This window comes from Ranitomeya imitator, chromosome 2, assembly GCF_032444005.1.
Source record: "Ranitomeya imitator isolate aRanImi1 chromosome 2, aRanImi1.pri, whole genome shotgun sequence".
NCBI lineage: Eukaryota > Metazoa > Chordata > Amphibia > Anura > Dendrobatidae > Ranitomeya > Ranitomeya imitator.
In genome coordinates, this window is record NC_091283.1 from 330,234,102 (window position 1) to 330,522,459 (window position 288,358).

Here is a 288,358-nt window from a genome sequence, read left to right on the forward strand (position 1 = left end):
CTGACTGATCAGGCAGAGGGCGGCGCGCATACTATACATCATCGCGCCCTCTGACCTGCAGTCAGAGCGGAGAAACGCCGGGAAGATGGAGCGACGCCGGGAAGATGGAGCGGCTCCTGGCGTGTGGATCGTGGACAGGTAAATATGAGATACTTACCTAGTCCCGGCGCTCCTGACTTTGCCCCTGCCTGTCACACTGTCTTCGGTGCCGCAGCCTCTTCCTCTATCAGCGGTCACCGTTACCGCTGATTAGAGAAATGAATATGCGGCTCCACCCCTATGGGAGTGGAGTCCATATTCATTTTTCTAATGAGCGGTCCCACGTGACCACTGAACAGGGGAAGAGCTGCGGCACCCGAAGACCGTGGGACTGCAGGGACAGCGCCAGGATCGCCGGGACTAGGTGAGTATGCCCTCTCCCCCTCATCCGCCGACCGTGACTCGAGTATAAGCCGAGAGGGGCACTTTCAGCCCAAAAATTTGGGCTGAAAATCTCGGCTTATACTCGAGTATATACGGCTATATGGATTTCTTGAGAGAGTTCCTTTAACATAAGCTTCCCCTTTCCAAGCATGATAGAACTAATATCCAGGATAAATATCACTCTATTATCAGGGGAAAATTGTCTATCCAATGTAAAGCCAACAACTTTCTGACTAGAATATTCTCCAGCTGTTGCTATATGGGAGTCTGGGTCTAAGCCCTCTACCAGAAGTCCTCCACTCACTAACATTTTTTAGTTTCTGTAGCTCTGATAAGTTATAGTTGGTCCATAAAGGAGTATAGTTTGTGAACTTTCCAATCCCGGAATATTTTTACCCCTATCCCACACATTATATATTGACCTCAGTGTTGGACATTTTAGGTAATTTTCTCGAGGAGGCCCCATATCTAGTACAGAGAAGCGTCCACTTTGTTCCTTCCATAACTAGGTGCCCTGAAATTTCACAATATTTGCATGTACTTCATCCATGAAACGACCTTAGCTTCTTTCTAACATTAAGCAGGTATGCGTATATCTGGAGGGAAGCAGGTCATTTATGTTGTTTGTCAAGGAGATCAATCTACTCAAGCAAATGCGAGACTTTAGCTGCTATCTTTTTTTCAGCCTGGATCCATGTTTTATTAGTATTCCTCTGAGGACGCATTTGAGGGCTTCCATTGAAGGGTTAAGGCAGTGTCATCATTCTCATATATCTGAAGGAGTCTATAGTCTTACGAAGGTCTGAGAGACAGAGTGAGTCTTTCAGCAGATTATCATTTATGTTCCGACATCTGAAGCCTTGGTGGAGTCCAGTACAGTCAAATTACAGTATACAGGAACATGAACTTAAGAAAAGGGCTATACGGCTATGTGTACTATGTGTAGGAGAATAATACGTATAATACATCGACCAGTTGGAGAGATCAGAGTATGTTTAGCAATGCTTTTGTTTGTTATTTAAATTGGTGACTCTGGCTCAGGGACACATCTAAAGAAGGATCCAAAACAAAATAAAGTCACCTCCAATGATGATAAGGCCCCCTGCAAAATGTTTGTTTAAGTGTTGACGGCATGTCTTAATTTGGTCACAATTAGGAAGATAGGTGTTTGCCACAGTCGAAATTTTGGAGTAGATGGAGATCTTATCAAACACACACCTCCCCTCCTTGTCAGACAGTGTTTCTAAAATAGTATGTGGCAGTTATTAGTGTCGGCCTATACTCAGCACTTTAGACCTTGAAACAGCATTTGTACTGTGTCGCCAAGATGAATAATATTTGTTAGTAACTGAGGTATATAATCGCCCCTAAAGTGGGTCTCCTGAAGAGAGAGAGAAGATGTATGTGTTGCTTATGCATCTGATAAAACACTTCAGCTCTTTTCTCTGGAACATTAGGTCCTCTGACATTCAATGAGCAAGTTTTCAGTGGTGCCATATTATATGGAAAAAACGGGAGGGGGAAAAGGAAAAAAAAAAAAGGATAGCAAGATTAAGAGCAAGGAGGAAGTATAGATGTTAGATAGTAATTAGTGATGAGCGAGAGTACTCGTTGCTCGGGTTTTCCGGAGCACGATCGGGTGATCTCCGAGTATTTGTTAGTGTTCGGAGATTAAGTTCTAATCGCCGCAGCTGAATGATTTACACCTACTAGACAGCTTGATTACATGTGAGAATTCCCTAGCAACCAGGCAACCCCCACATGTACTCAGGCTGGGTAGTAGCTGTAAATCATTCAGCTGAGGCGTTGAAAACTTAATCTCCGAACACTATCAAATACTCAGAGATCACCTCAGCATGCTCGGGAAAACCCAAGCAACGAGTTTACTCGCTCATCACTAATAGTAATGTCTACCCCTCAGCAACTAAGAGGTATAGATTATGAATCAATTGAACAAAAGGAAACTGTGGAACAATCAGATCCCAATGTAAATGCCTGTTGGTTGTCGTTACAGGCGAAAGTCAAACTTTCAGTCCTATGGATGCTATTATGGGGATCCATGTAATATATAGCGAGTAAAGTAAAACAACCGGGGATTACAGTAATATAATGTGAACTCAACTTATATGTTGTTCTAAGATCTTATATGAACTGAGACATTCTACATAGTGGGAGAGTGACACCTAAAACTATTTAGCTATATCTTATTATATAATTAAAGAAATAAGAAATCATCTGCAAACTGTCTCATCAGGGAAGACCAGATTCATTTCAGAGTGTATATGGTTGGCAGGTTCCTTTCCCATCTGGGTGCATCGTCATCAAGTTCCCGATCCATTGAATGACTTCTGTGACATGCTGGAACTCTCTGTGGCAATGGTGGAAGCAGGTAGCCAGTCAGATATATGGATTCTGGGAATGTCCAGAGCACCATAGAATGGTCTCATGTAATTTGGATCTTTCAAAGTAAATGTCCCAGGAGTACATCAGGCCATTTGCCTGGAGGGAATCAAGAAGTGGTTTCTATACTCTTCTTTTAGCAACTGTCATTGAGGATAGATTTGTGAGCAATTGTATGTGTTTTCCATTGAAATCAACATGGGCCATGATTGCCTAGTGTACAGTGCACTCTGTCGATCTCTAGCTCCTTATCAATAGGGCCACCAAGGATATTATTGAATAATCCCCACTTTTGGTATAATCGCTTGTGTTAATGCATTCAGGTATACCCCTTATCTGATACTATTGTGATTTTCATGGTCATCAATCATATTAAAGGGACACCGTCACCTGAATTTGGAGGGAACAATCTTCAGCCATGGAGGCGGGGTTTTGATTCACCCTTTCCTTACCCGCTAGCTGCATGCTGGCTGCAATATTGGATTGAAGTTCATTCTCTGTCCTCCATAGTACACACCTGCGCAAGGCAAGATTACCTTGTGCAGGCATGTACTACGGAGGACAGAGAATGAACTTCAATCCAATATTGCAGCCAGCATGCAGCCAGCGGGTAAGGAAAGGGTGAATCAAAAACCCCGCCTCCATGGCTGAAGATTGTTCCCTCCAAATTCAGGTGACAGTGTCCCTTTAAACAGACTGTTTGCTAGCTGTGAAGATCCAGTGTTTGTTTATGAGCATTTTGACGGCCCTCAACTTGTGTGACATTATCCTCTAATCTCTGTACCTTGTCAGTAAGCTGTGACAGGCTAGAAGTGAGGAAATGTATTTCAGTTTTGTATGTAATCTCCAGCCTATGTATATATTCCTTGATGCCTGGTTTAATAGGGACAGACGCAATATGTTGCAAATCAATTAAGGCACTCACCATAGCAGAATCCCCTGTGGCTGGGAAGGGGGATTAAATTCCTCTGTGAAGTAATCACTGCTCAGTATTTAAGCTTCAGTGAGAGTAGAGGAAGATTTGTGGAACTTTTTGTGTGAGGCCGACATTACAAGAGGAAAAGTTGGTGCAGGAATGTCAGACTTGAATTTGCTGGCATGAAGATGGTTAAAACTGCTTCTTTTTCCATGCTAAGATAAGGCAGCGATGGCACCAGAGCGGGAAGAGGAGCCCTTCTGTAAGAAACGCTGCATACCAGACAACCTGACAGGGGTGGAGGACCTCAGAGTAACCATTGATCTCTTGTCTTTCTTTCCCATGTTGCACAGCATGTTAGAGGCTTAAGTTGCTTAAAATTCCCACAGGAACACGAACTGAAGAGAGAGTTCTAAGTGTGTGCATCCTCTCGGTGCCATCTCCAGGCCGCACCACTCCTGCTGATGTTCAATATGTCCGAAGGGGGAACAATGAAGCTGACGCTGATTGAGCGCAGGGCTTGTGTAATGTAACAACCATATGTGAGTCCCAGGAATGTGAGTCCCTACACCTCTGGAATAGCGCCTGTATGGAAGGTGATTATGAATGTTTTTATTTTAACGAGACCAAACATGAAGAATGACAAGCGATTACCTGGTAGTTGACAACTCCTTTAAGAAGATACATTATTCAGTTAAAACATTGACATCCTGTACATTTAAAAGGCTTCTACCCTATGTGACTGCTCAGGTGACTAAGAAAAGATGATTTCTTCACAAAACATTTCTGACATTCTGAACATGAAAAAGGCTTCTCCCCTGTGTGAGTTCTCTGGTGTCTAATAAGATGTACTTTCCGATTAAAACATTTCTCACATTCTGAACATGAAAACGGCTTCTCCCCTGTGTGAGTCCTCTGATGATTATTAAGAGTTGATTTCTGAACAAAACATTTCTCACATTTTGTACATGAAAAAGGCTTTTCCCCAGTGTGAGTTCTCCGGTGGTCATCAAGGTGCGTTTTCCGGTTAAAGCCTTTCCCACATTCTGAACATGAAAAAGATTTTTCCACTGTGTGGGTTTTCTGATGCTCATTAAGATTTGATTTCTGAAGAAAACATTTCCCACATTCAAAACAGGAAAAAGGCTTCTCCCCTGTGTGGGTTCTCCAGTGGCTATCAAGAATTGCTTTTCTGTTAAAACATTTCCCACATTCAGAACACGAAAAAGGCTTCTCCCCTGTGTGAGTTCTCCAGTGGCTGTCAAGATTCGCTTTCCTTTTAAAACATTTTCCACATTCTGAACAGGAAAAAGGCTTCTCTCCTGTGTTAATTCTCTGGTGCCTAACAAGATCCGATTTCTCACTAAAACATTTGCCAAACTTGGAACAAGAACATCTATTCTCAGCTGTGTGAATTTTTTGTTTAAGAAAAGACTTTTTGAGAGGAAAACTATTTCCATATTCTGAACGTGATAATGGCTTCTTTGCTTTAGGAGCAGTTTGTTTTTTAATGCTTATTTTGTGAATTTGATTTTCCCCAGTAGTAGGTAATGAATCAGAAGACAGGATCTGTCTCAAAGGATCAGATGATAGATCTTTTCTGTGAAGGGATGATGGTATTTCTGGAGTAATGGAATTCACTTCAATTCTATCCTGTGGGATCTCAAGATCATCAGATATAAAAACTGAAGGTGTCAGCTGTCCCTCTGATCTCTTGGTACAGTTATCTGCCAAAAATAAAGCCAATTATGATTTTTTTATAAAATACCCTTGAACTTTTTATTATGTAAAAACAATTAATTATTCCCCAAGACACTGACAGTTTACAGTCTAATGGAAAACCTCATAGGATGAACCAGTGGAGAGTGGTGGTCAACTGTTTGCTCATTCTGCCTCAAACATTAGAATAAAAGCCACCAAACAAAATTATGTGGGCAAAAATAACACCAATAAATACTTCTACTCATCTCACAAAAAAAACTCACTCAGGTGCATTTTAATCTACCAGTATAAAAACAAAGTTTTACACATTATGACTGGCTAAAAAGCACTTGAGAATCAAAATGGCTTCCATAAACGCTCTCTCCCAAAGTCAAATCTCCCCCTCGCTTCTAAGCCTTGCAGTGTGAGCCCCCCCGATGTAATCTGAAAGATAAGAAAAACAAGTTAGATTATACTCACCCGTGCCTCTCTGACCTTTCCCGCTGCTTGAACACTGCAGTACTTTGCTCTGCCCTCAACAGGGCAGAGAATTACGCCTGCGCAGGAGCCGCGACAGAAACAAGGAAGAGGATATCATCGCATGAAGATGGGAGGTGCCAGACCCGGACTTGCGATGCCCATTGGACCCGGACCGCACCGGAACACCCATGGGTGAGTATAATCTAACTTGTTTTTCTTATCTTTCAGGTTACATCGGGGGCTTATCTACAGCATTACAGAATACTATAGATAAGCCCCTTATGGTGGTGGCCGCAGTTTATAGCGGCAAAATGAGGTGACAGATTCCCTTTAATTTATGGTGTGTGTCTCCTGGAGCACAGTTTGGGCACTATGTTTTGGACAATAAAATTTGTAATTTTCACTCTCCAACATCCACTTCGTGCCATTTTCCGTAAAGTGGCTGGAAGTCAAAATAGTCACTACTCATAGCAAATTAATCCTAATGATTATAATTTATAAAATGGTTTCACTTATGGGAATTTCTACTGCTCTTGATTTCTGACATTTTGTCATGTTATGGCTTTTGCAAATGGTGTGTCACCTCTTCTCTGGAATCAGCTCCTGCGACGTCTGCTTCGGTCACCAGGACCCACCTTATTTTTGGTTTTCTGCCATTTTGTTATATTAGGGCATATAGGGATGACTCCCCCTGACGAAGGCACGCCGCTGAAACGCGCGTAGGGGAAGTGGCACCACCATCTGGGTTTAGGTAAGGCAACTTTTCACTATCATTTAATCCTGAAACCTTCACCCTCATGTCATATGACTAATTTCAGGATGCATTTATTTGTCTATGTCACAGACACTTAGTATAACATCGCCATTCCTTGCCATTTAGTTGTACTTGTACCTGCCTTGCTTGTTTTCCCAAATTGGTGCCACTGAGATCTATTTTGGCTCCTTTCAGGCACTCATGGCTACTTTTTAAATAATTTTTGTTTTGCTTTGTTGCGATTAATAAATTTTCTACTTTGTTCAATATACGTTTTTTGTCTATATGTTTCTATTTAAACTAACGTAGAACTACATAAGTTTTGTCCAGTAGTTTAGATGCAGTTATTCGGGCATTCTCTTTCTTTCTTTGGAAAAGACCTCTTACTATCTCTCTTTGCATCTAGTAAGGATACTTTTTTGATACTATATTAGGTCTTTTGCAAATGGTGTGTCACCTCTTCTCTGGAATCAGCTCCTGCGACGTCTGCTTCTGTCACCAGGAACCACCTCATTTTTGGTTTGCTGCCATTTTGTTATTTTAGGGCATATAAGGGCTATTGCCAATACTGTGTCCCATCTCCTCTGGGATCTGCTCCTGCTTCTGTCACCAGGTGCCGCCTTATTAATTCTGCAGGCGTGCTGGTGATGGTGGAGATTTCAGAACCAGAAGCTCTGGGTGGCACAGGCTCTTTCCAGCAATTAAGATTAGGGTTCCTGGGACCATTCGTACTGTCCAGTCTGGCAGTATGGGTGTGTGTGTGCTGTTCAGCTAAAGTAATCTGTGTCCTGCTTCAGTCAATTGGAGAGCACCACACCCTACTAAAGCTTGAAGCATATTGCTTGAATCTGCCACATACAGCCTTGTTCATTCCTCTGTGCTCAGCTCCCGGCTTGTGTATTTGTTTCCTGTTGTGACCCAGCTCCATTTACTGACTACTCTTGTGTCTTCTGATTTTGTATTTTCTCTGTCCTTCTGGTCCTGACCCGTCTACCTGACTATTCTTCTTGCCACCTCACTCAACAGGACAGCAGATAACACAGTGACCCAAGTCTAGGGGCCTCTGTGTAAATCCAGGTTCATGTAGAGGGGTTAAAAGATGATGAGCAAGGTAATATCTAGGATCTGGAAAGAGGAGTAGATAGTGCCAAGCCTGTTCATGGTAGCCATCTTTTGAGTTGCCAGGTGACCACAAACAGTGCCCCCAAGATATTGTGCCTGTATAAGAAGAAAGCCTGGATCGGAGGTACTATTTTCACGCCGGGACCGAAACGGTCGGGACAGTCACCTTTGTTGTCTGGGGGAAAGCTTAGTGACCCGGACCAACCTTTGCACTTGACAGCAGGGGGCGGAGTGAGGATAAAATGGGCAGAGAGCGTGAAACGGCAGGCAGACTTGGCAGGAAGACACAGAGTGCAGCAGAAGAATTTAGGTGCTCCGTCCTCTGAGCACGGTGACAGCGCAGGGCTGCGCTACATTGTCCCGGCTGCTCTCTACAAAGACTGTGACTGGAGAACTGTGTTCCGCCCGTTGGCCCCTTCTGCTCAAGTAATTAAACCTCTCGGGCCACCGTATAATGCACGCATGCCGCCTAAAAGAAACCGGGTGACTTACCCAGAACTTTACCCTTACTCACCCGTTTACTACTGCCGGCCTATGCCCAGCCCCGGCAGTACACAGGACTTCTTTTTCCCTGTTACTGAGGACCCCGGGACCGACATTGAGGACTCTCTGTAATCGCCAGGAACCAAAGCACTGATGCCTACAATCCTGCATCGTTTCCAGCACGAGCTGACCGTGTCGGCACCACTGTGCGCATCTGAGACTCCTCACTCTGAAGTCGCCGGACCGATAAGCTTACTACTGCTGAACACTGTTTATACCCTTTGCCCTCGCTACCTCCGTCGGTGTAACAAAAGTGTTAATACCGCCTGTCTATACCGTATCTCCTCCCTGCGTGGAGTATACCCCTGTTATAGTAAAGTTAATTTTAACCCTTGCTCTGTCTCCTATCCGTTACTGCATCCCGCTACCTGTTCACACCTGAAAATTATTAGAGCATGATCTGCATTTAAATAGCAAAATGGCAGATCTTCCCTTCTTACCCTGGTAAGCGCCAAAACAGTAGTGTACAACGGTACAGTGGAAAAAAAAGTATTTAGTCAGCCATCAATTGTGCAAGTACTCCCACTTAAAAAGATGAGAGAGGCCTGTAATTGGCATCATAGGTAGACCACAACTAAGAGTCAAAATTGAGAAAACAAATCGAGAAAATCACCTTGTCTGATCTGGAAAGATTTTTTTTTGCAAATTATGATGTAATATAAGTATTTGGTCATTAACAAAAGTTCAACTTAATATTTTCTTATTGTTATTTTGTCCTATATTGGCAATGACAGAGGTCAAACATTTTCTGTATGTCTTCACAAGGTTGGTACACACTGTTGGTGGTATGTTGGCTCCTCTAGAGCAGTGATGTTTTGGGCCTGTCGCTGGGCAACACAGACTTCCACCTCCCTCCAAACGTTTTCTTTGGGGTTGAGATCTGGAGACTGGCTAAGCAACTCCAGGATCATCGTATGCTTCTTACGATGCCATACTTTCATTGCCCTGGTGGTGTGCTTGGGATCATTATCATGCTGAAAGACCATCCACGTTTCATCTTCAATGCCCTTGCTGATGAAAAGAGGTTTGCACTCAAATTCTCATGATACATTGCCCCATTCATTCATGTACACGGATCAGTCGTACTGGTCCCTTAGCAGAGAAACAGCACCAAAGCATGATATTGCAACTCAGCATTCTGTCTCCTCCAAACACGACGCGTTTTGTTTCTACCAAACAGTTCAACTTTGGTTTCATCAGACCGTATGACATTCTCCCTACACTTTTGCATAATCCAAATGCTCTCTAGCAAACTTCAAATGGGCCTGGACATGTACTGGCTTAAGCAGGAGAACACATCTGGCACTGCAGGATCTGAGTTCCTGGTGGGGTAGTGTGTTACTGATGGCTCTATTCAGGTCATTCATTAGGTCCTCCCGTGTGGTTCTGGGATTTTTCTCTGGTGATCATTTTGACCCCCTGGGGTGAGATCTTGCGTGGAGCTCCAGATCAAGTGAGATTATCAGTGGTCTTTTATGTCTTCCATGGGTGGATAGGCTATCGCTCTGTCTGTGCGTTTGGTGTGTTTAGCACCGTATCAGCTACCAGTGGGACGTCAGTGATCTTGCCAGCATGTGGTCAGGGCTGGCCCCATGCCATTAGAATTCAGGCACCTCCAGAGAGAAGATTGGCTGTGTGAGTTCAGGGCTGGCATCAAGCCATTAAGGTACCTTCACACAACGATATCGTTAACGATATCGTTGCTTTTTGTGACGTAGCAACGATATCGTTAAGGAAATCGTTCTGTCTGACAGCAACCAACGATCAGGCCCCTGCTGGGAGATCGTTGGTCACTGAGGAAAGTCCAGAACTTTATTTCGTCGCTGGACTCCCTGCAGACATCGCTGGATCGGCGTGTGTGACACCGATCCAGCGATGTCTTCACTGGTAACCAGGGTAAACATCAGGTTACTAAGCGCTGGGCCGCGCTTAGTAACCCGATGTTTACCCTGGTTACCAGCGTAAAAGTAAAAAAACAAACACTACATACTTACCTACCGCTGTCTGTCCCCGGCGCTCAGCTTCTCTGCACTCCTCCTGCACTGGCTGTGAGCGTCGGTCAGCCGGAAAGCAGAGCGGTGACGTCACCGCTCTGCTTTCCGGCCGCTGTGCTCACAGTCAGTGCAGGAGGAGTGCAGAGAAGCTGAGCGCCGGGGACAGACAGCGGTAGGTAAGTATGTAGTGTTTGTTTTTTTTTACTTTTACGCTGGTAACCAGGGTAAACATCGGGTTACTAAGCGCGGCCCTGCGCTTAGTAACCCGATGTTTACCTGGTTACCCGGGGACCTCGGGATCGTTGGTCACTGGAGAGCTGTCTGTGTGACAGCTCTCCAGCGACCAAACAGCGACGCTGCAGCGATCGACATCGTTGTCGGTATCGCTGCAGCTTCGCTGAGTGTGAAGGTACCTTTAGAATTCCAGCTCCTCCTGAGAGGAGATTTGCTGCGTGTTCTTGCTGACAGAGTTATCTGCTTCTGTCCCATGTGTAAGCTATACTTCCCTTTGGGGTTAACAGGGTATTGCACGCACCACAGAGAAAGTTTTGCCCATGTTTTCTTTAGCAGTGGTTCTAACAGGGTATTGCACACTTCCTATTGTCAATCTACCCCTCGGTGGTTAGCTGAGCTGGTACTTACTGTCACTGTACCTCTCAGTGGTTAGCTGAGTAGGTACTCCTCTCCATGTGCACCTCTGAGTTGCATTAGGGTTTGGTTTTCTGCATTCCATTCACACTGTGTGGAGGTGTTCAGTGATCATATTGACACCACTAGTGCCTCCCAAAATAAATTACATTTTTACAACAAAAATGTTGCTTTAGCCCCAAGTTTTTAATTTTTCTAAGGGCTAATAGCAATTTCTTTTTAACAACAAACTGAGGTCCATTTTTTCCTGAGTGCGCCAATACCCTACATGCAAATCGTGAAATATTTTTCAGGCACAGTGCAAAGCTCAAAAGGTAGGAGCGCCAGATTTTACTGTTATAGTTTGCAGGTACCATGACCCACTGGGAGAGCCCATGAGCTGCCAGAATAGCAGAATCTCTCATAAGTGACCACATTTTACAAACTACACCTCTCATTGGTTTCATCTAGGGGTGCAGTGATCATATGGATGCGTCACAGAATTTTAGACCATTGGGCGGTGAAGAAAAAATAACTACATTTTTACCAACAAAATTTTGTTTAGGCTCCAGATTTTACATTTTCACTTTAAAAATGGCACCAAAATTTGTCCCACAATTTCTACTGAACGTGGCAACACCCCATATTTGGCTGTACAGTACTGCTTAGCCATACGGAGAGTCTTGGGAGGAAAGGAGCACAGATGTTCCTGAAACAGTTTGTAGACTCCATATAAGTGCTAGAAGAGCAGAATCCCCCCTCAAGTAACCCCATATTGGAAACTATACCCCTTTGGGACTTTATCTATAGGTGTAGTGATGATTTTGACTCCACGAGTGTTTTCCAGAAACAAGCAGCAATGAATGTTGCCGAGTGAAAATTGCACAATGCCTTTGCAGTCACCAATGTATTATGCCCAGGCCATTCTTCTGAAGACATGCACACGTAAATTAGGCGGGCTTTCATCGCTTCAGAAATGCCAAGCGTGGACGCTATATATGTAGATTAGGTACACTGTTGGGTTCAGAAGGGAGGGGGGCATTTTGATTTGGGAGTGAAGAATTTGCTGAATTTCTTTTGGCGGGTGAGGAACCATTTAGCTTTTCCAGAGACTTTGTACTACAAGTAACGTGGAAGCCCCCTATTTTTCTAACAGATGACAGACCTGAGTGGGGACTTGCTTTTTTGTGGATTGACTTGAAGCTTTTATTGGGAACATTTTACATAACGTTGGGGATTACATTTACCCAGCGCTCTACGATGACCACTTACTTTGGGGTTTCCATATAAATCTCTAAGTGATGTGATTCAAATGAAACCCCTGAGGGATCCATTCACTGTAATGAGGCAGCAGAGTTACTCTGGCCTCTGTTCAGCAGTGTCCTTTTCAGAAGTGTACAAAACTGTGGCAGACGGCACTTTTATGAAATCCTAAAAAGATGGATACCAAAGGATCACAGGTCCTATGGCATGCCATCTGCTTCATTATAGGGAATCTTCAGCCAGAGGTTCTGTCTGAATCACGTATTTCAGAAATTTACACAGAAACCCCGATGCAAGTGCTCGGTGCAGAGCGCAGATAAATGTGCGCCGAGCCTTAAAGCGATCTTTGGGAGGCAGAATGAAAAAATCAACAGCATATGAAGAATTGATTTTACGTTTCCCGTATGGTATAAGTGATTAGGCGACTTTATTTTTCCGGTCGGTGCGATAACCATTACCAGATTCATATCAGGTTTTTATGTTTGGCTGCTGTCACATACTAACAGACGCTTTTCGTTTTTGCATCACCATTATTTTGAGAGCTTTCATTTTTTAAATTTTTCCAGATTTTGGCCTACAGAGTGGCTTGACGGCATGTTTTTTTATGGCACGAGTTGATGTTTTTATTTGTACCATTTTCGGGCACGTGACATTTTTTGATCGCTTTCTATTCCGATTTTTGGGAGTAAGAATGAATAAAAACAAGCAATTCAGGAATTTTTTTGGGGGGGTAGGATTGACACGGCAGTTTTATTCTTCGGGTCAGTATGATTACAGTGATGCCTCAATATATCTTTTTTTAATGTTTTGGCGCATTTACAAAAAAGCTTTTATAGAAAAAATATTTATTTTCGCAGCGCTTTATTCTGAGAGCTATAACTTTTTAATTTTTCCGTTGATGGAGCTGTATCACAGCTTGTTTTTTGCGAGACAAGATGACGCTTTCAGCGGTACCATGTTTATTTATATCAGTCTTTTTTATTGCATTTTATTCCACTTTTTGTTTGGTGGTATGACGATAAAGAATTGTTTTTTGCCTTGTTTTTTTTTATTGTTTTCTGGTGTTCACTAATGAGGTTAACTAGTGAGACAGTTTTAGGCTATGTGCACACGTATAATGGTCCACTGCGGATTTTTCCGCAGCGGATTTGAAAAATCTGCAAGGCAAAATCACTGCGTTTTTGCTGCAGATTTATCGCGGATTTCACTGCGGTTTTACAACTGCGGTTTTCTATAGGAGCAGCTGTAAAACCGCTGCGGAATCCGCAGAAAGAAGTGACATGCTGCGGAATGTAAACCGCTGCGTTTCCGCTCGGTTTTTTCCGCAGCATGTGCACAGCGTTTTTTTTGTCTCCTATAGGTTTACATTGTAATGTAAACTCATGGGAAACTGATGCGGACCCACAGCTACGGAAAAACTGCGGATCCGCAGCTTTTTCCGCATCGTGTGCACATACCCTTATAGGTCAGGTCGTTGCGGACATGACAATACCAAATATGTGTACTTTTATTGTTCATATTTTTTTCCATACAAATATTTAATCATAGATACAATATCTTTTGATTTTGTTTATTATTACTTTTTTGCAATATTAAAAAATATATATATTTTTTTTGTTTATTTTACTTTGTCCCACTATGAGACTATTATTTTTTGCAGGCTGATCAATTGTATAGTATGGGGCTGCAGCAGCATCCCTATGTTGTACAACCTGTCAGCTCTGCACTGACAGAGAAAGTTGCTGATCATGCACTGACAGAGACTTGCTTATCATGAACTGCTCATGATCAAGCAACTTCCCCAAGTCTGGTGACCCGGATGTCATCATGATGACATCGGGTCTCCGTGGCAACAATCGGGACCGTGCGTCACGCCTTGGGGTCTCCAATCCAAAAGGCAGGGGGGCTGTCATCCCTCGGTTGGCACCCGGAATGCTGCAATCACGTTCAATCACAGCATTTAAGGGGTTAAACTGTCAGAAGCAGTGCAGGACCGCTTCTGGCACTTAAGTGTGTCGGATATCACCTGTCAGAATCAGCGGACTCCTGGTGGCAATCGCCCATGCACTACTCGTGTGCGCGGACGATCGCGATGATGTAATAATCCGTTATTGGTCAAATAGGCCCAGGGACTAATTATTACAGAAAATCTCAGAAATGGGTTAAAAAAAAAAAAGACAATAAAAACACACTTTAGAATTTCAACACTAAACCAGAGTTGCACTCATTTATGGTGGACCATTGGAGCTATTGAGTCCTGACCAAAAGCATAGAGAATGTATTAGCGCCCCCATTTCAGGAGAGATTGTGCAGTAATCTGAATTCCTTAGGATGGAAAACATAATGGAATTTATGATATGGAGTGAATCCATGAAACCAGGGATCGGGCCATGCCAACACATCTCCTGCAGGCGTGAATAAATGTATATTACAGCCATCAGCCATGCACAGCTTAGAGATATATCATGGCACAGGAGTAATGGTTTATGTGTAATTTATCACAATTTTCTTGGAATTTAGTCAGTTTTATAAGAACTTGAAAAGTCAGGATAAAGGGAAACTGTGTTGCTATTGTACGGAAATATACACTTGGCCTCACTGCACATTTAATGCTGTCGATCGTAAAAGCAAAGTTTGGTCAGAAAGACTGGATCTGGTCCTGCACAGACCATATGATCACATTCAGCAGCACAGAAGAGAGAGAAGTTAGATTCATTCAATAAGATATCAGGGTTCTAGGAAGCCAACAGCATCATTACCCTTTGCTTTCTCTTACATACAATTCATAATATATTTCTTATATCTTCAAGTGATTTTCTAATTTGTCAGCACATTCTACATACATGGTCATTTGGCTTTGTAGCTTACAGATCTGGGCAGGTAAGAGTCAGCATCTTCTAATCCCAGAAGGTAGGTGAATCTTCTTGGTTGTAAGTTCTATAGAAAAGGGCTTTCAATGCCCAAAGCCATTTGAACAGTTTTGGGAGGAGGAGAATATTGTTGTCATAAGGCACAATGGTGATCACACGATTGTTATACGGCCGGACTACACCACCGATAAAGCAGCCACAGACTGTGTCTGAGAAGAATCTGTACATATACAGAGAACCAGTTACATACTAGCGTAAGAGAGAGTAATAGGTGGTAGATTGTGGTAGGTCCATTATAGCGTTATCTGAATGTTGAAAATTAGATAGCCATAGGATCGGATACAGGAAGATCCGTCCTTATTAGTAGGATGAAGACAACGTGGACAGACGTGGTATCTCCCGCTTGTCTGTGTGAGTAGTGGCATGCAGACAAGTGGGGGACACCACGTCTGTCCACGATGTCTTCATTCTACTAATAAACACGGATCTTCCTGTATCCGATCCTATGGCTATCTAATTTTCAACATTCAGATGACGCTATAACGGACCTACCACAATCTACCACCTATTACACTCTCTTACGCTAGTACGTAACTGATTAAGTCTTTATGACCGAAACGTTTGTTGATACTACAAATAAATTTGAGTGCATCACAGACTTAAGTTGAGTCCCGGGTTCTCTTTATCTGTATATGTATGATGTGGGAACTAACCTGTGTACTCTTTTCAGTAGTGCTCACGTTTTGTCTCTTTACCTGAAAATAATCTGTGACTTCTCTGCATTTAGTGCTCACTACTCACCTGGGTAGTCATCTGTAGTAATCTCCTCTTTATGCCATTCATCACCCCTCACATATGTCTCTGTAGTATTAATATGGGTCAGATCTCCACCCTGAAACAAATATGGTAAAATTCACAGACAGATGGAGAAGTCACATCTATGATCATCTCTAATCCTACCATCACCACCATTGTCATTACACAAGTTCTGGGATGTATTAAGAAATTAAGTCTAGATCACGTGAAGTTATTATACGCCTCTAGTCCTCCTTGGTCAGATCTCATCTGGAATTCTGTGTCCAGTTCTGGGCACCACATTTAAAAAATAAAAACATTGAAAAACTGGAGCAGGTTCAGAGAAGAGCCACCAGGCTCATGAGCGGACTGGAAACTATTTCATGAGTAACAGTGAAAGAGTTAAAGTAACTGGGAATGTTTAGCTTGCAAAAAAGAAGACTAAGAGGAGATTTAATAGCTGTCTACAAATATCTGAAGGGCTGTCACATTGTACTGTAGAGGGATCATCCTTATTCTCAGATATTAGAAAAAACTTTTTGACAGTGAGGGTGATCAATGAGAGAAACAGGCTGCCACGAGAGGTGGCGAGTTCTCCTTCAATGGGGGTGTCAGGAACATGAGGTATTTGATTGTCTATGATCACGCACACTGAGCTCTGCTGCGTCCCTTAAAGCTGAGCACAGACACGCTGTGGGCTCTTCCGACCTCCCCTTCTTTTCTCTGCTTGCAGCATGGTGGGATTCAAGCCACTCATTTCCCCCTCCCCCAGGAATGCCTTTGCCTGCCTCTGTGAAGCTAAACGTAAAGAGTACAGAAAACCTGAGATTCTTTGTTCTATTAAAGTGATATATATGGGCACTGATCTGGGCTAGAGATATAAGAATTATATATTCTGGATGTCCCTCGATAACTCACTGAAACCGCTAGCAGCTAACGAGTTCAAAGTGTGGGTTTCTTCGTAAGCGGGTCCTGTAATTACTCCGTGTTTACACTTAAAAGAATCCCCATAACGTGTGGCACATCCTGATCATTGTGGCTTCCTTATACGAGGTTCAAACAGCGAGATATTTGTAAAAATGGCATTTCATACCTCCAAGTAAAGGGGAGGTTTCAGCCTCTAAGTGAGGTCACCCCAGGGGGAGGGCTTTGGCTTTAAGCTAGGAAATAAGTAGTGAAGCAAGCAGTCTTCACACATCTTTTGTCCAGGGTATAGCTGCTGTACAGATGTGTCATATGCATCTAGATGTAGCCCTTCCTCTTCAGCACACGGCTAGCCATAATGATGCAATGACATAAAGAAATGTAAGTGTTCTCTTCAATTTTCATCCCATTTTATTTGTAATTGTATTGTACATATGATTTGTCTCCTTTATAATATCTTTTTATACCTCTGTAAACACTGCCTACCTTTTTTGGAGTAAAATATAAAAGTACTAGCTTATCTCTTCTTGTTCTATAACGAACTGTCGCGTCCTCTGAAGTGAATTAGGCTACCAATTTGGGTTGGCTTCAGACCCGTTAATAATTATGAAATCGGAGCTCGTGGCAGCGGAATTGTCCTGTGCAATTGGGAGGCTTTGTAGCGGCGGTGGCGTTGAAAATTATTGTTCCCGCCTGAGTGAGAGTAGTTATATCGCCCTAGCTGCAGCGTGCCCAGTAGCCAGTACATAGCAGGCAGCCTTTCTGGCGACCAATTACCCTAGGTGCAGTACCCTGACTGAACTGAGGGTAAAGGGGGCGCCAGAGAGCTGCAAGTTCAAACCGGAACTGGGATATAGATAAATTCCATTCAGAAAGAACCAGGGCAACCAAACAACACCGGTTCACGACAAATTGGTGTGAGTGGTGGGGATGATAAAGGTATCCTCCCCGTGAACCATGACATATTGGTGGGATCCCTGACATATCCAGTGGGATTCGTGACAGGGGGCAGGAAAGACATTTGTCTGAGATAATTTAGTGTATCCTGCATTGAATAGGAGGTTGGGCATAATGCTCTAACATTCTATGATTCTACAATATAATACTGTATACTGTAATAAGCATAAAACATAATATTGGTGGATAAAATAATACTGAACACAAGATCTGAGGAGATCTCATGACACTTTCATTCCATCTACCTGATGATACTGAGGAACATTGGGATCTTCTTGTTTACAGTCCTGTGAAAGAAGAGGACAGGGACATCTCTCTGGAGTTGTCCTCTTACTGGATACATCTGGAGGAAACACATACAGGGACTGAATTCATTCTTTACATACAGATAATTATAGGCCGTGTGTATTTAGTCCTGTCTATTACCTGGTGATGTGAGGGGATGGGGAACCTCCATCATGACGTCCTTGTACAGATCTTTGTGTCCTTCTAAATACTCCCACTCCTCCATGGAGAAATAAACGGTGAAATCCTGACACCTTATGGGAACCTGACACATACAATGATACCGTCATTCATCCCGATCCCTTCATAGCGTTACTGTATAATGTCCCAGCATTCCCAGCAGTGTCACCTCTCCAGTCAGCAGCTCAATCATCTTGTAGGCAAGTTCTAGGATCTTCTGGAGATGTGGAGGCCCTGTGATTGGACTCAGGGGTCTTCCCCATCCCTCAGACACAGGGTCCTGACAGCGCTCACTAGAGGTCTTCTTCACCACTGTGTAATCCTGGTTATGGAGAGACACATTATAAATCTCACTACAGACATTTCCAGAGTCCTCACCTCTCCAGTTCTGTCCATTTGTTATTCCCATAGATAAGGCTGGTTTCACATTTGCGGTTGTGTCTGCAGTGTTTATGCTGCATTTTTCTGCATGAGTCGTGTATTCCTACCTTTAACATTAGGGACACATGTGCCTGTGATTGGATGCGTTTTGCAGCGTTTGACGATGGATGCTTCGTTTCGTTGTCTGCGGCTTGGCGCGGTAAACGCTACATATTGTAATTTCAGAGGCGTGAATTTGCCGCCTAGAAATGTATGTGGTTGATAGCGGAAGAAATGCGGCGAAAAAAAAACGCATTTCAGTCTATGAGAACGCATGCGTTCGCAAGCACATGCGTTTGTGAATGCATGCATTTTTCCACAGGAAAGCCTGTCTAGACACTGATTAGCCACCCCCCACATACAAACCGATAAAAGGAGGGAGTGGGCATTTGCAGGTAACTACTCAGCAGAATGGGAAAAAGAGAACAAGCTCTGAAGCTGTGAGGAATCTATACTTTGAACAATGTGAGTATCAAAGCCAATGTCTGTATTTTCTTTTTTCTCTCTATATATGTCCTAATAATTTCTGTCTCTTTTTTCTTGCTGTATGCATCAGAATGCCATCGTCTTATTCTGAGGAGCGTCTTAGGCCTGAACAAGGTGGAAATGAAAATGAAGTGAGTACTCACCTCTTCTGACTGGTAAGCATTCTCTGAGTTTCTCTCATCAGACACAGTTGTGTGATCCCGGCCAAAAGTGCATTGGCTAACCATTTGTTTGTTGTTTTTTTAAACAGTGCTCAAAGTCAGAACACGTTGGCATTCGATGAAGGATCACTTCAACAAGGACCTTCATCAAGAGAGCCGGGTTCCCAGTGGTTCTGGAGCAAGGATCAGAAAATATAAGCATCACCGCATGCTGGCATTTTTGAGACCGGTCCTTGCCCAGAGAACATAAGTATTTTTGTGGTGCATTGGATTGTGTTGTATTGCCTAATCTGTATTTTTCAATTCCACAGGAGTTGGCACTTTTACTATTAGAAATGTTTTGTACTAATGTTTTTTTGTTTCTTTTTGTTCACAGCACCTGGAGCAGCACTCTTGACCCTGGTTCTGGAGCGGTCCTTCATCAAACAGCCACGGACCCGTTCCAGCCATCCAGCAGCGCTGCAGCAAGTGGGCCTGCAACACAGACTGGAGACCAGGAAGCTGGTCCATCAGGTGTTCCCCTGCCCCAGTCCTCTGCCTCTTTTTTTTTTGGGCTCTACCCGGCAGCGGCAGATGACCTCGGACAGGTCACTCATGCCCGAGTTTTTGCACTTGAGCCGAATCTTTCATGATGGACTCAAGGCAATGGGAGACAGACTGGATAGTGGCTTCAACCTTATGAATACACTTATCCAGGATGTCACCAGAAGCCTTGACCAAGTGAAAGCTGACCTCCAGAGGCCAGCACATCATTTTTATAATCAAATAGAAAAGGGCATGTCGGAACACCTCACTCCTGATCTCCAGCTTACTGTCATGCAGGCCTGCAATGCTGCCTACATGCAGGCTATGCAGCAGACTCGGTATTTTCAGCAGCCACTGGTGGCATTTCCACCTGTGCCAACACTGTCACGCTTGACCTCAATGCCGAGCTCAGCTGCATACCACTGCACAGCCACCACCATTCCAAGCACTGGCGGACATCACTATAGGGCCACCACCATGCCGAGTGCTGTTGGACAGCCCACCAGCACCACCACCATGCCAACTGCTGCTCCTGCTTGGACATCCTCCACTGCCACCAGCATGCAGCAGCACCCGGACCAGGACAGGTCGGCCACCATCACCAGGTCCCAGCTGCAACAGCAGCAGCGTCTGGACCCTGGCATGGCTTTCATCACCAGGATGCAGCAGCAGCACCCGAACCCTGGCATGGCCTTCACCACTACCACCATGCAGCAGCACCCAGACCCTGGCATGGCTTTCACCTTCACCAGGATGCAGCAGCAGCACCCGGACCCTGGCATGGCCTTCACAACCACCACCATGCAGCAGCAGCACACCAACCATGACAGGTCGGCCACCATGACCGGGCCGCAAGAAATGAGCCCACTGAGGCTCCCGGGACTGCAGCACCGATCCCAAAAAGGGAAAAAGAAAAAATAGTGGACTATCGCTATCCCTCCCCCCCTCACCTCCCAATGTGTCTGTGATGTCAGGTTTGTCTCCCCGTTCCAGTGTGTCTCTGCCTTCCCATGCCTCTAGTACCATCCCTGAACTCCCTGACCCCACTAGTTTAATTGCCCCTTCTCCTGCAACTCCTGCGTCGTCTTCAGCCAGCCAGGCCTCACAGCTACACACACCCCAGTTCAATCATCTACCCCAAGCAGGAATTTTTTTTTTTTTAAATAAATGGCAATATTTTTTGCCCCCAATACTGTTTAGTTATTTGTGTATTTCGCTGCCAGCAAGACACACCATGCGCCGAATAAACACACTGTGCCATACACTTTGTGTTTTTGCCACCTCATAGCTCTAGGAGTTATTAAGTAGAACACTGCAGCTTTGTGTGTTTGGTATGGAGCTGAGTTGTAAAAAACTAATGTTACTTGTATTTTCTCCATAATCTCTTCAGTCTGCTTAATCTATGTGATGCAGACTGAAGAGACAATGGCGGTAATACAAAGCAGATTTATACTCAACAGGTCATGTGTCATAAATAGTGAGTTCATGATGCACAAAATTCTGCGTCTTGAACTCATTATTTATGACACCTGACCTGGTGAGTAGAGAACTGACTTGTATAACCTCCATTTTCTCTTCAGTCTACGTAATCTATTTCACACAAACTGAAGAGACAATGGAGGTCATACAAGGCATATCTATACTCACCTGGACAAGTGTCTGAAATAGTGAATTCATGAGGCTGGGTATTGTGCATCATGAAGTCAATATTTCTCACACATGAACTGGTGAGTATAGATCTGCTTTGTATTATACCTCCATCGTTTCTTCGGTCTGCGTCCAATAGATATTGCAGAAGAGATTCATGATGTAATGACGTCTACTACCTAACCACTAACAACATAAGTGGTTTTTAGAGGAAAGTCATAGGAGACTCGGTACAGGTATCAAAACACGTTGTTTATTAAAAAAAATATTAGCAACATTTAAAACATAACTGGTACAGACCCAAACCCAACAGCACATTTTACACAATATTATCTTGCCACGCCACACGTCCGATGTCAGAAACAAAATAGGCTGGGGGAAAAAGTGGGGCACTTGCTCTCGGTAGTGGCGTCCGCGCAAAGAGAATCTTCACGTCTACTCTAAGACGGAGGAGGGAACGGTGGTCACTCAGGTGGTGCAGATCTTGGAAGTGTACAGGAAATTCTATGACAAATTATACGCGTCCAGTGTGGAGAGGGGACCCGAAGATATGGCAAAATATTTGGAAGAAATTGATTTGCCCCGGCTGAGTAGAGAGGAGTGTGAATTGTTGGAAGAACCGATTGGGGAGGAAGAATTGGGGGCTGCATTGGCGGGCGTAGCGGGGGGTAAGGCTCCGGGAGCGGACGGCATTCCAGCTGAGATTTATAAGACCCTGAAAGAAACTCTGTTGGCCAAATTGGTAGGGGTGTATAATAGCTCGTTGGAAAGAGGGGAGTTGCCTTTGTCGATGAGAGAGGCTATTGTGGTGGTTATCCCTAAGGCCGACAAAGATCCACTGATGCCAGAATCCTATAGACCAATTTCACTCCTGACTGCCGATATTAAGATTTTGGCAAAAACCTTGGCAAATAGGTTAAGTAGGGTGATAGACAAATTGGTACACCCTGATCAGTCAGGCTTCATGCCAAACAAATCAACGGCACTCAATCTGAGAAGGCTGTTTTTAAATTTACAAATCCCTTCGGACAATGTTGGCAAAAGGGTTGTGGTATCATTGGACGCCCACAAGGCCTTTGACTGTGTGGAGTGGGGCTATTTGTGGTCGGTGTTGGAACGTTTGGGATTTGGACCTAAATTCATCTCATGGGTGCGGCTGTTGTACTCTTCCCCAGTGGCCAAAATTAGAGTGAATAATGTCCTTTCTGAGACTTTCTCTCTGTCTAGGGGAACTAGACAGGGATGTCCTTTGTCCCCACTGCTATTTGCCCTGGCGGTGGAGCCCCTTGCTGCGAAAATTAGAGGCTCCCGGGAGGTGAAAGGATTTATGTATGGGGTTTCGGAAGAAAAGATTGCGTTATACGCAGATGATATTTTGCTATTCTTGGAGGATTCGGGGGAGACCCTGGCAGGGGCGGAGGCCATTATTGAGGAATTTGGGAGTTACTCTGGTTTGAGAATCAACTGGGAAAAGTCCAATATGATGTTAGTAGATGGGGACTATGAGAATAGTGAAATACGGGACTCTCCTACAAAGCTGAGGTTAGTAGATAAATTTAAATACCTGGGGATCCAGATCGCGTTGCCTCTGACTAGCTTTGAGGAACTAAATTTGGCGCCACTTTTGCGGAAGATACGCACTAAGGTTCAGGCGTGGAAAAAGCTACATTTATCGGTTATTGGTAGAATAAATCTAATAAAGATGATTGTGATGCCGCAACTTCTCTACGTGCTACACAACTCCCCTATGTGGATATCGCAGAATAGATTTAGGAGGATTAAATCTCTATTTGGCGAGCTGATTTGGGATGGGAAAAGTTCTAGATCTAAACAAGAAATTCTACAAAGACCAAAGACGGAAGGAGGAGTGGCATTGCCCAACCCATGGTTATACTTTTTGGCTGCACAATGTCAACATTTTAGGGGATGGGGTGAGGAATCGGGTTGGGAGCGGACACCCTGCAGTCTGAGGAATTTGATTGGGTCAAGGGTACTGAGTGAGGGCCTGGAGGGTGGGCATTTTCGAGAGAAGGGTACTAAATTCTGCACTATTAGGCTTATCCAAAAGGTTTGGGACAAAGTTAAGGGAATTAGGGGAGTGAGGGCACTTACTAGGTTCTCGCCCTTGTGGAATAATTGTCTCCTACAGAAGTTTAGACAGATGGAGGGATTTCAGGTTTGGAAGGGAGCGGGAATCTCTCGGATGAGCCAGGTTTTGCACCAAGGTAGAATTAAGGATTTCAAGACATTACAGGAGGAATTTCTGCTGCCAAGCTCTGAACTGTATCAGTATAATCGCATCTCTCATGCATATCGGGCACAATGTAGGAGGGGGCCTATAGAGATTCAGGTGGACCTGATGCTAGACTTTATCCTTATGGGGGAAAGCACAAGGGGGGTGATCTCGGGAATATATGAGTTCCTGCTATTTTCCTTTTTAGAGAAACATCCTATCAGAGCCAGGGCGAAGTGGGAGGCCGATTTGGGGGCGATTGGTGGGACTCAATATTGGAATACGTGCCCAAGATCTCGATGAGTGAGCCTGGGAGGTTGTCACAATTGTTTGTTATTCATAGGGCCTATAGAACTCCGGATATGCTGTTCAGGGCAGGTTTAAGACCTAATTCTGAGTGCCCTAGGTGCTCGCAATCCGAGGCGGGTATCTTCCATGAGGTGGCAGTGCCCTAGGCTGGCCTCGTTTTGGATTGTAGTGATAAACAAAGTGGGACTAACATACAATTGTTCGGTACCACGGGACCCTCTGGTATGCATATTAGGTTACGTGGAGGAAATTGTAACTGATAACTTGTATAAAACAGTTATTGCTAGATTGCTGTTTATTGCATGAAAGTTGATCGCTAAGTTCTGGATTAGGGTTGAGCCACCAACGAGAAGAGATTTCATGATGCAAGTAGACCATATTGTTGCATTGGAGAGGAGCATCTATTCTAAAAGAAACAAGATGGACCTTTTCAACAGGTTATGGAATCCCTGGATCGAGTCGACGTGATCTGGAGACCTTGCTCGTGCTTTTGGAACATATATCCCCGTGGGAGCAGTATTGATACGACGCCTTCTTGTTCCTGGTTAATAATGGACATTCGGGTAGATCGGAGTGGTTCTTGTTAGGTCTCCAGGGGTGGGGGTGGGGGGAGGGAGGTTGGTTTGGGGCTGAAAGTTTATTGAAAATGCAAAACATAGATGTGTACTGTTTGCAGTAATGTAATCTGCATACATTTTTCTCACTGTTTAATAAAAACATTTGATTAAAAAAAAAGAAACAAAATAGGCTGCAGATTGGTCCCACATGTGAGCAACTTCAACAGTTAACCGCAGAGGGTGATGCTGGTAATCTGGCAATGGGTTTGCAACTGGTTCATCCAGTTCAATGTTGAGTCGCTTCTTAGCCATTATGTAATTGTGGAGAACCACACAGGCTTTGACCTCATCAACTGTCTCCGTTTTTAGATTAATGGCTGTCCCAAGAATGCGCCATTTTGAGACAAGAATCCCAAAAGGTACACTCAACTGTTCTTCGGGCCCTGGTCAGTCTGTAGTTATAAATCCTTTTAGTGTGGTTCAAGTTCCGACTGAAATATGGCTTAAGTAGGTTTTCACACATCTGAAAGGCCTCATCCCCAACCATAACAAATGGCATCGGTGGGTCTTGAGTGTTGGGGAGGGGTTGTGGCAGGGGAAAATGAAAAGTTTTGCCATACACACGTAGGCCCATATCCGAGTTCTTGAAAGTCTGGGAGTTATTGCCACGGCCAAAAGCTCCAATGTCCATGGCGATAAAGCGACAGTCTGCATCTGCTATTGCCATGAGCACTACAGAAAAATATTTCTTGTAGTTAAAGTGCTCGGATCCAGATCTGGCGGGTTTGGTAATCCGTATGTGCTTTCCATCCACCGCTCCCAAACAGTTGGGGAATTTACACACACTCCAGAATTTGTCGGCAATTTCCATCCACATGTAAGCGGTGGGTAGGAGGATAAACTCATCCCGGAGAACTATTCCAGACAAGGTGGAAATTCCAAGCCGGTACTGAAAGTGGAGCGATGATAAGATCTCTCTGGTAGCCAGGAATCTGAAAGAAAAAAAAAAGAAAAAATTACGAACAATTCTATTTATGGTGAGGTTTTGCTAAACACAAAGGAAAATACAAATAATACATGGCAGAACAATAATAATTATGACAGGCATTTGTTTAGAATTATTACGTACCTTGCTGTGACCAGGAGACGTTCCTCTGCAGGAATCGCTCTATGGAGCTGTGTGCCCTGTCTCCGGATGGCTCCTTGGACACGACCAAGTAAATCCTGAAAAGTCTCGAGACATCCTGGTATATTCCGGGAATTTGTCCGGGTTGGCAATAAGCTCGCCATATAGCGTGTGGTAGGCTCCACGGCTCTCCCGGAGTTCAATAATGGGGTGTCTCCAAAAACGCCGATGCTGTGTCCTTCTCTGTCTTTCTCGATTTCTTTGTTGCTCCCAAGCAAACGCATAGGAAAGAAACAGCTTGATACTTAAATCCAGGTTGAAATAAAAGCTCTCCATGCGAAGATCCATCATGACACAGGATACAGTAGCAAAATCTGAAGATTTCAGCTGTCCAAGGGTCTATATATAGATATCCCATAATACACGCCCGCTGTTGTCCCATTGGCGGTGTCTGTTTATCGAGATTTTTCTCCTGTTAAATTTTCCACCATGCGCACAGAAAAAGCAAACGCATGCAAAACGCATGAAAAAGCAAAAAGTTAACGTCGCGGCTTTTTTTTACCGCATGTGTTACCATGAGTCTAAAAAACGCTGCGTTTGCACGCGGTTTATCGTGCGTTTCAGTTGCGGCATAAACGCTGCGGATTCTACCGCAAATGTGAAACTAGCCTTAGAATGATGTAATGTGACGTCATCAGAATCTCTCACCTCTCCAGTAAGCTGAAAGAAGATCTCTAGGGTGAGGTGTAATATCCTCTCCACCATTTTGTCTCTGTCCTTATTCATCTTTGATGGGTAAATCAGGAAAATTCTTTTATATAGAAGATCTTCACTGAGAGGATCCGATATTGTAGAGACCTGAATGAGAAGAACACGAGCTGATGAAACATCAAAAAATCCTGGGTAAAAATACAATTTCTGGAGATAATAAGGGAAACATATGAGGAGATTTATTATTTTACAGTATTTAGTTTTTTCTTTACATCTACTAATAAAACCTATATATTTTAGGCCACAGACAACAAGCAGTTTCTTCCTCGGAGTCGGCAGCTGAATACGTTCCTCATAGACTCATCTTCCATAACGCTAATTCTCATCTCAGTTACCGACACTGGAATCGGCATTAGCAATACTGCAGGAGATATTCATTACACGTGACAGGAGAAATAACTACTTCATGATGAGGACGAAATCTTCATCTTCTACTACAGATCTAGAAACACATTTGTCCAGAGTCCATCACTGACTACATCACCACCGGCCGTCTATATGAAGGTTTCCCGTCTTCCCCGCATTGTAATTTGCTTTCACGTGTAGGCTAAGGAAGCGGTTTCATTAACCACAAGGGTAGTTTGCATGTTAATGACCGGGCCAATTTTTACAATTCTGACCACTGTCCCTTTATGGAGGTAATAACTCTAAAATGCTTCAACGGATCCCGATGATTCTGACACTGTTTTCTTGTGACATATTGTACATCACGATAGTGGAAAAATTTCTATGATATGACTTGCGTTTAATTGTGAAAAAAAAAACAGAAATTTGATGAAAATTTTGAACATTTCGCAATTTCCCAACTTTTAAGTTTCATGCCCTTAAATCACAGAGATATGTCACACAAAATACTTAATAAGTAACATTTTCCACATGTCTACTTTACATCAGCACAATTTTGGAAACAGCTTTTTTTTTTGTTAGGCAGTTATAAGGGTTAAAAGTTGACCAGCAATTTCTCATTTTTTACATCATTTTTTTTTAGGCACCACATCACATTTGAAGTCACTTTGAGGGGTCTATATGATAGAAAATAACCAAAAGTGACACCATTCTAAAAACTGTACCCCTCAAGGTGCTCAAAACCACAATCTAGATGTTTATTAACCCTTCAGGTGCTGAAGGTGCTTGGAATATATATATATATATATATATATATATATATATATATATATATATATATATATATATATATATATATATATATATATTCTTTTTAAGTGAACATTTAACTTTTTTTCACAAAAAATTTACTTCAGATCCTATTTGCTTTATTTTACCAAGGGTAACAGGAGAAATTGGACTGCAAAATTTGTTGTGCAATTTGTCTTGAGTACTCTGATACCTCATATGTGAGAGTAAACCACTGTTTGGGCGCATGGCAGAGCTCGGAAGGGAAGGAGCACCATTTGACTTTTCAATGCAAAATTGACAAGAATTGAGATGGGACGCCAAGTTGGTTTGGAGAGCCCCTCATGTGCCTAAACATTGAAACCCCGATTCTAACTCCAACCCTAACCCTGGCACACCCCTAACCGTAATCCCAACCGTAAAAGTAATCCCAACCCTAATCCAAATCTTAACTTCAGACCCAACCCTAACTTTAGCCCTAATGGGAAAATGGAAATAAATACATTTTTTCTACTTTATTATTTTTCCCTAACTAAGTGGGTGATAAAGGGGGGGTTGATTTACTATTTATAGTGGGTTTTTATAGCTGGTTTTTATGCTTGTCAGCTGTCACACACTAAAAGATGCTTTTCATTGCAAAAAAATAGTTTTTGCATCACCACATTTTGAGAGCTATAATTTTTCCATATTTTGGTCCACAGAGTCATGTGAGGTCTTGTTTTTTGCAGGACAAGATGACGTTTTTATTGGTAACATTTTTGGGCACATGACATTTTTTGATCGCTTTCTATTATGATTTTTGTGAGGCAGAATGAACAAAAACCAGCAATGCAAGAATTTCTTTTGGGTGGGGCTTTATACCGCTCTCGGTGTGGTAAAATTGATAAAACGGTTTTATTCTTCGGGTCAGTACGATTACAGCGATACCTCATTTATATTTTTTATGTTTTGGAGCTTTTATACAATAAAAACTATTTTATATAAAAAAAATTACTTTTGAATCGCTTTATTCTGAGAGGTAGAGCTTATTTTTTTGCTGAAAATGCTGTGTGGCAGCTCATTTTTTGCGGGACAAGATGACGTTTTTCAGCAGTACCATGTTTATTTATATACGTCTTTTTAATTGCGTGTTATTCCACTTTTTGTTCGGCGGTATGATAAAGCATTGATTTTTGCCTCGTTTTTCATTTATTTTTTATGGTGTTCACTGAAGGGGTTAAAGGGAATCTGTCACCCCCAAAATCGAGGGTGAGGTAAGCCCACCGGCATCAGGGGCTTATCTACAGCATTCTGTAATGCTGTAGATAAGCCCCCGATGTATCCTGAAAGATGAGAAAAAGACATTAGATTATACTCACCCAGGGACGTTCTCGCTGCTAGTCCGGGTCCGGCGCCTCCCATCTTCATCAGATGACGTCCTCTTCTGGTCTTCACGCTGTGGCTCCTGCGCAGGTGTACTTTGTCTGTCCTGATGAGGGCAGAGGAAAGTACTGCAGTGCACAGGCGCCGGGAAAGGTCAGAGAGGCCCAGCGCCTGTGCACTGCAGTACTTTGCTCTGTTGCCATGTTGTCGACTTTAGCTCCTGCAGTCACCCAGGATATAGGATATCTCTGCATCAGTCAGACTGCCCCTTGGGATTTGTGCCCCCATTCTCCACCAATTGTAGGGGTTTCAAACACCCAGCTGCACTTGAGGCCTAACAGGAAGCAGGTTCATTAAAATGTCCAGGCGGGTTTATTAGAACTTCATATACTGCTCAGCATAAGGAAACAATAAAACAGCCTTTTCTGGCAGAGTGAAAAACAGAAAGTAAATAGTCCATAAAATATGGGATAGATAAGGCTACAGTTAGATTGAGTCATAACTGGCCTAGTGATCATACTCCAAGAGTGGTAATAAATGGTTGCACATCGAATTAAAAGAGTGTTTCAAGTGGGGTACCACAAGGCTCTGTCCTGGCCCGGGGGAGAAATGGAAGATTCTACATCTGGGCAAGAAAAACAAAAAAATACATCTATAGAATGGGAGGAATAGAACTAAATAACAGCACTATTCAAATTACATAGAAAGTAGACAAACAGTAAAAACAGCAATTAATTTAAAGACAATGTTGAGAAGTGACAATCACAGGTGTATCACACTAGGTCCACCTTATATGTACTGACCAACTTTTGCTTGCCTGAGTGCTTTTGACTATCACTATTTTCTTCTGGCTGTGGTAAAGCACCCGAGGCAGCAGGTTGTGGCATGCCGGGAAGCAGAACCCAGGTGGCACCAGATGAGTCCCACAGTCCAGGTTATGCCAGCCAAGGCATAGGAACCAGACCTGCGCCAGTCAAGACCCAGAGACTAGATTACACAAGGGAAGAGCCAAGTCCTAGCCCTCACTACTTGAGGTACGAGAGACGTCCGCCGTTGGTCAAGCACCAAAGATCTGAGAAGAGATTCTGCCCTGGAGTATACACCTACAGTGAAGAGCGGGAGGAGCGAGTGATCTGGACCGCTGCTTCCAGCACTAACGTGCGGCACAGGGGTTGGTCTGGAATAGTACAACGGTCAAGACAGGTGCCGGATGAAGTTATGGCAGGTCAGCGAGCCTTGATAGACTGTCAGGAGGACATGTGGCCTAGCGGGAAGAACCAGAGACCTCCACTATGGCCGATGTTCACAGAAGAGAAAGAGTTGTTGCCTATATGTGTCAGGACAATCACCCTTGTCAGTACCTAAAGTAACATGTGGTTAGAGGCGGCTATTACAGTGAGAGTGAGCCGGAGAATTCATTGTATATCTGATATTGGATATTTCACCTCGCAATCACCCTGTTTTGTATTATTCGCTGTTGCCATAGTGATCACAATTCCCATTATCAGGGAAATAAATAATTATATTGGTTACTTCTACCTGGTGTTTGTGTGATGTATCCAGTCATTTATTATATGGGCATAATGGGGGCATTATACTGTGTGGGAGGGATGCTGGTTCTGTGGGGACATTATACTGTGTGTGCGGGGGGAGGGGGGGAGGGATGGTGGTACACTGTGGTAACAATCCGTTTCCTCACTTCCTGTCTCCCATAGTCGGGTCGTATGTATCTATTACAGGAAACAGAACAAAAACAATTATTCTTATAAAGTGGCAACAAAGACCCCAAAAGAGTCTCAGTGCTGAAGGGGTTAATGCCCCCCCCCCCAGAAATGGGGAATCTCCAGCACCTACCTCCACCAGCAGAGCCGCACTCCACATATATGGCTGCTCTGTGCGCACAGGACCTGTGATGAGGTCACTGGAGGGGAGGAGTCAGTGGTCTCAGCGTATCAGGTCAGGACTCTGCTGCTCTGCTGGTTGTCATGGTCCTAGATGAGGGGAAGTTTATGTACAGAGCAGAGCCATGTGTGTACGAGCTGTACGGAGTGGAGTTTTTGTGTACGAGCCGAGGTGCATGAAGCGGAGCCGTGTGTGTACGAGGTGTACGGAGCAGAGCCGTGTGTGTACGAGGTGTACGGAGCAAAGCCGTGAGTATACAAGGTGTGCGGAGCAGAGCCGTGTGTGTACGAGGTGTACGGAGCAAAGCCGTGAGTATACAAGGTGTGCGGAGCAGAGCCGTGTGTGTACGAGGTGTACGGAGCAGAGCCGTGTGTGTATAGTGTGTACGGAGCAGAGCCGTGTGTGTAGGAGGTGTACGGAGCAGAGCCGTGTGTGTGCAAGGTGCACGGAGCAAAGCCGTGTGTATACAAGGTGTGCGGAGCAGAGCCGTGTGTGTACGAGGTGTACGGAGCAGAGCCGTGTGTGTACGAGGTGTATGGAGCACAGCCGTGTGTGTACGAGGTGTACGGAGCAGAGCCGTGTGTGTACGAGGTGTACGGAGCAAAGCCGTGTGTGTACGAGGTGTACGGAGCAGAGCCGTGTGTGTACGAGGTGTACGGAGCAGAGCCGTGTGTGTACGAGGTGTACGGAGCAGAGCCGTGTGTGTACGAGGTGTACGGAGCGGAGCCGTGTGTGTGCAAGGTGCACGGAGCAAAGCCGTGTGTATACAAGGTGTGCGGAGCAGAGCCGTGTGTGTACGAGGTGTACGGAGCACAGCCGTGTGTGTACGAGGTGTACGGAGCAGAGCCGTGTGTGTGCAAGGTGCACGGAGCAAAGCCGTGTGTATACAAGGTGTGCGGAGCAGAGCCGTGTGTGTACGAGGTGTACGGAGCACAGCCGTGTGTGTACGAGGTGTACGGAGCAGAGCCGTGTGTGTACGAGGTGTACGGAGCACAGCCGTGTGTGTACGAGGTGTACGGAGCAGAGCCGTGTGTGTACGAGATGTACAAAGCAGAGCTGTGTGTGGACGAGGTGCACTGAGCAGAGCCATGTGTACGAGGTGTACGGAGCAGAGCCGTGTGTGTACGAGGAGTACGGAGCGGAGCCGTGTGTGTACGAGGAGTACGGAGCGGAGCCATGTCTGTACGAGGTGTATGGAGCGGAGCCGTATGTACAAGGTATATGGAGCTGCGTTTGTATGAGGTGTACGGAGCGGAGTCGTGTGTGCACGAGGAGTACGGAGCGGAGCCATGTCTGTACGAGGTGTATGGAGCGGAGCTGTATGTACAAGGGATACGGAGCCGCGTTTGTACGAGGTGTATGGAGCGGAGCCGTGTGTACAAGGTGTACGCAGCAGAGTCGTGTGTGTACAGAGCGGAGCCGAGTGTGTATGAAGTGTACAGAGCAGAGTCGTGTGTGTACGAGGTGTATGGAGCGGAGCCATGTCTGTACGAGGTGTATGGAGCGGAGCCATGTGTGTACGAGGTGTATGGAGCAGAGCCGTGTGCACGGAGTGGAGCTGAGCGTGTATAGAGCCAAGCGTGTACAGAGCAGAGCCGTGTCTGTACGAGGTGTATGGAGCGGAGCCGCATTTGTACGAGGTGTACGGAGCAGAGCCGTGTGTGTACGAGCTGTACGGAGTGGAGTTTTTGTGTACGAGCCGAGGTGCATGAAGCGGAGCCGTGTGTGTAGGAGGTGTACGGAGCGGGGCAGTGTGTACGAGTACAGAGCAGAGCCGTGTGTGTAGGAGGTGTACGGAGCAGAGCCATGTGTGTACGAGGTGTATCGAGCAGAGCCGTGTGTGTACGAGGTGTACGGAGCAGAGCCATGTGTGTACGAGGTGTATGGAGCAGAGCCGTGTGTGTACGAGGTGTACGGAGCAGAGCCGTGTGTGTAGGAGGTGTACGGAGCAGAGCCATGTGTATACAAGGTGTGCGGAGCAGAGCCGTGTGTGTAGGAGGTGTACGGAGCAGAGCCGTGTGTGTAGGAGGTGTACGGAGCAGAGCCGTGTGTGTAGGAGGTGTACGGAGCAGAGCCGTGTGTGTACGAGGTGTATGGAGCAGAGCCGTGTGTGTACGAGGTGTACGGAGCAGAGCCGTGTGTGTACGAGGTGTACGGAGCAGAGCCATGTGTGTAGGAGGTGTACGGAGCAGAGCCATGTGTGTAGGAGGTGTACGGAGCAAAGCCGTGTGTGTACAAGGTGTATGGAGCAGAGCCGTGTGCACGGAGTGGAGCTGAGCGTGTATGGAGCCAAGCGTGTACAGAGCAGAGCCGTGTCTGTACGAGGTGTATGGAGCGGAGCCGCATTTGTACGAGGTGTACGGAGCAGAGCCGTGTGTGTACGAGCTGTACGGAGTGGAGTTTTTGTGTACGAGCCGAGGTGCATGAAGCGGAGCCGTGTGTGTAGGAGGTGTACGGAGCGGGGCAGTGTGTACGAGTACAGAGCAGAGCCGTGTGTGTAGGAGGTGTATGGAGCAGAGCCATGTGTGTACGAGGTGTACGGAGCAGAGCCGTGTGTGTACGAGGTGTACGGAGCAAAGCCGTGAGTATACAAGGTGTGCGGAGCAGAGCCGTGTGTGTACGAGGTGTACGGAGCAGAGCCGTGTGTGTATAGTGTGTACGGAGCAGAGCCGTGTGTGTAGGAGGTGTACGGAGCAGAGCCGTGTGTGTAGGAGGTGTACGGAGCAGAGCCGTGTGTGTAGGAGGTGTACGGAGCAGAGCCGTGTGTGTAGGAGGTGTACGGAGCAGAGCCGTGTGTGTACGAGGTGTACTGAGCAGAGCCGTGTGTGTACGAGGTGTACGGAGCAAAGCCGTGTGTGTACGAGGTGTACGGAGCAGAGCCGTGTGTGTACGAGGTGTACGGAGCACAGCCGTGTGTGTACGAGGTGTACGGAGCAGAGCCGTGTGTGTACGAGGTGTACGGAGCACAGCCGTGTGTGTACGAGGTGTACGGAGCAGAGCCGTGTGTGTGCAAGGTGCACAGAGCAAAGCCGTGTGTATACAAGGTGTGCGGAGCAGAGCCGTGTGTGTACGAGGTGTACGGAGCACAGCCGTGTGTGTACGAGGTGTACGGAGCAGAGCCGTGTGTGTACGAGATGTACAAAGCAGAGCTGTGTGTGGACGAGGTGCACTGAGCAGAGCCATGTGTACGAGGTGTACGGAGCAGAGCCGTGTGTGTACGAGGAGTAGGGAGCGGAGCCGTGTGTGTACGAGGAGTACGGAGCGGAGCCATGTCTGTACGAGGTGTATGGAGCGGAGCCGTATGTACAAGGTATATGGAGCTGCGTTTGTATGAGGTGTACGGAGCGGAGTCGTGTGTGCACGAGGAGTACGGAGCGGAGCCATGTCTGTACGAGGTGTATGGAGCGGAGCTGTATGTACAAGGGATACGGAGCCGCGTTTGTACGAGGTGTATGGAGCGGAGCCGTGTGTACAAGGTGTACGCAGCAGAGTCGTGTGTGTACAGAGCGGAGCCGAGTGTGTATGAAGTGTACAGAGCAGAGTCGTGTGTGTACGAGGTGTATGGAGCGGAGCCATGTCTGTACGAGGTGTATGGAGCGGAGCCATGTGTGTACGAGGTGTATGGAGCAGAGCCGTGTGCACGGAGTGGAGCTGAGCGTGTATAGAGCCAAGCGTGTACAGAGCAGAGCCGTGTCTGTACGAGGTGTATGGAGCGGAGCCGCATTTGTACGAGGTGTACGGAGCAGAGCCGTGTGTGTACGAGCTGTACGGAGTGGAGTTTTTGTGTACGAGCCGAGGTGCATGAAGCGGAGCCGTGTGTGTAGGAGGTGTACGGAGCGGGGCAGTGTGTACGAGTACAGAGCAGAGCCGTGTGTGTAGGAGGTGTACGGAGCAGAGCCATGTGTGTACGAGGTGTATGGAGCAGAGCCGTGTGTGTACGAGGTGTACGGAGCAGAGCCATGTGTGTACGAGGTGTACGGAGCAGAGCCGTGTGTGTACGAGGTGTACGGAGCAGAGCCGCGTGTGTAGGAGGTGTACGGAGCAGAGCCATGTGTATACAAGGTGTGCGGAGCAGAGCCGTGTGTGTACGAGGTGTACGGAGCACAGCCGTGTGTGTACGAGGTGTACGGAGCAGAGCCGTGTGTGTAGGAGGTGTACGGAGCAGAGCCGTGTGTGTAGGAGGTGTACGGAGCAGAGCCATGTGTGTAGGAGGTGTACGGAGCAGAGCCATGTGTGTAGGAGGTGTACGGAGCAAAGCCGTGTGTGTACAAGGTGTATGGAGCAGAGCCGTGTGCACGGAGTGGAGCTGAGCGTGTATGAAGCCAAGCGTGTACAGAGCAGAGCCGTGTCTGTACGAGGTGTATGGAGCGGAGCCGCATTTGTACGAGGTGTACGGAGCAGAGCCGTGTGTGTACGAGCTGTACGGAGTGGAGTTTTTGTGTACGAGCCGAGGTGCATGAAGCGGAGCCGTGTGTGTAGGAGGTGTATGGAGCGGAGCCATGTCTGTACGAGGTGTATGGAGCGGAGCCATGTGTGTACGAGGTGTATGGAGCAGAGCCGTGTGCACGGAGTGGAGCTGAGCGTGTATAGAGCCAAGCGTGTACAGAGCAGAGCCGTGTCTGTACGAGGTGTATGGAGCGGAGCCGCATTTGTACGAGGTGTACGGAGCAGAGCCGTGTGTGTACGAGCTGTACGGAGTGGAGTTTTTGTGTACGAGCCGAGGTGCATGAAGCGGAGTCGTGTGTGTACGAGGTGTATGGAGCGGAGCCATGTCTGTACGAGGTGTATGGAGCGGAGCCATGTGTGTACGAGGTGTATGGAGCAGAGCCGTGTGCACGGAGTGGAGCTGAGCGTGTATAGAGCCAAGCGTGTACAGAGCAGAGCCGTGTCTGTACGAGGTGTATGGAGCGGAGCCGCATTTGTACGAGGTGTACGGAGCAGAGCCGTGTGTGTACGAGCTGTACGGAGTGGAGTTTTTGTGTACGAGCCGAGGTGCATGAAGCGGAGCCGTGTGTGTAGGAGGTGTACGGAGCGGGGCAGTGTGTACGAGTACAGAGCAGAGCCGTGTGTGTAGGAGGTGTACGGAGCAGAGCCATGTGTGTACGAGGTGTATGGAGCAGAGCCGTGTGTGTACGAGGTGTACGGAGCAGAGCCATGTGTGTACGAGGTGTATGGAGCAGAGCCGTGTGTGTACGAGGTGTACGGAGCAGAGCCGCGTGTGTAGGAGGTGTACGGAGCAGAGCCATGTGTATACAAGGTGTGCGGAGCAGAGCCGTGTGTGTAGGAGGTGTACGGAGCAGAGCCGTGTGTGTAGGAGGTGTACGGAGCAGAGCCGTGTGTGTACGAGGTGTATGGAGCAGAGCCGTGTGTGTACGAGGTGTATGGAGCAGAGCCGTGTGTGTAGGAGGTGTACGGAGCAGAGCCGTGTGTGTAGGAGGTGTACGGAGCAGAGCCATGTGTGTAGGAGGTGTACGGAGCAGAGCCATGTGTGTAGGAGGTGTACGGAGCAGAGCCATGTGTGTAGGAGGTGTACGGAGCAAAGCCGTGTGTGTACAAGGTGTATGGAGCAGAGCCGTGTGCACGGAGTGGAGCTGAGCGTGTATGGAGCCAAGCGTGTACAGAGCAGAGCCGTGTCTGTACGAGGTGTATGGAGCGGAGCCGCATTTGTACGAGGTGTACGGAGCAGAGCCGTGTGTGTACGAGCTGTACGGAGTGGAGTTTTTGTGTACGAGCCGAGGTGCATGAAGCGGAGCCGTGTGTGTAGGAGGTGTACGGAGCGGGGCAGTGTGTACGATTACAGAGCAGAGCCGTGTGTGTAGGAGGTGTACGGAGCAGAGCCATGTGTGTACGAGGTGTACGGAGCAGAGCCGTGTGTGTACGAGGTGTACAGAGCAAAGCCGTGTGTGTACGAGGTGTACGGAGCAAAGCCGTGAGTATACAAGGTGTGCGGAGCAGAGCCGTGTGTGTACGAGGTGTACGGAGCAAAGCCGTGAGTATACAAGGTGTGCGGAGCAGAGCCGTGTGTGTACGAGGTGTACGGAGCAGAGCCGTGTGTGTAGGAGGTGTACGGAGCAGAGCCATGTGTGTACGAGGTGTATGGAGCAGAGCCGTGTGTGTAGGAGGTGTACGGAGCAGAGCCATGTGTGTAGGAGGTGTACGGAGCAGAGCGTTGTGTGTACGAGGTGTACGGAGCAGAGCCGTGTGTGTAGGAGGTGTACGGAGCAGAGCCATGTGTGTAGGAGGTGTACGGAGCAGAGCCATGTGTGTAGGAGGTGTACGGAGCAAAGCCGTGTGTATACAAGGTGTGCGGAGCAGAGCCGTGTGTGTTCGAGGTGTACGGAGCAGAGCCGTGTGTGTACGAGGTGTACGGAGCAGAGCCGTGTGTGTGCAAGGTGCACGGAGCAAAGCCGTGTGTATACAAGGTGTGCGGAGCAGAGCCGTGTGTGTACGAGGTGTACGGAGCACAGCCGTGTGTGTACGAGGTGTACGGAGCAGAGCCGTGTGTGTACGAGATGTACAAAGCAGAGCTGTGTGTGGACGAGGTGCACTGAGCAGAGCCATGTGTACGAGGTGTACGGAGCAGAGCCGTGTGTGTACGAGGAGTACGGAGCGGAGCCGTGTGTGTACGAGGAGTACGGAGCGGAGCCATGTCTGTACGAGGTGTATGGAGCGGAGCCGTATGTACAAGGTCTATGGAGCTGCGTTTGTATGAGGTGTACGGAGCGGAGTCGTGTGTGCACGAGGAGTACGGAGCGGAGCCATGTCTGTACGAGGTGTATGGAGCGGAGCTGTATGTACAAGGGATACGGAGCCGCGTTTGTACGAGGTGTATGGAGCGGAGCCGTGTGTACAAGGTATACGCAGCAGAGTCGTGTGTGTACAGAGCGGAGCCGAGTGTGTATGAAGTGTACAGAGCAGAGTCGTGTGTGTACGAGGTGTATGGAGCGGAGCCATGTCTGTACGAGGTGTATGGAGCGGAGCCATGTGTGTACGAGGTGTATGGAGCAGAGCCGTGTGCACGGAGTGGAGCTGAGCGTGTATAGAGCCAAGCATGTACAGAGCAGAGCCGTGTCTGTACGAGGTGTATGGAGCGGAGCCGCATTTGTACGAGGTGTACAGAGCAGAGCCGTGTGTGTACGAGCTGTACGGAGTGGAGTTTTTGTGTACGAGCCGAGGTGCATGAAGCGGAGCCGTGTGTGTAGGAGGTGTACGGAGCGGGGCAGTGTGTACGAGTACAGAGCAGAGCAGTGTGTGTAGGAGGTGTACGGAGCAGAGCCATGTGTGTACGAGGTGTATGGAGCAGAGCCGTGTGTGTACGAGGTGTACGGAGCAGAGCCGTGTGTGTAGGAGGTGTACGGAGCAGAGCCATGTGTATACGAGGTGTACGGAGCAGAGCCGTGTGTGTAGGAGGTGTACGGAGCAGAGCCGTGTGTGTAGGAGGTGTACGGAGCAGAACCGTGTGTGTAGGAGGTGTACGGAGCAGAGCCATGTGTGTACGAGGTGTATGGAGCAGAGCCGTGTGTGTACGAGGTGTACGGAGCAGAGCCGTGTGTGTACGAGCTGTACGGAGTGGAGTTTTTGTGTACGAGCCGAGGTGCATGAAGCGGAGCCGTGTGTGTAGGAGGTGTACGGAGCGGGGCACTGTGTACGAGTACAGAGCAGAGCCGTGTGTGTAGGAGGTGTACGGAGCAGAGCCATGTGTGTACGAGGTGTATGGAGCGGAGCCGCATTTGTACGAGGTGTACGGAGCAGAGCCGTGTGTGTACGAGCTGTACGGAGTGGAGTTTTTGTGTAGGAGGTGTACGGAGCAGAGCCATGTGTATACGAGGTGTACGGAGCAGAGCCGTGTGTGTAGGAGGTGTACGGAGCAGAGCCGTGTGTGTAGGAAGTGTACGGAGCAGAGCCGTGTGTGTAGGAGGTGTACGGAGCAGAGCCATGTGTGTACGAGGTGTATGGAGCAGAGCCGTGTGTGTACGAGGTGTACGGAGCAGAGCCGTGTGTGTACGAGCTGTACGGAGTGGAGTTTTTGTGTACGAGCCGAGGTGCATGAAGCGGAGCCGTGTGTGTAGGAGGTGTACGGAGCGGGGCAGTGTGTACGAGTACAGAGCAGAGCCGTGTGTGTAGGAGGTGTACGGAGCAGAGCCATGTGTGTACGAGGTGTATGGAGCGGAGCCGCATTTGTACGAGGTGTACGGAGCAGAGCCGTGTGTGTACGAGCTGTACGGAGTGGAGTTTTTGTGTACGAGCCGAGGTGCATGAAGCGGAGCCGTGTGTGTAGGAGGTGTACGGAGCGGGGCAGTGTGTACGAGTACAGAGCAGAGCCGTGTGTGTAGGAGGTGTACGGAGCAGAGCCATGTGTGTACGAGGTGTATGGAGCAGAGCCGTGTGTGTACGAGGTGTACGGAGCAGAGCCGTGTGTGTAGGAGGTGTACGGAGCAGAGCCATGTGTGTAGGAGGTGTACGGAGCAGAGCCGTGTGTGTACAAGGTGTACGGAGCGGGGCAGTGTGTACGAGTACAGAGCAGAGCCGTGTGTGTAGGAGGTGTACGGAGCAGAGCCATGTGTGTACGAGGTGTATGGAGCAGAGCCGTGTGTGTACGAGGTGTACGGAGCAGAGCCGTGTGTGTAGGAGGTGTACGGAGCAGAGCCATGTGTGTACGAGGTGTACGGAGCAGAGCCGTGTGTGTACGAGGTGTACGGAGCAGAGCCGTGTGTGTAGGAGGTGTACGGAGCAGAGCCATGTGTGTAGGAGGTGTACGGAGCAGAGCCGTGTGTGTACAAGGTGTACGGAGCGGGGCAGTGTGTACGAGTACAGAGCAGAGCCGTGTGTGTAGGAGGTGTACGGAGCAGAGCCATGTGTGTACGAGGTGTATGGAGCAGAGCCGTGTGTGTACGAGGTGTACGGAGCAGAGCCATGTGTGTACGAGGTGTACGGAGCAAAGCCGTGTGTGTGCAAGGTGCACGGAGCAAAGCCGTGTGTATACAAGGTGTGCGGAGCAGAGCCGTGTGTGTACGAGGTGTACGGAGCACAGCCGTGTGTGTACGAGGTGTACGGAGCAGAGCCGTGTGTGTACGAGGTGTACGGAGCAGAGCCGTGTGTGTACGAGGTGTACGGAGCAGAGCCGTGTGTGTACGAGGTGTACAAAGCAGAGCTGTGTGTGGACGAGGTTCACTGAGCAGAGCCATGTGTACGAGGTGTACGGAGCAGAGCCGTGTGTGTACGAGGAGTACGGAGCGGAGCCGTGTGTGTACGAGGAGTACGGAGCGGAGCCATGTCTGTACGAGGTGTATGGAGCGGAGCCGTATGTACAAGGTATATGGAGCTGCGTTTGTATGAGGTGTACGGAGCGGAGTCGTGTGTGCACGAGGAGTACGGAGCGGAGCCATGTCTGTACGAGGTGTATGGAGCGGAGCTGTATGTACAAGGGATACGGAGCCGCGTTTGTACGAGGTGTATGGAGCGGAGCCGTGTGTACAAGGTGTACGCAGCAGAGTCGTGTGTGTACAGAGCGGAGCCGAGTGTGTATGAAGTGTACGGAGCAGAGTCGTGTGTGTACGAGGTGTATGGAGCGGAGCCATGTCTGTACTAGGTGTATGGAGCGGAGCCGTGTGTGTACGAGGTGTATGGAGCAGAGCCGTGGGCGCGGAGTGGAGCTGAGCGTGTATGGAACCAAGCGTGTACAGAGCAGAGCCGTGTCTGTACGAGGTGTATGGAGCGGAGCCGCATTTGTACGAGGTGTACGGAGCAGAGCCGTGTGTGTACGAGGTGCACGGAGCAGAGCAGTGTGTACGAGGTGAGCGGAGCCGTGTCTGTAGGAGGTGTATGGAGCGGAGCCGCATTTGTACGAGGTGTACGGAGCAGAGCCGTGTGTGTACGAGGTGCACGGAGCGGAGCCGTTTGTACGAGGTGTACGGAGCGGAGCCGTGTCTGTAGGAGGTGTATGGAGCGGAGCCGTGTGTACGAGGTGCATGGAGTGGAGCCGCATTTGTACGAGGTGTATGGAGCGGAACTGTGTGTACGAGGTGCATGGAGTGGAGCCGCATTTTTACGAGGTGTATGGAGCGGAGCCGTGTGTGTACGAGGTGCATGGAGTGGAGCCGCATTTGTACGAGGTGTATGGAGCAGAGCCGTGTGTGTACAAGGTGTATGGAGTGGAGCTGTGTGTGTACAAGGTGTATGGAGTAGAGCCATGTGTGTACGAGGTGTACGGAGCGGAGCCATGTCTGTACGAGGTGTATGAAGCAGAGCTGTATGTACAAGGTATATGGAGCCGCGTTTGTACGAGGTGTATGGAGCGCAGCCGTGTGTACGAGGTGTACGCAGCAGAGTCGTGTGTGTACGGAGCGGAGCCGAGTGTGTATGAAGTGTACAGAGCAGAGTCGTGTGTGTACGAGGTTTATGGAGCGGAGCCATGTGTGTACGGAGTGGAGCTACGTGTGTACAAGGTGTATGGAGCGGAGCCGCATGTGTACGAGGTGTATGGAGCGGAGCCGTGTGCTCCGAGTGGAGCTGAGCGTGTATGGAGCCGAGCGTGTACGGAGCAGAGCCATGTCTGTATGAGGTGTATGGAGCGGAACCGCATTTGTACGAGGTGTATGGAGCAGAGCCGTGTGTACGAGTTACACGGAGCAGAGCAGTGTGTACGAGGTGTATGGAGCAGAGCCGTGTGTGTACGAGGTGTATGAAGCGGAGCCGTGTGTGTACGAGTTGCATGGAGTGGAGCCGCATTTGTACGAGGTGTATGGAGCGGAGCCGTGTGTGTACGAGGTGTACGGAGTAGAGCCATGTGTGTACGAGGTGTACGGAGCAGAACAGTCTGTGTACGAGGTGTACAAAGTGCACTGAGCAGAGCCGTGTGTATACGAGGTGCACTGAGCAGAGCCGTGTGAGTACCAGGTGTATTGAGCGGAGTTATGCATGTACGAGGACTACGGAGCGGAACCATGTGTGTACGAGGTGTATGGAGCGGAGCCGTATGTACAAGGTGTACGGAGCCGCGTTTGTACGGTGTATGAAGCGGAGCCGCATGTGTACGAGCTGTATGGAGCGGAGCCATGTGTGTACGAAGTGTTCGGAGCAGTCTTGTGTACTGAGCAGAGTCGTGTGTGTACGAGGTGTACGGAGCGGAGCAGCGTGTGTACGAGGTGTACGGAGTGGAGCTGCGTGTGTACGAGGTGTATGGAGCAGAGCCGCATGTGTACAAGGTGTATGGAGCGGAGCCGTGTGTACAAGGTGTATGGAGCGGAGCTGTGTGTGTACGAGGTGTACGGAGTGGAGCTGAGCGTGTATGGAGCTGAGCCGTGTGTACGAGGTGTACGGAGCGGAGCCGTGTCTGTATGAGGTGTATGGAGCGGAGCCGCATTTGTACGAGGTGTATGGAGCGGAGCCGTGTATACGAGGTGTACGGAGCAGAGCCACATATCTATGAGGTGTACGGAGCGGAGCCGTGTGTACAAGGTGTACGGAGCGGAGCCGTGTGTACAAGGTGTACGGAGCGGAGCCGTGTGTACAAGGTGTACGGAGCTGAGTCGTGTATGTACGAGATGTACGAAGCAGAGCCGTGTATCAGGAAAATCTCCCTTCTATAGAATTAAATGGCAGGAGACGACTGAGGTTGACAACACCCAGGTTTATTTCTCACTAGCTGAAGAGCCCGGCGTTGCCTGGGCATAGTAAATATCTGTGGTTAGTTATAGCACCTCACTTCTCTTATTTTCCCATCACGCCTCTCATTTTCCCCCTCACATCTCTCATTTTCTTCCTTACACCTCTCATTTTCCCCCTCACTCCTCTCATTCCCCCCTAACACTTGTCATTTCGACCTCACATCTGTCATTTTCTGATCACTCCACTATTTTTCCTCACTCCTATCATTTTGCACTCACACCTCTCATTTTCACCTCAGTATATACATGTTTGTCATCTCCCTTATATATAGTATACACCTGTATGTCATCTCCCCTGTAAATAGTATATACCTGCTGTATGTCATCTCCTCCTGTATATAGTATATACATGTAAGTCCTCTCCTCCTATATATAGTATATACCTGTATGTCATCTCCTCCTGTATATAGTATATACGTGTCATCTCCTCCTGTATATAGTATATATCTGTGTGTCATCTCCTCCTGTATATAGTATGTACCTGTATGTCATCTCCTCCTGTATATAGTATATACCTGTGCATCATCTCCTCCTGTATATAGTATATACCTGTGTGTCATCTCCCCTGTATATAGTATATATGTGTGTGTCATCTCCTGTATATAGTATATTCCTGTTTGTCATCTCCTCCTGTATATAGTATATACCTGTGTCATCTCTCCTGTATATAGTATATATCTGTGTGTCATCTCCCCTGTATATAGTATATATCTGTGTGTCATCTCCCCTGTATATAGTATATATCTGTGTCATCTCCCCTGTATATAGTATATATCTGTATGTCATCTCCTCCTGTATTAGACCGCGTTCACACGTTATTTGGTCAGTATTTTTACCTCAGTATTTGTTAGCTAAATTGGCAGCCTGATAAATCTCCAGCCAACAGGAAGCTCTCCCCCCTGGCAGTATATATTAGCTCACACATACACATAATAGACAGGTCACGTGACTGACAGCTGCCGTATATGGTACATTTGTTGCTCTTGTAGTTTGTCTGCTTATTAATCAGATTTTTATTTTTGAAGTATAATACCAGACGTGTGTGTTTTAGGGCGAGTCTCATGTGTCAAGTTGTGTGTGTTGAGTTGCGTGTGGCTAATGCATGTAGCGACTTTTGTGAGATGAGTTTTGTGTGTCGAGTTGCATGTGACAGGTTATTGTAGCAAGTTGTGTGCAGCAAGTTTTGCGCATGGCGAGTTTTGCACGTGGCGAGTTTTATGTGTGGTGCGTTTTGAGTATGTGCAAGTTTTGTGTGAGGTAACTTTTGCATGTGTTGCAACTTTTGTGCATGTGGCAATTTTTCCGCGTGTGCAAGTTTTGCATGTGGCGAGTTTTCCATGAGGTGAGTTTTGTACGTGTGGCGAGTTTTGCGTGAGCCTAGTTTTGCACGTGGCGAGTTTTGAGCGGCGACTTTTGTGTTTCGACTTTTATGTGGCGAGGTTGGTGTATGTGTGGTGAAATGTGTGCTGAGGGTGGTATACAGTGGGGCAAAAAAGTATTTAGTCAGTCAGCAATAGTGCAAGTTCCACCACTTAAAAAGATGAGAGGCGTCTGTAATTTACATCATAGGTAGACCTCAACTATGGGAGACAAACTGAGAAAAAAAAATCCAGAAAATCACATTGTCTGTTTTTTTAACACTTTATTTGCATATTATGGTGGAAAATAAGTATTCGGTCAGAAACAAAATTTCATCTCAATACTTTGTAATATATCCTTTGTTGGCAATGACAGAGGTCAAACGTTTTCTGTAAGTCTTCACAAGGTTGCCACACACTGTTGTTGGTATGTTGGCCCATTCCTCCATGCAGATCTCCTCTAGAGCAGTGATGTTTTTGGCTTTTCGCTTGGCAACACGGACTTTCAACTCCCTCCAAAAGTTTTCTATAGGGTTGAGATCTGGAGACTGGCTAGGCCACTCCAGGACCTTGAAATGCTTCTTACGAAGCCACTCCTTCGTTGCCCTGGCGGTGTGCTTTGGATCATTGTCATGTTGAAAGACCCAGCCACGTTTCATCTTCAATGCCCTTGCTGATGGAAGGAGGTTTGCACTCAAAATCTCACGATACATGGCCCCATTCATTCTTTCATGTACCCGGATCAGTCGTCCTGGCCCCTTTGCAGAGAAACAGCCCCAAAGCATGATGTTTCCACCACCATGCTTTACAGTAGGTATGGTGTTTGATGGATGCAACTCGGTATTCTTTTTCCTCCAAACACGACAAGTTGTGTTTCTACCAAACAGTTCCAGTTTGGTTTCATCAGACCATAGGACATTCTCCCAAAACTCCTCTGGATCATCCAAATGCTCTCTAGCAAACTTCAGACGGGCCCGGACATGTACTGGCTTAAGCAGTGGGACACGTCTGGCACTGCAGGATCTGAGTCCATGGTGGCGTAGTGTGTTACTTATGGTAGGCCTTGTTACATTGGTCCCAGCTCTCTGCAGTTCATTCACTAGGTCCCCCCGCGTGGTTCTGGGATTTTTGCTCACCGTTCTTGTGATCATTCTGACCCCACGGGGTGGGATTTTGCGTGGAGCCCCAGATCAAGGGAGATTATCAGTGGTCTTGTATGTCTTCCATTTTCTAATTATTGCTCCCACTGTTGATTTCTTCACTCCAAGCTGGTTGGCTATTGCAGATTCAGTCTTCCCAGCCTGGTGCAGGGCTACAATTTTGTTTCTGGTGTCCTTTGACAGCTCTTTGGTCTTCACCATAGTGGAGTTTGGAGTCAGACTGTTTGAGGGTGTGCACAGGTGTCTTTTTATACTGATGATAAGTTTAAACAGGTGCCATTACTACAGGTAATGAGCGGAGGAAAGAGGAGACTCTTAAAGAAGAAGTTACAGGTCTGTGAAAGCCAGAAATCTTGATTGTTTGTTTCTGACCAAATACTTATTTTCCACCATAATATGCAAATAAAATGTTAAAAAAACAGACAATGTGATTTTCTGGATTTTTTTTTTCTCAGTTTGTCTCCCATAGTTGAGGTCTACCTATGATGTAAATTACAGACGCCTCTCATCTTTTTAAGTGGTGGAACTTGCACTATTGCTGACTGACTAAATACTTTTTTCTATTCGCCACGACCGCACCCACTAGAGAGAGGGGATCCGCCCCTAGGAACAGGAAACCTACAGAGAGATAAAAGGGGCGGCCCCCCCTCGCTCCTCAGTTGGTTTCCTGTTCCTAGAAGGGAACCCACAGAGAAAACTCTATGGCTAAGAAGAGGAAGGCCTGCCTGGGCTACCACCTGTACCGACTCTGCTGAGCGACAGGGGTCCCAGAGCAGGTGGACATTGTCGGGGGAATGTTCCTGCAGGCTCCCCCCTCATCTGGTGCGGCTGACAGGGAAGCCTGAAGGTGCCAACGGTCTCCCTGCTGGGACACCGTTGGGTAAGTGCTAATGAATGCACGGCGCAGTGTGGATACCTGCGGTAATGCCCTCCTAAGTGGAGCTGAGCAGCGGTGCGGCGTCCCTGGGCGGAATCTTCCCTCCGTTCCCTCCAGAGGTAAGAGGCGACATGGTGTGGGGAGCAGCGCTTAGGGCGCTTCCGGTATGCAGCAGACGCGGGCGCATGCGCAGTAGCGTCGGCGTCCCATGGAAGGAAGCTTGAACTTCCGGGGTCGCGGTGTCAGAGGACCATTTCCGGGGGAACCGCCATATTGGATTCCCCCATGCGATCCCAGTGTCCGGACGCCGGACTTGTGAGTAAAAAAAAAAAAAAAAAAATTTAGGAGGGGATGTATGCAGGAGTGGCTACACTATAAAGGTCAGGATTAGAAGTGCAGTCAGTGTGCATTATGTCGTCCCAAGAGGAGGTCCGTGTGCACTCCATGGAGGAGCCACTAGTACCTAGTAGCGAAACCAGGAAAAAGAGCAGTGGACACTCTAAGATAAGTGACTCCACTGATAAATCGGGAAGGAAATCGTCCCGTTCCACATCCCAAACTAAGGCAACCCCGCAGCCGGTAAAATTAATACGCTGGGTGAGTGTACAAATAGCTTCACTGAAGCATATATTGATTCCTTTGCTTGTATTATTCTAGGCAAAGAGGACGGGAAAGAGTAAGCACAAACAATGTGCTATATGTACCGAACCCCTGCCTGACTCCTATACTAAGAGTCTATGTCAGGCATGTATAGATAACACCTTACGGCAGGAGGAATCGGTGAAAATGAATGAGATACGGCTCATAATTCGGGAAGAACTTCAGTCGTTAGGGGGCGGTTCTTCCTCGATTAATATCGAGAAAAAGAAAAGAAGAGTATCCTCACCTAGAGCTGACACGTCAGCAGAGAGTGGGGAGGTCGACTCTGATGTCTCTCAACTGTCTGATTCTTCAGGGGAAGAAGACTTTGTTTGCTTTCCAACTGAAGGCATAAACAACTTGGTTAAATCGGTGAGAAATACGATGGGGGTATCTGAGTCAAAAGAACCCCAAACACTACAGGAAATCATGTTTGCTGGTCTTTCCCAACGGAAAGGCCACGTGTTTCCAATAAACCAGGCCATAAAGGACCTCGTTAAGAAGGAATGGGGTAAAGGTCAAAAAGGGTTGGTACCAATACCCTGTAAAAGGCGCTACCCCTTTGATGACGAAGATTTGAGTACATGGACCAAAATACCAAAGGTCGATGCTGCAGTTGCATCTACATCTCGCCGGTTCTCCTTGCCCGTGGAAGATGCAGGTTCCTTATCAGATCCCATGGACCGAAAATCAGATGCGCTCCTTAAAAAATCGTGGGAGGCCTGTGTCACGGCATTCAAACCGGCAATTGCAGCCACATGTACTGGCAGGTCAATGTTAGTCTGGCTGGATCAGCTGGAGCAAAATATTAAAAATGGTGTATCCAGGGAGAAGTTACGAGCATCTATCCCTTTGATCAAAGGTGCGGCTGCCTTTATATCGGATGCCTCTATTGACTCCCTACGACTGGCGGCCAGAACAGCTAATATCTCCAATACGGCTAGGCGGGCTTTATGGCTAAAAAACTGGAAAGGAGATGCCCAATCTAGATCCAAATTATGTGCCATACCCTGTCAGGGTGAGTACCTGTTTGGAACAGTCCTTGACGATATACTCACGAAGGCAGGTGAAAGGAAAAAAGGATTCCCTAATCCCTTTGTTCCATCTTACAGAAGGGCCTTCAGGAAACCACCATTCGGAAAGAAGGGAGGCTTCAGAGACAGATGGAACAATAAGGATTTTAAACAAAAAGGAAACCTGTTTAATAAACGTCCATTCAAGCCAGCCGACAAATTCCAGTAATTATATTCCTCCAGTGGGTGGAAGATTAAAACAGTTTAGGCAACAGTGGGAAGAGATAACAATAAATACTTGGGCCATTAAATTAATATCTTCAGGCCTCACATTAGACTTTATTAGAACTCCACCGGACTCCTTCCTCCTTACCACCTTAAGATCCAGGCCTCAGCAAGAGGCGCTTGAAACAGAGGTTAAAACCCTCCTACGCAAACAAGTCCTAGTGGAAGTCCCATCTTCCCAGATGGGGAGGGGATTTTATTCTCCCTTGTTTCTGATTAGTAAGCCGGATGGCTCTTTCAGAACCATAATTAATTTAAGAAAGCTGAACTCCTTTATAAGGCCTAAAACATTCAAAATGGAATCCATTCGTTCAGCCATAAAGAATCTATTTCCAAACTGTTACATGGTAGTATTGGATCTTAAGGATGCTTACTATCATATTCCTATACATCATTTATTCCAGCAGTTCCTTCGGGTAGCAGTCTGTATAGAGGGACAAATTCGTCATCTACAATATAAGGCGATGCCCTTCGGATTATCCATGGCCCCAAGGGTTTTCACAAAATTGCTATTGGAAGTTATGTCTTTCCTAAGAGTAAAAGATACTTTAGTCATTCCATATCTAGATGACCTATTGATTGTGGGTAAAGACCCCCTACAGTGTGAGCAGAGGTTACGGGAAGTAGTGATTTCCTTACAATCCCTGGGGTGGCTGGTTAATTGGGAAAAATCTAGACTCCAGCCTGTTAAGTGTCAGAAATTCCTGGGGCTCCTTCTAGATTCAGCTGACCAGATTTGTAAGCTGCCTGAGGATAAGAAATTCTCCATAGTTGATAAGGTATCCTTAGCAATAGAAAATCGTAGTATGTCACTCAGACAGAGCATGTCATTACTAGGTTCTCTGACATCGTGTATTCCTGCGGTCCAGTGGGCTCAGGCTCATACTAGGCTTCTACAAAAATTTATATTAGAGGAAGACATCAAGAATAGAGGCTGTCTGGATAGAACAGTTTATCTAACAACGGAAGTATTACACTCCCTTAAGTGGTGGTTAAATCAGAAAAACCTTTCAAGGGGGGTTCTCTGGGTAATTTCCCCCTCTAGTATAGTGACCACAGATGCTGGTCCTAAAGGCTGGGGGGCACATTTTAAGGATCAGTGGGTTCAGGATCTTTGGTCTAGTTCGGAACTGGATAGTTCTTCGAATGTCAAAGAGTTGAGGGCGATATATTATTCCCTACTTCACTTTCTTCCTCAGCTCAGCGGCTCTCACACAAGAGTGTTCTCCGACAACACCACGGCAGTAGCTTACTTAAACCATCAAGGAGGTACGCGGTCGGACAGACTCAGGGAGCTGGCATCAGACATCATGGAATTAGCCGAAGGTCATCTGCTATCACTATCAGCAGTTCACATCAGGGGCACAGACAACTTTCGTGCCGATTTTCTGAGCCGTCACACCCTCCATCAAGGGGAATGGATGCTAAACAGAAAAATTTTCAAAATGATAACAGCGCAATGGGGTGTTCCTCAAATAGACTTGTTTGCCACAAGAGCCAACCGACAGGTCAGGGCGTTTGCCTCTCTAAACAGGGAGGACAAGCCGGACATACTCGATGCCCTCCAAGTACCCTGGACTTTCGACCTGGCATATGCTTTTCCTCCATGGAATCTACTACCTTTGGTAATAAGAAAAATAAGGGAAGAAGGAGCAAGAATTCTATTAATAGCCCCATTCTGGCCCAAAAGGCCATGGTTCTCATGGCTGAGGGCGATGTCAGTGTCGGACCCGTGGATTCTGCCTCAATCCAAGGACCTGCTCTCTCAGGGTCCGTTCCTTCATCCTCAGGCAAAGGGCATGAATTTAACTGCATGGAGTTTGAAAGGCAGTTACTAAATCTCAGGGGGTTTTCTAGTGGGTTAATAGATACTCTTATGAAGAGCAGAAAACCTTCAACTACCAGGATTTATGTTAGAATTTGGAGGAAATTCCTTCAATTCCATACTACACAACTTTCCGCTGATATTCCTATATTTCCAATATTGGAATTTCTACAAAAAGGTCTGGAATTAGGTCTTTCAGTAAGCACTCTGAAAGTACAGGTGTCAGCCTTAGGAGCTCTTTTTAATTTTGATGTAGCAGGTAATAAATGGATATCTCGGTTTATATCTGCCTGTGAGATATCGAGACCAATTAGCATACCTCAGGTCCCTCAGTGGGATCTATCGATAGTCCTAAATGCATTGACTCAATCACCTTTTGAGCCTCTCCATGCAGCCTCACTAAAAAATATTTCTTTAAAAACGGTATTATTAGTGGCATTAGTTTCTGCCAGAAGAGTAAGTGATCTTCATGCTTTATCTATAGATCCTCCCTTTTTTGTGGTAACATCAGATAGGATACTTTTAAAAACAGATCCTTGTTATCTCCCTAAGGTGGCTTCTACCTTTCATAGATCCCAGGAGATCCTGTTACCTACCTTTTATGAGAACCACTCAACTCCAGAAGAAGAAAGACTTCACACCCTAGACGTAAAAAGGACTGTCTTAGCCTATTTAGAGAGAACTAGGGACTGGAGGAAGAGTAGGGCTCTCTTTGTGTCTTTTCAGGGTAAAACCAAGGGTGCCGGAGTCACAAAGAACACTTTATCTCGCTGGATCAGAGAGGCAATAATCTTGGCGTATAAAGCTGGAGGGAAAGATCCTCCAATGCATGTGGGAGCGCACTCTACAAGAGCCTTGTCGACTTCCTGGGCAGAAAGGGCAAATGTGCCAATAGACCTTATATGTAAGGCTGCAACTTGGTCTTCACCGAATACCTTCTATAAGCATTAAAGATTAGATCTATCCTCTGCTTCTGATCTAACTTTTGGTGTATCGGTCCTTGACTCAGTAAACCCACCCAGTCTATAGTCTCTGCAATTCTCTCTAGTGGGTGCTGTCGTGGCGAATAGAAAATACCGGATTACGTACCGGTAATGCTCTTTTATAGAGCCCACGACAGCACCCGTTCACATCCCTCCCTTTTCTGTATATAGTTGCACATGGTGCTTTTTTGGTGAGGTGTAAATATTAGAAGATATAGTATGAGGTTGTAAATATGTGTATATATATGTATATACCCGAACCTGTTAACTAAAACCTGGCGGCGGTTCCTCCTATTCTCTGTAAAACAACTGAGGAGCGAGGGGGGGCCGCCCCTTTTATCTCTCTGTAGGTTTCCTGTTCCTAGGGGCGGATCCCCTCTCTCTAGTGGGTGCTGTCGTGGGCTCTATAAAAGAGCATTACCGGTACGTAATCCGGTATTTTGTCCCACTGTATGTGTTCAAGCACGTGGTAGTGTGTGGCGCATTTTGTGTGTGTGATCATATCCCCGTGTATGGTGAGTATCCCATGTCGGGGCCCCACCTTAGCAACTGTACGGTATATACTCTTTGGCGCTATCGCTCTCACTTTTTAAGTCCCCCTTGTTCACATCTGGCAGCTGTCAATTTGCCTCCAACACTTTTCCTTTCACTTTTTCCCCATTATGTAGATAGGGGCAAAATTGTTTGGTGAATTGGAACGCGCAAGGTTAAAATTTCGCCTCACAACATAGCCTATGACGATCTCGGGGTCCAGACGTTTGACTGTGCAAAATTTTGTGGCTGTAGCTGTGACGGTGCAGATGCCAATTCCGGACATACACACATTCACCTTTATATATTAGATATATGACGAAACTGTCATGATCCCAATGGCAGGGGATCACAAAAGGACAAGCACAAAAAAAACAGAACAAGCTCTAGGGTGATGGAAACTGAGCTGACCGCGATCCTGAACCTAATTCACAACACTAGCAGTAGCCGGGGAACGTGCCTACGATGATTCTAGACGTCTCGCGCCAGCCGAAGGACTAGCTTCCCCTATTAGAAGAAACAAAGACCTCTCTTGCCTCCAGAGATACACCCCACAGAAATAGCAGCCCCCCACATGTAATGACGGTGAAATGAGAGGAAAGCACATCCGTAGTAATGAAAACAGATTCAGCAAAATGAGGCCCGCTAAAACTAGATAGCAGAGGATACAAAAGTGAACTGCGCGGTCAGCGAAAAACCCTACAAAAAACCATCCTGAAATTACTTGAACTCATGTGCCAACTCATGGAACATGAGGAGTAATATCAGCCCACTAGAGCAACCAGCAACAAGGAATCACATAACTGGAAGCTGGACTAAAACAAACATAAAACAAAACGTGGAACAGGAAAATCAAAAACTTAGCTTGTCCTGATGATTACAGAAGCGGAAAGCAGAGGTAACAAGACACACTGATTACATTGATCGCAGGTGAGGAAATGACAAGAAAGCCAGGTTAAATAGGAAACTCCCATATCCTGATAGAACAGGTGGACACCAGAGACCGCAGAGAACACAAGTCACCCAGTACCATCTGTAACCATCAGAGGGAGCCCAAAAACAGAATCCACAACAGTACCCCCCCCTTGAGGAGGGGTCACCGAACCCTCACGAGAACCACCAGGGCGACCAGGATGAGCCCTATGAAATGCACGGACCAAATCAGCAGCATGAACATCAGAGGCAACCACCCAAGAATTATCCTCCTGACCATAACCCTTCCACTTGACCAAATACTGAAGTTTCCGTCTGGAAACACGAGAATCCAAGATCTTCTCCACAACATACTCCAATTCTCCCTCCACCAGCACCGGAGCAGGAGGCTCAAGCGAAGGAACAACAGGTACCTCATACCTCCGCAACAACGACCGATGGAACACATTATGAATAGCAAACGATGCCGGGAGATCCAAACGAAACGACACAGGGTTAAGAATTTCCAAGATCCTATAGGGACCGATGAACCGAGGCTTGAACTTAGGAGAAGAGACCTTCATAGGAACAAAACGAGAAGACAACCACACCAAGTCCCCAACACGAAGTCGAGGACCCACGTGGCGACGGCGATTAGCAAACTGCTGAGCCCTCTCCTGGGACAACTTCAAATTGTCCACCACATGACTCCAAATCTGATGCAACCTATCCACCACCATGTCCACTCCAGGACAATCAGAAGGCTCCACCTGACCAGAGGAAAAACAAGGATGAAACCCCGAATTACAAAAGAAAGGAGAAACCAAGGTAGCAGAACTAGCCCGATTATTGAGGGCAAATTCGGCAAGCGGCAAAAAGGTAACCCAGTCATCTTGATCAGCAGAAACAAAACACCTTAAATAACTTTCCAAGGTCTGATTAGTTCGTTCCGTCTCGCCATTCGTCTGAGGATGGAATGCAGACGAAAAGGACAAATCAATGCCCATCTTAACACAGAACGTCCGCCAAAATCTAGACACAAACTGGGATCCCCTGTCAGAAACAATGTTCTCCGGAATCCCATGCAAACGAACCACGTTCTGAAAAAACAGAGGGACCAACTCAGAGGAGGAAGGTAACTTAGGCAAGGGTACCAGATGAACCATCTTAGAAAAGCGGTCACACACAACCCAGATGACGGACATTTTTTGAGAGACAGGGAGATCCGAAATAAAGTCCATGGAAATGTGCGTCCAAGGCCTCTTCGGGATAGGCAAAGGTGACAACAATCCACTGGCCCGAGAACAGCAAGGCTTAGCCCGAGCGCAAACTTCACAAGACTGCACAAAAGAACGCACATCCCTCGACAAGGAAGGCCACCAAAAAGACCTGGCCACCAAGTCTCTAGTACCAAATATTCCAGGATGACCTGCCAACGCAGAAGAATGGACCTCGGAGATGACTCTACTGGTCCAATTATCCGGAACAAACAGTCTTTCAGGCAGACAACGATCAGGTTTATCCGCCTGAAACTCCTGCAAAGCACGTCGCAAGTCTGGGAAGACAGCCGACAAAATCACCCCATCCCTAAGGATACCAGTGGGCTCAGAATTTCCAGGGGAATCAGGCACAAAACTCCTAGAAAGAGCATCCGCCTTCACATTCTTTGAACCTGGCAGGTATGAAACCACAAAATCGAAACGGGAGAAAAACAGTGACCAACGAGCCTGTCTAGGATTCAGACGCTTGGCAGACTCAAGGTAAATCAGATTTTTGTGATCAGTCAAGACCACCACACGATGTCTAGCACCCTCAAGCCAATGACGCCACTCCTCAAATGCCCACTTCATGGCCAAAAGCTCCCAATTACCAACATCATAATTCCGCTCAGTGGGCGAAAACTTTCTAGAAAAGAACGCACATGGCTTCATCACCGAGCAATCGGAGCTTCTCTGTGACAAAACCGCCCCCGCTCCAATCTCAGAAGCATCAACCTCAACCTGAAAAGGAAGCGAAACATCTGGCTGACGCAACACAGGAGCAGAAGAAAACCGGCGCTTAAGTTCCTGAAAGGCCTCCACAGCCGCAGGAGACCAATCAGCAACATCATCACCCTTCTTAGTCAGATCCGTCAAAGGCTTAACAACACTAGAAAAATTAGTTATGAAACGACGATAAAAATTAGCAAAGCCCAAGAACTTCTGTAGACTCTTAAGAGATGTAGGCTGCATCCAGTCACAAATAGCTTGAACCTTGACGGGATCCATCTCAATAGTAGAAGGGGAAAACATATACCCCAAAAAAGAAATCTTCTGGACTCCAAAGGGACACTTTGAACCTTTTACAAACAAAGAATTGGCCCGCAGGACCTGAAACACCTTCCTGACCTGCTGAACATGGGACTCCCAGTCATCAGAAAAAACCAAAACATCATCCAAATACACAATCATAAATTTATCCAGATATTCACGGAAAATATCGTGCATAAAGGACTGGAAGACAGAAGGAGCATTAGAAAGTCCAAAAGGCATCACCAGATACTCAAAATGGCCCTCAGGCGTATTAAATGCGGTTTTCCACTCATCACCCTGCTTAATCTGCACAAGATTATACGCACCCCGAAGATCAATCTTAGTGAACCATTTAGCCCCCTTAATGCGAGCGAACAAATCAGTCAACAATGGCAAAGGATACTGATATTTGACCGTAATCTTATTCAAAAGACGGTAATCTATACAAGGCCTCAAGGAACCATCTTTTTTGGCCACGAAAAAAAAACCTGCTCCCAAAGGAGACGAAGATGGACGGATATGTCCCTTTTCCAAGGACTCCTTAACATAATCCCGCATAGCAGTATGCTCTGGCACTGACAGATTGAACAAACGACCTTTAGGAAATTTACTGCCAGGAATCAAATCTATAGCACAATCGCAATCCCTGTGAGGAGGAAGCGAATTGAGCTTAGGCTCCTCAAAAACATCCCGATAATCAGACAAAAATACAGGAACCTCAGAAGGAGTAGATGAAGCGATAGAAATCGGAGGTGCATCATCATGAACCCCCTGACATCCCCAGCTTAACACAGACATCGCTTTCCAGTCCAAGACTGGGTTATGAGTTTGTAACCATGGCAGACCAAGCACTAAGACATCATGTAAATTATACAATACCAGGAAGCGAATCACCTCCTGATGAACGGGAGTCATACGCATGGTCACGTGTGTCCAGTACTGAGGTTTATTCATAGCCAAAGGTGTAGAGTCAATTCCTTTCAAAGGAATAGGGACTTCCAGAGGCTCCAGACTAAACCCACAGCGGTTGGCAAATGACCAATCCATAAGACTCAGGGCAGCGCCTGAATCCACATAGGCATCGACGGAAATGGCTGATAATGAACAAATCAGAGTCACAGACAGAATGAACTTAGACTGTAAAGTACTAATGGCAACAGACTTATCAACCTTTTTTGTGCGTTTAGAGCATGCTGATATAACATGAGCTGAATCACCACAATAAAAACACAACCCATTTTTCCGCCTATAGTTATGCCGTTCACTTCTGGACTGAATTCTATCACATTGCATTGTCTCAGGTGCCTGTTCAAAAGACACCGCCAAATGGTGCACAGGTTTGCGCTCCCGTAAACGCCGATCAATCTGAATAGCCATAGTCATAGACTCATTCAGACCTGTAGGTGCAGGGAACCCCACCATAACATCTTTAATGGCCTCAGAAAGGCCATCTCTGAATTTTGCAGCCAGAGCGCACTCATTCCACTGAGTAAGCACCGACCATTTCCGAAATTTCTGACAATATATTTCTGCTTCATCTTGCCCCTGAGAGAGAGCCTATAAAGCTTTTTCAGCCTGAATCTCTAGGTTAGGTTCCTCATAGAGCAAACCCAATGCCAGAAAAAACGCATCCACATTGAGCAACGCAGGATCCCCTGGTGCCAATGCAAATGCCCAATTCTGAGGGTCACCTCGCAGGAAAGATATTACAATCTTGACTTGCTGAGCAGGGTCTCCAGAGGAGCGAGATTTCAAAGAAAGAAACAACTTGCAATTGTTCCTAAAATTCAGAAAACTAGATCTATCTCCAGAAAAAAACTCTGGGATAGGAATTCTAGGTTCAGACATAGGAGCATGTACAACAAAATCTTGTATATTTTGAACCTTAGCAGCAAGATTATTCAGGCTGGAAGCCAAACTCTGGACGTCCATGATAAACAGCTGAGGTCAGAGCCATTCAAGGATTAAGAGGAGGTAAGACGCAGCCCGGCTGCAATTAAGGCTGGGCAGCAAACTCTGAGGGAAGGAAAAAAAAAAAAAAAAAAACTTAGACTACTTTTCCTCCTACTTCAGCCAATACGATTACCACTTTTCGGGCCGGCGATACTGTCATGATCCCAATGGCAGGGGATCACAAAAGGACAAGCACAAAAAAAACAGAACAAGCTCTAGGGTGATGGAAACTGAGCTGACCGCGATCCTGAACCTAATTCACAACACTAGCAGTAGCCGGGGAACGTGCCTACGATGATTCTAGACGTCTCGCGCCAGCCGAAGGACTAGCTTCCCCTATTAGAAGAAACAAAGACCTCTCTTGCCTTCAGAGAAACACCCCACAGAAATAGTAGCCCCCCACATGTAATGACGGTGAAATGAGAGGAAAGCACATACGTAGTAATGAAAACAGATTCAGCAAAATGAGGCCCGCTAAAACTAGATAGCAGAGGATACAAAAGTGAACTGCGCGGTCAGCGAAAAACCCTACAAAAAACCATCCTGAAATTACTTGAACTCATGTGCCAACTCATGGAACATGAGGAGTAATATCAGCCCACTAGAGCAACCAGCAACAAGGAATCACATAACTGGAAGCTGGACTAAAACAAAAATAAAGCAAAACGTGGAACAGGAAAATCAAAAACTTAGCTTGTCCTGATGATTACAGAAGCGGAAAGCAGAGGTAACAAGACACACTGATTACATTGATCGCCGGCGAGGAAATGACAAGAAAGCCAGGTTAAATAGGAAACTCCCATATCCTGATAGAACAGGTGGACACCAGAGACCGCAGAGAACACAATTCACCCAGTACCATCTGTTACCACCAGAGGGAGCCCAAAAACAGAATCCACAACAGGAAACAGCTCAAAAATCACCTCAGAGAAGGATGAGGCAGAGTGTCTCCCTCTTCTGGGGTTACATCTATTTTTATAAAAAAAAAACATTGAAGAATATGGTTATACAAGTTTCAGACATTTAAAAAATATCCTCACAAGTTATTTATATTTTAAATGAGTTCATTGGTTTAATAAACCATCCACATGTCTTAGGCCGGCGTCACACTAGCGAGTTTTACGGACGTATGAGAGGTGCAGAAAATACGGATTGCACACGGTACAATGATTCTCTATGGCCCAGCTCCTATCTGCCGTATTTTACTGATCCGTATTATATGGTCTTCTACGGCTGTAGAAAATCGCAGCATGCTGCGTTTGTCAGTGTATTGCGCAAAAAAAAAAATCGCCAATGAAAGTCTATGGGGGCGAGAAAAATACGGATTACACACAGACCAACAGCGTGACTTGCGAGAAATACGCAGCGGTGCTCTATAGAAAAGCCGGCAATTCAGTGTGATGTACAGTAAAATCACACTGACAGGTTAGAATAGAACAGCTCAAATAAATGTCTACACATAGTAGTGATACACAAATATACAATATATATATATATATATATATATATATATATATATATATATATATATTAAATCTGTCCGAGAAAATTGCGCGGGAGCCCACGGCAATTTTTTCCGTGATTTAACGCTTCAATTTAATAGCTAGAGCCACCAAAATTTAACCCAAGACACTTCTTACATTACTAAAGAGGAATATGTAATAAAATAAGGGATATGAGATGGTTCACCGACCCAAAAAGAGGACTTAAAAATCCTCCAAAAAATTCAAAAAAGTCAGAGAAAGCAGCTGACCCGATAAATGATGACAAACACACAGGTGCAAAAAATACCGATAAAACAACCACTTTCAATCCAGTGTTGGCTGTTTGGCATTAGTGCACAAAAAGATAAGAGATACTTGTCTGTATATGGCATAATTCACACAAACAATGCAGAGCATCTGGTTTACAGCCTATTAGTAACGCACATACAGGCGGGCTGCCCAGTGCTACAAAATGCATGCTGTTCGAACAGGGGCCAATAGTTTATCTCTTATCTTTTTGTGCACTAATGCCCAACAGCCAACACTGGATTGAAAGTGGTTGTTTTATCGGTATTTTTTGCACCTGTGTGTTTGCCATTATTTATCGGGTCCGCTGCGCCCTGCTGGTGCATTTGGTTGGAGGCTTCAGCAGGTAAAACATCTCTGCTTTTTTCTCTGTGACTGATATGAGATGGTTTACTGTATGTAAACCACATCTCATATCACGTCGGGTTTTGGAAGGAGATAGCAAAAGCCGGCAATTGAATTACTGGTGTGAAGGAACAAATTATGAAAGATTCTCCATTTTGTGCTAGATTCTCCATTTTGTTGTTGGTTAAAGATAAATTCTGTTATTTACTTAGGTAGAAGGTTACAGCTGCCGTGAAGTAACTCTGTCCTGTTTCTCACGAAGATAACATTTTGTTATTCAACTAGGCTATGGTTCATAATTGGTATAAAGACCTTGAGTGTTCTAACTCGAGCCGAGCCAGATAAGAGACTCGTGGGTGTATCGCTATACAAGACTGAGGCATCTGTTAATGTTTTTTATGCCAAAAAGACACGACCATATCTGTAGTTTCCATTTTTCCTGTATCCTCATGGGTTAAGTTTTTCCTGTATTCTTATAGGTTAAGAACTGCGAGCGTGTTCTTATGCTGATTGGTTGAAGTAGAATTTGCTAATATGATAAAACTGCAACACCATAAACGGGGGCCCAGAGATCTGCTCAATCCCCCATACAGAGACATGAGTCTCCGTCTGGTCATTTTCAGTTGCCGGCAACGCCCTGTAGATTAATTTGGAAATCACTTAGTCAACCGTGAAGGATCAATTTAGGTCCTCCCTCAACACTGGCTTTTCTGCTATCTAGCGCTGTATGAAATATTAATAAAATGTACACATGCAGCCAGGGTCATGTTTCTGTCCAGCCGCTTCACTGATGCCTCCATCTTGTGCCAGTCATTACACTGGCTACCCATTCGCTACAGGGTCCAGTATAAACTCATCTCTCTCACCCACAAAGCTCTCCACAGTTCTGCACCGCCTTATATCTCCTCTCTCATCTCCGTCTATTGCCCTACACGTGCCCTCCGTTCTACAAATGACCTAAGACTAACATCCCCCGTAATCCGAACCTCGCACCTCCGTCTTCAAGACTTCTCTCGTGCTGCGCCAGCTCTCTGGAATGCACTTCCCCAGACGATCAGACTGATACCTAGCCCCGACCTATTCAAGCGCGCTTTAAAAACCCATCTCTTCAAACAAGCCTACCAAATCAACTACTCAGTAAACTAACTTTGTCCTGTTCCCTCCTACCAAATATTATCTGCATGTGAATCTGCACCCTACTATTCATCTGTCTCCACACCCTCCATGCACACGATAACTGCACTTGATACTTGACTATTGCACTTAAAGGGAACCTGTCACCCCGTTTTTTGAGATTGAGATATAAATACTGTTAAATAGGGCCTGCGCTGTGCGTTACTATAGTGTATGTAGTGTACCCTGATTCCCCACCTATGCTGAGAAATACATTACCAAAGTCGCCGTTTTCGCCTGTCAATCAGGCTGGTCTGGTCGGCGTGGTGACATTGCTCTTTTCTTCCCCAGCTTTCCGTTGGTGGCGTAGTGGTGTGCGCATGTCCAAGTTCCGAATTCCCTGCGCGAACGTGAAGAAACAGCGCGCGATCTGCGCTGTTATCTCTTTCATCGGTGGGGGCGGCCATCTTCCTGGGGCCGCGCGTGCGCAGATGGAGTGCTCTGCTGCACGGGGCTTCAGGAAAATGGCCGCGGGATGCCGCGCGTGCGCATTAGAGATCGCGACGGCCATTTTCCCAAAGCCGAGTTTGCATCTCGGCTTTGGGAAAATGGCCGCCGTGATCTCTTCTGCGCACGCGCGGCATCCCGCGGCCATTTCTCAGCATAGGTGGGGAATCAGGGTACACTACATACACTATAGTAATGCACAGCGCAGGCCCTATTTTACAGTATTTATATCTCAATCTCAAAAAACGGGGTGACAGGTTCCCTTTAAACACACGGGCTGATGACCGGATCATGCAGCTTTATATGAAAATCCCAATTTATTTTAATTGGCAGACCTGAAATAACAAGCACTTTTCACCTATTGTGTCCCCCCATTTCCTTGTAGATTGTAAGCTTGCGAGCAGGGACCTCACCCCTAATGTCACTGTTTAAATTGTCTTAACTTGTACTGAATTTATTGTTTGTGCATGTCCCCGCTTAATTGTAAAGTGCTGCGGAATTTCTTGGCGCTATATAAATAAAAATTATTATTATATTATATATATATATATATATATATATATATATATATATATATCTCGACACACACACAGTATATATGTTTTAACGAATATTTGAGCCCATGGATCCATTGTATGTCCGTTTTGCAAGCCTGCGAGAAAATCTCGCAGTACGGGTGCCATACGGATTACATACGGAGGATGACATGCGCAAAATACGCTGACACACCTGCTATTTTGGGGATATTTCTGCGTATTACGGCCATAAAAAACGGACCGTATTTTCATACACCGAGTGTGACGCCGGCCTTAGAGTAAGAACATCCCACACAGATAATCTGGAAAAATACATCATTGCTATTGATGAGCGAGTATACACGTAGCTCGGGTTTCTTGAGCACGCTCGGGTGGGCTCTGAGTATTTGTGACTGCTTGGTGATTTCGTTTTCCTTGCCTCTTTTTCATGATTTGCGGCTACTAGACAGTTTGAATACATGTGGGGGATTCCCTAGCAACCAGGCAACCCCCACATGTACTCAGGCTGGGTAGTAGTTGTAAATCATTCAGCTGCGTCAACAAAAACTAAATCTCTGAGCACTAACAAATACTCGGAGACCACTAAAAGCGGGCTATGGAAAACCAGTGTATACTCGCTTATCACTAATCACCACACAAGAAAATCTTACATGTCAGAAAAATAATGAATATAGACTTTATAGAAGATTCTTATATCATGTTAAGCTATCAAGGATTAATATAAGATTAGGATTTCTAGAACATTCCCTCCTGTTATTCATTATCCAGTCTCTTTTCTTTGGGTATCTTGCTTCCTTTTGGTTTTACAAGCGCAGTCATTGTCAGAGAGGTGGATTTTTCTTACCTCATGGTAGGGAGCTCATCTACTTCTTGGCATTAGGCTGAATGCCCATCTTCTTTAACACCAAGGTGAGTGTCCTTTAGGTCGATGTCATCATTAAGGTCTCCGGTTCTGGTTATCGCTATGTCAGTTAGTCTCTGCGCTAATCCTCTGATACAAGGTATAAAACACCAACCACATGTAATTAAAATAACGATCATTACACCTATAGACATGTGGTAATTAAACCAGTCCATTTTCCAAACCAGTTTTCTAAATACCGTATTTTTCGGACTATAAGACGCACCGGACCATAAGATGCACCCCAAATTTGGGGTGAAAATTGCAGAAAAATATTTTTTTTATAAGATGGGGGTCCGTCTTAGGCCGGTGTCACACTAGCGAGTTTTACGGACGTATGAGCGCAGAAAATACGTCCAGAAAATGCGCATTGCACACGGCCCAATTATTCTCTATGGGGCAGCTCCTATCTGCCGTATATTACGCATCTGTAATATACGGTATGTTACGGGCATAGAAAATTGCAGCATGCTGCGTTTGTCAGTGTATTGCGTAAAAAATGCATCAATGAAAGTCTATGGGGGCGAGAAAATTACGGATTACACACGGACCATGCGTGTGACTTGCGAGAAATATGCAGCGGTGTTCTGTAGAAAAGCCGGTAATTCAGCGCGGTGTACAGTAAAATCACACTGACAACAGAATAGGTAGAATAAATGTGTACACATAGGTATATAAATAGGTATATAAATATATATGTCAGTGAGATTATATATTTAATTCAGCGCTAAATAGCAGAAAAGCCGGTAATTAAATTTGTGTCAAATTTGGGGTCTCTAGCTATTAAATTAAAGGGTCAAATCCCGTAAAAAATTGGCATGGGCTCCCGCGCAATTTTCTCTGCCAGAGTGGGAAAGCCAGTGACCGAGGGCAGATATTAATAACCTAGAGAGGGACCATGGTTATTGCCCCCCTCCTGGCTATAAACATCTGCCCCCAGCCACCCCAGAAAAGGCACATCCGTAAGATGCGCCTATTCTGGCACTTAGCCTCTCTTCCCACTCCCCTGTAGCGGTGGGATATGGGGTAATGAAGGGTTAATGTCACCTTGCTATTGTAAGATGACATTAAGCCAGGTTAATAATGGAGAGGCGTCAATTATGACACCTATCCATTATTAATCCAATAGTACAAAATGGTTAATAAAACACACATTATTAAAAAGTATTTTAATGAAATAAAGACACATGGTGTTTTAATATTTTATTATACTCTTAATCCACCTGAAGACCCTCGTCACCTGAAACAAAGTAAAAAAAAACAAACAACAATATTCCATATCTTCCATCTTTCAGTCTTGTCCCACACTGTAAATCCATCTGAAGGGGTTAAATCATTTTACACCCAGGAGCTCTGCTAATGCAGCTGTGCTCCTGACTGTAAAACTTGGTGAATGAATGGAATGCAGGGGAATGTACTGTAGTTACCTCGAGTCGCGGTGATGCACTCTCTGCTGGATGAACTCATATGAACTCTAGCGTGGGAAAATATTCTGAAAAGTTCCCAGGCTCGAGTTCATATATCCAGCAGTGTGAATGCAGAGAGGTGAATGGTGCTGTGTGTGTATATGTGTATGCAGACAGGTGAATGGTGCTGTGTGTGTGTATGCAGAGAGGTGAATGGTGCTGTGTGTGTGTATGCATAGAGGTGAATGGTGCCTTGTGTGTATACAGAGAGGTGAATGGTGCCATGTGTGTGTATACAGAGAGGTGAATGGTGCCGTGTGTGTGTGTATACAAAGAGGTGAATGGTGCTCTGTGTGTGTGTGTGTATGCAGAGGTGAATGATGCTGTGTGTATATGTGTGTGCAGAGAGGTGAATGGTGCCGTGTGTGTATACAGATATCAGGTGCAGTAATAGGGACACATACGGCAGCAGCGGCTCAGTATTGGAGTATCAGGTGCAGTAATAGGGACACATACCGCAGCAGCAGCAGCTCAGTTTTGGGGCATCAGGTGCAGTAATCGGGACACATATGGCAGCAGAGGCTCAGTATTGGGGTATCAGGTGCAGTAATAGGGACATATGGCAGCAGCGACTCAGTATTGGGGTATCAGGTGCAGTAATAGGGACATATGGCAGCAGCGACTCAGTTTTGGGGTATCAGGTGCAGTAATAGTGACACATACGGCAGCAGCAGCTCAGTATTGGAGTATCAGGTGCAGTAATAGGGACACATACGGCAGCAGCGGCTCAGTATTGGGGTATCAGGGGCAGTAATAGGGACACATACGGCAGCAGCAGCTCAGTATTGGAGTATCAGGTGCAGTAATAGTGACACATATGGCAGCAGCGGCTCAGTATTGGGTTATCAGCAGGATGAGGAGTTTGTGCAGGTTGGGAACAGATGGTGATGGCTGGAATGTGAGAAGTGAAATGTGTCTTTGTTGTATTCTCTGCAGACGAGTCCTGGCTGGAAGAAGTTGTCATGTCGGTCTGGGCCAGATGGAAAAGACGGGAAAAGTGAACGATCCCATCAGAAAGAACGTCAGCGGTAAGTCACCATCTGTAACTGTGCTGTGATCTCTTATATGTTCTGTAGGGCTGGTATCTACCACTGACCATAAGGCGGTAATATTAATATTGGTATATAGAGATTATTTTCAGCAACAGCGCGGTCAACTGCTGAGGCTCTCCTCTATTAGGGTGCATCACCCAGTTGTAATCAAGGTTACCTGGTTAGGGGCCCACTCAGAAGTTTCGCCCCCCCGAACCAAAACCCTAGCTATGCCTCTGCGTCATTATTGTCGCTGTAAGCGAAAGGTGTAGTACCAAGCTGTGGTCATGCTCTTGCACATGCAATACAATTAGCTTTTTCCATAGTTAATGCTGTATATTTCATCCATTCCAACCATTCATTCTTTTCAGTGTACCCAGTTTCTAGGGCCAGTTTTTCTTCATATGTCATGCCATAAAAATGAACTACTGGTCCTAGTTGTTCCTCTACTTCTGTATGGTTTAACCCCTTAGTGACGGAGCCAAATTTTTTAAATCTGACCAGTGTCACTTTATGTGGTAATAACTCTGGAACGCTTCAACAAATCCCATTGATTTTGAGATTGTTTTTTCGTTACACATTATACTTTCTGATAATGGTAAATTTAGGTCAATATGTTTTGTGTTTATAAAATATATCAAAAATTTGAGAAAAATGTTAAAAAATTAGCAATTTTCAAACTTTGAACGATTATCCCTTTAATCCAGATGGTCATACCACAGCAAACCATTAATAAATAACATTTCCCACATGTCTGCTTTACATCAGCACCATTTGTAAAATGTTATTTTATTTTGTTAGCATTTTAGGAGGATTAAAAATGTAGGAGCAATTTTTCATTTTTCAAGGAAATTTACTAAATTTATTTTTTTAGGGACTTATCCATGTTTGAAGTGACTTTAGGGGTCTCATATCGGGAAACCCCCAAACGTGATACCATTTTAAAAACAGCACCCCCAGACATATTGAAAACTGCAGTCAGGTAGTTTATTAACTCTTCAGGTGCTTTACAGGAATTAATGCAAAGTGGCATGATAGGAATGAAAATGTGCATTTTTACCACCTAAATGTTTCTAACTTCTGAACAGATTACTAGAGCCATCAGACTCTAAGGCCGCTATTTGGTCATGAATTGCCATGGCAAACATCAGGACCACACAATCATGATCTGAGGGTACCAATTTGGTTAAATAGGAAGCCCCCACACTCTGTTAACCATTTATAATGATGTAGTTACTATTGACAGCAGCATCTAAAGGGGTTAAACAGAGTTGGACGGTGCAAACACTGATCGTGGCTAATGCAGCAAGTTGTCAGCTATAGTGTACAGCCGACAGCTACTGGATTGTCACCTGTATGGGGAAGCTATTCTCTTATATCTCAGGTCAGTTAAAAGATGTATTGGCTGTCATTAAGGGGTTAATCCTATTTTGTTTTCATGTTCTTTTATCTCTGTATAGAAGTGGCCTATGGGGTCTGTTCCTGAAACATAAGCTCCTATTGCATATAATTGCTGATCTCTGAGGTCAGGTTTTTCTAATGGGATTAGGAGTTTATTGCAATTAACAATGGTGGTGAATTCTGAACTAGCCTTTTTTATAATCTTGAATCTTTGCTGTAGTTTTGTGTCAGGATATGTCCCGCCCATGGGCGGACATACCGCCGGTTCAACCGGTGCAAGGCCCCGGGGGCCCCTGCAGGGTGGCTATTAATGAGGGCAATCTGGACAGTTTATCCAGCCCCAGATTGCCCTCATGTGCGGCGGGCAAGGAGCAATCCTGCCTGCAAGAGAAAATGGCAGCGGAGGGGAGCTACAGGGAATGGATCCATCCTGCTTCCTGTCCACGCTTCCTGTCTCACACAGCAGCGGCTGAATGACATCATTCAGCGCCGTGGCTGATCGAGACAGGAAGCTGCCGGCAATGGTGCGGCTTCAGCATACCGTGCGCAGAGGTGAGGCGAGGTATGTGTGTATGCAGAGAGGTGAATGGTGCTGTGTGTGTCTGTATGCATAGAGGTGAATGGTGCCGTGTGTGTGTATACAGAGAGGTGAATGTTGCTCTGTGTGTGTATGCAGAGAGGTGAATGGTGCTGTGTGTGTGTATGTAGAGAGGTGAATGGTGCTGTGTGTGTACAGAGGTGAATGGTGCTGTGTGTGTGTATATACAGAGAGGTGAATGGTGCTGTGTGTGTATGCAGAGAGGTGAATGGTGCTGTGTGTGTATGCAGAGAGGTGAATGGTGCTGTGTGTGTGTATGCAGAGAGGTGAATGGTGCTGTGTGTGTGTATGCAGAGGTGAATGGTGCTGTGTGTATGCAGAGGTGAATAGTGCTGTGTGTGTATGCAGAGAGGTGAATGTTGGTGTGTGTGTGTGTTAATGCAGAGGTGAATGGTGCTGTGTGTGTGTGTGCAGATAGGTGAATGGTGCTGTATGTGTTTATATGTGTGCGCAGAGAGGTGAATGGTGCTGTGTGTGTGTGTGTAGTTGGAGAAGAAGGCAATGATGGGGGTGATGGGACAGAAGGCAATGATTGGGTTGACAGAGAGGGCATTAATGGGGTGATGGGGCAGAAGGCAATGATTGGGTTTACGGAGAGGGCAATGATGGGGCAGAAGGCAATGATTGGGTTGACTGAGAGAGCAATGATAGGGCTGGTGGGGGAGAAATCAATGACGGGGTGGTTGAAAGGGCAATAATGGGGGTGGTGGGGGAAGAGGTAATGAGGGAGGTAGTGAATGGGCATTAATGGGGTGGTGGGGAGGAGGAAATGATGAGGTGGTGTAATGGGCAAGGATGGGGGTGGTGGGGGAAAAGAATGGTGGTGGTAGAAAGGACAATGATGGGGTGGTGGCGAGGAGGCAATGATGGAGGTGGTGGAATGGGTAATGATTGGGGTGGAGGGGAGGAGGAAATGATGGAGGTCGTGGAATTAGTAATGATGGGGGTGGTGGGGAGAAGACAATGATGATGGCGGTGGAAAAGACAATGATGGGGTGGTGGGGGAGGAGGAAATGATGGAGGTGGTGGAATGGGCAATGATGGGGTGGTGGAGCAGAAGGCAATGATGGTGGCAGTGGAAAGGACAATGATAGGGCAATAATGGGATGAGGGGGGAGGAGGAAAATGAGGGGGGTGTGGGGGATTGGGATGGGAGGAAGGGGGATTTATAATGGATTTAGGAACGGGGAGGTGGAGGAAGACGTTATTATCGATTATGTCTAACACAGTCCCTTTGTCACGAAGTGACTGTCCTAGCGTGACTCGACCCGACGAGTGGACGGTCACCAAATGGCAAAACACACAAGGGTACACAATAACAATGGTGGTCCCTGACAATAGGGAACGGGGAAATGGACACCTCCTGCACTCACCTGCGGCTTTACCCTAATCACCCTGACGTCCCTATACGGGTTCTTTCACCCCGTCACCGAGCAGGATACCTAGACCCTCACTTGCCCTGCTTCTATCCCTAAGTAGGGAATTGGCAAGTGAAGACACTGGTCCCACCGCGCACTAAAGCAACACAAGGTAAGGTAAGACAAACACCTTGGGGAAAAGGAAACAAAATAGCGCTTAGCTTTTCTCTGCTGAAATGCACTGCACAACAGAGTAAGGCACCAAATTACCGCATTCAATGTTAAATGTTTTACCAGTTTACAATGTTACAGGTGTATCCATGAGCCTCTTTCTGCCATAATTACTGCTGTAGGGGTGGCTAATAACACCTGGTATGGTCCTTCCCACTTTGGCATGTGCCAGTGTTTTTTCTTTATTCCTTTCACTAGTATCCGATCAGTGGGTTTCACTGTTTCTGGTACAGACAGTGCGTCTCCTGGAATAGAATTAGGAGTAGAAATTTCTTTATGGTTTAACATTTTTGCCATATATTCTGCCAGTGTATAGTCTGTTTCTTCATCTACCCTCTTAAATAGTCCTAATTGCGGGAGCAGGAAAGGCCTTCTATAGATTATTTCAAAAGGAGTCGGGGTTACATGCATATTCACAACCACTAATGGAAGGCAATAAAGCCAGCTTTTAGCTGTTTCCTGCATGGACTTTCTCAGTTTACTCTTGAGAATTCCGTTGTGCCTCTCTATCAACCCAGCTGATTGGGTATGATGGGCACAATGATTCTTTAGTTTGATAGTGAATTGGCCAATAATGATGTCACTTGATTGACAAAGTGTGGGCCATTGTTACTGTATGTCTTCTCTGGGATACCAAATCTAGGCCTTCTGTCATTGCATCAGGGTGTGCAGATGGAAATGTTTCAACCCATTTACTGAATGCATCTATTATTACCAGACAGTATTTCTTCCCTTCACATTTATTAAGTTTGATAAAATCCATACAAAGGTGTGGAAAGGGATACTGTGGGTGTGGGAACTGACCTCTTGCAGATCTTGTATTGCCTTGAGGATTGTTTTTAGCACAGACTAAACATGTAGAACAACATTTTTTTGAGTAGTTATTGAAGCCATAGGCTGTAAATCCCTAATTACCTGTACCAGCCCTCCTGTTGAGACATAGCTAATACCATGACTCAATATTGCAGCATACCTAAAAAGATTAGCTGCTAGAATGTATTTATTTTCAGAGGACACATATAACCCATTTTCCACATATTCAGAGGACACATATAACCCATTTAGCTTGTTCTGATTTTGGGGACGCTTGCTGCATATCCTTAAGGATTTGTAAATCAATAGAATTTGGATTGATTTCTTCTACTGCTAGTATATTTGTTATTGCTGCTTGTTTTGCAGCAGCGTCTGCTCTTTCATTACCTCTGGAGATGGGATCACATTTACATATAGCTATATATTTTTTCCTCGGAATCATCTTTCAGCATGTCTGGCATACTCCAGGAGTCTTGCTGTCCTGTGTGTCACCATGCATTTCGTTATGTACCCACTGATCTGAGCGGCAAACCCTTGAGACACGCATTTTTTAATTGTTGTTCACAAGGGATGTCATTCCTCATGTCGGGGGGGTTGTGCAATCCCACTGTGAATGTCAAATCCCTCCTTTAGCCTATGGTAGTATCTATCTCCATCCTCATCGTCTTGGTGGATTGTTCTGCTTATTTCTGTCCAGTTTGCCGTTCTTGTATATCTGTTCCTCACTCTGTCCATGAGTCCATTTAAAGCTACTGTCTGGGCAGCATTCTCAAAGAGTAAAGGGCCTGGGGGGTTCCCCTGAAGACCTGATTGTATTCGCATATAGTATACCAGTCAGGGCCCATAATATTCCTGATAGACTCTCTGTATATTATGCCAAATTGCTGCAGATTGTCAAACTGCAAAACCCCACTATTCTCCAAATATACTTCGGGAATCTTAGGGCATCTTAACCCCTTCCCGACCCATGACGCCACGTAGGCGTCATGAAAGTCGGTGCCAATCCGACCCATGACGCCTATGTGGCGTCATGGAAAGATCGCGTCCCTGCAGGCCGGGTGAAAGGGTTAACTCCCATTTCACCCGATCTGCAGGGACAGGGGGAGTGGTAGTTTAGCCCAGGGGGGGTGGCTTCACCCCCCCGTGGCTACGATCGCTCTGATTGGCTGTTGAAAGTGAAACTGCCAATCAGAGCGATTTGTAATATTTCACCTATTATAACTGGTGAAATATTACAATCCAGCCATGGCCGATGCTGCAATATCATCGGCCATGGCTGGAAATACTAATGTGCCCCCACCCCACCCCACCGATCGCCCCCCCAGCCCCCCGATCTGGCCGGTACACTGCTCCGGCTCCCCTCCGTCCAGTGCTCCGCTCCCCCCGTGCTCTTGTCCGCTCCCCCCGTGCTCCAATCACCCCCCGTGCTCCAATCACCCCCCCTGCACTCCGATCCACCCCCCCGGTGCTCCGTTCCACCCCCCCGTGCTCCGTTCCAGCCCCCCCGTGCTCCGTTCCACGCCCCCCGTGCTCCGTTCCACCCCTCCCGCGCTCCGATTCCCCCCCCCCCCGTGCTCCGATCCCCCCCCCGTGGTCCCCCCCACCCCATCATACTTACCGATCCAGCCGGGGTCCCGTCCGTCTTCTCCCTGGGCGCCGCCATCTTCCAAAATGGCGGGCGCATGCGCAGTGCGCCCGCCGAATCTGCCGGCCGGCAGATTCGTTCCAAAGTGCATTTTGATCACTGAGATAGATTATATCTCAGTGATCAAAATAAAAAAAATAAATGACCCCCCCCCCCCCCTTTGTCACCCCCATAGGTAGGGACAATAAAAAAATAAAGAAATTTTTTTTTTCCACTAATGTTAGAATAGGGTTAGGGGTAGGGTTAGGGGTAGGGGTAGGGTTAGGGCTAGGGTTAGGGTTTCGGTATGTGCACACGTATTCTGGTCCTCTGCGGATTTTTCCGCTGCGGATTTGATAAATCCGCAGTGCTAAACCGCTGCGGATTTATGGCGGATTTACTGCGTTTTTTTCTGCGCATTTCACTGCGGTTTTACAACTGCGATTTTCTATTGGAGCAGTTGTAAAACCGCTGCGGAATCCGCACAAAGAAGTGACATGCTGCGGAATGTAAACCGCTGCGTTTCCGTACAGCGATTTTTGTTTCCCGTAGGTTTACATTGAACTGTAAACTCGGATCCGCAGCGTTTTCCGCAGCGTGTGCACATACCTTTAGAATTAGGCTATGTGCACACTGGGCGGATTTGGCTGCGGATTGGCCGCTGCGGATTCGCAGCAGTGTTCCATCAGGTTTACAGTACCATGTAAACATATGAAAAACCAAATCCGCTGTGCCCATGGTGTGGAAAATACCGCACGGGAACGCTGCGTTGTATTTTCCGCAGCATGTCAATTCTTTGTGCGGATTCCGCAGCGTTATACACCTGTTCCTCAATAGGAATCCGCAGGTGAAATCCGCACAAAAAACACTGGAAATCCGCGGAAAATCCGCAGGTAAAACGCAGTGCCTTTTACCCGCGGATTTTTCAAAAATGGTGCGGAAATATCTCACACGAATCCGCAACGTGGGCACATAGCCTTAGGGTTAGGGTTGGAATTAGGGTTGTGGTTAGGGGTGTGTTGTGGTTAGGGTTAGGGGTGTGTTGCGGTTAGGGTTGTGATTAGGGTTATGGCTACAGTTGGGATTAGGGTTAGGGGTGTGGGGGGGTTAGTGTTGGAGTTAGAATTGAGGGGTTACCACTGTTTAGGCACATCAAGGGTCTCCAAACGCAACATGGCGCCACCATTGATTCCAGCCAATCTCGTATTCAAAAAGTCAAATGGTGCTCCCTCACTTCCGAGCCCTGACGTGTGCCCAAACAGTGGTTTACCCCCACATATGGGGTACCAGCATACTCAGGACAAACTACGCAACAATTACTGGGGTCCAATTTCTCCTGTTACCCTTGTGAATCTAAAAAAATGCTTGCCAAAACATAATTTTTGAGGAAAGAAAAATTATTTTTTATTTTCACGGCTCTGCGTTGTAAACGTCTGTGAAGCACTTGGGGGTTCAAAGTGCTCACCACATATCTAGATAAGTTCCTTGGGGGGTCTAGTTTCTAAAATGGGGTCACTTGTGGGGGGTTTCTACTGTTTAGGCACACCAGGGGCTCTGCAAATGCAACGTGACACCCGCAGACCATTCCATCAAAGTCTGCATTTCAAAAGTCACTACTTCAATTCCAAGCCCCGGCATGTGCCCAAACAGTAGTTTACCCCCACATATGGGGTATCACCGTACTCAGGAGAAACTGGACAACAAATATTGGGGTCAAATTTCTCCTGTTACCCTTGGGAAAATTAAAAAATTCTGGGCTAAATAATTATTTTTGAGGAAAGAAAACGTATTTATTATTTTCACGGCTCTGCATTATAAACTTCTATGAAGCGCTTGGGGGTTCAAAGTGCTCACCACACATCTAGATAAGTTCCTTTGGGGGTCTAGTTTCCAAAATGGGGTCACTTGTGGGGGGTTTCTACTGTTAAGCCACATCAGGGGCTCTGCAAACGCAACGTGACGCCCACAGAGCATTCCATCAAAGTCTGCATTTCATAACGTCACTACTTCACTTCCGAGCCTTGGCATGTGCCCAAACAGTGGTTTACCCCCACATATGGGGTATCAGCGTACTCAGGAGAAACTGGACAACAACTTTTGGGGTCCAATTTCTTCTGTAACCCTTGGGAAAATAAAAAATTATGGGCTAAATAATTATTTTTGAGGAAAGAAAACGTATTTATTATTTTCACGGCTCTGCATTATAAACTTCTATGAAGCACTTGGGGGTTCAAAGTGCTCACCACACATCTAGATAAGTTCCTTTGGGGGTCTAGTTTCCAAAATGGTGTCACTTGTGGGGGGTTTCTACTGTTAAGCCACATCAGGGGCTCTGCAAACGCAACGTGACGCCCACAGAGCATTCCATCAAAGTCTGCATTTCAAAACGTCACTACTTCACTTCCGAGCCTCGGCATGTGCCTAAACAGTGGTTTACCCCCACATATGGGGTATCAGCGTACTCAGGAGAAACTGGACAACAACTTTTGGGGTCAAATTTCTCCTGTTACCCTTGGGAAAATAAAAAATTGCAGGCTAAAAGATCATTTTTGAGAAAATAATTTTTTTTTTTTTTTCATGGCTCTGTGTTATAAACTTCTGTGAAGCACTTGGGGGTTCAAAGTCCTCACCACACATCTAGATTAGTTCCTTTGGGGGTCTAGTTTCCAAAATGGTGTCATTTCTGGGGGATCTCCAATGTTTAGGCACACAGGGGCTCTCCAAACGTGACATAGTGTCCGCTAATGATTGGAGCTAATTTTCCATTTAAAAAGCCAAATGGCGTGCCATCCCTTCCGAGCCCTGCCGTGCGCCCAAACAGTGGTTTACCCCCACATATGGGGTATCAGCGTACTCAGGACAAACTGGACAACAATATTTGGGGTCCAATTTCTCCTATTATCCTTGGCAAAATAGGAAATTCCAGGCTAAAAAATCATTTTTGAGGAAAGAAAAATTATTTTTTATTTTCATGGCTCTGCGTTATAAACTTCTGTGAAGCACCTGGGGGTTTAAAGTGCTCAATATGCATCTAGATAAGTTCCTTGGGGGGTCTAGTTTCCAAAATGAGGTCACTTGTGGGGGAGCGCCAATGTTTAGGCACACATGAGCTATCCAAACGCGACATGGTGTCCGCTAACGATGGAAATAATTTTTAATTCAAAAAGTCAAATGGCGCTCCTTCCCTTCCGAGCCTTACCATGTGCCCAAACAGTGGTTTACCCCCACATGTGAGGTATTGGTGTACTCAGGAGAAATTGCCCAACACATTTTAGGATCCATTTTATCCTGTTGCCCATGTGAAAATGAAAAAATTGAGGCTAAAATAATTTTTTTGTGAAAAAAAAGTACTTTTTCATTTTTACGGATCAATTTGTGAAGCACCTGGGGGTTCAAAGTGCTCACTATGCATCTAGATAAGTTCCTTGGGGCGTCTAGTTTCCAAAATGGGGTCACTTGTGGGGGAGCTCCAATTTTTAGGCACACGGGGCTCTCCAAATGTGACATGGTGTCCGCTAAAGAGTGGAGCCAATTTTTGATTCAAAAAGTCAAATGGCGCTCCTTCCCTTCCAAGCCCTGCCGTGCGCCCAGTGGTTTACCCCCACATATGAGGTATCAGCGTACTCAGAACAAATTGGACAACAACTTTCGTGGTTCAGTTTCTCCTTTTACCATTGGGAAAATAAAAAAATTGTTGCTAAAAGATAATTTTTGTGACTAAAAAGTTAAATGTTCATTTTTTCCTTCCATGTTGCTTCTGCTGCTGTGAAGCACCTGAAGGGTTAATAAACTTCTTGAATGTGGTTTTGAGTACCTTGAGGGGTGCAGTTTTTAGAATGGTGTCACTTTTGGGTATTTTCAGCCATATAGACCCCTCAAACTGACTTCAAATGTGAGGTGGTCCCTAAAAAAAATGGTTTTGTAAATTTCGTTGTAAAAATGAGAAATCGCTTGTCAAATTTTAACCCTTATAACTTCCTAACAAAAAAAAATTTTGTTTCCAAAATTGTGCTGATGTAAAGTAAACATGTGGGAAATGTTATTTATTAACTATTTTGTGTCACATATCTCTCTGGTTTAACAGAATAAAAATTCAAAATGTGAAAATTGCGAAATTTTCAAAATTTTCGCCAAATTTCCGTTTTTATCACAAATAAACGCAGAATTTATTGACCTAAATTTACCACTAACATGAAGCCCAATATGTCACGAAAAAACAATCTCAGAACCGCTAAGATCCGTTGAAGCGTTCCTGAGTTATTACCTCATAAAGGGACACTGGTCAGAATTGCAAAAAACGGCAAGGTCTTTAAGGTCAAAATAGGCTGGGCCATGAAGGGGTTAACTAAGCTGCACTGCGATTTCCAGCCCCCAATTCAAAAGAGACCTTAAATCAAAATGGCCAAAAAATACCTTGCACAACTCCCCACTGCTGAAACAGAGCAAATACAATCCGATACTGTCCATTATGAAGACCAGGAAGCAGAGCCCGCTCTCACAACAGACCAAGACGCACGATCAGTACGCTCCATCAAGCCAACGCTAAAGGTCCTCGAGAACTACAGTTCCACAAGGGATGAGTTCAATGACAACCTGGACAACGTATGGGAACAAGTCGCCTCTCTTATGTCAAGCGTCCAACGCGACAACGATGATGCAGTGAGTTTACAGGATACTATAAGACGGCTAGACACAGCCCACGGAAGATACAAGAGACTGTCCGCAAGGTACGCTGCCTTCCTAAAAGACTCTAATATTGACAAAGCCTCATCCGAGTTAAGAAAAACAGATTCCACAGACAGAGAAAGGGACACCGCCGTGCAAGACACCAGATATAAAGCACAGGTCACTCTCATCCAAAACACTCTGTTCGGTCATACAAATCATCCTGCTCAAGAACTTCAGCCCTCAGCGACAGAATTCTAGAGGTCCGTTTAAAAGCAGAGCGATCCAAATTAAGATGTTCCTTCACAAAAAAGAAAGCCAAAGCAGAGGCTGAAACCATTATACAATCTTTGCATGCCTTCCTCAAATTCTCTTACTTTTATTTTTTTGGTGAGGGATCCCCTGTGTAGCCTTGATGACATCCTTATCTGTACATGGTCTGTACACATGCACCATTCCTCATTGGCCACTCAGCACCTTAATCATACAGTGCCTTGCGAAAGTATTCAGCTCCCTGGAACTTTACTAGTTATTTTAAATTTTCGTGGAAATTCAAAAACTGAAAAGTGGGGTGTGCAATATTATTCAGCCTCTTTACTTTCAGTGCAGCAAACTCACTCCAGAAGTTCATTGTGGATCTCTGAATGATCCAATGTTGTCCTAAATGCCTAATGATGATAAATATAATCCACCTGTGTGTAATCAAGTCTCAGGATAAATGCACCTGATCTGTGATAGTCCCAGGGTTCTGTTTGAAGCACAGAGAGCACCATGAAGACAAAGGAACACAACAGGCAGGTCTGTGATACTGTTGTGGAGAAGTTTAATGCTGGATTTGGATTCAAAATGATTTCCAAAGCTTTAAACATCCCAAGGAGTACTGTGCAAGCAATCTACCGAGACCCGGCTGTCCCGCTAAACTTTCATCTCAAACAAGACGACTGATCAGAGATGCAGCCAAGGGGCGCATGATCAATCTGGATGAACTGCAGAGATCTACAGCTGAGGTGGGACAGTCTGTACATAGGACAACAATCAGTCGTACACTGCACAAATCTGGACTTTATGGAAGAGTGGCAAGAAGAAAGCCATTTCTCAAAGATATCTATAAAATGTGTCGCTTAACCCTTCATGACCTTGGGATTTTTCGTTTTTCCTTGTTCGTTTTTCACTCCCCTCCTTCCCAGAGCCATAACTTTTTTATTTTGCCGTCAATTTTTACCATGTGAGGGCTTATTTTTTGCGGGACGAGTTGTACTTTTGAACGACATCATTGGTTATAGCATGTCGTGTACTAGAAAATGGGAAAAAAATTCCAAGTGCGGTGAAATTGCAAAAAAAGTGCAATCCCACACTTGTTTTTTGTTTGGCTTTTTTGCTAGGTTCACTAAATGCTAAAACTGACCTGCCATTATGATTCTCCAGGTCAGTACGAGTTCATAGACACCTAACATGACTAGGTTATTTTTTATCTAAGTGGTGAAAAAAAATTCCAAACTTTGCTAAAAAAAATAAATAAAAAAAAATAAAAAATTGCGCCATTTTCCGATACCCGTAGCGCCTCCATTTTTCGTGATCTGGGGTCGGGTGAGGGCTTATGTTTTGCGGGCCGAGATGACGTTTTTAATGATAGCATTTCGATGCAGATACGTTCTTTTGATCGCCCGTTATTGCATTTTAATGCAATGTCGCGGCGACCAAAAAAACGTAATTCTGGCGTTTTGAATTTTTTTCCCGCTACGCTATTTAGCGATCAGGTTAATGCTTTTTTTTAATTGATAGATCGGGCGATTCTGAGCGTGGCGATACCAAATATGCGTAGATTTTATATTTTTTTTATTGATTTATTTTGATTGGGGCGAAAGGGGGGGTGATTTAAACTTTTATATTTTTTTTATTTTTTTAACATTTTTTTCAACTTTTTTTTTTTTACTTTTGCCATGCTTCAATAGCCTCCATGGGAGGCTAGAAGCAGGCACAACGCGATCGCCTCTGCTACATAGCAGCGATCTGCTGATCGCTGCTATGTAGCAGAAATAGAGGTGTGCTGTGAGCACCGTCCACAGGGTGGCGCTCACAGCCACCGGCGATCAGTAACCATAGAGGTCTCAAGGACCTCTATGGTTACAATGGAGACGCATCTCCGACCCCCGATCATGTGACAGGGGTCGGCGATGACATCATTTCCGGCCGCCGGGCCGGATGCGGTAGTTAAATTCCACTGTCTGCGTTTGACAGCGGCATTTAACTAGTTAATAGGTGCGGGCAGATCGCGATTCTGCCCGCGCCTATTACGGGCACATGTCAGCTGTTCAAAACAGCTGACATGTCCCGGCTTTGATGCGGGCTCACCGCGGAGCCCTGCATCAAAGCAGGGCTTCTGACCTCGGACGTACTATCCCGTCTGAGGTCAGAAAGGGGTTAAAGTTTGCAACAAGCCACCTGGGAGACACACCAAACATGTGGAAGAAGGTGCTGTGGTCAGATGAAACCAAAACCGAACTTTTTGGCAACAATGCCAAATGATATGTTTGGCGTAAAGGCAACACAGCTCATCACCCTGAACACATCACCACTGTCAAAGATGGTGGCAGCATCATGGTTTGGGCCTGTTTTTCTTCAGCAGGGACAGGGAAGATGGTTAACATTAATGGGAAGATGGAAGGAGCCAAATACAGGACCATTCTTGAAGAAAATCTGTTGGAGTCTGCAAAAGACCTGAGACTGGGACGGAGATTTGTCTTCCAACAAGACAATGATCCCAAACATAAAGCAAAATCTACAATGGAATGGTTCACATATAAACGTATCCAGGTGTTAGAATGGCCAAGTCAAAGTCCAGACCTCAATCCAACCGAGAATCTGTGGAAAGAGCTGAAAATTGCTGTTCACAAAATCTCCATCAAACCTCACTGAGCTCGAGCTGCTTGCCAAGGAAGAATGGGCAAGAATTCAGCCTCTCGATGTACAAAACTGATAGAGACATACCCCAAGCGTCTTGCAGCTGTAATCGCAGCAAAAGGTGGTGCAACAAAGTATTAAGTTAAACAGGTTGAATAATATTGCACGTCCCACTTTTCAGTTTTTGAATTTCCACAAAAATTTAAAATAACCAATAAATTTTGTTCAACTTCACAATTGTGTTCCACTTGTTGTTGATTCTTCACCAAAAATTTACAATTTGTATCTTTATGTTTGAAACATGATATGTTGGAAAAGGTTGAAAAGTTCCAGGGAGCCGAATACTTTCGCAAGGCACTGTAGGTATGATGTCTTCGGTTGCATTAATTGGCTGCATTGAGCCTCCCCAAGGAGTCAAGCTCCATAACAAATAGGGGGTGACATGTCGGGTGCTACTCCTCTGGAGCTTTATTCGACTTATTGTAGGAGACCCTGGGTAATAAGAATGTCTTTGAGCGTCTAAATGTTCTCCTGACACAGAGTTTAACAATTATCCAACCCTCAGAGGATATAGCTAACATCAATCCAAATTCACACTTGGCACGACATCTACAAGATTTTCGCCGGAGGTCGCACTTTCACTATATTCCAGGTAATCCGAACTGCTACACACAATGCAAATATCACAATTCCCAGAAAAACAATAGCAGTGCCTTTGGCACAATGTAGATTAACGTATTTCGATGATTGTTGACAATGATCAGTACTGCTTTCCATATAGTTATATAAATATACACATACACTACCATTCCAAAATTTAGGGTCACTTAGAAATATCCTTATTTTTGAAAGAAAAGCACAGTTTTTTTTTCCAATGAAGCTAACATTAAATGATTCAGAAATACACTCTATACATTGTTAATGTGGTAAATGACTATTCTAGCTGCAAATGTCTGGTTTGTAATGCAATATCTTCATAAGTGCATAGAGGCCCTTTTCCAACAACCATCACTCCAGTGTTCTTATGGTACTTTGTGTTTGCTAACCGTGTAAGAAGGCTAATGGATGGTTAGCATACCCTTGAAAACCCTTGTGCAAGTATGTTAGTACAGCTGAAAACAGTTTGGCTGATTAGAGAACCTGTAAACCTGACCTTCTTTTGAGCTAGTTGAGAATCTGGAGCATTACATTTGTTGGTTCCATTAAACTCTCATGTGAGAAATTGCCAAGAAACTGAAGATTTCCTACAAAGCTGTGTACTAATCCCTTCAGAGGAGAGTACAAACAGGCTCTAACCAGAGTAGAAAGAGAAGTGGGAGGCCCCGCTGCACAACTGATCAACTAGAAAAAGTACATTAGGGTCTGTAGTTTTGAGAAATCGACGCCTCACAGGTCCTCAATTGGCAGCTTCATTAAATAGTACAAGCAAAACGCCGGTGTCAACATCTATCGTAAAGAGACGACTCCGGGATGCTGGCCTTCAGGGCAGAGTCGCAAAAAAAAGCCATATCTGAGACTGGTACAGTAAATGACACCAATAAAACTTAACATTTACTAATTCAAATATTAAAACAATACACCATACACGACCTATAAAAACGTATAGCTGCTAATAAAGATACAGAGTGCACAAAATCCCTATAGGGCCAACTGTCTGTACCCTACCTTGCAGCGGAGGTTGGCACCCTATAAAACCTGCGCAATGGCGCCCCCGCTCAACGTAGACTAGCCCAATCTGACCCTAATAAGCCCTATCGTGTGAAAAATAGGGTACCACTCAGCAGACCATACAGACAGACAAGACAAACAAAAAACACTAGGACTAAGAGAAGATAATATTGCACATATATATGATACATTTATTGTGCAATACAAAGGCTGTGCAACCAGTGTATAATAAAACACTCGTTAATTATATTGCACATATAACGCCTTACCCAGGAAAAACTAAACTGTACCTATAAATACGCCCTACCTGCCTGCGGAGGTTGGCACCCTAATAACCTGCGCATATGGCGCCCCCGCTCCCGTCGACTATCCCTATTAAACCCTAAAATAGAAAAAAAAGGAAAATAGAAAAAAGAGAGCAGACCAAAAATTAGTCCAAGAAAAAACTATAGTTCTCTAAGGCAGGTGAGCCAACAAGGCACAGAAAAAGTGCAATAATAGTGCAAGAAAAGTGCAAAAAATATTGACTTAGCCCCAATGACCAAATGTATTATCTTATAGCATTAGATCTGCTTTGCTCATGTAAGCTTTTCCTATAGCATGGAGTATGCTTTGCTCGACGCGTTTCCCCTATGTAGGTTCATCAGGAGACATACCCATATCCAAACTAAAGAATGTAACTTATCTGCTGATATAGACCGGCAGTTGCTGGATGGACATTGCTCCCCACTGCGGTTATAGCGCTTCTCTGAACACAGTCAGATAAGTTACATTCTTTAGTTTGGATATGGGTATGTCTCCTGATGAACCTACATAGGGGAAACGCGTCGAGCAAAGCATACTCCATGCTATAGGAAAAGCTTACATGAGCAAAGCAGATCTAATGCTATAAGATAATACATTTGGTCATTGGGGCTAAGTCAATATTTTTTGCACTTTTCTTGCACTATTATTGCACTTTTTCTGTGCCTTGTTGGCTCACCTGCCTTAGGCTGGGTTCACATTGCGCTAGGTGTGTCCGTCTAACGGACTCGTAACGCACATACTAACGCGCCCATAGACTTGCATTGTCTGACGCATCATGACGCATCCCTAAATTGGTATGCGTTTGTCACATAACGTTTTTTTTCTGACGGACCTTCAACGCGGCTTGCAGCGTTTTCAGGTCCGGCCAAGCTAACGCACTACTAACGGAAGCGTTCATTCTGCCATAGAAGGCTATGGCAAACGCAGTCAGACGCAAATCATGAAAAATTTCCAAATAGAACCACACGTTTTAATAGCGTTTGAGGGTGGTCACATGTGGTCATGTGACAGGAAATGTGACTTCGGCCATTAAAATATCCCACTCACACAAAGTCTCCTGCACGTGACAGAGTGTTTTGCCGTAGCTCTTATAAATTGTAAGTACATTTCTATATATTATATATCTCTGTATACATCATGGGAGTCTGTAATGTCCGTCGGATGTGTGTGTACTAAAAATGTATTGTTTTGTTGCACACAGATGTCGGATACAGATGTCAGCAGCAGCAGCGTGTCTGCAATTTTTTCTTCTGAGTCGGTAGGCTTGCACTTTAAAAAACCATGTTGTGTGAAACTCCATTGTATTGAGCTAGGCATAACAATCCTGTTTATTGTTTTATTGTGAATAGGAGTCTTCTGAGCCCGAGGCTGTTAGACCTCCCCCCAAAAAACACGCAAAAACAACAAAGGTACATAGCACACATGTTGAATTTTTCAGGCATAAATTTATTGATCCAATGAATGTTAACATTATTTAATGTTAAAATATTTTTTTTTTACATTTTACATACACAATAGGTTGTGGCACAAGGAGGACAAAAAAGAAAAAAGGTCCCTAGACGTCTGTCGTCGCCACAACTGCCAGTGGTAAATATAAAACTAGAAATATTCTATCCAATATTTACCAACAATCTATCTATTCACTTTCTATCTACTATATCTATAAACTATCTATCAACTATCTATCGCTCCATCTATTTGTCTATCTATGTATCTATCTATCAATATCTATGTATCTATCTATCTATCTATATCTATCTATCTATATCTATGTATCTATATATCAATATCTATGTATCTATCTATCTATATCTATCTATATCTATGTATCTATCTATATATCTATCTATCTATCAATATCTATGTATCTATCTATCTATCTATATCTATCTATATCTATGTATCTATCTATCTATATATCTATCAATATCTATCTATCAATCTATATCTATCTATCTATGTATCTATCTATATATCTATCTATCAATATCTATGTATCTATCTATCTATATATCTATCTATCAATATCTATGTATCTATCTATCTATCTATCAATGTATATCTATCTATCTACATCTATCTATCTATCTATATATCTATATATTGCTATATCTATGCATCTATCTATCTCTGTATATATGAATATGGCCATCCAGTGAAATTGACACTATCAACATAACGTTTTGTGTTTACATAGTCCAAGTCAGCGACAAAAAAAAAAAAAGGATTGTCGTTGACGAAGAGCCATTGACTATCCACAATGAGACACTTATTAACCTTGTGGAAGCCAACCCCTCCATATGGGACCAGAGCGACAGCTCCCACCATGACATCGTGAAGAACCAGAAGTTGTGGGATCAAATAATCTGTCACTTTGATCCCCGATACATGGAGAAGTCGACAACCTCAAAGAAAAAAATTGGTAAATATTGGTGACGTAACATCGGAAAATGTTTAAAAAAAAAAAAATTTTCTATCCTATCAACCTATCCACTTGTTGTCTGCTATCTATCTCTCAATTATCAACTATCTGTACACTATATATCTATCTATCTATACACTATTTCTACACTATTTCTTATCTAACAACTATCTATCTACTATTTGTATATCAACTATCGTAGCAAACTATGAACAATTTTTCCTATATCTTAACACAATCTACTATTTTTATATTTTTTTTTATTTTTTTTTAAATTTAAAGCCGATGCTGTCCATACCCGTTGGAAGTCCATCCGCGATCGCTTTGTCCGTGACTACCGGAACAGTCAGAATGCACCAAGCGGATCAAGTGGCAAACGGGTGACACCGTATGTGCATTATGACCAACTGCTCTTTCTTCAGAAAACAGTGTCTCAGCGCTCGTAAGTACAAGAAGGTCTGTGTGCGAGACTAAATTGTTTAAAGGAAAATAAGTAATTTTTGTTTTTGGGTTACAGCACGATATGCAGTACCGCTGCTCCTAGACCAGCAGAGGAACTTGAGCCTTCTTCAGTGGAACCAACACAACCTGAAGATGTGTCTGGCATCAGCGAGCCACGATCTGCGGATAGAAGCACTGTTGCTGCAGGTGTGAGTGCCCGGTTGCAATCACAGCGTGGACGCAAGCGAGCATCTCAAAAAGATGAAGCAGATGCAATTATCGTGGATGGACTCCAACGGGTAGAGGACATGTGTCGCAGTGAGCTCAAAGACCTGAGACGAGAAATTACCGAGCTGCAAGCACGCGAGTCTGTCTACTCTGCTAATGAGTGGAAGCTACTTTTATTATCCTATGTGCCTGTAGTACAAAATATCCCGGCACATAGAAACCTTATGTTTCGACAAAGACTTAACGAGCTTGTAGAGGAATTTGTGGGCACCGAGGAACCCGCTCCATCGGGAAGAAGACTGGACATGCCGCCCTACAACCCTCAATATAGAGGCCGGGGTGAAACGAGCGTGGAACCTCAAAGACAATGTAGCAGTCCATCATATAGTTGGGCAGACAATACTCCCGTGCAGTACCAAAGTCTTTAGTACAGTTCACTGTCCACAGCCAGGTGCAATTACCGCGTTGGAATTTTTTTGGGGGGGGTTTTGTTGTTAATTTCTATTTTCCTTTTTTTTTTTCATCCCTATGGGATATCATATGTTACACCTGTGTACCAACAGTTTGTTGGGAAAATACAAAAACATTTAGTAAACGGTTTCAAATTTCAGATTCTTGTATGACTTTAACTTTAACTTTTTACACAACATCAGGTTAAACAACATAACTTTTTACACTACGTAACTTTTTACACGACATCAGGTTAAACAACATAACTTTTTACACTACGTAACTTTTTACACGACATCAGGAAGACTTTAAATTATTTTCACACGTGTCTGTCTTGCCATGGAACCTGGCCTTCATGTGTGAAGTAGTGTGCAAATTGATCACGAATCCTCATTATTTGTGATGCAGAACGAACTGTAGTCGATTCAATGCTACTGAGGTTCGACTCACAATCATTGGGGTCTACCAACTGGGGTTCATGTCTCGCCACAAAATTGTGCAGACAGATGCATGCCTTCACAACACGGTCCACATTGTCTGGTTGCAGTTGCATGCAGGTTAGTAAAATCCGCCATTTTAATGTCAAAATCCCAAAGGCACACTCCACATAATGTCTAGCCCGGCTCAAGCGATAATTAAAAATGCGCCTGCTGGAGTCTAGACTACGGCTTGAGTAGGGCTTGAGGAGATTTTGTCCTAGTTGGAAGGCCTCATCACCAACTAAAACATAGGGCAAACTTGGGCCTTCGGTCCCCGGAAGAGGTCGTGATGACGGTATGTTTAAACTTTGGTTGTACAAACATTGGCCCATGTTGGAGTCTCTGAATACTCTGGAATCGTTAGTCCGGCCATAAGCTCCAATATCCACAGCAACAAAACGGTACCTGGCATCCGCAATCGCCATCAATACTATAGAAAAGTATTTCTTATAGTTATAGTAGAGGGAACCACTATGTGCAGGTTTCTGAATCCGAATGTGCTTTCCGTCCACGGCACCAATACAATTGGGGAAATTAGCCACATCCTCGAACTGTTGGGAAATTGCTAGCCACATTTCTGATGTTGGTGTTGGTAGCACAAGTGGTTGCAAGTTGTTCCAAATGGCATCACAAGTTTCCCGAACCAGTTGACAAATTGTTGACTTCCCAAGTCGAAACTGGTAATGCAGTGACGCAAAAGTTTCTCCGGTAGCCAGATATCTGTTGACATTCAAAAACAAAAAAAAAAAATTAGGATTTTAATGATCATCTAAAGGCTAGTTTACAATATAATATACAATTGCAAAATGAACATTAGGCCACACGATACCGAGATCTAGTCTTTGTCAATAGAATGATAAAAAAAATGTATAATTACCTCACAGTCACTACTAAACGTTGCTCCGCACTGATGCTTTCACGAAAAGTGCTGCGATGATGATGTATCTCATCCTTCACATGTGAGAGCAGAACATCAAAGGTCTCAATGGACATCCGTAGATAGCGTTGGATTTTGAAGGGATGATCCCGAAGCTGCACATACAGGGTGTGAAAGGCACCATATGTACTCCGCAAGAAATTCACTTCGTGGATCCAATATCTCCTTTGCGAACTACGCTTTCTCTGCCGAAGTCGCAACCGCATCAAGCGAAATCTGACGAGCTCAGACACAAACATCTTGCTAGCAGAAGTTCACTCAATGCTTTCAAAATGGAGAATGAGTCTGTGCCCACACCCGACAATGACAAAAGGGAAAAAAAAAAAAGAACAACTTTATTGACAGTGACAAACGCAGACAAACGGATACTTCGTAAACGGACATCAAAATGAAAAAACGCGATCACATGCGTTAACGCTAGCGTTACCGTGACGACGAATTTCACATATTTTTGCTCCGTTTCTGTACATGCGTTTAACGCATCCGTTTAACGCCATGTACTTGACGCAATGTGAACCTAGCCTTAGAGAACTATAGTTTTTTCTTGGACTAATTTTTGGTCTGCTCTCTTTTTTCTATTTTCCTTTTTTTTCTATTTTAGGGTTTAATAGGGATAGTCGACGGGAGCGGGGGCGCCATATGCGCAGGTTATTAGGGTGCCAACCTCCGCAGGCAGGTAGGGCGTATTTATAGGTACAGTTTAGTTTTTCCTGGGTAAGGCGTTATATGTGCAATATAATTAACGAGTGTTTTATTATACACTGGTTGCACAGCCTTTGTATTGCACAATAAATGTAGCTTATATATATGTGCAATATTATCTTCTCTTAGTCCTAGTGTTTTTTGTTTGTCTTGTCTGTCTGTATGGTCTGCTGAGTGGTACCCTATTTTTCACACGATAGGGCTTATTAGGGTCAGATTGGGCTAGTCTACGTTGAGCGGGGGCGCCATTGCGCAGGTTTTATAGGGTGCCAACCTCCGCTGCAAGGTAGGGTACAGACAGTTGGCCCTATAGGGATTTTGTGCACTCTGTATCTTTATTAGCAGCTATACGTTTTTATAGGTCGTGTATGGTGTATTGTTTTAATATTTGAATTAGTAAATGTTAAGTTTTATTGGTGTCATTTACTGTACCTTTATGGTGTCATATGTCGGTGAATTGTTTAAAATAAGGGACACTTTATTTGATTCTCTGTGAGACATATCTGAGACTGGCTAACAAAAGGAAAAGATTAATATGGGCAAAAGAACACAGACATTGAACAGAGGAAGACTGGAAAAAAGTGTTATAGACAGACGAATCCAAGTTTGAGGTGTTTTGATCACACAGGAGAACCTTTGTGAGATGCAGAACAACTGAAAAGATGCTGGAAGAGTGCCTGACGCCATCTGTCAAGCATGGTGGAGGTAATGTGATAGTCTGGGGTTGCTTTGGTGCTGGTAAAGTGGGAGATTGCTACAAGGTAAAAGGGATTTTGAATAAGAAAGTCTATCACTCCATTTTGCAATGCCATACCCTGTGTACAGCGCTTGATTGGAGCTAATTTCATCCTACAACAGGACAATGACTCAAACCACACCTCCAAATTATGAAAGAACTATTTAGGGAAGAAGCAGGCAGCTGGTATTCTATCTGTAATAGAGTGGCCAGCGCAGTCACCAGATCTCAACCCCATTGAGCTGTTGTGGGAGCAGCTTGACCATATACGCAAAAAAAGTACGCATCAAGCCAAACCAACTTGTGGAAGGGGCTTCTGAAAGCATGGGGTGAAATTTCTCCAGATTACCTCAGCAAATTAACTGCTAGAATGCCAAAGGTCTGAAATGCTGTAATTGCTGCAAAGGGAGCATTCTTTGACTACAGTCATGGCCAAAAGTTTTGAGAATGAGACAAATATAAATTTTTCCAAAGTCTACTGCTTCATTTTTTCTAATGGCAATTTGCATATACTCCTGAATGTCAGAGTGATCAGCTTAACAGCAATTACTGTACTTGCAAAGTCAATATTTGCCCAGAAAATGAACTTTAACCCCCAAAAGGAGCAGCTAACATCGTTTTAGTGACTGATCCATTAACACAGGTGTGGGTGTTGATGAGGACAGGGCTGGCGATCAATCAGTCATGATTAAGTAAGAATGACATCATTGGACACTTTAAAAAGAGGCTGGTGCTTGGTTATCATTGTTTCTCTTCAGTTAACCATGGTTATCGCTAAAGAAACACGTGCAGCCATCATTGCACTGCACAAAAATGGCCTAACAGGGAAGAGTATCGCAGCTACAAAGATTGCACCTCAGTCAACAATCTATCGCATCATCAAGAACTTCAAGGAGAGAGCTTCCATTGTTGTCAAAAAGGCTCCAGGGCGCCCAAGAAAGACCAGCAAGCGCCAGGACCGTATCTTAAAACTGTTTCAGCTGTGGGATCGGACTACCAGCAGTGCCGAGCTTGCTCAGGAATGGCAGCAGGCTGGTGTGAGTGCTTCTGCACGCACTGTGAAGCGGAGACTCTTTGAGCAAGGCCTGGTTTCAAGGAGGGAAGCAAAGAAGCCACTTCTCTCCAGAAAAAACATCAGGGACCGACTGATATTCTGCAAAAGGTACAGGGAGTGGACTGCAGAGGACTGGGGCAAAGTCATTTTCTCTGATGAATCCCCTTTTCGATTGTTTGGGACATCTGGAAAACAGCTTATTCGGAGAAGAAGAGGTGAGCGCTACCACCAGTCTTGTCTCATGCCAACTGTAAAGCATCCTGAAACCATTCATGTGTGGGGTTGCTTCTCAGCCAAGGGAATCGGCTCACTCACAGTCTTGCCTAAAAACACAGCCATGAATAAAGAATGGTACCAGAATGTCCTCCAAGATCAACTTCTCCCAACCGTCCAAGAGCAGTTTGGCGCCCAACAATGCCTTTTCCAGCATGATGGAGCACCTTGCCATAAAGCAAAGGTGATAACTAAATGGCTCATGGAACAAAACATAGAGATTTTGGGTCCATGGCCTGGAAACTCCCCAGATCTTAATCCCATTGAGAACTTGTGGTCAATCATCAAGAGAAGGGAGGACAAGCAAAAACCAACAAATTCTGGCAAAATGCAAGCATTGATTATGCAAGAATGGACTGCTATCAGTCAGGATTTGGTCCAGAAGTTGATTGAGAGCATGCCAGGGAGAATTGCAGAGGTCTTGAAGAAGAAGGGTCAACACTGCAAATATTGACTTGCTGCATTAACTCATTCTAACTGTCAATATAACCTATTGGTACTCATAATATGATTGCAATTATATTTCTGTATGTGATACAAACATCAGACAAACACTAATAAAAACCAGAGGGCAGCAGATCATGTGAAAATATAATTTTGGTGTCATTCTCAAAACTTCTGGCCATGACTGTAAAGCAAAGTTTGAAGGAGGAAATTATTATTTCAAATAAAAATCTTTTGTCAAACCTTGTCAATGTCTAGACTAGATTTTCAATTCATCTGGCAACTCATTTGATTAGAAAAAGTATGAGTTATCATGGAAACACAATTGTCTGGGTGACCCTAAACTTTGGAACCATAGTGTATATATACAGTTAGGGCCAGAAATATTTGGACAGTGACACAATTTTCGCGAGTTGGGCTCTGCATGCCACCACATTGGATTTGAAATGAAACCTCTACAACAGAATTCAAGTGCAGATTGTAACGTTTAATTTGAAGGGTTGAACAAAAATATCTGATAGAAAATGTAGGAATTGTACACATTTCTTTACAAACACTCCACATTTTAGGAGGTCAAAAGTAATTGGACAAATAAACATAACCCAAACAAAATATTTTTATTTTCAATATTTTGTTGCAAATCCTTTGGAGGCAATCACTGCCTTAAATCTGGAACCCATGGACATCACCAAACACTGGGTTTCCTCCTTCTTAATGCTTCGCCAGGCCTTTACAGCTGCAGCCTTCAGGTCTTGCTTGTTTGTGGGTCTTTCCGTCTTAAGTCTGGATTTGAGCAAGTGAAATGCATGCTCAATTGGGTTTAGATCTAGAGATTGACTTGGCCATTGCAGAATGTTCCACTTTTTGGCACTCATGAACTCCTGGGTAGCTTTGGCTGTATGCTTGGGGTCATTGTCCATCTGTACTATGAAGCGCCGTCCAATCAACTTTGCAGCATTTGGCTGAATCTGGGCTGAAAGTATATCCCGGTACACTTCAGAATTCATCCGGCTACTCTTGTCTGCTCTTATGTCATCAATAAACACAAGTAACCCAGTGCCATTGAAAGCCATGCATGCCCATGCCATCACGTTGCCTCCACCATGTTTTACAGAGGATGTGGTGTGCCTTGGATCATGTGCCGTTCCCTTTCTTCTCCAAACTTTTTTCTTCCCATCATTCTGGTACAGGTTGATCTTTGTCTCATCTGTCCATAGAATACTTTTCCAGAACTGAGCTGGCTTCTTGAGGTGTTTTTCTGCAAATTTAACTCTGGCCTGTCTATTTTTGGTATTGATGAATGGTTTGCATCTAGATGTGAACCCTTTGTATTTACTGTCATGGAGTCTTCTCTTTACTGTTGACTTAGAGACAGATACACCTACTTCACTGAGAGTGTTCTGGACTTCAGTTGATGTTGTGAACGGGTTCTTCTTCACCAAATTAAGTATGCGGCGATCATCCACCACTGTTGTCATCCGTGGACGCCCAGGCCTTTTTGAGTTCCCAAGCTCACCAGTCAATTCCTTTTTTCTCAGAATGTACCCAACTGTTGATTTTGCTACTCCAAGCATGTCTGCTATCTCTCTGATGGATTTTTTCTTTTTTTTCAGCCTCAGGATGTTCTGCTTCACCTCAATTGAGAGTTCCTTTGACCGCATGTTGTCTGCTCACAGCAACAGCTTCCAAATGCAAAACCACACACCTGGAATCCACCCCTGACCTTTTAACTACTTCATTGATTACAGGTTAACGAGGGAGACGCCTTCAGAGTTAATTGCAGCCCTTAGAGTCCGTTGTCCAATTACTTTTGGTCCTTTGAAAAAGAGGACGCTATGCATTACAGAGCTATGATTCCTAAACCCTTTCTCCGATTTGGATGTGGAAACTATCATATTGCAGCTGGGAGTGTGCACTTTCAGCCCATATTATATATATAATTGTATTTCTGAACATGTTTTTGTAAACAGCTAAAATAACAAAACTTGTGTCACTGTCCAAATATTTCTCGCCCTAACTGTATATACCATATATACAGTATATATGTAGATTCAATTACGAGCTCTGTTTTTAACACATGTGCTTGGTGTGGAAGACCTGTCCGTCCGTACTTTGATGTAAATACAGGGAGTTGTTTCTCAAGTCTGTTAAGGTATGGTTCAAATGAGAATTACTTATAAGGGCTTGGATATTCAGATAAAAGAATGCCCACCGAGTATTTCCTTGTTTAGCAAATCTTATTTTTGGCCTTGTGGTCTTTAGAAATACTGTGGTTGGTAACCACCTACCATAAAGGACACTATTCTTGTCTGTTCTTTTTCTAAAACATCCACAACCCACACAAAATCTGCAGTGCATTTCACTTGTAGCCTCCCCAAATATTAGTTAAATTATCACAAAACCATAGGCCACCAGAAGCAAGGACAGGACAAGCCCAAGGACGTGTTCCCAGTCTTTCTGCTTAGCTCCACAATAATAAAAAATATTTGGTTTCAGCTTATCTCACATTTACAAGTATGACTATGTGTTTCACTTGTTAATGTTCCTTTGTTTTATCCCTGGTGCCAGTTGATCAGGGATCACACCTAATTAGACTTCTTTATACAGGCGGGATTTTTATTTTTAAATCCTTATTACTTGCATACGGTCATTCAGTTCATTCAAGGAGTTTCATATATCAGTCACCTTAGTACACACACAATTATTAGACAAACAAAATGTTAATACATATATGCCCTACCTTAACAGTCTAGACAAAATATATTTAAGGTGCACACGGAGTAGTTTATTACTGTGGTCTTCTCATAGACTGTGTACAAGGACCCTCAATCTGCTCATCGGCAATTGAAAGTAGTGATCCTCACTACAAGGTCCTTCAATCCTCAGGATTGTCACTTAAATCAAAGGATCCAATGTTCAATCCAATGTACTTATTCAATCTAGTAACGTTCGCCAAGTGTCAGTTAGTTTAGTGCGATACAAGAGATAGCCGGACATCCCTAGGAACTCAGAATAAGTAACAAGTAACAGCATGGTTATAAGTTATCTCAGGCAATAAAACATTGGAATTGATTTATCTACAGGTTTTGTTCCAGGTACCAAGTGCCTGGTGACTACACCTGAATGGACTCCTTTGTCCTCAATTTAGCTACATCCCTTAGATTCCCCTACCGTTAAGCAAAATTATTACAAAATCTTTCTAAACAACCAGACTTATATAACAAACAATAAACAAAGAAGGGTCTTAAGGTACCGTCACACTTAGCGACGCTGCAGCGATACCGACAACGAACCGGATCGCTGCAGCGTCGCTGTTTGGTCGCTGGAGAGCTGTCACACAGACAGCTCTCCAGCGACCAACGATCCCGAGGTCCCCGGTAACCAGGGTAAACATCGGGTAACTAAGCGCAGGGCCGCGCTTAGTAACCCGATGTTTACCCTGGTTACCAGCGTAAAAAAACAAACAGTACATACTTACATTCAGCTGTCTGTCCCTTGCCGTCTGGTTCCTGCACTGACTGCTGGCTGTAAAGTGAAAGTGAAAGCACAGCACAGCGGTGAGTCACACAGCGGTGACTCACCGCTGTGGCTGTGCTCTGCTTTCACTTTACGGCCAGCAGTCAGTGCAGGAACCAGACGGCAAGGGACAGACAGCTGAATGTAAGTATGTACTGTTTGTTTTTTTACGCTGGTAACCAGGGTAAACATCGGGTTACTAAGCGCGGCCCTGCGCTTAGTTACCCGATGTTTACCCTGGTTACCAGTGAAGACATCGCTGAATCGGTGTCACACACGCCGATTCAGCGATGTCTACGGGGAGTCCAGCGACGAAATAAAGTTCTGGACTTTCTTCCCCGACCAGCGATCTCCCAGCAGGGGCCTGATCGCTGCTGCCTGTCACACTGGACGATATCGCTAGCGAGGACGCTGCAACGTCACGGATCGCTAGCGATATCGTCTAGTGTGACAGTACCTTTACTGAGGTCAGGCGTGTCAAGCCACCAGTTTCTCCTAGGCTGTCTTCAAGTCCGTCACCCTCCTGTATTCAATGAGAAAACTGACCTCTTTTGACGTCAATTCAGAAGGAGGACTTAGTTGTAGAGAGTCTGTGACCCTCCCCGTGCACGATGTCAGTCTTGCTGTTCCGAGACCGTAGGAGGGTATATTTGGGTTCGGTTCCAAGGACCAAAGATATTAGGAAAAATCTCCTTGCTATGGAATGAAATGGCCAGACACGACTGAAATCGCATCAACACCCAGGTTTATTTCTCACATATGAGGAGACCGCTCAAAAATCACCTCAGAAAGAATGAGACAGAGTGTCTTACTCATCTGGGGTTACATCTAGTTTTATCATCAACATTGAACGACGTCGATATACGAGTTACATACATTTGGAACATTTCCATTACTACAAGATAAGAGAAATCTTTTCTCACAGGCCAATTATACGTTTTAATGAGTACATTGTTTTTAATAACCATCCACATGTCTTGGGAGTAGGAATTACTCCCTGGCCTCGAGTATCCCACACAAAACGTTCTGGAAGAATACATCACCACATAGAAATCTTACATGTAAGCAAAGATAAGGAATATAGTCTTTATAGAAGATTCTTATACTATGTTAAGCTATCAAGGATTAATATAAGATTAGGATTTCTATATAAATGAAGAATAACTAATAGCAAAATGATGGAGGCTCCATACCCCTTTCCTGCTACCTACGTTTAGCACATGATTTAATGTATATGTCATAGGAATTATATACATTTTTTTCATTTCTACAGTGCCAATTTGTAAAGTTTGTGGTCAGGATCATATCAAGTAGTTCCTTTTTAAAGGGAACCTGTCACCCCCAAAATCGAAGGTGAGCTAAGCCCACCGGCATTAGGGGCTTATCTACAGCATTCTGTAGTGCTGTAGATAAGCCCCAGATGTATCCTAAAATATGAGAAAAAGAGATTAGATTATAGTCACCCAGGGGCGGTCCCCATTCTGTTCTGGTCCAATGGGCGTCGCGGTCCTTTCCGGGGCCTCCCATCTTCTTATGATGACGTCCTCCTCTTGTATTCACGCTGCGGCTCCGGCGCAGGCGTACTTGGTCTGCCCTGTTGAGGGCAGAGCAAAGTACTGCAGTATACAGGCACTGGGCCTCTCTGACCTTTCCCGGCACCTGAGCACTGCAGTACTATGCTCTGCCCTCAACAGGGAAGACAAAGTACGCCTGCGCCGGAGCCGCAGCATGAAGATAAGAAGAGGACGTCATCGTAAGAAGATGGGAGGCCCCCCGGACCGGACTGCGCGCCCATCGGACCAGAACAGAACCGGGACAGCCCATGGGTGAGTATCATCTAACCTCGTTTTCTCATCTTTCTGGATACATCGGGGGCTTATATACAGCATTACAGAATGCTGTAGATAAGCCCCTGATGCCGGCGGACTTAGCTCACCTTCGATTTTGGGGGTGACAGGTTTCCTTTAAGAAGGTACAAATAAAGTATCTAAATATTAATGATTGAGATTTTACTTTGTGAGACATATTTATGTACTCACACAATTCTGCTCCATACTATATGCACAGTTACATATACACAGTTTTACTAAATATGCACACATACATACACACAGCTCTGCTACATATAAACATTTGCATAGGCATAGAATGTAAATACATTACTCCATTTTGAAGTTCCTTCCACATCATGTGATTAATTACATGATTTGAAAGGTCCTTGAGCAAGTCAGGTGCAAGAATTAAGATGATTCATAAATGGCGTAGTGAAAAAAAAAAAATAAAGAAAAACATAATTATGTTTTTTGGTCGCCCCAACATTGCATTAAAATGCAATAACGGGTGATCAAAAGATCGTATCCACACTCAAATGATATCATTAAAAACATCAGCCTGGCAGGCAAAAATAAGCCTTCACCCAGTCCCAGATCATGAAAACTGGAGATGCTACGGGTCTCAGAAAGTGACGCAATTTGTTTTTTTTTTTTAAACAAACTTTGGATTCTTTTTCACCATTAAAATAAAAAACAACCTATACATGTTTGGCATCTATGAACGCATAATGACCTGGAGAATCATAATGGTAAGTCAGTTTTAGCATTTGGTGAAAATGGTAAAAAAAAAATCCAAAAAAACAGTTGTGGAATTGCACTTTTTTTCAATTTCACCGCATTTGGAATTTTTTTCCCGTTTTCGAGTACACGATATGGTAAAACCAACTTGTCCCACAAAAAAAACAGCCCTCACATGGCCATATTGATGGAAAAATAAAAAAGTTATGGCTTTGGGAAGGAGAGGAGTGAAAAACAGAAACACAAAAAGGGCTGCGGCATGAAGGGGTTAAAGGGGTTGTCCACTACTTGGACAATCCCTTTCAATGCCTCATGTTTGATCCTGTTAAAATAAAATTACTTAAACAAATGTCCATGCAGGAGTCATTCCAGCAGTGTCAGCACTTGTGGTCACAGGGCTCATGTGAGGTTGTTACCTCATTTGAGCCCTGCGCCTAATCAGCGATTGCGTCACTGTCCCCACCTTTGGACTAATCGAACAATAAGAGGAAGTCAGAGGGCAGCCGCCACCCTAGCTTCCCGTTGATATTAAATATATCCTAAGGTGGGAACAGTGAAGTTGGCGCTGATTAGGTGCAGGGCTCGTGTTATGTAACAACCTCATATGAGCCCTGGTACGAGAGTGTCGACACCACTACTGGAACGGCCAAGCATGGAAGGCGAGTGTCAGTGTTTCAAATTTAGTGAGGCCAGACATGAGGAATGACAAGGGGTTTTCCTAGTAATGGACAACCCTTTTCATGAAAAAGGCTTCTCCCCTCTGTGGCTTCTCTGATGTTTATTAAGAGTTGATTTCCATGTAAAACATTTCCCACACTCTGAACATGAAAAGGGCTTCTCCATTGTGTGGGTTCTCTGGTGGCTATTAAGATTTGATTTCTGGCTAAAACATTTCTCACATTCTGAACAGGAAAAAAGCTTCTCCCCTGTGTGGGTTCTCTGATGACTAAGAATAGCTGATTTATTCACAAAACATTTCCCACAGTCTGGACATGAAAAGGGTTTCTCCCCTGTGTGAGTTCTCTGGTGATTAAGAAGAGTAAATTTCCGGTCAAAACATTTCCCACATTCTGAACATGAAAAAGGCTTCTCCCCTGTGTGAGTTCTCTGGTGCCTAAGAAGAGCTGATTTAGCAAAAAAACATTTCTCACATTCTGAACACGGAAAAAGTTTCTCCCCTGTGTGGGTTCTCTGGTGCCTAACCAAATTTGATTTCGAATTGAAACTTTTACCACATTCTGAACAGGAAAAATGCCCTGTTTGAGTTTTCTGGTGATAAAGAAGAGCAGATTTCAGGTTAAAACCTTTCCCACATTCTGAACATGAAAAAGGCTTCTCCCCTGTGTGAGTTCTCTGGTGATTAAGAAGAGAAAATTTCCAATTGAAACTTTTACTACATTCTGAACAGGCAAAAGGCTTTTCCCCTTTGTGAATTATCTGATGACGAAGAAGAGTTGATTTAATCCCAAAACATTTCCCGCATTCTGAACATGAAAATGGTTTCTCCCCTGTGTGAGTTTTCTTGTGGCTATTAAGATGCTCTTTCCGGTTAAAACATTTCCCACATTCTGAACATGAAAAAGGCTTCTCCCCTGTGTGGATTCTCTGGTGCCTAAAAAAATCTGATTTCGAATTGAAACTTTTACCACATTCTGAACAGGAAAAAGGCTTCTCCCCTTTGTGGCTTATTTGATGTTTACTAAGTGTTGATTTGTCTACAAAACATTTCCCACATTCTGAACAGGAAAATGGCTTCTTCCCCGTGTGATTGCTCTTGCGACTATCAAGATCTGATTTCCGGTTAAAACAGTTCCTACTCTTGGAACAAGAAAATCTGTTCTCCGCCGTGTGATGTTTTTGAGGTTTAAGAAAAGAATTTTCAAGGGTAAAACGGTTTCCATATTCTGAATGTGCAAATGACTTCTTTGATTTGGGAGTGGTTAGTTTTTTAATGCTTATTTTGTGACTATGATTTTCCTTAGTGTTCGATAATGAATCAGAAGACATGACCTGTTTCAAAGGTTCAGATAACAGATCTTTGCTGTGAAGGGATGAGGGTAGATCTGGAGTAATATCATTCACTTCAATTGCATCCTGTGGGATCTCAAGCTCATCTGATTTAAAAACTGAAGATGGCAGCTGTCCCTCTGATCTCCTGGTACAGTCATCTGCTAAGACAAAAAAACAATTATTTTTAAACTAAAATATCCTTAATTTTCTTTTTACATTTCTAGTTAAACTGTCTGTAAAAATTGCAACTTTTTAAAATATTGCATTACTCACCAATACAATGACAGGTCACAGTCTAATAGAAAACCTCATAGCATGAACTAGTTGAGCGTAGTGTTTAACTGTTTGTTCATTCTGCCGCTCAAATATGTAATAAAAATCGCCATACAATGTTATGTAGGCAAAAATACTACTAATAAAATGTCTACTCCTCTTACAAAAAACAAGTCTCCACTCAAGTCCATTATCTGTCAGTAGAAAAACACGTTTAAAATCACAGATACACCAAGAACGAAGGAAGATATTCCGAAACGCGCGTCGGCGTGCACGGTGACAGGACGTGGTGACCCTAAAAGGTATATTGCAGATACTTATGTTTCCCCTAAGGGTGTTTACATTTTTTGCACTTTATGAGTATTATTACTGTGTCCGCAGGACTGGTTTAACCCTGCGGTTTCACGCATATATTGCTATCTTAAATCCTGCAGTGTTTTTTTAGTGGCACTGTCTCCAATAAATGGTGTTTAATTTTATAAGTGAGTGATTCAATTATTGCACTTTATTTAAATATTTTTATTACCCATTCACTTTTAAAAAAATGTTTTCTATTTTTTATTCTGTGTGACACACTAAATGGATATATAACCTGCAATGGATATATTGGGGTCACCAAGTTATATCTAAATTTTGATATGGGATTTTTTTATCTTCATTTTTCTTTCATGAATTCGCGTACTTAATTATTATTATTATTGTGCCACTTCTACCTTAATAAATAAAATTTATACTTATTTTCTGTGCGGGGTACACTCTTTTGGATGTTCATGTTTTCAGTTGTTGTGGTTGGTCTCCAGCAGGAAAACAGAGGTTTCCACATTAGTGGCTGAAAGGCTCTGGAAAAGGAAAATGGCTTCCATAAACCAATCCAGCAATATCCGCTCTCCCAAAATGAAATCTCCCCCTCACTTCTGAGCCTTGAAGTGTGTCCAAACCAGATTTAGCATCCAAGTATTTGGCTCTACTGTAGTGGGTAGAACTCCATTTACTGTATGTGTGTCTCCTAGAGCACAATCTGGGCACCATGTGTTGGGGAATAAAATGGCAATTTTCACTCTCCAACATCCCCTGAGTGCCTGTAGTGTCAAAATAGTCATAACTCCTATAGATTAATTCACTGAGGGTTATAATTTCCAAAATCAAGTCACTTTACGGGGATTTCTACTGGACTGTTATTTTTTGCCATTTTGTCATATTAGGCTTCTGCATTGTCCCATCTCCTCTGGGATTTGCTGCTACGACATCTAGTTCTGTCACCAGATACCGCCTTATTCATTCTGCAGGCGGCGCTGGTATAGAGAAGACATCAGAATCAGCTTTGGGTGGTGCAGGCTTTGTCCAGCCACTAAGATTAGTTAACTGGGACAAATAGTTCCATCCAGTCTGGCAGTATGAGTGTGTGTGCTGTCCAACTGCAATAATCTGCTCTTTGCTTCAGCCAATTGGAAAGCATCACACCCTACTAAAGCTTGAGGCATATTGCCGGAAGCTGCCAGATACAGCCTTGCTTTCCTCTGGTTTAAGGTACCTTCACACTAAACGACGCTGCAGCGATCCAGACAACGATCCGGATCGCTGCAGCGTCGCTGTTTGGTCGCTGGAGAGCTGTCACACAGACCGCTCTCCAGCGACCAACGATGCCGGTAACCAGGGTAAACATCGGGTTACTAAGCGCAGGGCCGCGCTTAGTAACCCGATGTTTACCCTGGATACCATCCTAAAAGTTAAAAAAAAAAAACCGCTTCATACTTACCTTCCGCTGTCTGTCCCCGGCGCTCTGCTTCTCTGTACTGGCCGTGAGCACAGCGGCCTGAAAGCACAGCGGTGACATCACCGCTCTGCTTTCCGGCCGCTGTGCTCACAGTGAGTACAGAGAAGCACAGCGCCGGGGACAGACAGCCGAAGGTAAGTATGAAGCGTTTGTTTTTTTTTACTTTTAGAATGGTATCCAGGGTAAACATCGGGTTACTAAGCGCGGCCCTGCGCTTAGTAACCCGATGTTTACCCTGGTTACCAGCGAAGACATCGCTGAATCGGTGTCACACACGCCGATTCAGCGATGTCAGCGGGAGAGCCAGCGACCAAAAAAAGTGCTGGCCCTCTAGCCCCGACCAACGACATCACAGCAGGATTCTGATCGCTGCTGCGTGTCACACTGAACAATATCGCTAGCGAGGACGCTGCAACGTCACGGATCGCTAGCGATATCGTTTAGTGTGAAGGTACCTTTAGTCTTCGGTGTTCAGCTCCCTGCTTGTGTATTTGTTTCCTGTTGTGTCCCCGGCCGTTTAATGACTACTCTTGGGTCTTATGATTTTGTATTTTCTCTGCCCTCCTGGTTCTGACCTAACTACTGGACAGTACTCTACAAAAACTTGGCACTCAAAATTCAAAGAAATTGCCGGCAATACAGCGCAGACCCACAGCGGCACAGCTCGAAGCAAACAGAAGCGCTGACTCCTCTTACTGGACATACAGTACTGAACCCGGGCTAACATACCACGTGGACACCCAGTTCCCATATGTATCTAACCCAGGCAATAGTTTGTTCTGAAGAAGGTCCGAGTAAGGACTGAAAACATTCAACTATTATTGTCTGGATGCATAATAAATGAACCATTTTTTTTTCAGTGAATTTTGAGTGCCAAGTTTTTGTAGACTATTGATTACGGGCCGGATACCCTACTTGTGCACCAACAGCATTTGAACAATAGAGTGCCGTGTTTTTCTTATATGACCAACTACTGGACAGGTAGTGTGGTGAGAAACCATGCCTGGAGCATTCCGAGGTGCTGGTGAAGTGGGATGGCAATCCCCGTAGTAATGTTCAATCACCACACACTCTTGATAGATGCTTGTGAGAATTTTATTGTACAGATACAGGTGCAGCAATAATACAGTTCAGGTGCAGAGAGAGAAAATAGTGAGGCGACAAGAACATAATGTTTCGACCCTCACAGGGAGGGTCTTATTCATACAGTTGCTGTTGGCAAGGTTCACTGAATGGTATAATGAATATTCTGATTGCAAAGGACACCTGGGACCCAGGTGTCCTTTGCAATCAGAATATCCTTTATACCATTCAGTGAACCTTGCCAACAGTGCAGTGCATGATGAGCAACTTTCTCTGTCAGTGCAGAGCTGACAGTTTACATAGTATGGGGATGCTGCTGCATCCCCATGCTGAAGAAGGGATCAGCCTGCAAAAAATGTTAGTCCCATAGTGGGACAAAGTAAAATAAAGTTACAAAATTTGTTAAAAATAATTGTAAAATATTTTTAAAAATATCAAAAATAATTAAAAAAAAAAAAAATCAAAAAATATTGTATCCATAAATAAATATTTGTATGGAGAGAAAAAAACAACAAAAAAAACAACAAAAGTACACATATTTGGTATCACCGCATCCACAACGACACAACCTATAAAACTGTCCCACTAGTTGACCTCTTTTGTAAATATAAAAAAAAATAAAAAACAAGGCAAAAAAATGCTTTTTTCCCCCCCCATAAACTAGTTTATTTATTAATTAAGAACAGCATATAGTTACTACATTTCTAAATACAACCAAAGAGGTAGTTTTCATTATAGTGGTACAGACTATAGTGATACTGTCAAAAGGTTTAAAAAATATCAAGATAATATGTTAACGTCAAATCACATATCAGAATACCCTGTTTTTTAAGAAAAGTATGACATATTAACAAAATTGTTCATTAACTTTTTGCAATCACTTTGGACTTTGTCATGCCTGACAAAGGAAAAAGAACTTTTAGCAGAAAATAGAAAAATCAAAAGCATTGTTATTATCATCATACCGCCAAACAAAAAGGGGAATAAAACGCGATAAAAAAGATGGATATAAATAAACCTGGTACCGCTGAAAACGTAATTTTGTCCTGCAAAAAATAAGCCTCCAAACAGCTCCATCAGCAGAAAAATGAAAAAGTTATAGCTCTCAGAATAAAGCGAGGTAAAAATAATTTTTTTTTCTATATAATAATTTTTTTATTGTTTAACTCCTTTAGTACAAGGGGTATTTCCATTTTTGTGTTTCCATTTTTTGCTCCCCTTCTTCAAACAGCCAAAACTTTTTTATTTTTCCATCAATATGGCCATGTGAGGGCTTATTTTTTGTGGGACAAGTTGTACTTTTGAATAGCTTTATTGATTTTATCATATCATGTACTAGAAAACGGGAAAAAAATCCAAATGTACTGAAATTGCAACACAAGTGCAATTCAACAATTGTTTTTTTGGATTTATTTACCATGTTCCCTAAATGCTAGAAATGACCTGCCATTATGATTTTACAGGTCACTACGAGTTCACAGACTAGAAACATGTCTAGGTTCGTTTTTATTTGAGTGGTGATAAAAAATTCCAAAGTTAGTAAAAAAAAAAAAAATGTGTCGCCATTTTCCAAAACCCGTACCGTCTCCATTTTTGGGGATCTTGGGCCAGGTGAGGGCTTATTTTTTGCATGCCGATTTGACGTTTATATACAATCTTTTGATCACCCGTTATTGCATTTTATTGCAGTGTTGCAGTAACCCAAAAAACGTAATTATGGCATTTCGATTTTTTTTCTTGCTACGCCATTTAGTAATTTGATTACCATATATACTCGAGTATACGCTGACCCGAGTATAATGACCCACGGTCATGTGACACGGGCGCTGATGGGAGGAGGTAATGACGCGCTTCCTGCGTGTGCATGTTAAATGCTGCTGTCAGAGTTTGACAGTGACATTTAACAGGTTAACAGCAATGAGTAGATCACGATTCCACCAGCAGCTGTTAGGGGCACATGTCAGCTGATCGAATCAGCTGTCATGTGCCGGAAAAGGTGCGGGCTCATCAACGAAGCTCGCATCAAACAGGGTGAGGCGTACAATGACGGACTCTGCCTGTCACTGGACGTTAAGGGGTTAAAAGCTCCAAAACAAAGAAAGATGTAAATGAGGTATTGCTGTAATAGTACTGACCTAAAGAATAAAACTGCATTATCAATTCTACCACACACACGGAACGGCATAACATCCCCCCCCCCCCCACACACACACACACAAAAATCCTGAATTGCTGGTTTTTGTTCATTCTGCCTACCAAAAATCAGAATAGAAAGCAATCCAAAAATGTCATTAAAGCAATAAAAATATCAACTTGTCCTGCAAAAAACAAGCCCTCACATGACTCTGTTGGCCAAAGTATTTAAAAACTTATAGCTCTCAAAATATGGTGATGCAAAAAATATTTTTTGCAACAAAGTGTCTTTTAGTGTGTGACAGCTGCCAAACATAAAAACAGATATAAATCTGGTATCGCTGTAATCGCACCGACCCAAAGAATAAAGTCACCTAATCACTTATACCACACGAAGAACGGCGTAAAAAATAAATTAAACCAATTGTTCACCTGCTGTTAATTTTTTCATTCTGCCTCCCAAAGATCGCAGTAAGGCTCAGCACACATTTATCCTGCGCTCTGTGCTTACATCGGGGTTTCTGTGTAAATCTCTGAAATACATAATTCTGATGAATCCTCTGGTGGGAAAATTCCCTACAATGAGGCAGATGGAGGCACTGTGGGCGCCATAGAACCTGCGATCCAGCAGTATCCATCTTTTTAGGATTGCATAAAAGTGCCGTCGGACACAGTTTTGTGCACTTCTGGAAAGTACACCGCTGAACAGAGGTCAGACAGAGTCTAGAGTAACTGCTGCCTCATTATACTGAATGGATCCTTCGGGGGTTTCATCTGAATCATGTCACTCAGAGATTTATATGGAAACCCCAAAGTAAGTGGTCAGCGTAGAGAGCAGGATAAATGTGATCCCAAATGCTGTATAAAATGTTCCCAATAAAAACTTCAACTTAAGCCACAAAAAAGCAAGTCTCCACTCAGATCTATCATCTGTGAATGGAAATATAGGGGACTTCCACATTACTGGTAGTAAAAAGGCTCTGGAAAAGTGAAAAAGTTCCATAACCCTCCAAAAGAAACTCAGCAAATTCTGCGCTTCCACATCCAAATGCCCCCCCTCCCTTCAGAATCCCACAGTGTACCTAAACCACATATAGCGCCCATATGCTTGGCATTTTTATAGTGATGAGAGCCCACCTAACTTATGGGTGCATGCCTCCAGAAGCACGGAGTAACATAATATACTGGTGACTGCAACGCACTGGTCACTACAACGGAAGTTTGCAATTTTCACTCGGCAACATTCGTTGCTGCTTTTTTTCTGGAAAATACCGATGGAGTCAAAATCGGCACTGCCCCTGTAGATAAATTCCCAAAGGGGTATAATTTCCAAAATGGGGTCACTTGACGGGGGATTCTGCTCTTTTAGCAAGTAGGGGCTCTGTATGTGGAATTCACAAACTATTCTAGGAAAATCTGTGCTCCAGGAGGCAAATAGCGCTCCGTTCCTCCTGAGTCACTCCGTATGGCTAATCAGTACTGCACAGCCACATATGGGATATTGCCACATTCAGTAGAAATAATGGGACAAATTATGGTGAAATTTTTACCCACTTCTCGTGTGAAAATTTAAAATCTGGGGCTAAAACAAAATTTGGATGGTAAAAATGCAGTTATTTTTTTCTTCACTGCCAAATGGTATAAAATTCTGTGACACCCACCGTGGTGTCAATATGATCACTGCACCCCTAGATGAATTAATTGAGAGGTGTAGTTTGTAAAATGGGGTCACTTATGGTGGGTTCTGCTGTTTTGGCATCTCATGGGCTCTCCCAGTGGGTCATGGCACCTGCAAACCATAAGGCTGGAGTCACACACAATGTATAAAAATACGGTCTGCTTTTTTTAAAGACCAAATATGCAGAAATGTTCCCTGAACAGTAATCCGTATGTCATCCGTTGGCAAGGTGTGGCTGCGTATTTTGCGCGTGTAAACCTCCGAATGACATCCGTACGGCGAGATTATCTCGTCGGCTTGCAAAATGGACATAGAATGGATTCATGGGCTCAAACATTCGTGAAAACATATATATACAGTTTTTAGTATGCGGCCCCCTTGAACTTTTCAACCTTTTCCCACATATCATGCTTCAAGCATAAAGATACCAAATGTGAATTTTTGGTGAGGAATCAGGACAAGTGAAACACAATTGTGAAGTTGAATGAAATTTATTGGTTATTTAAAATTTTTGTGGAAATTCAAAAACTGAAAAGTGGGGGGTGTTGTTGTTGATTCTTCACCAAAAATTTACATTTGGTATCTTTATGTTTGAAGCATGATATGTGGGAAAAGGTTGAAAAGTTCAAGGGGGCCGAATACTTTCGCAAGGCACTAAAATATATATATATATATATATATATATATATATATACACACATACATACATACATACACTATATACATACACATTTTATATTTAATATTTAATACAGAGCTAGATAGTTTAAAGGCCGGTAATTCAATTGCCAACTTTTGCTATCTCCTTATCAAACCCGACAGGATATGACACATGGTTTTCATACAGTAAACCATTTCATATCCCTTATATTTTTACATATTCCTCACTAATAATGTTAGTAGTGTCTGTGTGAAAAACTTGGAAGCTGCAAGTGTTAAAATAAAGGGTTAAATCATGGAAAAAACTGGCGTGGGCTCCCACGAAATTTTCTCCGCCAGAGTGGGAAAGCCAGTGACTGAATGAAGATATTAATAGCCTAGAGCGGGACCGTGGTTATTACCCCCCCCCCCTGTTGTGAATTCTGTTGTCGGGCTCCCTCCTGTGGTCATGAATGGTACTTCGGCTGGTTCTGTCCATGGACTTTCTCTGGTGGGTGTTTCTTTGTTTCCTTCCACAGGTGACGAGGTTAATTCGTTAGCTGGCTGCTCTATTTAACTTCACTTAGATCTTTGCTCCATGCCACCTGTCAATGTTCCAGTATTGGTCTAGTTCACTCCTGGATCGTTCTTGTGACCTGTCTTCCCAGCAGAAGCTAAGCGACTGCTTGTTTTTCTCTGGTTTGCTATTTTTCTGTCCAGCTTGCTATTTTGATTGTTGTCTTGCTTGCTGGAAGCTCTGGGACGCAGAGGGAGCGCCTCCGCACCGTGAGTCGGTGCGGAGGGTCTTTTTGCGCCCTCTGCGTGGTCTTTTTGTAGGTTTTTGTGCTGACCGCAAAGCTACCTTTCCTATCCTCAGTCTGTTCAGTAAGTCGGGCCTCACTTTGCTTAATCTATTTAATCTCTGTGTTTGTATTTTCATCTTTACTCACAGTTATTATATATGGGGGGCTGCCTTTTCCTTTGGGGAATTTCTCTGAGGCAAGGTAGGCTTTATTTTTCTATCTTTAGGGCTAGCTAGTTCCTTAGGCTGTGCCGAGTTGCATAGGGAGCGTTAGGAGCAATCCACAGCTATTTCTAGTGTGGTTGATAGGATTAGGGATTGCGGTCAGCAGAGTTCCCACGTCCCAGAGCTCGTCCTATATAGTCAGTAACTATCAGGTCATTCCGTGTGCTCTTAACCACCAGGTCCATTATTGTCCTGACCACCAGGTCATAACACCCCCCCCCCCCCCGGCTAAAAACATCTGCTCCCAGCTACCCCAGAGAAGGCACATCTGTAAGATGCGCCTATCATCAGTTGGATTGAGAGTACAATAAAGATATTAAATCTTTATTGTACTCTCCATTTTTTCAGTTGGATTGAAAAATAAAAAAACACCAATATCCCATGCCTGTCCGCCGTACAGTCATGTTCCACGATGTAAATCCATCTGAAGGGGTTAAATAAGTTTACAACCAGGAACCTGCTAATGCAGCTGCCCCAGCTGTAAAAACTGGGAAATGAATGGAATGCAGCTTCGATGACTTGCGGTGCTGCGCCCCCTGGTGGCATAAACTCAATCAGAACAATTCCCACGCTACAGTTCATATATTTTCTCACGTTACAGTTCATATGAGTTTATGCCACCAGGGGGCGCAACACCGCAAGTCAACGAAGCTGCATTCCATTCATTCCCCAGTTTTTACAGCCAGGGGCAGGTGCATTAGCAGGCTCCTGGTTGTAAAACTATTTAACCCCTTCAGATGGATTTACATCGTGGGACATAACTGTACGGTGGACATTAGCAAGGTGACATTAACCCTTTATTACCCCTATCCCACCGCTACTCGGGAGTGGGAAGAGAGTGGCGAAGTGCCAGAATAGGCGCATCTTACAGATGTGCCTTTTCTGGGGTGGTTGGGGGCAGATGTTTTTAGCCGGGGGGGGGGGGAGGGGGGGGGAGGGGGGGAGGAGCAATAACCATGGTCCCTCTCTTGGCTATAAATATCTGCGCTCAGTCACTGGCTTTCCCACTCTGGCGGAGAAAATTGCACGGGAGCCCACGCCAGTTTTTTCCGTGATTTAACCCTTTATTTTAACCCCTTCATGACCCAGCCTATTTTGACCTTAAAGACCTTGCCGTTTTTTGCAATTCTGACCAGTGTCCATTTATGGGTAATAACTCAGGAACGCTTCAACGGATCCTAGCGGTTCTCAGATTGTTTTTTCGTGACATAATGAACTTCATGTTAGTGGCAAATTTAGGTCAATAAATTCTGCGTTTATTTGCGATAAAAACGGAAATTTGGCGAAAATTTTGAAAATTTCGCAATTTTCACATTTTGAATTTTTATTCTGTTAAACCAGAGAGTTATGTGACACAAAATAGTTAATAAATAACATTTCCCACATGTATACTTTACATCAGCACAATTTTGGAAACAAAATTTTTTTTTGCTAGGAAGTTATAAGGGTTAAAATTTGACCAGCGATTTCTCATTTTTACAACGAAATTTACAAAACCATTTTTTTTTAGGGACCACCTCACATTTGAACTCAGTTTGAGGGGTCTATATGGCTGAAAATACCCAAAAGTGACACCATTCTAAAAACTGCACCCCTCAAGGTGCTTAAAACCACATTCAAGAAGTTTATTAACCCTTCAGGTGCTTCACAGAAGCAACATGGAAGGAAAAAATGAACATTTAACTTTTTAGTCACAAAAATTATCTTTTAGCAACAATTTTTTTATTTTCCCAATGGTAAAAGGAGAAACTGAACCACGAAAGTTGTTGTCCAATTTGTCCTGAGTACACCGATACCTCATATGTGGGGGTAAACCACTGTTTGGGCGCTCGGCAGGGCTCGGAAGGGAAGGCGCGCCATTTGACTTTTTGAATGGAAAATTAGCTCTAATTGTTAGCGGACACCATGTCGCGTTTGGAGAGCCCCTGTGTGCCTAAACATTGGAGCTCCCCCACAAGTGACCCCATTTTGGAAACTAGACCCCCCAAGGAACTTATCTAGATGCATATTGAGCACTTTAAACCCCCAGGTGCTTCACAGAAGTTTATAACGCAGAGCCATGAAAATAAAAAATAATTTTTCTTTCCTCAAAAATGATTTTTTAGCCTGGAATTTCCTATTTTGCCAAAGGTAATAGGAGAAATTGGACCCCAAATGTTGTTGTCCAGTTTGTCCTGAGTACGCTGATACCCCATATGTGGGGGTAAACCACTGTTTGGGCGCACGACAGGGCTCGGAAGGGAAGACACGCCATTTGGCTTTTTAAATGGAAAATTAGCTCCAATCATTAGCGGACACCATGTCACGTTTGGAGAGCCCCTGTATGCCTAAACATTGGAGATCCCCCAGAAATGACCCCATTTTGGAAACTAGACCCCCAAAGGAACTAATCTAGATGTGTGGTAAGGACTTTGAACCCCCAAGTGCGTCACAGAAGTTTATAACGCAGAGCCATGAAAATAAAAATAAAAAAATATTTTCTCAAAAATGATCTTTTAGCCTGCAATTTTTTATTTTCCCAAGGGTAACAGGAGAAATTTGAAGCCAAAAGTTGTTGTCCAGTTTCTCCTGAGTACGCCGATACCCCATATGTGGGGGTAAACTACTGTTTGGGCACATGCCGGGGCTCGGAAGTGAAGTAGTGACGTTTTGAAATGCAGACTTTGATGGAATGCTCTGTGGGCGTCACGTTGCGTTTGCAGAGCCCCTGATGTGGCTTAACAGTAGAAACCCCCCACAAGTGACCCCATTTTGGAAACTAGACCCCGAAAGGAACTTATCTAGATGTGTGGTGAGCACTTTGAACCCCCAAGTGCTTCACAGAAGTTTATAATGCAGAGCCGTGAAAATAATAAATACGCTTTCTTTCCCCAAAAATAATTATTTAGCCCAGAATTTTTTAATTTTCCCAAGGGTAACAGGAGAAATTTGACCCCAATATTTGTTGTCCAGTTTCTCCTGAGTACGGTGATACCCCATATGTGGGGGTAAACTACTGTTTGGGCACATGCCGGGGCTCGGAATTGAAGTAGTGACGTTTTGAAATGCAGACTTTGATGGAATACTCTGCGGGCGTCACGTTGCGTTTGCAGAGCCCCTGATGTGGCTAAACAGTAGAAACCCCCCACAAGTGACCCCATTTTGGAAACTAGACCCCGAAAGGAACTTATCTATATGTGTGGTGAGCACTTTGAACCCCCAAGTGCTTCATATAAGTTTATAATGCAGAGCCGTGAAAATAATAAATACGTTTTCTTTCCTCAAAAATAATTATTTAGCCCAGAATTTTTTATTTTACCAAGGGTTACAGGGTAAAATTGGACCCCAAAAGCTGTTGTCCAGTTTCTCCTGAGTACGCTGATACCCCATGTGTGGAGGTAAACCACTGTTTGGGCACATGTCGGGGCTCAGAAGGGAAGTAGTGACTTTTGAAATGCAGACTTTGATGGAATGGTCTGCGGGCGTCACGTTGCGTTTGCAGAGCCCCTGGTGTGCCTAAACAGTAGAAACCCCCCACTATTGACCCTATTTTAGAAACTAGACCCCCCAAGGAACTTATCTAGATATGTGGTGAGCAATTTGAACCCCCAAGTGCTTCACAGACGTTTACAACGCAGAGCCGTGAAAATAAAAAATCCTTTTTCTTTCCTCAAAAATGATGTTTTAGCAAGCAATTTTTTATTTTCACAAGGGTAACAGGAGAAATTGGACCCCAGTAATTGTTGCGCAGTTTATGCTGAGTATGCTGGTACCCCATATGTGGGGGTAAACCACTGTTTGGGCACACGTTGGGGCTCGGAATCGGGGGAGCACCATTTGACTTTTTGAATACAAGATTGGCTGGAATCAATGGTGGCGCCATGTTGCGTTTGGGGACCCCTGATGTGCCTAAACAGTGGAAACCCCTCAATTCTACCTCCAACACTAACCCCCCACACCCCTAACCCTAATCCCAACTGTAGCCATAACCCTAATCACAACCCTAGCCACAACCCTAATTCCAACCCTAACCCTAAGGCTATGTGCCCACGCTGCGGATTTGTGTGAGATTTTTCAGCATCATTTTTGAAAAATCCGCGGATAAAAGGCACTGCGTTTTACCTGCGGATTTTCCGCGGATTTCCAGTGTTTTTTGTGCGGATTTCACCTGCGGATTCCTATTGAGGAACAGGTGTAAAACGCTGCGGAATCCGCACAAAGAATTCACATGCTGCGGAAAATACAACGCAGCGTTTCCGCGCGGTATTTTCCGCACCATGGGCACCGGGATTTGGTTTTCCATAGGTTTACATGGTACTGTAAACCTGATGGAACACTGCTGCGAATCCGCAGCTGCGAATCCGCAGCGGCCAATCCGCTGCGGATCCGCAGCCAAATCCGCACCGTGTGCACATAGCCTAATTCTAAAGGTATGTGCACACGCTGCGGAAAACGCTGCGGATCCGCAGCAGTTTCCCATGAGTTTACAGTTCAATGTAAACCTATGGGAAACAAAAATCGCTGTACACATGCTGTGGAAAAACTGCACGGAAACGCAGGGGTTTACATTCCGCAGCATGTCACTTCTTTGTGCGGATTCCGCAGCGGTTTTACAACTGCTCAAATAGAAAATCGTAGTTGTAAAACCGCAGTGAAATGCGCAGAAAAAACGCGGTAAATCCGCCATAAATCCGCAGCGGTTTAGCACTGCGGATTTATCAAATCCGCAGCGGAAAAATCCGCAGAGGACCAGAATACGTGTGCACATTCCTAACCCTACCCCTACCCCTACCCCTATTCTAACATTAGTGGAAAAAAAAAATCTTTATTTTTTTATTGTCCCTACCTATGGGGGTGACAAAGGGGGGGGGGGTCATTTATTATTTTTTTTATTTTGATCACTGAGATATAATCTATCTCAGTGATCAAAATGTACTTTGGAACGAATCTGCCGGCATTTTGGAAGATGGCGGCGCCCAGGGAGAAGACGGACGGACCCCGGCAGGATCGGTAAGTATGATGGGGTGGGGGGGAGCACGGGGGGGGGGGGGGGAAATCGGAGCATGGGGGGGGGAGTTCGGAGCATGGGGGGGTGGATCGGAGCGCGGGAGGGGTGGAATGGAGCACGGGGGGTGGGGGTGGAACGGAGCACGGGGGGGTGGAACGGAGCACGGGGGGGTGGATCGGAGTGCAGGGGGGGTGATTGGAGCACAGGGGGTGATTGGAGCACGGGGGGAGCGGACAAGAGCACGGGGGGGAGCGGAGCACAGGACGGAGGGGAGCCGGAGTAGTGTACCGGACAGATCGGGGGGCGATCGGCGGGGTGGGGTGGGGGCACATTAGTGTTTCCAGCCGTGGCCGATGATATTGCAGCATCGGCCATGGCTGGATTGTAATATTTCACCAGTTATAATAGGTGAAATATTACAAATCGCTCTGACTGGCAGTTTCACTTTCAACAGCCAATCAGAGCGATCGTAGCCACGGGGGGGTGAAGCCACCCCCCCTGGGCTAAACTACCACTCCCCCTGTCCCTGCAGATCGGGTGAAATGGGAGTTAACCCTTTCACCCGATCTGCAGGGACGCGATCTTTCCATGACGCCGTATAGGCGTCATGGGTCGGATTGGCTCCGACTTTCATGACGCCTACGTGGCGTCATGGGTCGGGAAGGGGTTAAGACCTAGAGCTTCCAAATTTTGCACACATAAATTACTAACATTATTAGTGAGGAATATGTAAAAATATAACGGATATGAAATGGTTTACTGTATGTAAACCATGTCTCATATCCTGTCTGGTTTGAGAAGGAGATAGCAAAAGCCAGGAATTGAATTACCGGCTTTTAAGCTATCTAGCTCTGTATTAAATATAAATATTTATATATATGTGTGTGTCTCGCTGACATAGAATATATATATATATATATATATATATATATATATTCTATAAACATACACTAGATGGTGAAGACACAAAAGAGAATGGTAAAACCAAAAACACTCAGTTTGAAAAAATGTTTGCAGTAATCCGCAAGTGCTAGTAAAAGATGTAAATAACAGGGTATTTGGTTGATACGTTTTTTGCAAAAAATGTATACTAAGCTGCTCTACCAATCTTCACGGTATACCCATATCAGAGCAGTCCTAACTAATGTAATACACTAGATGGTGGCCCGACTCTAACGCATCGGGTATTCTAGAATATGCATGTCCACGTAGTATATTGCCCAGCCACGTAGTATATTGCACAGCCACGTAGTATATTGCACAGCCCACGTAGTATATTGCACAGCCCACGTAGTATATTGCTCAGCCACGTAGTATATTGCCCAGCCACGTAGTATATTGCAGTCACGTATATTGCCTAGCAACGTAGTATATTGCACAGTCTCGTAGTATATTGCCCAGTCACGTAGTATATTACCCAGCCACGTAGTATATTGCCCAGTGATGTAGTATATTGCCCAGCCACGTAATATATTGCCCAGCCACGTAGTATATTGCAGTCACGTAGTATATTGCCCAGTGACGTAGTATATTGCCTAGCAACGTAGTATATTGCACAGTCTCGTAGTATATTGCCCAGTCACGTAGTATATTGCCCAGCCACGTAGTATATTGCCCATCCACGTAGTATATTGCCCAGCGACGTAGTATATTGCCCAGCCACGTAGTATATTGCTTAGTGGCTTAGTATATTGCCCAGTGACGTAGTATGTTGCCCAGTGACGTAGTATACAGCAGAGCCACGTAATATATTGCCCAGTTACATAGTATATTGCACAGAGCCATGTAGTATATTGCTCAGTGACGTAGTATACAGCACAGAGCCACGTAGTATATTGCACAGCGAAGTAATATACAGCACAGAGCCACTTAGTATATTGGCCAGTCATGTAGTATATTGCCCAGTGATGTAGTATATTGCCCAGCCAGGTTTGTCACAGTATAAAAAATAAAAAATAAACATATACTCACCTTTCCGAGGGCCCCTTGTAGTCCACGGCAGCTTCCGGTCCCAGGGTTGGTATGAGCGCAGGACCTGTGATGACGTCGTGGTCCCATGACCGTGACGTCATGGCAGGTCCTTCTCGCACAGGCGCGCAGGGCCTGTGATTACGTCGCAGTCACATGACCGTGACATCATGGCAGGTCCTTCTCCCATACCATCTTTGCCACCGGAACCTGCAACGGAAAATGGCGGACGGCGCGAACGACTACGGAGGGTGAATATAGCAGGTTTTTTTTTTTTTAATTATTTTTAATATTACATTTTTTACTATTGATGCCGCATAGGCAGCGTCAATAGTAAAAAGTTGGGGACACACGGGGTTAATAGTGGCGGTAACGGAGTGCGTTACCCGTGGCATAACGCGGTCCATTACCGCCGGCATTAACCCTGTGTTAGCGGTGACCGGAGGGGAGTATGCGGGCAACAGGCACTGACTGCGGGGAGTAAGGAGCGGCCATTTTCTTCCGGACTGTCCCCGTCGCTGATTGGTTGCAGCAGCCATGACAGACAGCTGGTGAGACCAATCAGCGAATGAATAACCGTGACAGACAGACAGAAGGAAGTGACCCTTAGACAATTATATAGTAGATATATACACACCTATACTATGTGTAGACATTTATTTTCTGTATTCTATTCTAACCTGTCAGTGTGATTTTACTGTACACCGCGCTGAATTATCGGCTTTTCTATAGAACAACGCTGCGTATTTCTCGCAAGTCACACTGATGGTCCGTGTGTAATCCGTATTTTTCTCGCCCCCATAGACTTTCATTGGTGGATTTATTGCGCAACACACTGACAAACGCAGCATGCTGCGATTTTCTCAGCCCGTAAAATACGGCTGAGAAATATACGGCAGATAGGAGCTGCCCCATAGAGAAACATTGGTCCGTGTGCAATGTGTAGTTTTAACGCCTCTTGCTCGTCCGTATTCCTCTCTAGTGTGACCCCGGCCTAACAGTAAAATCTGGTGCTCCTTGCCTTCTGAGCTTTGCACTGTGCCTGAAAAATATTTCCCAATTACATGTAGGGTATTGGCTAGAGAGATTCACATCACATTCTGTTTGTTGGTGATGCTAGTATCTTTATTTGGTGTTAACAAGCAAAATTAATTGTGACTTTGAAATATGCAACAAAGTAAGGACATTTTGACATTTTTGGGGCTAAGGATCATCCAGCGTGCACTTTCCTTTTGTCCCACATGGGTAAGCACTGTATTCAGCACTTTGCACTTTGTTCCTTCAGACTTTTGTGTTTTCTTATAGTCGGATATTTGCCACATTTTGTGAATTGTATGTGGGCACACTTTGAGATAGTGTTCAGACTTCTGACACTATTCTTTTGGCACACATGCTACCCCACTCCCAGGTTCTGATGGGGCAAGTTCTGTTATACACAATATAACACACACACCTACAGTACAGACCAAAAGTTTGGACACACCTTCTCATTTAACCCCTTCATGACCCAGCCTATTTTGACCTTAAACACCTTGCCGTTTTTTGCAATTCTGACCAGTGTCCCTTTATGAGGTAACTCAGGAACGCTTCAACGGATCCTAGCGGTTCTGAGACTGTTTTTTCGTGACATATTGGGCTTCGTGTTAGTGGTAAATTTAGGTCAATAAATTCTGTGTTTATTTGTGATAAAAATGGAAATTTGGCGTAAATTTTGAAAATTTCGCAATTTTCACATTTTGAATTTTTATTCTGTTAAACCAGAGAGTTTTGTGACACAAAATAGTTAATAAATAACATTTCCCACATGTCTACTTTACATCAGCACAATTTTGGAAACAAAAATTTTTTTTCCTATGAAGTTATAAGGGTTAAAATTTGACCAGCGATTTCTCATTTTTACAACGAAATTTACAAAACCATTTTTTTGAGGGACCACCTCACATTTGAAGTCAGTTTGAGGGGTCTATATGGCTGAAAATACCCAAAAGTGACACCATTCTAAAAACTGCACCCCTCAAGGTGCACAAAACCACATTCAAGAAGTTTATTAACCCTTCAGGTGCTTCACAGCAGCAGAAGCAACATGGAAGGAAAAAATGAACATTTAACTTTTTAGTCACAAAAATGATTTTTCAGCAACAATTTTTTTATTTTCCCAATGGTAAAAGGAAAAACTGAACAACGAAAGTTGTTGTCCAATTTGTCCTGAGTACGCTGATACCGCATATGTGGGGGTAAACCACTGTTTGGGCGCACGGCAGGGCTTGGAAGGGAAGGAGCGCCATTTGACTTTTTGAATGAAAAATTGGCTGCACTCTTTAGCGGACACCATGTCGCGTTTGGAGAGACCCTGAGTGCCTAAACATTGGAGCTCCCCCACAAGTGACCCCATTTTGGAAACTGGACCCCCCAAGGAACTTATCTAGATGCCTAGTGAGCCCTTTAAACCCCCAGGTGCTTCACAAATTGATCCGTAAAAATGAAAAAGTACTTTTTTTTCACAAAAAATTTCTTTTCGCCTCAATTTTTTCATTTTCACATGGGCAATAGGATAAAATGGATCCTAAAGTTTGTTGAGCAATTTCTCCCGAGTACGCCGATACCTCATATGTGGGGGTAAACCACTGTTTGGGCACACGGCAGGGCTCGGAAGGGAAGGGACGCCTTTTGACTTTTTGAATGGAAAATTAGCTCCAATTGTTAGCGGACACCATGTCGCGTTTGGAGAGCCCCTGTGTGCCTAAACATTGGAGCTCCCCCACAAGTGACCCCATTTTGGAAACTAGACCCCCCAAGGAACTTATCTAGATGCATACTGAGCACTTTAAACCCCCAGGTGCTTCAAAGAAGTTTATAATGCAGAGCCATGAAAATCAAAAATAATTTTTCTTTTCTCAAAAATGATTTTTTGGCCTGGAATTTCCTATTTTGCCAATGGTAATAGGAGAAATTGGACCACAAATGTTGTTGTCCAGTTTGTCCTGAGTACGCAAATACCCCATATGTGGGAGTAAACCACTGTTTGGGCGCACGGCAGGGCTCAGTAGGGAAGGCACGCCATTTGTCTTTTTAAATGGAAAATTAGCTCCAATCATTAGCATTGGAGAGCCCCTGTGTGCCTAAACATTGGAGATCCCCCACAAATGACCCCATTTTGGAAACTAGACCCCCAAAGGAACTAATCTAGATGTGTGGTGAGCACTTTGAACCCTCAAGTGCTTCACAGAAGTTTATAACGCAGAGCCATGAAAATTAAAAAAAAAAATTATTTTCTCAAAAATGATTTTTTAGCCCGTAATTTTTTATTTTCCCAAGGGTAACAGGACAAATTTGACCCCAAAAGTTGTTGTCCAGTTTCTCCTGAGTACGCTGATACCCCATATGTGGGGGTAAACCACTGTTTAGGCACATGCTGAGGCTCGGAAGTGAAGTAGTGACGTTTTGAAATGCAGACTTTGATGGAAAGGTCTGCGGGCGTCACGTTGCGTTTGCAGAGCCCCTGATGTGGCTAAACAGTAGAAACCCCCCACAAGTGACCCCATTTTGGAAACTAGACCCCCCAAGGAACTTATCTAGATGTGAGGTGAGCACTTTGAACCCCCAAGTGCTTCACAGAAGTTTATAACGCAGAGCCGTGAAAATAATAAATACGTTTTCTTTCCTCAAAAATAATTTTTTAGCCCAGAATTTTTTATTTTCCCAAGGGTAACAGGAGAAATTGGACCCCAAATGTTGTTGTTCAGTTTCTCCTGAGTACGCTGATACCCCATGTGTGGGGGTAAACCACTGTTTAGGCACACGTCGGGGCTCAGAAGGGAAGTAGTGACTTTTGAAATGCAGACTTTGATGGAATGGTCTGCGGGCGTCACGTTGCGTTTGCAGCGCCCTGGTGTGCCTAAACAGTAGAAACCCCCCACAAGTGACCCCATTTTGGAAACTAGACCCCCAAAGGAACTTATCTAGATATGTGGTGAGCACTTTCAACCCCCAAGTGCTTCACAGAAGTTTACAACGCAGAGCCGTGAAAATAATAAATACGTTTTCTTTCCTCAAAAATGATGTTTTAGCAAGCAATTTTTTATTTTCTCAAGGGTAACAGGAGAAATTGGACCCCAATAATTGTTGCGCAGTTTGTCCCGAGTATGCTGGTACCCCATATGTGGGGGTAAACCACTGTTTGGGCGCACGTCGGGGCTCGGAAGTGAGGGAGCACCATTTGACCTTTTGAATACAAGATTGGCTGGAATCAATGGTGGCGCCATGTTGCATTTGGAGACCCCCTGATGTGCCTAAACAGTGGAAACCCCTCAATTCTAACTCCAACACACCCCTAACCCTTATCCCAACTGTAGCCGTAACCCTAATCACAACCCTAACCCCAACACACCCCTAACCACAACCCTAACCCCAACACACCCCTAACCCTAACCACAACCCTAATTCCAACCCTAACCCTAAGGCTATGTGCCAACGTTGCGGATTCGTATGAGATTTTTCAGCACCATTTTTGAAAAATCCACGGGTAAAAGGCACTGTGTTTTACCTGTGCATTTACCGCGGATTGCCAGTGTTTTTTGTGCGGATTTCACCTGCGGATTCCTATTGAGGAACAGGTGTAAAACGCTGCGGAATCCGCACAAAGAATTGACATGCTGTGGAAAATACAATGCAGCGTTTCCGCGTGGTATTTTCCGCACCATGGGCACAGCGGATTTGGTTTTCCATATGTTTCCATGGTACTGTAAACCTGATGGAACACTGCTGCGGATCTGCAGCCAAATCCGCACCGTGTGCACATAGCCTAATTCTAAAGGTATGTGCACACGCTGCGGAAAACGCTGCGGATCCGCAGCAGTTTCCCATGAGTTTACAGTTCAATGTAAACCTATGGGAAACAAAAATCGCTGTACACATGCTGCAGAAAAACTGCACGGAAACGCAGCGGTTTACATTCCGCAGCATGTCACTTCTTTCTGCGGATTCCGCAGCGGTTTTACAACTGCTCCAATAGAAAATCACAGTTGTAAAACCGCAGTGAAATGCGCAGAAAAACCGCGGTAAATCTGCGATAAATCCGCAGCGGTTTAGCACTGCGGATTTATCAAATCCTCTGCGGAAAAATCCGCAGAGGACCAGAATACGTGTGCACATTCCTAACCCTAACCCTACCCCTAACCCTACCCCTACCCCTAGTTCTTACCCCAACATTAGTGGAACAAAAAAAAAAAAATTCTTTATTTTTTTTTTATTGTCCCTACCTATGGGGGTGACAAAGGGGGGGGGGGGGTCATTTACTATTTTTTTATTTTGATCACTGAGATATAATCTATCTCAGTGATCAAAACTCACTTTGGAACGAATCTGCCGACCGGCAGATTCGGCGGGCGCACTGCACATGCGCCCGCCATTTTGGAAGATGGCGGCGCCCAGCAAAGAAGACGGACGGACCCCGGGAGGCTAGGTAAGTATAAGGGGGGGAGATCAGGGCACGGGGAGGGGGCGTCGGAGCACGGGGGGGTGGATCGGAACACGGGGGGGTGGATCGGAACACGGGGTGGGGGATTGGAGCACGGGGTGGGGGATCGCTGTGCGGGGGGGGTGGATCGGAGCACGGGGGGGGGGATCTCGCTGTGCGGGGGAGGGATCGGAGTGCGGGGGGGGTTTGATTGGAGCACGGGGGGTGGGATTGGAGCACGGGGGGAGCGGACAGGAGGACGGGGGAGCGGAGCACAGGATGGAGGGGAGCGGACCACAGATCGGGGGGCTGGGGGGGCGATCGGTGGGGTGGGGGCACATTAGTGTTTCCAGCCATGGCCGATGATATTGCAGCATCGGCCATGGCTGGATTGTAATATTTCACCAGTTTTTTAGGTGAAATATTACAAATCGCTCTGATTGGCAGTTTCACTTTCAACAGCCAATCAGAGCGATCATAGCCACGGGGGGGTGAAGCCACCCCCCCTGGGCTAAACTACCACTCTCCCTGTCCCTGCAGATCGGGTGAAATGGGAGTTAACCCTTTCACCCGATCTGCAGGGACGCGATCTTTCTGTGACACAGCATATGCGTCACAGGTCGGATTGGCACCGACTTTCATGACGCATACGCTGTGTCACAGGTCGGGAAGGGGTTAAAGATTTTTCTGTATTTTCATAACTATGAAAATTGTACATTCATACTGAAGGCATCAAAACTATGAATTAACACATGTGGAATTATATACTTAACAAAAAAGTGTGAAACAACTGAAATTATGCCTTATATTCTAGGTTCTTCAAAGTAGCCACCTTTTGCTATGATGACTGCTTTGCACACTCTTGGCATTCTCTTGATGAGCTTCAAGAGGTAGTCACCGGGAATGGTCTTCCAACAATCTTGAAGGAGTTCTCAGAGATGCTTAGCACTTGTTGGCCCTTTTGCCTTCACTCTGAGGTTCAGCTCACCCCAAACCATCTCGATTGGGTTCAGGTCTGGTGACTGTGGAGGCCAGGTCATTTGGCGTAGCACCCCATCACTCTCCTACTTGGTCAAATAGCCATTACACAGCCTGGAGGTGTGTTTGGTGTCATTGTCCTGTTGAAAAATAAATGATGGTCCAACTAAACGCAAACCGGATGGAATAGCATGCTGCTGCAAGATGCTCCTCCATGCTTCACGATGGGAACCAGGCATGTAGAGTCCATCTGTTCACCTTTACTGTGTCGCACAAAGACACGGTGGTTGGAAAAGATCTCAAATTTAGACTCATCAGACCAAAGCACAGATTTCCACTGGTCTAATGTCCATTACTTGTGTTCTTTAGCCCAAACAAGTCTCTTCTGCTTGTTGCCTGTCCTTAGCAGTGGTTTCCTAGCAGCTATTTTGCCATGAAGGCCTGCTACACAGAGTCTCCTCTTAACAGTTGTTCTAGAGATGTGTCTGCTGCTAGAACTCTGTGTGGCACTGACCTGGTCTCTAATCTGCTGTTAACCTGCGATTTCTGAGGCTGGTGACTCGGATAAACTTATCCTCAGAAGCAGAGGTGACTCTTGGTCTTCCTTTCCTGGGGCGGTCCTCATGTGAGCCAGTTTCTTTGTAGCGCTTGATGGTTTTTGCAACTGCACTTGGGGTCACTTTCAAAGTTTTCCCAATTTTTCGGACTGACTGACCTTCATTTCTTAAAGTAATGATGGCTACTCGTTTTTCTTTACTTAGCTGCTTTTTCCTTGCCATAATACAAATTCTAACAGTCTATTCAGTAGGACTATCAGTTGTGTATCCACCAGACTTCTGCACAACACAACTGATGGTCCCAACATCATTTATAAGGAAAGAAATCCCACTTATTAAACCTGACAGGGCACAGCTGTGAAGTGAAAACCATTCCCGGTGACTACCTCTTGAAGCTCATCAAGAGAATGCCAAGAATGTGCAAAGCAGTCATCAAAGCAAAAGGTGGCTACATTGAAGAGCCTAGAATATAAGACATAATTTCAGTTGTTTCACACTTTTTTGTTAAGTATATAATCCCACAAGTGTTAATTCATAGTTTTGATGCCTTCAGTATGAATGTACAATTTTCATAGTCATGAAAATACAGAAAAATCTTTAAATGAGAAGGGGTGTCCAAACTTTTGGTCTGTACTGTATCTGATTTTGCGAGCCCAAAAGAGATTGGTTGTATATAATATTGCCTAATTATTTATATGGTGCCGTATTTTTCCTTTTTTCATCACCATTTATTCATCTCATTACTGTAACATTTGCATGTTCTTTGTTTGTTTAATAAAAATTTTCCCTAAGGTTGTTGTTATTATTATAGTTGTTATATATTAGTTTGGGGCATTACACTCCAAATTCTCTATAGGATCTATATATCATGGGAGTTGCCCCTCCTGTGCTATTTTTTAGCACCTTTCCCCATCTAGGGATTCAACTCATATGTATTTCCGGGATGTTGATTTTTGTTAAACTTTGTTACCATTTTGGCAGGATGCTTCGGGCCATTGTCCGTTTGGAAGACCCATTTCCGCCCAAGCTTTATCTTCCTGGCTGATGTGTTGAGAAGTTACTTCAGTATTGCCAAATAATCTTCTTTTCCAGGTCACCACCTGACAGCACACTGGAGGACGTCCTTCTTATCCATCATGGGACAGGAAACACGAGAGGTTAAAAGGACCCCTCCCCCTACCACCCTTCAGTGTTTTTCCTGTCCCATTATGGATAGGAACGGACGAGAGGTCTGACCGTTCTGTGTGGGAGGTGTGGATCGGGGGGCTTTGCTTCACCCTTCCCACCATGAGCACCCGCCGGCCGACACCCGCCCGAGGGTCCCTCTGCCTACCAGTGTAGCGCTGCTCCTGGGTTGAGGGTCGCTTCCCCCTGCCGAGGGCTCTCGACCCTTCCGTTGCGCCCCCTGCTGCATGCGATCCCGGCGGCTGCCTCTGATGATGGCGGCGTCTCCATGCGGCTGCTAGGGGAAGCCAAACCACGCTGCACCGTGCTCAGTTTCTGGCCGTGTGTCACTTCCGGTTTGCGGCCGAGGGGGGCGGGCGGCGTCTCTTCAGCTACAGGAAGTTCCGGAGCGGTCGGATGGCGCGGGAGCGCTGCATCAAGACGTACAGAATAAAAGAGGTATGTGCTGTGGTGAGTATTATGCGATCTTCAAGAGAACATGGAGGACGCAGCCAGATCGGAGGGGCAGGAGAGCATAACGCCAGTAAGTGGGGCAGGATCCCTGTATTATATGATACCTTACACACACACACACACACACAAAAAGAAAAGTTTCCACCATACTACCGAGTGCTATGTATTTCTTATAGGCTGCCTCCTTGCCTGAAAAATCCTTAAAGAAGCCCAGCAGAAATAAACAGTGTCCTATCTGTGCGGCTAAGATGAAGGAAACCTGGCAGAAACCCCTGTGTGAAGCATGCACCTGAAGGATCATGGGAGAGGAGCAGGCTTCTCTTATGACAAATATGAGGGCCATTATAAGAGAGGAGGTTCAAGCCTCCGTATCAGGCCTAGTACTCCCTCAGGCCTCGCTTCCAGAAAAATCTAGGAAAAGGCCAAGGGAAGAGTATTCCTCAGGAGACTCATCATCTTCCGTGTCAGATCTAGACGAGGAGGAAGAAAGTAGAGAGCCTCCGGAGCAAGGGAGAAGATATTTATTTTCCGCTGCAGACACGGGAGAACTTTTAGAGGCTGTACGGCATACTATGCAGATTGAGGATCCTCAGTCATCCTGTTTAGTTCAGGATGAGATGTTTGGAGGTTTACGCTCTCAGACCTCTAAGGTTTTTCCAGTAAACTCCCATATCCGACCCATGATTCTAGAGGAATGTGAGGAAGCGGAGAAAAGACTGACCATTCCTAAGGATTTCAGACTCCGCTTGCCGTTTGATCTAGACGAGGTTAAAGAATGTGTGGACATTCCTAAAATAGACATTACGTAGGGTAAAGTGTCTAAGAGGACTGCAATTCCTTTTGAGGACTCTTCCAACCTAAAAGAGCCAATGGATAGAAAGGCAGACGGCCTTTTAAAAAGGGCCTGGCAGAGTTAATCAGCAGTTATTGGAGCAAATATAGCAGCGACATCTGTTGCTCGCTCCATGCACCTATGGATAGATGATCTTCATGATCAGTTAACAGCCAAGACTCCTAGGGAGACTATTCTGAAATCCCTGCCTCTGTTAAAATTGGCAACCACCTTTTTGGCAGATGCATCTGCAGAATCGGTTAGGTTCGCAGCTAGGGGTCAATCCCTATCTAATGCAGCCCGAAGAGCCATCTGGCTCAAGAACTGGTCGGGAGATATGCATTCTAAAAATAAGCTGTGTTCGATACCCTTTTCCGGGGGCAGGGTCTTCGGGCCGGTCCTCGATGATCTATTAGAAAAGGCCTCAGATGTAAAGAAAGGGTTCCCTGAAGAAAAACCTAAGAAATTCCAGCCCTTTCGTAGACCCCGCTATAATCAGAAGTCAGATTACAGGGGTAAAGGGAAGCAGGGTAGATGGAGTTATCAAAAAGGTGGGGAGAACAGGCTTAAAAGCAAAGACTCGAGCTACTCAGGTTTGGGATCTAGCTACCGGAGAAAATGACGCCATCAGAGTGGGGGGTCGTCTAGCCGAATTCCTAGTAGGATGGCGGGAAGTAACGACAAGTCCTTGGGCATTATAGTTTGAGTCCCAGGGATACAAAATAGAGTTTACATCTCTCCCTCCCGAAAGATTCCTAGTTTCCAACTTCTAGCTAAAATCGGTGTCCCCCATGTGGTCAGATATACTGGACCTCCTGAAAATGGCGGCAATTGTTTCGGTACCCCCTCAGGAAGAGTACAGATGTCATTACTCGAATCTCTTCTCAGTAATAAAACCATCTGGAGAGTCGACAACAATAATAAATCTAAAACACCTGAACAAATGGGTGACATACAAGAGATTCAAAATTTAGTCAATTCGGTCAACCATCACTCTGTTAGGAAGGGGTATGGTAATGTGTACTCTAGATCTAAAGAGTGCATATTACCATGTACCCATTCATCTAAATCACCAGAAGTTTCTGAGATTTGCGGTAAATATAGAGGGAAAAATCTACCATTTTCAATTTCGCTGTCTCCCCTTCGGCCTGGCATCAGCTCCCAGAGTTTTTACAAAACTTATGGTAGAGGTGGTCGCCTATCTGAGAAATCAGGATATAATGGTAATTCCTTATTTAGACGACTTTTTAATAGCGGCAGACTCGGTAAACCAGCTCAGGATCAACTGTCAATCCCTCATTGCCACACTAGAGAGTCTAGGGTGGATCATAAATTGGGAAAAATCGGATCTGATACCCAAGTCCAGAATTAAGTTCTTAGGAGTCATGCTAGATTCAGAGACAAAAATGTCCTATCTACCAGAAGACAGATTAAGGGGCATAATGGAAGAAGTCCATCACTTTACCCAAGGCCAGAGTTCTATCAGAGACGGGATGAAAATCTTAGGATTAGTGACGGCGTGCATCCCTTGCGTAAACTGGAGCCAATTTCATTCTTGGCAGCTTCAGCAGGGAGTTCTGACGAGCTGGAACAGGAAAAGGAACTCACTAAATCAGAAGCTGAGTCTCTCTCTTCAGGTCAAAAGATCCTTGAAATGGTGCACTCTTCCCAGGAACCTTCAGGTGGGGGTACCATGGATTCAATCCCGGAGTGTTTCAGTCACAACAGACGCAAGTCAGCAACGTTGGGGAGGTTGTGTTCAAGGAAGATATTTCCAAGGTCGTTGGGAAAAGAAGGACAGCAAGAAATCATGAAACTACAGGGAACTACATGCAGTTTGGAAGGTCTTAACGGCCGCGCAGCACCTACTGAGAAACAAACATGTAAAAGTCTTTTTGGACAATACGATGACTGTAGCCTTCCTTCGACATCAAGGGGGCCCAAAACATATGGCATTGCAGGGTCTGGCGGAGCAGAACTTCAAATGGGCGGAAAAGTCGGTACCATCAGTCTCGGCGGTGCATTTGGAAGGGCCCAAGAACCAGTTGGCGGATTTCCTCAGCAGGAAAAGAGTGTCTCCTACAGAGTGGGAACTGAACAGCGAGGTCTTCAAAAGTCAGTCACCGTTGGGGAAAGCCGGACGTGGATCTGTTTGCTGCCAAGCGAAATGCAAAGGTCAGAAGCTTTTACTCCCTAAATCCCTGGGAAAACCCAGCAGCGATCGATGCTTTCTCACACCCCTGGAACAACGGTCTTCTGTATGCTTTTCCTCCTCTGGCAATGATTCCAAGGACACTCAGGAAGATCTGCGAGGACAAGGCCAAGGTCATTCTCATAGCTCCTCACTGGCCGAAACGGAGTTGGTTTCCCTTGTTAAGAAAGTTGTCAGTAGAGGAACCCCTTCTGTTACCAGAAAGAGAGGATCTTCAGCAAGGTCCAGTTCTACACCAGAATCGAGGAGCTCTTCATTTGGCGAAGATCCTGGATCCTGAACGGCAGGTCTTAAAAGCAAAGGGCCTTTCAGACGACGTTATCTCTACCTTACAAGCCAGCAGAAAACCAGTGACATGAGCTATCTATACAAAAATATGGAAACGATTTAGTGGGTTTTGCGGGGAGATGGCAGTTGATACTGACCATCCAAATATCCCAAGGATCATTCACTTCCTGCAGTCAGGATTCCAAAAAGGCCTTAGACCTAGTACATTGAGAGTCCAAATAGCAGCCGTGAGTGTGTTTTTCGATTTCCCTCTACCTACCCACCCCTGGATCAGTCAGTTCTCTAGTGCAGTCTAGAGGCTCAAACCTTTAATCAGGAGATCGGTCCCACCGTGGGATCTTAATCTAGTCCTGAATTTTCTATGTGAACAGCTGTGGAACATAACCGGGGACATAGAGATTAACAAACTCTCCCTTAAAACCGCGTTTTTAGTTGTGATCACGTCGGCAAAAAGGTTGGGGGAACTACAGGCTCTATCAGTACAGAACCCGTATTTACAAATCTTTGATGAAAAACTAGTGCCAAGACTCGACCTGGCTTTTCTCCCTAAAGTCGTCTCAGATGCCAATATGAATCAGGAGATTGTCTTTCCATCATTTTGTCAATTTCCTAAAAACCAAAAAGAAAGGTTTTACCATAATTTAGACGTAAGAGATGGTACTCAGGTATCTTGACTTATTTAGGCCCTGGAGACAGGATAACAATTTGTTCGTTCAGTTCAGGGGTCCGAATAAAGGGAAAAAATTGTCTAAAGCGACTATTGCACGGTGGATAAAGTCCACAATCAAATTGGCTTATAAAGCAAAAGGGGCGAGTTCCCCGGTTAATCTTAGAGCCCATTCATCTAGGGCCGTGGCCACGTCATGGGCAGAGAAAGGGGGCCTACGGCAGATCAGATCTGCAGGGCTGCATCATGGTCTAGCCTTAGTACCTTTTCCAAACATTATAAGTTAGATGTAGTATCGCCTCAGTTGGCTTTTGGTAGAAAGGTACTTCAAGCAGTGGTCCCACCCTAAATAAGATTTTCCTTTGATATTTCTCCAATGTGCTGTCAGGTGGTGACCTGGAAAACGGTAATTAGACCTACTGGTAATTGTATATCCAGGAATCCATCCTGACAGCACTATTAGTTCCCTCCCTATTGTATGATCTTTATACTCATGTGATGTAACATTTGTATGATTGATTATTTTGTTGGAATAAACCTTGTTTTTTACATCCATCCAGATGTGTTACTTTGACAAGCACTGAAGGGTGGTAGGGAGAGGGTCCTTTTAACCTCTCATGTTTCCTGTCCCATGAGGAATAAGAAGGACGTCCTCCAGTGTGCTGTCAGGATGGATTCCTGGAAATACAATTACCGGTAGGTCTAATTACCATTTTCTCATGGTGCCATCTATTTTGTGAAGTGCACTAGTCCCTCCTGCAGCGATACATCCCCACAACATGATGCTGTCACCCCTAAGTTTCATAGTTGAGATGGTGTTCATAGGCTTCAAAGCTTCTCCCTTTTTTCTCCAATCATAATGATGGTCATTATGCCCAAAATGTTCAATTTTAGTTTCATCAGACCACAGGACATGTCTCCAAAAATTAAGGTCTTTGTTTCTCAGTGCATTTGCAAACATTAATCTGGCTTTTTTATGCGTGTTTTGGAGTAATGGCTTCTTCCTGGCAGAGTGGCCTTTCAGTCCATGTTGATACAGTACTTGTTTCACTGTGGATATTAACACAATCTTACCAGTTTCCGCCATCATCTTCGCAAGGTCTTTTGTTTTTGCCCTTTCGTTGATATGCACATATTGGCCCAAAGCACATTCATCTCTGGGATACAGAACCCATCTCCTTCCTGAGCTGTATGATGGCTGGACATTCCCATCTTGTTTGTACTTGCGTATAATTGTTTGTACAGATAAACGAGGTCCTTTCAGGTATCTTGAAATTGTATCCAAGGACAAGCAAGACTTGTGCAAGTCCACAATTCTCTTCATGATATCTTGGCTGATTTCTTTAGACTTTCCCATGATGCTACACAAAGAAGCAGTGTGTTTCAGGTGTGCATTAAAATACATCTGCAGGGGTGTCTCTAATTAAGCTTCCAAACACATGACATCATCATATGGGCAGTCCTGAATTGTTTAAAGGCATAGTAATCTTATTGTATGTAAACTTTTGACTTTGCAGTAAGTAATAAAAATGCCTTAAAACATTCTCTCGCTCTCATTATTCTGGCATTTGGCAAATATTAACCTAAAACGAGAAAGGTTTATTCTGATTTCATGTCAGATATTGAGACAAACATGCATATGTGTCTTTTTATATAGCGTATGTAACCTTCTAGTTTCAACTGTATATATGAGGGGAGATCTCCAACACTAAACTGGAGTTGCACTCGTTTATTATGGACCATGGACAAGAGTAGAAAAAATATTAGTGCTCCTCATTTCAGGAGAGATTGTGCAGTAATGTGAATTCCTTTTGATTGAAAATATAATGTATGATATATAGTGAATCCATGAAACCAGGACTCGAGCCATGCCAACACATCTCCTGCAGGCGTGAATAAATGTATATTACAGCCATCAGCCACGCACGGCTTAGAGATACAGGTCCTTCTCAAAAAATTAGCATATAGTGTTAAATTTCATTATTTACCATAATGTAATGATTACAATTAAACTTTCATATATTATAGATTCATTATCCACCAACTGAAATTTGTCAGGTCTTTTATTGTTTTAATACTGATGATTTTGGCATACAACTCCTGATAACCCAAAAAACCTGTCTCAATAAATTAGCATATTTCACCCATCCAATCAAATAAAAGTGTTTTTTAATAACAAACAAAAAAACCAACAAATAATAATGTTCAGTTATGCACTCAATACTTGGTCGGGAATCCTTTGGCAGAAATGACTGCTTCAATGCGGCGTGGCATGGAGGCAATCAGCCTGTGACACTGCTGAGATGTTATGGAGGCCCAGGATGCTTCAATAGCGGCCTTAAGCTCATCCAGAGTGTTGGGTCTTGCGTCTCTCAACTTTCTCTTCACAATATCCCACAGATTCTCTATGGGGTTCAGGTCAGGAGAGTTGGCAGGCCAATTGAGCACAGTAATACCATGGTCAGTAAACCATTTACCAGTGGTTTTGGCACTGTGAGCAGGTGCCAGGTCGTGCTGAAAAATGAAATCTTCATCACCATAAAGCATTTCAGCCGATGGAAGCATGAAGTGCTCCAAAATCTCCTGATAGCTAGCTGCATTGACCCTGCCCTTGATGAAACACAGTGGACCAACACCAGCAGCTGACATGGCACCCCACACCATCACTGACTGTGGGTACTTGACACTGGACTTCAGGCATTTTGGCATTTCCTTCTCCCCAGTCTTCCTCCAGACTCTGGCACCTTGATTTCCGAATGACATGCAAAATTTGCTTTCATCAGAAAAAAGTACTTGGGACCACTTAGCAACAGTCCAGTGCTGCTTCTCTGTAGCTCAAAAGTGGCTTTACCTGGGGAATGCGGCACCTGTAGCCCATATCCTGCACACGCCTGTGCACGGTGGCTCTGGATGTTTCCACACCAGACTCAGTCCACTGCTTCCTCGGGTTCCCCAAGGTCTGGAATCGGTCCTTCTCCACAATCTTCCTCAGGGTCCGGTCTCCTCTTCTCGTTGTACAGCGTTTTCTGCCACATTGTTTCCTTCCAACAGACTTACCATTGAGGTGCCTTGATACAGCACTCTGGGAACAGCCTATTTGTTGAGAAATTTCTTTCTGGGTCTTACCCTCTTGCTTGAGGGTGTCAATGATGGCCTTCTTGACATCTGTCAGGTCGCTAGTCTTACCCATGATGGGGGTTTTGAGTAATGAACCAGGCAGGGAGTTTATAAAAGCCTCAGGTATCTTTTGCATGTGTTTAGAGTTAATTAGTTGATTCAGAAGATTAGGGTAATAGGTCGTTTAGAGAACCTTTTCTTGATATGCTAATTTATTGAGACAGGTTTTTGGGGTTATCAGGAGTTGTATGCCAAAATCATCAGTATTAAAACAATAAAAGACCTGACAAATTTCAGTTGGTGGATAATGAATCTATAATATATGAAAGTTTAATTGTAATCATTACATTATGGTAAATAATGAAATTTAACACTATATGCTAATTTTTTGAGAAGGACCTGTATATCATGGCACAGGTGTTTTTTATGTAGTTTATAGTGATCTTGTTTGAACTTAGTTGGTTTTATAGGGAAACTCTGTTGTTAAGGTATAGAAATTCACACTTGGCCTCACTGTACACTTAATGTTGTCGATCATAAAAGCAAAGTTTGGCCAGAAAGACTGGACCTGGTCTTGTGGGGACCATATGAGCACATTCAGCAGCACAGAAAATAGAAAAGGAAGATTCATCCAATAAGATATCAGAGATCTAGGAAGCCAACAGCATAATTACCCTCCGCTTTCTCTTACAGGCCCATCATAATATATTTCTTCCAGTAATTTTCTAACTTGTCAGCACATTCTGCGCATGCTGTCATTTGGCTTTGTAGTTTACAGATCTCGGCAGGTAAGAGAAAAATTCTCTTAATCCCAGGGGGTAGGTGGATCCTCCAAGTTGTAAGTTCTATAGAAAAGGGCTTTCAGTGCCCAAAGTCATTTGAACAGTTTTGAGTGGAGGAGAATGTTGTGGTCTAGAGGCAAAATGGTGATCAAAGCCACAGCCAGTGACTGAGAAGAATCTGCGACTTCTCTGTATTTAGTGGTTACTACTCACCTGGGTAGTCATCTGTAGGAATCTCCTCTTTACACCGCTCATCACCCCTCACATATGTCGCTGCAGTATTAATATGGGTCAGATCTTCACCCTGAAACAAATATTGCACTCGTCACAGACAGATGGAGAAGTCACATCTATGATCAGCTCTAATCCTGCCATCTCCACCGTTTTCATTACACAAGTATAAAACATATAATACTGGTGGATAAAACAAGACTGAGCACAAGACCTTCACAGCCGTTTACACATCATAGGGGAGATCTCATGACACCTTCTCTCCATCTACCTGATGATCCTGAGGAACATTGGGATCTTCTTGTTTACAGTCCTGGGGAAGAAGAGAATGGGGACAGGTCTCTGGTGTTGTCCTCTTACTGGATAGATCTGGAGGAAACACATACAGGGAATTAATTCATTCTTTACATACAGATAATTATGCGCCTTGTGTATTTAGCCCTGTCTATTACCTGGTGATGTGAGAGGCTGGGGAACCTCCATCATGACGTCCTTGTACAGATCTTTGTGTCTTTCTAAATACTCCCACTCCTCCATGGAGAAATAGATGGAGACATCCTGACACCTTATAGGAACCTGACACATACAATGATACCGTCATCCCACGATCCCTTCATACCGTTACTGTATAATGTACCAACATTCCCAGCAGTGTCACCTCTCCGGTCAGCAGCTCAATCATTTTGTAGGTGAGTTCTAAGATCTTCTGGTCATTGATGTCCTCATGTATCAGGGGGTGAGGTGGAGGTCCCGTGATTGGGCTCAGGGGTCTTCCCCATCCCTCAGACACAGGGTCCTGACAGCGCTCACTAGAGGTCTTCTTCACTACTGTGTAATCCTGGTTATGGAGAGACACGTTAATAAATCTCACTACAGACATTTCCAGAGTCCTCACCTCTCCAGTTCTGTCCATCTGTTATTCCCATAGATAAGAATGATGTAGTGTGACGTCATCAGAATCTCTCACCTCTCCAGTAAGCCGGAAGAGGATCTCTAGGGTGAGGTGTAATATCTTCTCCGCCATCTTGTCTCTGTCCATATCTGTCTTTGATGGGTAAATCATGAAAATTCTCTTTTATAGAAGATCTTTTTTTTTTTTTTTGATTCAAATAAATTTTTATTAAGAATAACAAAATAAATGACATGTTACATTCTTATTTTCAATACAAAGCTCTTTTCCCCCCCCCTTCAAACATTCCCTTTCAATCCCACCACCCCCCAACAAAGCAGCTCACCTTGCTTAGCACTTCCATCATTAGACCAATATACTATCTAATCCCTCGGCCAATAATATAAGCCACATTTAACATTACCATTAATTAGGAACCTTAATTAACTCTCCCTCTATAATACCCCTATCCCATAGCAATCCACGGAGATCACATTTTATTGAACATTTCGATTTTCCCTCTTTTTTTATAAAACCCCTTTTCCAGTGTCAGGCCCTGCTTCACATACTGGAGGAACTCTCCTCTTGACGGCGGTTCTTCCCTAATCCAATTTCGAGCTATTACCTTCCTAGCCATGTATAACAATCTGGCAATAGCTATCTTTAGGTTGTTATCCACTCCAATCTCATCCACACATCCCAACAAGCACACTATAGGATCCCTTGGCACCTTACATCCATACGCACCTTCCATACGACTCAAAACTACCACCCAAAAAGCAGCCAGTCTCGGACACGTCCACATCATATGGAGTATATCAGCATCTGCAGTTTTACACCTCGGGCATTCAGAATCATCACGCAAACCAGCCTTATATAGCACCATCTGTAACTTATAAACCCTGTGTATCACATAGAGCTGTGACAGTCTATACGGTTCGCTCAGTGACAATCGTGGGACCCATTCTAGCACCGACTCCCAAGTCTCATTCTCCATTGGACCCAGATCCCTCTCCCACTTAGCTCTCGCCATTATTGGAAACCCCAATAGGAAAGTGTGCAACAGATCTTTATACAAAGTAAATATGACTCCCCCAGTAGTCCCTTCATTACACACATACTCCAGTACTATATCCCTCTGAATTCCAATACCTCCGTTTCTACTCTGAGCTCCAAAAGCATGCCTCATCCGCAAATACTGAAATTCCCCCACAGTCCCAAGACCAAATTCTGCCTGTAATTGGGAAAATGATTTCAATTCACCTCGCTCAATTATTTGATACACTTATTGAATCCCTTTGACTTGCCATTCTGTCAGTACCCCCAGTGCCTCAAACTCCTGTAAGTTGCTGTTATGCCATAGCGGTGAGAATCTAGTCAAATCCGTGACCCCCCGTATATGTCTCAGCCTACCCCACAGCCAGCGTATCAACAACACAGTCGGGTATAATTTCCCCAGAGCCCCCAGGGATCCATCCTCCAAACATTGTACCACTGGCCTTCTTTTTGTCACCACTTCCATCAGCCGCTGTACCGCCCCAGATGACCCTTCATGCGCCCAGCCTTTTAAATGCTGACTCTGGGCTGCAAGAAAATATATTTCAGGGTTAGGCAATGCCAATTCCCCATCTTCCTTGGGTCGCTGAAGTGTCTCCAGTTTGATACGCGGATGCTGTCTCCCCCATATCAAATTCCTGAACAGAGAGTTAATCTGTCTAAATCTCCCGCGTGGTATCCAAACTGGTGCATTATGAAGAATATACAGTATTTTTGGCATCACAATCATTTTAATAAGATTCACCCTACCTACCACAGATAAATGCAGTTTAAGCCAAGCATCCGCTTTCGCTTTAAGAACACCTAAGATTGGAGTCAGATTTCTATGTATATAGTTAGTAACAGGCATAGATACCCATATTCCAAGGTACTTAAATTGGCTAGTCACCTCCAGTCGCCCATCCTCCAGTGGCTCCCCACCATCATCATCCACCTTAAACAAGACAGACTTACTCCAGTTTATCCTAAGTCCCGACACCGATCCGAAACGCTCAATAATCCCAATGGCTCCCTCCACGGACGTACCCGGGTCAGCCAGAAATAGCAGAATGTCATCCGCATACAACGCCACCCTTTCTTCAATCATCCCATATTTAAACCCAGTCACCTCATCAGACCGTCGAAGCTTAGCAGCCAGTGGTTCCACAGCCAGAGCAAACAAAAGAGGAGAGAGCGGACACCCCTGTCTCGTCCCTCTAGCCAATTGTATGGTCCGTGATAACTCCCCATTTACCCTAACCCTAGCCATCGGCATCGAGTACATCAGTCGAATCCAGGATATGAACTGCGGTCCAAACCCCATACTCCGGAGCACCTGCCAGAGATATCCCAACTCCACACTATCGAACGCCTTATGAGCGTCTAAAGATGCAATAACTCTCTGGCCACAGTTGTCGGATCTGAGTTGCAAATTCATATACAGCCTTTGTAAGTTGATCGCAGTGGACCGATCAGGCATAAAGCCGGACTGGTCTGAGTGCACCAGGCCGGAAATAACACTTGTCAACCTCATCGCCAACACCATAGCCAGAAGTTTAACGTCTGTAGCAAGCAAGGAGATTGGCCGATATGAATCTGGCTGTGTCGGGTCCTTCCCCTCCTTAGGAATCACCACTATTATGGCCTCCCGCATAGATGCCGGTAGACGACCGCCACTCCTAGCCTCCTCCAGAAGTACCCTTAATTTAGGGATCAGCACTTCCCCAAAGTTTTTATAAATTTCAGCAGGAAATCCATCTACGCCAGGTGCCTTCCCATTAGCCATAGACTGCAGTGCCCGACCCAATTCCTCCTCCGTGATGGGAGCTTCCAAATCTTATCTATGTCACTCAGCCTTGGGAGCTCCAATTCCTCAAGGAACGCCACCGTGTCCTCCACCGACCGATCTACCTGAGAGGAATATAGGTCCGCATAAAAATCCGCAAAAATGTCCAAAATCTCTGAAGTCTCAGAGACAGCCACACCGCTCCCCGATACCAAAGAATGAACAAAGGAAGTGTTTCTCTGGGCAGAAGCCACCATCGATAGCAAATGACCCACAGATTCGCCCTCCTGGTAAAAAGCCAGATTCATGAATTCCCTCTTCCTTTCAGCCTTACCGAGCAGTACCTCCTCCAACTGACTCTGAGCTGCCTTTAGCCTCCTCCCAGCTTCCGGAGTACCCGCTATTACCATCTCATCCTCGGCTATCCTCAGCCCTTCAACCGCCAACCTCTCTGTCTCTCTCGATTTCCTCTTACACCTGCTAATATCCCTGAACAGCAGTCCCCTCAAGTACGCTTTCATGGCTTCCCACACAGTAAGAACATCTACACTTCCCTCGTTGATCTCAAAAAATTCCACCAACTCCTTCTTTATCTTTTCCAAGTCCATACTGTGTAGCCAATTAGGGTGAATCTTCCACTCCTTCCTGCTCCCGATCCGTGTCCCCACCGGCCGAAATTCCACCTCAACTGGACTATGGTCTGAAAGAGCCCTAGGCAAATATCTCACCTCTCCTACCATCGTGTCCAGTAAACAGTTACCCAATCCTAGACAAAGTACCATGAGCTGGCGAGTAGCATGAGTACGTCCTTTCCCCAATATGTCTAACTCTCCATAAATCAATCATACCTACTTCCCGGACATAGGTCCCAAACGTAGTGATATGTCCCCCTGTTCTATTCTGGGGATTTTTGTTTTTGTCCCAAAAGTCATCACAGATATTATTAAGATCGCCAATAATTAGAGATGGTAACGGTCCCCAACGCTCTACCCTCTCCAGTACCTCTCTTATCTTCTTACTTGAGTATGGGGGCGGAATATACATTGCCGCTATACACATCAACACTCCATTTATTTTACATTTCACCACCACATACTGACCATCCACATCCTCTTTTACCATTACCTCCTCATACTGCACCCCCGCAGGTATTAACACAGACACACCCCTAGAGTACGTCAAGAAAGTAGAATGATACGCCCTCTGTATCCAGCGCCTATTCAATACGTTTACCCTCTCCCGCACTAAATGTGTCTCCAGCAGACATATCATCGAGACCTTCTGTTCTCGGACATACTGCAGACTTGCCGCCCGCCGTGTTTTATCCGCCAGACCTCTCACATTCCAACTCAATATTTTAATACAATCTCCCATCATGTGGCTCATCATTTCTTAAAGTATCCAATTTCCCAAGTATGAGCTGCCCCACCCATAGCACCCCCCTGCCCCCTTCCAACTTGCCCCCCTAACCCTCCCAATATAACGCATTCTTCCTCTCATCAAGAGTGGGGCTCCACTGCCCACTGCGAACACTCTCTCTTACTTAACCCTCTCCATTCGCGTCCCGCTGCCATAGCAATCACAATTTCCCCCCCAACTTTCACTTTATTGTATCTTAACATTTCAACTTATATAAACATATAGAAAAAGTACCAAACCAGTTCACAGTACCCAGCATAACCCTCCTCCCCCGTACTTAGTAGTTGGTACTGTCCCCTCCGGCCATTCCTTCAATATGGCCCAGCAAAACCCCCAACAGTTGCTCAACTCTTTAACCATTGCTAACGAGCGCAGAACTCTCCTCTATCGACAGAGAAAACAAATCCCAACTGGATCTCGCCGAAATGTCAGTCGCCCATTCCCTTAAGTTTTTTCTCATGAGTATCAAGCCACTGGGTAGCGTCCTCCGGTGTCAAGAAAAAGTGGGTCTTATTAAAAGCCACCAGTCTCAGCTTGGCGGGAAACATCACTGAATACTGCACTCCCAGCTCCCTCAGTCGCCGCTTGACTCCAGTAAACTTCATCCGCTGTTTCTGAACCGCAGCGGAATAATCCGGATAAATGGCGATTTTTTGACCTCCAGCCGTCAGATCCTCCATCTCTCTAGCCTTTCTGAGGATAATGTCTCTGTCTCTGTAATTGAGTATTTTAGCAAGCATGGTACGGGGATTCGCTCCTGGGGCAGGGGGCTGCGGCTGGACCCTATGAGCACGTTCAACAGCAAAAACTTTTGTCAACACTGTGCTCCCAATCTTCTCCAGCAGCCAATTTTCAACAAATTCTGTGGGATTTCCCCCCTCAGTCTTTTCAGGCAGCCCCACTATACGTATATTATTTCTTCTGGATCTATTTTCCAGATCCTCATTTTTGGCAGCGAGCTCGGCTATTGCTTGGGCGAACTTCTTTTCAGCTTTTTGTAATTTCACTATGTGATCTTCTGCCGTACTCACCCTCTCCTCCACCACTCCTATACGTTTGTCCATTTTCTGCAGAGCCGCATTAATCTGTGCCGTGTCCCCTTTAACTTCCTGCATCTGCTGGGCCAAGGAGTTCAGGGATTGCTGACATGAAGAGATCAGTGTGATAACATCTCTAAGAGTCGCTCCTCTCCCTGTGATATGGCTTCAGGTCCCCCACTAGCCCCAGCCATGCTGCCTCTCTCCTTCCCCCTCTGTACCTCATGCTGCTCAGCCTTGCTTGCTTCCTCCTCCTGGTCAGCTCCAGCTCCAGATCCTGGTTCTGCCTCCTCAGCAGACTCCACTCTGGCATACTGCTGCAGCTTTGCGGCCACCTCCATGCGCCGCTGACATGCGGCGTTCTCCTTCTCGGTGTCCTCCCTAGCATCGGCACCATCTTGGCCGGCTCCTGCATCGCTGGTGCCAGCGTCTTTCTGCCGCCTCCTGGTCATCGCTGCCGACTCCGGACCCGCCGCTCCGCACCGCTGCACTTTCCGGACCTTCAGCCAGCCGGATTTAGGTGAGTTTACCCGAAAATCGGGGTTAAAGCAGGATTTTTGTCCTTCTGGCAGCAGGAGCACTCTTCCCTGCTTCCACTCACATGGCCAGCTAAGACACGCCCCCCCTATATAGAAGATCTTCATTGAGAGGATCCAATAGTATAGAGACCTGAATGAGAAGAAGATGAGCCGATGTAATATCATAAAAATCCTGTGTAATAATAAAATTACTGAAGGTAATAAGGGAAACATATGAGGAGATTTATTGTTTTCCAGTATTTTGTTTTCTTCTTTACATCTACTAATAAAACCTATATATTTAGGCCACAGACAACCAGCAGTTTCTTCCTCGGAGTCGGCAGCTGAATACGTTTCTCATAGACTCATCTTCCATAACCTTATTTCTCGTCTCAGTTACAGACACTGGAATCGGCATTAGTAATACTGAAGGAGATATTCATTACACGTGACAGGAGAAATAACTACTTCATGATGAGAACGACATCTTCATCTTCTACTATGGCCCTAGGAACATATTTGTCCAGAGTCCGTCACTGACTCCATTACCACTGGCCGTCTATATGAACTCTTTTGGCCCCAAAACATAGATGTACACCGCAGGGACGGCACAGGTGCGGCTGTAAAAAAAAAAAACCCTGGCAGTTTAACCACTTGCTGCTGTTGAAAGCTAACATGGCATCTAAGAAGATGTGACAGAGTTCGGCTGAATGCCCCTATGCCCCCAAGTACTCGATAGTATGGGGCGGCTTAGTTACTACAATACTTACATACCTAATAATGGTGTCTGGGCCTGCAATGTACGAAGGTCTATTAGGCCGGGCCAGAGGCAGCGTCCAATAAGTTAGCTTTCATCACCCCATAGACATTAGAGTAAAGATACATGAAAGCACTGATTTCAGGGGGTTTGGCTGACCATATTATGTATTTGGGGCCTTCCAACAGATGATGTCAGGGCAGAGAAGGATCTGGCATCCTGAATTTCAGAAGCTAATCCATTTGTTCTTCCTGTAGATAATCATCTGCTAGAGGAGTCTGGAGGCGACTCTCTCATACAGACCACAGGAAAGCTGGAATATTTGTGTGTATGGGGGAGTCGGGAGAGATAGCCATCTGCCAAATGACAGTTCAGCCAACACTTATCTCATGTGTATGGAGTCGTTAGTATTACCAGGGCTGTGGAGTCGGAGTCGTGGAGTCGGATGTAGTTTTGGTTGGAGTCGGAGTCGGTAGAAATGTACCGACTCCAGCTTTAAAAAAAATGTATTAATATTTCATAATTGAACTTTCATATGAATTTTATAAATGTTACTCAAATATATATGTTCTATCAAACTATGAACAATAGTGATAAGCAGTTCTGCTGGAGATAGAGACATTTCTTACTTCTTGTGTGTCACTGTTCTCCACTGCCCTTATCTAATCTTATACTTGGTTAACCTCATGCTGCCCCAACCCCCCTACTTACAATGTATGAAACTGAAAGTGAAAATGTGTTGCAAATTCTTAGTAGTAAAGCTCCTCCTCTAGACAAGATGTTTGGTGTGCGTCTTCCAAGCATCTCACGGCTGCTTCTCAGAAGAGGAAGACTGTAAGGAGTATTATCCTGTCAACAAACGTTGCATCAGTTAACTGTGAGTACATGAGAAATAACAGAATTTAATTTCGAAAAATATTTGGACCACAAGGACCGTGCAAAGCGTTCCCGCATAGAAGAGTCATCCCCATCAAAGAACACAGCCGGTACATTTCAGCAGAATTTTTCATGTGTACTAAAAGAAATTTGACCGTTCATCAAAAATAACAGTGCAACAAGCGATTCCTCTGTATTCTGACATTGTCAGAGATGTTGCCCGAGTTGTTACTGCTTTGCCACCAACCCAAGTTAGTGTAGAGAGGTTGTTCTCTGCTCTCAAAATAATTAGATCAGATTTGAGGGCATCCATGAAGGAGGATCTGACAGAGGCAATACTTTTTCTGAGGACAAATTTATAGATTTCTTCTTATTAACTGCATAACAGTGTTTATTGCATATTTACTTACAAGAGTTTAGAAAAGTTTAGAAAAGTTATTTGCTATATTCTAATTGAATTCTAATAAATATAGTTTTTGCTCTAAGTGGTCTGATTACTTATATGATGGTGAGAAACTGAATAAGCACGATGTTAATATTTGACAACAGTAAATTTATTGTTACGAATTGGCCATTTATGAAGGAGTCGGAGCCGGAGTCGGAAGCTGATAAAATCCAGGAGTCGGAGTCGCAACTGTGGCTTACCGACTCCACAGCCCTGAGTATTACACTAAAGGTACCGTCACACTAAGCGACGCTGCAGCGATACCGACAACGATCCGGATCGCTGTAGCTTCGCTGTTTGGTCGCTGGAGAGCTGTCACACAGACAGCTCTCCAGCGACCAACGATGCTGGTAACCAGGGTAAACATCGGGTTACTAAGCGCAGGGCCGCGCTTAGTAACCCGATGTTTACCCTGGTTACCATCCTAAAAGTAAAAAAAACAAACACTTCATACTTACCTTCCGCTGTCTCTCCCCGGCGCTGTGCTTCTCTGTACTGGCTGTGAGCACAGCGGCCGGAAAGCAGAGCGGTGACGTCACCGCTCTGCTTTCCGGCCGCTGTGCTCACAGTGAGTGCAGGAAAGCACAGCGCCGGAGGACAGACAGCGGAAGGTAAGTATGAAGTGTTTGTTTTTTTTACTTTTAGGATGGTAACCAGGGTAAACATCGGGTTACTAAGCGCGGCCCTGCGCTTAGTAACCCGATGTTTACCCTGGTTACCAGCGAAGACATCGCTGAATCGGCGTCACACACGCCGATTCAGCGATGTCAGCAGGAAGTCCAGCGACGAAATAAAGTTCTGGACTTTCTGCAGCGACCAACGACATCACAGCAGGATTCTGATCGCTGCTGTGTGTCAAACTGAACGATATCGCTAGCCAGGACGCTGCAACGTCACGGATCGCTAGCGATATCGTTTAGTGTGACGGTACCTTTACAGGCAGTGATGATACACGGCACTACAGTAGTACAGTGCATCACTGCGTGCGTGAAAAAGAATGGTAGATCAGTTTTAGCATTTAGTGAACCTAGCAAAAAAGCCAAGCAAAAAACAAGAGTGGGATTGCACTTTATTTGCAATTTCACTGCACTTGGAATTTTTTTTCCCCATTTTATAGTACACGTCATGGTAAAACCAATGATGTCGTCCTAAAGTACAACTCTTCTCGCAAAAAATAAGCCCTCACATGGCCATATTGATGGAAAAATAAAAAAGTTATGGCTGTGAAGAGGGGAGCGAAAAACGAGCACGTAAAAACGGGAAATCCCAAGGTCATGAAGGGGTTAATAGGCGCGGGTGGATCGCGATTCCACCTGCGCCTATTGCGGGCACGTCAGCTCTTCAACACAGCTGACATATCCCAGCTTTGATGCGGGCTCACCGCTAGAGCCCGCATCAAAGCACGGGATCTGCCATCGAACATACTATTCCGTACGATGGCATTAAGGGGTTAAAAAAGAGGTATAAAGTTAAAAAAAACCACAGTTTTAGCAACAAGAAATCGCCGTTAATATAGGGAAAACAGAGTCACTGCACAAATGTGAGCTAAGTCACGTCCATAAAAACTTTATTATCCTATACACAGTGAAGTAGATAGAAATAACAGGCCCCACAGCAATAGCTATAATTGGGCACTCCAACTTAAAGGAAAAAGATAAACAGGTATACACACTGCTCAATAAAATAAAAGGGAACACTTAAACAACAGAATATAACTCTCCAAGTAAATCAAACTTCTATGAAATCAAACTATCCACTTAGGAAGCAACAATGTTTTACATTCAATTTCACATGCTGTTGTGCAAATGGAATAGACAACAGATGGAAATTATTGGCAATTATCAAGACACACTCAATAAAAGAGCGGTTCTGCAGGTGGGGACCACAGACCACATCTCAGTACCAATGCTTTCTGGCTGATGGTTTGGTCACTTTTGAATGTTGGTAGTGCTTTCACACTCGTGGTAGCATGAGATGGACTCTACAACCCACACAAGTGGCTCAGGTAGTGCAGCTCATCCAGGATGGCACATCAATGCGAGCTGTGGCAAGAAGGTTTGCTGTGTATCAGCGTAGTGTCCAGAGGCTGGAGGTGCTACCAGGAGACAGGCCAGTACACCAGGAGACATGGAGGGGGCCATAGGAGGGCAACATCCCAGCAGCAGGACCGCTATCTAAGCCTTTTTGCAAGGAGGAACAGGAGGAGCACTGCCAGAGCCCTGCAAAATGACCTCCAGCAGGCCACAAATGTGCATGTGTCTGCACAAACGGTTAGAAACTGACTCCAGGATGGTCCGAGTGCCCGACGTCCACAGATGGGGGGTTGTGCTCACAGCCCAACACTGTGCAGGACGCTTGGCATTTTCCACAGAACACCAGGATTGGCAAATTCACCACGGGCGCCCTGTGCTCTTCACAGATGAAAGCAGGTTCACACTGAGCGCATGTGACAGACATGACAGAGTCTGGAGACGCTGTGGAGAGTGATCTGCTGCCTGCAACATCCTTCAGCATGACCGGTTTGGCAGTGGGTCAGTAATGGTGTGGGGTGGCATTTCTTTGGAGGACCGCACAGCCCTCCATGTGCTCGCCAGAGGTAGCCTGACTGCCATTAGGTACCAAGATGAGATCCTCAGGCCCCTTGTGAGACCATGAGCTGGTGCAGTTGGCCCAGGGTTACTCCTAATGCAGGACAATGCCAGACCTCATGTGGCTGGAGTGTGTCAGCAGTTCCTGCAAGATGAAGGCATTGAACCTATGGACTAGCCCGCCAGTCCTCCAGACCTGAATCCGATTGAACACATCTGGGACATCATGTCTTGCTCCATCCACCAATGTCACGTTGCACCACAGACAGTCCAGGAGTTGGTGGATGCTTTAGTCCAGGGAGGAGATCCCTCAGGAGACCATCCGCCGCCTCATCAGGAGTATGCCCATGCATTACAGGGATGTCATACAGGCACATGGAGGCCACATACACTACTGAACATCATTTCCTTGTCTTGAGGCATTTCCACTGAAGTTGGATCAGCCTGTTACTTCATTTTCCACTTTGATTTAGAGCATCATTCCAACTCAAGACCTCCGTGGGATATTAGTTGTGATTTACGTTGATAATTTTTAGGTTTTATTGTTCTCAACACATTCCACTATGTAATGAATAAAGATTTACAACTGGAATATTTCATTCAGTGATGTCTAAGATGTGGGATTTTAGTGTTATTTTTTTGAGCAGTGTATATTTGGTGGAGTCATATCTCCTGACTTTGCAGACCGCATGCTGCCTTTGTCAATTTAAGTCTACAACTAGATAGACCAAAACTAAACCGAATAGCTACAAAAGAACGGAGGACCCCTTCTGAGGAAGACTGCCATCGAAACACGCGTCAAGGGGTACGCTGGACAGAACTGAACTCTGGGTATTTAAATTTATATGTGGTTTTTACCTTTGCTACTCTAATTAGTTCCCTTGATCTTTGATATGCACGACACTGTCCCTGATTGCTCTTAGGGGATTATGCAATTTATACTTTATTACCCATTTTTACCTGAGGCTAATCAGGGAGAGAGGAACTCCCAGATACATGTGTATGATGTATTAAGTATTTTATATCTGTCTTGAGACTCTTTTGGTTATGAGCACCATGCACTTAATTCTGTATTTACCTATATGCAATTTTGAACTGTGCCTCAAGGGGATGATATTAAATTCTTTATCTTGGATGTAATACACGTGATATATTTATACCCAGGATAGTGTCATCATATGTTCCGTCCAATGTATGTTTCTTTCCATCCTGTTTTTTCCGTTTGCTCTTATCTCCTTAAAACATTTTAAAATTTGTATTTTCAATAAAGACATTATTGATTCTTTATGTTGTGTTGGGGGACTTTTGTTGCTAGTTTACAGATTTTGTAGATAGACCAAAAGTCTGTATTTCTCACTTACTAATCCCGATCTCACTCATCAACAAAAAATTTTTCCCCCTGGTGACACAGGTAAATCAGAATGACGTCTCCCTCACAGTATGATGGACCCCACACAATATGATGGTCCAAACAACATCTCATAGTATTATGGCCACCAAATCCTGCTGTACAAAGTAAAGACCACCACTCAGCATGGAGGGGACTGAGGTGCTGTAGGAAAATTATACTGTGTATGGGTAGATGATGGTACTTTGGTAGCATTGTACTGTGTGTAGGGGGAGGGGGATAGCAGTACTATGGGGACAGTATACTGTGTGGGGGAAATGACAGTACTGTGGGAGCATTATACTGTGCATGGTGGAATGGCGGTACTGTGGGAAGGTTATTCTGTCTCTGGGGGAATGGCAGTATGGTGGGAATATTATACTGTGGGATTACTGTATGCAGCGTTTGAACATTATACACTGTGAATGGCATCATACATTCTGCATAAGGGGTTTTTAAAAGATATGCCATAGGAAGCGGGAATTCTCAGCACTGTGCGGCATTTGAACAAGAAGACTGCCATCTGCCATCCAGGTGAGTCCCTGAGGAATGGGAAGAGGGAGAGTTTCAGCAAGGAAGAATCTAAATGGTACTTTGAGGATGCAGGTTCTTGGTATAAAAGGCATAGCTCCCAACCGTCGCTCATACTGCGGGACTGTCCCGATTTTGAGGCTGTGCCCCGCCGTCCCGCACAGCAGGAGAAGTGACGCAGTCAACACGCCCCCTTGTTTTAGGCCACACCCCTTCCGTATCCTCTTCCGCTGCGGTGATTCAGAGAGGGAGAGAGGTCATTCAGTATGGCGGTCTCCTGGACTGAGGTACCGTAGTGTGTGTGTGTGTGTGTGTGTGTGTGTGATGATGAGGTGGGGGAGAAGGCAATGATGGAGGTGTGAGAGAAGGCAATGATGGGGGTCTGAGGGCAATGATGGGGGTGGGGTAACTATGTGTGGCCATTATACTGTACCCAGAATCATGTGTGGCCATTATACTGTACCCAGCATCATGTGAGGCCATATATCTACCTTCCATATCTTTTTCACTGCATTCTATGTCAGCAAGCAACCTGAAGGGTAATCATATCATTCTACCTCCAGCACTGAATCATGCATGTATTTAGATTTGTTAGCCATATTAGCAAGCATTTGTTTTAGTATATTTTGTTATATAGCCATTGAACTTACTTGTGCTTGTCCCTTATGCAGAGAGGCATATAACTGTCTTCAACGTGGTTTATGATCCATGTAGGCCTAGACATTTGTTTATCTGTTCACTACACTTCTTGTGTCTTGCTGTCTCAAGTTAGTTTGATTGCTAACGAGAGCAAAAGTAAAAAAAAAAAGGATCTAAGAGCTAGCCTCCTATAAACTTAGACATAGCCTGGGGAAGCATTCGTGCCTGGGGGCATTCGTGCACTTCTATTCATGCACATTTCATCTAAGTACATTTCTTCAAAGTATTGGCAGTTAAAACATGGTATTTAGACAGGGCAGGAGACAGGTAAGACAATTAAATAAATCTATTCCCTGTACATATGCATTTGTATAATCTATATCCTGGCTGCTGCATTCACTCACATTCACCACCCTTACATTAACTCTTTACACTCCATTCATATCGGCCCCTCTGTCCTTTCCTCTCCTATGTATAGAACTCACGCTCTGTTCACATTGCTTAACAGTGCAGATCCATTCGGTCCCTCCATCCAACACAAGAGACGCTCTCACAAATGACTTAACCATCTGCTCACTCTTTCCATCCACCTTCTCCTAGTCATAGGAGACATCTCTCCCAACCCCGGCCCCCCAAGTTACAGCAAGTCAAACCTCCCAACTGCTACACTCAGAAACCTCTCTAACCTTATTAATATTCCCTGCATGCCTTCTGCCTCTCTTAATTGTGCTGTTTGGAATTCTTGCTCTGTGTGTAATAAACTCTCCTTCATCCATGACTTCTTCCTTTCAAATTCTCTAAACCTCCTGGCTCTTACTGAAACATAGATCCAGCAGTCAGACAACACTGCTAATGCTGCTCTTTCATATGGTGGACTACACTTCTCTCATCCCCAAGATCGGACAACAGAGCAGGTGGAGGCGTTGGTCTGATCCTTTCACCCAAATGTACCTTCCAAGTTATCCCCCAAGTACCCTCACTTTCCTTCCCTTCTTTTGAGGTCCATACTGTCAGACTCTACATCCCCTCGCCATGCGAGTGGCAGTGGTGTATCGTCCTCCAGGCCCCTCTCATCAGTTCCTGGATCTCTTTGCCACCTGGCTTCCACACTTTCTCTCCTGTGACATCCCCACCCTCATCATGGGTGATTTCAACATCCCCATTGCTTTTCCCCCTCTCCTCATCTGCTTCTCACCTTTTATCTCTAACCTCCTCTTTTGGCCTCTCGCAGCATTCTAACTCTCCAAAGCATGATGACGGAAACTCCCTCGACTTGATCTTCTCCCGGCTTTGTTCAGTGGATGATTTCATAAACTCCCCTCTCTGACCACAACCTTCTTTCATTCTCTATCAAGAACTGCCATCCCGCTCAGGTCACCCCCACTTTCCACACTTATAGAAACATACAGGACATTAATACCCAGAAACTTGTGAAGATCTTGCAGTCCTTATTGGCCCTTATCTCCTCCATCTCATGTCCTGATTCTGCACTGAAGCATTACAATGAAACCCTGCAAAGTGCCGTGGATAAAATTGCACCTCCTATACATAGAACAACTCGGCACAGACGGCGACAACCGTGGCACACGCTGCAAACACGTTTCCTGCAGCTGTGCTCCAGGTGCACCAAACGTCTGTGGAGAAAATCTAATCTTCCCGAAGATTTCGTCCATTGTAAGTTAATTCTTAAAACATACAACTTTGCTCTTCACCTCTCCAAACAAACCTATTTCAAAACCCTCATTACCTCACTGTCCAACAACCCTAAACGTCTCTGACACTTATCATTCCCTACTCAACCCAAGAGTGCAGGCCCCAGCCACAGAAAAAATTGACCACATCTGACAGGAAATTATTAGTGATGAGCGAGCACTAAAATGCTTGGGTGCTCGTTGCTCAGGTCGAGCAGATTGAAATACTCGGGTACTCGACCAGAACAACGAGCCCAATGTAAGTCTATGGTAGACCCAAGAATTTTTACCGCAGTCCCCCCGGGGGTCCTTTTAAGGTCTAAAAACGTCTGAAAATGATGGAAACACTGCTTAAATGACACAGGGACCTCATGAGGATTACCCCTGGAAGCATTCCTGACTCCTAGTTCACAGCTTTAATGAATTTTTTCCGAGGGTCATGCCCTTTTTCCAGGTGCTACAAGAAAACATTAAAACAAAACCAAAATGGGTTTTGCTGGGAAATATGTCAAGGTACATCCTTTGCAGGTTAATGACTTGCCTGTAAGGCCAAATATTTAACGCCAGACCGAAAATTTCCTCCCCCACTTAGGCTTCGTTCAGATGCAGCGTTTTTGAAGCGTTTTTCAACTGTAATATTGCTTTCAACCACTACAAATGCATTCACTGGGAAATGTCATTGTAACATTTAACAACCCTAGCTGGCCATGTGGTGTGTGACACATAAGCAGACCCATCTTGTTTCATTTATGAAGGAGGGACTCTTAAAGTCACAGAGACTATTTTACTGGTGCTTAAGGCAGTATTAATCTTCTTAAAGGGCCATTATGAAATAGTGGGTCTCCTATGCTGTGAGTGGATGGGCTTCCGTGTGCCTTCCGTCCGTCCCTGTCTGCTCCTTGTCTTTCCCGTTTCCCAGTCTCTCCTGAGTATCCTACCTCCGTCCTCCTCTGTCTGACTAGTATCAGTCCCTCTTGTTATATCCAGTCTCCGCTTCCTGTTTTTTTCCTTTCCTGCCTTTCGTAATTCTCCTACGTCCTGTCTCCGGGTATCAGTGTCCGCGGCAGTAGTCTCCTTTGGGCCTGCTCCTGATGCTCCCTGTACAGGGGGTGGTCTACTAGGCCAACTCACCCTTGGGATGTTCACTGTCACAGTCCACCGAGTTCAACTTAGGAGTTCCACAAACCCTACACATGTAGAGGATTAAGGTACCTTCACACATAACGATATTGTTAACGATATCGTTGCTTTTTGTGACGTAGCAACGATATCGTTAATAAAATCGTTATGTGTGACAGCGACCAACGATCAGGCCCCTGCTGGGAGATCGTTGGTCGCTGAAGAAAGTCCAGAACTTTATTTCGTCGCTGGATCTCCCGTGGACATTGCTGGATCGGCGTGTGTGACACCGATCCAGCGATGTCTTCACTGGTAACCAGGGTAAACATCGGGTAACTAAGCGCAGGGCCGCGCTTAGTAACCCGATGTTTACCCTGGTTACCATCCTAAAAGTAAAAAAAAAAAACAGTACATACTTACCTACCGCTGTCTGTCCTCCAGCGCTGTGCTCTGCACTCCTCCTGTACTGGCTGTGAGCGTCGGTCAGCCGGAAAGCAGAGCGGTGACGTCACCGCTCTGCTTTCCAGCCGCTGTGCTCACACAGACAGTACAGGAGGAGTGCAGAGAAGCAGAGCGCCGGGGACAGACAGCGGTAGGTAAGTATGTACTGTTTGTTTTTTTACTTTTAGGATGGTAACCAGGGTAAACATCGGGTTACTAAGCGCGGCCCTGCGCTTAGTTACCCGATGTTTACCCTGGTTACCGGCATCGTTGGTCGCTGGAGAGCGGTCTGTGTGACAGCTCTCCAGCGACCAAACAGCGACGCTGCAGCGATCCGGATCGTTGTCGGTATCGCTGCCGCGTCGCTTAATGTGAAGGGGCCTTTAGAACTGTGAAGTGAATAAGCAAACATTTATCAAGATTGTGTCACTATGAGAATTGTCAGTCACATCTGTAACTGTTTTACAAGAAATACAGCTATGTGATTGTCTGAATGCATTCGGTATACAGTATTTTAATCTGGATTCCAAATCGCCATTGGTATATTCACCATTTGTACATTTGAAACAGCCAAAGTTATGGCTCTCAAGGAGAGAAACTAATATAGTGGACAGAGAGATATTTTTAATGAACTACTGAGCCAAACTAGCAGCATTGCTTTATCAAATTTATATGAAGTGTATTGTGTGCAATGTGAGCAACCAGGCAACACAAAAAGGAGCTTTTTAAGTGAGCTCTTTAAGGTACACAAATGTTATGAAGGTATTGCCAACAAGAATGTGGTTTCACCAATGGGGGCTACCTTTTTTAAAGATATAGTATTTCCATTACAGCCCCCCTAACTTCTCCGGCCTATAACAGTACAGAGCATATTCATCCTGGTGATCTAGTGGCAGTTAAAGAAGAGATATTGCAGGACGTAGAGTTAAGAAGTAGGCCCAATGTAGGGGGGTCTGGGTCTCTTAGACTTGTAATGGAGTGCCTGGCCTGACAAGCATTTACTCATAGGTGGTTAATTTTTAAAAACATTTTCATGTGGAACCTAGACACCCTTTCCCGAAAATTGACTTTCTGTAGCAGCAGGGAACACGTGAAAACTGGTGTTCTAGTGGTGGAATATGAGGAGACATTGCTGAAGGTCTCATTAAAACCTAGCTATGAAGGTGCAGGTTTGTAGTAAAAATATGGTGGATGAATCGTTGGATGAAGTGATCAGGAAAAGGGGCATGGTGGTGACAGGAATAGGAACGTACATGATTAATAACAGCGGTGGCTAAGGGAGGTGTGAGATCCAGGATACAGCCTACAATGATTAGTCGTTTAGCCACCACCAATTACAAGAATGTGGTTAATGCCCGCCAGAAGATCGGTGTAACAGATGTGCGTGCTTGACTCAGCCAAAAAAATACCGGTCAAAAATACGTTGGCAAACCAAAGACGCACGTGTCTGTCTAAAGGGCAAACTGCAACATGTTTGTGAGATGCTGAATTATAGAAAGCAGATCAGTGTTGGAGGAAAACCAAACAAACTGATGGATACTTGTGAAAAACTTAAGTTTAAAGAGGAGTGCACGAGGAGGGGGACAAGGAGGGTCATCTCCTTTCTAGAATAGTTGCGGCACAGAGAGACTCCACACATATAGTTGCTTTGAAGGGAAAGAATGGTTTGGAGCATACTGGCTGCGGGGCAATTTTGGAGATGATGACGGAGCATTATAAATCGCGGGTACAACCAACGATGGAGGAGGTGGATGGTTTTCTTGCAGAGGTTCAGCTTCCTAGACTTTCTACGGTTGATCAGGGACTTCTTGAAGAGCTGTTTAATTTGGAGGAGCTTGACGCCGCACTGGCCTCTATGCCTAATGATAAAGCCCCAGGGGTGGATGGTATCCCAGGGGGAGGTGTAAATAAAATGTAAAGAGGTATTGCTTCCCGCTTTGTTGGAGGTGTATGCTTGCTGGTCTGGTGGAGGGGGAGATGTCGCGGTCCATGCCTGAGGCAATAATTGTAGTGTTGCCAAAACAGGGTAAGGATCCGACGGATCCGGCTTCTTATCACCCAATCTCATTATTAACCATAGATATCAAGATCTTGGCCAAAATCTTGGCTAATTGTCTTAACAAGGTGATAACGACACTAAAACTGGGAACAGTCCGGTTTTATGACCAATACTTCTACAGCATGTAATCTTAGACCATTGTTTCTCAATAAAGGTAAAGGTAAAGTCAGACAATATGGGTCAGAAGGTTGTGGTGTCTTTAGACGCCGCTAAGGCTTTTGATAGTGTAGAATGGCGGTATTTGTGGGTGGTTATGAAGGCTATGGGTTTTGGCGAGAGATTTATAATTTGGGTGCAATTGTTATATGCCTCTCCAAGAGCCAGGATACGGGTAAATGGGCTCTTGTTGGGGGATTTTCCTTTATATAGGGGAATGTGGCAGGGGTGCCCCTTGTCTCCTCTCGTTTGCAGTTCCTGTTGAGCCTTTGGTGGCGGCAATACGGAGGTATAGGGACATAAAGCGATTTTGATAAGGAAACATGAAGAAAAGATAGCCCTGTAAGCGGACAATATGATACTGTTCTTGGAAGATGAGCAGTAGTCTTTGGGGGCTGTTATGAACAGCATTAAAAAATGTGGGGCTCTTTCCGGATTATCTATTAATTGGGATAAGTCTGTGTTGTTGCCCACGGATGCGGCGAATCCTCTGACACTAGACCCTGGGGTTCCCTTAAGGGTGGTACATGAGTGTAAATATCTGGGCATCATGGTTTCGGGCAAAATAGAGGACTATGTGCGGCTCAACCTGACTCCTATGCTTGGGAAGTTCCAGCAGAAGATTGGGGCCTGGATGAAGCCATTTCTGTCGGTTGCAGGAAGAGTAAATTTGATCAAAATGAGACTTATGCCTCAGCTCCTCTACATATTACATAATGCTCCAGTGTGGCTGCCTCAGAGTAAATTTTAGAGGATCAATACTCTATTTAGGGACTTAATTTGGAAGGGTGGCCTGGCGCACATCAAATTGTAACATCTGCTAAGTGCAAAGGATGAGGATGGTCTGGGGGTCCCCAATCCATGAATTTACTATATAGCATCTCAATGCTAGCATATGGTAGGTTGGGGAGAACCAGAACAGAGCGCTTAAGCGGGGATAATCATTGAACATGCGGTAGGGAAAGGCTCATTGTTAGCCAGTCTAGAATTGGCAGATTCAGAATTAACCCCCAAAATTCCCAACAATAGCTATGATGGGGAAAGTCGGGCAGAAAATTAAGTATTGGAGGGGAGTAGCGGAATTTAGGAGATATACACCGATTTGGTTTGATCCTAGGTTGGCAGAGCTCATGAGATAGCAGTGGTTCGGTCAGTGCAGGCGCATTGGCATTCGGTTCGTGTCTCAGTTGCTTGATAGGGATGTTATTTAAACATTCGAGACACTTAGCACTGAGTTTCCTTTGTCACAGAAGATGTTCTTTCAAAATTTGCAGTTGAGACACGCCCTAAATTGTCAAAAGGAGGGATCGCGCGTTATTCTGCAGTCCGTTAGCTTGTTGAATCTTATTGGGCCTCAGAGGAGTACGAGGGGGTTCATTGCCTTGATGTACAGGGGTCTGATGGATACCTTTTTATTGAAACATCCATTAAGGCTAAAGGAAAAATGGGTGGCGGACTTGGGTCCTTTATCGGAGTCCCAGTGGGAGTCTATACTTTAATACATCCCCAGGGCATCCTTGAGTGAGGCTAAGAGGGTGTCGGAGTTATACCTGGTGTATAGGGTGTACAGGACCCTGGCATGGATGAAGAAGGCAGGACTGAGAGGTGACTTAAAATGCCTCAGGCAATCGACAACAGGCTGTGCTGAAGCTAATATGATTAGGTGACAAACCGCACAATGATGATGAGTTGTGGACAGCTCTGAAAGAGCAGGCAGATATGTGGCTGACACCACTGAACCTACAGCCAGGCATGGTCGTGTGTGACAATGGCTGCAACCTGGTGGCTGCTCTGTGTCGAGGCAAGCTCAGAAACGTGCCATGCCTGGCCCATGTGATTAACCTCATTGTTCAACGTTTCCTTAAAAGCGACAAGGAGGTGCCAGATCTGCTAGGAAAAGTACAAGGTTCTGCGTACCCATTTTAGAAAGTCAGCTACAGTTTCATCCGCCCTTGCCGTGATTCTGCAGCCCTTGTAGCTTTTGGCTCACCGACTGCTGGTGTGTGATGTCCTCCCCATGCATTGAAACTCTACACTGCATATTTTGGAAAGGATTTGTGAGCAGAAGAGGGCAGTTGTTGACTACCAGCATCAACAAGGCCATTGGTATTCAGTTCTGACTTCATATATAAGATCTCAGGAGTAGACATGGATGTCCGACATATGTACCATCCTCCAAAACTTTGAGGAATTCACCAAGATGGTGAGCAGCAATGACGCCATAATTAACTTCTCCATCCTGCTTCTCTGTGTTCTAATATAAATATTTATAGTTATTTATATAGCATCAACATATTTAAAGTTTGAAACACAACAGTCCTAAGTAAAAACGATAACAATACAATAATTAAACAAAAATAAAACAACCCTGCTCGTGAGAGCTTACAATCTACACTAAGTAACAACTAGGGTTGAGCGACCTTCACTTTTATAGGATCGGGTCGGGTTTCACGAAACCCGACTTTTGGAAAAGTCGGGTCGAGTGAAATCGGCCGATCCTATAAAAAAGTCGGGGTCGGGGTCGGCCGAAACTCGAAACCCAATGCAGTGCATTGGGTTTCCATGGTTCCCAGAGTCTGAAGGAGCGGAAACTCTCCTTCAGGCCCTGGGATCCATATTTAAGTGTAAAATATAGAATTAAAATAAAAAATATTGCAATACTTACCCTCTGACGCGCCCTGGTACTAACCGGCAGCCTTCCTCCTTCGAATCCGCGCTTCTAGGACCTTGCCGTGACGTCGCGGTGACGTCGCGGCTTGTGATTGGCCGCGCGGCCGCCCATGTGACCGCTCGCGCGGCCAATCACAAGCCGCGACGTCACCGAAGGTCCTGGAAGGGCTGATTCTTAGGAAGGAAGGCTGTCGGAAGGAAGCAGGGCGCTTCCGAGGGTGAGTATATTCCTATTAGGTATATACTCACCCTCGGAAGCGCCCTGCTTCCTTCCGACAGCCTTCCTTCCTAAGAATCAGCCCTTCCAGGACCTTCGGTGACGTCGCGGGTGACGTCGCGGCTTGTGATTGGCCGCGCGAGCGGTCACATGGGCGGCCGCGCGGCCAATCACAAGCCGCGACGTCACCGCGACGTCACGGCAAGGTCCTAGAAGCGCGGATTCGAAGGAGGAAGGCTGCCGGTTAGTACCAGGGCGCGTCAGAGGGTAAGTATTGCAATATTTTTTATTTTAATTCTATATTTTACACTTTAATCTGAATTCCGATACCAATTCCCGATATCTTAAACATATCGGGAATCGGGATCGGAATTCCGATTCCAGATTCAAAAGATCGCCGACTTCATGGCCGACCCCCCACTGGGGTCGGGTCGGGTTTCATGAAACCCGACCTTGCCAAAAGTCGGCGACTTTTGAACAATTTCGACCCGTTTCGCTCAACCCTAGTAACAACGAGAACAATATTTAAACCCCCCAAAAAAACATCCTGCTCCTGACAACTAACTATCTAAAATGAAGTGGGGGAGATAAAAACTGCATGGGAATGTATTTACAATGATATTACTGAGGTTTGTCGAAAGTTGTGGAGGCCTGAGGACAAGGAGGAGGAGGAGAGAATGGTCAGTTGTCCTCTTGGTGATGACACAGAAGTATCGACTGTTAGCAGTATTGCACGCATGCCTGAGTTTATGTTCCGCTGCCTTTCCCGTCATCCTCGCGTTCTCCAAATTTTGGGTGACAGGGAATACTGATTGGTGACACTTCCAGACCCACACTAAAAGGAGAACTTTATTTCTCTTATTCCAGAGGCAGACAGGTGTAGTACAATGTTGGAGGACCATAGGGACCTTCTTGCTGAATTATGAAAACAATTCCCATCTGAAAACACTGGCAGAAGAGGTCACAGTTCGTTGGCCAAGCAAGTAGTACAGGTGAGAGACAAGTCCAATCCAGCAGAGGCAGTGGAACACTGACAAAGTTCGGGGAGAGTTTTCTCACACCCTCCTATCGCCCTGGCCCTGAGGCATGGAGGACTCTCACAAGGAGTGAGGAGTGCTTTGTTTTGGAAAATGCTGAGGGAGTACCTTGCTGACCGTACCAACGTCCTCTGTCATTCCACTGTGCCTTTTAATTATTGTTTTGCAAAGCTGAACACGGAACATGAACTGTCTCTTTACTGCGAACGTGCGCTGTACTCACGGTCATGGAGGGCATGGTGCCTCGCTTTGTGACGGTCACTATGAACATGGCTACTCGCTTTCTGGCAGTAACGCTTTTATTGGCGGGAGCACAGGCCTTCGTAATACAGAGACAGTACAACACTGCAAAAGCGTTCACACTCTGCTCCTCAGACTTTCTATGTGCGCAGTGACTGCCTCTAGGCAGAAGATGATGATGGTGGTTTTTGGAGTTGGAGCATTTAAGACAGTCATGAAGCAGCCATAACAACTTGAAAGAGAAGTATTTTTAACGAGATACCACACTGTTCGATATGTGACCTGCATTTTTTAATTTTTTAAACTAAAATAGTGTGCCGAACTAGGGTAACAGACATTAAATAAAGCTGAATGTAGGCCTGAATTTCTACATTTTGTAGGCCACAAATACATCATGGCTTTTTTGTAATTTTGGAAGCTAAATAGTGCTGTATAGAATTAGAGTCTCAGACAGCAAAAAAAAGTGTTCCTCTGGCCTACAATGACAAAACTTGGAGCACAGAGATATATGAGGGCTCTCACGGAAATACCACACTCGCAATATGTGCCCTTTTAATATTGTTTTTATGCTAAATAGTGCTGTATATAATTTTAGTAACAGAGAGCAAAAAAAGTGTTCCTCCGGCCTACAATGACCAAACTTGGCGCACAAAGATATAGGACGGCCCTCACGGAAATACCACACTGGGAAATATGTGCCCTTGTAATATTTTGTTATGCTAAATAGTGCTATATATAATTTCAGTAACAGACAGCAAAACAAGTGGTCCTCCAGCCTACAATGACCAAACTTGGAGCACAAAGATATATGAGGGCTTTCACAGAAATACCACACTGGCAAATATATGGCCTTTTAAGGCTGCTGTCACACTAGCAGTATTTGGTCAGTATTTTACATCAGTATTTGTAAGCCAAAACCAGGAGTGGAACAATTAGGCAATTTGCACATGTTCAGGAATTCATGCAGAAAATTCCTGTGAAAATCTGGACATTTCTGCCAGATTTCCGCATGAAATCCGCATGCGTTTTTTGCGCGGTTTTGATGCATTTTTGCGTTTTTTTCCAGACATTTCCCAATGCATTAGACAGTGGGAAAACCGCAAAAAAACCAGCAAAATTAATGAGCAGGTTCATTATTTTTCCGCAATGCGTTTTTCATGCGCACATCATGTGCACAGAAGTTGCGGATTTCATTAAAAAATGATAGGATTCTTAATGTATACAGATTATTTGCGGTTTTATAGCGTTTTTATAGCGCAAAAACGCTAAAAAAACGCAAATAATCTGCAACGTGTGCACATAGCCTTAGGGTATGTGCACACGTCAGGATTTCTTGCAGAAATTTTAAATGACAAAAAACGGACATTTCTGCCACAAATCCGCATGCGTTTTTTTCGCGGTTTTGATGCGTTTTTGATGTGTTTTTTGTGCGTTTTTTCCCAAATGCATAGAATAGCGGAAAAAACGCAGAAAATCCGCAAAATTAATGAACATGCTGCTTTTTTTACCGCGATGTGTTTTTTTCGCGGAAAAAAACGCATCATGTGCACAAAACATGCAGAATGCATTCTAAATGATAGGATGCATAATGTATGCATTTTTAATGAGTTTTTATAGCATTTTTACCGCAAAAAAAACAGAATGTGTGCACATAGCCTTAGAGGAAAAGTATAATAGAAACATATGCCCCATTTCTGCATCTATCACCCATTCCTCTTTTTGGCTACAAATACTGATGTAAAATACCGCCATCTTGTGCAATGAACACATCCGGCATCATCGCGTCTCCAGAAGGGGGCGGAGCTTTGGGCGGAGCGAGTTTTCCGCTCTGTCCAAAGCGCCGGCCATCCTGAAGGTGGACATGCACCTTAACTGGCCTCGGCTGCTCAGTGCTGTGATTGCAGAGGGACTATCATCAGGAGTCGATGTCACAGTCCAGTAAATGCTGGAGGAGGAGGAGCAGCAGCAGAGGCGTAGCTAGAGCTTTTGCCGCCCGGGGCTGTTCCCGAGCTTGGCGCCCCCCCAGCAGGAATAAGACCTCAGATGGAGAAGTTAAATTGTTTCGCCGGTGAATGTTACCATCACATGATCGGGACTGCAAAAAAAAAAACAAGTTCTGCTTACCTGACCGCGCTCCTGCTCTCTCCACGCAGCTGAAACGTGCACTCGCCGGCGACTGACAATGATGTCAGACGCCGGCGACATGCACACTGGGATTGACGTCAGCTGCCAGCCTCAGATTGGCTGGCGGCTGTTAACTATTGACGTGCAGGCGCGGGCCCGCACGTCAATAGCGTTAAACAGCTGCAGCGCCGGCCCAGTGACCCACCCCCAGGGCTGGCTCCAGGTTTTTGAGGGCCCCGGGCAAAAGAGTCTCAGTGGGTCCCCCCTTTAACACATACCACGATTCATGATGCAGAGATACGGCAGAGAAATCTAGGTATAGTACAATGCCAGATTTCACTTCTAACATGAGTGACAGCTATTGCAAATTCTACAGTGTATATATACAGGATAGGAGGAGTGGTACTGTGCAGTGTATATATACAGGAGGAGTGGTACTGTGCAGTGTATATATACAGGAGGAGTGGTACTGTGCAGTGTATATATACAGGACAGGAGGAGTGGTACTGTGCAGTGTATATATACAGGAGGAGTGGTACTGTGCAGTGTATATATACAGGAGGAGTGGTACTGTGCAGTGTATATATACAGGACAGGAGGAGTGGTACTGTGCAGTGTATATATACAGGAGGAGTGGTACTGTGCAGTGTATATATACAGGAGGAGTGGTACTGTGCAGTGTATATATACAGGGCAGTGGTACTGTGCAGTGTATATATATACAGGGCAGTGGTACTGTGCAGTGTATATATACAGGGCAGTGGTACAGTGCAGTGTATATATACAGGGGCAGTGGTACTGTGCAGTGTATATATACAGGGGAGTGGTCCTGTGCAGTGTATATATACAGGACAGTGGTACAGTGCAGTGTATATATACAGGGCAGTGGTACTGTGCAGTGTATATATACACAGGGGCAGTGGTACTGTGCAGGGTATATATACAGGACAGTGGTACTGTGCAGTGTATATATATACAGTGGGGCAAAAAAGTATTTAGTCAGTCAGCAATAGTGCAAGTTCCACCACTTAAAAAGATGAGAGGCGTCTGTAATTTACATCATAGGTAGACCTCAACTATGGGAGACAAACTGAGAAAAAAAAATCCAGAAAATCACATTGTCTGTTTTTTTAACTTTTTTTTTGCATATTATGGTGGAAAATAAGTATTTGGTCAGAAACAAAATTTCATCTCAATACTTTGTAATATATCCTTTGTTGGCAATGACAGAGGTCAAACGTTTTCTGTAAGTCTTCACAAGGTTGCCACACACTGTTATTGGTATGTTGGCCCATTCCTCCATGCAGATCTCCTCTAGAGCAGTGATGTTTTTGGCTTTTCGCTTGGCAACACAGACTTTCAACTCCCTCCAAAGGTTTTCTATAGGGTTGAGATCTGGAGACTGGCTAGGCCACTCCAGGACCTTGAAATGCTTCTTACGAAGCCACTCCTTCGTTGCCCTGGCGGTGTGCTTTGGATCATTGTCATGTTGAAAGACCCAGCCACATTTCATCTTCAATGCCCTTGCTGATGGAAGGAGGTTTGCACTCAAAATCTCACAATACATGGCCCCATTCATTCTTTCATGTACCCGGATCAGTCGTCCTGGCCCCTTTGCAGAGAAACAGCCCCAAAGCATGATGTTTCCACCACCATGCTTTACAGTAGGTATGGTGTTTGATGGATGCAACTCAGTATTGTTTTTCCTCCAAACACGACAAGTTGTGTTTCTACCAAACAGTTCCAGTTTGGTTTCATCAGACCATAGGACATTCTCCCAAAACTCCTCTGGATCATCCAAATGCTCTCTAGCAAACTTCAGACGGGCCAGGACATGTACTGGCTTAAGCAGTGGGACACGTCTGGCACTGCAGGATCTGAGTCCATGGTGGCGTAGTGTGTTACTTATGGTAGGCCTTGTTACATTGGTCCCAGCTCTCTGCAGTTCATTCACTAGGTCCCCCCGCGTGGTTCTGGGATTTTTGCTCACCGTTCTTGTGATCATTCTGACCCCACGGGGTGGGATTTTGCGTGGAGCCCCAGATCGAGGGAGATTATCAGTGGTCTTGTATGTCTTCCATTTTCTAATTATTGCTCCCACTGTTGATTTCTTCACTCCAAGCTGGTTGGCTATTGCAGATTCAGTCTTCCCAGCCTGGTGCAGGGCTACAATTTTGTTTCTGGTGTCCTTTGACAGCTCTTTGGTCTTCACCATAGTGGAGTTTGGAGTCAGACTGTTTGAGGGTGTGCACAGGTGTCTTTTTATACTGATAACAAGTTTAAACAGGTGCCATTACTACAGGTAATGAGTGGAGGAAAGAGGAGACTCTTAAAGAAGAAGTTACAGGTCTGTGAGAGCCAGAAATCTTGATTGTTTGTTTCTGACTAAATACTTATTTTCCACCATAAAATGCAAAAAAAATGATAAAAAAAACCAGACAATGTGATTTTCTGGATTTTTTTTTCTCAGTTTGTCTCCCATAGTTGAGGTCTACCTATGATGTAAATTACAGACGCCTCTCATCTTTTTAAGTGGTGGAACTTGCACTATTGCTGACTGACTAAATACTTTTTTGCCCCACTGTATATATACAGGGCAGTGGTCCTGTGCAGTGTATATATATACAGGGCAGTGGTCCTGTGCAGTGTATATATACAGGGGAGTGGTACAGTGCAGTGTATATATACAGGAGAGTGGTACTGTGCAGTGTATATATACAGGAGGAGTGGTACTGTGCAGTGTATATATACAGGGCAGTGGTACTGTGCAGTGTATATATATACAGGGCAGTGGTACTGTGCAGTGTATATATACAGGGCAGTGGTACTGTGCAGTGTATATATACAGGGCAGTGGTACTGTGCAGTGTATATATACAGGACAGTGGTACTGTGCAGTGTATATATACAGGGCAGTGGTCCTGTGCAGTGTATATATACAGGACAGTGGTACTGTGCAGTGTATATATACAGGGCAGTGGTCCTGTGCAGTGTATATATACAGGACAGTGGTACAGTGCAGTGTATATATACAGGGGAGTGGTCCTGTGCAGTGTATATATACAGGACAGTGGTACAGTGCAGTGTATATATACAGGGCAGTGGTCCTGTGCAGTGTATATATACAGGGCAGTGGTCCTGTGCAGTGTATATATACAGGGCAGTGGTCCTGTGCAGTGTATATATACAGGGCAGTGGTACTATGTGCAGTGTATATATACAGGGCAGTGGTACTATGTGCAGTGTATATATACAGGGGAGTGATGGTACTGTGCAGCATATATATTTCAGCAGCCGCCCAGGCCCCCAGCACCTGTCCTGTATATATATTATATATACTGTCATGCAGGCTGTACAGATACAGTATATACATATACAGGACAGGTGCTGGGGGCCTGGGCGGCTGCTGAAGTATATATATATCAGCTGTGGCCGCCCCAGGTCACCCAGACTGTCAGAATACAAAGATACATCGCACTCACTCAGGGCGGCAAGGAAGGAGCTCCTCCAGAATCTGCCTGTCCTAATAAGTGTTCACTTCACAGCAGCCAGGGAGGGGCGGGTGGAGGAGCAGAGCAGGAGAAGTGCTCTCTCCGCCCACAAACAAAGTCACACTGCGTTCTTAACCCCGATGTGCCTGCACTGCCTGGCCCTGCACTGAATGAAAAGATGCTTGTGCCAGCAGGGCTAGATGCCCGCCCCCCGCATTGTGCCGCCCGGGGCGGCCCGCCCCCCCCCCCCGCACCCTCTTTCCTACGCCACTGAGCAGCAGCTCTCTGAAAGAGAGGGCAAATTAGTGTGGCTTGCTAATTTTCCCCACTGGCAGCCTCACCAATAATTCACATGCAATTGAGTCTCATTGGTTGCGGCAGCCTTGTAAAGCCTGACATTAAGCTGAGCCTGACACTGTCTGCTGGTTGTCATGGCGCTGGACGAGGGTAAGCATTTGTGTGATGTCAGGAGGTGTTTACAGTGTGGATGTAGCAGAGCCGTGTGTGTACGAGGTGTATGGATCGGAGAAGCATGTGAAAGGTGTATGGAGCGGAGTCGTGTGTGTAAGGGGTGAGCGGAGTCGTGTGTGTAAGGGGTGAGCAGAGTCGTGTGTGTAAGAGGTGTACGGAGCCGTGTGTATGAGGTGTACAAGGCGCAGCCACGTGTGTAAGACGTCTACAGATCGGAGCAGCGTGTGAAAGGTGTATGAGGCGGAGCCGTGTGTGTAAGAAGTGTACTGATCAGAGCAGCGTGTGAAAGGTGTATGGAGAAGAGTCGTGCGTGTACGAGGTGTACGGAGCGGAGCTGCGTGTGTACGAGGTGTACAGAGCAGAGCCACGTGTGTACGAGGTGTACAGAGCAGAGCCACGTGTGTACGGAGCGGAGCCGTGTGTGTACATGGTATACGGAGTGGAGCAGAGTGTGCAATGTGTATGGAGCAGAGTCATGTGTGTGTGTATGAGGTGTACGGAGCGGAGCCGCGTGTGTACGGAGCGGAGTCGTGAGTGTACGAGGTGTACATAGCGGAGTCTGTGTGTACGAGGTGTACGGACTGGAGTCGTGTGTGTGTGCGAGGTGTACGAAGCGGAGCCATGTGTGTACGAGGTGTACGGAACGGAGCCGCATGTGCAAGGTGTACGGACCGGATTCGTGCGTGTACAAGGTGTACGGAGCGGACGCTAGCTGTGTCGGATCGGAGCAGATATTGCTCCTCGCTCTAACACTGACTGGCACAGGAGAAGTGTGCAAATCGCATGTGTGCTGGGGGGCGCCAAAATGAACTCTTGCCCCGGGTGTGAGAAACCCTAGATACACCACTGGAGATGGGAATATATTTGGTTTTTATTAAGTTGCCTAATATTTCTGCACAGTAATAGTTACCTGCACAAGCAGATATCCTCCTAAGATGGCCAAATCTAAAAAAAAAGAAAAAAAAAAAAAACCCACTCCAACTTCCAAAAATATTAAGCTTTGATATTTATGAGTCTTTTGGGTTGATTGAGAACATAGTTGTTGAACAATAATAAAAATAATCCTCTAAAATACAACTTGCCTAATAATTCTGCACACAGTGTGTATCTGTGACCGATCCTTCACTGTATCTTTTGCCGGTTCCTCCTCCTCTCATCTTCTCCTTACTGTTGGGGTTCCTCAAGGATCAGTCCTAGGCCCCCTCCTCTTCTCTTTGTATACTGCCCCTATTGGATAAACAATCAGTAGATTTGGTTTCCAGTACCATCTCTATGCTGATGACACCCAATTACACACTTCTGCTCCTGATATCACTCCTGCCTTTCTAGAAAACACCAGTGATTGTCTTACCGCTGTCTCCAACATCATGTCCTCCCTCTATCTGAAACTGAACCTGTCAAAAACTGAACTTCTCGCGTTCTCTCCCTCTACTAACCTACCTTTGCCCGACATTGCTATCTAAGTGTGTGGTTCCACCATTACTCCCAAGCAACATGCCCGCTGCCTTGGGGTCATACTTGATTCCGAGCTTTCCTTCACGCCCCACATCCACTCACTGGCTCGCTTTTCTTATCTGCACCTCAAAAACATTTGTAGAATTCGCCCTTTTCTTACTTTCGACTCTGCAAAAACTCTTACTGTTTCACTTATTCATTCTCGTCTGGACTATTGTAACTCTCTACTAATCGGCCTTCCTCTTACCAAACTCTGCCCGTTCCAATCCGTCCTGAATGCTGCAGCCAGGATCATATTCCTCACCAATCGTTATACCGATGCCTCTACCTTGTGCCAGTCATTGCACTGGTTACCCATCCACTCCAGAATCCAGTACAAAACTATTACTCTCATCCACAAAGCTCTCCATGGCTCAGCACCACCCTACATCTCCTCCCTGGTCTCTGTATACCACCCTACCCGTGCTCTCCATTCTGCTAATAACCGGAGGTTAGCATCCTCATTAATCAGAACCGCCCACTCCCGTCTCCAAGACTTTTCACATGCTTTGGATTCTTTGGAATGCACTTCCCAGGTTAATACAATTAATCCCCAATCCACACAGCTTTAAGCGTGCCCTAAAAACTCATTTGTTCAGACTGGCCTACCGCCTCAATGCAGTAACCTAACTATCCCTGTGTGGCCCATTCAAAAAAACTTCAACCATATTCAGGTTCCTCGCATCATGTTCTCATCTTTTTGCAGTTATTAGCCCTCTGTATCTGTACTGTTACATATTTAGGCTGATAACTGGTTTATGCAGCTTTATATGAACACCCGATTCCTACACTATGGCTGGTCCGAACAACTAAAGCAATTGTTACCATCCACCTCGTGTCTCCCGTTTATCCTTGTAGTTTATAAGCTTGCGAGCAGGGCCCTCACTTCCCTTGGTATCTGTTTTGATCTGTGTTTATTGTTATGCTGTAATGTGTATTGTCTGTACAAATCCCCTCTATAATTGCAAAGCGCTGCAGAATATGTTGGCGCTATATAAATAAAATTATTATTATACAGTATGCAGCATAATGTGTGGCCATTATACTGTATGCATCATCATGTGGGCCATTATACAGTATGGAGCACTGTGTGGTCATTATACAGTATGGAAAATCATGTGTGGCCATTATACAGTACTAGATGGTGGCCCAATTCTAACGCATCGGGTATTCTAGAATATGCATGTCCACGTAGCATATTGCACAGCCCATGTAGTATATTGCCCAGCCACTTAGTATATTGCCCAGCCACGTAGTATATTGCCCAGCCACGTAGTACATTGCCCAGCCACGTAGTATATTGCACAGCGACGTAGTATACAGCACAGACACGTAGTATACTGCCCAGTCACGTATGTAATAGGTTAAAAAAGACTTAAAATAAAAAATAAACATATACTCACCTTCCGAAGAGCCCCTTGTAGTCCTGGCGCTTGTGTGCGGTGCACGCGGCAGCTTCCGGTCCCAGGGTTGGTATGAGCGCAGGACCTCTGATGACGTTGCGGTCACATGACCGTGACGTCATGGAAGGTCCTTCTCGCATAGCATCCTTGGCACCGAAACATGCCGCTTGCACTGCCGAGGACAGGGCGACGTCGGAGGGTGAGAATAATGTTTTTTTTATTATTATTTGTAACATTAGATATTTTTACTATTGATGCTGCATACGCAGCATCAATAGTAAAAAGTTGGTCACACAGGGTTAATAGCTGCGTTAATGGAGTGCGTTACACCGCGGTCCATTAACGCTGGCATTAACCCTGTGTGAGGGCTGACTGGAGGGGAGTATGGAGCAGGCACTGACTGCGGGGAAGAAGGAGCGGCCATTTTGCTGGCAGACTGTGCCCGTTGCTGATTGGTCGTGGCAATGGTCATGGGCGTTTTGCCACGACCAATCAGCGACTTGGATTTCCATGACAGACAGAGGCCGCGACCAATGAATATCCGTGACAGACAGACAGATGGACAGACAGAAAGACGGAAGTGACCCTTAGACAATTATATAGTAGATGGAGCATCATGTGTGGCCATTATACAGTATGGAGCATCATGTGTGGCCATTATACAGTATGGAGCATCATGTGTGGCCATTATACAGTATGGAGCATCATGTGTGGCCATTATACAGTATGGAGCATCATGTGTGGCCATTATACAGTATGGAGCATCATGTGTGGCCATTATACAGTATGGAGCATCATGTGTGGCCATTATACAGTATGGAGCGTCATGTGCCGCCATTATACAGTATGGAGCATCATGTGTGGCCATTATACAGTATGGAGCATCATGTGTGGCCATTATACAGTATGGAGCATCATGTGTGGCCATTATACAGTATGGAGCACTGTGTGGCCATGTTTATGAAACAGTGTGATCAGCAGTGCTAAATGGGTGTGGTTGGGGCGTGGATATGGGTGTGACAAGTTGTGAAATGGGTGTGGTTAGGGCGTGGCCTAAAATTTGCTGCGGTGCCACAAACTTTATCACTCTTTTCCTTCTTCAAAAGTTGGGAGTTATGTAAAAGGCCAGTACAATAAAAAGAAACAAATTTGTTGACAAGCAAAAACGGCCGGAAGTATGATGGGGAAAACTGGAGGCCGAGGTACCAGGCCGTGGTAAAGTGCTCAAGGCAGCGGGTTGTGTTATGCCGGGAAGCAGAACCCAGGCAGTACCAGATGACTCCCAGAATCCAGGCTACGCAAGCCAAAGCCCGATAACCAGACCAGTGCCAGTCAAGACCCGAAGTCCAGACCACTCCAGGCAACAGTTGATTTCCAGCCCTTACTACTTCAGGGATGAGAGATGTCTGCCGATGTTCAAGCACCAAAGATCCGAGAGGAGATTCTGCTCGGGAGTATACGCTTGCATTGAAGAGCAGGAGGCGCGAGTGATCTGCTTCCAGCACTGATGTATGGTACAGGGGTTGGTCCAGGATAGTAAAACAGTCAGGACAGGGGCCGGTTGAAGTGAAGGCAGTTCAGTGAGTCTTAATAGACTTTGTCAGGAGGACATGTGGCCTAGCGGGAAGAATTGGAGACCTCCACTATGGCCTGTGTTTACAGAAGAGGTAGTGTGGAGACCTATATGTGTTGAGACCATCACCCTTTTCAGTATCTAAAGTAACATACGGTTAGAGGCTGCTATTACAGTGAGAGTGAGCCGGAGAATTCATTGTATATTTAATATTGTATATTTCACCACGTAATCACCATGTTTTGTATTATTCACTGTTGCCATAGTGATCACAATTCCCATTTTCAGGGAAATAAATAATGATATTGGTTACTTCTGCCTTGTGTTTGTTTGTGTGTTGTATCTGGTCACTCAATACAGGGACACAATGAGGGCATTACTCTGTGTGGGAGGATGGGAGTACTGTGGGGACATTACACTGTGTGGGGGGATCGCGGTACTGTGGGAACATTATACTATGTGGGGGGATGGTGGTACTATGGGAACATTACACTGTGTGTGGGGGGACACCATACTGTGGGAATATTACACTCTGTGGGGGGATAGAGGTGCTGTGGGAACATTATACTATGTGGGGGGGGGGGGTACTGTGGGATCATTATACTGTGTGGTGGGCACCATACATACTACATAAGGGGCATTACACTATGTTCGGGCAAAGAAAGGGGCCCTGTACTAGGAGAACAATCCGTTTCCTCACTTCCTGTCCTCCATAGTTGGGTCCTATGTATCTATTACAGGAAACAGAACAAAAACACAATGATTCTTATAAAGTGGCAACAAAGACCCCAAAAGAGTCTCAGTGCAGAAGGGGTTAATGCCCCCCGCGCTCAGTAATGGGGAATCTCCAGCACCTACCTCCACCTGCAGAGCAGCCACCACATATATGGCTGTTCTTTGTGCAGGCACAGGACCTGTGATGATGTCACAGGAGGGGAGGAGTCAGGGGTCACATGATCAGGGGTCTCAGTGAATGATATCCTCAGTGAAGACGCTACATGAAACATTCCCGCCATTATTCCCCGTCACTACTGGCACAATTACCCCGCGCCGCCTTTTCTGCACAGTGTTATGTGTGGAATGTAACGTGTGATTTCTCTGGAGACAAATAGACCCCACACATGAGGGAATTATCACCAGTTACTGGACGTCTACTATATGGCGGCATATTTCTCTTGACTTATTGTATTTCATTACAGTGGTAACATTTCTTTGATATGACGCGTTTATTTGTGAAAAAATCTGAAATTTGGTGAAACTTTTGAAAATTTCACAATTATCAAGCTTTTAATTTTTATAACAAAATAGAAAAAATGTGGCTAATGGAATTAGACCGCAGCCAGCTCACCGATCCTTGCAGGTGCTCGGAACTTCATCTGGGACCAAGACGAGTGGTAATTGCAGCCGAAGAAAGGAAATGTTCCAGCTCCATAAAATGTCAATGCTTTATTTTTCCATTAAAATCTTAGTACAAAATATCCTTGCATAAATGTGAATGCTGAAGTGTCACAATGAGAGCGACGCGTTTCGATCTTGTCTGATCTTAATCCATGCTTAGTTTAGTGTGAATTCTGACATTTACTACATAGTGATCCTGGACCAAACAAATTGCCGCTTTTTTTTTTTTTTTTTTTTTCTCTGATTACTTCTGCAGGTCTTGGACATAATTATGTCAATGCAATGTAAGTGAACTTATCTAAATAATAAAACAAACCAAACTACCACATTAAATATAAACACAATAAGAGCTAAGAAAAAAAACAATAATAACAAAATGCTTGGCAACAGCTGAAACATTACGGCTAATTGTGTTATTACTGGTTAGGTCCCTGAGATGTTCCGATATTCTAATTTTAAGTTTCCTCGTTGTGCATCCTATATAAGAGATTTTACAAGAAATGAAGTCTATTTTATAAACAACATTATTTGTGTGACAGTTTATAAATTCCTTTATTTGATATGTTTTCGTTCCCTCTGTGTTTTGGAAAGTATTATTAGTTTTCGCATTGCGGCAGGTGCTGCAAGCAGCAGTGCCGCATTTGTAAAAACCCCTACATTGTAGCCATGTTTTAGATACGGGTTGATAAGCAAAGCAGTTTGGGGAAAGGGAGCTACCAATTGATGGTGCTCTTCTGGCCACTATATATAATCCGTCTTTTAGGATATCTGCAAGGCTATCGTCTTCCCGTAAAATGGGTAATCTATTTAAAACTATATTTTTGATTTAGTTAAATTGGCTACTGTATTGGAAACAGACATATGGTTTATTTTTTTCTGTTCTTTTTCAGCTGTTGCCAAGCATTTTGTTACTTGTCATTCAGGTGATTATTCCATGATGACAGTGCAGGGTATTGAACGGATAAAACCTTCCCAAAGGAGAGGGGATTTAAAAGGACAGCTTCTCACTAGAGAAGCTTTTAGGATTTATAATCTACAAACGAGATACCCTTTTGGCCTCAACAGAAGAAAGCGAAATCATGTATCACTATGCTTAAAACTTATTTATTGTTTATTGTTTTTTTCTTAACTGTTATTGTGTTTATATTTAATTTGGTAGTTTGGTTTGTTGTATTATTTAGATAAGTTCATTTACATTGCATTGACATAATTATGTCCAGGATCTGCAGAAGTAATCAGAAAAAAAAAAAGCGGCAATTTGGTCCAGGATTACTATATAGTAAATGTCAGAATTCACACTAAACTAAGCATGGATTAAGATCAGACAAGATCGAAACGCGTCGCTCTCATTGTGACACTTCAGCATTCACATTTATGCAAGGATATTTTGTACTAAGATTTTAATGGAAAAATATAGCATTGACATTTTATGGAGCTGGAACATTTCCTTTCTTCGGCTTTTAATTTTTGTGCCCTTAAATCAGAGAGATGTCACATGAAATAGTTAATAAATATCATTACCCACATGTCTACTTTACATCAGCACAATTTTTGAAACATACGGTAAGTTTTTTCGTTAGGAAGTTATAAGGGTTAAAACTTCACCAGAAACTTATCATTTTTACTAAAAAAAATTACAAAACCATTTTTTTAGGGACCACCTCACATTTGAAATGACTTTAAAAGGGTCTATATGAAAGAAAGTATCCCAAAGTGACACCATTCTAAAAACTGCACCCCTCACGGTTCTCAAAACCACATTCAACACGTTTATTAATCCTTCAGGTGTTTCACAGGAATAAGTGGAATGTGGAAGGAAAAAATGTACATTTAACTTTTTTTCACGAATAATATTACATTAGACACCATTTTGTTTAATTTTCGCAAGGGTACCAGGAGAAAACAAACTACAAAATGTGTTGTGCATTTTCTCCTGAGTATGCTGATACCCCATATGTTGAGGAAAACTACTCTTTGGGTGCACGGTAGAGCTCGGAAGGGAAGGAGCACTATTTTACTTTTTGAATCCAAAACATTGCTGGAATCATTAGCAGGGTTTGGAGAGCACCTGAAGTGCCCAAAGAGTGGAAAGCCCCATTTTGGAAACTAGACCTCTCAAGGATCTTATCTAGATGTATGGCGAGCACCTTAAACCCCCAGGTGCTTCATAGAAGTGTCATGATCCAGGCTGGAGTTTGCTTCTTGCTTTTCCTACCTCAGCCTGGTTATGGTGGGGTGAACATTTCCTGCCTCTCTTTGATTTGTGGGTGGCTATTTATTGGTGCAACTCCTGGCAGCATTTGTCAGTGATAGCTCTAGTCCCAGGATTGAGCAGCTGACCCGTATACCCTAGTGATCCTTCTGCCTCTGATTACCCGTATTTGTGCCTGACCTGTTCCCTGTACCTGACTTAGTGTGTGTTTGGTGGTTTCCTACGTGTATGACTCAGCTTGTAATTTGAACCCTGCCTCCTGCTTTCGGTCTCTGTTACTACGTTTCCTGTCTGGCTTTGACTCTCTGACTCCGACTATGTCTTTTGTCTCACGTTTTGGATTCCGCGCTCCCGTCTGGTTCCGATTTCTGGCTTATCTCTGACTTCGTGCATTGCTGTGACCCCTGTACTTAGTCTTCCTTGTTTGTTGCTGACTGGCCTGTCTAACTACTCTGCCACCTCCTGGTGACACTCCTCGCTCTGCACTGTGGTGCTACACGGTGAGTTCTACCTTTTTCCCCTTAACTGTGCCCTCTGGTGGAGGTTGCGTGCAACTGCCTTGCAGTTACATCACAAGAAGTTTGTAACATTGAGCTGTGAAAATAAAAAAAAATCACATTTTTCCAACAAAAATAATTTTTTTGGCCCTCAAGTTTTTATTTTTACAGGAGAAAATGAACCTCAAAATTGGTTTTGCAATTTCTCCTGAGTTATGATGGGCGTGCCCCTGGAAGTTCGGGGTTCGACAAACAGTTAAAAACAGTACCCGAACCCGGAACCCTTTCGCTTGAATAGGGGGGCCCGAACATCCGGTATTTGCCACTCTGTCATATACATGACAGTGCAGCAAACACTGCCTCCGATTGGTGGTAAAATCGTAACCACTGGTCAGAGAGCCATGGCTCTCATGCAAATAATAGGGTGAGCCTGCAGCTGGCATCAACTACTACTCCCATCAAATTGAAAAAATTGAGATGCTTAGCACATAATTTGACCAATTCATGCATGCCCAACAGCCAACAATAAAGCAGTCTGAAAACTGCTGGGAACCTACGTGTCTAGTGTGAATACCTCTCTTAGGCTCAAGTCTGAATTTCTGACTAGATGTGAATAACTTTTTTTAAAGCCTGAATTCATTATCGGAAACACAAGTGTCACGACTCGGATGTCTAGTGACCCAGGACAGGGGCTCCTTCCCTGCCCCTAACGCTAAAGGGCACCCTAGCTCGTCCTGTTCCCCGGGTTATTTCTGAAGGTAAAGATGTCGGGGCCACTTACCTTGCCTTATCTCCTAAATCTGCCCTCCATCTGTTCCCTTCCCCCACAAAAGGAAGAGGGGAACATTTGTGCACTGCAGTACACGAACTAGACGAACAAGGCAACACGAACAAGGATAACTGAAAATACCAGGCATACAAATAATCACTCACATTTTACAGAGGAATACACCGGAGTGTGGAGGATGTAGAAAAACCAAAGTAGGAGAAGGAAAGGGGATTGTCACACTTACAAACCCAAGCAACAGTCACAGATAAATCCACCAAACTCCCTCTCATATAACCACCAAACAACTATCTTCCCAGCCATGTAGCATAAGGCTAAGTTCACATTTACTTACATTTACGTAGCGTTTTTTTTCCGCATTCGCTTACGCACGACGGCAAAAAAAAGCATGCGTTTTTTTGCCTGTGCTTGGGTTGTTTATGTGCAACACCCGCTAGGGCCGTGGGGTACTCGGAACCGGGTCGGATGATTCTTAAAGGGGTGGTTGCAGCAAAGGTGACCCGGTCCATGGCCCTGGGCGTGCAATAAAAAGGGGATGAGGGAAATGTTTGTAGGGGATAAGGCAATTGGTCGTGATGCCACCTGTGGTACTCGGTCAGGGATGGCCAACGCTGCTTAAAGGGATCACCGGGGCTGATGGTGTCGCAGCAGAGTTGGTATAGTTCCCCACAGGTAGAGCCTAGCACCAGGACAGTTAAAGGAGTGTAGATAAATTCTGATGATGGTAGTGGTGCAGGGCAAGCATCGCAGGAAAGAATTGAGAGGACACAGCAAGATGTAGTCTTGATGCTTTACTCACTGTTCAGATGTTATTCCCCTGCGGGGGTGCCGTGTCCTCCAAGACAGTGGTCCAGGAAACTCTTTGGTAACTTGGGGCTCCTGTCCAGAACCCCCTTTTTATATGCCTTTCCTAGCCATCTCACTGCTCTGGCTGCCTCCTCTCCTGCCCTGCGCTTTACACCCTGTGTCCTGAGCCGGTAGTTGCGAGTCCTGCCGGGCGACTTCTTCACTGTCCCCTTGACCCTCTATGTTTATCTTTTCAGCGAAGTAGGTGCGAGCTTGGCTGTCGAGCTTACAGACATGACAGCTGCTGTGTTGCCAGTTGAGACCTGTAGTTATTTCACCAGATCAGGCACCAGTTCCCCTTTCTGCGACCTAGTCCCTCCACCTGATGCAGGCCCCATGGGTGGCTTCTGCACTTCCCATTCCCCTAGGACCCCCTTCTTTCTTCCTGGAGCTTCTTTCTCTCTTCAGACTGTCAGGAGCTGCAGACCCTCACGTATGCTCTGCTCCACTTCTCCTCACAGACTCCCTCTCAGGTCTGCTCTTCTCTCTGCCTTCCCACTAGTGATGTGCTTTTTTTCTTTCTTGGCTGGTGCCTGGCAGCTTATCAGATTCAGGTTATTGAAGGGTGACAGTGACTCATCTGGGAGGAGCAGTCAGGAGAGAAGTAGATGTGTATGCTGGTCTGTCATACAGTGAACTTTCCTGCCTCACTAGAAGGGCTTGTGCAGCGCCCCAGAGTCCAGGTCGTTGCAGTAATGTCGCTCTGTCACTAAGGGGAGTGATGTTATGTCTGATTGCACTAAAGGAGTTCACCTGACCAGGTATCATAGTCACACATTACACTTCACACTTCGGCCACCAGGGGGAGCAAAAGGCACTATGTATTAGGCCACTCCTCACACTCTGGTAAAACTGGGGGTTGGACAGGAAGTTAGGGAGAACGCAGCCTGGGAGAGCTCCAGGGAGGACCTGTCAGGGGTGGGTTCCTGGCAGGTACCTAGCAGAAAGGACAGAACGTACGGAGCCGCGCCTGCACTACCTTGCGGCGGCATCCTAAGGAAGGACACGAAGCGAAGGATATTGTGGAGAAGTGAGAAACGAAATTGCAGCACAAGGAGATATCCAGTAGGAGTCGTGCCCCGAGAACGGCAACATCCTACTGAGGCGCATAGCCGGTGGCCGGAACGCCAAGGAAGTAACAGACTTCAAGCATTACTTCAAACAGCGGCAGGACAGTTAATTTTAGGTTGGCTGTCTACCTTACATCACCTAAGCAGACATAGGGGGCAAAGTTGGAGAGGGGCATCTCTAGGGTCACAGAATAGCTCCGAGCCTTCCCGTCAAACGGGTGCGTCCTATCCAGATATAAACTTGGGGGACGGAGATAAAGAGAAAGAAGAGATACGAAAGTTGTGAGGACTATCCCAAATGCTCAGCAGGGAAGAACTACAACACAGGCGCTAGTTGGTAGGCACTGATTTCCACCTGCAAAGGGAACTCTGGATGTGCCTTCGGACCGGCCGGACTCAGCCAGCCCAGTTAGCAGTGCTCTGGACTGAAGCCTTCAGTAAAAAGGTAAAGAGACTGCAACCCTGTGTCTTCGTTATTAACTGCGCTTCACACCATCGCCACATACACTACCGGGAAGCCCTGGGGATATACTTCACCTGTGGGAAGGTACACCATCTAGCTGCCATTCCAGATCCCAGCGGACCCCTAAGCAGCGTCGGTCCCCCTGACCTTATTCCACAGGTGGCGTCATGAATACTTGACAAACTACATCACCCTTTTATTGGACGCCCCTTAGCAGGGTCACGGACCGGGTCCAGCCACCGTGACAACCCCAGCACCGAGACAGAGAGGATCGGTACCGAGTACTCCGTGGCCCTGTGTCTGGGGGCGCTCTACTTGTGCCCTATGTTATGGTGTGGTAATGTTAATAAAATGTATTGGGAGCATGTATATAACATGGGGGCTCCTGGTTAGGGGCTGCACGAGTGGGGCTGCTTTCACACTAGCGCTTTGGTACGGTGCGTTGTGATATGTGGCAATCCTTATGCATCCCGATCCAGATTGCATCCCTATACTTAGCATAGGGATGCACGACGTGCAGAAAAAAACGTTCCTCTGAACGTTTTCTCTGCCTGACGGACCGTTTTTTTGCACAGGATCCAGTTCATGACGGATGAAACGGACGGCCATCTGTCACAATCCGTCGCTAATACAAGTCTATGAGAAAATGCAAATTTTTTCCAGGTTATTGAAGGGTGACAGTGACTCATCTGGGAGGAGCAGTCAGGAGAGAAGTAGATGTGTATGCTGGTCTGTCATACAGTGAACTTTCCTGCCTCACTAGAAGGGCTTGTGCCCTATGTTATGGTGTGGTAATGTTAATAAAATGTATTGGGAGCATGTATATAACATGGGGGCTCCTGGTTAGGGGCTGCACGAGTGGGGCTGCTTTCACACTAGCGCTTTGGTACGGTGCATTGTGATATGTGGCAATCCTCCCGATCCAGATTGCATCCCTATACTTAACATAGAGATGCATGGACCTTCATTTGCATCAGGACACATCAGGATCAGTATGCATCAGGATTTTTCATATGCTCCCAAAATGCAGCTTGTTGCGAATTTTGGGTGTTAAAAAAAAATCTGCAAACATCCTGGTACTTAGTAGCGCATCCAAAAAAAATAGAATTAGACTTACCGGTAATTTGGTTTCTAGGAACCTTCCACGACAGCAGTATCGCAGTATCGGAGGATGTCTCCCCGCCCTAATAGGGGACAGGAAACAAAGAGGTTAAATACCCCTCCCCTTCCTGTAACCACCAGTGTTTTTTCTGGACACAGTAACATGTATAGTTACCACTTAAGTGCAGGAATCATCCAATAAGAATATCAGAATATCAGATAGGGAGGGAAATTAGTGCTGTCGTGGAAGGTTCCTAAAAACTGAATTACCGGTAAGTCTAATTCTATTTTCTCCAGTCACCTTCCATGACAGCAGTATCGGAGTGATACCAACAGCTAATTTCTTTAGGGAGGGACATCTGCCTGCAGAACGCGTCTGCCAAATGATAGGTCCCTATAGAAATTTAGCCTGTAATACCTGGTGAATGTATGGACTGACGACCAGGTGGCGGCTCTGCATATCTGCTCAGAAGATGTGTTCCCTCTTTCTGCCCAGGAAGTCGAAACTGAACGGGTGGAGTGAGCTTTCAGCGATGCCGGGGGTGCAAGCTTCTGGGATGAATATGCAAGACAAATGGCCTGTTTGATCCAGTTAGTGATCGTACTTTTAGCTTCTTTTTTGCAACTGGATGAATAGGTTTTGGTCTATCCTCCAACCTTCCATTTGTTGGAGGTAGAAAAGGACCACCCTGCGGACATCCAGGGTGTGGAAGGCTTCTTCTTTTGGATTAGAGGTATTTGGACAGAATGAGTTGAGAACAATATCCTGACTTCTGTGGAAGTCCGAGACCACCTTAGGCATAAATGAAGGATCTAGCTTAAGGTTTATGCTATCCATGGTTATGGTTAAGTATGGCTCCTGTACTGACAAAGCCTGTAGCTCTCCTATACGCCTAGCGGTAGTGATTGCTACTAGGAAGACAGTCTGGAGGGTCTTTAAACTTGTTCTATGTGTAATACTACCTCAATTTTATTTACTGTAACTTAACTGTTAATAAAGTTGGTATGTAACTAGGGTTGCATTGCCATATTCTGCTTGACTTGTTGGGATTTGTAGTGCTGTGCACCGCCAGCAGGAGAAGTTGATACCATGGTATAGAAGCATTTATACATTTCTGTTCCAGGTTGGGTTGAAATAAACAGATTTTACTATTCCGTATGCTTTGCTTACATATTTTGGTGTGTGTACAGTGTGTGTGTATGTAGAGTGTATGTGTGTCTGTGTGTACAGTGTGAGTGTAAGTACAGTCTGTGTGTTTGTGTACAGTGTGTGTGTGTACCGTGTGTGTGTGTGTATACAGTGTGTGTGTACAGTGTATGTGTGTACAATGTGTGTGTGTGTATACAGAGTGTGTATACAGTGTGTGTGTGTACAGTGAGTGTGTATACAGTGTGCGTGTGTATACAGTATGTGTGTATACAGTGTGTGTATGTGTGTGTACAGTGTACGTGTGTATACAGTGTGTGTGTGTATAGTGTGTGTACAGTGTGTGTATATATAGTGTGTGTATGTATGTGTGTACAGTGTGCGTGTATACAGTATGTGTGTATGCAGTGTGTGTGTGTACAGTGTGTGTTAGCACAGTGCTTGTAACATGCCTTCATTTTTACGAATTATAATCTTATACAGCACCAACACATATCACAGCATTTACTAATTCAGAAAGGACATGTACAAAAAACGCCACATATTAGAAAGTAATACAGGTTAAGACAACAAATGAGTAGCAGGGCCTGTTCACAAGAGCGAACAATCTGAGGAAACAGCAATGCTAAAAAAAAACAGTCTGTACTGCTTCACTAGATACTTATACAGGTGTATAATGAGGCTCTCACCGTACAGGCAAACACCGGGAGCGAGGACAGTGGAAAACGTATTTCTATTTTAACCCCTTCCCGACATGCCCCGTACTAGTACTGCGCATGTCGGGTCCCTTGCTTTGATGTGGGCTCCGGCGGTGAACCCACATCAAAGTCGCGACATGTCAGCTGTTTTGTACAGCTGACATGTGCGTGCAATAGCGGCGGGTGAAATCGCGATTCTCCGGCCGCTATTAACCTGTTAAAAGACGCTGTCAAACGCTGACAGTGACATTTAATCGGCGCTTCCGGCCGGAAATTACCTCATTGCCGACCCCCGTCACATGATCGGGGGTCGGCGATGCATCAGGAGGTCTTTGAGACCTCTATGGTTACTGATGCCGGCCTGCTGTGAGCGCCCCCCTGTGGTCGGCGCTCATAGCAAGCCTGTAATTCAGCTGCATAGGAGCGATCTGATGATCGCTGCTATGTAGCAGAGCCGATCAGGCTATGCCAGCTTCTAGCCTCCCATGGAGGCTATTGAAGCATGGCACAAGTTAAAAAAAAGTTTTTAAAAATATGAAAAAAATAAAAAATTTATAAAAGTTTAAATCACCCCCCTTTCGCCCCATCCTAAATAAAACAATAAAACAATCAAACCTACACATATTTGGTATCGCCCCGTTCAGAATCGCCCGATCTATCAATAAAAAAATGATTAACCTGATCGCTAAATGGCGTAGCGAGAAAAAAATTTGAAACACCAGAATTACGTTTTTTTGGTCGCTGCGACATTGCATTAAAATGCAATAACGGGCGATCAAAAAAATGTATCTGCACAAAATTGGTATCAATAAAAATGCCAGCTCCGCACGCAAAAAATAAGCCCTCACACAACCCCAGATCACAAAAAATGGAGACGCTACTGGTATCGGAAAATGGCATTTTTTTTTTTAGCAAAGTTTGGAATTTTTTTTCTCCACTTGGATAAAAAATAACCTAAACATGTTTGGTGTCTATGAACTCGCAATGACCTGGAGAATCATAATGGCAGGTCAGTTTCAGCATTTAGTGAACCTAGCAAAAAAGCCAAACAAAAAACAAGTGTGGGATTGCACTTTTTTTACTATTTCACCGCACTTGGAATTTTTTTCCCGTTTTTTAGTACAAGACATGGTAAAACCAATGGTGTAGTTCAAAAGTACAACTCGTCCCGCAAAAAATAAGCCCTCACATGGCCAAATTGACGGAAAAATAAAAAATTTATGGCTCTGGGAAGGAGGGGAGCAAAAAACGAAAACACAAAAATGAAAAAGGGCCGCGGCAGGAAGGGGTTAAAAAAGAGTCATTTTGTGAGGTAAAGAGTGGCTCTTCATGGTGAGCCCCTGCCCCTCCACCCCACTCTCCACTCAGGATATCATTCACTGAGCTGAGGCCCCTGATCATGTGACCACCTGACTCCTCCCCTCCAATGACCTCATCACAGGTCCTGTGCACACAGAGAAGCCATATATGTGGAGTGCGGCTCTGCAGGTGGAGGTAGGTGCTGGAGATTCCCCATTACTGAGCGCAGGGGATATTAACCCCTTCAGCACTGACACTCTTTGGGGGTTTTTGTTCCCACTTAATAGGAATCATTCCGGTTGTGTCCTGTTTCCTGTAATAGATACATACGACCCAACTATGGAAGACCGGAAGTGAGGAAACGTATTGTTCTCATAGTACAGGGCCCATTTCTTGGCCCCACACAGTGTAATGCCCCATTTCCCCTTATGCAGTATATATGATGCCCCCCACACAGTATAATGTCCTCATTATCCCCCTGTGAGCAGGTGACTGGTTACAACACACAGACAAACCGGAAGTAACCAATATAATTATTGATTTCCATGATAATAGGAATTGTGATCCCTATGGCAACAGTGAATAATGCAAAACAGGGTGATTACGAGGTGAAATATACAATATCAGACAGGGCTGTGGAGTTGGAGTTGGAGTCTGAGCCCATTTTGGTGGAGTCGGAGTTTGATTCGGTATAAAATGGACCGACTCCTAAAATATATAATAAATTGGGTACAGTAGTTCAATGCAGTTTGTGGGGAATATTTTTTTCATAAGAATTTGGGAAAATTATGAATTGTCCTATAAATGTCTGTCCTATCCCTGATCTAAGGGCTCATTTCCACTTGCGAGAAAAACGGACAAGTGCAATCCGATAAAAAGTCTGATTGCACTTGGACCAATGTTTTTCAATAGGTGACATCTCATTTGTGTTTTTTTTTCTCAGCCGAAATTGGACTGAAAAGAAAAAATCGCAGCATGCTACGATTTGCTGTGAGTCTCGGACGAGACTCGCCAATGTAAGTCAATGTGTGCGAGAATAAAAATGCACGGAGTACGGACCATCCGTATTCCGTCCGTTTTTTTACGGATACCTTAGCATTTTGTGGCATAGAACACTGTAAATAGTCCTGTAAATGACTGTATAAAAATAGTTGCAGAGAAAAAAATGGATTGCATACGGATGTAAGGCTACTTTCAGACTAGCGTTAACTGCAATCCGTCACAATGCGTCGTTTTGCAGAAAAAACGCATCCTGCAAAAGTGCTTGCAGGATGCGTTTTTTCCCCATAGACTTGTATTGACGACGCATTGCGACGGATTGCCACACGTCGCATCCGTCGTGCGACGGATGCGTCGTGCTTTGGCGGACCGTTGGGAGCAAAAAATGCTACATGTAACGTTTTTTGCTCCTGACGGACCGCTTTTTCCGACCGCGCATGCGCGGCTGGAACTCCGCCCCCACTTCCCCGCACCTCACAATGGGGCAGCGGATGTGGCGGAGAAATGCATCCGCTGCCTCCGTTGTGCAGTGCGTTAAACGCTATCATCGGAATCTCTGCCCGACGCATTGCGACGGGGAGATTCCGACGCTAGTGTGAGAGTAGCCTAAAACGGATGGTGCGATTAAAAAAATTGCATCGAACTCGCATGACAATCGCATACTTTTCATCCCTTTTTTTCGGTCCAGGTTACGGACCATTTTTTTTCTCGCAAGTGGAAATGAGCCCTAAGGTGTAGACTTTTAGCTGAGATGAATCTGTGCTGCAGTTTATGTTCATGAAAAGTAGTGAAGCGCCTCCTCTACAGATAAGGGGAAAAAATAACAAACACACATGGAAGGAATGCCTGCATTTATCCCGGAACATCTGGAGTGAGCAGGAAAGCCAGATTAAAGAAGGTAAGTACTTCCTAAAGCATATCTAAACTTTCAATAAACTGTGCATAAATCAATAGTCCAGTATATGTTGTCTCTCTATGCTTGATATTTTAGTTTGTTTTTCCTCTTAGCTCATGTTTGGAGAAATTAGTTGCCCTGATAACTTATATGCACTATACATAGAATATAAGGGGAAAAACTGTTTTCTAATGTCTCAAATTCAGAAATACAGTAACAGGATCGATGAGGACATACTGTATATATTTGTGTGTTCTGCAATATGATACTGCACAAATATGCTCCCTCTCTCCTCCCCTCTTCATAGACTGTGAAGAAATCTGATGTGAAGCATTTAGTGAGCTGTACCCTGACGAACTTTATACTTATCATCTGTCCTATTGATTTATGCAAAGATTGTTTTATTTATATCCTAAATTGTACAGTGCATGATTCCCTATTCTTGCAAGAATTACAATATACCTTATTTTTTTACAGGACAAAAATATTTTGAGATCGAATTTACATAATTACAAAATGTCTAAGAAGCATCTTATGAAGTCAGAGTATTTGAGCATTTTACAGTGACTCAATATATAAAACATTTTGTGTGTCAGTGTATATGTGACCCAGATGAAAACAAATGCTGTGATGCCAAAATCATTGCATACTCAGGCAGTGATAAAAATGCTCCTTCAAGAGCTTCCAGTCTGAGAAGACATTTACAACACTGCCACGCATAAATTTACAAAGCTGTGATTGAAAAAGATCACAGCAGCACCAACAAACCAGAGACCAGCACTTCCCGCCAGGCAAAGGAGGAGGAAAGAGCATCTCAAACATCAGTTACAAGATATTTTGTAAGTGACAAAGTTTTATACTTACTGCAGAGTGTATAATAAATTGTAAATATGAAAAAGTTTTTTTGTTCTAAAGTTGTATTCCAATAAATATATTTTATGTTTTATCTAAATGGCTTGATTATTGTATCATAATAATGATTAAAAGCCTAATGTTACCATTTTACCATAGTAAATTTATCACTTAAACATGAGCCACGTATGAGGGATTTGGAGTTGGTGTCATGGAAATTGAGGAGTCGGAGTTGGAGTCGGAGATTTAGCCTACCGACTCCACAGCCCTGATATCAGATACACAATTAATTCTCCGGCTCACTCTCACTGTAATAGCAGCCTCTAACCAAATGTTACTTTAGCTACTGCAAAGGGTGATTTTCCTGATAAATATGGTTGACAACACTGTCTCTTTTGCGAACACAGGGCATAGTGGGGTCTCCATCTTTTCCCATTAGGCCATAAGTCCTCCTGGCAAAGTCTATCAAGGCTCGCAGGGCCGCCTTCACTTCAACTGACTTTCGCCTTGTCTGTTGTACCACCCTGGACCAACACCTGTACTGACATCAGTGCTGGAAGCAATGGCCCGGCTCACTCGTGCCTCCTACTCTTCCCTGCAGGCATATAATACTGAGCAGACTCTCCTCACAGATCTTCGGTACTTGAACAATGACGGATGTCTCTTGTACCAAAAGAAATAAGAACTGTGACTCTGCTCTTGCCTGATGTAGTTTGGAATCTGGGTCTTGGCCAGCGCAGGTCAAGTTCTCAGTCCTTGGCAGGCATAGTCTGGACTCTGGGTTTGACCAATGCAGGTGTGGTTCTCGGGCCTTGGCTGGCATAGTCTGGACTCTGGGACTTGTCTGGTGCTGCCTGAGTTCTGCCGCCACAACCAGCTGCCTTGGGCGCTTTGCCATGGCCTGGTACCAGGCAGCAGCATAGGACACAGCGCAGCAGCAGCACCGGACACTGTGCAGCACCAGACATGGGAACACCCCCTCATCCCAGCCTGTGGCCTGCAGCATCACCCCACTTCTGCCTCCTTCAGCAGCGACCCTGGGACCCTGCTTCAATGCAGCCACAACCCCTGGTAAGCAATAAGATGCATGGACTAAAAGAAGCACCACCGTTTCAATAACATTTTTTCCCTATTTTTCTCCTCAAAATTTGGGGTGTGTTTTATAATCCGGAGCATCTTATAATCCGAAAAATACAGTAGAAATTTTTGCAAATGTAATAAAAAAGAAAAACGGAAATACATGGTCAAAAGTATTCAGACCCTTTGCTCAGTATTGAGTAGAAGCACCCTTTTGAGTTAGTACAGCCATGAGTTTTCTTGGGAATGATGCAACAAGTTTTTCACACCTGGATTTGGGGATCCTCTGCCATTCTCCCTTGCAGATCCTCTCCAGTTCCGTCAGGTTGGATGGTGGACGTTGGTGGACAGCCATTTTCAGGTCTCTCCAGAGATGCTCAATTGGGTTTAGGTCAGGGCTCTGGCTCGGCCAGTCAAGAATGGGCAAATTGTTCTGAAGCCACTCCTTTGTTATTTTAGCTGTGTTCTTAGGGTCATTGTCTTGTTGGAATGTGAACCTTTGGCCAAGTCTGAGGTCCAGAGCACTCTGGAAGAGGTTTTAATCCAGGATATCTCTGTACTTGGCCGCATTCATGTTTCCTTCAATGACAACCAGTCGTCCTGTCCCTGCAGCTGAAAAAAACCACCATAGCATGATGCTGCCACCATCATGTTTCACTGTTGGGATTGCATTGGGCAGGTGATGAGCAGTGCTTGGTTTTCACTACACATACTGCTTAGAATTATCACAAAAAAGGTCTTCATCTAATCAGACCAGAGAATCTTATTTCTCATAGTCTGGGAGTCCTTTGTGTGTTTTTTAGCAAACTCTATGGAGGCTTTCATATGTCTTGCACTGAGGAGAGGCCACTCTGCCATAAAGGCCCAACTGGTGGAGGGCTGCAGTGTTAACTTTGTGGAACTTTCTGCCATCTCCCTACTGCATTTTCACCCAACCACTAACCTTGAGTGGAGAAAAATGTTTGGTGTTATCATTCATATTCTTTGAAAAAAGGCCAGGAAAGCAAAAATTCTGCCGGGGTATGTAAACTTTTGAGCACAACTGTATGTAGCCTCAGTACTCACAATGCACAGACTGGAGCAATTCACCTCGGGAACAGGGTTGGGTGAGTAGTGTGTGTGTTTTTTTTTTAAATATCGGGAATTGTGAGGTATAACATTAAGAACAGAGATGTTTGGGCTCTCACATTGAGTGTATGGCTGGTAGAGGACATAATACCGAGTAAGGGGCTGTGGCGGACTGTAAATGTTTCCATACTGAGTGGGGTCCTTATTTTGTGTAGAAGGTTGTGGTGGCCATAATACTGTGAGGTGCTGTGGGGGCCGCCTTACTGTGTGGGGTCTGTGGTGGCCATAATACTGTATGGGAGACCTACATGGGCAAACAGAACAAATTCCTTGTGATTAGTCAGATAGGGATAAATACAGTAAGTGAGAAATACAGACCTTTGGTCTATCTGGTTGCAGTCCTGAATTGATATAGTGTTGTGTGCCTGGAGGGAGACATCAGATAGTACGTTCTGAAGGAAAGCAAAGATATAATGGCAGTGAGAATCTGGATTGCAGGCAGAGAGAATAGCGGAAACAAAGAGTAGAGAGAGGTTCTTAGATCAGGTTTGCTGAACTATTTGGCTTATAACAGAAGTTATGTACCTCCACATGTAACCAGAAAGTTCTTAACTCTGCATAATGCAGAAGAATCATTCATAAAGTGTTGTGCCTCCTACCTGATGTATATACTTCTCATCAAGTTCTTGTTAAGTAAAGTTTATTTTTGGATTTTTCTCTCCCTCATTCATCTCCATACCATCTGGTACGGGCCTGCCAAGTACAACGGCAGCATGCGGTCTGTAAAGTCAGGAGATATCACTCCACCAAATATATATATTATTTGTATTATTTATATAGCATCATTGATTCCATGGTGCTGTACATGAGAAGGGGTTGCATACAAATTACAGATCTCACTTACAGTAAGCAAACTAACAATTACAAACTGATACAGAGGGGCGAGGACCCTGCCCTTGCGGGCTTACATTCTACAGGATGGTGGGGAAGGAGACAATAGGTTGAGGGTTGCAGGAGCTTCGGTGTTGGTGAGGTGGTAGCTTCGGTAGTGGCGAGGAGGCAGCGGGGTCAGTGCAGGCTATAGGCTTTCCTGAAGAGGTGGGTTTTCAGGTTCCGTCTGAAGGATCCGAATGTGTGTATATTATATATATATATATATATATATATATATATTGGTATGGTGACAGGTCATTTGGTTAATGGGTGGTATGTATCGCAGAGGTGGATGGCCCTGTGATGGAAGCCTGAGCTTGTTTTCACAGCAGATCTACTGCTGAGAGCTTTCTATACATTGGGAAAGCTTCTAGGTGACTTGGAGTGATGAGTGGGTCCAGTCACCTACATACCCCACCCAAGGGGGTGTGTCTGAGCACCCAAGATGGTGTCTGTGTGTTTGTGCATGGGTGGCAGTGCTGGCTAGTGTGAGCCAGAGTGAGGAGGCTGTTTGGCACATTGTCTGTGTGCTGGGAGGGAGAAGGCCTCCTGTGTATGTGGATCCAGACCGAGCCTGAGTGCTGGACATTACCCCAGCCTGTGTGCCCACAAGCCTGAGGGAGTAGAATCCTGCCAGGACCTATGTGAGGTCAGGGTCATGTGACATGGCTATGTGAGTTAGTGACTGCTGGTGTCTTGGGAGAGCAGGAACTCCCACATGGCTCTCGGAGGAGCTAGAAGACTGCTATGGACACTGATGCTTTGTTTTACCTGCTGTAAAGCCTGTTTTTTTCCTTTTTCTTGGTGCTTCCGGGTTTATAAAGCAAATAAGCTAATATAGACTTTGAAAGGAATGTGCCTCCTGTCTTCCTCCTGTCGCACCTGAGTGAGTACAATCCCTACAATATATACAGGTGTTTCTCACAAAATTAGAATATCATCAAAAAGTTTATTTATTTCAGTTCTTCAGTACTACAAAAAATGAAACTCATATATTATATAGTCATTACAAACAGAGTGATCTATTTCAAGCATTTATTTCTGATAATATTGATTATGGCTTACAGTCAATTAAAACCCAAAAGTCACTATCTCAGTAAATTAGAATAATTTGTAACACCAGCTTGAAAAATTATATTAAAATCTGAAAGGTTAGCCTACTGAAATGTGTGTTCAGTGAATGCACTCAATACTTGGTAGGGGCTCCTTTTGCATCAATTACTGAATCAATGCAGCGTGGCATCAACCTGAGGCACTGATGAGGTGTTATGGAAGCCCAGGTTGCTTTGATAGCAGCCTTCAGCTCCTCTTTATTGTTGGGTCTGGTGTCTCTCATCTTTCTCTTGACAATAAGGTCAGGCAAGTTTGCTGACCAATCAAGCACAGTGATACTGATACAAGTATTGGTACTTTTAGGAGTGTGGATTGGTGCCAAGTCTTGCTGGAAAATGAAATTTCCATCTCCAAAATTTTTTGGGCAGAGGGAATCATGAAGTGCTCTAAAATTTCCTGTTTGACAGCTGCACTGACTTTCGTCTTGATAACACACAGTAGACCTACACCAGCAGATGACATGGCTCCGCAAACGATGACTGTTTGTGGAAACTTCACACTAGACCTCCAGCAGTTTGGATTGTGGCCTCTCCACTCTTCCTCCAGACTCTGGGACCTTGATTTCTAAATGAAATGCAAAATTTACTTTAATCTGAAAGCAACATCTTGGACCACTGAGCAACAGTCCAGTTCTTTTTCTCCTTGGTCCAGGAAAGACACTTGTAGCCCATGTTCTGATATGTCTGTGTGTGGTGGCTCTTGAAGCAATGACTCCAGCAGCAGTCCACTCCTTATGAAACTCCCCCAAATTTTTGAATGGCCTTTTCTTAACAATCCTTTCAATCCTTTTCCTACCACACTTTTACCTTCCACTCAACTTTCCATTAATATGCTTGGATACAGCACTCTGTGAACAGCCAGTTTCTTTAAAGACCTTTTGTGGCTTACCCACTTAGTGGAGTGTGTCAATGACTGCCTTCTGGACATCTGTCAAGTCAGCAGTAATCTGTCAAGTTTAAATGCTTAGGAAGCCTTTGCAGGTGTTTTTTGCTAATTATTGTTATTTACTGAGATAATGACTTTTGGGTTTTCATTGGCTGTAAGCCATAATCATCAACATAAACAGAAATAAATACTTGAAATAGATCACTCTGTAATGACTCTATATGAGTTTCACTATTTGTATTGAAGAACTGAAATAAATTAACTTTTGTGAGAAACTGTGTATATATAAAGAACAGACCAAAAGTTTGGACACACCTTTTCATTTAACCCCTTCATGACCCAGCCTATTTTGACCTTAAAGACCTTGCCGTTTTTTGCAATTCTGACCAGTGTCCCTTTATGAGGTAATAACTCAGGAACGCTTCAACGAATCCTAGCGGTTCTGAGTTTGTTTTTTCGTGACATATTGGGCTTCATGTTAGTGGTAAATTTAGGTCAATAAATTCTGCGTTTATTTGTGATAAAAACGGAAATTTGGCGAAAATTTTGAAAATTTCGCAATTTTCACATTTTGAATTTTTATTCTGTTAAACCAGAGAGATATGTGACACAAAATAGTTAATAAATAACATTTCTCACATGTATACTTTACATCAGCACAATTTTGGAAACAAAATTTTTTTTTGTTAGGAAGTTATAAGGGTTAAAATTTCACCAGCGATTTGTCATTTTTACAACGAAATTTACAAAACCATTTTTTTTAGGGACCACCTCACATTTGAAGTCAGTTTGAGGGGTCTATATGGCTGAAAATACCCAAAAGTGACACCATTCTAAAAACTGCACCCCTCAAGGTACTCAAAACCACATTCAAGAAGTTTATTAACCCTTCAGGTGCTTCACAGCAGCAGAAGCAACATGGAAGGAAAAAATGAACATTTAACTTTTTAGTCACAAAAATTATCTTTTAGCAACAATTTTTTTATTTTCCCAATGGTAAAAGGAGAAACTGAACCACGAAAGTTGTTGTCCAATTTGTCCTGAGTACGCTGAAACCTCATATGTGGGGGTAAACCACTGTTTGGGCGCACGGCAGGGCTTGGAAGGGAAGGAGCGCCATTTGACTTTTTGAATCAAAAATTGGCTCCACTCTTTAGCGGACACCATGTCGCGTTTGGATAGCTCCTGTGTGCCTAAACATTGGCGCTCCCCCACAAGTGACCCCATTTTGGAAACTAGACCCCCCAAGGAACTTATCTAGATGCATATTGAGCACTTTAAACCCTCAGGTGCTTCACAAATTAATTTGTAAAAATGAAAAAGTACTTTTTTTTTCACAAAAAAATTCTTTTCGCCTCAATTTTTTCATTTTCACATGGGCAGTAGGATAAAATGGATCATAAAATTTGTTGGGCAATTTCTCCTGAGTACGCCGATACCTCATATGTGGGGGTAAACCACTGTTTGGGCACACGGCAGGGCTCGGAAGGGAAGGCGCGCCATTTGACTTTTTGAATGGAAAATTAGCTCCAATTGTTAGCGGACACCATGTCGCGTTTGGAGAGCCCCTGTGTGCCTAAACATTGGAGCTCCCCCACAAGTGACCCCATTTTGGAAACTAGACCCCCCAAGGAACTTATCTAGATGCATATTGAGCACTTTAAACCCCCAGGTGCTTCACAGAAGTTTATAACGCAGAGCCATGAAAATAAAAAATAATTTTTCTTTCCTCAAAAATGATTTTTTAGCCTGGAATTTCCTATTTTGCCAAGGATAATAGGAGAAATTGGACCCCAAATATTGTTGTCCAGTTTGTCCTGAGTACGCTGATACCCCATATGTGAGGGTAAACCACTGTTTGGGCGCACGGCAGGGCTCGGAAGGGATGGCACGCCATTTGGCTTTTTAAATGGAAAATTAGCTCCAATCATTAGCGGACACCATGTCGCGTTTGGAGAGCCCCTGTGTGCCTAAACATTGGAGATCCCCCAGAAATGACACCATTTTGGAAACTAGACCCCCAAAGGAACTAATCTAGATGTGTGGTGAGGACTTTGAACCCCCAAGTGCTTCACAGAAGTTTATAACGCAGAGCCATGAAAAAAAAAAAAAAAATTATTTTCTCAAAAATGATCTTTTAGCCTGCAATTTTTTATTTTCCCAAGGGTAACAGGAGAAATTTGACCCCAAAAGTTGTTGTCCAGTTTCTCCTGAGTACGCTGATACCCCATATGTGGGGGTAAATCACTGTTTGGGCACATGCCGGGGCTCGGAAGTGAAGTAGTGACGTTTTGAAATGCAGACTTTGATGGAATGCTCTGTGGGCGTCACGTTGCGTTTGCAGAGCCCCTGATGTGGCTTAACAGTAGAAACCCCCCACAAGTGACCCCATTTTGGAAACTAGACCCCGAAAGGAACTTATGTAGATGTGTGGTGAGCACTTTGAACCCCCAAGCGCTTCATAGAAGTTTATAATGCAGAGCCGTGAAAATAATAAATACGTTTTCTTTCCTCAAAAATAATTATTTAGCCCAGAATTTTTTATTTTCCCAAGGGTTACAGGAGAAATTGGACCCCAAAAGTTGTTGTCCAGTTTCTCCTGAGTACGCTGATACCCCATGAGTGGGGGTAAACCACTGTTTGGGCACACGTCGGGGCTCAGAAGGGAAGTAGTGACTTTTGAAATGCAGACTTTGATGGAATGGTCTGCGGGTGTCACGTTGCGTTTGCAGAGCCCCTGGTGTGCCTAAACAGTAGAAACCCCCACAAGTGACCCCATTTTAGAAACTAGACCCCCCAAGGAACTTATCTAGATATGTGGTGACCACTTTGAACCCCCAAGTGCTTCACAGACGTTTACAACGCAGAGCCGTGAAAATAAAAAATCATTTTTCTTTCCTCAAAAATTATGTTTTAGCAAGCATTTTTTTAGATTCACAAGGGTAACAGGAGAAATTGGACCCCAGTAATTGTTGCGCAGTTTGTCCTGAGTATGCTGGTACCCCATATGTGGGGGTAAACCACTGTTTGGGCACACGTCAGGGCTCGGAAGTGAGGGAGCACCATTTGACTTTTTGAATACGAGATTGGCTGGAATCAATGGTGGCGCCATGTTGCGTTTGGAGACCCCTGAAGTGCCTAAACAGTGGTAACCCCTCAATTCTAACTCCAACACTAACCCCCCCACACCCCTAACCCTAATCCCAACTGTAGCCATAACCCTAATCACAACCCTAACCACAACCCTAATTCCAACCCTAACCCTAAGGCTATGTGCCCACGTTGCGGATTCGTGTGAGATATTTCCGCACCATTTTTGAAAAATCCGCGGGTAAAAGGCACTGCGTTTTACCTGCGGATTTTCCGCGGATTTCCAGTGTTTTTTGTGCGGATTTCACCTGCGGATTCCTATTGAGGAACAGGTGTAAAACGCTGCGGAATCCGAACAAAGAATTGACATGCTGCGGAAAATACAACGCAGCGTTTCCGCGCGGTATTTTCCGCACCATGGGCACAGCGGATTTGGTTTTTCATATGTTTACATGGTACTGTAAACCTGATGGAACACTGCTGCGAATCCGCAGCGGCCAATCCGCAGCCAAATCCGCACAGTGTGCACATAGCCTAATTCTAAAGGTATGTGCACACGCTGCGGAAAACGCTGCGGATCCGCAGCAGTTTCCCATGAGTTTACAGTTCAATGTAAACCTACGGGAAACAAAAATCGCTGTACACATGCTGCGGAAAAACTGCACGGAAACGCAGCGGTTTACATTCCGCAGCATGTCACTTCTTTGTGCGGATTCCGCAGCGGTTTTACAACTGCTCCAATAGAAAATCGCAGTTGTAAAACCGCAGTGAAATGCGCAGAAAAAAAACGCGGTAAATCCGCCATAAATCCGCAGCACTGCGGATTTATCAAATCCGCAGCGGAAAAATCCGCAGAGGAACAGAATACGTGTGCACATACCGAAACCCTAACCCTACCCCTAACCCTACCCCTAACCCTAACCCTACACCTACCCCTAACCCTACCCCTAACCCTAACCCTAACCCTACCCCTAACCCTATTCTAACATTAGTGGAAAAAAAAAATTTCTTTATTTTTTTATTGTCCCTACCTATGGGGGTGACAAAGGGGGGGGGGGTCATTTATTATTTTTTTTATTTTGATCACTGAGATATAATCTATCTCAGTGATCAAAATGCACTTTGGAACGAATCTGCCGGCCGGCAGATTCGGCGGGCGCACTACGCATGCGCCCGCCATTTTGGAAGATGGCGGCGCCCAGGGAGAAGACGGACGGGACCCCGGCTGGATCGGTAAGTATGATGGGGTGGGGGGGGACCACGGTGGGGGGGATCGGAGCACGGGGGGGGGAATCGGAGCGCGGGAGGGGTGGAACGGAGCACGGGGGGCGTGGAACGGAGCACGGGGGGGCTGGAATGGAGCACGGGGGGGTGGAACGGAGCACCGGGGGGGGGTGGATCGGAGTGCAGGGGGGGTGATTGGAGCACGGGGGGGTGATTGGAGCACGGGGGGAGCGGACAAGAGCACGGGGGGGGAGCGGAGCACTGGACGGAGGGGAGCCGGAGCAGAGGACCGGCCAGATCGGGGGGCTGGGGGGGCGATCGGTGGGGTGAGGTGGGGGCACACTAGTATTTCCAGCCATGGCCGATGATATTGCAGCATCGGCCATGGCTGGATTGTAATATTTCACCCGTTATAATAGGTGAAATATTACAAATCGCTCTGATTGGCAGTTTCACTTTCAACAGCCAATCAGAGCGATCGTAGCCACGAGGGGGTGAAGCCACCCCCCCTGGGCTAAACTACCACTCCCCCTGTCCCTGCAGATCGGGTGAAATGGGAGTTAACCCTTTCACCCGGCCTGCAGGGACGCAATCTTTCCATGACGCCACATAGGCGTCATGGGTCAGATTGGCACCGACTTTCATGACGCCTACGTGGCGTCATGGGTCGGGAAGGGGTTAAAGATTTTTCTGCATTTTCATGACTATGAAAATTGTACATACACACTGAAGGCATCAAAACTATGAACTAACACATGTGGAATTATATACTTAACAAAAAAGTGTGAAACAACTGAAATTATGTCTTATATTCTAGGTTCTTCAAAGTAGCCACCTTTTGTTTTGATGATTGCTTTGCACACTCTTGACATTCTCTTGATGAGCTTCAAGAGGTAGTGTTGATTCATAGTTTTGATGCCTTCAGTGTGAATGTGCAATTTTCATAGTCATGAAAATACAAAAAATCTTTAACCCCTTAATCTCATGTGACGTTCTATCCCGTCGAGGTGACCTGGGACTTTATTCCCAATGAAGGGATAGAACGTCATATGCTATCGGGGGGAACGCGGCCGATCGCTGCAGGGTGTCAGCTGACTATCGCAGCTGACATCCGGCATTATGTGCCAGGAGCGGTCATGGACCGCTCATGGCACCTTAACCCCCGAAACACCGCAATCAAACATGATCGCAGCATTCCGGGGGCATAGAGAAGCATCGAGCAGGGAGGGGGCTCCCTGCATGCTTCCCTGAGACCCTCGGTACAAGGCGTCTACTCCCTGCAGGCCCCCGTATCCAAAATGGCCACGGGGCTGCTTCCGGGTCCTGCAGGGAGGTGGCTTACAAGCGCCTGCTCAGTGCTGTGCAAAGTGTTAGATCATCGATCTCGCCCTATAGTGTTATGTTGTCCCCCGGGACAACGTTATAAATTTAAAAAATATATATTTAGATGTGTAAAAAAAAAAAAAAAAATTGTTCCCATAAATACATTTCTTTATCTAAATAATAAAAAAATAAAAGTACACATATTTAGTATTGCCATGTCCGTAACGACCCAACCTATAAAACTGTCCCACTAGATAACCCCTTTAGTGAACTCCGTAAAAAAAAAAAAACAACGCTTTATTATCATACTGCCGAACAAAAAGTTGAATGACATGCGATCAAAAAGACGGATATAAATAACCATGGTACCGCTGAAAACGTCATCTTGTCCTGCAAAAAACGAGCCGCCATACAGCATCATCAGCGAAAAAATAAAAAAGTTATAGTCCTGAGAATAAAGCAATGCAAAAATAATTATTTTTTTTTATAAAAATAGATTTTATTGTATAAAAGCGCCAAAACATAAAAATATGATATAAATGAGGTATTGCTGTAATCATACTAACCCCGAGAATAAAACTGCTTTATCAATTTTACCAAACGTGGAACGGTATAAATGCCCCTCCCCAAAAGAAATTCATGAATAGCTGGTTTTTGGTCATTGTGCCTCATAAAAATCAGAATAAAAAGCGATCAAAAAATGTCACGTGCCCGAAAATGATGCCAATAAAAACGTCAACTCGTCCTGCAAAAAACAAGACCTCACATGACTCTGTGGACCAAAATATGGAAAAATTATAGCTCTCAAAATGTGGAGAAGCAAAAACTATTTTTTGCAATAAACAGCGTCTTTTAGTGCGACAGCTGCCAATCATAAAAATCTGCTAAAATACCCGCTATAAAAGTAAATAAAATCCCCCTTCATCACCCCCTTAGTAAGGTAAAAATAATAAAATTTAAAAAAATGTATTTATTTCCATTTTCCCATTCGGGTTAGGGCTAGAGTTAAGGTTAGGTGTTATGACCTGGTGGTCAGGACAACAATGGACCTGGTGGTTAAGAGCACATGGAATGACCTGATAGTTACTGATAATAAAGGACGAGCTCTGGGACGTGGGAACTCTGCTGACCGCAATCCCTAATCCTATCAAACACACTAGAAATAGCCGTGGATTGCTCCTAACGCTCCCTATGCAACTCGGCACAGCCTAAGGAACTAGCTAGCCCTGAAGATAGAAAAATAAAGCCTACCTTGCCTCAGAGAAATTCCCCAAAGGAAAATGCAGCCCCCCACATATAATGACTGTGAGTAAAGATGAAAATACAAACACAGAGATGAAATAGATTTAGCAAAGTGAGGCCCGACTTACTGAACAGACTGAGGATAGGAAATTTTGCTTTGCGGTCAGCACAAAAACCTACAAAAAGACCACGCAGAGGGCGCAAAAAGACCCTCCGCACCGACTCACGGTGCGGAGGCGCTCCCTCTGCGTCCCAGAGCTTCCAGCAAGCAAGACAACAATAAAAATAGCAAGCTGGACAGAAAAATAGCAAACCAAAGAAAATACAAGCAGGAACTTAGCTTCTGCTGGGAAGACAGGTCACAAGAACGATCCAGGAGTGAACTAGACCAATACTGGAACATTGACAGGTGGCATGGAGCAAAGATCTAAGTGAAGTTAAATAGAGCAGCCAGCTAACGAATTAACCTCGTCACCTGTGGAAGGAAACAAAGAAACACCCACCAGAGGAAGTCCATGGACAGAACCAGCCGAAGTACCATTCATGACCACAGGAGGGAGCCCGACAACAGAATTCACAACAGTACCCCCCCCCCCCCGCCCCCTTGAAGAGGGGTCACCGAACCCTCACCAGAGCCCCCAGGGTGACCAGGATGAGCCAAATGAAAGGCACGAACCAGATCGGCAGCATGAACATCAGAGGCACAAACCCAGGAATTATCTTCCTGACCATAACCCTTCCACTTGATCAGGTACTGGAGTTTCCGTTTCGAAATACGAGAATCCAAAATCTTCTCCACCACATACTCCAACTCCCCCTCAACCAACACCGGGGCAGGAGGATCAACGGATGGAACCACAGGCGCCACGTATCTCCGCAATAACGACCTATGGAACACATTATGGATGGCAAAAGAAGCAGGAAGGGCCAAACAAAATGACACAGGATTGATAACCTCAGAAATCTTATACGGACCAATGAAACGAGGCTTAAACTTAGGAGAGGAAACCTTCATAGGAACATAACGAGACGACAACCAAACCAAATCCCCAACACGAAGTCGGGGACCCACACAGCGCCGGCGGTTAGCGAAACGTTGAGCCTTCTCCTGGGACAATGTCAAATTGTCCACCACATGAGTCCAAATCTGCTGCAACTTATCCACCACAGTATCTACACCAGGACAGTCCGAAGACTCAACCTGCCCTGAAGAGAAACGAGGATGGAAACCAGAATTGCAGAAAAACGGCGAAACCAAAGTAGCCGAGCTGGCCCGATTATTAAGGGCGAACTCAGCCAACGGCAAAAAGGACACCCAAAAAAGGACTTTAACAGGGTCCATCTCGATAGTAGAAGGGGAAAAAATGAACCCCAAAAATAAAACCTTCTGAACTCCAAACAGACACTTTGACCCCTTCACAAACAAGGAATTCGCACAAAGGACCTGGAACACCATTCTGACCTGCTTCACATGAGACTCCCAATCATCCGAAAAGACCAAAATATCATCCAAATACACAATCAGGAATTTATCCAGGTACTCTCGGAAGATATCATGCATAAAGGACTGGAATACTGATGGAGCATTGGAAAGACCGAATGGCATAACCAGGTACTCAAAATGGCCCTCGGGCGTATTAAATGCTGTTTTCCATTCATCGCCTTGTTTAATACGCGCAAGATTATACGCCCCTCGAATATCTATCTTGGTGAACCAACTAGCCCCTTTAATACGAGCAAACAAATCAGACAGCAACGGCAAAGGATACTGAAATTTGACTGTAATTTTATTAAGAAGGCGGTAATCAATACAAGGTCTCAAAGAACCATCCTTCTTGGCCACAAAAAAGAACCCTGCTCCTAACGGTGATGACGACGGGCGAATATGGCCTTTCTCCAAGGATTCCTTTATATAACTCCGCATAGCGGCGTGTTCTGGCACAGATAAATTGAACAATCGGCCCTTAGGAAACTTACTACCAGGAATCAAATTAATTGCACAATCGCAATCCCTATGAGGAGGTAGGGTACTGGCTTTGGGCTCATCAAATACATCCCGATAATCCGACAAAAACTCTGGAACCTCAGAAGGAGTGGAAGACGAAATAGACAAAAATGGAACATCACCATGTACCCCCTGGCAACCCCAGCTGGACACAGACCTAGATTTCCAGTCCAATACTGGATTATGAACCTGTAGCCATAGCAACCCCAAAACGACCACATCATGCAGATTATGCAACACCAGAAAGCGGATATCCTCCTGATGTGCAGGAGCCATGCACATGGTCAATTGGGTCCAGTACTGAGGCTTATTCTTGGCCAAAGGCGTAGCATCAATTCCTCTCAATGGAATAGGATACTGCAAGGGCTCCAAGAAAAAACCACAGCGCCTAGCATACTCCAAGTCCATCAAATTCAGGGCAGCGCCTGAATCCACAAATGCCATAACAGAATAGGATGAAAAAGAGCAAATCAGAGTAACGGACAATAGAAATTTAGACTGTACCGTACCAATGGTGGCAGACCTAGCGAACCGCTTAGTGTGCTTAGGACAATCGGAGATAACATGAGTGGAATCACCACAGTAAAAACATTGCCCATTCCGACGTCTGTGTTCCTGCCGTTCAGCTCTGGTCAAAGTCCTATCACATTGCATAGGCTCAGGCCCATGCTCAGATAGTACCGCCAAATGGTGCACAACTTTACGCTCACGCAAGCGTCAATCGATCTGAATGGCCAAAGACATATACTCATTCAGACCAGCAGGCATGGGAAATCCCACCATGACATCTTTAAGGGCTTCAGAGAGACCCTTTCTGAAGATTGCTGCCAGGGCACATTCATTCCACTGAGTGAGCACAGACCACTTTCTAAACTTCTGACAATATATCTCCGCTTCATCCTGACCCTGACACAGAGCCAGCAAGATTTTCTCTGCCTGATCCACTGAATTAGGTTCGTCATAAAGCAATCCAAGCGCCAGGAAAAACGCATCAACATCACGCAATGCCGGATCTCCTGGCGCAATGGAAAATGCCCAGTCTTGAGGGTCACCACGTAACAAAGAAATAATGATCTTTACTTGTTGAACAGGGTCACCTGAGGAGCGAGGTTTCAAGGCAAGAAACAATTGACAATTATTTTTGAAATTCAAGAACTTAGATCTATCACCAAAAAACAAATCAGGTTCTGACATCGGATTCTGAACCACAAAATCTTGAATGTTTTGTACCCTTGTAGTGAGATTATCCATCCAAGAAGACAGACCTTGAATGTCCATGTTTACACCTGTGTCCTGAACCACCCAGATGTAAAGGGGAAAAGAGAGACAAAACACACTGCAAAGAAAAAAAAATGGTCTCAGAACTTCTCTTATCCCTCTATTGAGATGCATTAGTACTTTGGGCCACCTGTACTGTACAGACTAAGGAACTAGCTAGTCCTGAAGATAGAAAAATAAAGCCTACCTTGCCTCAGAGAAATTCCCCAAAGGAAAAGGCAGCCCCCCACATATAATGACTGTGAGTAAAGATGAAAATACAAACACAGAGATTAAATAGATTTAGCAAAGTGAGGCCCGACTTACTGAACAGACTGAGGATAGGAAAGGTTGCTTTGCGGTCAGCACAAAAACCTACAAAAAGACCACGCAGAGGGCGCAAAAAGACCCTCCGCACCGACTCACGGTGCGGAGGCGCTCCCTCTGCGTCCCAGAGCTTCCAGCAAGCAAGACAACAATAAAAATAGCAAGCTGGACAGAAAAATAGCAAACCAAAGAAAATACAAGCAGGAACTTAGCTTCTGCTGGGAAGACAGGTCACAAGAACGATCCAGGAGTGAACTAGACCAATACTGGAACATTGACAGGTAGCATGGAGCAAAAATCTAAGTGGAGTTAAATAGAGCAGCTAGCTAACGAATTAACCTCGTCACCTGTGGAAGGAAACTCAGAAACACCCACCAGAGGAAGTCCATGGACAGAACCAGCCGAAGTACCATTCATGACCACAGGAGGGAGCCCGACAACAGAATTCACAACAGTTAGGGTTGGGGCTAGGGTTAGGGCTACAGTTAGGGTTAGGGCTGGGGCTAAAGTTAGGGTTAGGGTTGGGGCTAAAGTTAGGGTTAGGGCTACAGTTAGAGTTGGGACTAAAGTTAGGGTTGGGGCTAAAGTTAGGGTTGGAGCTATAGTTAGGGTTAGGGCTACAGTTAGGGTTTGGATTACATTTACAGTTGGGATTAGGGTTAGGGAGGTGTCAGGGTTAGGGGTGTGGTTAGGATTGTGGTTGGGATTAGGGTTAGGGGTGTGTTGGAGTCAGGGGTGTGGTTAGGGTTAGGGGTGTGTTGGGGTTAGGGGTGTTGTTGGGGTGAGAGGCGTGGTTGGGATTAGGGGTGTGTTTGGGTTAGGGTTTCAGTTAGAATTGGGGGTTTCCACTGTTTAGGTACATCAGGGCTCTCCAAACGCGACATGATCTCAATTCCAGCCAATTCTGCGTTGAAAAAATAAAACAGTGCTCCTTCCCTTCCGAGCTCTCCCGTGTACCCAAACAGGGGTTTACCCCAACATATGGGGTATCAGCGTACTCAGGACAAATTGGACAACAGCTTTTGGGGTCCAATTTCCCTTGTGTATTGAAACATTTGGGAGTTCAAAGTTCTCACAACACATCTAGATAAGTTCCTTGGGGAGTCTAGTTTCCAATATGGGGTCACTTGTGGGGGTTTCTACTGTTTAGGTACATTAGGGGCTCTGCATGTGCAATGTGACTCCTGCAGACCATTCCATCTAAGTAAATAAACGCAGGTAATATCAAAGAAATGTTACCACTATCATGAAGTACAATATGTCTCGAGAATCATCAGGATCCGTTGAAGCGTTCCAGAGTTATAACCTCATAAAAGGACAGTGGTCAGAATTGTAAAAAAATTGGCCCAGTCATTAACGTGCAATCCACCTTTGGGGCTTAAGGGGTTAAATGAGGTGTGTCGAAAATTTTGGTCTATACTGTGTATATATATACAAAAATAGAACACAGCAGCACATGTGCCTGAATCTAGGCCATGTGAAAACACACATTCAATATAGATTATATTTATCAAAAATATTTTTTTCACAATTTTTTTTTAGTAGAGTAGGACCCATCAGAATGAGGTCACCTTGCCGTGGTTGATGGGCATACATGAATTGGCCAATTTATGCGCTAAGAATCTTCATTTTCATCCATTACTGTAAGTTTTCTGAAAACATTTTGTAAAAAAATATTTGTGAAAAAAATATTTTTGAGAAGTATAATCTATATTGAATGTCTGTGTTTTTACATGGCCTAGATTCATGCACATGTGCTGCTGTGTTCTTTTTTTTGCCTCTATGATGCAGTTATGCAGCGTGCACATGTTCACATTAGGAGTGCTGGTCGTTTTTTTCTATCTATCTATCTATCTATCTATCTATCTATCTATCTATCTATCTATCTATCTATCTATCTATCTATCTATCTATCTATTTATCTATCTATCTATCTATCTAATTTTTTTTTCCTTTGGGGTGTCCAGTTCCAGCTTTTGCTGTCAGGCCTGTAATTTCTATCTACTCCACAGTGTATAGGATAATAGGGCATAATAAAATTGTTGTGGACGTGACTTGACTTACATTATCCAGTGACTCTGTTTTCCATATAGTGACAGATATTTATTGTTGCTAAAACTGTGATTTGTTTTCACGTTTAACCCTTTTTTTTAAAAACAGCTTTGATTAGTGCGATCATACAACATACAAGCCTCTGATGGCTACGGTGATGCACTGTACTACTGTAGTGCCGTGTATCATCACTGCCTGTCAGTGTAATACTAACGGCCCCATATACATGAGATAAGTGTTGGCTGAACGGTCATTTGGCAGACGGCTATCTCTCCCCCATACACACAAATATTCCAGCTTTCCTGTGGTCTGTATGAGAGAGTCACCTCCAGACTCCTCTAGGGGAGGATTATCTACAGGAAGAACAAATGGATTAGCCTCTGAAATTCAGGATACCAGATCCTTCTCTGCCCTGACATCATCTGTAAAAGGCTCCCAAGCACATTACATAGTCGCCCAAACCCCCCAAAATCAGTGCTTTCATGTAACTTTAATGTGTATGGGGGTGTTAAAAGGTAACTTATTGGACGCTGCCTCTGGCCCGGCCTAATAGACCATCATACATTGCAGCCCAGTCACCATTATTAGGCATGTAAGTATCATAGTAACTAGGCCGCCCCATACTATCGAGTACTTGGGGGCGGAGGGGCATTGAGCCGAACTCTGTCACACCTTCTTAGATGCCATGTTTGCTTTTCCCAGCAGCAAGTTGTGAAACTGCCAGGGTTTTTGTTGCAGCTGCTCCTGTGCCGTCCATCTATGTTCTGGAGCCCAAAAGGATTCTTTTTTTTTTTTAACAAATGTTTAACATATTAAACAATAATAAAATGTGTCTTCTTTTTTTTTTTCCTTTTAACAAGAATTCTTGGAGCCAATTTTCTTTTGAAAAATTTTGATATCTGCTTTTTTCTGGAGTTTTCTTGTAATATAGGAAAGTCTAAGGCCAGAAAGAAACCCCATAAAACACTGTACATGGAGACGTTGGGATCAGATAATTTCTGTCCGCGGTGTTTGTGCAAACAAAAAATCTCTTATAAAAGCCTCAAACTTCTGTGTGTGAATCAGACCTGAGATCTAACGTGATAGAAGATTACAGTGCGGGGAAGACGGGAAACCTTCATATAGACGGCCGGTGGTGATGGAGTCAGTGACCGAATCTGGACAAATATGTTTCTAGAGCCATAGTAGAAGATGAAGATGTCGTCCTCATCATGAAGTAGTTATTTCTCCTGTCACGTGTAATGAATATCTCCTGCAGTATTGCTAATGCCGATTCCAGTGTCGGTAAATGAGACGAGAATTAGCATTATGGAAGATGAGTCTATGAGAAACGTATTCAGCTGCCGACTCCGAGGAAGAAACTGCTTGTTGTCTGTGGCCTAAAATATATAGGTTTTATTAGTAGATGTAAAGAAGAAAACTAAGTACTGTAAAATAATAAATATCCTCATATGTTTCCCTTATTATCTCCAGTAATTGTATTATTACACAGGATTTTTATGATGTTGCATCGGCTCCTCTTCTTCTCATTCAGGTCTCTACAATAACGGATCCTCTCAGGGAAGATCTTCTATATAAGAGAATTTTCCCGATTTACCCATTAAGGAAGGATATGGACAGAGACAAGATGGCGGAGAGGATATTACACCTCACCCTAGAGATCCTCTTCCGGCTTACTGGAGAGGTGAGAGATTCTGATGACGTCACATTACATCATTCTTATCTATTGGAATAACAGATGGACAGAACTGGAGAGGTGAGGACTCTGGAAATGTCTGTAGTGAGATTTATTAATGTGTCTCTCCCTAACCAGGATTACATAGTAGTGAAAACGACCTCTAGTGAGCGCTTTCAGGACCCTGTGTCTGAGGAATGGGAAAGACCCCTAAGCCCAATCATGGGGCCTCCACCTCACCCCCTGATACATGAGGACATCAATGACCAGATGATCTTAGAACTTAACTACAAGATGATTGAGCTGCTGACTGGAGAGGTGACACTGCTGGGAATGCTGGGACATTATTCAGTTAGAAGGGATCGTTTGAATGACGGTATCATTGTATGTGTCAGGTTCCTATAAGGTATGAAGATGTCTCTGTCTATTTCTCCATGGAGGAGTGGGAGTATTTAGAAGGACATAATGATAATCCGTACAAGGATGTCATGATGGAGGATCCCCAGCCCCTCACATCACCAGGTAATAGACAGGGCAAAATACACCCGACCTATAATTATCTGTATGTAAAGAATGAATTCAGTCCCTGTATGTATTTCCTCCAGATCTATCCAGTAAGAGGACAACACCAGAGAGATGTCCCCGTCCTCTTCTTCCACAGGACTGTAAACAAGAAGATCCCAATGTTCCTCAGGATCATCAGGTAGATGGAGAGATGGTGTCATGAGATCTCCCTTAGGCCGGTTTCACACGTCTGTTTATTTCCGGTACCGGAAAAACCGGTACCGGAGATATCAGTTTTCGTGTGCGTAATACTTGCCGCATATGTGTGGCAACCATGTGCCGCCTCAGAACCATCCAGACGGCTGCCGGGGAAAAAGTGCTACGCTAAGCGCTGTTCCCTTGTGGCGAGTGCTGAAGACTGCTCTCATTGTTCTCCCCTGCTCTGCCGGCGATCGGTGTGAGCAGAAGAGAATGATGAGTTATGTTAAAGTCAGAACGATGACAGCAGGTGGAGGCTTTTGGGACTCTAAAGGCCCCTTCACATTAAGCGACGCTGCAGCGATAACGACAACGATCCGGATCGCTGCAGCGTCGCTGTTTGGTCGCTGGAGGGCTGTCACTCAGACCGCTCTCCAGCGACCAACGATTCCGGTAACCAGGGTAAACATCGGGTAACTAAGCGCAGGGCCGCGCTTAGTAACCCGATGTTTACCCTGGTTACCATGCTAAAAGTAAAAAAAAACAAACACTACATACTTACCTACAGCCGTCTGTGCTCCAGCGGTGCGCTCTGATTCTCTGCTCTCCTCCTGTACTGTCTGTGAGCCGGAAAGCAGAGCGGTGACGTCACCGCTCTGCTTTCCGGCTCACAGCCAGTACAGGAGGAGAGCAGAGCACAGCGCTGGAGGACAGACAGCGGTAGGTAAGTATGTAGTGTTTGTTTTTTTTTACTTTTAGCATGGTAACCAGGGTAAACATCGGGTTACTAAGCGCGGCCCTGCGCTTAGTTACCCGATGTTTACCCTGGTTACCAGTGAAGACATCGCTGGATCGGTGTCACACACGCCGATCCAGCGATGTCAGCGGGAGATCCAGCGACGAAATAAAGTTCTGGACTTTATTCAGCGACCAACGATCTCCCAGCAGGGGCCTGATCGTTGGTCGCTGTCACACATAACGATTTCATTAACGATATCGTTGCTACGTCACAAATAGCAACGATATCGTTAACAATATCGTTATGTGTGAAGGTACCTTAACTCCCATCATCCGACACTTGCTGCCACTAATAACAGTGACAGTAGGAGCAGATGATCAGGGTATTCCTCAGCCGCCACTTGCGATATAATGAAATAAATGAATTAAAAGCCCAGTGTGGGTTCCTCCTATTTTCTTGAACCAACCAGACAATTCTCACAGCTGCAGCCCCTCAGCTGTCAGCTTCATCAAGGTTGGGTATCAAGAATAGAGGGTGTGAAGATCTGAGGTTGTGGGTTGTAAAAATCACCTTGGCAGGTTAACGATGCAACTATTTTTTTTATTCCATACATCCATGGTTGTACCACAGATCCATGTAGATGGCCAACATACAATGTCCTCAGTCCACAAGTTCCCAATCTGAGATCGGTAGTTCCACTGGCTCCATACCAGGCGATGCCCACTGTCTCCCAACTGTTGGTTGGCCCACAGATTTTGTATCTCCAGCTGGTATAGTGTGCAGTCACAGCCTATGTTCCTTCAAACGATGGCTATCTGTAGATCATGGATACCCCTCCAGTCAAAAATCTCCAAAGCGCCATAGATCATCCATCCATTCCAGCTTGGATCCTCTTCCATCAAAATCCCTCCAACAACTGCCTGATTCAACCCTATTTCTTTTTCTCCTGCCCCCTTAAACATTTTCCTTTATCTCACAGAACAAGGCATATTCCATCAGCTGGGACTGTATGTGAGGACCTCCTATGGTGATGGCTCCCCTGAGTCTACTATCCCCAACCACACAATGGGCCTAGGTTTGGGAGTACAATGGGAGTGAGACCTTGATACAAATGAGATTGATAGAATCTGGCCTAAGGCCATGTGCACACGTTCAGGATTTTTTGCGTTTTTTCGCGTTTTTTCGCTATAAAGACGTGATAAAAACGCGAAAAAAACACTTACATATGCCTCCTAATAATTACAGTGTATTCCGCATTTCTAGTGCAAATGTTGCTTTTTTTTCCGCTAAAAAATCGCATTGCGGAAAAAAAAGCAACATGTTCATTAAAAATGCGGAATTGCGGGGATTCCGCACACCTAGGAATGCATTGATCTGCTTACTTTCCGCATGGGGCTGTGCACACCATGTGGGAAGTAAGCAGATTATGTGCGGTTGGTACCCAGGGTGGAGGAGAGGAGACTCTCCTCCACGGACTGGGCACCATATAATTAGTAAAAAAAAAAAAGAATTAAAATAAAAAATAGTCATATACTCACCCTCTGATGGCCCCGGTGTCTTCCCGCCTCTCTGCGCTGCATGCTGCCGCTTCTGTTCCTATAGATGGTCTGTGTGAAGGACCTACGATGACGTCGCGGTCCTGTGATTGGTTGCGTGACCGCGACGTCATCGAAGGTCCTGCACACACACACCATCTATAGGAATGGACGCCGCTGAGGAGAGGGTGAGTATAACCATTTTTATTATTTTTTTTATTATTTTTAAACATTCTATTTTTTACTATAGATGCGGCATAGGCAGCATCTATAGTAATAAGTTGGTCACACTTGTCAAACACTATGTTTGACAAGTGTGACCAACCTGTCAGTCAGTTTTCCAAACGATGCTACAGATTGCTTGGAAAACTTTAGCATTCTGTAAGCTAATTACGCTTGCAAAATGCTAAGAAAAACGTGAAAAAAACGCAAAAAAAAAAATGCGGATTTCTTGCAGAAAATTGCCAGTTTTCTTCAGGAAATTTCTGCAAGAAATCCGGACGTGTGCACATACCCTAAAGGTACCGTTACACTAAACAATTTACCAACGATCACGACCAGCGATACGACCCGGCCGTGATCGTTGGTAAGTCGTTGTGTGGTCGCTGGAGAGCTGTCACACAGACAGCTCTCCAGCGACCAACGATGCCGAAGTCCCCGGGTAACCAGGGTAAACATCGGGTTACTAAGCGCAGGGCCGCGCTTAGTAACCCGATGTTTACCCTGGTTACCATTGTAAATGTAAAAAAAAAAAACACTACATACTTACATTCCGGTGTCTGTCACGTCCCCCGTCGTCACCTTCCCGCACTGATTGTCAGCGCCGGCCGTAAAGCACAGCACAGAGGTGAAGTCACCGCTGTGCTTTACGGCCGGCGCTCACAGGCAGTGCGGGAAGCTGACGGCGGGGGACGTGACAGACACCGGAATGTGAGTATGTTGTGTTTTTTTTTTTTTACTTTTACAATGGTAACCAGGGTAAATATCGGGTTACCAAGCGCGGCCCTGCGCTTAGTAACCCGATGTTTACCCTGGTTGCAAGTGAACACATCGCTGGATCGGCGTCACACACGCCGATCCAGCGATGACAGCGGGTGATCCAGCGACGAAATAAAGTTCTGGACTTCTAGCTCCGACCAGCGATGTCACAGCAGGATCCTGATCGCTGCTGCGTGTCAAACAGAACGAGATCGCTATCCAGGACGCTGCAACGTCACGGATCGCTATCGTTCTCGTTCAAAAGATGCTCAGTGTGAAGGTACCTTTAGGTTTATATAAACTCTAGCCTGCTTGTCTTCCTCTGCTGACTCTGGTTTCCATATAGCAATAGATATTTCTTGTTGCTAAACTGTGATTTTTTTTTTTCACATTTAACCCTTTTTTTAAACCCCTCTGATTAGTGCGATCATACAACATACAAGCCTCTGATGGCTACGGTGATGCACTGTACTACTATAGTGACGTGTATCATCACTGCCTGTCAGTGTAATACTAATGGCCCCATACACATGAGATAAGTGTTGGCTGAACGGTCATTTGGCAGACGACTGTCTCTCCCGACTCCCCCATACACACAAATATTCCAGCTTTCCTGTGGTCTCTATGAGAGAGTCGCCCCCAGACTCCTCTAGAGGAGGATTATCTACAGGTAGAACAAATGGATTAGCCTCTGAAATTCAGGATGCCAGATCCTTCTCTGCCCTGACATCATCTGTAGGAGGCCCCCAAATACATTATATAGTCGCCCAAACCCCATGAAATCAGTGCTTTCATGTAACTTTACTCTAATGTGTATGGGGGAGTTAAAAGGTAACTTATTGAACGCTGCCTCTGGCTCGGTCTAGTAGACCTTCGGACATTGCAGGCTCAGACACCATTATTAGGCCTGTAAGTATTGTAGTAACTAGGTCGCCCCATACTATCGAGTACTTTGGGGTTGAGGGGCATTCAGCCGGACTCACACCTTCTTAAGGTACCGTTACACTAAACGACTTACCAACGATCACGACCAGCGATACGACCTGGCCGTGATCGTTGGTAAGTCGTTGTGTGGTCGCTGGGGAGCTGTCACACAGACAGCTCTCTCCAGCGACCAATGACTTTGGCATCGTTGAAACTGTCTTCAACGATGCCGACGTCCCCGGGTAACCAGGGTAAACATCGGGTTACTAAGTGCAGGGCCGCGCTTAGTAACCCGATATTTACCCTGGTTACCATTGTAAATGTAAAAAAAAAAAAAGTATATACTCACATTCCGATGTCTGTCACGTCTCCCGCCGTCAGCTTCCCGCACTGACTGTGTCAGTGCTGGCTGTAAAGCAGAGCACAGCGGTGACGTCACCGCTGTGCTCTGCTTTACGGCCGGCGCTGACAGTCAGTGCGGGAAGCTGACGGCGGGGGACGTGACAGACACCGGAATGTGAGTATGTTGTGTTTTTTTTTTTTTACTTTTACAATGGTAACCAGGGTAAATATCGGGTTACCAAGCGCGGCCCTGCGCTTAGTAACCCGATGTTTACCCTGGTTGCAAGTGAACACATCGCTGGATCGGCGTCACACACGCCGATCCAGCGATGACAGCGGGTGATCCAGCGACGAAATAAAGTTCTGGACTTCTAGCTCCGACCAGCGATGTCACAGCAGGATCCTGATCGCTGCTGCGTGTCAAACAGAACGAGATCGCTATCCAGGACGCTGCAACGTCACGGATCGCTATCGTTCTCGTTCAAAAGATGCTCAGTGTGAAGGTACCTTTAGGTTTATATAAACTCTAGCCTGCTTGTCTTCCTCTGCTGACTCTGGTTTCCATATAGCAATAGATATTTCTTGTTGCTAAACTGTGATTTTTTTTTTTCACATTTAACCCTTTTTTTAAACCCCTCTGATTAGTGCGATCATACAACATACAAGCCTCTGATGGCTACGGTGATGCACTGTACTACTATAGTGACGTGTATCATCACTGCCTGTCAGTGTAATACTAATGGCCCCATACACATGAGATAAGTGTTGGCTGAACGGTCATTTGGCAGACGACTGTCTCTCCCGACTCCCCCATACACACAAATATTCCAGCTTTCCTGTGGTCTCTATGAGAGAGTCGCCCCCAGACTCCTCTAGAGGAGGATTATCTACAGGTAGAACAAATGGATTAGCCTCTGAAATTCAGGATGCCAGATCCTTCTCTGCCCTGACATCATCTGTAGGAGGCCCCCAAATACATTATATAGTCGCCCAAACCCCATGAAATCAGTGCTTTCATGTAACTTTACTCTAATGTGTATGGGGGAGTTAAAAGGTAACTTATTGAACGCTGCCTCTGGCTCGGTCTAGTAGACCTTCGGACATTGCAGGCTCAGACACCATTATTAGGCCTGTAAGTATTGTAGTAAGTAGGTCGCCCCATACTATCGAGTACTTTGGGGTTGAGGGGCATTCAGCCGGACTCACACCTTCTTAAGGTACCGTTACACTAAACGACTTACCAACGATCACGACCAGCGATACGACCTGGCCGTGATCGTTGGTAAGTCGTTGTGTGGTCGCTGGGGAGCTGTCACACAGACAGCTCTCTCCAGCGACCAATGACTTTGGCATCGTTGAAACTGTCTTCAACGATGCCGACGTCCCCGGGTAACCAGGGTAAACATCGGGTTACTAAGTGCAGGGCCGCGCTTAGTAACCCGATATTTACCCTGGTTACCATTGTAAATGTAAAAAAAAAAAAAAGTATATACTCACATTCCGATGTCTGTCACGTCTCCCGCCGTCAGCTTCCCGCACTGACTGTGTCAGCGCTGGCCGTAAAGCAGAGCACAGCGGTGACGTCACCGCTGTGCTCTGCTTTACGGCCGGCGCTGACAGTCAGTGCAGGGAAGCTGACGGCGGGGGAGGTGACAGACATCGGAATGTGAGTATGTACTTTTTTTTTTTTTTTAACATTTCAATGGTAACCAGGGTAAATATTGGGTTACTAAGCGCGGCCCTGCGCTTAGTAATCCGATATTTACCCTGGTTACAAGTGAACACATCGCTGGATCGGCGTCACACACGCCGATCCAGCGATGACAGCGTGTGATCAGCAACCAAAAAAAGGTCCTGATCATTCCCAGCGACCAACGATCTCCCAGCAGGGGCCTGATCATTGGTCGCTGTCACACATAACGATATCGTTAGCGGGATCGTTGCTACGTCACAAAAAGCATGACGTTGCAACGATATCGTTAACGAAATCATTATGTGTGAAGGTACCTTTAGATGCCATGTTTGCTTTTCATAGCAGCAAGTGGATAAACTGCCAGGGTTTTTGTTGCAGCCGCTCCTGTGCCGTCCATCTATGTTCTGGAGCCCAAAAGGGTTCTTTTTAAACAAATGTTTAACATGTTTAAAAATAATAAAATGTGTCTTCTGCTTTTTTTTTTTAGTTTTTTTTCTTTTAACAAGAATTCTTGGATCCAATTTTTTTTTAAAACATTTTAATATCTGCTTTTTTCTGGAGTTTTCTTGTAATATAGGAAAGCCTAAGGCCAAAAAGAAGCCCCATAAAACACTGTACATGGAAACGTTGGGATCAGATAATTTCTGTCCGCGGTGTTTGTGCAAACAAAAAATCTCTTATAAAAACCTCAAACTTCTGTGTGTGAATCAGACCTGAGATCTAACGTGATAGAAAATTACAGTGCGGGGAAGACGGGAAACCTTCATATAGACGGCCGGTGGTGATGGAGTCAGTGACCGAATCTGGACAAATATGTTTCTAGAGCCATAGTAGAAGATGAAGATGTCGTCCTCATCATGAAGTAGTTGTTTCTCCTGTCACGTGTAATGAATATCTCCTGCAGTATTGCTAATGCCGATTCCAGTGTCGGTAACTGAGACGAGAAATAACGTTATGGAAGATGAGTCTATGAGAAACGTATTCAGCTGCCGACTCCGAGGAAAAAACTGCTTGTTGTCTGTGACATAAAATATATAGGATTTATTAGTAGATGTAAAGAAGAAAACTAAATACTGTAAAATAATAAATCTCCTCATGTGTTGCCCTTATTATCTTCAGTAATTGTATTATTACACAGGATTTTTATGATGTTACATCGGCTCATCTTCTCATTCAGGTCTCAACAATATCGGATCCTCTCAGGGAAGATCTTCTATATAAGAGAATTTTCCTGAATAACCCATTAAGGATAGATATGGACCGAGACAAGATGGCGGAGAGGATATTACACCTCACCCTAGAGATCCTCTTCCGGCTTACTGGAGAGGTGAGAGATAATGATGACGTCACATTACATCATTCTTATCTATGGGAATAACAGATGGACAGAACTGGAGAGGTGAGGACTCTGGAAATGTCTGTAGTGAGACTTATTAATGTGTCTCTCCATAACCAGGATTACATACTAGTGAAAACGACCTCTAGTGAGCGGTGTCAGGACCCTGTGTCTGAGGGATGGGGAAGACCCCTGAGCCCAATCATGGGGCATCCACCTCCTCCCCTGATACATGAGGACATCAATGACCAGAAGATCCTAGAACTCACCTACAAGATGATTGAGCTGCTGACTGGAGAGGTGACACTACTGGGAATGCTGGGAAATTATTCAGTAAGAAGAGATCAGGGTATGACGGTATCATTGTGTGTGTCAGGTTCCTATAAAATGTCAGGATGTCGCTGTCTATTTCTCCATGGAGGAGTGGGAGTATTTAGAAGGACACAAAGATCTGTACAAGGACGTCATGATGGAGGTTCCCCAGCCCCTCACATCACCAGGTAATAGACAGGGCAAAATACACACGGCCTATAATTATCTGTATGTAAAGAGAATTCAGTCCCTGTGTGTGTTTCCTCCAGATCTATCCAGTAAGATGACAACACCAGAGAGATGTCCCCATCCTCTTCTTTCACAGGACTGTAAACAAGAAGATCCCAATGTTCCTCGGGATCATCAGGTAGATGGAGAGATGGTGTCATGAGATCTCCCTTAGGCCGGTTTCACACGTCCGTTTATTTCTGGTACCGGAAAACCGGTACCGGAGATATCAGTGTCCGTGTGTGTAATACTTTCGGCACATGTGTGGCAACCGTGTGCTGTGTCAGTACCACACAGATGGCCCCCGGGGAAGAAGCACTACTGTAAGCGCTGTTCCCCGATGGAAGGTGCTGAAGATGGCTTTCATCGTTCTCCCCTGCTCTGCCGGCGATCGGAGTGAGCAGAAGAGAATGATGAGTTATATTAAAGTCAGAACGATGACAGCAGGTGGGGGCTTTTGGGACTCTTACTCCCATTATCCGACCCTTGCTGCCGCTAATAACAGTGACAGCAGGAGCGGATGATCGGGGTATTTCTCAGCTGCCACTTGCGATATAATGAAATAAATTAATTAAAATCCCGGTGTGGGTTCCCTCCTATTTTCTTGAACCAACCAGGCAAATCTCACAGCTGCAGCCCCTCAGCTGTCAGCTTCATCAAGGTTGGTTATCAAGAATAGAGGGTGTGAAGATCTGAGGTTGTGGGCTATAAAACTCATCTACGCAGGTTATCGATGCAACTGATTTTTTATTCAATATATCCATGATTGTACAACAAATCCATGTAGATGGCCAACATACAATGTCCTCAGTCCACAAGTTCCCAGTCTGAGATTGGCAGTTCCACTGGCTCCATACCAGGCGATGCCCACTGTCTCGCAACTTTTGGTTGGCCCACAGATTTTGTATCTCCAGCTGGTATAGTGTGCAGTCACAGCCTATCTTGCTCCAGACGATGGATATCCTGACCGTAGCACATGGATTCACCTCCAGCCAAAAATCTCCAAAGCTCCATAGATCATCCATCCATTCCAACTTGGATCCTCTTCCATCGAAATCCCTCTAACAACTGCCTGATTCAACCCTATGTCTTTTTCTCCTGCCCCCTTAAATATTTTCCTTTATCTCACAGAACAAGGCATATTCCATCAGCTGGAGCTGTATGTGAGACCTCCCGTGGTGATGGCTCCCCTGAGTCTACTATCCCCAGCCACACAATGGGCCTAGGTTTGGGAGTACAATGGGAGTGAGACCTTGATACATATGAGATTGATAGAGTCTGTCCTTAGGTTTCCATAAACTAGCCTGCTCGTCTTCTTCTGCTGACTGCCACTGAATAGAAACATTGATTCCTGAGCATGAACTGATGAGCAAGAAAATCACTAATAAAACATCAAGCAAATTAACTATTAAAGTACAATAATATTGATGTAACCGGTGCTCTGGGCTGGAAAAAGTCTTTATGTCTTAAGGTACCGTCACACTGGATGATATCGCTAGCGATCTGTGACGTTGCAGCGTCCTGGCTAGCGATATCGTCCAGTGTGACAGGCAGCAGCGATCAGGCCCCTGCTGTGATGTCGCTGGTCGGGGCAGAAAGTCCAGCGGCCCTGCGCTTAGTAACCCGATGTTTACCCTGGTTACCGGCATCGTTGGTCGCTGGAGAGCTGTCTGTGTGACAGCTCTCCAGCGACCAAACAGCGACGCTGCAGCGATCCGGATCATTGTCGGTATCGCTGCAGCGTCGCTTAGTGTGACGGTACCTTTAGAGCGGTGGATTCTGCTCTACGTCCATTTGTACTATAGTCTTCAGTAAGCGGCCATATCCTCACACTGGGGTCCCCATGCTGTGTTTATTTTTTAAATATTTTAATAAATAATTTTAAAAAAATGGCATGGGGTCCCCCGCATTATTGGCAACCTGCCTCATGCTGGTAAGGGGCCATTGCTTTTGTCCGTCCTTCAGCCTTAAAACAGTAGCCCACAGCTGCCCGGAAAAGGTGCATTTATTAGATTCTGGTGCTTTGCCCGGGTCTTCCCACTTGCCCTGTAGCGGTGGCAATTGGGGTTAATATTTGTGGGGTTGATGTCACCTTTGTATTGTCATGTGACATCAAACCCATGGCTTAGTAATGGAGAAGTGTCTATAAGACATCTATCCATTACTAATCCTATAGTCGTACAGTATGTAAATAAAGATACAGCCAGAATAAAGTCCTTTAATTGACAAAATGACACAGATGCCATTATTAATCTCAATTAAACCATACTTCCTGCATTGTCCAATTCCACCGAAGCCCTTGATCTGTAATAAAAGTAAAATAAAGAAAAACAACAATATACCATAGCTGTCCATCGTTCTGTCCCACGCTGTCATCCATGTCTGGGGTCTAAATAGTTTTCAACCTGGACGGTGCCAAGATGAAAACCACTGGTGGATGAGCTGCTGCGAGCACATCCTCAGTGATTAGCGGTGAAATCATCACTGGCATTTTCCCACGTCCTGAGGTCACCGCAGTTCAGCCCGGCCTCGATGATGTCACCGCTGGTAAATGATGCTGCGCTCTCATCAGCTCATTCACCAGTGGTTCTCAGCCTGGATGGTCGCATCTTGGCACCGTCCAGGTTGAAAACTAATTATCCCCCAGACATGGATTACGGCGTGGGACAGAATGACAGACAGGTATGGTATATTGTTGTTTTATTATTTTATTTATATTACATTAGATCGAGGGCTTCGGTGGAATTAGTCGAGGTCATAAGTATGGTTTCATTGATAATATTAAAGGAGTCTGTGACTTTATTCTGGCTGTGTCTTTATTTACCATATAACTATAGGATTAGCAATGGAGAGATATCTTATAGACACCTCTCCATTACTAAGCTGTGGGCATGATGTCACCTGACAGTACAAAGATGAAATCAACCCCACAAATATTAACCCCTCTTGCCACTGCTACAGGGCAAGTGGGAAGAGTCGGGCAAAGCACCAGAATGTAGGCATCTAATAGATGTGCCTTATCTGGGCAGCTGCAGGCTGCTGTTTTTAGGCTGGGGGGTCAATATCCATGGCCCCTTACCAGCCTGAGAATACCAGCCCCCAGCTGTGAGCTTTAGCAAGGCTGGTTGTTAACCCCTATCTGACCTCGGACGGGATAGTACGTCCGAGGTCAGATCCCCTGCTTTGATGCAGGGCTCCGCGGTGAGCCCGCATCAAAGCCGGGACATGTCAGCTGTTTTGAACAGCTCACATGTGCCCGCAATAGGTGCGGGCAGAATCGCGATCTGCCCGCACCTATTAACTAGTTAAATGCCGCTGTCAAACGCAGACAGCGGCATTTAACTACCGCATCCGGCCGGGCGGCCGGAAATGACGTCATCGCCGACCCCCGTCACATGATCGGGGGTCGGCGATGCGTCTCCATTGTAACCATAGAGGTCCTTGAGACCTCTATGGTTACTGATGACCGGTGGCTGTGAGCGCCACCCTGTGGTCGGCGCTCACAGCACACCTCCATTTCTGCTACATAGCAGCGATCAACAGATCGCTGCTATGTAGCAGAGCCGATCGCGTTGTGCCTGCTTCTAGCCTCCCATGGAGGCTATTGAAGCATGGCAAAAGTAAAAAAAAAAAGTTAAAAAAAATGTGAAAAAAATAAAAAAAATATAAAAGTTTAAATCACCCCCCTTTCGCCCCAATCAAAATAAATCAATTAAAAAAAATCAAATCTACACATATTTGGTATCGCCGCGCTCAGAATCGCCCGATCTATCAATTAAAAAAAAGCATTAACCTGATCGCTAAATGGCGTAGCGAGTAAAAAAATCGAAACGCCAGAATTACGTTTTTTAGGTCGCCGCGACATTGCATTAAAATGCAATAACGGGCGATCAAAAGAACGTATCTGCACCAAAATGCTATCATTAAAAACGTCATCTCGGCACGCAAAAAATAAGCCCTCAACCGACCCCAGATCACGAAAAATGGAGACGCTACGAGTATCGGAATATGGCGCAATTTTTTTTTTTTTTTTTTTTTAGCAAAGTTTGGAATTTTTTTTCACCACTTAGATAAAAAATAACCTAGTCATGTTAGGTGTCTATGAACTCGTACTGACCTGGAGAATCATAATGTCAAGTCAGTTTTAGCATTTAGTGAACCTAGCAAAAAAGCCAAACAAAAAACAAGTGTGGGATTGCACTTTTTTTATGGCTCTGGGAAGGAGGGGAGTGAAAAACGAACACGGAAAAATGAAAAATCCCAAGGTCATGAAGGGGTTAAAAATGTAGGAGACCCCACGCCATTTTTTTAAATTATTTATTTAAATAATTAAAAAATAGCGTGGGTACCCCTCTATTCTTGATAACCAACCTTGCTGAAGCTGAGGGTTGCAGCCCCCAGCTGTGAGTTTTTCCTGGTTGGTTCAAGAAAATAGGGGAGGAACCCACATCGGGTTTTTCATTCATTTATTTCAATATAATGCAGGTGGCAGGTGAGGAATACCCTGATCATCCGCTCCTGCTGTCACTGTTATTAGCGGCAGCAGGTGTCAGATGATGGGAATAATAGTCCCCAAAGCCCCACCTGCTGTCATCGTTTGGACTTTAATATAACTCTCATCATTCTCCTCTGCTCGCGTCGACCGCCAGCAGAGCAGGGGAGAATGATGAGAGCCATCTTCAGCACCTGCTGAAAGGGAACAGCGGTTACTGTAGTGCTTCTTCCCCGGTGCTGATGCGTGTCACACAGAGGACATCAATGTGTGTTCTCCATGTGCACGTGTGCAGTACGTTTTTAATTTTGACGTCCATGCTGAAAAAAAACGGACATGTCTATGTGTGGGTCACACGGACATGCGGTCCTTGGAAACACACTGACATGGGCACAGACCCATTCATTTTAATGAGTCTACGTGTGTACATGTGAAAACTATCACCTCACATACTGGAGACACGGATGTGTGAAAGAGGCTTTATGATGTTGTGGCAGTTAACTCACGTAGCGACACACAGAGGTAGGAAAAAGGGGAACACCGTCTCTTTAATGTAAGGCAGCATAAACCAACTTGTGGGGAAAACAAACTCAGCCTTTTTGGCTAAAACAGGAACAAAACAACAAAAGAAAACAATATGCTGCAGCACAGTCCGTATGTTGCAAGTGTCACCCCGCACTGGAGCAGGACAGGTTCAGTCTGTACTCGACGAGCCACAAAGCCTCTGGAGGTTCCTCTCTCCAGGCTAGCTGAACCCAGACTGCCTGTAGAGCTCGATTATTTCAACCCAAGCCTGTAACTTCCCCATCATGTGATTGATCACATGATCATGACCTCATGCAGGTCCTGGCAGGTCTACCAGGGGAGATAAAGTGGACCTTCTCCCACCCACTCTGTGAAGGTCCACATAAAACCAGCCCTGTTTATGCAACTTAACCCTCACAACACGTAGTATAGAGAAAAAATGCTCTGGTTTCACATCACTGACGCCGTTAAGCGCAGTGACACATATCTCCCCTCTATCACCTTGTGCTCAGTGTTGTTTTATCCACCAGTATTATATGTTTTATACTTGTATAATGAGAATGGTGGAGATGGCAGGATTAGAGCTGATCACAGATGTGACTTCTCCATCTGTCTGTTACTTTTACAATATTTGTTTCAGGGTGAAGATCTGACCCATATTACAACTACAGAGACATATGTGAGGGGTGATGAGCGGTGTAAAGAGGAGATTCCTACATATGACTACCCAGGTGAGTAGTAACCACTAAATACAGAGAAGTCACAGTAATCACGTGATGACCATTTTGCCTCTAGACCACAACATTCTCCTCCTCCCACAACTGTTCAAATGGCTTTGGGCATTGAAAGCCCTTTTCTATAGAACTTACAACCTTGAGGATCCATCTACCCCCTGAGATTAGGAGACGGTGACCGTTACCTCTCCAGATCTGTAAACTACCAAGCCAAATGACAGTGTACATAGAATGTGCTGATAAGTTAGAAAAATATTATGATGAGCCTTTTAGAGAAAACGGAGGGTAATGATGCTCTTGGCTTCCAAAATCCCTGATATGGGAAGAAGGAAAAAAATCAGGGCTTTGAAAAGCGCTGCCAAGTGCTGAGCCATACAGTTGGCAATCAAAACAAATGAACGTAAAAAAACCCCCAAACTTTTCATTTTAATCTACTCATTTCCGATGTGAACCAGCTCCTTCCTCAGGCATATACTAATGATACATTGTCGATGTTTTATATCCTCCAGAACGGCGTCACTGATCCAATTGCTTGATTCATTAATTAAACTGCGCCTATGGTGCAGTTTCTTGTATAGAAACCTTTCTTCGTATACAAAACAATACAAGTACCGTATAAACTCGAGTATAAGCCGAGATTTTCAGCCCAAATTTTTGGGCTGAAAGTGCCCCTCTCGGCTTATACTCGAGTCAAGGTGGGTGGCAGGGTCGGCGGGTGAGGGCGCTGAGGAATACTTACCTGCTTCCAGCGATCCTGACGCTCCCCCTGCCGTCCCACGGTCTTCTGTGCTGCAGCTCTTCCCCTCTTCAGCGGTCACGTGGGACCGCTCATTAGAGAAATGAATAGGCGGCTCCACCTCCCACCTGTGCAGGTCAGAGGGCGCGATGACGCATATAGTGTGCGCGGCGCCCTCTGCCTGATCAGTCAGAGCGAAGAGACGCCGGGACCGGACGCCGGGAGCTGCAAGCAAGAGAGTTGAGTATGGCTTTTTTTTTTTTTATTGCAGCAGCAGCAGCGGCACAGATTTATGTGGAGCATCTATGGGGAAATATGAACGGTGCAGAGCACTATATGGGGCACAGATATGGGGAAATATGAACGGTGCAGAGCACTATATGGCACAGCTATGGGGCAGTATGAACGGTGCAGAGCACTATATGGGGCACAGATATGGGGAAATATGAACGGTGCAGAGCACTATATGGCAGCTATGGGGCAGTATGAACGGTGCAGAGCACTATATGGGGCACAGATATGGGGAAATATGAACGGTGCAGAGCACTATATGGCAGAGCTATGGGGAAATATGAACGATGCAGAGCACTATATGGCAGAGCTATGGGGAAATAATGAACGGTGCAGAGCACTATATGGCACAGCTATCGGGAAATAATGATCTATTTTTATTTTTGAAATTCACCGGTAAATGCTGCATTCCCACCCTAGGCTTATACTCGAGTCAATAAGTTTTCCCAGTTTTTTGTGGCAAAATTAGGGGGGTCGGCTTATACTCGGATCGGCTTATACTCGAGTATATACGGTATATGAAAAATGCACATTAGATACACAATAAAATACATATAAAGAAAAATATATGTACATGGAAAATCCCCCGGTTTAAGTGTGGATAGTTTAAAAATCCAATAGGATTCCCTATTTACAAGTCTTTGGAACCTATTAGACACATGTTCTGATATTTGTTCTAATATATTTAATTCTTAAACTGGTGGGATCTCGTTTATATTCTAACACGAAATGCCTAAACAGACTGCAGATTACACCTTTCCTAATATTATGTCTCTGGCTGTTCATCCTATTATGGATCGCTTGGGTCATTTTTAGATCCCTGATATTGGATGAATCTACCTTCTCCCCCTTCTGTGCTGCTGAATGTGATCATATGGTCCCTACAAGACCAGGTCCAGTCTTTCAGGCCAAACTTCCCTTTTATGATCGACAACATTAAATGTGCAGTGAGGGCCAAGTGTGAATTTCTGTACAATAACAACAGAGTTTCATTTTATCATGACTTTTCAGTTTCTTTTAACCCCTTCATGACCCAGCCTATTTTGACCTTAAAGACCTGGCCGTTTTTTGTAATTCTGACCAGTGTCCCTTTATGAGGTAATAACTCAGGAACGCTTCAACGAATCCTAGCGGTTCTGAGACTGTTTTTTCGTGACATATTGGGCTTCATGCTAGTGGTAAATTTAGGTCGATAATTTTTGCGTTTATTTGTGAAGAAAATGGAAATTTGGCTAAAATTTTGAAAATTTTGCAATTTTCAAATTTTTAATTTTTATTCTTTTAAACGAGAGAGTTATGTGACACAAAATAGTTAATAAATAACATTACCCACATGTCTACTTTACATCAGCACAATTTTGGAACCAAAATTCTTTTTTGCTAGGAAGTTATAAGGGTTAAAATTTGACCAGCGATTTCTCATTTTTACAGCAAAATTTACAAAACCATTTTTTTTAGGGACCACCTCACATTTGAAGTCAGTTTGAGGGGTCTATATAGCTGAAAATACCCAAAATTGACACCATTCTAAAAACTGCACCCCTCAAGGTACTCAAAACCACATTCAAGAAGTTTATTAACCCTTCAGGTGCTTCACAGCAGCAGAAGCAACATGGAAGGAAAAAATGAACATTTAACTTTTTAGTCACAAAAATTATGTTTTAGCAACAATTTTTTTATTTTCCCAAGGGTAAAAAGAGAAACTGGACACCAAAAGTTATTGTAAAATTTGTCCTGAGTACACCGATACCCCATATGTGCAGGGGAACCACTGTTTGGGCGCACGACAGGGCTCGGAAGGGAAGGAGCGCCATTTGACTTTTTCAATTAAAAATTGGCTCCAATCTTTAGCGGACACCATGTGGAGTTTGGAGAGCCCCTGTGTGCCTAAACATTGGAGCTCCCCCACAAGTGACCCCATTTTGGAAACTAGACCCCCCAAGGAGCCTATCTAGATGCATAGTGAGCACGTTGAACCCCCAGGTGCTTCACAAATTGATCCGTAAAAATGAAAAAGTACTTTTTTTCACAAATTAATTTCTTTTAGCCTCAATTTTTTCATTTTCACATGGGTAACAGGATAAAATGGATCGTTAAATGTGTTGGGCAATTTCTCCTGAGTACACCGATACCTCATATGTGGTCACAAACCACTGTTTGTGCACACGGCAAGGCTCGGAAGGGAAGGAGCGCCATTTGACTTTTGAATGAAAAATTAGCTCCAATCATTAGCGGACACCATGTCGCGTTTGGAGAGCCCCTGTGTGCCTAAACATTGGAGCTTCCCCACATGTGACCCCATTTTGGAAACTAGACCGCCCAAGGAACTTATCTAGATGCATAGTGAGCACTTTGAACCCCCAGGTGCTTCACAAATTGATCCGTAAAAATGAAAAAGTACTTTTTTTCACAAAAAATTTCTTTTAGCCTCAATTTGTTCATTTCCACATGGGCAACAGGATAAAATGGATCCTAAAATGTAGTGGGCAATTTCTCCTGAGTACACTGATACCTCACATGTGGGGGTAAACCACTGTTTGGGCACACGGCAGGGCTCAGAAGGGAAGGAGCGCCATTTGACTTTTTGAATGAAAAATTAGCTCCAATCGTTTGCTGACACCATGTCGCGTTTGGAGAGCCCCTGTGTGCCTAAACATTGAAGCTTCCCCACATGTGACCCCATTTTGGAAACTAGACCTCCCAAGGAACTAATCTAGATGTGTGGTGACCCCTTTAAACCCTCAAGTGCTTCACAGAAGTTTATAACGCAGAGCCGTGAAAATAAAAAATCATTTTTCTTTCCTCAAAAATTATTTTTTAGCCCACAATTTTTTATTTTCACAAGAGTAACAGGAGAAATTGGACCCAAAAAGTTGTTGTCCAGTTTGTCCTGAGTACGCTGATACCCCATATGTGGGGGGGGAACCACTGTTTGGGCACACGTCGGGGCTTGGAAGGGAAGTAGTGACTTTTGAAATGCAGACTTTGATGGAATGGTTTGCGGGCGTCACGTTGCGTTTGCAGAGCCCCTGATGTGCCTAAACAGTAGAAACCCCCCACAAGTGACCCCTCTTTGGAAACTAGACCCCCCAGGGAACTTATCTAGTTATGTGGTGAGCACTTGGGGGTTCAAAGTGCTTCACAGAAGTTTACAACGCAGAGCCGTGAAAATAAAAAATCATTTTTCTTTCCTCAAAAATTATGTTTTAGCAAGCAATTTTTTTATTTTCACAAGGGTAACAGGAGAAATTGGACCCCAATAATTGTTTCCCAGTTTGTCCTGAGTATGCTGGTACCCCATATGTGGGGGTAAACCACTGTTTGGGTGCACGTCGGGGCTCGGAAGGGAGGGAGCACCATTTGACTTTTTGAATGCAAGATTGACTGGAATCAATGGTGGCGCCATGTTGCGTTTGGAGACCCCTGATGTGCCTAAACAGTGGAAACCCCTCAATTCTAACTCCAACACTAACCCCAACACACTCCTAACCCTAATCCCAACTCTAGCCATAACCCTAATCACAACCCTAACCCCAACACACCCCTAACCACAACCCTAACCCCAACACACCCCTAACCCTAATCCCAACCCTAACCCCAACACACCCCTGACCATAACCCTAACCACAGCCTAATCTTAACCCTATTTCCAACCCTAGCCCTAATTCCAACCCTAACCCTAAGGCTATGTTCCCACGTTGCGGATTCGTGTGAAATTTTTCCACACCATTTTTTAAAAATCCGCAGGTAAGAGGCACTGCATTTTACCTGCGGATTTACCGGGGATTTCCAGTGTTTTTTGTACGGATTTCACCTGTGGATTCCTGTTGAGGAACAGGTGTAAAACGCTGCGGAATCCGCACAAAGAATTGACATGCTGCGGAAAATACAACACAGCGTTTCCGCGTGGTATTTTCCGCACCATGGGCACAGCGGATTTGGTTTTCCATAGGTTTACATGGTACTGTAAAGCTGATGGAAAACTGCTACGAATCCGCAGTGGCTAATCCGCTGCGGATCCGCAGCCAAATCTGCTGCAGATCCGCAGCCAAATCCGCACCGTGTGCACAAAGCCTAATTCTAACCCTAACCCTAGTTCTAGCCGTAACCCAAACCCTAACCCTAAGGCCAGGTTCACATTGCGCTAGCAGCAGCCCGTTCAGCACATACGCTAATGGGCTGCTGCTAGCGCAAGTGCCGACGTTTGCATCGCGCTAGTGCAGATAGAGCATCTGCCAGCTCTATCTGCGCTAGCAGTGACGGACCCGGAAACGCTGCAGCCCGTGTCTCCGGGTCCGTCACTCAATGACGGCACATCCCTAGCGTACGCCCATTGTGGGCGTGCGCTAGTGATGCGTCCGACATTGCTGTTAATGGCGGCCATAACGGACTACGTTACACCGCGTTTATGCCGTGGTGTAACGTAGTCCGTCTAGCGGACTGCTTAGACGCAGTGTGAACTAACCCTAACGGGCAAAGAAAAAAAAAATTCTTTATTTTATTTTTGTCCCTACCTATGGGGGTGATAAAGGCGGGGTTCATTATTTTTTTAGATTGATCGCTGTGATAGAACCTATTACAGCGATCAAAATGTAATTGTAACGAATCTGCCGGCCGGCAGATTCCTCGGGCGCACTGCGCATGCGCCCGCCATTTTCCAAGATGGCGGCGCCCATGCAGCAGCCGGATGGACACCGGGAGGCACACGGGAGGTCGGTAAGTATGATGGGGGGATCAGACAGCGGGGGGGGGGGGGAGCGGACAGGAGGACGGAGGGGAGCGGAGGACAGGAAATGACAGGACGGAGGGGAGGTGATCGGTGGCGGTGGGGGGGGGGGGGGGCACATCGCGATCTCCAGCCATGGCTGATGCTATTGCAGCATTGGCCATGGCTGGATTGTATTAATTCACCAATTTTTATTGGTGAAATATTACTATCGCTCTGATTGAAAGTGAAAGTGAAACATCACTTTCAACAGCAAATCAGAGCGATCGTAGCCACAGGGGGGGGGGGGAGGGGGGTGAAGCCACCCACCCTGGGCTAAAGTACAACTCCTCCTGTCCCTGCAGGCCGGGTGAAATTACAGTTAACCCTTTCACCCGGCCTGTAGGAGCCCAATCCGGCCATGACGCATATGCTGCGTCACAGGTCGGAATGGCACAGGTTTTCATGACGCATACGCTGCGTCAAAGGTTGGGAAGGGGTTAAAAGCGACTAAAGTCAAACAGTATTGTGATAAATTACATAATAAACAGTACACCTGTGCCATGATATATCTCTTAAGTTGTGCGCGGCTGATGGCTGTAATATACAGTGGGTACGGAAAGTATTCAGACCCCTTTAAATTTTTCACTCTTTGTTTCATTGCAGCCATTTGGTAAATTCAAAAACGTTAATTTTTTTCTCATTAAGCCCTTTCTGCCATTAGACGTACTATCCCATCGAGGTGACCTGGGACTTAATTCCCAGGGATGGGATAGTACTTCATAGGCGATTGGCCGCGCTCAAGGGTGGAGCGCGGCCGATCGCCGCCAGGTGACAGCTGATTATTACAGCTGATATCCGGCACTATGTGCCAGGAGTGGTCACGGACCGCTCTAGGCACTTTAACCCCCAGCACACTGCGATCAAACATGATCGCAGCGTTCCGGGGGCATAGGAAAGTATCGCGCAGGGAGGGGGCTCCCTGTGTGCTTCCTTGACACCCTCGGAACAACGTGATGTGATCGCATTGTTCCGAGCGTCTCCTCCCTGCAGGCCCTGGATCCAAGATGGCCACGGTGGTCTTTCCAGGTCCTGCAGGGAGGTGGCTTGCGAGCACCTGCTGAGAGCAGGTGGCGGCAAGCCTCCTGCACAGCCCGTCAGATTGCTGATTTGACACAGTGCACTGCAAAGTGTCAGATCAGCGATCTGATAATATATAGTGATGTCCCCCCTGGGACAAAGTAAAAAAGTTTTAAAAAAATATTAACATGTGTTAAAAAAAAAAAACATTCCTAAATAAAGAAAAATAAATAAATATAAATATATATATATATATATATATATATATATATATTGTTCCAATTAATATATTTCTTTAGGTACCGTAAATAAAAAAAGCAAACAATAAAAGTACACATATTTAGTATCACCGCGTCCGTAACGACCCCACCTATAAAACTGTCCCACTAGTTAGCCCCTTCAGTGAACACCGTAAGAAAAAAAAACAAGGTAAAAAACAACGCTTTATTATTATACTGCCAAACAAAAAGTGGAATAACATGCGATCAAAAAGACAGATACAAATACCCATGGTACTGTTGAAAACGTCATCTTGTCCTGCAAAAAACGAGCCGCCATACAGCATCATCAGCAAAAAATAAAAAAGTCATAGTCCTCAGGATAAAGCGATGCTAAAATAATTATTTTTTATATAAAATAGTTTTTATCATGTAAAAGCGCTAAAACATAAAAAAGATATAAATGAGGTATCGCTGTAATCGCACTGACCCGAAAAATAAAACTGCCTTATCAATTTTAGCAAATGTGGAACAGTATAAACGCCCCCCACCAAAGAAATTCATGAATTGCTGGTTTTTGTTCATTCTACCTCACAAAAATCGGACTAAAAAGCGATGAAAAAATTTCTCATCCCCGAAAATGTTACCAATAAAGACGTCAACTCGTCCAGCAAGAAACAAGACCTCACATGACTCTGTGGACCAAAATATGGAAAAATTATAGCTCTCAAAATGTGGAGACGCAAAAACAATTTTTTTTTAATAAAAAGCGTCTTTTAGTGTGTGACAGCTGCCAAACATAAAAACCTGCTATAAATAGTAAATCACACCCCTTTTATCACTGCCTTAGTTAGGGAAACATAATAAAATAAAAAAATGTATTTATTTCTATTTTCCCGTTAGGGTTGGGGCTACAGTTAAGGTTGGGGCTACAGTTAGGGTTGGGGCTAAAGCTAGGGTTAGGGTTGGAGCTAAACTTAGGTTAGGGTTGGGTCTAAACTTAGGGTTTGGGTTTGGATTACATTTACGGGTTGGGACTAGGGTTGGGTTTAGGGTTAGGGATGTGTCAGGGTTAGGGCTGTGGTTAGGGTTATGGTTGGGATTAGGGGTATGTTGGGGTTAGGGGTGTGGTTAGGGTTGGGATTAGGGTTAGGGGCGTGTTCGGGTTAGGGGTGTGGTTAGGGTTGGGATTGGGGTTAGGGGTATGTTTGGGTTAGGGGTGTGGTTAGGGTTATGGTTAGGGTTGGGATTAGGGTTAGGGGTGTGTTTTGGTTAGTTAGACATGGCGACATGGCGTCCGATCTCAATTCCAGCCAATTCTGCATTGAAAAAGTAAAACAGTGCTCCTTCCCTTCCGAGCTCTCACGTGCGCCCAAACAGGGGTTTACCCATGAGGTATCAGCATACTCAGGACAAATTGGACAACAACTGTTAGGGTCCAATTTCTCTTGTTACCCTTGGGAAAAAATATGGGGGCTAAAAAATCATTTTTGTGGGAAAAAAATAGATTTATTATTTTCACGGCTCTGCGTTATAAACTAGTGAAATACTTGGGGGTTCAAAGTTCTCACAACACACCTAGATAAGTTCCTTGGGGGGTCTAGTTTCCAATATGGGGTCACCTGGGGGGTTTCTACTGTTTAGGTACATCAGGGCTCTGCAAATGCAACGTGATGCCTGCAGACCATTCCAATCTAAATCTACATTCCAAACGGCGCTCCTTCCCTTCCGAGCTCTGCCATGCGCCCCAACGGTGGTTTCCCCCACATATGGGGTATCAACGTACTCAGGACAAATTGTACAACAACTTAAGGGGTCCAATTTCTCCTGTTACCCTTGGGAAAATACAAAACTGGGAAAAACATTTTTTTTATTTTCACTGCTCTGCAGTATTTGGTCACAATTTTACATCAGTATTTGTAAGCCAAAATCAGGAGTGGAATAAATAAAGCAAAAGTATAATAGAAACATATGCACCACTTCTGCATTTATCACCCACTCCTGGTTTTGACCTACAAATACTGATGTAAAACACTGACCAAATACTGCTAGTGTGACGGAAGCCTTAAAGTGACTCCATTTTGTAAATTATAACCCTCAATGAATTAATCTATAGGAATAGTGACTATTTTGACTCCACTGGTAGTTTCCAGATATTAGCACGCGCAATGTATTTTGGAGAGTGAAAACTGCAAATATCCCAATTTATTACTCAACACATAGTGCCCAGATTGTGATCCAGGAGATACACATGCCGTAAAATAAGTGGTTTCTTCTCACTATAGTAATGCCAAAAGCATGGATGCTAAATGTGGTTTGAGCGCAGACTAGTAAACTGTAAACTGTCATTGTCTTGGTGAATAATTCAATAATTTTGCTTTCCATTTTAGAGACCGTTTAAGCAGAAATGTTAAATATAGAATTCAAGGATATTTTATTCTACAATAATACTTAGTTTTATTCTTGGCAGATGACCATACCAGGAGATCAGCAGGACAGCTGACATCTTCAATGTTTAAATCAGATGATCTTGAGATCCCACAGGATACAATTGAAGTGAATGCCATTACTCCAAATATACCATCATCCCTTCACAGCAAAGATCAATCATCCGATCCTTTGAAACAAGTCCTGTCTTCTGATTCATTACCGACTACTAAGGAAAATAAAAGTCACAAAATAACCATACAAAAACGAACTGCACCTAAAGCAATGAAGACATTTTCATTTTCAGAGTATGGAAATAGTTTACCCTTAGAAAAGTCCTTTCTTAAACAACAAAACCTTCACAAAGCAGACAATAGATTTTGTTGTTCCAAGTGTGGGAGATGTTTTAACCAGAAATCAAATTTTGTCAGTCACCAGAGAATTCACACAGGGGAGAAGCCTTTTTCATGTTCAGAATGTGGAAAATGTTTTATTCGGAAAGCGCATCTTGTTACCCACCAAAGAATTCACACAGGAGAGAAGCCTTTTTCCTGTTCAGAATGTGGAAAATGTTTTCTAGATAAATCCTCTCTTGTCGGACATAATAGATCTCACACAGGGGAGAAGCCTTTTTCATGCTCAGAATGTGGGAAATGTTTTAACCAGAAAGGGAGTCTTGTTAGCCACCAGAAAACCCACACAGGGGAGAAGCCTTTTTCCTGTTCAGAATGTGGGAAATGTTTTCTACATAAATCAAGTCTTGTCATACATCATAGATCTCACACAGGGGAGAAGCCTTTTTCCTGTTCAGAATGTGGGAAATGTTTTACAAATACAAAAGTTCTTATCAGACATCATAGATCTCACACAGGGGAGAAGCCTTTTTCCTGTTCAGAATGTGGGAAATGTTTTACAGATAAAAAAGTTCTTATCAGACATCATAGATCTCACACAGGGGAGATGCCTTTTTCCTGTTCAGAATGTGGGAAATGTTTTAACCACAAAGCAAATCTCATTACCCACCAAAGAACTCACACAGGAGAGATGCTTTTTTCCTGTTCAGAATGTGGGAAATGTTTTAACAACAAAGCGCATCTTGTTACCCACCAAAGAACTCACACAGGGGAGAAGCCTTTTTCCTGTTCAGAATGTGGGAAATGTTTTAACCAAAAAGTTCATCTTGTTAGCCACCAGAAAACCCACACAAGGGAGAAGCCTTTTTCCTGTTCAGAATGTGGGAAATGTTTTAACCGCAAAGCACATCTTGTTAGCCACCAGAAAACCCACACAGGAGAGAAGCCTTATTCATGTTCAGAATGTGGGAAATGTTTTAACAGGAAAGCGCATCTTGTTACCCACCAAAGAACTCACACAGGAGAGAAGCCTTTTTCCTGTTGAGAATGTGGGAAATGTTTTCTAGATAAATCAGGTCTTGTCAGACATCATAGATCTCACACAGGGGAGAAGCCTTTTTTCTTGTTCAGAATGTGGGAAATGTTTTAACCACAAAGCGAATCTTGAAAGCCACCAGAAAAGCCACACAGGAAGGAAGCCATTTTCATGTTGATAATGTGGAAAAATGTTTTGTGAAGAAACAATCTCTTTCTAGCCACCAAAGAATTCACACAGGGGAGAAGCTTTTTTTAATGTTCTTAATTGTTTTTACATAGTCACATACAAGTGTTTCTTACTAAATTAGAATATCATCAAAAAGTTAATTTATTTCAGTTATTCAATGCAAAAAGTTAAACTCTTATTATACATAGCCATTACAGAGTGATCTATCTCAAGTGTTTATTAGTGTTGATGACTATGTCTACAGCCAATGAAAACCCAAAAGTCATTATGTCAGTAAATTAGAATAAAACACCTGCATTGGCTTCCTAAGCATTTAAAAAAGGTCACTTAAGGTACAGTCGCATTAAGCGACGCTGCAGCGATATAGACAACGAGCTGATCGCTGCAGCGTCGCTGTTTAGGTCGCTAGGAGACGTCAAACACAGGAGCTCCAGAACGATGCAGGAGCGATCCTGTGACGTAACGGCGACTCAATTATCATTGTAGCTGGTCGTTAGCTCCATGTAAAACATTGCTGGCATCGTTGCTTTTGCTGTCAAACACGACGATACACGCCGACCTGACGACCAAATAAAGTTATGGACTTCTAGTTCCGACCAGCGATATCACAGCGGGATCCAGATCGCTGCTACGTGTCAAACACAACGAGATCGCTATCCAGGACGCTGCAACGTCACGGATCGTTGTCGTTCTCGTTGGAAATTGTTTAGTGTGAAGGTACCTTTAGTCTGTTTCAGTAGACTCCACAATCATGATGAAGACTGCTGACTGGACAGATATCTAGAAGGCAGTCATTGACACACTCCAGAAGGAGGGTAAGGGTACCGTCACACTGAAACGACGCTGCAGCAATACAACAACGATGTCGATCACTGCAGCGTCGCTGTTTGGTCACTGGAGAGCTGTCACACAGACAGCTCTCCAGCGACCAACGATCCCGAAGTCCCCTGGTAACCAGGGTAAACATCGGGTTACTAAGCGCAGGGCCGTGCTTAGTAACCCGATGTTTACCCTGGTTACCAGCGTAAACGTAAAAAAACAAACATTACATACTTACCCTCCGTGTCTGTCCTCCGGCGCTGTGCTTTTCCTCTGCACTGTCAGCGCCGGTCAGCCGTAAAGCAGAGCGGTGACGTCACCGCTGTGCTTTCTGGCTGGCCGGCGCTGACACAGGATGCAGGAGGAGTGCAGAGAAGCACAGCGCCGGGGACAGACAGCTGAAGGTAAGTATGTAGTGTTTGTTTTTTTAACGTTTAGGCTGGTAACCAGGGTAAACATCGGGTTGCTAAGCGCGGCCCTGCGCTTAGTAACCCGATGTTTACCCTGATTACCAGTGAAGACATCGCTGAATCGGCGTCACACACGCCGATTCAGCGATGTCAGCGGGAGATCCAGCGACGAAATAAAGTTTCAGACGATCTGCTACGACGTACGATTCTCAGCGGGGTCCCTGATCGCAGTAGCGTGTCAGACACAGCGAGATCGTAACGATATCGCTGGAACGTCACGGATCGTGCCGTCCTAGCGATCAAAGTGCCACTGTGTGACGGTACCCTAAGCCACAAAAGGTCATTGCTAAAAAAGCTGACTGTTCAGAGTGCTGTATCCAAGCATATTAATGGAGAGTTGAGCAGAAGGAAAAAATGTGCTAGAAGCAACCAGGATAACCACAGCCTTGAAAGGATTGTTAAGAAAAGGCCATTTAAAAATTTAGGGGAGATTCGGAAGGAGTGGACTTCTGCTGGAGTCATTGCTTCAAGGACCACCACATACAGATGTATCGTGGACATGGGCTACAAGTGTCACATTCCTTGTATCAAGCCACTCATCACCAATAGACTACGCCAGAAGTGTCTAACCTGGGCCAAGGAGAAAAAGTACTGTACTGAAGCTCAGTGGTCTAATGTGTTGTTTTCAGATGAAAGTAAATTTTGCATTTCATTTGGAAATCGAGGTCCCAGAGTCTGGAGGAAGAGTTGAGAGGCACACAATCCAAGCTGCTTGAGGTCTATTGTGAAGTTTCCACAAACAGTGATGGTTTGGGGAGCTATGTCATCTGCTAGTGTACGTCCACTGTGTTTTATCAAGACCAAAGTCAGCGCAGCCATCTACCAGAAAATTTTAGAACAGTTCATGCTTCCCTCTGCTGACAAGCTTTTTGGAGATGGAAATTTCATTCTCCAGCAGGATTTGTCACCTGTCCACACTTCCAAAAGTACAAATACCTGGTTTAAAAACATTATCACTGAGCTAGATTGGCCAAGCAAACTCCTCATCTGAGTGAGAGTAAGATGAGACACCAGACCCAAAAATGCAGACGAGCTGAAGGCTGCTATCAAAGCAACCTCGGTTTCCATAACACCTCAGCAATGCAACAAGCTGATCGCCTCCATGCCAGTCTACATTGATGCAGTAACTGATGCAAAAGGAGCCACGACCAAGTATTGAGTGCATTTAGTGAATATCCATTTCAGTAGGGCAACATTTTGGATTTTAAAATCATTTTTCAAGCTGGTGTTATAAGTATTCTAATTTACTGAGATATGACTTTTGGGTTTTCATTGGCTGTAAGCCATAATCATCAACATTCAGGGTTTTTTTACGCGTTTTTTGTGCGTTTTTTCCCCAAATGCATAGAATTGCGGGAAAAACGCAGAAAATCCGCAAAAATAATGAACATGCTCATTTTTTTACCGTGATGCGTTTTTTTTCGCGGAAAAAAACGCATCCATGTGCACAAAACATGCAGAATGCATTCTAAATGATAGAATGCATAATGTATGCGTTTTTAATGAGTTTTTATAGCGTTTTTAGCGCGAAAAAAACGTGAAAAAACCTGAACGTGTGCACATAGCCTAACAGAAATAAACACTTGAGATAGTTCACTCTGTAATGACTATATAATTAGTAATGAGCGAGCATCCTCGGTACTCGCTCAAGCATCGCAGTGCCTGTGATACTCTGCAAGTGCCGAGCATTTCCGGGGTTGTTCAGCGGGAGCTCGGGTCCCCGCCCTGTATGTTTGGCACTCTTTAGAGCACCAATCAACATGCAGGTATTGTCTGCCATGCACTGTAATGCAGTTGGTTGTGGCATTACAGTGATTGGCTGGCCGCGGAGCATCATCACGTCTATTTTAGTGATGGGCGAGCACTGCAATGCTTGGGTGCTCGTTGCTCGAGTCGAGCAAATTGGAATGCTCGGGTGCTCAGGGGTCCTTTTAGGGTCTAAAAACATCTGAAATCGATGGGAACAGTACTCAAATGACATGGGAACATTATGGGAAATACCCCTGGAAGCATTTCTGACTCCCTGGTCACAGCTGTGAACAATGTCATAGTCTTATGCCGCTTTTACAGGCACACAATAAAACCTACCAAAAGGAAACCAAAATGGATTTTCCTGGGAAATATGTTAAGGAACATCCTTTTGATTTGTATGTAAGGCAAAATAAATAACCCAAAACAAAAATGCTTCTCCACCACTTGGGCTATGTTCACACGTAGCTTTTTTTTATGCGTTTTTCAAATTTAGCATTGCTTTCAACCAAAACAAATGCATTCACTGGGAAATGTCATTTTAACATTTTACAACTTTATTTGGCCATGTGGTGTGTGACATCATCAGACGCATCCTTTTTCATTTATAAAGGAGGGACTCGATGAGGAGAAGGAGAAGGATAACAGCAAATAGGCAAAATCACGAAGCGTATACCTATGTGTGGGTGTGAAGAGGTGCATGGGAATAGACCTCCCAAAAAAATGACACTGGATTTGAGGTTGTTTCGCTGTTATCATTTGGTGGTGTAGAGAAGTCTGGCCCCATCCAGCCCTTGTTCATTTTTATAAGAGTACGCCTGTCAGCATTTTCAGTCGACAGGCAGATGTGCTTATCAGTTATAATTCCACCAGTAGCAGATGTGCTTATCAGTTATAATTCCACCAGTAGCACTAAAAACCCGCTCTGACAAAATGTTAGCGGCATGGCAGGCCATGACCTCCAAGGCATAGAGAAGCCAGTTCATACCACATGTCCAGCTCGACACTACTCGTTACTCACCCGAGTATCACAGTACTCGTCATACTCGGCGAGCACCAAGCATTTTCTGGGATTACTCGGCAGAAACTGGTGTCTCCACCCAGCATTTTTGGTGGACTTTAGAAACCCAATCACGCTGCAGGGATTATCTGCCAGGCCATGAAACGCCACAGCCATCTTTGTTGTGGTTATGCAGTGATTGGCTTGGCCGCACAGCATCATCACAACATAAGAGACCTGGCGCCGCCCTGCTTGCTGCATTCAGCTCCAGATTCAGCGAGTGTAGGGAGAGCTGCTGCAGAGATAGGGTCAGAATCGTGGTTTTAATAGTTAGTGTAGGTCTGCAACTGTTCAGTCCACAACTCCTGAGAAACCAACAGTTCTTTTTAGGGCTAATTCGTGGGTCCCGAGATTGCAGCGCTAGGTAGGCAGGGCATAGCATAGCCACATCAGTGCAAGGCCTGCAGTACATAGCTCCCACTGCATCCCTCCCAAAGCTCCATAACTGTCTGCTGCTGCTGCTTATTTACTATATACCTAGCTGCAGTTTTTTTGAGAATGCAAGGGTGACGGGAAAGGCAGTGTAACATAAACTCAGCCATGCCTGCAAGACTGCCAAGAGGACAACTGACCATGGTCTCCTCCTCCTTGTCCTCAGGCCTCCACGACTTTTGACAAACCTCAGTAATATCATTGTAAATACATCATTGTAAATACATTCCCCTGTAGTTTTTATATCTGCCTCCTCATTGTAGATTGTAAGTTGTCACGAGCAGGATGGTTTTTTTTTTGTTTTAATTATTGTTATCATTATTACTTGGTGTAGATTGCAAGCTGTCACGAGCAGGGTAGTTTTATTTCTGTTTAATTATTGTATTATTGTTATCATTGTTACTTAGGACTGTTGTGTTTTAAACTGTAAATATGTTGATACTATAAATAACTATAAATATTAATATTAGAATACAGAGAAGCAGGATATAGATGTTAATTATGGCATCATTACCGCTCACCATCTCGGCCTTGTTGATGCTGGTAGTCAACAACTGCCCTCTTCTGCTCACAAATCCTTTCCAAAATATGCAGTGTAGAGTTTCAATGCATGGGGAGGACATCACACACCAGTCAGTCAGCCAGAAGCACGGCAAGGGCAGATGAAGCTCTAGCTGACTTTCTAAAATGGGTACGCAGAGCCTCGTATTATTCCTAGCAGATCTGGCACCTCTGTGTCACTTTTCTGAAAACGTTGAACAATGAGGTTAAGCACATGGGCCAGGCACCTGGTTCCAGCCATTGTCACACACGACCATACCTGGCTGTAGGTACAGCGGTGTCAGCCACAGATCTGCCTGCTCTTTCAGAGCTGTCCACAACTCTTCATCATTGTGCGGTTTGTCACCTAAGCATATTAGCTTCAGCACAGTCTGTTGCCCCTTGGCTGAGGCAGTGCTGCAGTTCTTCCAGCTTGTGACTGATGTGTTACTTTCGGAGATGGAGGCTGAAGAGGACACCAAGGAGGAGGTGGTGCAGGAGCTGTAAACTGTGGGGGATACCCAGATTGACGTAGTGGAATACTCGGGGTTGAGAGGACATGCACCATCCCAAGGTCGGACTGGGTCCCAGCTTTCACTATGTTAACCCAGTGTATCGTTCGTGAGATATACAGTCCCTGACCACAAGCACTTGCCCACGTGTCTGTGGTTAGGTGGATTTTCCCAATAACAGCATTATGAAGGGCACGGGTAATGTTATTGGACACGTGCCTTTGTAATGCCAGGATGGCACACCGGTACAAATAGTCCCACATGTTTGAGGCCTCGGGGTGATCCTCGACTCTGCCCTCTCTTTCAAAATACATATCCAAGCCCTTGCCTCCTCCTGCCTACTACAACTCAAAAACATTTCTAGGATCCGTACATTACAAGAAACTGCAAAAATGTTTTTGCACACCCTCATGATCTCCCACCTCCACTATTGCAACCTTCTACTCTCTGGCCTCCCCTCTAGCACTTTTGCACCACTCCAATCTATCCTAAAGTCTGATGCCTGAGTAATCCAACTGTCCCTCTTATTCCCCAGCCTCTCCTCTCTGCCAGGCTCTTCACTGCCTTCCAATTGCCCAGAGGCTACAGTTCAAAACCCTATGACATGCAAAGCCTTCCGCAACCTGTCTCCATACATCTGTAACATGGTCTCCCAATGTCCGACTGGGTCATGGCTTCCTCTACGCTAACCCAGCGTGCCGTCAGCGAGATGTACCATCCCTGCCCACAAGCACTTCTCCACGTGTCCGTGGTTAGGTGCACTTTCCCTGTAATAGCATTGTTGAGGGCCCGGCTAATATTGTGGAACACGTACTTGCTTGAGTAATGTCGTAATGGCCGGAAAAAATTGTGGCGGCTGGGTAACGAGTATCTTGTGATGGCCATCAGGTTGCGGAAAGCTTACATCTCCCATGGCCTAAAATGCAACATTTCAAGCGCAAGCAGAGGAGAAATGTGAGAATTTAGTACTGTGGCGTTGGCTGCGTATTTCCGCTTGCGTTCCAAGGACTGGGGTATGGACAAGGACGATGACGTGCTTGTTAATGGTGCTAGTTGAGTTTGTGTGCAACTGCAGATACAGGGCATGACACATCTTTGCATGCACCTTGGACAGGGGATTGGCTTGCATGCATAACATCGGAAGAAGCAGTGGTATCACCGCAGACACTTCATGGAGCCTTGTGTTCAACCAACAAAGTCGGGTGCTTTGCTGCTATGTGCCTGATCATGCTTGTGGTGGTTAGGATGGGAGTTTTGCTACCCCTGCTGATGTGGGCATGGCCGGTGGTGCAAATGGCCTTTTTGGTGTTATTGGCACAGTCTTTAAAAAACAATCAGGCTGTTACGGGGACATTCAGTGTCTCCCTCTCCCACAACACCTCCTCACCTCAACCACGGTCTTTCAGTGTTCCCCAAGGCTCAGTTCTAGGACCACTACTTTTCTCCAGCTACACCTTCGGCCTGGGACAGCTGATGTAATGGCACGGTTTGCAATATCATCAGTACGCCGATGACATGCAGATCTACCTATCTGTACCTGACATCACCTCCTTACTGACCAAAATCACATGTCTTCCTGCTATTTCATTCTTCTTTTCTGCTCGCCTTCAAAAAGTGGACATGGACAAAACAGAATACATTATTATACATTACACTTCCTCCTTCGGCCTCACTCAATGGTCTTCTGCAGCCACTCACAAAGACGGTCACACACTGGACCTCATCTTCACCTGCCTCTGCTCTCTATCTAACCTCTCTAACTCACCTCTTCCACTCTCTGACCACAACCTTCTCACATTCTCATCTCGCTCCACTCCAAGTCTACAATCCCCACCCCACAAACTTTCACACCCTCGCAGAAATCTTAAACATCTTGACCTACATTCATTCTCTGAATCCCTCCTCTCTCTCACAGACATAAGTTCCATACACAATGCGGATGACGCTGCCGCTCTATATAACACCACAATAGCTGTAGCTTTGGAATCTGCTGCCCCACTTACACATACCAAAGCTCGCAATATCAACAGACAGCCCTGGCACACCAGCCTGACCAAAGAACTGAGGCGAGCTTCCAGGGCTGCTGAGCGCAGATGGAAAAGATCCCACTCTAACGAGCACTTCATTGCATTCAAACAGTCCCTCACTACTTTCAAGACCACACTCACCACAGCTAAACAAACCTACTTCTCATCTCTCATATCCTCTCTGTCTCACAACCCTAAACAGTTATTCAACACCTTCAATTCTCTCCTCCGTCCCCCAGCACCTCCTCCCTCCCCACTTATCTCCGCTGAAGACTTTGCCTCATTTTTCAAGCAGAAGATTGATAGCATTAGAGACAGTTTTGGTCAACAACCCCCAGAGCCCTTCCTCCCGACTTCCCAGCCCTCCACCTCCAAAACCAACTTCTCCACCATTACAGAAGATCAACTCTCCACTCTACTCTCAAAATCGCATCTCACCACCTGTACACTTGACCCGCTCCCATCCCACCTCATCCCAAACCTCACCACAGTCTTCATCCCAACCCTAACCCATCTCTTCAACCTATCACTAACAACTGGTGTTTTTCCCCTCAAGCTTTAAACATGCCTCCATCACACCTATCCTCAAAAAGCCTTCTCTTGACCCATCCTCTGTATCTAGCTATCGCCCTATATCACTTCTCCCCTATGCCTCCCAACTACTGGAACAACACGTTTACCTTGAACTGTCCTCCCATCTCTCTTCTTGCTCCCTCTTCGACCGCCTACAATCTGGCTTCCAGTCACACCATTCCACTGAAACTGCCCTAACTAAAGTCACCAATGACCTCTTAACCGCCAAGAGCAAGCGACACTACTCTGTCCTCCTCCTCCTCGACCTGTCGGCTGCCTTTGACACAGTGGACCATTCCCTATTATTACAGACCCTCTCATCCCTTGGCATCACAGACTTGGCCCTATCCTGGATCTCATCATACCTAACAGACCGGACATTGAGCGTCTCCCACTCACACACCACCTCCTCACCTCGCCCTCTATCTGTCGGGGTCCCACAAGGTTCAGTCCTTGGGCCCCTGCTCTTCTCCATTTACACCTTTGGCCTGGGACAGCTCATAGAATCTCATGGCTTTCAGTATCACCTCTATGCTGACGACACACAGATCTACATCTCTGGACCAGATATCACCTCCCTTCTAACCAGAATCCCTCAATGTCTGTCCACTATTTCATCCTTCTTCTCCGCTAGATTTCTGAAACTTAACATGGACAAAACAGAATTCATCATCTTTCCCCCATCTCACGCGACCCCCCCAACGAGCCTATCCATTACAGTAAATGGCTGCCCACTCTCACCAGTCCCACAAGCTCGCTGCCTCAGGGTGATCCTTGACGCTGATCTCTCCTTCAAACCACATATCCAAGCCCTTTCCACTTCCTGCTGACTTCAACTCAAAAATATTTCACGAATCCGTTCATTCCTCAACCATGAATCTGCAAAAACCCTAGTCCATGCCCTCATCATCTCTCGCCTTGACTACTGCAACCTCCTGCTCTGTGGCCTCCCCTCTAACACTCTCGCACCCCTCAAATCTATTCTAAACTCTGCTGCCCGACTAATCCACCTGTCCCCCCGCTATTCCCCGGCCTCTCCCCTCTGTCAATCCCTTCACTGGCTCCCCATTGCCCAGAGACTCCAGTACAAAAGCCTAACCATGACATACAAAGCCATCCACAACCTGTCTCCTCCATACATCTGTGACCTCGTCTCCCGGTACTTACCTACAAGCAACCTCCGATCCTCACAAGATCTCCTACTCTACTCCCCTCTTATCTCCTCTTCCCACAATCGTATACAAGATTTCTCTCGCGTATCACCCCTACTCTGGAACCCTCTACCACAACACATCAGACTCTCGCCTACCATCGAAACCTTCAAAAAGAACCTGAAGACCCACCTCTTCCGACAAGCCTACAACCTGCAGTAACCACCGACCTACCAAACCGCTGCATGACCAGTTCTATCCTCGCCTACTGTATCCTCACCCATCCCTTGTAGATTGTGAGCCTTCGCGGGCAGGGTCCTCACTCCTCCTGTACCAGTTATGACTTGTATTGTTTAAGATTATTGTACTTGTTTTTATTTTGTATACCCCTCCTCGCATGTAAAGCGCCATGGAATAAATGGCGCTATAACAATAAATAATAATAACATTATCTTTCAACCATCTCACGCTAAATAGACATGAGAGCTGTGTATGTATCATTTGGTACCACTTTAGTAAGAGGGAAACTTTGCCCAAGAGAAAATGATTTTCCAGACATTCACTGCCTTTTTTGAACATTTTTGCAGCTGTGATCTTCATCTTCTGCTGTGGATGTGGTAAATTTCAAAGTTGTCATCAATACCATCATCGTCCATATCTTGTAAAGCGGAAATCTGGTGTTTTCCAGGGTCGTGGTTATCTACGTTTAGTGGCATTCCTTTAACAGTGTTCATTACACTAGAACAAAGAATTTTCGACTGACATATGGATATTATTGGTAATATGTATGGGTGAAGATGAAGAAGCTTGTGCCACGGGTGTGTTTATAGTTACGGACGGTGCACTCCTCTTTAAACTTAGTTTTTCACAAGCATCCATCAGTTTGTTTGGTTTTTCTCCAATACTGATCTGCTATGTCTAATTCAGCATCTCACAAACATGTTGCTCTTTGCCCTTTAGACAGACACGTGCGTCTTTGGCAACATAATTTTGACAGGCATTTTTTAGGCAGAGTCTAACACACGCATCTGTTACACCGATCTTCTGACGGGCATGAAACACATTCTGGTAATTGGTGGTGGCTAAACGACTAATCATTGTATGCTGTATCCTGGATCTCATACCTCCAATAGCAACCGCTGTTATTAATCATGTACGTTCCCATTCCTGTCATCACCATGCCCTTTTTCCTGATCACTTCAACTGATCCAACGATTCGTCCGCCTTTTTTTTTTTTTAAACTGCACCTTCCCAGCAGCAACTGTGTAGGAAACCACTTTACAATTTTGCAAGGTGTTTATGATGCCCGTAAGCAATTCAAAAAAAAAAATTAACCCCCATGGAGAAATGTTTGACAACCCATGCACTTAGTGTATGGGCATTACAAGTCTAGGAGACCCGTTCCCTTACATTGGGCCTACTTTTTACATTGGGCCTACTTTTTAATGAGGCCTTCCTCCACCTTTCATCATTTTCCACCACTAGATATCCAGGGTTCAAGTGTTCCATTCTGCAACAGACAATTTTTTGGCAAGGGTGTCTATGATCCCCATGAAATATTTAAAAAATGTATCCCCCATTGGGGAATTGTTTGTCAGCTCATGCACTCCATTACAAGTCTCAGAGACCCACACCCCTACATTGGGCCTTCTTCTTAACTCAGTTTCTTGCAATATATCTTCCATATCTCCAACTACATGACCTGGGTGAATGTGTTCTGTACTGTTAAAGGCCACTGAATTTTGGGCAAGGAGGGCTGTGATGGCAATAGTATATTTTTAAAAAAGGTACACCTCATTGGTGAAACCATATCCTTGTTGGCAAAGACTTCATAACATGTGTACCTTAAAGAGCTCACTTGAAAAGCTCCTTTTTGTGTTGCCTGGTTACTCACATTGGACACAATACACTTCATATAAATTTGATAAAGCATTGCTGTTAGTTTGGTTCAGTAGTTCATTACAAATATTTATTTGTCCACTACATTAGTTTCTCTCCTTGAGAGCAGTAACTTTGGCTGCATCAAATATACAAATGGCGAATTTACAAATGGCGATTTGGAATCCAGATTGAAATATACCGAATGCATTCAGACAATTACATAGCTGCATTGTAAAACATTTACAAATGTGACAGACAATGCTCATTAGTGACACAATCTTGAGAAATGTTTGTTTATTCACTTCACAAACAGTTCTAAGCTTCTATATGTTTGTTGTTTGTCATTGTAAAACATGAAGGTTTACTGAACCTCTGCCTGTGGTGGTTTTCTCTAAATCCTTGTGGCTTTTATTCTCTACTAGATGGTGGCCCGATTCTAACGCATCGGGTAGTCTAGAACAGGGGTCCCCAACTCCAGTCCTCAAGGCCCACCAACATGTCATGTTTTCAGGATTTCCTTAGTCTTGCCCAGGTAATAATTGCATCACCTGTGCAATGCAAAGGAAATCCTGAAAACATGACCTGTTGGTGGGCCTTGAGGACTGGAGTTGGGGACCCCTGGTCTAGAATATGCATGTCCACGTAGTATATTGCCCAGCCATGTAGTATATTGCCCAGCCACGTAGTATATTGCCCATCGACATAGTATATTGCCCGGCGACGCAGTATATTGCCCAGCCACGTAGTATATTGCCCAGTTACATAGTATATTGCCCAATTACGTAGTATATGTCCCAGGCACGTAGTATATTGCACAGTGACGTAGTATATTGGCCAGCGACGTAGTATGTTGCCCAGTCACATAGTATATTGCCCAGTCACGTAGTATATTGCCCAGCCACATAGTATAGAGCCCAGAGCCACATAGTATATTTCCCAGCGACGTTTTATATTGTCCAGCCACGTAGTATACAGCACAGAGCCACGTAGTATATTGCACAGCAATGTAGTATATTGCCCAGTGATGTAGTATATTGCACAGCGACGTAGTATACAGCACAGAGGCACGTAGTATATTGCCCAGTGACGCCACGTATGTTACAGGTTAAAAAAATAAAAAATAAACATACCTAGCGATCCGAGGGCCCCTTGTAGTTTAACATACTCACCATTCTCGTCACTGCTCCTCTGCGTCTCGTTTCTCCGCCTCACGGAATCCTGTGCAGATGGGCGCGCGGCTGCTGCCATCTTGCGTTCCCAGGATGCTTTGCGAGACCGCTAGGTCTTGTGGGTAATTTCACAAAGCATCACTGGGAAAGGAAGATGGCGGCAGGAGCGAGCGACTCAGCGGACAACGGAGGGTGAGTATAGCAGGTTTTTTGTTTTTTTCCTATTTTTAACATTACTTTTTTTTACTATTGATGCTGCATAAGCAGCATCAATAGTAAAAGGTTTGGGACACACAGGGTTAATAGCTGCGGTAACGGAATGCGTTACCCGCGGCATAACGCGGTCCGTTACCACCAGCATTAACCCTGTGTTAGCGGTGACCGGAGGGGAGTATGGAGCGGGCGCCGGGGACACTGACTGCGGGGAGTAAGCAGCGGAGCGCCGGGGACTCTGACTGCGGGGAGCGGAGCGCTGGGGATACTGATTGCTGGGGATACTGACTGCAGGGAGCGGAGCGGCGGGGACACTGCGGGGAGCGGAGCGACGGGGACACTGACTGCGGGGATTATGGAGCGGCCATTTTCTTCCGGACTGTGCCCGTCGCTGTTTGGTCTTGGCTGTTTTGCGGCGACCAATCAGCGACTTGGATTTCCATGATAGACAGAGGCCACAACCAATGAATATCCGTGACAGAAGGACAGACAGACGGAAGTACCCCTTTAGAAAATTATGTATATAGAAGGGTTTATGGCCCCTCGTCTGATGACTCCATGATATCTCAGTTTCATCTGACCTTGAAAGCTGGCTCTTGAAGGCCTGGGTGAAACTAGAGTTACTACATAGTGTAAATCACTATATAAGACCAGAGAAACATGACTAAGACAGATGCAAAAACTGGGGTACCTGAACATGTACAGTGTGCTCATACCTGGATAATTGGGGAAGCTTATGTAGTGTAGGTTATCTCCCAGAGATTCTCTGTTTTGGTGTTGCTTCTCTGATATTCCGACTACTATAACCTCCTGCTCTGTGGCCTCCCCTCGAACACTCTCGTATCCCTCCAATCTATTCCAAACTCAGCTGCCCGACTAATCCACCTGTCCCCCTGCTATTCCCTGGTGTCGCCCCTCTGTCAATCCCTTCACTGGCTCCCCATTACCCAGAGACTCCAGTACAAAAGCCTAACCATGACATACAAAACCATACACAACCTATCTCCTCCATACATCTGTGACCTCGTCTCCCGGTACTTTCCTGCACGCAACCTCCGATCCTCACAAGATCTCCTTCTCTACTCCCCTCTTATCTCCTCTTCCCACAATCGCATACAAGATTTCTCTCGTGCATCACCCCTACTCTGGAACTCTCTACCACAACATATCAGACTCTCACCTACCATCGAAACCTTCAAAAGAACCTGAAGACCTACCTCTTTTGGCAAGCATACAACCTGCAGTAATCACCGATCCACCAAACCACTGCACGACCAGCTCTATCCTTACCTACTGTATCCTCACCCATCCCTTGTAGATTCTGAGCCCCCGTGGGCAGGGTCCTCTCTCCTGTACCAGTTGTGACTTGTATGGTTCAAGATTATTGTACCTGTTTTTATTATGTATACCCCTCCTCACATGTAAAGCACCATGGAATAAATGGCGCTATAATAAATAATAATATTCCAGACGGATGATATTTAAAAGCCTCTTGGTGATGATGTAAGTATACTCTATATAGTTAATCTTTATACTTAATCATTTTATGTAGTTAATCCTTATATGTACTTAACCTTTGTATGTTAACATATACAAAAGTGTATGCACTCATACTATTCCTTTAATTTTGTACTTTGCAATAAAACTGAGTTGTATTGCAAGTATTAGCCTTCTTTAAAGCCGTATCTGAACCTTACTGTTAAAAACTCGGCAAATAAAATTGCTAAATTCTCCTGTAAATAATTCTGCAAAGAAGGAACCATCAGGGTATGTGCACACGTCAGGATTTCTTGCAAAAATTTTCCTGACAAAAACCGGACATTTCTGCCAGAAATCCACATGCGTTTTTTTCGCGTTTTTTTCATGCGTTTTTGACGCGTTTTTGGTGTGTTTTTTGTGCGTTTTTTCCCAAGTGCATAGAATAGTGGGAAAAACGCAGAAAATCTGCAAAATTAATGAACATGCTGCTTTTTTTTACCGCGATGCATTTTTTTTTTTTTTTGCGGAAAAAAAACACATCATGTGCACAAAACATGCAGAATGCATTCTAAATAATAGGATGCATAATGTATGCATTTTTAATGAGTTTTATAGCGTTTTTACCGCGAAAAAACGTGTAAAAAACGCGAAAAAACCTGAACGTGTGCACATAGCCTCATACCGTTAAAAAATACAAAAAGTTGATTGTCCTTCAATGTAGTGCATCCTACTCTCAACATATTGTTGGGATCTCATTACCATGCGAAAAGAGTTTGGCAGCTTGACGTTTCATGGTCCCCATTTTTTTTTTCAAACTAACAGTCTCCTGTCTCCAATGAAGTCATTCACACTGCATTGTTTGGTATTCTCAAAATCTTAACTGAAAACAGACATCATTTTGTGTCACATTAATAAACTTTATAGTCTTGCAAGGATTTTAAGTATTCTGTTTCACTCGCTTTTGGACTTATTGGTGATATTTTTATCAGCCACAACTCTGAAGTTTTGGCAAGTTTTGGTGGAAGAGATACAGATTCCTTCCTTTTTTCCCTTGCAGTCAGTTCTCCTTAACTCTGTGTGTGATTTAATATGTGAATTTTTATTTGAACATTGATAAATGGATTTGGTAGGGGAGGATTGCACTTTTCTGACATTTGAAAAAAATCTTTTGGAACCATGCCATGTTTAACGTCCACCATCTTGAAATGTACGATCTTTGCCTTCAGTTTAATAGTTCAATGAATGCTTTTCTTTTCCATCAGAAGACAATTTCAGGGAAGCAACATTTTCTTTATCTGATACAATAACAGTTGAAAAAAAAAATTAATGATCTTCAAGTGTTTCTGTGGAGAAAATGCACACTTAGCATGATGGTGGAATTATTTTTTTTGGCATGGAAATGCCATTTACTTTGATATGTTGGAAATTCTGCACTAAAGCCCCATTAATAATCACTTTGGTAGATTAACTTATCCCTTTTACGTCTATCATTGGTGACTTCTGGATGTACAAAATGCGTATTGTGAAGTGGATTTTCATGGGCCCATCCAATATGTGGGTTCCAAGGCGTATTGGGGTGCACATGTGTGACTATGCAGCAGGGCTGGCCTTCCTGCCAATGTGTAAAACAAGGGAGTACGGGCGTCCAAAATGCATATTGTGACGTGGATTTTCATGGGCCCATCCAGTATGTGGGTTCCAAGGCGTAATGCGGTGCATATGACTATGCAGCAGGGCTGGCCTTGCTGCCAATGTGTAAAACAAAGGAGGCTTATTGTAAATAAAATGCTTATTGGGGTGCATATGAATTGGTAGCAGGGCAGGCCTTTCATTCAATGCAACATTTTTTCAGGAGGCCCTCCTGGACATCTTATGAAAGGGGTATTGTGGTGCGTTGTAATTTTTGGCAGCCCATCCACTCACAGCATAGGCTACAAAAGTTTAGGAGACCCATAGTTTAATAATGGCCCTTTAAGAAGATTAATGCCACCTGATGCACCAGTACAAATAGGCTCTGTGACTAAGAGTCCCTCCTTCATAACTGAAACAAGATGAGTCTGCATTTGTGTCACACACCACATGGCCAACTAGGGTTGTTAAATGTTACAATGACGTTTCCCAGTGAATGCATTTGTAGTGGTTAAAAGCAATGTTAAAGTTGAAAAACGCTTCAAAAATGCTGCGTATGAAGTAAGCCCAAGTGGGGGGAGGAAATTTTCGGTCTGGGGTTAATTATTTGGCCTTACAGGCAAGTCATTAGCCTGCAAAGGATGTATCTTAACATATTTCCCAGTAAAATCTGTTTTGGTTTCGTTTTAGTGTGTTTTTTGTGACACTGGGAACAATGGCATGAATCTCAGAAACAATTTCTTACAGTTGTGAACTAGGAGTCTGGAATGCTTCCAGGGGCAATCCCCATGATGTCCCCATGTCATTTGAGCAGTGTTCCCATAATTTTCAGACATTTTTAGACCTTAAAAGGACCCGCGGGGGGATCACGGTAAAAATACTCGGGTCTCCCATAGACTTACATTGGGCTTGTTGCTCCGGTCAAGTACTAGAGTATTCCAATTTGCTCGACCCGAGGAAATAGCACCCAAGCATTTTAGTGCTCACTCTTCGCTAATACACAATAATTAAAAGGCACATAGGAATCACGGATGATGTTGATACGATCAGCAAGGTACTCCCTCAGCATCTTCCAAAACTTTGCACTCCTTGTGAGTACTCCGCGCCTCAGGGCCAGTGCGATGGGAGGATCTGAGAAAACTCTTCCAGAACTTTGCCAGTGTTCCCCTGCCTCTGCTGGATTGAAGTTATGTCTCACTCGCCTGTTCTCCTTGGTTGTCCAATGAACTGTGACTTCTGCCCCCAGCTTTTTCAGATGGGAATTTTTTTAATGATTCCGCACCAAGAACTTTCTGGTACTGCACCATTTTAGTAGACCTGCCTGCCTCTGGAAGAAGAGATTGAAGTTCTCCTTGTAGCCTGGTTCTAGAAGTGTCACAAACCAGTAATGACGCACCCAAAATTTTGAGAATACAAGGGTCACGGAAAAGACAGCGCAACATAAAGTCAGCCATGTGTGCCAGACTGCTAACAGGCAAGACTTCCGTGTCCTCACCAAGAGGATGACTGACCATGCTCTCCTCCCTGTCATCAGGCCATTCACGCTGAACAGACTGTATGATAGTTGTGCTTGTAGTACTGTCTATAGCGCATGAAAGTAACTCCTGTTCTTCCTCCTCCTTTTCCTCAATGTGAACCAATCCACGATGGGATGATATGATGCTGGGCTCTGTGTAATCACCCTGTATTGTTCATTGCTCCTGTTACGGATCTGCAACACAGGACTAAGGTAGAAGGGTTGAAACTGACCCTGCACTATGGCTAGGCTGAAACCCTACAATGGAGTTGGCGACCCATTCCTTGCGAATAGACCCACCAACGATCCTAGGTTAATCTCAAACGAAGACCTATAGATACGGGGAAGGGGTTTCCTAAAAGAACTAAGGACAGTTCAAAAACGGGTCATCTCCTAATTGAAAACACAGAGAAGGCTGCAGAAACCAATAGAAAACAGAAACTAAGGCTAGCAGAACCAGAGGTACCAGCACTGCACAAATAAAACACACAGAAGACAAAGCACCAAGCTAGAGCTCAAGCAGATTAGTACTGTTGTTCAGCAAGGAGTGGGAGGCAGGTGCTGGTTAATAAAGAGTGATACAAACACCTGACCCAAGACAAACCCAGCACCAGAGGAAAAAGACCAGCAGCCGGAACTCCACAAGAAAATGTCAGATAGTCACAAACTAAACAGATTCTAACAGTACCTCCCCTTTAACTAGGATCCCCCGGATCCTCTAGGCCGGGCCTTATTTGGAAATCTCCTGTGAAAAGCCTTAATTAACCTTGAGACTGAGACGTCCACAGCTTTCACCCAGGAATTGTCCTCGGAACCGAAATCCTTCCAGGACACAAGATACTGTTAGGCTATGTGCACACGTTCAGGAATTCATGCAGAAAATTCCTGTGGAAATCCGGACATTTCTGCCAGATTTCCGCATGAAATCCGCATGCGTTTTTTGCGTGGTTTTTGCGCGGTTTTGACACGTTCTTTGCTTGGTTTTTGCGCGTTTTTTCCCGGACATTTCCCAATGCATTAGACAGTGGGAAATCCGCGAAAATAAACGCAAAATTAATGAACAGGTTCATTATTTTCCCGCAATGCGTTTTTCATGCGGAGAAACGCACATCATGTGCACAGAAATTGTGGATTCCATTATAAATGATGGGATGCTTAATGTATGCAGATTATTTGCGGTTTTATAGCATTTTTATAGCGCAAAAACGCTAAAAAACCGCAAATAATCTGCACAAAAGCTGTTCTACCCTGTATGCACACATGGATTTTTCCTCTCTGAACCCTGTTCACACAGGTTATATACAGATGATCAGGTTTTTAAATACATCAGATAGGGATTGCATACATTAGTTAGGACTGCTCTGATAAGGGTATACCGTGAAGATTGGTAGAGCAGCTTAGTATACATTTTTTGCAAAAAACGTATCAACCAAATACCCTGTTTTTTACATCTTTTACTAGCACTTGCGGATTACTGCAACATTTTTTCAAACTGAGTGTTTTTGGTTTTACTATTCTCTTTTGTGTCTTCAGGTTTCTTGGTGGTGTGTGAACATGATCATACAGACTTGTTCACTGTGCAAGTAGCCCATGTGTTCCTGTTTCCATAATTGTTCTCTTGTGTCTACAAGACTGGGGAGTTCCACCACTCCTCTTGGGCTATCTGCACAAAAGCTGTTCTACCCTGTATGCACACATGGATTTTTCCTCTCTGAACCCTGTTCACACAGGTTATATACAGATGATCAGGTTTTTAAATACATCAGATAGGGATTGCATACATTAGTTAGGACTGCTCTGATAAGGGTATACCGTGAAGATTGGTAGAGCAGCTTAGTATACATTTTTTGCAAAAAACGTATCAACCAAATACCCTGTTTTTTACATCTTTTACTAGCACTTGCGGATTACTGCAACATTTTTTCAAACTGAGTGTTTTTGGTTTTACTATTCTCTTTTGTGTCTTAACGTGTGCACATAGCCTTACCCTCCTCTATGCCACCTGGAATGCGTGAAATCTCAAACTCGCAGTCCTCATCAATTGGAGGAGCAGACGGCATAGCCACCTTATCTGGCATATCAACCTTCTTCTGCAAAGATACATGAAAAACTGAATTAATTTTTCAGGACAAAGAAATGTCTAATCTCACCGCTGCCGAGTTGACAATGTGAACCACTTTGAAAGGTCCTACAAACTTCGGCCCCAACTTTTTAGAAGGGATCTTCAAACGCAGATTCCTAGAGGACAAACCAAACCATGTCCCCAACAACAAACCTCGCCTCCCTTCTTCTCTTGACAAAATATTTCTTAGACCTTGTAATGTCCACACGGTGTAAGGAATTTAAGAGAGAGAGTAAGCTTTAACTGTATTTTATTCTTCTCTTTTCCTCCAGCAAAACATCATAACAGCAGCATAAGATTTCCTCCTCAGGCCAGAACTGAAACTGAAACTCCTCTCAACTCCCGCCCTCGCTTTCTTAAAGAGACAGATCTAATTCTTATACATTACAGACCTCATATTAGCCTGTTTAAGATTATGGCGCACACTGGTCCTAACCCTTTCCAAATTTCCAGAAAAACTCTCCTCCTCAGGCACCGCCGCCCCAATCCTAGGAAAAGGACCGAAAATTGGATTCTTCCCAGTACAACAAAAGAAAAGAGAACACCCAGCCTAAGAAGACATATGATTATTGAGAGCAAACTCAGCTAATGGTAGATATTCCAACCACATCTCCTGTCCGTGTTAAAGAAATTGTTAAATTTCCATTCTGAATAAAATAGGAATTACTTAATATTGTCATATGTTTTTAGTTATCATCTGACTACGGGTGAACAATTTCCCGGATATTCCACATAGCAGTGGTCAAGATTTCTTAGAAATGTCAAGGACACGCTGTTTATATCCAGATTAAGGAGATATGTCTGTTTTTGTCTTTATCCACCCAAAAATCCTGAATATTCAGCCAAAATCTTATGAAGCGCAGACATGTGAAAAGCACCCCCACATTCTTCTCATGTAATTTATCTTGTATCCCAGGGTGTGTTCGACAACCCATTGTATAACATATATTTTTGCCAATTTATTATGTAACTTTATATTTCCTTTTGATCTTTGGGCTTTAAAAGGCCAGGCCCTGAAATAAAGACCAGGGTATCTTGGAAAGACAAGGACTTGTCTGTCTCTCTGATTTATTTCTCCATTCTAGTTGCCTAAGAAAAGCTATACCTGATGTTGGTTCGAGTGAGAGAAAATCTCGTCTTTAACAACTTGGAGGCCTCAGCGAGATCTTATCTGTTCTATTCCCCTTTGACTATCATTCCGGACTGAACAAAGGATACCTGCCATCTGTCCCAGAGAGAGAAAAAGAAAACCCGGGTAAGTGAGCAATTGCTCACACTTTTTTTCTGCCTCTCCGGACAAGGAGGTTGGTAAGTCAGTCTGCAGGCAATCTTCTTAGTGATATTTATACACCCAGACAGCCATGGAGGGAGTAACCATACTCTATGACTAGAGAAAAGTAGGTTTCTTCCCACCACAGAGGGAGATTATCTACTGTGAGTCAGTGGAACTATGGGTTCTCAACTGTAAGAGTCCTGGATACTGTTTAATTTATCTTAGGAGCCCTAAGAGCAGAGAGTGTGTGAACCTCTGCCACCTGACACAGTGCTGCTGAATCGTCACAAGGTACCAAAGGCAGTGATGCCGTCCCTGGTAAACATAATGCAACAGACTTATAGGACAAGAATCTGTCTACTGCAAATCTAGTCTGATTGACGTATGTGGAGTCGGGAAGGATTCTTTCCTTCCACCTCGTGGGATTTTCTGCTCCCAGGACAGTAGTATGTCCTTTTACAGGAGATCTGTTCCAAATGGAAGAACTGCCAATTTACTAAGCCAATTCATGCTTAGCTGTTTGTTTGACAAAGCCCAGTTGTAAAGAATGAAGCAACAGAAGTTGGATCTGGGTAGTAAAACACGAGTACACTGTAACCAGAGTTGGAGCCCAAGACAAAAGGTGAAGTGGTAGACCGACGATACAATGTGCGGCCACGCAACAAGGCATAAGTCAGAAGGTCTAACCCAGAGGCCTACAGCCAGAGGCAAAAAAGGCACAAGGCCCGAGGTACTAGAAAGCACAGAGGCACTCTGACACTAATGATACCCCATGAGGCACAGTGCACCGAAGCAATATGATACAATAAGATGCACATAAGTACCCATTTTGATGCATAGAGGCGTTATGAAGCCCTATGATGCAATATGAAGCAAAAAAGCACAATGAAGCAATATGAAGCAATACGATGCAATATGATGCACTACAATGCAATATGATGCAAAATAATGCATAGAGGCACAATGAAGTACTATGATGCATAGAGGCACTATGATGCCATATGATGCACAGAGGCACCATGGTGCAATATTAAGCACCATGATACCATATGATGAATAAAGGCATAATGATACAATATGAAGCACAAAGGCACTCAAAATGATTCATATAGGCACTTATAATGCAATATGATGCACAGAGGCACACAATATAATGCACAGAGGCACTATGATGCAATATGAAGCACAGAGGCACCCAATATGATGCATAGCGGCCCAATGATGCAATATGAAGCACAGAGGCACCATGAAGAATTATGATATAATATGATGCCATTGGATGCACAGAGGCACTCAATATGATGCATAGAGGCACTATGATGCAATATGAAGCACAGAGGAACTATGATACAATATGATGCACGGAGGCACTCAACATGATGCATAGAGGCACTATGATGCAATATGATGCACAGAGGCACTCAATATGATGCATAGTGGCACAATGATGCAATATGAAGCACAGAGGAACTATGATACAATATGATGGACAGAGGCACTCAACATGATGCATAGAGGCACAATGATGCAATATGAAGCACAGAGGAACTATGATACAATATGATGCACAGAGGCACTCAACATGATGCATAGAGGCACTATGATGCAATAAGATGCACAGAGGCACTCAATATAATGCATAGAAGCACTATAATACAATATGATGCAGAGGCACTCAATATAATGCACAGAGGCACTCAATATAATGCATAGAGGCACTATGATGCAATGATGCACAGAGGCATGCACTATAATGCATGGAGGCACTATGATGCAATGATGCAGAGGCACGCAATATAACGCATCATAGTGCCTCTATGCAATATGATGCACAGAGGCACTCAATATAATGCAGAGGCACTCAATATAATGCATAGAGGCAATATGATGCAGTATAATGCAGAGGCATGCAATATAATGCATAGAGGTACTCACTATAATGCTTAGAGGCACTATGATGCACAGAGGCACGCAATATAATGCAGAGAGGCACTATAATACAATATGATGCACAGAGGCACTCAATATAATGCACAGAGGCACTCAATATAATGCATAGAGGCACTAAGATGCAATATGATGCACAGAGGCACTCAATATAATGCATGGAGGCACTATGTTGCAATGATGCACAGAGGCACGCAATATATTGCATCATAGTGCCTCTATGCAATATGATGCACAGAGGCGCTCAATATAATGCATAGATGCACTATGATGCACAGAAGCACTCAATATAATGCATAGAGGCACTATGATGCAGTATAATGCACAGAGGCATGCAATATAATGCATAGAGGTACTATGATGCAATATGATGCACAGAGGCACTCAATATAATGCATAGAGGCACTAAGATGCAATATGATGCACAGAGGCACTCAATATAATGCATGGAGGCACTATGTTGCAATGATGCACAGAGGCACGCAATATATTGCATCATAGTGCCTCTATGCAATATGATGCACAGAGGCGCTCAATATAATGCATAGAGGTACTATGATGCAATATGATGCACAGAGGCATGCAATATAATGTATAGAGGTACTATAATGCACAGAGGCACTTACTATAATGCATAGAGGCACTATGATGCAATATGATGCACAGAGGCACTCAATATGATGCATAGAGCTATAGCCATGCTTGAAGGTACCAAACAGACCCACAATTACAAGCAATAGAGTAATTTCTCAGAGTTCTGGTTAAATCTCCACTCTGAATAGTACATCTCATTTGTCAGACTGACCCCACCCAAAGGAGATAATTAATGAGCCGCTGCTGGAGGGCAGTCTTCATGGAGACAATGTGCTCCATTAACACCATCTGTCCTCCAAAGGCATGGAGTAGTTAAGTTGCAAAGAAAAGTGAAACACCTGTTTATCGAACCAAAAAAATGAAAAACATGCTTCCAAAAAGACACTCTGAAGCCCAATCATAAGGCTCTGTGCAGACAAGACATGCAACTAACTGAAGTCAAATCATGAGATGTAGCCTGGACATATGGCCTTATTATAGCCTAGAGGTCCAAGGCCTTGTTGCGTATATGTGAAAACAACTCGGCACCTGAGGCTCTAGGCACAGCTTTGGCACAAAGGCATGAGACTAGCATCAGCCCAGAGGTCTAGACCATCAACAGAACATTCCACCATGCACTCACCTGTGCTGTCTCCATACCTGCTAGAAAAACAAGGGGAGCTGGTAATGCCAAGAACCCATCATGAAGGGAAACGGTGTCCCATCAGGAATGCTGCATTGCTGCCAATGATTTTCTCTCCTGTGCTCCACGAGATCCAGAAAACCAGCCTGTTGTTTGTCTCATTCTGCACTTTCTCGTTCTACCGTGGAACAAAAGGCGACCTTATGCCCCGGTGTCCTGCTCTGACGTCAGCGGAAGTGTGACAGCCTTCACCGTGTGTCCTCTTCTCAGCCACCTCTCCCAGCACACCCTAAAGGCCCACTGACCCCATCGGTGGTGCCTCAGGATATGCCAGCCGAGGCAGGGAATTCCCCGCTGCCTGGATCGATCTGGCAAAGGAAGTAGCGGTATCGTGCCAGCAGGCGTCAGAGCCGAGAGCCTCCACTGCAGGAGGAAGCGGCTCTACCCAGGAGCCTCATCTGCTCGCTGGTCTCTGTTGCTGAGGGACCCACACCAAGGAGGGTTTCAGCCCTGGGCTCAGCGTGGGCGTTCTCTGGAGAAGATTCCGGGAGAGGCAGCATGCGGCAATCCTCTTCTCTGCCACCTCTCCCCACACACCCTAAGGCCCACTGACCCCAGCGGTGGCGCCTCAAGATACCGTGCAAGCAGAGGCAGGGAACCCCCGCTGTCTGGATCGGTCTGGCTAGGTCTGGCATCCCACGACGATCCTCAGGCATAATCCTTGCATCGACTGTAGGTTCCCCATCAGGGACAGGAAACCAACTGACGCGGGAGAGAGGTATCGCCCTTTTTATCTGCCGGTTTCTTGTCCTTGATGGGCGGATCCCCTCTCTCCGTGGTGCCGTCATGGGGGACAGAGAAAAAAACGTCTAGATAGCTAACTAAAGAAAGTAGCTGCTAACACTGCCAGCATCAGGAGCAACCTCTCTGTGCTGTTACAGTATCAAAATGGCGCTAAGACAAGATGTCCGCTCTTTATATGGAGAGGGACACGTGATTTCAACAGCTAATGACACACGTTGTTGTGTAACGACATTGTGGATGTTTCCAGTGCCCTGTTTGGCTAGCCGCAATGTGCACACAAAGTTAGGGGGGAAAAAGATGTACCGTATATACTCGAGTAGAAGCCGAGATTTTGAGCCCTTTTTTTAGGCTGAAAGTGCCCCTCTCGGCTTATACTTGAGTCATTTCCAGGGGGTCGGCAGGGGAGGGGAAGCAGCAGCTATCACATCATACCCTCCCGGCGCAGTCACTGGCAGCTTCTCCGATACGATGGTCTCTGGGCGCCGGCAGCTCTTCCAGTGTTCAGCGGTCATGTGGTACCGCTCATTAAAGTCATAAATATGAACGCGACTCCACTCCTATAGGGGTGGAGCGCATATTCATTACTTTAATGAGTGGAGTGGTACCAATGACCGCTGAACACCGGAACAAGGGACCGCGCCGGCAGGGTGAGTATGAGAGGGGATGGTGAGTATTGCGCGATATTCACCTGTCCCCGTTCCACCGCCGTGCTCCGTCTTCCACGTCCTCTGTGACGTTCAGATCAGAGGGCGCGATGATGTGTTTAGTGTGTGCCCTCTGCCTAAACGTCACAGCCAGAGACCCGGAAGACGGCGGGGGCCTGAGTGACAAGAGGTGAGTATGTCATTTTTTTAATTGCAGCAGCAGCATACGGGGCATAATATTCTATGGAGCATCTTATGGAGCCATAAACAACCTTTATGCAGTATTATATGGGGCAAATGTTTCAATGGAGCATCTTATGGGGCCATAATCAACCTTTGTGCAGCATTATATGGGGCAAATGTCTCTGTGGAGCATCTTATGGGCCCATAATCAACCTTTATGCAGCATTATGTTGGGCAAATGTTTCTATGGAGCATCTTATGGGGCCCATCGTCAACTTTATGTAGCATTATATGGGGTGTATTTTGTATGGAGCATTATATGGGGCTCCTGATTTAATATGGAAATTCAAAAACACTTAACCTACTGATGTCTCAATTAATTTTACTTTTATTGGTATCTATTTTTATTTTTGAAATTTACCAGTAGCTGCTGCATTTTCCACCCTAGGCTTATACTCGAGTCATTAAGTTTTCCCAGTTTTTTGTGGCAAAATTAGGGGTCTCTGCTTATACTCGGGTCGGCTTATACTCGAGTATATACGGTATATTCAGTATGTAAATTAGGGAGCAGGTCAGTGAAGGATCAGTGACCTGTCAGAAGCCATCAGTATGAATATGTAAGCAGAACACCACATAAAGCCCCACTCACAGGCCGCCCCGGAGCACGAGAATCTCATTAACTGAAAATTGCTAGTAAACATTAAACAATAATCACAAGACGGATTTCATCACCAGGTATCATTGTAATCAGTATAACGGCGCCGAGCTGACAGTGTCTGTAGATAACTGTGCACAATCCTGCTGACAGGTTCACTTTAAATCATGTTGATAAGAGGGGCACTGACCATTCAGAAGCTCTCCCCTTATCTCAGGCCAAGTTGGATTACATGTTAAGGTACCGTCACATTAAGCGACGCTGCAGCAATCTGGACAACGATGCCGATCGCTGCAGCATCGCTGTTTGGTCGCTGGAGAGCTGTCACACAGACAGCTCTCCAGCGACCAACGATCCCGAAGTCCCTGGGTAACCAGGATAAACATCGGGTTACTAAGCGCAGGGCCGCGCTTAGTAACCCGATGTTTACCCTGGTTACCATTGTAAAAGTAAAAAAAAAAACACTACATACTTACATTCCTGTCGCGTCCCCCGGTGTCAGCTTCCCTGTACTGTGTAAGCGATGGCCGGAAAGCAGAGCGGTGACGTCACCGCTGTACTTTGCTTTACAGCCGGCCGGCGCTGACACTGGGGGACGCAGGGAAGCTGACGCTGAGGAACGTGACAGGAATGTAAGTATGTAGTGTTTTTTTTTTTTACTTTTACAATGGTAACCAGGGTAAACATCGGGTTACTAAGCGTGGCCCTGCGCTTAGTAACCCGATGTTTACCCTGGTTACCAGTGAAGACATCGCTGAATCGGCGTCACACACGCCGATTCAGCGAAGTCAGCGGGTGATCCAGCGACGAAATAAAGTCCTGGACTTTCCCCAGCGACCAACGATCTCCCAGCAGGGGCCTGATCGTTGGTCGCTGTCGCGCATAACGATTTCGTTAACGATATCGTTGCTACGTCACAAAAAGCAATGATATCGTTAATGATATCGTTATGTGTGACGGTACCTTAACTGTAATAAACAAATCTGGACGACCATATATGCGAACATGTGTCATGGCGTCCTGAGCGTACTCGTGCATATGTCTGGGACTTCCTGTAAATGTAGCCGGTAAAATAACCATTCACCCAATGTCCACCACGTTGCCATAATTGGCTATAGCATTTCTAAATTAATGTATTCATCCACTCTAAATATTTCTTGCTTCAGTCGTATGTACAAAAGACGCTCGCTTTCCACCTTGCTATACATATTGTAGCATGGCTAAAGGGTCTGTATTCGACGGGAGGTATGTGCCACATAAGTGCCTTGTTGCTGTAATGTAGCCCGGAGTATTTCTTTCTTGCACATAACCTTGTATATATATGTGTTTCAGGACCTGTGGTGATGTCAGACCACATGGCTAATCATGTGATGGGTTCTGGGTGTGGTTAGCTCTATATAAGACAGGCTAATGCTTTACACAGCAGATATGTATGGAGGTGGAACCCTCCTGAGTGTGTTAAAGGGACACTGTCACCTGAATTTGGAGGGAACAATCTTCAGCCATGGAGGCGGGGTTTTTGGGTGTTTGATTCACCCTTTCCTTACCCGCTGGCTGCATGCTGGCTGCAATATTGGATTGAAGTTCATTCTCTGTCCTCCATAGTACACGCCTGCGCAAGGAAAGATTGCCTTGTGCAGGCGTGTACTACGGAGGACAGAGAATGAACTTTAATCCAATATTGCAGCCAGCATGCAGCCAGCGGGTAAGGAAAGGGTGAATCAAACACCCAAAAACCCCGCCTCCATGGCTGAAGATTGTTCCCTCCAAATTCAGGTGACAGTGTCCCTTTAAGGCTCCAGGAATGAGCTAAAGGACTTTACACTTGTTTTCTTGCCTGAGCCAGAGGCTATTTGTTTTCTGTTATTTTTACCAAATGGTTTATGATGCAATAAACCTTTGTGAACTTTTAAAGGAACATGCCTCCTGAGTGTCAGCCATCGCACCTGAGTGAGTGAAATCCCTACAATATCTAATATAAATTGATGAAAAAGTTGCCTATATTAAGTTTGGTTTGATGAACCATGTGTAATCATTATTTGGTAGGCGTAGAAGTCCATAGCTGATATTGGTTTATTGGTTGGTTTATTGGCTGGCCTAGCAGTGTTGGGATCAGTCGGTGTTAGATTATAGTGATCGCCATCTTGGCCATTCCACGATATTATAGGATATTGCAGAGCATCATATGATCTATGTGTTTCTGTAATACACTGAAGAATTTCGCTTCGTAGCTGAATAATTATATCTCGGCTTAGAAAGTCCTGTACACCCATTACAATAGCTACTTCGTTAACACAGAGAATTACCGTAATATGTTTTGAAAAAAAAATTCAGATTCAGCAGGCAGGTGGAGGCACAGCATGGTCACATCTATAATGTACAGTAAAATATTTTATTTGGTGATATAAACTTATACTTTGGTGATGTATACTTATTCAGAAAAAAAAATTCTCAAAATTGCGCCGGCCGCACCTGTGCAGTAGCATCTATCGGTCATTTTGTTAGAGGAAAAAAAAATTTACTCCACCAAGATGGCACCGGCGGCGCCTGTGCAGCAGCAGTTATCAGATCACCAATATATGCCACTGCACAGGTGCAGATGGGGCCATTCTTAGGCCGGCCTCACACTAGCGAGTTTTACGGACGTAAGAGCGCAGAAACGACGTCCGTAAAACTCGCATAACATACGGCACAATTATTCTCTATGCCCCTGCTCCTATCTGCCGTATTTTACTGATCAGTATTATACGGCTTTCTACGGCCGTAGAAAATCACAGCATGCTGCGTTTGTCACCGTATTGCGCAAATAAAACGTCAATGAAAGTCTATGGAAGCCCCAAAAATACGGATTACACACGTACCAGCAGTGTGACTTGCGAGGAATACGCAGCGCTGTTAGAGAGAAAAGCCGGTAATTCAGTGCGGTGTACAGTAAAATCACACTGACAGCTTACAGTAGAATAGGTAGAATAAATGTGTACAGGCTCAAGTTCATAAGAGGCGCCCTCTGCTGGTTGTCCTCATATGAACTCGAGCCTGGGAGCTTTCTAGGAAAGTTCCCACGATCTAGGAACAACCAGCAGAGGGCGCCTCACCGCAAATGAAGGTAAATATAGGTCATTGACCTACTTTACCTTCATTCTCTGGGGTTTTGCAGCAAGGAGCTGCGCTGCATTAGCAGAACTCCTTGCTGCAAAATATTTTAACCCCTTCAGATGGATTTACATCGTTTTTTTGTTTTTATTGGGTACAGATCGAGGGTCTTCAGTGATTGGATTGAGCGTAGAATAAATTATTACAACAACCTTTGTTTTTATTTCATTAAAATAATTTTTAATAATGTGTGTGTGTTTTTTTAACCCTTTACTAGTATTGGATTAATAATGGATAGGTGTCATAATTGACGCCTCTCCATTATTAATTTGGCTTAATGTCACCTTACAATAGCAAGGTGACATTAACCCTTCATTACCCCATATCCCACCGCTACACGGGAATGGGAAGAGAGTGGCCAAGTGCCAGAATAGGCACATCTTCCAGATGTGCCTTTTCTGGGGTGGCTGGGGGCAGATGTTATTAGCCAGGGGGGAGCCAATAACCATGGACCCTCTCAAGGCTATTAATATCTGCCCTCAGTCACTGGCTTTACTACTCTGGCGGAGAAAATTGTGCGGGAGCCCACGCCAATTTGTTCCGCCATTTAACCCTTTAATTTAATAGCTAGAACGGACAAATTTTGCATATACACACTACTTACATTAGTAGTGTGGAATATGCAAAAAAAATGGGGATATGAGATGGTTTACTGTATGTAAACCATGTCTCATATCATGTCGGGTTTAGGCAGGAGATAGCAAAAGCCGGTAATTGAATTACCGGCTTTAAAGCTAACTAGCACTGTATGAAGTAATAATAAATATATATATATATATATATATATTAGCTGAAGAGCCCGGCGTTGCCTGGGCATAGTAAATATCTGTGGTTAGTTATAGCACCTCACTTGTCTTATTTTCCCATCACGCCTCTCATTTTCCCAATCACATCTTTCATTTTCCCCCTCACACCTCTCATTTTCTCCCTCACTCCTCTCATTCCCCCCTAACACTTGTCATTTCAACCTGACATGTCATTTTCTGATCACTCCACTATTTTTCCTCACTCCTCTCATTTTGCACTCACACCTTTTCATTTTCACCTCACACCTCTCATTTTCACCTCATCACCTCAGTATATACATGTTTGTCATCTCCCTTATATATAGTATACATCTGTATGTCACCTCCTGTATATAGTATATACCTGTATGTCATCTCCCCTGTATATAGTATATACCTGCTGTGTCTCATCTCCCCTATATATAGTATATACCTGTATGTCATCTCCTCCTGTATATAGTATATACCTGTGTGTCATCTCCCCTGTATATAGTATATATCTGTGTCATCTCCTCCTGTATATAGTATATACCTGCATGTCATCTTCTATATATAGCATATACCTGTATGCCATCTCCTCCTGTATATAGTATATACCTGTAGGTCATCTGCTCCTGTATATAATATATACCTGTGTGTCATCTCCTCCTGTATATAGTATATACCTGTATGTCATCTCCTCCTGTATATATATGTACCTGTATGTCATCTCCTCCTCTATATAGTATATACCTGTGTGTCATCTCTCCTGTACATAGTATATATCTGTGTGTCATCTCCCCTGTATATAGTATATACCTGTGTCATCTCCTCTTGTATTAGACCTCGTTCACTCGTTATTTGCTCAGTATTTTTACCTCAGTATTTGTAAGCTAAATTGGCAGCCTGATAAATCCCCAGCCAACAGGAAGCCCTGCCCCTGGCAGTATATATTAGCTCACACATACACATAATAGACAGGTCATGTGACTGACAACTGCTGTATTTCCTATATGGTACATTTGTTGCTCTTGTAGTTTGTCTGCTTATTAATCAGATTTTTATTTTTGAAGGATAATACCAGACTTGTGTGTGTTTTAGGGCGAGTTTCGTTTGTCAAGTTGTGTGTGTTGAGTTGCGTGTGGCGACATGCATGTAGCGACTTTTTTGAGATGAGTTTTGTGTGGCAACATGCGTGTAGCAACTTTGTGTGTCGAGTTGCATGTGACAGGTTAGTGTAGCAGGTTGTGTGCAGCAAGTTTTGCGCATGGCGAGTTTTGCGCGTGGCGAGTTTTATGTGTGGTGCCTTTTGAGTATGTGCAAGTTTTGTGTGAGGCAACTTTTGCATGTGTTGCAACTTTTGTGCATGTGGCAATTTTTCCGCGTGTGCAAGTTTTGCGTGTGGCGAGTTTTCCATGAGGTTGAGTTTTGCACTTGTGGCGAGTTTTGCAAGAGCCTAGTTTTTGCATGTGGCGAGTTCTGCGCGTGGTGAGTTTTGAGTGGCGACTTTTGTGTTTCGACTTTTATGTGGCGAGGTTGGTGTATGTGTGGTGAAATGTGTGCTGAGGGTAATATGTGTTCAAGCATGTGGTAGTGTGTGGCGCATTTTGTGTGTATGTTTATATCCCCGTGTGTGGTGAGTATCCCATGTCGGGGCCCCACCTTAGCAACTGTACGGTATATACTCTTTGGCGCCATCGCTCTCATTCTTTAAGTCCCCCTTGTTCACATCTGGCCGCTGTCAATTTGCCTCCTACACTTTTCCTTTCAATTTTTCGCATTGTGTAGATAGGAGCAAAATTGTTTGGTGAATTGGAAAGCGCGGGGTTAAAATTTCGCCTCACAACATAGCCTATGATGCTCTAGGGGTCCAGACGTGTGACTGTGCAAAAATTTGTGGCTGTAGCTGCGACATCTCCAACACTTTTCCTTTCACTTTTTTCCCCATTATGTAGATAGGGGCAAAATTGTTTGGTGAATTGGAACGCGCGGGGTTAAAATTTCGCCTCACAACATAGCCTATGACGCTCTCGGGGTCCAGACGTGTGACTGTGCAAAATTTTGTAGCTGTAGCTGCGATGCCTCCAACACTTTTCCTTTCACTTTTTCCCCATTATGTAGATAGGGGCAAAATTGTTTGGTGAATTGGAAAGCGCGGGGTTAAAATTTCACCTCACAACATAGCCTATGATGCTCTAGGGGTCCAGACGTGTGAATGTGCAAAATTTTGTGGCTGTAGCTGCGACGGTGCAGATGCCAATCCCGGACATACATACACACATACACACACACATTCAGCTTTATATATTAGAGAATATATATATATATATACACCCGTATATACTCGAGTATAAGCCGACCCCCCTAATTTTGACACCAAAAACTGGGAAAACTTATTGACTCGAGTATAAGCCTAGGGTGGAAATGCAGCATTTACCGGTGAATTTCAAAAATAAAAATAGATCATTATTTCCTCATAGCTGTGCCATATAGTGCTCTGCACCGTTCATATTTCCCCATAGCTGTGCCCCATACAGTGCTCTGCACCGTTCATTTTGTCTCATAGCTGTGCCCCATATAGTGCTCTGCACCGTTCATTTTGTCCCATAGCTGTGCCCCATACTGTGCTCTGCACCGTTCATTTTGTCCCATAGCTGTGCCCCATATAGTGCTCTGCACCGTTCATTTTGTCCCATAGCTGTGCCCCATACTGTGCTCTGCACCGTTCATTTTGTCCCATAGCTGTGCCCCATATAGTGCTCTGCACCGTTCATTTTGTCCCATAGCTGTGCCCCATACTGTGCTCTGCACCGTTCATTTTGTCCCATAGCTGTGCCCCATACTGTGCTATGCACCGTTCATTATTGCCCCATAGCTGTGCCATATAGTGCTCTGCACCGTTCATATTTCCCCATAGCTGTGCCATATAGTGCTCTGCACCGTTCATATTTCCCCATAGCTGTGCCATATAGTGCTCTGCACCGTTCATATTTACCCATAGCTGAGCCCCATATAGTGCTCTGCACCGTTAATTTTGCCCCATAGCTGTGCCCCATACAGTGCTCTGCACCATTCATTTTGTCTCATAGCTGTGCCCCATATAGTGCTCTGCACCGTTCATTTTGTCCCATAGCTGTGCCCAGGGCCGGCGTCAGCACCCGGCACAGCGGGCAAATGCCGGGGCCCTGGGGAGAGAGGGGGGCCTGTTGTGAGTTCTGTTTTTGGGCTCCCTCTGGTGGTTACTGATGGTACTGGGTGACTTGTGTTCTCTGCGGTCTCTGGTGTCCACCTGTTCCATCAGGTTATGGGAGTTACCTATTTAACCTGGCTTTTTTGTCATTTCCTCGCCGGCTATCAATGTAATCAGCGTGTCTTTTTACCTCTGCTCCCTGCGTCTGTTATCTTCAGGACAAGCTAAGTTTTGATTTTCCTGTTCCACGTTTTGCTTAATTTTTGTCTTAGTCCAGCTTGCAGATATGTGATTCCTTGCTGCTGGTTGCTCTAGTGGGCTGAAATTACTCCTCATGTTCCATGAGTTGGCACATGAGTTCAAGTAATTTCAGGATGGTTTTTTTGAAGGGTTTTTCGCTGACCGCGCAGTTCACTTTTGTATCCTCTGCTATCTAGCTTTAGCGGACCTCATTTTTGCTGATTCTATTTTTCATAACTACGTATGTGCTTTCCTCTCATTTTCACCGTTATTACTTGTGGGGGGCTGCTATTTCTGTGGGGTGTTTCTCTGGAGGCAAGTGAGGTCTGTGTTTCTTCTTATAGGGGAAGTTAATCCTTCGGCTGGCGCGAGACGTCTAGGAATCATCGTAGGCACGTTCCCCGGCTACTGCTAGTTGTGTGTTTAGGTTCAGGATCGCGGTCAGCTCAGGTGCCATCACCCTAGAGCTTGTTTTCTTTTTGTGCTTGTCCTTTTGTGATCCCCTGCCATTGGGATCATGACAGGGGCCCACTCATGCTGTCATAGATACAGCTGGGAGAGCAGAGCAGGAGATAACATGCTCTCTCCGCCTATAAAGTCACTGCTGGCTGCGTTCTCTTAACCCCTATGTGCCAGCTCTGACACAAGCATCTTCTCACTCAGTCAGTGCAGCCAGGCAGGCACACATAGGGGTTAAGAGAAGGCAGCCAGCGTGACATTGTTTGTGGGGGGAGAGAGCACGTTCTCTGCTCTGATCTCCGCCCCTGGCTGGCTGCCGTGCTGCTGAAGTTATGAGGCAGATTCAGGAGGAGCTCCTAGTCATACAAGTGCATGATTGAGTGGCGCTGCTATATACTATGTGGGCTGCGTTGCTATATACTACGTGGGCTGCTATATGCTACGTGGGCTGCTATATGCTACGTGGGCTGCTATATACTACATGGGCTGCTATATACTACGTGGGCAGTGTTATATACTACATGGCTGTGTTTATATGCGATCATGAATCGGGGTATGTGTTAAAGGGGGGGCCCACTGAGACTCTTTCGCCCGGGGCCCTCAAAAACCTGGAGCCGGCCCTGGCTGTGCCCCATACAGTGCTCTGCACCGTTCATTTTGTCCCATAGCTGTGCCCCATATAGTGGTCTGCACCGTTCATTTTGTCCCATAGCTGTGCCCCATACTGTGCTCTGCACCGTTCATATTTCCCCATAGCTGTGCCCCATACAGTGCTCTGCACCGTTCATTTTGTCCCATAGCTGTGCCCCATATAGTGCTCTGCACCGTTCATTTTGTCCCATAGCTGTGCCCCATATAGTGCTCTGCACCGTTCATTTTGTCCCATAGCTCTGCCCCATACTGTGCTCGGCACCGTTCATTATTGCCCCATATCTGTGCCCCATATACAATGCTCTGCACCGTTCATTTTGTCCCATAGCTGTGCCCCATACTGTGCTCGGCACCGTTCATTATTGTCCCATATCTGTGCCCCATATATGCTCTGCACCGTTCATTTTGTCCCATAGCTCTGCCCCATACAGTGCTCGGCACCGTTCATTTTGTCCCATAGCTGTGCCCCATACAGTGCTCTGCACCGTTCATTTTGTCCCATAGCTGTGCCCCATATAGTGCTCTGCACCGTTCATTTTGTCCCATAGCTGTGCCCCATATAGTGCTCTGCACCGTTCATTTTGTCCCATAGATGCTCCACATAAATCTGTGCCGCCGCTGCTGCTGCAATAAAAAAAAACAAAACACATACTCACCTCTCTTTCTTGCAGCTCCCAGCGTCCGGTCCCGGCGTCTCTGTCCGCTCTGACTGATCAAGCAGAGGGCGCCGCGCACACTATATGCGTCATCGCGCCCTCTGACCTGAACAGTCAGAGCGCAGACGCCGGGAAGATGGAGGTGCCGGGAAGATGGAGCGGCGCCCGGCGGCTGGAACGCGGACAGGTGAATATTACATACTTACCTAGTTCCAGCGATCCTGACGCTCCCTCTGCCTGTCACAGCTGTCTTCGGTGCCGCAGCTGCTTTCTCTATCAGCGGTCACCGGCACCGCTGATTAGAGAAATGAATACGCGGCTCCACCCCTATGGGAGGTGGAGCCGCCTATTCATTTTTCTAATGAGCGGTCCCACGTGACCGCTGAAGAGGGGAAGAACTGCAGCACCGAAGACCGTGGGACGGCAGGGGGAGTGCCAGGATCTCTGGGACTAGGTAAGTATGCCTGAGCGCCCTCACCCCCTCACCCGCCGACCCTGCCACCCACCTTGACTCGAGTATAAGCCGAGAGGGGCACTTTCAGCCCAAAAATTTGGGCTGAAAATCTCGGCTTATACTTGAGTATTTACGGTACATAACTTGCTATTTTTACTGAAATTGTGTGAGTAGAAATGTTCAAAAATATAAAATTTAAGGATATTTTATTCAAAACTAAATATTGGTTTTATTTTTGGCAGATGTCTGTACCAGGAAATCAGAGGTACAGCTGAAATCTTCACTTTTTAAATCAGATGATATTGAGATGCCACAGTATACTACTGAAGTGGATTCCATTACTCCAGATATACCATCATCTCTTCACAATAAAGATCTGTCATCTGATCCTTTGAAACAGGTCTTGTCTTCTGATTCATTACCGACTACTAAGGAAAATCAAAGTAATAAAAGAAGCATTAAAAAATGCATTACTTCTAAAGCAAAGAAGCCATTTTCACGTTCAGAATATGGAAATAGTTTTCCCCTCAAAGTCTTTTCTTAAACATCAAAAAATTCACACAGCAAAGAACAGCTTTTCTTGTTCCAAGTGTGGGAAATATTTTAACCAGAAAGCGCATCTTGATAGCCACCAACGAACTCACACAGAGGAGAAGTCTTTTTCATGTTCAGAATGTGGGAAATGTTTTAACCAGAAATGGATTCTTGTTAGACATCAAAGAACTCACACAGGGGAGAAGCCTTTTTTATGTTCAGAATGTGGGAAATGTTTTAACAGTAAAGCGCATCTTGATAACAACCAGAGAACTCACACAGAGGAGAAGCCATTTTCATGTTCAGAATGTGGGAAATGTTTTAACAGGAAAGCGCATCTTGATAGCCACTGGAGAACTCACACAGGGGAGAAGCCTTTTTCATGTTCAGAATGTGGCAAATGTTTTAAGCAGAAATCAGAATGTGTTATACACATGAGAATTCACACAGGGGAGAAGCCTTTTTCATGTTCAGAATGTGGGAAATGTTTTAACAGTAAAGCGCATCTTGATAGCCACCAGAGAACTCACACAGAGGAGAAGCCATTTTCATGTTCAGAATGTGGGAAATGTTTTAAACGGAAATCAAATGTTGTTATACACCAGAGGACTCACACAGGGGAGAAGCCTTTTTGCTGTTCAGAATGTGGGAAATGTTTTAACCATAAACGGGGTCTTGTTATTCACCAAATAACTCACACAGGGGAGAAGCCTTTTTCATGTTCCAAATGTGGGAAAAGTTTTAAGCAGAAATCAGACTTTGATAAGCACCAGAAAACTCACACAGGGGAGAAGCCTTTTTGCTGTTCAGAATGTGGGAAATGTTTTACCCAGAAATGCCATCTTATTCTGCACCAGAGAACTCACACAGGGGAGAAGCCTTTTTCATGTTCAGAATGTGAGAAATGTTTCAACCGAAAAGCAGACCTTGATAGGCACGGGAGAACCCACACAGTGTAGAAGTGTTTTTATTGTTCAGAATGTGAGAAATGTTTTGTGAAGAAATCATCTACATATTAGTCACCAAAGAATTCACAAAGGGGAAAAGGCTTTTTTATGTTCTTAATGTGGGAAATGTTTTTCACGGAAATCAACTTTTAATAAACTTCCAAAAGGTCACACACAGGCAAAGCCTTTTTCATGTTCTGAATGTTGGAAATGTTGTAAACATTGTGCTTTATAGGGTTGATGACCAAGAAACTCACAATAATATCAGGTAAGGGGTATACCTGAAAACATCAATACACAAGCGATTATGCCAACACTGTGGACATTATTCAATAATATCTTTGTTGATCCTATTGATAAGAAGCTGGAAATTGACAGGGCGCTCTGTACACTAGGCAAACATGACCCATGTTCATTCAAATGGAAAATGCATACAATTGATCACAGATCTATCCTGAAAGACACTTGCTAAATGAACGGTGCTGAAACCACTGATGTACTTTTGGTGGTGCCCATTCCAGCTGTATACTTTCAGAGATCCAAGCGATATGAATAGTGTTGAGCATTCCGATACTGCAAATATCGGATATCGGCCGATATTCGCTGTATCGGATTTCCGATACTGATTTGCGATATTTTTAAAATAGCGGAATCGGAAGTTCCTATAGTGCAATGATGCACTATAATGGAGTGTGGGCGGTGCGTGGGCGGAGACTGCATCAGTGTGTGTGGACGGGGTTTGTGCGTGACCGTGGGGGGGTCTGTGCGGCCTACCGGGGGTCGGTACGGGCCTCTCTGGGGGTCTGTGCGGGCTGCCAGGGGTCTGAACGGGCCTCTCGGGGGTCTGTACGGCCTGCCGGGGGTCTGTGCAGGTGTGCAGGCATCGTCCGATGGGACTACACGTCCCATCGGGCTATGCCTGCTACAATGGCAGTGCTTGACACATTACCCAATGATGGGACAGTAGTAGTCCCATCATCCGGCTAATGTGTTGAATGTACAAAAAAAACCCATACATACTACATGCATACTACATACATACTAGATACCTACTACATACATACATACTACATACATACATACAACATACTACATACATGCTACATACTACATACATACATACTAGATACATACATACATACTACATACATACATACATGCATACATTACATACAGACATACAGTACATATAACATAGAGTACATACTCACCATTACTTGTCATTTTGATCCCCGAAGCCAGTGTCATCTGTTAAATAGATTAAAATAACAAACAACCAATATACTTCCTGATCCGCAGAAATCCACGAGTGTCCTACGACGATGTCCCATGGAGAACGGCAGCATCAGCTGATGCGACCACTCTAGTGGCCCCAGGAACACAATGACGGGAGGAAGGTATCCTTCCGCATTGTATTCCTCTGCCGCTGTAAAAAAATAGTCCCTAGTCTCACGTTTGGCATTGCTGTGTGAGAAAGTTTCCCACGCAGCAATTGCCATAAAGTGAGATTGTGAGAGGTTACTATAGCTCAGTGATGCACTGCAGGAGCCATTGTCTCCTGTCAGTGTGTCACTGAAGGTCCTATAGAGCAGTGACATCACCCGATGTCACTGTTCTATAGAGGAGATCGTCGTGGGACACTCGTTATTAATTGGACTACGGTGGACAGGTAGTATACGGTTTATTATTTTACGTTTTTTGCAGGCGCTGAAGTATGGGAAGTATGGTTAAATGAAGAATATTAAAATACTTTTTTCCTAATGTGTGTGTTTTATTAACCCTTTACTAGTATTGGATTAATAATGGATAGGCGTCTTATTGACGCCTCTCTGTTATTAACCCGGCTTAATGTCACCTTACAATAGCAAGGTGACATTAACCCCTTGTTACCCCATATCCCACCGCTACACGGGAGTGGGAAGAGAGGGGCTAAGTGCCGGAATTGGCGCATCTTACAGATGTCCCATTTCTTTGGTGGCTGCGGACTGGTATTTGTAGCCAGGGTAAGGGGGGGGCAATATCCTTGGTCCCTCTCTAGACTATGATATCAGCCCGCAGCTGTCTGCGTAGCCTTTCTGGCTATAAAATATAGGGGACGCCACGTAATTTTTTTGGGGGGTCCCCCTATTTTAATTGCCAGTAAAGGCTACGCAGACAGCTGCGGGCTGATATTCATAGCAGGCTACAAATATTGGCCCCTGGCCGTCGGCTTTCCCCCTCTGGCGCAGAAAATTGTTTCATCCGTTTTTTCCGGATCCGTCATAAAAGCTGTTTCCGCTGGACAGGTAATACATACAGAGGAAGGGTTTTTCTGTCCAGCGAAAAAACGCACAGCGACGGATCAGGCAAAAAAACGGAAGAAACATGTGGCCATCAGGCGCAATCCGGCACTAATACAACTCTATGAGAAAAAACGGATCCCGTGGAAAAACACGCATCCTGCGAGCACATTTGCAGGATCCTTTTTTTTCTGCCGGATCCGTTTTTTTCTCATAGAGTTGTGTTAGCGCCGGATTGCGTCTGATGGCCACATGTTTCATCCGTTTTTTGCCGGATCCATCAAAAAAGCTGTTTCCGCCGGACGGAAAACACAGAGGAACGGTTTTGCTGTCTGGCGAAAAAACACACAGCGACGGATCCGGCAAAAAACAGATGAAAAATGTGGCCATCAGGCGCAATCCGGCGCTAATACAACTCTATGAGAAGAAAACGGATCCGGCGGAAAAAAACGGATCCTGCAAATGTTCTCGCAGGATGCGTTTTTTACTCATAGACTTGTATTAGCGACGGATCGCGACAGATGGCCACACGTCGCGTCCGTCGTGCAACGGATCCTTCGTGTTTTGGCGGACCGTCAGCACAAAAAAAAACATTCAAGTGGACGTTTTTTTGTCCGTCGCTTCCGCCATTTTCTACTGCGCATGCGCGGCCAAAACTCCGCCCCCTCCTCCCCGGACTTCAGAAGGGCAGCAGATGCGTTGAAAAACTGCATCCGCTGCCCACGTCGTGCACAAATTTCACAACGTGCGTCGGTACGTCAGCCCGACGCATAGCGAATGACCCGTACCGACGCAAGTATGAAAGAGGCCTTAATGAGCGTTTAATTTTTAAAAAACGGCGTGGGCTCCCGGGCAATTTTCTGCACCAGAGGGGGAAGCCGGGGGCCAATATTTGTAGCCTGCTATGAATATCAGCCCACAGCTGTCTGCATAGCCTTTACTGGTTATTAAAATAGGGGGACCCCCCAAAAAATGAAGTGGGGTCCCCCTATATTTTATAGCCAGAAAGGCTATGCAGACAGCTGCGGGCTGATATTCATAGCCTTGAGAGAGGCCATGGATATTGCCCCCCCCCCCCCGGCTACAAATACCAGTCCGCAGCTGCCCCAGAAATGGCGCATCTGTAGGATGCGCCCATTCCGGCACTTAGCCCCTCTCTTCCTACTCCCATGTAGCGGTGGTATATGGGGTAATAAGGGGTTAAAGTCACCTTGCTATTGTAAGGTGACATTAAGCCGGGTTAATAATGGAGAGGTGTCAATAAGACACCTCTCCATTATTAATCCAATACTAGTAAAGGGTTAATAAAACACACATTAGGAAAAAAGTATTTTAATATTCTTCATTTAACCATACTTACCATACTTCAGCGCCTGCAAAAAATGTAAAATAATAAACCGTATACTACCTGTCCGCCGTAGTCCAATTAATAACGAGTGTCCCACGACGATCTCCCCTATAGAACAGTGACATCGGGTGATGTCACTACTCTATAGGACCCTCAGTGACACACTGACAGGAGACAATGGCTCCTGCAGTGCATCACTGAGAGGTTACTAGAGTTCAAAGACTCACTTTATGGCAATTGCTGCGTGGGAAAATTTCTCACCCAGCAATGCCAAAAGTGAGACTAGGGACTTTTTTTTTACAGCGACGAAGGAATACAGTGCGGAAGGATACCTTTCTCCCGTCGTGTTTCTGGAGCCCCTCGAGAGCGGTTGCATTAGCTGATGCTGCCGTTCTCCACGGGAGATCGTCGTGGGACACTCGTGGATTTCTGCGGATCAGGGAGTATATTGGTTGTTTGTTATTTTAATCTTTTTTACAGATAACACTGGCTTCGGGGAACAAAGTGACAAGTGATGGTGAATATGTACTCTATGTTATATGTACTGTATGTCTATATGTATGTATTGCATGTAATGTATGAATGTATTGTATGTAATGTATGAATGTATTGTATGTAGTATGTATGTACTGTATGTATGTTGTATGCATGTAGGTAGTATGTATGTAGGTAGTATGTTGTATGTAGTATGATGTATGTAGTATGTATGTTTTTATTTTTTAACATTCAACACATTAGCCGGATGATGGGGCTACTACTGTCCCATCATTGGCTAATGTGTCAATCACTGCCATTGTAGCAGGCATAGCCCGATGGGACTTGTAGTCCCATCGGACGATGCCTGCACACAAACAAAGACCCCCTGCAGGTCCACACAGACCCCCGGCAGGCCGCACAGACCCCCCCGAGAGGCCCGTACAGCCCCCCGGCAGGCCGCAAAGACCCCAGAGAGACCCGTACAGACCCCTGGCAGGCCGCACAGACCCCCCGAGAGGCCCGTAGAGACCCCCAGCCGGCCGCACAGACCCCCCGAGAGGCCCGTACACATCCCCGGCAGGCCGCATAGACCCCCGGCACGCCGCACAGACCCCCCAAGAGGCCTGTACAGACCCCCGGCCGGCCGCACAGACCCCCCAAGAGGCCCGTACAGACCCCCGACAGGCCCGCACAGACCCCCCACGGTCCCACACTGTCACGCAGTCTCCGCCCACGCACCGCCCACACTCTTCCCCCCTCCGGAACAGGATGTACAAGGACAGAAAGGGCTTATTTTAGTTCCAATATTTGTCTCCCATTGATTTGCATTGCTATCGGGTATCGGTATCAGCGATATCCGATATTTTTTTGATATCGGCTGATACAATCCGATACCGATATTTCCAAATATCAGAAGGTATCGCTCAACACTAGTGTTGAGCATTCCGATACCGCAAGTATCGGGTATCGGCCGATATTTACGGTATCGGAATTCCGATACCGAGTTACGATATTTTTGTGATATCGGGAATCGGTATCGGGATTAAGATTCATGTGTAAAATAAAGAATAAAAAAAAAAAATATTGATATACTTACCCTCGGACGCGCCCTGGTTGTCACCGCTGCAACCGCCATGCTTCCGTTCCTAAGAATGAGCACGTTAAGGACTTTCGATGACGACTGCTCACGCGACCAATCACAAGCCTCGACGTCATCGAAGGTCACATGACCGCTCAGCGACCAATCACAAGCCGCGACGTCATCAAAGGTCCTTAACGCGCTCATTCTTAGAAAGGGAAGCATGGCGGTTGCAGCGGTGACAACCAGGGCGCGTCCGAGGGTAAGTATATCAATATTTTTTATTTTTATTCTTTATTTTACACATGAATATGGATCCCAGGGCCTGAAGGAGAGTTTCCTCTCCTTCAGACCCTGGGAACCATAGAGTATACCTTCCGATATTTGTGTCCCATTGACTTGTATTGGTATCGGATATCGGTATCGGCGATATCCGATATTTTTCGGATATCGGCCGATACCATCCGATACCGATACTTTCAAATATCGGACGGTATCGCTCAACACTACTCAACACTAGACATGAGATCATCCTGTGATGCCCTGGAAAATCCCAGAATCCATACTTCTGACTGGCCACCTACTCAACCTTTGCCACAGAGTTCCAGCACATTGCAGAAAAAGCTCAAAAGATCAAGAACTTGATGACCATGCACCTAGACTGGAAAGGAATCATGTGAACTTCATAAATTAATCTAGTTTTCCTTGATGAGAGAGACAGTTTGCAGATTATTACTTATTTCTTGAAGCATATAATTAGATATAGCTAAATAGAGTTTTATGTTCCTCTCTCCCACTATATAGAATGTCTCAGTTCATATTTTAGAACGGCATATAAGTTGAGTTCACATTATATTGCTGTAATATCCGGCTGCATTACTTTACTCACTTTATATTCCATGGTTTCCCCGTAATAGGATCCTTAGAACTAAAAGTTTGACTTACTCCTGTAAAGACAACCCCCAGTTATGGACTTGCATTGGGATCTGCTTGTTTCGCAGTTTCCTTGTGTTCGATATATTCATTATCTATACCTCTTAGACGCTGAGAGGTAGACTTTACTATCTAACATCTGTACTTCCATCTCGCTCTTAATCTTTCTATTCTTTTTTTCTTTTCCCCTGTTTTTCCATATAATATGGCATAGCTGAAAATGTTCTCATTGAATGTCAGAGGACTTAACTATCCAGAGAAAAGAGCTCAAGTGTTTTATCATATACATAAACTACACGCATTTCTTCCGCAGCTAAACTGCAGATCTTTTTTACATCTGCGGTTTTGCTGCGGATGTGCACGACTCAATGCAAGTCAATGGGTGCAGAAACGCTGCAGATCTGCACAAAGAATTGACATGCTGCGGAAAAAACAACGCTGCGTTTCCGCGTGTTTTTTTTCCGCAGCATGTGCACAGCGGATTGGGTTTTCCATAGGTTTACATGGTACTGTAAACTGCATGGGAAACTGCTGCAGATTCGCCACATCAAAAATGCGGGTCCGCGGTAAAATCCGCAACGTGTGAACATGGCCTAAGAGACAAAAAGAAAGCATTTAGGCTATGTGCACACGTTGCGGATTTACTGCGGATCCGCAGTGTTTTTTTTGCGCAAAGAAACGCTGCACATCCGCAAGTGATTTACAGTACAATGTGTTGTGAATTCTGTGGCAGAGCTCCCTCCTGTGGTCACAAGTGGTACTTCGGCTGATTCTCTCTGTGAGCTTCCGTTGGTGGAGGAGAGTGGTACTGCGGCTTCTGAGTTTCCTTCCTCAGGTGATGTGGTGAAGTCGTTAGGTGCTGCTCTATTTAACTCCACCTAGTGCTTTGATCCTGGCCTCCAGTCAATGTTCTAGTATTGGACCTGTTTCCTCCTGGATCGTTCCTGTGGCCTGCTGCTCTGCATAGCCAAGTTCCGCTTTGCTATTTTGTTTGCTGTTTTTTTCTGTCCAGTTTGTCTATTTGTTTTTCTCGCTTGCTGGAAGCTCTGGGACGCAGAGGGTGTACCTCCGTGCCGTTAGTTCGGTACGGAGGGTCTTTTTGCCCCCTTTGCGTGGTTGTTTGTAGGGTTTTGTGTTGACCGCAAAGTTACCTTTCCTATCCTCGCTCTGTTTAGTAAGTCGGGCCTCACTTTGCTAAATCTATTTCATCTCTACGTTTGTCTTTTCATCTTAACTCACAGTCATTATATGTGGGGGCTGCCTTTTCCTTTGGGGTATTTCTCTGAGGCAAGGTAGGCTTATTTTCTATCTTCAGGCTAGCTAGTTTCTCAGGCTGTGCCGAGTTGCATAGGGAGCGTTAGGCGCAATCCACGGCTGCCTCTAGTGTGGTTGGAGAGGATTAGGGATTGCGGTCAGCAGAGTTCCCACGTCTCAGAGCTCGTTCTATGTTTTTTGGGTTATTGTCAGATCACTGTATGTGCTCTGACTTCTATGTCCATTGTGGTACTGAATTACCTCATCACAACAACAATGTAAATCAATGGAAAAAAAATTGCTGTGCTAATGGTGCGGAAAATTTCACACAGAAAACGCTGCGGATCAAAAGAAGGAGCATGTCATTTATTTGTGCGGATCTGCAGCGTTTTTGTACCCATTCCATTATAGAAATCCGCAGGGGTAAAAGCTCATGAAATCTGCACAAAATACGCATAAAAAATGCGTCAAATCCGCACCTGTGTTTTTTGCCAAGAGATGCAGAATCCGCAGAAAAAAATTCCAGAGGCAAATCCGCAACGTGTGCCCATACCCTTAGAGAGTTAAAGCAAGTAGGTAGTGATGAGGCTTCCTAAAACTCAGTGTAGACAAAATCAAACTCATCATCTTTCCCCCATCTCGTGCATCCCCCTACCTGATCTGTCTATTATGGTAAACGGCATCACGCCCTTTCCCGCACCTGAAATCCGCTGCCTCCGGGAAACTCTCGACTCTGCCCTGTCCTTCAAACCTCCCGTCCAAACTCTTGCCACCTCCTGTCGCCTCAAACTCAAAAATATTGCCAGAATCTGTCCCTTCCTCAGCCCACAATCTACCAAAACTCTTGTGCATGCCCTCATCATCTCCCGCCTCGATTCCTTCAACACAGTCCTCTGTGGCCACCCAACTAACTCTCTTGCACCGCTCAAGTCTGCAAATCCCTCCACTGGCTACCAATTCCCCAAGGAATCCAGTTCAAACTACTAACACTGATCTACAAAGCCATCCACAACCTGTCCCCGCCCTATATCTCTGAAATAATCTCCCAATATCTTCCCTCACATAATCTCCAACTCTCCCAAGACCTCCTACTCTCCTCCACACTTAGGCTGCCATCACACTAGCAGTATTTGGTCAGTATTTTACATCAGTATTTGTAGCCAAAACCAGGAGTGGAACAATTAGAGGTAAAGTATAATAGAAACATATGCCCCACTTCTGCTGGTTTTGGTTTACAAATACTGATGTAAAATACTGACCAAAGACTGCTAGTGTGACGGCAGCCTTATTCGCTCCTCACACAACTGCCTCCAAGATTTCTCCCAAATATCCCCCATCCTCTGGAATTCCACACCTCAACACGTCCAATTATCCACCACCCTCGGATCCTTGAGACGGAACCTGAAAACCCATCTCTTCAGGAAAGCCTACAGCCTACAATAACCATTCTGCTGCCTCACACCACCCGAGCTGCCACCTCAGCACCACCCAAGCTGCCGCCTCACCCACCACCAGTGCTGCCGCCTCACCACCACCAGAGCTGCAGCACCCCTTACCTTCTGTCTCTTCCCCATTATCCCATAGAATGTAAGTCCGCAAAGACAGGGTCCTCTCCCCTCTGTACCAGTCTGTCATTGTAAATTTGTTTACTGTAAATGATATCTATAACTCTGTACGTAACCCCGTTCTCATGTATAGCACCATGGAATTAATGGTGCTATATAAATAAACAATAATATTAATAATAACAATGATGCATTAAATAAATACAAAAATTTAAATAAATTCAATAAAAGTCTAATCAAGGCAGCAAAGATTGAGACAGAGAGACTCATTGCCAGAGAGAGTAAAAATAATCCCAAAATATTCTTTAACTACATAAATAGTAAGAAACTAAAAAATTATAGTGTTGGCCCCCTTAAAAATGCTCTGGGTGAAATGGTGGATGAGGATGGGCAAAAAGCCAATCCGCTAAATGACTTTTTTGATCAGTATTTACACAAGAAAATCCCATGGCAGACAATATGATCAGTGACAAAAAAATAATCCACATTAAATATCACCTGCTTAACCCAGCAGGGAGTACGGCGGCGTCTAAAAATCACTAAAATTGACAAATCTCCGGGCCCGGATGGGATACACCCCCGAGTACTGCAGGAATTAAGTACAGTTATTGATAGACCATTATTTTTAATCTTTAAAGACTCCATAATAACAGGGTCGGTACCACAGGACTGGCGTATAGCAAATGTGGTGCCAATATTCAAAAAGGGGACAAAAACTGAACTCGGAAATTATAGGCCAGTAAGCTTAACCTCTACTGTGGGTAAAATCCTGGAGGGCATTCTAAGGGATGGTATACTGGAGTATCTGAAGAGGAATAACCTCATGACCCAGTATCAGCACGGGTTTACTAGGGACCGTTCATGTCAGACTAATCTGATCAGCTTCTATGAAGAGGTAAGTTCTGGACTGGACCAAGGGAACCCAATGGACGTAGTGTATATGGATTTTTCGAAAGCTTTTGATACGGTGCCACACAAAAGCTTGATACATAAAATGAGAATAACGGGGATAGGGGAAAATATGTGTAAGTGGGTTGAGAGCTGGCTCAGGGATAGGAAATAAAGGGTGGTAATTAATGGAGCACACTCGGACTGGGTCGCGGTTAGCAGTGGGGTACCACAGGGGTCTGTATTGGCCCTCTTCTTTTTAACATATTTATTAATGACCTTGTAGGGGGCATTCAGAGTAGAATTTCAATATTTGCAGATGACACTAAACTCTGCAGGGTAATCAATACAGAGGAGGACAATTTTATATTACAGGATGATTTATGTAAACTAGAAGCTTGGGCTGATAAATGGCAAAAGGAAGGGCCGAAGCGAGCCGTGCCCCTCCCCCCCACGGCGTAGGCGAAGGCCTGCATGACAATGGGGGGGAGAGGGGTAGAGAATTTGAATCAGGAGGGGGTGGAGCTAGCTCGGGGGTTTATGGGAGTTTTAGGGTGGGGGCAGTCACTTCCCGCTCTCGGAGGATCGTGAGCAGACATACCTGACATGTCTGGCACCGACGCGATCCTCGAGGGCCTCAGGGCGGCGGCAGCGCTTCATCCTCCCGGTTGGCTGCAGGAGCAGGTGGCCCACATTATGTCGGCGGCAGGGCCGTCCGGCGCTGCGGGATCGTCGAGCGCCGCAGGGTCGGCTGGCGCTGCGGCGCCGCTGGAGCGGCGTTCTCGGAGGACGCGGCCCCCCGAGCGTCTTTCCCCGGACTCCGGTCCTCGAGCCCCCCGAAGGCGCAGGAGCCCCTCCCGGGACCCTCCAGGCCGGGCGCCGGTAAGATCAGCGGCTGCGCGGCCCCGGCCTGGGAGGAATCCACCTGCCGGTCGGGGCTCATCGGCGGTTTCGAGGCCTGCACCTCGGAGTGCAGTGGGGGCGGGGCCTCGAGGCGCACGGCAACGACTGGGGCCTGTTGGAGCGGGAGGCCGCGGCGGTGTGGCTCCTGCCGCGCGGCCTGCCTCGGCCGCATCTGGATGGACGGCGGTTCCGGCAAGCAACGTCGGGGCGGGCGGCCCGCAGCTGGACGTATCCGGGCTCGCCCCACCTTCAGTGGCAGGGTCCTCTCCTGCTTCGGGGCGACAAGACAGCTCCATGGCCGCTGCGGTCGGTGTTGGGACGGATGGGAGCTGGTGCGCTGCCAGCTCGTCCACGCAGGCACCTTTTTCCCCGGGAAGCCAGAGCCTGGATCCATTAGCTGCCGTGCCTGTACCGGGACAGGGCACACAAGCGGACCTTACTGGAAGGCAGGGCCGGGCGGATTCGGGTGGATCCTTCGCCGACACAGCGAGCCGGGGACGTCTGGATGCCAGCACTCCAGCTGGGGGGCCTACAGATCCCTTGCAGCCCGGTGAGTATGCGTCTGTGTCGGGTCTGTGTTTACCTAATTTGGCGTCGCCTGCTTTTTTGGGTAGTCAGGGGGTTGGTGGTGTTGAGAGGGTTGCGGGTGATGCAAGTTCAGCCGGGGTGCGTGAGCTTTTGGGTAGTGTGCAGGATCTGTTATCTAGGTTGGAGCAAGGTATGTCTGCGCAGCGGCATTTAGGGGCTTGGTTGAGCCCGCAGGTGGGGGCTTTTGGGGCGGTGGTGGCGCCAGTAGCGGCTCCGGCGCCGATATCGGTTTCAGTGCAGACGGAGAAGGAAAAAGAGTGTAGGGTGCATTTAGATGATAGGGCCCATGGCGAAGTTTATGTGTGTTTTGAGGGCCCGTTGGGAGCGCATCTAAAAAAGGAAGTGAGAGAAAAGATTGCAAAGGACGAATATGTGGAGATATTCTCGTTACTTCCGTTAGAGAAATTTAATTTGGATAAAAAGAAAAAGGATGAGGGTAAGAAGGAGGACGAGGAAAAGCGGCGATGGCGCCTGATTCCTCAGACGTTCGGTAATTGGCTGCAGGCTTTTGTCATTTTGGCTAGTGTGATTGGAGAAAAGGCGCCTGAGAATTGCTCGGGTCTGTTCTGTTATCTGGATTCCATAAGCGAGGCTCATCGGGTTTATGGTGGTCAGGCGTGGCTCAGGTATGATGAGCAGTTCAGACAGAGGAAGGCAGTTCGGCCAGCAATTCGCTGGGATCAAAAAGATATTGGGTTGTGGTTGCGGGTTATGGCGCAGTACAAGTTCGGCAACCCCTTTCACGGGGGGGCCGGAGGTTCCGGCCAGGGTTTTCAGTCCAGTACCGCGAGCGCCTCTAGTTCAGGAAGTCAAACAGGGGGTCAAAAATTGGGGGTCTGTTGGCAGTTTAACGAAGGCCAGTGTAGATTCGGGGCTAACTGCAAGTATAAACACTTGTGTTCACACTGTAGCGGCTCCACGCATGGCGCCGCAAAATGTTTCAAAAAGGGTAGAGGTAAGTCAGGAAGCGGTAATACCCAAGGGGGTGACACCGGTGATGTGGGAAAAGATGGTCCCTTATCTAAGTAGATATTCAGATAGGGAAAAAGCGGAGTTATTGTTAGCAGGTTTTCAGGAGGGTTTTGTAATCCCGGCCCCTTCTTATGTTGTTCCCTGTGTTAGGAAGAATTTGCGGTCGGCTTTGTTGCATGCTGAAGTGGTTTCCGAGAAGTTGCGGAAGGAGGTTGCGATGGGTCGGATGGCGGGCCCTTTCGAGTCACCGCCCTTTGTGGATTTGGTGGTTTCCCCGTTGGGGGTCGTGCCTAAGAAAGAGGCAGGAAAATTTCGTTTGATTGTCTTATCCCAGGGGTTTGTCAGTTAATGACGGGATTGACCCGGGGTTGTGCTCTGTGGTTTACGCGTCATTTGACACGGCGGTAGAATGGGTTCAGAAATCTGGAAAAGGGGCCTTGTTGGCTAAGACAGATATAGAATCCGCTTTTCGGTTGTTGCCTGTTCATCCAGATAGTGTTCGGCTGCTGGCTTCTTTTTGGGAGGATCGCTTTTTTGTTGACAGGTGTTTGCCTATGGGGTGTTCGTTATCTTGCGCATTATTTGAGGCTTTTAGTTCCTTTTTGGAGTGGGTGGTTCGTGATGTTTCGGGGTGTGATTCTGTCATTCATTATCTGGATGACTTTTTGTGCGTCGGCCCGGCGGGGTCTGACTGTTGTAAGACGCTTCTGAGAGCAATTGAATGGGTGGCGCATCGCTTCGGAGTTCCGTTGGCTCCGGGCAAAACAGAAGGCCCGAGCACGTGCTTGTCGTTTCTGGGTATCGTGATCGATACCATTCAGTGGGAGTTCAGGTTGCCCATCGATAAAGTTGAGAGTTTGCGCGAGGAGGTGTTGCGGGCTTGTCGTTTGCGGAAGTTAACGTTAAGGGATTTGCAATCGCTCCTCGGAAAGCTTAATTTCGCTTGTCGAGTTATGCCTATGGGCAGGGTTTTTTCGAGGCGATTGGCCATGGCTACGGCAGGAGTGAGGGCTCCTCATCATTTTGTACGGTTGTCAGCTGATCATAAAGAGGATTTGGCGGTGTGGAGCGAGTTTTTGCAGAGTTACAACGGCCGTTCGTTGTTACAGGAGGGAGTCTTTGATAACGAGTCACTGGAGTTGTCTACGGACGCAGCCGGGGGGTCAGGCTTCGGGGCGTATTTTAAGGGACAATGGTGTGCGGCAACATGGCCGCCATCTTGGATTTCGTCTGGCTTGGTTCGGAATATCGCACTTTTGGAAATTTTTCCCATCTTGGTGGCGGTACATTTGTGGCAGCAGGCGTTTCAGAACAGGCGTGTTCGTTTTTACTGCGACAACATGGGAGTGGTTTGTGCGATAAACAATCTGTCGGCTTCATCGCCTCCGGTTGTGCAGGTGTTGAGACAGCTGGTCTTGTCATGTTTGAGTTTGAACGCACAGGTGACTGCGACGCATGTGCCTGGTGCCCATAATTCCATTGCTGACGCTCTTTCTCGTTCACAGTTCGAACGTTTTCGGTCGCTGGCTCCGGAGGCGGAGGTCGTTGGGTTGGAATGCCCAGCGGAGCTTTGGCTTGTGGCGTCCGAGACGCGGAGGCGTTGATCAAGTCGTCGTTGGCTCCCAGAACGTGGGAGGCTTACCAGGCTATTTGGGTGGAGTGGATGGAAGTGTTGGGGGCTGCTGGGTGTAGGTCGGGTGAGCAGGAGCAAGCGGGAGTGTTGTTGTCTTGGTTGAGTCGGGGAGCTTCTGCGGGTTGGTCTCCGGCTAAAGTGTCACGGCTTATGTCAGCTTTGGCTTTCGGTTTTAAATTGCGTGGTCAATTGGATTTAACAAAAATTTTTCTGGTGAAGCAAGCGGTTAAGGGTTTCCGGCGGGGGCCGCGGCGCATGGATACCAGGCGTCCAGTGTCTTTCGGTTTGTTGGAAAGACTGGGTGGGGTCTTGGAGTCGGTCTGCGTGTCGGGTTTTGAGGTGCGCTTATTTCGCTTAGCGTTTGCTTTAGCCTTTTTCGGGGCGTTACGGGTGGGCGAGTTGGTTTCGCCTAGCAAGAAGGTTGTGGGAGGTTTGTTGGCTCGGGACGTGCTGTTATTGGCGGGCAGAGTCGAGTTGTGGCTGCGGCGGTCCAAGGCGGATCAGGAAGGTAAGGGGAGCAGGATCGTGTTGGGTTCGGTGCCAGGTTCGGTTATGAGCCCGGTTACCTGTTTAAAAAATTTTTGGGATTTGGGGCCTTGTCGTGACCGGTCGTTATTATGCCATATGGATGGTTCTTTGTTGTCCCGGTATCAGTTTACGGTGATTTTTAGAAAGGCAATCGGGTTGCTGGGTTTGGATGTGGGTGGTTTCGCGCCCCACTCTTTTAGGATTGGGGCAGCGACGGAAGCAGCGTTGGGAGGCCTGGGGGCTCCAGCAATTCAGCGCATTGGAAGGTGGCGTTCGGATAGATATCGGAGCTATGTGCGCCCGTAAAAGTTGAGGGGCTCTTTGGGAGGCGGGGACGGTTTGGCTGTTGGTATGTGTTGATCTTGAGTTTCTGCTTTGTGTTTTTTCAGGTCCCTCGCCTTTGTTGGTGTGGATATTCGGCCATTCTTACGTTTATTGGGGAGCGCAGCGCGCCGACGTGCGGAGCGGGGGGAGACAATTGGGTTTCGATCGTGAGAAGGCGGTAATCCGGTGGTTGGGTTTTCGGGGGTTGGTATGGCGCAGAGTGCTAAAGGAAATTAATGACGGAGCCCGGTTGGACAGGGCTCCGGATATTTTAGTGTTGCACGTCGGGGGGAATGACTTGGGGGCCCGTCCATTTAGAGAATTGATTAAAGACATAAAGCAGGACTGTCTGCGTTTGTGGGTCCTGTATCCTGGTTTGACCATTGTTTGGTCTGAAATCGTGCCGAGGAAGCGGTGGAGGAATATGAGGTCACTGGACAAGTTGAATAAAGCCCGGATAAAAGTTAATCGGGCGGTGTCCAGTTTCGTGGCCAGGAACGGGGGCGTGGCGGTGCGCCATTTTGAGATGGAGAAAGGGGAAGGGGCCTTTTGGTTGGCGGATGGGGTCCATTTGAATGCAGTAGGAATGGACTTGTGGGCCCTCGCTATTCAAGAGGGCATTGAACGGGCCATATTTTTTCGGAGTGGTGGGGTCTCGGGCCTTTGAGGGGTTCAAAGGGCCTTTCGTTGTGGCGGCTGGGGGGAGTCCTGGGAGTTGGTAAAAATTGGATTTGGGGATCCATTTTGGCATATGGGTCCTCTGTTTTTGTGTTGGTGTATTTTTGAATCTGGTGAATGGTGGTTGGGGAGTTCCGGCAGGGGTGGCTGGATCTCCAGGGATTTTTACCGTGAACAGTGAGCCCTCGTTTGGGTTTTTGGTGCTCCCGAGCCAGGGTTTTGAACGGCTGGGGGTAAAGTTGGTGTTATGGATGTTCACGGTATGGCTTGTCAATCACCAGATTCTTGGGGCTCCTAGGACTCCTTCTGGCCTTTAAAATGTTATTTATTGTTATTAATGTATTATTGTTATATGTTTTAATAAAAAGGCTACTGTGGCCTAGATCATTCCAAAAGAATTACAGTGGTTGTGTTTTTATTGGGTTTAGAATGATAGTTGGGGGGCCACGGGTGGGGATAGAATGGGTGGGGGTGTCGTAACGGCAAAGTCTACTCCTTCGACAATACCAGGGTCATGAGCTTTAATGGGGATAAATGTAAGGTCATGCACTTGGGTAGAAGTAATAATATGTATAAGTATGTGTTAATTGTAAAACACTGGCAAAACCGTCAATGAAAAAGACCTGGGTGTATGGGTGGATGACAAACTCATATTCAGTGGCCAGTGTCAGGCAGCTGCTACAAAGGCAAATAAAATAATGGGATGCATTAAAAGAGGCATAGATGCTCATGAGGAGAACATAATTCTACCTCTATACAAGTCACTTGTTCGACCACATTTAGACTACTGTGTACAGTTCTGGTCTCCGGTGTATAAGAAAGACATAGCTGAACTAGAGCGGGTGCAGAGAAGAGCAACCAAGGTTATTAGAGAACTGGGGGGTCTGCAATACCAAGATAGATTATTACACTTGGGGCTATTTAGTTTGGAAAAACGAAGACTAAGGGGTGATCTTATGTTAATGTATAAATATATGAGGGGACAGTACAAAGACCTTTCTGATGATCTTTTTACTCTTAGACCTGAGACGGGGTCAAGGGGACATTCTCTACGTCTGGAGGAAAGAAGGTTTAAGCATAATAACAGATGCGGATTCTTTACTGTAAGAGCAGTGAGACTATGGAACTCTCTGCCGTGTGATGTTGTAATGAGTGATTCATTACTTAAATTTAAGAAGGGACTGGATACATTTCTGGAAAAGTATAATGTTACAGGGTATATACACTAGATTCCTTGTTAGGGCGTTGATCCAGGGAACTAGTCTGATTGCCGCATGTGGAGTCGGGAAGGAATTTGTTTCCCCAATGTGGAGCTTACTCTTTGCCACATGGGTTTTTTTTTGCCTTCCTCTGGATCAACATGTTAGGGCATGTTAGGTTAGGCTATGGGTTGAACTAGATGGACTTAGGCCATGTTTACACTATGCGTTTTTAACTGCGGAACCGCCGCGATTTTGCCGCTGCGGGTCCGCAGCTGTTTTCCATGCAGGGTACAGTACAATGTTACCCTATGGAAAACAAGAACCGCTGTGCCCACATTGCGGAAAATCCCGAAAAAAACTGCGCTGAATTGCTGCGGGAAAAAAGAAGGACCATGTCACTTCTTTGTGCGGAACTGCAGCGGTTCTGCACCCATTGACCTCCATTGTGAGGTCAAACCCGCAGTAAAACCCACAGACGAAAAAATATCTGCGGGTTTTCTGCGGTTTGTGGTGCAGAACTGCTGCAGCAGGAAGTGCGTGGGCGGAGTGTGGCTGTCCCCCCGTGCTCCAATCCCACCCCCCCATGCTCCGATGCCACCCCCGTGCTCCGACGCCCCCCCATGCCCTCATCTCCCCCCCTTATACTTACCGGGCCTCCCGGTGTCCGTCCGTCCATCTTCTCCCTGGGCGCCGCCATCTTCCAAAATGGCGGGCGCATGTGCAGTGCGCCCACCGAATCTGCCTGCCGGCAGATTCGTTCCAGGCATATTTTGATCACTGTGATAACCTCACAGTGATCAAAATTAAAAAAAAAGTAAATGACCCCCCCCCCCACCTTTATCACCCCCATAGGTAGTAACAATAATAAAATAAAGAATTTTTTTTTTTTTTCCCCACTACAGTTAGGGTTAGGGGTAGGGTTAGGGTTAGGGGTAGGGTTAGGGTTAAGGGTAGGGTTAGGGTATTTTCAGCCATTTTAACCCTTACTTCCTAGCAAAAAAACTTCCTAGCAAACACACAGACAATCTGCAGAGAAAACTGCATAAAAACCGCACTAAAAACCGCATAAAAAAACGCACCAAAAACCGCACCTGCGTTTTCTGCCAAGAGCTGCGGTTTTTAGTGCAGAAAAATCCGCAGGGAAATCTGCAACGTGTGAACATGGCCTAAAAGTCTTCCTTCAACCTTATTAACTATGTTACCCGCAGAGCCGCACTCCACATAGAGAATAATGGAGCCTCCAGCACCAACCTCCACCCGCAGAGCCGCACTCCACATAGAGAATAATGGAGCCTCCAGCACCGACCTCCACCCGCAGAGCCGCACTCCACATAGAGAATAATGGAGCCTCCAGCACCAACCTCCACCCGCAGAGCCGCACTCCACATAGAGAATAATGGAGCCTCCAGCACCGACCTCCACCTGCAGAGCCGCACTCCACATAGAGAATAATGGAGCCTCCAGCACCGACCTCCACCCGCAGAGCCGCACTCCACATAGAGAATAATGGAGCCTCCAGCACCGACCTCCACCGCAGAGCCGCACTCCACATAGAGAATAATGGAGCCTCCAGCACCGACCTCCACCCGCAGAGCCGCACTTCACATAGAGAATAATGGAGCCTCCAGCACATCCCTCCACCCGCAGAGCCGCACTCCACATAGAGAATAATGGAGCCTCCAGCACCAACCTCCACCCGCAGAGCCGCACTCCACATAGAGAATAATGGAGCCTCCAGCACCAACCTCCACCCGCAGAGCCGCACTCCACATAGAGAATAATGGAGCCTCCAGCACCGACCTCCACCTGCAGAGCCGCACTCCACATAGAGAATAATGGAGCCTCCAGCACCGACCTCCACCCGCAGAGCCGCACTCCACATAGAGAATAATGGAGCCTCCAGCACCGACCTCCACCCGCAGAGCCGCACTCCACATAGAGAATAATGGAGCCTCCAGCACCGACCTCCACCCGCAGAGCCGCACTCCACATAGAGAATAATGGAGCCTCCAGCACCGACCTCCACCCGCAGAGCCGCACTCCACATAGAGAATAATGGAGCCTCCAGCACCGACCTCCACCCGCAGAGCCACACTCCACATAGAGAATAATGGAGCCTCCAGCACCAACCTCCACCCGCAGAGCCGCACTCCACATAGAGAATAATGGAGCCTCCAGCACCAACCTCCACCCGCAGAGCCGCACTCCACATAGAGAATAATGGAGCCTCCAGCACCGACCTCCACCCGCAGAGCCGCACTCCACATAGAGAATAATGGAGCCTTCAGCACTGACCTCCACCCGCAGAGCCACACTCCACATAGAGAATAATGGAGCCTCCAGCACCGACCTCCACCCGCAGAGCCGCACTCCACATAGAGAATAATGGAGCCTCCAGCACCGACCTCCACCCGTAGAGCTGCACTCCACATAGAGAATAATGGAGCCTCCAGCACCAACCTCCACCCGCAGAGCCACACTCCACATAGAGAATAATGGAGCCTCCAGCACCGACCTCCACCCGCAGAGCCGCACTCCACATAGAGAGTAATGGAGCCTCCAGCACCGACCTCCACCCGCAGAGCCGCACTCCACATAGAGAATAATGGAGCCTCCAGCACCGACCTCCACCCGCAGAGCCGCACTCCACATAGAGAATAATGGAGCCTCCAGCACCGACCTCCACCCGTAGAGCTGCACTCCACATAGAGAATAATGGAGCCTCCAGCACCAACCTCCACCCGCAGAGCCACACTCCACATAGAGAATAATGGAGCCTCCAGCACCTACCTCCACCCGCAGAGCCACACTCCACATAGAGAATAATGGAGCCTCCAGCACCGACCTCCACCCGCAGAGCCACACTCCACATAGAGAATAATGGAGCCTCCAGCACCGACCTCCACCCGCAGAGCCGCACTCCACATAGAGAGTAATGGAGCCTCCAGCACCGACCTCCACCCGCAGAGCCGCACTCCACATAGAGAATAATGGAGCCTCCAGCACCGACCTCCACCCGCAGAGCTGCACTCCACATAGAGAATAATGGAGCCTCCAGCACCAACCTCCACCCGCAGAGCCGCACTCCACATAGAGAATAATGGAGCCTCCAGCACCGACCTCCACCCGCAGAGCCGCACTCCACATAGAGAATAATGGAGCCTCCAGCACCGACCTCCACCCGCAGAGCCGCACTCCACATAGAGAATAATGGAGCCTCCAGCACCGACCTCCACCCGCAGAGCCGCACTCCACATAGAGAATAATGGGGCCTCCAGCACCGACCTCCACCCGCAGAGCCGCACTCCACATAGAGAATAATGGAGCCTCCAGCACCAACCTCCACCCGCAGAGCCGCACTCCACATAGAGAATAATGGAGCCTCCAGCACCAACCTCCACCCGCAGAGCCACACTCCACATGGAGAATAATGGAGCCTCCAGCACCAACCTCCACCCGCAGAGCCGCACTCCACATAGAGAATAATGGAGCCTCCAGCACCAACCTCCACCCGCAGAGCCGCACTCCACATAGAGAATAATGGAGCCTCCAGCACCGACCTCCACCCGCAGAGCCGCACTCCACATAGAGAATAATGGAGCCTCCAGCACCAACCTCCACCCGCAGAGCCACACTCCACATAGAGAATAATGGAGCCTCCAGCACCGACCTCCACCCGCAGAGCCGCACTCCACATAGAGAATAATGGAGCCTCCAGCACCGACCTCCACCCGCAGAGCCGCACTCCACATAGAGAATAATGGAGCCTCCAGCACCAACCTCCACCCGCAGAGCCGCACTCCACATAGAGAATAATGGAGCCTCCAGCACCAACCTCCACCCGCAGAGCCGCACTCCACATAGAGAATAATGGAGCCTCCAGCACCAACCTCCACCCGCAGAGCCGCACTCCACATAGAGAATAATGGAGCCTCCAGCACCGACCTCCACCCGCAGAGCCGCACTCCACATAGAGAATAATGGAGCCTCCAGCACCAACCTCCACCCGCAGAGCCGCACTCCACATAGAGAATAATGGAGCCTCCAGCACCAACCTCCACCCGCAGAGCCGCACTCCACATAGAGAATAATGGAGCCTCCAGCACCGACCTCCACCCGCAGAGCCGCACTCCACATAGAGAATAATGGAGCCTCCAGCACCAACCTCCACCCGCAGAGCCACACTCCACATAGAGAATAATGGAGCCTCCAGCACCGACCTCCACCCGCAGAGCCGCACTCCACATAGAGAATAATGGAACCTCCAGCACCAACCTCCACCCGCAGAGCCGCACTCCACATAGAGAATAATGGAGCCTCCAGCACCGACCTCCACCCGCAGAGCCGCACTCCACATAGAGAATAATGGAGCCTCCAGCACCGACCTCCATCCGCAGAGCCGCACTCCACATAGAGAATAATGGAGCCTCCAGCACCAACCTCCACCCGCAGAGCCGCACTCCACATAGAGAATAATGGAGCCTCCAGCACCGACCCCCACCCGCAGAGCCACACTCCACATAGAGAATAATGGAGCCTCCAGCACCGACCTCCATCCGCAGAGCCGCACTCCACATAGAGAATAATGGAGCCTCCAGCACCAACCTCCACCCGCAGAGCCGCACTCCACATAGAGAATAATGGGGCCTCCAGCACCGACCTCCATCCGCAGAGCCGCACTCCACATAGAGAATAATGGAGCCTCCAGCACCAACCTCCACCCGCAGAGCCGCACTCCACATAGAGAATAATGGAACCTCCAGCACCAACCTCCACCCGCAGAGCCGCACTCCACATAGAGAATAATGGAGCCTCCAGCACCGACCTCCACCCGCAGAGCCGCACTCCACATAGAGAATAATGGAGCCTCCAGCACCGACCTCCATCCGCAGAGCCGCACTCCACATAGAGAATAATGGAGCCTCCAGCACCAACCTCCACCCGCAGAGCCGCACTCCACATAGAGAATAATGGAGCCTCCAGCACCGACCCCCACCCGCAGAGCCACACTCCACATAGAGAATAATGGAGCCTCCAGCACCGACCTCCATCCGCAGAGCCGCACTCCACATAGAGAATAATGGAGCCTCCAGCACCAACCTCCACCCGCAGAGCCGCACTCCACATAGAGAATAATGGGGCCTCCAGCACCGACCTCCATCCGCAGAGCCGCACTCCACATAGAGAATAATGGAGCCTCCAGCACCAACCTCCACCCGCAGAGCCGCACTCCACATAGAGAATAATGGAGCCTCCAGCACCGACCTCCATCCGCAGAGCCGCACTCCACATAGAGAATAATGGAGCCTCCAGCACCAACCTCCACCCGCAGAGCCGCACTCCACATAGAGAATAATGGAGCCTCCAGCACCAACCTCCACCCGCAGAGCCGCACTCCACATAGAGAATAATGGAGCCTCCAGCACCAACCTCCACCCGCAGAGCCGCACTCCACATAGAGAATAATGGAGCCTCGAGCACCGACCTCCACCCGCAGAGCCGCACTCCACATAGAGAATGGAGCCTCCAGCACCAACCTCCACCCGCAGAGCCACACTCCACATAGAGAATAATGGGCCTCCAGCACCAACCTCCACCCGCAGTCCACATAGAGAATAATGGAGCCTCCAGCACCGACCTCCACCCGCAGAGCCGCACTCCACATAGAGAATGGAGCCTCCAGCACCGACCTCCACCCGCAGAGCCGCACTCCACATAGAGAATAATAGAGCCTCCAGCACCAACCTCCACCCGCAGAGCCGCACTCCACATAGAGAATAATGGGCCTCCAGCACCTACCTCCACCCGCAGAGCCGCACTCCACATAGAGAATAATGGAGCCTCCAGCACCGATCTCCACCCGCAGAGCCGCACTCCACATAGAGAATGGAGCCTCCAGCACCGACCTCCACCCGCAGAGCCGCACTCCACATAGAGAATAATGGAGCCTCCAGCACCGACCTCCACCCGCAGAGCCGCACTCCACATAGAGAATAATGGGGCCTCCAGCACCGACCTCCACCCGCAGAGCCGCACTCCACATAGAGAATAATGGGGCCTCCAGCACCGACCTCCACCCGCAGAGCTACACTCCACATAGAGAATAATGGAGCCTCCAGCATCGACCTCCACCCGCAGAGCTGCACTCCACATAGAGAATAATGGAGCCTTCAGCACCGACCTCCACCCGCAGAGCTGCACTCCACATAGAGAATAATGGAGCCTCCAGCACCTACCTCCACCCGCAGAGCCACACTCCACATAGAGAATAATGGAGCCTACAGCACCGACCTCCACCCGCAGAGCCGCACTCCACATAGAGAATAATGGGGCCTCCAGCACCGACCTCCACCCGCAGAGCCGCACTCCACATAGAGAATAATGGGGCCTCCAGCACCGACCTCCACCCGCAGAGCTACACTCCACATAGAGAATAATGGAGCCTCCAGCACCGACCTCCACCCGCAGAGCTGCACTCCACATAGAGAATAATGGAGCCTTCAGCACCGACCTCCACCCGCAGAGCTGCACTCCACATAGAGAATAATGGAGCCTTCAGCACCGACCTCCACCCGCAGAGCTGCACTCCACATAGAGAATAATGGAGCCTCCAGCACCTACCTCCACCCGCAGAGCCACACTCCACATAGAGAATAATGGAGCCTCCAGCACCTACCTCCACCCGCAGAGCCACACTCCACATAGAGAATAATGGAGCCTCCAGCACCTACCTCCACCCGCAGAGCTGCACTCCACATAGAGAATAATGGAGCCTTCAGCACCGACCTCCACCCGCAGAGCTGCACTCCACATAGAGAATAATGGAGCCTCCAGCACCTACCTCCACCCGCAGAGCCACACTCCACATAGAGAATAATGGAGCCTCCAGCACCGACCTCCACCCGCAGAGCCACACTCCACATAGAGAATAATGGAGCCTACAGCACCGACCTCCACCCGCAGAGCCGCACTCCACATAGAGAATAATGGAGCCTCCAGCACCGACCTCCACCCGCAGAGCCACACTCCACATACAGAATAATGGAGCCTCCAGCACCGACCTCCACCCGCAGAGCCGCACTCCACATAGAGAATAATGGAGCCTCCAGCACCGACCTCCACCCGCAGAGCCGCACTCCACATAGAGAATAATGGAGCCTCCAGCACCGACCTCCACCCGCAGAGCCGCACTCCACATAGAGAATAATGGAGCCTCCAGCACCAACCTCCACCCGCAGAGCCGCACTCCACATAGAGAATAATGGAGCCTCCAGCACCGACCTCCACCCGCAGAGCTGCACTCCACATAGAGAATAATGGAGCCTCCAGCACCAACCTCCACCCGCAGAGCCGCACTCCACATAGAGAATAATGGAGCCTCCAGCACCGACCTCCACCCGCAGAGCCGCACTCCACATAGAGAATAATGGAGCCTCCAACACCGACCTCCACCCGGAGAGCCGCGCTCCACATAGAGAATAATGGAGCCTCCAGCACCGACCTCCACCCGCAGAGCCGCACTCCACATAGAGAATAATGGAGCCTCCAGCACCGACCTCCACCCGCAGAGCCGCACTCCACATAGAGAATAATGGAGCCTCCAGCACCGACCTCCACCCGCAGAGCCGCACTCCACATAGAGAATAATGGAGCCTTCAGCACCGACCTCCACCCGCAGAGCCACACTCCACATAGAGAATAATGGAGCCTCCAGCACCGACCTCCACCCGCAGAGCCGCACTCCACATAGAGAATAATGGAGCCTCCAGCACCGACCTCCACCCGCAGAGCCGCACTCCACATAGAGAATAATGGAGCCTCCAGCACCGACCTCCACCCGCAGAGCCGCACTCCACATAGAGAATAATGGAGCCTCCAGCACCGACCTCCACCCGCAGAGCCGCACTCCACATAGAGAATAATGGGGCCTCCAGCACCAACCTCCACCCGCAGAGCCGCACTCCACATAGAGAATAATGGAGCCTCCTGCACCGACCTCCACCCGCAGAGCCGCACTCCACATAGAGAATAATGGAGCCTCCAGCACCGACCTCCACCCGCAGAGCCGCACTCCACATAGAGAATAATGGAGCCTCCAGCACCAACCTCCACCCGCAGAGCCACACTCCACATAGAGAATAATGGAGCCTCCAGCACCGACCTCCACCCGCAGAGCCGCACTCCACATAGAGAATAATGGAGCCTCCAGCACCGACCTCCACCCGCAGAGCCGCACTCCACATAGAGAATAATGGAGCCTCCAGCACCGACCTCCACCCGTAGAGCTGCACTCCACATAGAGAATAATGGAGCCTCCAGCACCAACCTCCACCCGCAGAGCCACACTCCACATAGAGAATAATGGAGCCTCCAGCACCGACCTCCACCCGCAGAGCCGCACTCCACATAGAGAGTAATGGAGCCTCCAGCACCGACCTCCACCCGCAGAGCCGCACTCCACATAGAGAATAATGGAGCCTCCAGCACCGACCTCCACCCGCAGAGCTGCACTCCACATAGAGAATAATGGAGCCTCCAGCACCAACCTCCACCCGCAGAGCCGCACTCCACATAGAGAGTAATGGAGCCTCCAGCACCGACCTCCACCCGCAGAGCCGCACTCCACATAGAGAATAATGGAGCCTCCAGCACCGACCTCCACCCGCAGAGCCGCACTCCACATAGAGAATAATGGAGCCTCCAGCACCAACCTCCACCCGCAGAGCCGCACTCCACATAGAGAATAATGGAGCCTCCAGCACCAACCTCCACCCGCAGAGCCGCACTCCACATAGAGAATAATGGAGCCTCCAGCACCGACCTCCACCTGCAGAGCCGCACTCCACATAGAGAATAATGGAGCCTCCAGCACCAACCTCCACCCGCAGAGCCGCACTCCACATAGAGAATAATGGAGCCTCCAGCACCGACCTCCACCCGCAGAGCCGCACTCCACATAGAGAGTAATGGAGCCTCCAGCACCGACCTCCACCCGCAGAGCCGCACTCCACATAGAGAATAATGGAGCCTCCAGCACCGACCTCCACCCGCAGAGCTGCACTCCACATAGAGAATAATGGAGCCTCCAGCACCAACCTCCACCCGCAGAGCCGCACTCCACATAGAGAGTAATGGAGCCTCCAGCACCGACCTCCACCCGCAGAGCCGCACTCCACATAGAGAATAATGGAGCCTCCAGCACCGACCTCCACCCGCAGAGCCGCACTCCACTTAGAGAATAATGGAGCCTCCAGCACCAACCTCCACCCGCAGAGCCGCACTCCACATAGAGAATAATGGAGCCTCCAGCACCAACCTCCACCCGCAGAGCCGCACTCCACATAGAGAATAATGGAGCCTCCAGCACCGACCTCCACCTGCAGAGCCGCACTCCACATAGAGAATAATGGAGCCTCCAGCACCAACCTCCACCCGCAGAGCCACACTCCACATAGAGAATAATGGAGCCTCCAGCACCGACCTCCACCCGCAGAGCCGCACTCCACATAGAGAGTAATGGAGCCTCCAGCACCGACCTCCACCCGCAGAGCCGCACTCCACATAGAGAATAATGGAGCCTCCAGCACCGACCTCCACCCGCAGAGCTGCACTCCACATAGAGAATAATGGAGCCTCCAGCACCAACCTCCACCCGCAGAGCCGCACTCCACATAGAGAGTAATGGAGCCTCCAGCACCGACCTCCACCCGCAGAGCCGCACTCCACATAGAGAATAATGGAGCCTCCAGCACCGACCTCCACCCGCAGAGCCGCACTCCACATAGAGAATAATGGAGCCTCCAGCACCGACCTCCACCCGCAGAGCCGCACTCCACATAGAGAATAATGGAGCCTCCAGCACCGACCTCCACCCGCAGAGCTGCACTCCACATAGAGAATAATGGAGCCTCCAGCACCAACCTCCACCCGCAGAGCCGCACTCCACATAGAGAATAATGGAGCCTCCAGCACCGACCTCCACCCGCAGAGCCGCACTCCACATAGAGAATAATGGAGCCTCCAGCACCGACCTCCACCTGCAGAGCCGCACTCCACATAGAGAATAATGGAGCCTCCAGCACCAACCTCCACCCGCAGAGCCGCACTCCACATAGAGAATAATGGAGCCTCCAGCACCAACCTCCACCCGCAGAGCCGCACTCCACATAGAGAATAATGGAGCCTCCAGCACCGACCTCCACCCGCAGAGCCGCACTCCACATAGAGAATAATGGAGCCTCCAGCACCAACCTCCACCCGCAGAGCCACACTCCACATAGAGAATAATGGAGCCTCCAGCACCGACCTCCACCCGCAGAGCCGCACTCCACATAGAGAATAATGGAACCTCCAGCACCAACCTCCACCCGCAGAGCCGCACTCCACATAGAGAATAATGGAGCCTCCAGCACCGACCTCCAACCGCAGAGCCGCACTCCACATAGAGAATAATGGAGCCTCCAGCACCGACCTCCATCCGCAGAGCCGCACTCCACATAGAGAATAATGGAGCCTCCAGCACCAACCTCCACCCGCAGAGCCGCACTCCACATAGAGAATAATGGAGCCTCCGGCACCGACCCCCACCCGCAGAGCCACACTCCACATAGAGAATAATGGAGCCTCCAGCACCGACCTCCATCCGCAGAGCCGCACTCCACATAGAGAATAATGGAGCCTCCAGCACCAACCTCCACCCGCAGAGCCGCACTCCACATAGAGAATAATGGGGCCTCCAGCACCGACCTCCATCCGCAGAGCCGCACTCCACATAGAGAATAATGGAGCCTCCAGCACCGACCTCCACCCGCAGAGCCGCACTCCACATAGAGAATAATGGAGCCTCCAGCACCGACCTCCATCCGCAGAGCCGCACTCCACATAGAGAATAATGGAGCCTCCAGCACCAACCTCCACCCGCAGAGCCGCACTCCACATAGAGAATAATGGAGCCTCCAGCACCAACCTCCACCCGCAGAGCCGCACTCCACATAGAGAATAATGGAGCCTCCAGCACCAACCTCCACCCGCAGAGCCGCACTCCACATAGAGAATAATGGAGCCTCCAGCACCGACCTCCACCCGCAGAGCCGCACTCCACATAGAGAATGGAGCCTCCAGCACCAACCTCCACCCGCAGAGCCACACTCCACATAGAGAATAATGGGCCTCCAGCACCAACCTCCACCCGCAGTCCACATAGAGAATAATGGAGCCTCCAGCACCGACCTCCACCCGCAGAGCCGCACTCCACATAGAGAATGGAGCCTCCAGCACCGACCTCCACCCGCAGAGCCGCACTCCACATAGAGAATAATAGAGCCTCCAGCACCAACCTCCACCCGCAGAGCCGCACTCCACATAGAGAATAATGGGCCTCCAGCACCTACCTCCACCCGCAGAGCCGCACTCCACATAGAGAATAATGGAGCCTCCAGCACCGACCTCCACCCGCAGAGCCGCACTCCACATAGAGAATGGAGCCTCCAGCACCGACCTCCACCCGCAGAGCCGCACTCCACATAGAGAATAATGGAGCCTCCAGCACCGACCTCCACCCGCAGAGCCGCACTCCACATAGAGAATAATGGGGCCTCCAGCACCGACCTCCACCCGCAGAGCCGCACTCCACATAGAGAATAATGGGGCCTCCAGCACCGACCTCCACCCGCAGAGCTACACTCCACATAGAGAATAATGGAGCCTCCAGCACCGACCTCCACCCGCAGAGCTGCACTCCACATAGAGAATAATGGAGCCTTCAGCACCGACCTCCACCCGCAGAGCTGCACTCCACATAGAGAATAATGGAGCCTCCAGCACCTACCTCCACCCGCAGAGCCACACTCCACATAGAGAATAATGGAGCCTCCAGCACCGACCTCCACCCGCAGAGCCACACTCCACATAGAGAATAATGGAGCCTACAGCACCGACCTCCACCCGCAGAGCCGCACTCCACATAGAGAATAATGGAGCCTCCAGCACCGACCTCCACCCGCAGAGCCACACTCCACATACAGAATAATGGAGCCTCCAGCACCGACCTCCACCCGCAGAGCCACACTCCACATAGAGAATAATGGAGCCTCCAGCACCGACCTCCACCCGCAGAGCCGCACTCCACATAGAGAATAATGGAGCCTCCAGCACCGACCTCCACCCGCAGAGCCGCACTCCACATAGAGAATAATGGAGCCTCCAGCACCAACCTCCACCCGCAGAGCCGCACTCCACATAGAGAATAATGGAGCCTCCAGCACCGACCTCCACCCGCAGAGCTGCACTCCACATAGAGAATAATGGAGCCTCCAGCACCAACCTCCACCCGCAGAGCCGCACTCCACATAGAGAATAATGGAGCCTCCAGCACCGACCTCCACCCGCAGAGCCGCACTCCACATAGAGAATAATGGAGCCTCCAACACCGACCTCCACCCGGAGAGCCGCGCTCCACATAGAGAATAATGGAGCCTCCAGCACCGACCTCCACCCGCAGAGCCGCACTCCACATAGAGAATAATGGAGCCTCCAGCACCGACCTCCACCCGCAGAGCCGCACTCCACATAGAGAATAATGGAGCCTCCAGCACCGACCTCCACCCGCAGAGCCGCACTCCACATAGAGAATAATGGAGCCTTCAGCACCGACCTCCACCCGCAGAGCCACACTCCACATAGAGAATAATGGAGCCTCCAGCACCGACCTCCACCCGCAGAGCCGCACTCCACATAGAGAATAATGGAGCCTCCAGCACCGACCTCCACCCGCAGAGCCGCACTCCACATAGAGAATAATGGAGCCTCCAGCACCGACCTCCACCCGCAGAGCCGCACTCCACATAGAGAATAATGGAGCCTCCAGCACCGACCTCCACCCGCAGAGCCGCACTCCACATAGAGAATAATGGGGCCTCCAGCACCAACCTCCACCCGCAGAGCCGCACTCCACATAGAGAATAATGGAGCCTCCAGCACCGACCTCCACCCGCAGAGCCGCACTCCACATAGAGAATAATGGAGCCTCCAGCACCGACCTCCACCCGCAGAGCCGCACTCCACATAGAGAATAATGGAGCCTCCAGCACCAACCTCCACCCGCAGAGCCACACTCCACATAGAGAATAATGGAGCCTCCAGCACCGACCTCCACCCGCAGAGCCGCACTCCACATAGAGAATAATGGAGCCTCCAGCACC

The 288,358-nt window shown here is 45.6% G+C and overlaps 5 protein-coding genes across 7 annotated transcripts; 2 read left to right on the forward strand and 3 right to left on the reverse strand.

Annotated features, from left to right (window-relative positions):
* Positions 1-4,331: 4,331 nt before the first annotated feature.
* LOC138663575 (oocyte zinc finger protein XlCOF22-like) lies at positions 4,332-30,874 on the reverse strand. The gene is made up of 7 exons (XM_069749825.1): positions 30,820-30,874; positions 26,407-26,556; positions 18,404-18,556; positions 18,196-18,319; positions 18,015-18,112; positions 15,895-15,985; positions 4,332-5,466 (listed from the first exon to the last, which is right to left on the reverse strand). Exons 1-7 carry the CDS (start codon positions 30,844-30,846, stop codon positions 4,469-4,471), a joined length of 1,641 nt encoding a protein of 546 aa, XP_069605926.1. The 5' UTR covers positions 30,847-30,874; the 3' UTR covers positions 4,332-4,468.
* On the reverse strand, positions 24,329-26,373 carry LOC138663576 (uncharacterized). The gene is made up of 2 exons (XM_069749826.1): positions 25,702-26,373; positions 24,329-25,564 (listed from the first exon to the last, which is right to left on the reverse strand). The coding sequence occupies exons 1-2, from the start codon at positions 25,980-25,982 to the stop codon at positions 24,943-24,945; spliced, it is 903 nt and encodes a 300-aa protein (XP_069605927.1). The 5' UTR covers positions 25,983-26,373; the 3' UTR covers positions 24,329-24,942.
* Positions 30,875-93,012: 62,138 nt separating the features above from the next.
* On the reverse strand, positions 93,013-136,480 carry LOC138663574 (oocyte zinc finger protein XlCOF22-like). Of its 3 annotated transcripts, none has more exons than XM_069749823.1 (7): positions 136,348-136,480; positions 129,163-129,240; positions 128,854-129,033; positions 128,648-128,771; positions 128,467-128,564; positions 128,178-128,268; positions 93,013-96,034 (listed from the first exon to the last, which is right to left on the reverse strand). In XM_069749823.1, the coding sequence occupies exons 1-7, from the start codon at positions 136,438-136,440 to the stop codon at positions 94,605-94,607; spliced, it is 2,094 nt and encodes a 697-aa protein (XP_069605924.1). In that variant the 5' UTR covers positions 136,441-136,480; the 3' UTR covers positions 93,013-94,604. The 3 variants fall into 3 exon arrangements, with proteins under 3 accessions (XP_069605924.1, XP_069605922.1, XP_069605925.1); XM_069749821.1 differs by having other exon boundaries at positions 93,013-96,037; XM_069749824.1 differs by lacking the exon at positions 136,348-136,480 and having other exon boundaries at positions 93,013-96,037; positions 129,163-129,367.
* Positions 136,481-148,118: 11,638 nt separating this feature from the next.
* Positions 148,119-222,395, forward strand: LOC138666492 (zinc finger protein 300-like). Its single transcript, XM_069754709.1, has 12 exons — positions 148,119-148,308; positions 173,948-174,000; positions 195,682-195,831; positions 195,961-196,140; positions 196,218-196,344; positions 196,428-196,525; positions 203,913-204,062; positions 204,192-204,371; positions 204,448-204,571; positions 204,653-204,750; positions 210,269-210,359; positions 219,863-222,395. The coding sequence occupies exons 1-12, from the start codon at positions 148,119-148,121 to the stop codon at positions 221,215-221,217; spliced, it is 2,796 nt and encodes a 931-aa protein (XP_069610810.1). The 3' UTR covers positions 221,218-222,395.
* A 4,531-nt stretch (positions 222,396-226,926) lies between these two features.
* On the forward strand, positions 226,927-258,521 carry LOC138666493 (oocyte zinc finger protein XlCOF22-like). The gene is made up of 3 exons (XM_069754710.1): positions 226,927-226,970; positions 257,741-258,062; positions 258,168-258,521. The coding sequence occupies exons 1-3, from the start codon at positions 226,927-226,929 to the stop codon at positions 258,519-258,521; spliced, it is 720 nt and encodes a 239-aa protein (XP_069610811.1).
* The last annotated feature ends 29,837 nt before the right edge of the window (positions 258,522-288,358 follow it).

Bases quoted from the DNA above. Each gene is read 5' to 3' on its own strand.
- LOC138663576 (XM_069749826.1), bottom strand. From the start codon at position 25,982: ATGCGTTTGCTTGGGAGCAACAAAGAAATCGAGAAAGACAGAGAAGGA. The intron at 25,565-25,701 runs GTACGTAATAAT...TTTTTCTTTCAG, and splicing joins CGTCTCCTGGTCACAGCAAG to ATTCCTGGCTACCAGAGAGA.
- LOC138663575 (XM_069749825.1), bottom strand. From the start codon at position 30,846: ATGTGGAGTGCGGCTCTGCTGGTGGAG. The intron at 26,557-30,819 runs GTAGGTGCTGGA...CTTCTCATTCAG, and splicing joins GTGCGGCTCTGCTGGTGGAG to GTCTCTACAATATCGGATCC. The intron at 15,986-18,014 runs GTAGATGGAATG...TATTTGTTTCAG, and splicing joins ATGTTCCTCAGTATCATCAG to GGTGGAGATCTGACCCATAT.
- LOC138663574 (XM_069749821.1), bottom strand. From the start codon at position 136,440: ATGCTTGGAAGACGCACACCAAACATCTTGTCTAGAGGAGGAGCTTTA. The intron at 128,565-128,647 runs GTAATAGACAGG...TGTTTCCTCCAG, and splicing joins CCAGCCTCTCACATCACCAG to ATCTATCCAGTAAGAGGACA. The intron at 128,269-128,466 runs GTAGATGGAGAG...TATTTGTTTCAG, and splicing joins ATGTTCCTCAGGATCATCAG to GGTGAAGATCTGACCCATAT.
- LOC138666492 (XM_069754709.1), top strand. From the start codon at position 148,119: ATGGTTTCGGGCAAAATAGAGGACTATGTGCGGCTCAACCTGACTCCT. The intron at 148,309-173,947 runs GTAAATTTTAGA...ACCTCATCACAG, and splicing joins TCCAGTGTGGCTGCCTCAGA to GTCCTGTGCACACAGAGAAG. The intron at 196,141-196,217 runs GTGACACTGCTG...TGTATGTGTCAG, and splicing joins TTGAGCTGCTGACTGGAGAG to GTTCCTATAAGGTATGAAGA.
- LOC138666493 (XM_069754710.1), top strand. From the start codon at position 226,927: ATGGAGGCTGAAGAGGACACCAAGGAGGAGGTGGTGCAGGAGCT. The intron at 226,971-257,740 runs GTAAACTGTGGG...GATTCTTGTTAG, and splicing joins GAGGAGGTGGTGCAGGAGCT to ACATCAAAGAACTCACACAG. The intron at 258,063-258,167 runs GCGCATCTTGAT...GTTATACACCAG, and splicing joins GGAAATGTTTTAACAGTAAA to AGGACTCACACAGGGGAGAA.